The sequence below is a fragment of the Desarmillaria tabescens genome (genome assembly GCF_030435595.1).
Source record: "Desarmillaria tabescens strain CCBAS 213 chromosome Unknown EV420scaffold_10, whole genome shotgun sequence".
NCBI classification, from domain to species: domain Eukaryota; kingdom Fungi; phylum Basidiomycota; class Agaricomycetes; order Agaricales; family Physalacriaceae; genus Desarmillaria; species Desarmillaria tabescens.
Genome location: NW_026848309.1, coordinates 1 through 251,091, shown reverse-complemented (window position 1 = coordinate 251,091; position 251,091 = coordinate 1). Strand labels below are relative to the sequence as shown.

General features: G+C 48.6%; 102 protein-coding genes and 3 non-coding genes across 105 annotated transcripts in view; 52 read left to right on the top strand and 53 right to left on the bottom strand.

Moving 5' to 3' along the window:
• Positions 1–158, bottom strand: part of EV420DRAFT_123776 (uncharacterized protein) — a 2,192-nt gene extending 2,034 nt beyond the window's left edge. The window contains exon 1 of the mRNA XM_060466605.1: positions 1–158. This exon is cut by the window's left edge and continues 46 nt beyond it. The gene's annotated coding sequence lies outside the window, so the exon portion shown is untranslated.
• A 7,070-nt stretch (positions 159–7,228) lies between these two features.
• EV420DRAFT_1330569 (eukaryotic translation initiation factor 3 subunit D) lies at positions 7,229–9,267 on the bottom strand. The gene is made up of 2 exons (XM_060468803.1): positions 8,617–9,267; positions 7,229–8,564 (listed from the first exon to the last, which is right to left on the bottom strand). Exons 1-2 carry the CDS (start codon positions 9,219–9,221, stop codon positions 7,487–7,489), a joined length of 1,683 nt encoding a protein of 560 aa, XP_060333434.1. The 5' UTR covers positions 9,222–9,267; the 3' UTR covers positions 7,229–7,486.
• Positions 9,268–10,026, top strand: EV420DRAFT_1526683 (uncharacterized protein). The gene is made up of 2 exons (XM_060472429.1): positions 9,268–9,304; positions 9,354–10,026. The coding sequence occupies exons 1-2, from the start codon at positions 9,300–9,302 to the stop codon at positions 10,012–10,014; spliced, it is 666 nt and encodes a 221-aa protein (XP_060333433.1). The 5' UTR covers positions 9,268–9,299; the 3' UTR covers positions 10,015–10,026.
• A 41-nt stretch (positions 10,027–10,067) lies between these two features.
• EV420DRAFT_1761914 (uncharacterized protein) lies at positions 10,068–10,992 on the bottom strand (the record flags this gene model as incomplete). The annotated part of the gene is made up of 3 exons (XM_060480681.1): positions 10,656–10,992; positions 10,160–10,600; positions 10,068–10,097 (listed from the first exon to the last, which is right to left on the bottom strand). Exons 1-3 carry the CDS (start codon positions 10,803–10,805, stop codon positions 10,068–10,070), a joined length of 621 nt encoding a protein of 206 aa, XP_060333432.1. The 5' UTR covers positions 10,806–10,992.
• Positions 10,993–12,225, top strand: EV420DRAFT_1526676 (uncharacterized protein; the record flags this gene model as incomplete). Its single annotated transcript, XM_060472428.1, has 1 exon — positions 10,993–12,225. A coding segment is annotated over exon 1 (740 nt), but the record flags the coding sequence as incomplete, so codon positions are not given.
• Positions 12,226–21,950: 9,725 nt separating this feature from the next.
• EV420DRAFT_1266224 (uncharacterized protein) lies at positions 21,951–23,031 on the bottom strand (the record flags this gene model as incomplete). Its single annotated transcript, XM_060467317.1, has 3 exons — positions 21,951–22,465; positions 22,519–22,733; positions 22,820–23,031. The coding sequence occupies 3 exons, from the start codon at positions 23,029–23,031 to the stop codon at positions 21,951–21,953; spliced, it is 942 nt and encodes a 313-aa protein (XP_060333430.1).
• A 2,493-nt stretch (positions 23,032–25,524) lies between these two features.
• On the top strand, positions 25,525–28,979 carry EV420DRAFT_1526604 (nucleolar protein 14; the record flags this gene model as incomplete). Its single annotated transcript, XM_060472427.1, has 7 exons — positions 25,525–25,791; positions 25,848–26,112; positions 26,158–26,237; positions 26,292–26,357; positions 26,412–27,221; positions 27,271–28,059; positions 28,112–28,979. 7 exons carry the CDS (start codon positions 25,528–25,530, stop codon positions 28,520–28,522), a joined length of 2,685 nt encoding a protein of 894 aa, XP_060333429.1. The 3' UTR covers positions 28,523–28,979.
• On the bottom strand, positions 28,980–30,540 carry EV420DRAFT_1526601 (uncharacterized protein; the record flags this gene model as incomplete). Its single annotated transcript, XM_060472426.1, has 4 exons — positions 28,980–29,279; positions 29,341–29,728; positions 29,780–30,249; positions 30,303–30,540. 4 exons carry the CDS (start codon positions 30,535–30,537, stop codon positions 29,089–29,091), a joined length of 1,284 nt encoding a protein of 427 aa, XP_060333428.1. The 3' UTR covers positions 28,980–29,088.
• A 119-nt stretch (positions 30,541–30,659) lies between these two features.
• EV420DRAFT_1619206 (TFIID domain-containing protein) lies at positions 30,660–31,961 on the top strand (the record flags this gene model as incomplete). Its single annotated transcript, XM_060475452.1, has 6 exons — positions 30,660–30,740; positions 30,790–30,876; positions 30,923–31,130; positions 31,181–31,338; positions 31,385–31,472; positions 31,525–31,961. The coding sequence occupies 6 exons, from the start codon at positions 30,660–30,662 to the stop codon at positions 31,959–31,961; spliced, it is 1,059 nt and encodes a 352-aa protein (XP_060333427.1).
• Positions 31,962–32,104: 143 nt separating this feature from the next.
• Positions 32,105–33,700, bottom strand: EV420DRAFT_1477433 (snare binding protein; the record flags this gene model as incomplete). The annotated part of the gene is made up of 7 exons (XM_060469420.1): positions 32,105–32,521; positions 32,802–32,812; positions 32,854–32,921; positions 32,973–33,226; positions 33,279–33,354; positions 33,405–33,544; positions 33,602–33,700. The coding sequence occupies 7 exons, from the start codon at positions 33,698–33,700 to the stop codon at positions 32,105–32,107; spliced, it is 1,065 nt and encodes a 354-aa protein (XP_060333426.1).
• A 1,009-nt stretch (positions 33,701–34,709) lies between these two features.
• On the bottom strand, positions 34,710–36,402 carry EV420DRAFT_1526582 (uncharacterized protein). Its single transcript, XM_060472425.1, has 5 exons — positions 36,197–36,402; positions 36,064–36,145; positions 35,136–36,011; positions 35,014–35,080; positions 34,710–34,958 (listed from the first exon to the last, which is right to left on the bottom strand). The coding sequence occupies exons 1-5, from the start codon at positions 36,278–36,280 to the stop codon at positions 34,904–34,906; spliced, it is 1,164 nt and encodes a 387-aa protein (XP_060333425.1). The 5' UTR covers positions 36,281–36,402; the 3' UTR covers positions 34,710–34,903.
• A 15-nt stretch (positions 36,403–36,417) lies between these two features.
• Positions 36,418–37,977, top strand: EV420DRAFT_122030 (RTA1 like protein-domain-containing protein). The gene is made up of 6 exons (XM_060466449.1): positions 36,418–36,667; positions 36,720–36,890; positions 36,955–37,199; positions 37,253–37,468; positions 37,517–37,583; positions 37,637–37,977. Exons 1-6 carry the CDS (start codon positions 36,583–36,585, stop codon positions 37,774–37,776), a joined length of 924 nt encoding a protein of 307 aa, XP_060333424.1. The 5' UTR covers positions 36,418–36,582; the 3' UTR covers positions 37,777–37,977.
• A 110-nt stretch (positions 37,978–38,087) lies between these two features.
• EV420DRAFT_1761906 (uncharacterized protein) lies at positions 38,088–40,338 on the bottom strand (the record flags this gene model as incomplete). Its single annotated transcript, XM_060480680.1, has 8 exons — positions 39,716–40,338; positions 39,241–39,658; positions 39,165–39,193; positions 38,954–39,111; positions 38,850–38,888; positions 38,649–38,797; positions 38,507–38,590; positions 38,088–38,447 (listed from the first exon to the last, which is right to left on the bottom strand). The coding sequence occupies exons 1-8, from the start codon at positions 40,099–40,101 to the stop codon at positions 38,088–38,090; spliced, it is 1,623 nt and encodes a 540-aa protein (XP_060333423.1). The 5' UTR covers positions 40,102–40,338.
• A 1,859-nt stretch (positions 40,339–42,197) lies between these two features.
• EV420DRAFT_1639978 (uncharacterized protein) lies at positions 42,198–43,806 on the top strand (the record flags this gene model as incomplete). Its single annotated transcript, XM_060477044.1, has 7 exons — positions 42,198–42,308; positions 42,361–42,755; positions 42,808–42,885; positions 42,941–42,970; positions 43,025–43,191; positions 43,250–43,316; positions 43,368–43,806. 7 exons carry the CDS (start codon positions 42,198–42,200, stop codon positions 43,804–43,806), a joined length of 1,287 nt encoding a protein of 428 aa, XP_060333422.1.
• Positions 43,807–44,267: 461 nt separating this feature from the next.
• On the top strand, positions 44,268–45,484 carry EV420DRAFT_1266585 (uncharacterized protein; the record flags this gene model as incomplete). Its single annotated transcript, XM_060467342.1, has 5 exons — positions 44,268–44,428; positions 44,480–44,623; positions 44,673–44,906; positions 44,971–45,102; positions 45,157–45,484. The coding sequence occupies 5 exons, from the start codon at positions 44,268–44,270 to the stop codon at positions 45,482–45,484; spliced, it is 999 nt and encodes a 332-aa protein (XP_060333421.1).
• Positions 45,485–45,612: 128 nt separating this feature from the next.
• On the bottom strand, positions 45,613–46,780 carry EV420DRAFT_1628200 (uncharacterized protein; the record flags this gene model as incomplete). The annotated part of the gene is made up of 6 exons (XM_060476057.1): positions 46,667–46,780; positions 46,588–46,609; positions 46,388–46,535; positions 46,118–46,162; positions 45,804–45,999; positions 45,613–45,746 (listed from the first exon to the last, which is right to left on the bottom strand). The coding sequence occupies exons 1-6, from the start codon at positions 46,740–46,742 to the stop codon at positions 45,613–45,615; spliced, it is 621 nt and encodes a 206-aa protein (XP_060333420.1). The 5' UTR covers positions 46,743–46,780.
• A 166-nt stretch (positions 46,781–46,946) lies between these two features.
• EV420DRAFT_1526561 (uncharacterized protein) lies at positions 46,947–48,696 on the bottom strand (the record flags this gene model as incomplete). The annotated part of the gene is made up of 7 exons (XM_060472424.1): positions 46,947–47,510; positions 47,543–47,828; positions 47,885–47,947; positions 47,988–48,130; positions 48,165–48,318; positions 48,362–48,462; positions 48,673–48,696. 7 exons carry the CDS (start codon positions 48,694–48,696, stop codon positions 46,953–46,955), a joined length of 1,329 nt encoding a protein of 442 aa, XP_060333419.1. The 3' UTR covers positions 46,947–46,952.
• Positions 48,697–49,144: 448 nt separating this feature from the next.
• On the top strand, positions 49,145–50,211 carry EV420DRAFT_121706 (uncharacterized protein). Its single transcript, XM_060466422.1, has 5 exons — positions 49,145–49,320; positions 49,368–49,438; positions 49,495–49,721; positions 49,775–50,089; positions 50,151–50,211. Exons 1-4 carry the CDS (start codon positions 49,311–49,313, stop codon positions 50,028–50,030), a joined length of 564 nt encoding a protein of 187 aa, XP_060333418.1. The 5' UTR covers positions 49,145–49,310; the 3' UTR covers positions 50,031–50,089; positions 50,151–50,211.
• EV420DRAFT_121612 (uncharacterized protein) lies at positions 50,181–52,036 on the bottom strand. The gene is made up of 4 exons (XM_060466407.1): positions 51,213–52,036; positions 50,911–51,153; positions 50,627–50,862; positions 50,181–50,572 (listed from the first exon to the last, which is right to left on the bottom strand). Exons 1-4 carry the CDS (start codon positions 51,717–51,719, stop codon positions 50,332–50,334), a joined length of 1,227 nt encoding a protein of 408 aa, XP_060333417.1. The 5' UTR covers positions 51,720–52,036; the 3' UTR covers positions 50,181–50,331.
• Positions 52,037–52,258: 222 nt separating this feature from the next.
• On the top strand, positions 52,259–53,938 carry EV420DRAFT_1526553 (fumarylacetoacetate hydrolase). The gene is made up of 8 exons (XM_060472423.1): positions 52,259–52,573; positions 52,630–52,711; positions 52,771–52,949; positions 53,016–53,041; positions 53,097–53,298; positions 53,358–53,415; positions 53,465–53,579; positions 53,636–53,938. Exons 1-8 carry the CDS (start codon positions 52,556–52,558, stop codon positions 53,862–53,864), a joined length of 909 nt encoding a protein of 302 aa, XP_060333416.1. The 5' UTR covers positions 52,259–52,555; the 3' UTR covers positions 53,865–53,938.
• A 179-nt stretch (positions 53,939–54,117) lies between these two features.
• Positions 54,118–56,027, bottom strand: EV420DRAFT_121517 (uncharacterized protein). The gene is made up of 10 exons (XM_060466395.1): positions 55,611–56,027; positions 55,522–55,555; positions 55,395–55,460; positions 55,292–55,345; positions 55,136–55,236; positions 55,047–55,077; positions 54,822–54,934; positions 54,698–54,761; positions 54,597–54,638; positions 54,118–54,541 (listed from the first exon to the last, which is right to left on the bottom strand). The coding sequence occupies exons 1-10, from the start codon at positions 55,889–55,891 to the stop codon at positions 54,410–54,412; spliced, it is 918 nt and encodes a 305-aa protein (XP_060333415.1). The 5' UTR covers positions 55,892–56,027; the 3' UTR covers positions 54,118–54,409.
• Positions 56,028–57,689: 1,662 nt separating this feature from the next.
• On the bottom strand, positions 57,690–59,454 carry EV420DRAFT_1526543 (D-isomer specific 2-hydroxyacid dehydrogenase). Its single transcript, XM_060472422.1, has 6 exons — positions 59,333–59,454; positions 58,773–59,280; positions 58,482–58,717; positions 58,289–58,444; positions 58,067–58,234; positions 57,690–58,015 (listed from the first exon to the last, which is right to left on the bottom strand). Exons 2-6 carry the CDS (start codon positions 59,077–59,079, stop codon positions 57,908–57,910), a joined length of 975 nt encoding a protein of 324 aa, XP_060333414.1. The 5' UTR covers positions 59,080–59,280; positions 59,333–59,454; the 3' UTR covers positions 57,690–57,907.
• Positions 59,443–61,468, top strand: EV420DRAFT_121422 (FAD dependent oxidoreductase). Its single transcript, XM_060466385.1, has 4 exons — positions 59,443–59,737; positions 59,784–60,154; positions 60,201–60,599; positions 60,649–61,468. The coding sequence occupies exons 1-4, from the start codon at positions 59,542–59,544 to the stop codon at positions 61,132–61,134; spliced, it is 1,452 nt and encodes a 483-aa protein (XP_060333413.1). The 5' UTR covers positions 59,443–59,541; the 3' UTR covers positions 61,135–61,468.
• A 235-nt stretch (positions 61,469–61,703) lies between these two features.
• Positions 61,704–63,272, bottom strand: EV420DRAFT_121502 (uncharacterized protein). Its single transcript, XM_060466391.1, has 4 exons — positions 62,827–63,272; positions 62,676–62,773; positions 62,315–62,618; positions 61,704–62,259 (listed from the first exon to the last, which is right to left on the bottom strand). Exons 1-4 carry the CDS (start codon positions 63,084–63,086, stop codon positions 61,803–61,805), a joined length of 1,119 nt encoding a protein of 372 aa, XP_060333412.1. The 5' UTR covers positions 63,087–63,272; the 3' UTR covers positions 61,704–61,802.
• A 461-nt stretch (positions 63,273–63,733) lies between these two features.
• On the top strand, positions 63,734–65,660 carry EV420DRAFT_1266644 (pyridoxal phosphate-dependent transferase; the record flags this gene model as incomplete). Its single annotated transcript, XM_060467345.1, has 5 exons — positions 63,734–63,916; positions 63,977–64,566; positions 64,618–64,965; positions 65,015–65,486; positions 65,538–65,660. The coding sequence occupies 5 exons, from the start codon at positions 63,734–63,736 to the stop codon at positions 65,658–65,660; spliced, it is 1,716 nt and encodes a 571-aa protein (XP_060333411.1).
• A 548-nt stretch (positions 65,661–66,208) lies between these two features.
• On the top strand, positions 66,209–67,799 carry EV420DRAFT_1664558 (uncharacterized protein; the record flags this gene model as incomplete). Its single annotated transcript, XM_060478958.1, has 6 exons — positions 66,209–66,420; positions 66,473–66,578; positions 66,633–66,642; positions 66,695–66,744; positions 66,801–67,162; positions 67,215–67,799. 6 exons carry the CDS (start codon positions 66,209–66,211, stop codon positions 67,630–67,632), a joined length of 1,158 nt encoding a protein of 385 aa, XP_060333410.1. The 3' UTR covers positions 67,633–67,799.
• A 78-nt stretch (positions 67,800–67,877) lies between these two features.
• EV420DRAFT_121248 (asparaginyl-tRNA synthetase) lies at positions 67,878–70,199 on the top strand. The gene is made up of 6 exons (XM_060466384.1): positions 67,878–68,295; positions 68,351–68,497; positions 68,548–68,727; positions 68,778–69,737; positions 69,794–69,852; positions 69,902–70,199. The coding sequence occupies exons 1-6, from the start codon at positions 67,948–67,950 to the stop codon at positions 69,924–69,926; spliced, it is 1,719 nt and encodes a 572-aa protein (XP_060333409.1). The 5' UTR covers positions 67,878–67,947; the 3' UTR covers positions 69,927–70,199.
• Positions 70,200–70,516: 317 nt separating this feature from the next.
• On the bottom strand, positions 70,517–72,479 carry EV420DRAFT_1639964 (S-adenosyl-L-methionine-dependent methyltransferase; the record flags this gene model as incomplete). Its single annotated transcript, XM_060477043.1, has 12 exons — positions 70,517–70,543; positions 70,601–70,772; positions 70,829–70,859; positions 70,912–71,042; positions 71,093–71,214; positions 71,266–71,451; positions 71,513–71,722; positions 71,770–71,805; positions 71,861–71,986; positions 72,037–72,095; positions 72,148–72,336; positions 72,395–72,479. The coding sequence occupies 12 exons, from the start codon at positions 72,477–72,479 to the stop codon at positions 70,517–70,519; spliced, it is 1,374 nt and encodes a 457-aa protein (XP_060333408.1).
• Positions 72,480–74,088: 1,609 nt separating this feature from the next.
• On the bottom strand, positions 74,089–76,644 carry EV420DRAFT_1266632 (uncharacterized protein; the record flags this gene model as incomplete). The annotated part of the gene is made up of 5 exons (XM_060467344.1): positions 74,089–74,711; positions 74,789–75,132; positions 75,184–75,403; positions 75,449–75,825; positions 75,875–76,644. 5 exons carry the CDS (start codon positions 76,642–76,644, stop codon positions 74,089–74,091), a joined length of 2,334 nt encoding a protein of 777 aa, XP_060333407.1.
• Positions 76,645–78,168: 1,524 nt separating this feature from the next.
• On the top strand, positions 78,169–79,036 carry EV420DRAFT_1266019 (uncharacterized protein; the record flags this gene model as incomplete). The annotated part of the gene is made up of 2 exons (XM_060467304.1): positions 78,169–78,466; positions 78,513–79,036. Coding segments are annotated over 2 exons (822 nt in total), but the record flags the coding sequence as incomplete, so codon positions are not given.
• A 416-nt stretch (positions 79,037–79,452) lies between these two features.
• Positions 79,453–80,005, top strand: EV420DRAFT_1639961 (uncharacterized protein; the record flags this gene model as incomplete). Its single annotated transcript, XM_060477042.1, has 4 exons — positions 79,453–79,490; positions 79,538–79,603; positions 79,662–79,796; positions 79,852–80,005. The coding sequence occupies 4 exons, from the start codon at positions 79,453–79,455 to the stop codon at positions 80,003–80,005; spliced, it is 393 nt and encodes a 130-aa protein (XP_060333405.1).
• A 62-nt stretch (positions 80,006–80,067) lies between these two features.
• EV420DRAFT_1477413 (uncharacterized protein) lies at positions 80,068–81,630 on the bottom strand (the record flags this gene model as incomplete). Its single annotated transcript, XM_060469419.1, has 4 exons — positions 80,068–80,227; positions 80,278–80,550; positions 80,600–81,548; positions 81,603–81,630. 4 exons carry the CDS (start codon positions 81,628–81,630, stop codon positions 80,068–80,070), a joined length of 1,410 nt encoding a protein of 469 aa, XP_060333404.1.
• Positions 81,631–82,379: 749 nt separating this feature from the next.
• EV420DRAFT_1639959 (uncharacterized protein) lies at positions 82,380–83,923 on the top strand (the record flags this gene model as incomplete). The annotated part of the gene is made up of 5 exons (XM_060477041.1): positions 82,380–83,016; positions 83,071–83,279; positions 83,336–83,525; positions 83,572–83,640; positions 83,691–83,923. The coding sequence occupies 5 exons, from the start codon at positions 82,380–82,382 to the stop codon at positions 83,921–83,923; spliced, it is 1,338 nt and encodes a 445-aa protein (XP_060333403.1).
• A 1,763-nt stretch (positions 83,924–85,686) lies between these two features.
• EV420DRAFT_t96 lies at positions 85,687–85,771 on the bottom strand. Its single transcript has one exon. It is a non-coding gene; the product is annotated as a tRNA-Cys (tRNA).
• A 98-nt stretch (positions 85,772–85,869) lies between these two features.
• Positions 85,870–86,253, top strand: EV420DRAFT_1639958 (uncharacterized protein; the record flags this gene model as incomplete). The annotated part of the gene is made up of 2 exons (XM_060477040.1): positions 85,870–85,938; positions 85,990–86,253. 2 exons carry the CDS (start codon positions 85,870–85,872, stop codon positions 86,251–86,253), a joined length of 333 nt encoding a protein of 110 aa, XP_060333402.1.
• A 75-nt stretch (positions 86,254–86,328) lies between these two features.
• EV420DRAFT_121209 (cell division control protein 14, SIN component-domain-containing protein) lies at positions 86,329–88,141 on the bottom strand. Its single transcript, XM_060466380.1, has 6 exons — positions 88,029–88,141; positions 87,836–87,974; positions 87,708–87,785; positions 87,533–87,657; positions 87,247–87,482; positions 86,329–87,194 (listed from the first exon to the last, which is right to left on the bottom strand). The coding sequence occupies exons 1-6, from the start codon at positions 88,080–88,082 to the stop codon at positions 86,405–86,407; spliced, it is 1,422 nt and encodes a 473-aa protein (XP_060333401.1). The 5' UTR covers positions 88,083–88,141; the 3' UTR covers positions 86,329–86,404.
• A 135-nt stretch (positions 88,142–88,276) lies between these two features.
• Positions 88,277–89,324, top strand: EV420DRAFT_1526506 (mitochondrial genome maintenance MGM101-domain-containing protein). Its single transcript, XM_060472421.1, has 5 exons — positions 88,277–88,601; positions 88,654–88,801; positions 88,852–88,980; positions 89,027–89,104; positions 89,164–89,324. Exons 1-5 carry the CDS (start codon positions 88,289–88,291, stop codon positions 89,219–89,221), a joined length of 726 nt encoding a protein of 241 aa, XP_060333400.1. The 5' UTR covers positions 88,277–88,288; the 3' UTR covers positions 89,222–89,324.
• Positions 89,325–89,485: 161 nt separating this feature from the next.
• Positions 89,486–89,954, top strand: EV420DRAFT_1266403 (CHY zinc finger-domain-containing protein; the record flags this gene model as incomplete). The annotated part of the gene is made up of 3 exons (XM_060467327.1): positions 89,486–89,698; positions 89,756–89,823; positions 89,873–89,954. Coding segments are annotated over 3 exons (363 nt in total), but the record flags the coding sequence as incomplete, so codon positions are not given.
• A 1,191-nt stretch (positions 89,955–91,145) lies between these two features.
• EV420DRAFT_1639954 (uncharacterized protein) lies at positions 91,146–93,308 on the bottom strand (the record flags this gene model as incomplete). Its single annotated transcript, XM_060477039.1, has 3 exons — positions 91,146–91,884; positions 91,942–92,184; positions 92,242–93,308. The coding sequence occupies 3 exons, from the start codon at positions 93,306–93,308 to the stop codon at positions 91,146–91,148; spliced, it is 2,049 nt and encodes a 682-aa protein (XP_060333398.1).
• A 3,816-nt stretch (positions 93,309–97,124) lies between these two features.
• EV420DRAFT_1304896 (Oxoglutarate and iron-dependent oxygenase degradation C-term-domain-containing protein) lies at positions 97,125–100,148 on the bottom strand. Its single transcript, XM_060468467.1, has 5 exons — positions 99,983–100,148; positions 99,499–99,905; positions 98,864–99,442; positions 97,997–98,815; positions 97,125–97,945 (listed from the first exon to the last, which is right to left on the bottom strand). The coding sequence occupies exons 2-5, from the start codon at positions 99,790–99,792 to the stop codon at positions 97,481–97,483; spliced, it is 2,157 nt and encodes a 718-aa protein (XP_060333397.1). The 5' UTR covers positions 99,793–99,905; positions 99,983–100,148; the 3' UTR covers positions 97,125–97,480.
• A 1,146-nt stretch (positions 100,149–101,294) lies between these two features.
• Positions 101,295–102,291, bottom strand: EV420DRAFT_1639952 (uncharacterized protein; the record flags this gene model as incomplete). The annotated part of the gene is made up of 3 exons (XM_060477038.1): positions 101,295–101,657; positions 101,723–101,980; positions 102,049–102,291. 3 exons carry the CDS (start codon positions 102,289–102,291, stop codon positions 101,295–101,297), a joined length of 864 nt encoding a protein of 287 aa, XP_060333396.1.
• A 709-nt stretch (positions 102,292–103,000) lies between these two features.
• EV420DRAFT_120983 (uncharacterized protein) lies at positions 103,001–105,452 on the top strand. The gene is made up of 6 exons (XM_060466371.1): positions 103,001–103,020; positions 103,072–103,728; positions 103,786–104,185; positions 104,248–104,276; positions 104,342–104,607; positions 104,659–105,452. The coding sequence occupies exons 2-6, from the start codon at positions 103,127–103,129 to the stop codon at positions 105,348–105,350; spliced, it is 1,989 nt and encodes a 662-aa protein (XP_060333395.1). The 5' UTR covers positions 103,001–103,020; positions 103,072–103,126; the 3' UTR covers positions 105,351–105,452.
• A 3,483-nt stretch (positions 105,453–108,935) lies between these two features.
• On the bottom strand, positions 108,936–109,660 carry EV420DRAFT_1266339 (uncharacterized protein; the record flags this gene model as incomplete). The annotated part of the gene is made up of 3 exons (XM_060467323.1): positions 108,936–109,225; positions 109,277–109,435; positions 109,492–109,660. Coding segments are annotated over 3 exons (618 nt in total), but the record flags the coding sequence as incomplete, so codon positions are not given.
• A 1,071-nt stretch (positions 109,661–110,731) lies between these two features.
• EV420DRAFT_1619186 (kinase-like protein) lies at positions 110,732–111,942 on the bottom strand (the record flags this gene model as incomplete). The annotated part of the gene is made up of 4 exons (XM_060475451.1): positions 110,732–110,884; positions 110,949–111,544; positions 111,568–111,795; positions 111,816–111,942. 4 exons carry the CDS (start codon positions 111,940–111,942, stop codon positions 110,732–110,734), a joined length of 1,104 nt encoding a protein of 367 aa, XP_060333393.1.
• Positions 111,943–112,021: 79 nt separating this feature from the next.
• Positions 112,022–113,350, bottom strand: EV420DRAFT_1526466 (uncharacterized protein). Its single transcript, XM_060472420.1, has 6 exons — positions 113,165–113,350; positions 112,980–113,104; positions 112,660–112,932; positions 112,537–112,607; positions 112,344–112,478; positions 112,022–112,286 (listed from the first exon to the last, which is right to left on the bottom strand). The coding sequence occupies exons 1-5, from the start codon at positions 113,281–113,283 to the stop codon at positions 112,347–112,349; spliced, it is 720 nt and encodes a 239-aa protein (XP_060333392.1). The 5' UTR covers positions 113,284–113,350; the 3' UTR covers positions 112,022–112,286; positions 112,344–112,346.
• EV420DRAFT_1304886 (vesicular-fusion protein SEC18) lies at positions 113,351–116,526 on the bottom strand. The gene is made up of 10 exons (XM_060468466.1): positions 116,136–116,526; positions 115,966–116,088; positions 115,435–115,914; positions 115,054–115,384; positions 114,870–115,004; positions 114,517–114,819; positions 114,302–114,466; positions 113,966–114,248; positions 113,831–113,910; positions 113,351–113,771 (listed from the first exon to the last, which is right to left on the bottom strand). Exons 1-10 carry the CDS (start codon positions 116,369–116,371, stop codon positions 113,427–113,429), a joined length of 2,481 nt encoding a protein of 826 aa, XP_060333391.1. The 5' UTR covers positions 116,372–116,526; the 3' UTR covers positions 113,351–113,426.
• Positions 116,527–116,561: 35 nt separating this feature from the next.
• Positions 116,562–118,292, top strand: EV420DRAFT_1526460 (vacuolar membrane protein-domain-containing protein). The gene is made up of 5 exons (XM_060472419.1): positions 116,562–116,737; positions 116,787–116,875; positions 116,931–117,073; positions 117,125–117,392; positions 117,445–118,292. The coding sequence occupies exons 1-5, from the start codon at positions 116,618–116,620 to the stop codon at positions 118,178–118,180; spliced, it is 1,356 nt and encodes a 451-aa protein (XP_060333390.1). The 5' UTR covers positions 116,562–116,617; the 3' UTR covers positions 118,181–118,292.
• A 1,202-nt stretch (positions 118,293–119,494) lies between these two features.
• EV420DRAFT_1639946 (L-arabinitol 4-dehydrogenase) lies at positions 119,495–121,110 on the top strand (the record flags this gene model as incomplete). Its single annotated transcript, XM_060477037.1, has 9 exons — positions 119,495–119,706; positions 119,771–119,828; positions 119,885–119,954; positions 120,016–120,135; positions 120,194–120,350; positions 120,404–120,659; positions 120,719–120,775; positions 120,827–120,892; positions 120,952–121,110. The coding sequence occupies 9 exons, from the start codon at positions 119,495–119,497 to the stop codon at positions 121,108–121,110; spliced, it is 1,155 nt and encodes a 384-aa protein (XP_060333389.1).
• Positions 121,111–121,793: 683 nt separating this feature from the next.
• EV420DRAFT_1619180 (uncharacterized protein) lies at positions 121,794–125,399 on the bottom strand (the record flags this gene model as incomplete). Its single annotated transcript, XM_060475450.1, has 7 exons — positions 121,794–122,444; positions 122,485–122,639; positions 122,683–122,687; positions 122,742–123,931; positions 123,983–125,126; positions 125,177–125,226; positions 125,277–125,399. 7 exons carry the CDS (start codon positions 125,397–125,399, stop codon positions 121,794–121,796), a joined length of 3,318 nt encoding a protein of 1,105 aa, XP_060333388.1.
• Positions 125,400–125,651: 252 nt separating this feature from the next.
• On the top strand, positions 125,652–126,649 carry EV420DRAFT_1526445 (uncharacterized protein). The gene is given in 2 exon segments (XM_060472418.1): positions 125,652–126,248; positions 126,259–126,649. The coding sequence occupies 2 exon segments, from the start codon at positions 126,072–126,074 to the stop codon at positions 126,343–126,345; spliced, it is 264 nt and encodes an 87-aa protein (XP_060333387.1). The 5' UTR covers positions 125,652–126,071; the 3' UTR covers positions 126,346–126,649.
• Positions 126,650–126,774: 125 nt separating this feature from the next.
• On the top strand, positions 126,775–129,399 carry EV420DRAFT_1619179 (uncharacterized protein; the record flags this gene model as incomplete). The annotated part of the gene is made up of 6 exons (XM_060475449.1): positions 126,775–126,881; positions 126,941–126,973; positions 127,023–127,580; positions 127,634–127,820; positions 127,880–128,356; positions 128,407–129,399. 6 exons carry the CDS (start codon positions 126,775–126,777, stop codon positions 129,397–129,399), a joined length of 2,355 nt encoding a protein of 784 aa, XP_060333386.1.
• EV420DRAFT_1526437 (uncharacterized protein) lies at positions 129,364–133,530 on the bottom strand. The gene is made up of 7 exons (XM_060472417.1): positions 133,179–133,530; positions 132,614–133,123; positions 132,479–132,565; positions 132,230–132,271; positions 131,104–132,179; positions 129,577–131,048; positions 129,364–129,525 (listed from the first exon to the last, which is right to left on the bottom strand). The coding sequence occupies exons 1-6, from the start codon at positions 133,423–133,425 to the stop codon at positions 129,732–129,734; spliced, it is 3,279 nt and encodes a 1,092-aa protein (XP_060333385.1). The 5' UTR covers positions 133,426–133,530; the 3' UTR covers positions 129,364–129,525; positions 129,577–129,731.
• Positions 133,531–134,971: 1,441 nt separating this feature from the next.
• Positions 134,972–136,226, top strand: EV420DRAFT_1619177 (ribosomal protein S5 domain 2-type protein; the record flags this gene model as incomplete). Its single annotated transcript, XM_060475448.1, has 6 exons — positions 134,972–135,056; positions 135,115–135,217; positions 135,266–135,740; positions 135,797–135,902; positions 135,947–136,008; positions 136,059–136,226. 6 exons carry the CDS (start codon positions 134,972–134,974, stop codon positions 136,224–136,226), a joined length of 999 nt encoding a protein of 332 aa, XP_060333384.1.
• A 555-nt stretch (positions 136,227–136,781) lies between these two features.
• On the bottom strand, positions 136,782–137,457 carry EV420DRAFT_1619176 (uncharacterized protein; the record flags this gene model as incomplete). The annotated part of the gene is made up of 4 exons (XM_060475447.1): positions 136,782–136,883; positions 136,971–136,995; positions 137,053–137,177; positions 137,296–137,457. 4 exons carry the CDS (start codon positions 137,455–137,457, stop codon positions 136,782–136,784), a joined length of 414 nt encoding a protein of 137 aa, XP_060333383.1.
• An 81-nt stretch (positions 137,458–137,538) lies between these two features.
• EV420DRAFT_1477397 (uncharacterized protein) lies at positions 137,539–138,016 on the top strand (the record flags this gene model as incomplete). The annotated part of the gene is made up of 2 exons (XM_060469418.1): positions 137,539–137,924; positions 137,983–138,016. 2 exons carry the CDS (start codon positions 137,539–137,541, stop codon positions 138,014–138,016), a joined length of 420 nt encoding a protein of 139 aa, XP_060333382.1.
• Positions 138,017–138,730: 714 nt separating this feature from the next.
• On the bottom strand, positions 138,731–141,355 carry EV420DRAFT_1304867 (Alpha/Beta hydrolase protein). Its single transcript, XM_060468465.1, has 12 exons — positions 141,099–141,355; positions 140,832–141,037; positions 140,660–140,783; positions 140,473–140,609; positions 140,378–140,426; positions 140,189–140,328; positions 140,007–140,137; positions 139,845–139,959; positions 139,549–139,791; positions 139,411–139,491; positions 139,135–139,357; positions 138,731–139,082 (listed from the first exon to the last, which is right to left on the bottom strand). Exons 1-12 carry the CDS (start codon positions 141,184–141,186, stop codon positions 138,790–138,792), a joined length of 1,830 nt encoding a protein of 609 aa, XP_060333381.1. The 5' UTR covers positions 141,187–141,355; the 3' UTR covers positions 138,731–138,789.
• Positions 141,356–141,379: 24 nt separating this feature from the next.
• EV420DRAFT_1526403 (uncharacterized protein) lies at positions 141,380–142,625 on the top strand. Its single transcript, XM_060472416.1, has 4 exons — positions 141,380–141,851; positions 141,904–142,068; positions 142,119–142,280; positions 142,334–142,625. The coding sequence occupies exons 1-4, from the start codon at positions 141,445–141,447 to the stop codon at positions 142,587–142,589; spliced, it is 990 nt and encodes a 329-aa protein (XP_060333380.1). The 5' UTR covers positions 141,380–141,444; the 3' UTR covers positions 142,590–142,625.
• A 139-nt stretch (positions 142,626–142,764) lies between these two features.
• EV420DRAFT_1639937 (uncharacterized protein) lies at positions 142,765–143,427 on the bottom strand (the record flags this gene model as incomplete). The annotated part of the gene is made up of 4 exons (XM_060477036.1): positions 142,765–142,893; positions 142,949–143,155; positions 143,217–143,306; positions 143,359–143,427. 4 exons carry the CDS (start codon positions 143,425–143,427, stop codon positions 142,765–142,767), a joined length of 495 nt encoding a protein of 164 aa, XP_060333379.1.
• EV420DRAFT_120245 (uncharacterized protein) lies at positions 143,357–144,647 on the top strand. The gene is made up of 3 exons (XM_060466341.1): positions 143,357–144,027; positions 144,083–144,276; positions 144,326–144,647. The coding sequence occupies exons 1-3, from the start codon at positions 143,625–143,627 to the stop codon at positions 144,572–144,574; spliced, it is 846 nt and encodes a 281-aa protein (XP_060333378.1). The 5' UTR covers positions 143,357–143,624; the 3' UTR covers positions 144,575–144,647.
• Positions 144,648–145,380: 733 nt separating this feature from the next.
• On the top strand, positions 145,381–146,773 carry EV420DRAFT_1330483 (uncharacterized protein; the record flags this gene model as incomplete). Its single annotated transcript, XM_060468802.1, has 4 exons — positions 145,381–145,444; positions 145,496–145,512; positions 145,565–145,978; positions 146,027–146,773. Coding segments are annotated over exons 1-4 (1,182 nt in total), but the record flags the coding sequence as incomplete, so codon positions are not given.
• Positions 146,774–147,277: 504 nt separating this feature from the next.
• On the bottom strand, positions 147,278–148,501 carry EV420DRAFT_120214 (uncharacterized protein). The gene is made up of 2 exons (XM_060466337.1): positions 147,527–148,501; positions 147,278–147,473 (listed from the first exon to the last, which is right to left on the bottom strand). The coding sequence occupies exons 1-2, from the start codon at positions 148,229–148,231 to the stop codon at positions 147,369–147,371; spliced, it is 810 nt and encodes a 269-aa protein (XP_060333376.1). The 5' UTR covers positions 148,232–148,501; the 3' UTR covers positions 147,278–147,368.
• Positions 148,502–149,495: 994 nt separating this feature from the next.
• On the bottom strand, positions 149,496–150,174 carry EV420DRAFT_1266005 (uncharacterized protein; the record flags this gene model as incomplete). The annotated part of the gene is made up of 2 exons (XM_060467303.1): positions 149,496–149,957; positions 150,001–150,174. Coding segments are annotated over 2 exons (636 nt in total), but the record flags the coding sequence as incomplete, so codon positions are not given.
• A 1,528-nt stretch (positions 150,175–151,702) lies between these two features.
• Positions 151,703–152,628, top strand: EV420DRAFT_120113 (Spc19-domain-containing protein). The gene is made up of 5 exons (XM_060466331.1): positions 151,703–151,869; positions 151,916–151,993; positions 152,041–152,187; positions 152,243–152,392; positions 152,441–152,628. Exons 1-5 carry the CDS (start codon positions 151,726–151,728, stop codon positions 152,459–152,461), a joined length of 540 nt encoding a protein of 179 aa, XP_060333374.1. The 5' UTR covers positions 151,703–151,725; the 3' UTR covers positions 152,462–152,628.
• Positions 152,549–157,603, bottom strand: EV420DRAFT_1639932 (uncharacterized protein; the record flags this gene model as incomplete). The annotated part of the gene is made up of 18 exons (XM_060477035.1): positions 152,549–152,785; positions 152,839–153,178; positions 153,234–153,424; positions 153,480–153,832; positions 153,883–153,985; positions 154,032–154,135; positions 154,189–154,534; positions 154,591–154,858; positions 154,912–154,932; positions 154,983–155,278; positions 155,336–155,749; positions 155,805–155,981; positions 156,031–156,614; positions 156,667–156,715; positions 156,770–156,882; positions 157,065–157,091; positions 157,139–157,370; positions 157,424–157,603. The coding sequence occupies 18 exons, from the start codon at positions 157,601–157,603 to the stop codon at positions 152,549–152,551; spliced, it is 4,035 nt and encodes a 1,344-aa protein (XP_060333373.1).
• Positions 157,604–158,438: 835 nt separating this feature from the next.
• Positions 158,439–159,682, top strand: EV420DRAFT_1304852 (uncharacterized protein; the record flags this gene model as incomplete). The annotated part of the gene is made up of 4 exons (XM_060468464.1): positions 158,439–158,689; positions 158,756–158,891; positions 158,935–159,013; positions 159,464–159,682. The coding sequence occupies exons 1-4, from the start codon at positions 158,506–158,508 to the stop codon at positions 159,680–159,682; spliced, it is 618 nt and encodes a 205-aa protein (XP_060333372.1). The 5' UTR covers positions 158,439–158,505.
• A 744-nt stretch (positions 159,683–160,426) lies between these two features.
• EV420DRAFT_1639930 (uncharacterized protein) lies at positions 160,427–161,532 on the bottom strand (the record flags this gene model as incomplete). Its single annotated transcript, XM_060477034.1, has 5 exons — positions 160,427–160,698; positions 160,750–160,915; positions 160,968–161,087; positions 161,144–161,427; positions 161,478–161,532. The coding sequence occupies 5 exons, from the start codon at positions 161,530–161,532 to the stop codon at positions 160,427–160,429; spliced, it is 897 nt and encodes a 298-aa protein (XP_060333371.1).
• A 185-nt stretch (positions 161,533–161,717) lies between these two features.
• EV420DRAFT_1265922 (uncharacterized protein) lies at positions 161,718–162,864 on the top strand (the record flags this gene model as incomplete). The annotated part of the gene is made up of 3 exons (XM_060467297.1): positions 161,718–162,070; positions 162,122–162,471; positions 162,524–162,864. The coding sequence occupies 3 exons, from the start codon at positions 161,718–161,720 to the stop codon at positions 162,862–162,864; spliced, it is 1,044 nt and encodes a 347-aa protein (XP_060333370.1).
• A 119-nt stretch (positions 162,865–162,983) lies between these two features.
• Positions 162,984–165,425, bottom strand: EV420DRAFT_1266119 (alpha beta-hydrolase; the record flags this gene model as incomplete). Its single annotated transcript, XM_060467309.1, has 8 exons — positions 162,984–163,179; positions 163,285–163,709; positions 163,754–163,813; positions 163,871–164,615; positions 164,674–164,902; positions 164,953–165,153; positions 165,214–165,289; positions 165,342–165,425. The coding sequence occupies 8 exons, from the start codon at positions 165,423–165,425 to the stop codon at positions 162,984–162,986; spliced, it is 2,016 nt and encodes a 671-aa protein (XP_060333369.1).
• Positions 165,426–166,468: 1,043 nt separating this feature from the next.
• On the bottom strand, positions 166,469–167,783 carry EV420DRAFT_119901 (uncharacterized protein). Its single transcript, XM_060466325.1, has 5 exons — positions 167,487–167,783; positions 166,939–167,433; positions 166,850–166,891; positions 166,729–166,806; positions 166,469–166,676 (listed from the first exon to the last, which is right to left on the bottom strand). The coding sequence occupies exons 1-3, from the start codon at positions 167,635–167,637 to the stop codon at positions 166,881–166,883; spliced, it is 657 nt and encodes a 218-aa protein (XP_060333368.1). The 5' UTR covers positions 167,638–167,783; the 3' UTR covers positions 166,469–166,676; positions 166,729–166,806; positions 166,850–166,880.
• Positions 167,784–168,204: 421 nt separating this feature from the next.
• EV420DRAFT_1526301 (uncharacterized protein) lies at positions 168,205–169,890 on the top strand. The gene is made up of 7 exons (XM_060472415.1): positions 168,205–168,342; positions 168,368–168,546; positions 168,602–168,697; positions 168,751–168,829; positions 168,884–169,215; positions 169,267–169,552; positions 169,610–169,890. Exons 1-6 carry the CDS (start codon positions 168,282–168,284, stop codon positions 169,522–169,524), a joined length of 1,005 nt encoding a protein of 334 aa, XP_060333367.1. The 5' UTR covers positions 168,205–168,281; the 3' UTR covers positions 169,525–169,552; positions 169,610–169,890.
• Positions 169,891–170,745: 855 nt separating this feature from the next.
• EV420DRAFT_1526299 (uncharacterized protein) lies at positions 170,746–171,832 on the bottom strand. Its single transcript, XM_060472414.1, has 4 exons — positions 171,361–171,832; positions 171,254–171,279; positions 171,145–171,213; positions 170,746–171,106 (listed from the first exon to the last, which is right to left on the bottom strand). The coding sequence occupies exons 1-4, from the start codon at positions 171,488–171,490 to the stop codon at positions 170,819–170,821; spliced, it is 513 nt and encodes a 170-aa protein (XP_060333366.1). The 5' UTR covers positions 171,491–171,832; the 3' UTR covers positions 170,746–170,818.
• Positions 171,833–171,881: 49 nt separating this feature from the next.
• Positions 171,882–172,456, top strand: EV420DRAFT_119190 (uncharacterized protein). Its single transcript, XM_060466295.1, has 3 exons — positions 171,882–172,171; positions 172,226–172,237; positions 172,285–172,456. Exons 1-3 carry the CDS (start codon positions 172,033–172,035, stop codon positions 172,350–172,352), a joined length of 219 nt encoding a protein of 72 aa, XP_060333365.1. The 5' UTR covers positions 171,882–172,032; the 3' UTR covers positions 172,353–172,456.
• Positions 172,457–173,531: 1,075 nt separating this feature from the next.
• On the top strand, positions 173,532–173,836 carry EV420DRAFT_1639924 (uncharacterized protein; the record flags this gene model as incomplete). The annotated part of the gene is made up of 3 exons (XM_060477033.1): positions 173,532–173,604; positions 173,655–173,708; positions 173,760–173,836. 3 exons carry the CDS (start codon positions 173,532–173,534, stop codon positions 173,834–173,836), a joined length of 204 nt encoding a protein of 67 aa, XP_060333364.1.
• A 1,237-nt stretch (positions 173,837–175,073) lies between these two features.
• EV420DRAFT_1639923 (uncharacterized protein) lies at positions 175,074–175,532 on the top strand (the record flags this gene model as incomplete). Its single annotated transcript, XM_060477032.1, has 1 exon — positions 175,074–175,532. One exon carries the CDS (start codon positions 175,074–175,076, stop codon positions 175,530–175,532), a length of 459 nt encoding a protein of 152 aa, XP_060333363.1.
• Positions 175,533–176,066: 534 nt separating this feature from the next.
• Positions 176,067–178,192, bottom strand: EV420DRAFT_1619168 (organic solute transporter Ostalpha-domain-containing protein; the record flags this gene model as incomplete). The annotated part of the gene is given in 8 exon segments (XM_060475446.1): positions 176,067–176,872; positions 176,895–176,907; positions 177,029–177,088; positions 177,108–177,509; positions 177,538–177,738; positions 177,773–177,810; positions 177,863–178,043; positions 178,097–178,192. 8 exon segments carry the CDS (start codon positions 178,190–178,192, stop codon positions 176,067–176,069), a joined length of 1,797 nt encoding a protein of 598 aa, XP_060333362.1.
• A 348-nt stretch (positions 178,193–178,540) lies between these two features.
• On the bottom strand, positions 178,541–179,509 carry EV420DRAFT_1526277 (uncharacterized protein). The gene is given in 4 exon segments (XM_060472413.1): positions 178,541–178,611; positions 178,623–178,987; positions 179,066–179,177; positions 179,445–179,509. The coding sequence occupies 2 exon segments, from the start codon at positions 179,175–179,177 to the stop codon at positions 178,878–178,880; spliced, it is 222 nt and encodes a 73-aa protein (XP_060333361.1). The 5' UTR covers positions 179,445–179,509; the 3' UTR covers positions 178,541–178,611; positions 178,623–178,877.
• Positions 179,510–179,568: 59 nt separating this feature from the next.
• On the top strand, positions 179,569–180,239 carry EV420DRAFT_1266392 (uncharacterized protein; the record flags this gene model as incomplete). The annotated part of the gene is made up of 5 exons (XM_060467326.1): positions 179,569–179,704; positions 179,768–179,860; positions 179,909–179,982; positions 180,035–180,094; positions 180,150–180,239. The coding sequence occupies 5 exons, from the start codon at positions 179,569–179,571 to the stop codon at positions 180,237–180,239; spliced, it is 453 nt and encodes a 150-aa protein (XP_060333360.1).
• Positions 180,240–181,763: 1,524 nt separating this feature from the next.
• EV420DRAFT_1526271 (Sodium/hydrogen exchanger family-domain-containing protein) lies at positions 181,764–185,113 on the bottom strand. Its single transcript, XM_060472412.1, is given in 14 exon segments — positions 181,764–182,261; positions 182,353–182,418; positions 182,438–182,506; positions 182,602–182,666; positions 182,760–183,164; positions 183,190–183,362; positions 183,413–183,479; positions 183,520–183,601; positions 183,652–183,752; positions 183,809–184,039; positions 184,083–184,418; positions 184,471–184,617; positions 184,665–184,740; positions 184,796–185,113. 14 exon segments carry the CDS (start codon positions 184,862–184,864, stop codon positions 181,893–181,895), a joined length of 2,256 nt encoding a protein of 751 aa, XP_060333359.1. The 5' UTR covers positions 184,865–185,113; the 3' UTR covers positions 181,764–181,892.
• Positions 185,109–186,004, bottom strand: EV420DRAFT_1304834 (G10 protein). The gene is made up of 5 exons (XM_060468463.1): positions 185,863–186,004; positions 185,610–185,809; positions 185,492–185,558; positions 185,349–185,436; positions 185,109–185,298 (listed from the first exon to the last, which is right to left on the bottom strand). Exons 1-5 carry the CDS (start codon positions 185,923–185,925, stop codon positions 185,270–185,272), a joined length of 447 nt encoding a protein of 148 aa, XP_060333358.1. The 5' UTR covers positions 185,926–186,004; the 3' UTR covers positions 185,109–185,269.
• Positions 186,005–186,552: 548 nt separating this feature from the next.
• On the top strand, positions 186,553–188,525 carry EV420DRAFT_1639916 (uncharacterized protein; the record flags this gene model as incomplete). The annotated part of the gene is made up of 3 exons (XM_060477031.1): positions 186,553–186,735; positions 186,787–186,900; positions 186,954–188,525. The coding sequence occupies 3 exons, from the start codon at positions 186,553–186,555 to the stop codon at positions 188,523–188,525; spliced, it is 1,869 nt and encodes a 622-aa protein (XP_060333357.1).
• A 1,764-nt stretch (positions 188,526–190,289) lies between these two features.
• On the top strand, positions 190,290–192,079 carry EV420DRAFT_118897 (uncharacterized protein). The gene is made up of 3 exons (XM_060466275.1): positions 190,290–190,339; positions 190,387–190,490; positions 190,545–192,079. The coding sequence occupies exons 2-3, from the start codon at positions 190,477–190,479 to the stop codon at positions 191,656–191,658; spliced, it is 1,128 nt and encodes a 375-aa protein (XP_060333356.1). The 5' UTR covers positions 190,290–190,339; positions 190,387–190,476; the 3' UTR covers positions 191,659–192,079.
• Positions 191,928–192,348, top strand: EV420DRAFT_1639914 (small secreted protein; the record flags this gene model as incomplete). Its single annotated transcript, XM_060477030.1, has 4 exons — positions 191,928–191,961; positions 192,015–192,088; positions 192,150–192,233; positions 192,295–192,348. 4 exons carry the CDS (start codon positions 191,928–191,930, stop codon positions 192,346–192,348), a joined length of 246 nt encoding a protein of 81 aa, XP_060333355.1.
• Positions 192,349–192,609: 261 nt separating this feature from the next.
• EV420DRAFT_1761852 (uncharacterized protein) lies at positions 192,610–194,462 on the bottom strand (the record flags this gene model as incomplete). Its single annotated transcript, XM_060480679.1, has 8 exons — positions 194,173–194,462; positions 193,944–194,118; positions 193,742–193,891; positions 193,571–193,678; positions 193,138–193,278; positions 193,016–193,087; positions 192,889–192,960; positions 192,610–192,834 (listed from the first exon to the last, which is right to left on the bottom strand). Exons 1-8 carry the CDS (start codon positions 194,436–194,438, stop codon positions 192,610–192,612), a joined length of 1,209 nt encoding a protein of 402 aa, XP_060333354.1. The 5' UTR covers positions 194,439–194,462.
• Positions 194,463–197,490: 3,028 nt separating this feature from the next.
• On the top strand, positions 197,491–198,917 carry EV420DRAFT_1619163 (PLC-like phosphodiesterase; the record flags this gene model as incomplete). Its single annotated transcript, XM_060475445.1, has 10 exons — positions 197,491–197,515; positions 197,574–197,593; positions 197,649–197,727; positions 197,782–197,829; positions 197,886–197,912; positions 197,962–198,077; positions 198,139–198,437; positions 198,485–198,560; positions 198,617–198,692; positions 198,745–198,917. 10 exons carry the CDS (start codon positions 197,491–197,493, stop codon positions 198,915–198,917), a joined length of 939 nt encoding a protein of 312 aa, XP_060333353.1.
• A 246-nt stretch (positions 198,918–199,163) lies between these two features.
• Positions 199,164–201,329, bottom strand: EV420DRAFT_1526236 (uncharacterized protein). The gene is made up of 6 exons (XM_060472411.1): positions 201,308–201,329; positions 201,083–201,265; positions 200,379–200,435; positions 199,622–200,319; positions 199,405–199,557; positions 199,164–199,315 (listed from the first exon to the last, which is right to left on the bottom strand). The coding sequence occupies exons 2-5, from the start codon at positions 201,252–201,254 to the stop codon at positions 199,429–199,431; spliced, it is 1,056 nt and encodes a 351-aa protein (XP_060333352.1). The 5' UTR covers positions 201,255–201,265; positions 201,308–201,329; the 3' UTR covers positions 199,164–199,315; positions 199,405–199,428.
• A 125-nt stretch (positions 201,330–201,454) lies between these two features.
• EV420DRAFT_1526219 (uncharacterized protein) lies at positions 201,455–203,647 on the top strand. The gene is made up of 2 exons (XM_060472410.1): positions 201,455–203,491; positions 203,545–203,647. The coding sequence occupies exon 1, from the start codon at positions 201,607–201,609 to the stop codon at positions 203,470–203,472; it is 1,866 nt and encodes a 621-aa protein (XP_060333351.1). The 5' UTR covers positions 201,455–201,606; the 3' UTR covers positions 203,473–203,491; positions 203,545–203,647.
• Positions 203,648–204,046: 399 nt separating this feature from the next.
• On the bottom strand, positions 204,047–204,906 carry EV420DRAFT_118667 (uncharacterized protein). Its single transcript, XM_060466264.1, has 2 exons — positions 204,678–204,906; positions 204,047–204,623 (listed from the first exon to the last, which is right to left on the bottom strand). Exons 1-2 carry the CDS (start codon positions 204,764–204,766, stop codon positions 204,131–204,133), a joined length of 582 nt encoding a protein of 193 aa, XP_060333350.1. The 5' UTR covers positions 204,767–204,906; the 3' UTR covers positions 204,047–204,130.
• Positions 204,907–207,825: 2,919 nt separating this feature from the next.
• On the top strand, positions 207,826–208,610 carry EV420DRAFT_1526204 (putative oxalocrotonate tautomerase). The gene is made up of 4 exons (XM_060472409.1): positions 207,826–208,070; positions 208,121–208,223; positions 208,284–208,476; positions 208,501–208,610. Exons 1-3 carry the CDS (start codon positions 207,856–207,858, stop codon positions 208,377–208,379), a joined length of 414 nt encoding a protein of 137 aa, XP_060333349.1. The 5' UTR covers positions 207,826–207,855; the 3' UTR covers positions 208,380–208,476; positions 208,501–208,610.
• A 137-nt stretch (positions 208,611–208,747) lies between these two features.
• EV420DRAFT_1526201 (putative oxalocrotonate tautomerase) lies at positions 208,748–209,507 on the top strand. The gene is given in 5 exon segments (XM_060472408.1): positions 208,748–208,987; positions 208,998–209,000; positions 209,041–209,145; positions 209,206–209,406; positions 209,462–209,507. The coding sequence occupies 4 exon segments, from the start codon at positions 208,778–208,780 to the stop codon at positions 209,299–209,301; spliced, it is 414 nt and encodes a 137-aa protein (XP_060333348.1). The 5' UTR covers positions 208,748–208,777; the 3' UTR covers positions 209,302–209,406; positions 209,462–209,507.
• Positions 209,508–210,168: 661 nt separating this feature from the next.
• On the bottom strand, positions 210,169–210,824 carry EV420DRAFT_1639906 (NADH dehydrogenase 1 alpha subcomplex assembly factor 3; the record flags this gene model as incomplete). Its single annotated transcript, XM_060477029.1, has 3 exons — positions 210,169–210,282; positions 210,336–210,436; positions 210,485–210,824. 3 exons carry the CDS (start codon positions 210,822–210,824, stop codon positions 210,169–210,171), a joined length of 555 nt encoding a protein of 184 aa, XP_060333347.1.
• Positions 210,825–210,865: 41 nt separating this feature from the next.
• Positions 210,866–212,260, bottom strand: EV420DRAFT_1526185 (PUA-like domain-containing protein; the record flags this gene model as incomplete). Its single annotated transcript, XM_060472407.1, has 9 exons — positions 210,866–211,300; positions 211,352–211,529; positions 211,582–211,603; positions 211,659–211,674; positions 211,738–211,762; positions 211,815–211,834; positions 211,890–211,923; positions 211,980–212,081; positions 212,183–212,260. The coding sequence occupies 9 exons, from the start codon at positions 212,255–212,257 to the stop codon at positions 210,963–210,965; spliced, it is 810 nt and encodes a 269-aa protein (XP_060333346.1). The 3' UTR covers positions 210,866–210,962.
• A 91-nt stretch (positions 212,261–212,351) lies between these two features.
• EV420DRAFT_t106 lies at positions 212,352–212,436 on the top strand. Its single transcript has one exon. It is a non-coding gene; the product is annotated as a tRNA-Cys (tRNA).
• A 683-nt stretch (positions 212,437–213,119) lies between these two features.
• EV420DRAFT_1526179 (carbohydrate esterase family 4 protein) lies at positions 213,120–214,573 on the bottom strand. Its single transcript, XM_060472406.1, has 12 exons — positions 214,445–214,573; positions 214,370–214,392; positions 214,262–214,317; positions 214,194–214,205; positions 214,064–214,136; positions 213,962–214,008; positions 213,876–213,902; positions 213,697–213,820; positions 213,535–213,641; positions 213,469–213,478; positions 213,298–213,418; positions 213,120–213,238 (listed from the first exon to the last, which is right to left on the bottom strand). The coding sequence occupies exons 1-12, from the start codon at positions 214,565–214,567 to the stop codon at positions 213,221–213,223; spliced, it is 741 nt and encodes a 246-aa protein (XP_060333345.1). The 5' UTR covers positions 214,568–214,573; the 3' UTR covers positions 213,120–213,220.
• A 908-nt stretch (positions 214,574–215,481) lies between these two features.
• EV420DRAFT_1477370 (uncharacterized protein) lies at positions 215,482–218,104 on the top strand (the record flags this gene model as incomplete). Its single annotated transcript, XM_060469417.1, has 6 exons — positions 215,482–215,495; positions 215,558–215,851; positions 215,898–216,295; positions 216,388–216,625; positions 216,759–217,627; positions 217,680–218,104. 6 exons carry the CDS (start codon positions 215,482–215,484, stop codon positions 218,102–218,104), a joined length of 2,238 nt encoding a protein of 745 aa, XP_060333344.1.
• Positions 218,105–218,587: 483 nt separating this feature from the next.
• EV420DRAFT_1477369 (uncharacterized protein) lies at positions 218,588–219,341 on the top strand (the record flags this gene model as incomplete). The annotated part of the gene is made up of 2 exons (XM_060469416.1): positions 218,588–218,624; positions 218,680–219,341. 2 exons carry the CDS (start codon positions 218,588–218,590, stop codon positions 219,339–219,341), a joined length of 699 nt encoding a protein of 232 aa, XP_060333343.1.
• A 436-nt stretch (positions 219,342–219,777) lies between these two features.
• EV420DRAFT_1639901 (uncharacterized protein) lies at positions 219,778–221,311 on the bottom strand (the record flags this gene model as incomplete). The annotated part of the gene is made up of 4 exons (XM_060477028.1): positions 219,778–220,295; positions 220,336–220,370; positions 220,746–220,878; positions 220,927–221,311. The coding sequence occupies 4 exons, from the start codon at positions 221,309–221,311 to the stop codon at positions 219,778–219,780; spliced, it is 1,071 nt and encodes a 356-aa protein (XP_060333342.1).
• A 253-nt stretch (positions 221,312–221,564) lies between these two features.
• On the bottom strand, positions 221,565–222,649 carry EV420DRAFT_1266412 (ribosomal RNA-processing protein 7-domain-containing protein; the record flags this gene model as incomplete). The annotated part of the gene is made up of 2 exons (XM_060467328.1): positions 221,565–221,650; positions 221,713–222,649. 2 exons carry the CDS (start codon positions 222,647–222,649, stop codon positions 221,565–221,567), a joined length of 1,023 nt encoding a protein of 340 aa, XP_060333341.1.
• Positions 222,650–222,706: 57 nt separating this feature from the next.
• On the bottom strand, positions 222,707–226,020 carry EV420DRAFT_1664338 (uncharacterized protein; the record flags this gene model as incomplete). Its single annotated transcript, XM_060478957.1, has 9 exons — positions 222,707–223,573; positions 223,644–223,940; positions 223,996–224,131; positions 224,183–224,311; positions 224,387–224,423; positions 224,488–224,695; positions 224,745–224,855; positions 224,905–224,975; positions 225,026–226,020. The coding sequence occupies 9 exons, from the start codon at positions 226,018–226,020 to the stop codon at positions 223,194–223,196; spliced, it is 2,364 nt and encodes a 787-aa protein (XP_060333340.1). The 3' UTR covers positions 222,707–223,193.
• Positions 226,021–228,433: 2,413 nt separating this feature from the next.
• On the top strand, positions 228,434–238,433 carry EV420DRAFT_1526161 (uncharacterized protein). Its single transcript, XM_060472405.1, is given in 40 exon segments — positions 228,434–228,575; positions 228,601–228,721; positions 228,777–228,852; positions 228,893–228,925; positions 228,970–229,298; positions 229,324–229,420; positions 229,453–229,711; positions 229,762–230,222; positions 230,273–230,485; positions 230,544–230,621; positions 230,671–231,023; positions 231,072–231,192; positions 231,246–231,498; positions 231,548–231,723; positions 231,775–232,064; positions 232,117–232,192; positions 232,242–232,496; positions 232,551–232,751; positions 232,802–232,840; positions 232,892–233,131; positions 233,186–233,203; positions 233,250–233,394; positions 233,441–233,702; positions 233,751–233,789; positions 233,841–233,903; positions 233,956–234,163; positions 234,212–234,565; positions 234,618–234,704; positions 234,751–234,954; positions 235,031–235,109; positions 235,158–235,195; positions 235,215–235,271; positions 235,322–235,492; positions 235,556–235,652; positions 235,687–235,758; positions 235,859–236,109; positions 236,167–236,367; positions 236,420–236,882; positions 236,946–237,903; positions 237,953–238,433. 40 exon segments carry the CDS (start codon positions 228,545–228,547, stop codon positions 238,269–238,271), a joined length of 7,788 nt encoding a protein of 2,595 aa, XP_060333339.1. The 5' UTR covers positions 228,434–228,544; the 3' UTR covers positions 238,272–238,433.
• EV420DRAFT_1526159 (uncharacterized protein) lies at positions 238,434–241,933 on the top strand. The gene is made up of 13 exons (XM_060472404.1): positions 238,434–238,784; positions 238,850–238,943; positions 238,964–239,021; positions 239,072–239,318; positions 239,366–239,490; positions 239,547–239,709; positions 239,792–239,871; positions 240,019–240,132; positions 240,155–240,517; positions 240,588–240,989; positions 241,055–241,094; positions 241,135–241,230; positions 241,262–241,933. The coding sequence occupies exons 1-13, from the start codon at positions 238,550–238,552 to the stop codon at positions 241,738–241,740; spliced, it is 2,496 nt and encodes an 831-aa protein (XP_060333338.1). The 5' UTR covers positions 238,434–238,549; the 3' UTR covers positions 241,741–241,933.
• A 107-nt stretch (positions 241,934–242,040) lies between these two features.
• Positions 242,041–243,977, top strand: EV420DRAFT_118086 (uncharacterized protein). Its single transcript, XM_060466226.1, has 8 exons — positions 242,041–242,044; positions 242,102–242,506; positions 242,560–242,596; positions 242,651–242,684; positions 242,740–242,781; positions 242,842–243,234; positions 243,292–243,398; positions 243,459–243,977. The coding sequence occupies exons 2-8, from the start codon at positions 242,398–242,400 to the stop codon at positions 243,640–243,642; spliced, it is 906 nt and encodes a 301-aa protein (XP_060333337.1). The 5' UTR covers positions 242,041–242,044; positions 242,102–242,397; the 3' UTR covers positions 243,643–243,977.
• EV420DRAFT_1526147 (stomatin family protein) lies at positions 243,929–245,789 on the bottom strand. Its single transcript, XM_060472403.1, has 8 exons — positions 245,625–245,789; positions 245,477–245,568; positions 245,394–245,426; positions 245,233–245,344; positions 245,039–245,180; positions 244,956–244,982; positions 244,491–244,900; positions 243,929–244,435 (listed from the first exon to the last, which is right to left on the bottom strand). The coding sequence occupies exons 1-8, from the start codon at positions 245,719–245,721 to the stop codon at positions 244,251–244,253; spliced, it is 1,098 nt and encodes a 365-aa protein (XP_060333336.1). The 5' UTR covers positions 245,722–245,789; the 3' UTR covers positions 243,929–244,250.
• Positions 245,790–246,381: 592 nt separating this feature from the next.
• EV420DRAFT_1619153 (uncharacterized protein) lies at positions 246,382–248,816 on the top strand (the record flags this gene model as incomplete). The annotated part of the gene is made up of 16 exons (XM_060475444.1): positions 246,382–246,530; positions 246,584–246,628; positions 246,742–246,795; positions 246,850–246,876; positions 246,973–247,094; positions 247,151–247,197; positions 247,241–247,294; positions 247,425–247,498; positions 247,655–247,733; positions 247,786–247,859; positions 247,891–248,044; positions 248,090–248,219; positions 248,339–248,474; positions 248,530–248,598; positions 248,621–248,711; positions 248,763–248,816. 16 exons carry the CDS (start codon positions 246,382–246,384, stop codon positions 248,814–248,816), a joined length of 1,359 nt encoding a protein of 452 aa, XP_060333335.1.
• A 205-nt stretch (positions 248,817–249,021) lies between these two features.
• Positions 249,022–249,675, bottom strand: EV420DRAFT_1477362 (uncharacterized protein; the record flags this gene model as incomplete). The annotated part of the gene is made up of 3 exons (XM_060469415.1): positions 249,022–249,116; positions 249,171–249,444; positions 249,496–249,675. The coding sequence occupies 3 exons, from the start codon at positions 249,673–249,675 to the stop codon at positions 249,022–249,024; spliced, it is 549 nt and encodes a 182-aa protein (XP_060333334.1).
• Positions 249,676–249,780: 105 nt separating this feature from the next.
• On the top strand, positions 249,781–249,864 carry EV420DRAFT_t107. The gene has a single exon. It is a non-coding gene; the product is annotated as a tRNA-Arg (tRNA).
• The last annotated feature ends 1,227 nt before the right edge of the window (positions 249,865–251,091 follow it).

Sequence of the window (251,091 nt, the reverse complement as noted above, 5' to 3'; positions counted from 1 at the left end):
TAGTAGTCGGTAGACGGTGTCGAGAGTGCGACGTCTAGCCAAATTTGAAACACAACCTTCTTTCTGTCTTTTCTTTGGGCGGGTACATGTGGCGCAAACAAACATAGGCAAACTTCTTAGCTGACGTGCGTCATTCGGCCCTCCCACTTCAAAGTCCATTCTTCTTGGCTTATAAACGTCCCCAAACCCTGGAGTCCATATGATAGCTCTCTCTGCGTTATTCTATGGTAGCAACGTACCCACCCACCTTTCTTCAGCACCCTGTATTTTCTCAGGCTATCCGTTTCATCTCTCGGCGCAATTCACGTGTACAGGAGATAGAAGCCCGTCTTTTCTCCTTGGCCCGGAAGACGGCCAGACAGTTCACCTTGCGAGTTCCAGTTCTATTCTCGTTCAACTGTCAATTTCATGGGCGTTCTTCGTCAACCTGCAGTCAGGGCCAGAACACCGCAAAGACAAGTTCTGAGTAATGCTGAAAAACTTATAGATGGTCTACTAGCCGTTGAGCCCCATGATCTCCGAAGTGAGGTTCTGCGGCTCGGAAGGTATATCTGTGGAGGAACTTTGAACCTTGCTGAACCTTCTCAATGTGGAACATCCCGAACGACCCGCGCCCATGGGAACACAGTTGTGTGCCTTATCGTTTGCAGTCAATATGAATCCAACACCACGGTAATAATACATGAACGGCTGCGATCCCGTTCTATCTAGGACTAACTCAAGTTGACCTGGCTTCTTTGATTGTTGATTTCCGTATTACAGTTACCGATAACCTGTACTCCCAGCATACTATGTCTTCTCCGTCAGTTCGCGTTTCACTTCTCCCTGGTCTTCGCAATACGGTCTTCCAATAAAACACCAATGGGAATTCTTTGAGTACCTCGACCTGTACTGTCCCCGCCTCTAATTGACCCCGGCCTCTGACAGCCCAGACCAAAACGAGGTATTCGACAGTGTAAATGGAATAACATATGACTGACAGTTGCTCAAGGCGATTCTCCTCCATTCAAAGAACGCTCCCCCATTTGTATGCTGATACTATTAGCTCGCTGCACATAGAAGACCCATTCCTCGCAACGCGTCGGCATACGCTGGCATGTCTTTGTCAATCATCTATCAAATGTCTCGATATCTATCCCCGTCCCGGACCCCCGTTACCCCCTCCTACGTTGCTTCTTCTCATCCCTCATCCCTTGCCCCGTTTCATCGATTGCATTTTGACTTCGAGTTTCTCATACCCGTCCGACAGGCCCAAACAATCGGGCTCTGATAAATCTGGACTCATCAATGCCATTCATTTAAACAGGCATCCTTGGTGGCACGATCATGATCGTAACGGGCTTTCGAGCGACGCCCCTACTACGATCGAAAATCAACGCCGCTTTCCAGTGTCAGTCTGTGTAATACTGTAATACTCTCGCAGCTCAATGCGCACGTCAGAATATGGTTTCGTAGCACGAGGACGTCGAGCTCCAATTGCAATTTCCAAGAGTCTCAACTCCCCTGATAGCTTACGGCCCATACAAATATACCAAGTCGATCCATAATACCAAACTACTAGCAAGCGATACCGATTTCTCATGATCTACCGACCAATACCTGACCTAGGCCCCCAATGAAACCCTTCAATACTTAATACGGGCGCCTGGCTTACCCTTCTCGGCGTGCCATCAACCATCAACAATGCACTGCACCTGTACTATGAAATACCCCCTTTCTCCCGTCCCCCCTTCTATTGCCAGACGAGTCACGACCTATGCTTATCGTGCGCGCCGCAGGAATAGCCCCTACTTACCAACATCCCCACAGTGGTTATGGCAACGTCTTACCGTGTACTAGTCACGTCAGGTGCATTGATTGCATTGACTCATTTGAATTCGGTCCATTGCGAAGTAGTTCGAACCTGCATGGTGTCCATATTGACCATGTCGTTTCTTACGAAGGAACGACGGCGCCGCTGCCCTATTACAATGTAAATACCACAAGGCACCCTCGCCGAGCCCGAAGATCCAACGTCGCGCATCCACACTGCACGAGCTGCGATCTAGAAATGGAATAGGTACCAACCGGTCAAGGTAAATCCACAACCGGGGGGTTGGTATCACATTTGTCTCCGTTTTCTCGCACCCGCCAAGTCCTGAAACAAAACGTCGCAAGTGATACACTCGCTCTTCCTTCCATCTAGAATTTCCATCGTCTTCCAAACACCTTGTTGCCATGGTTAACAATAGCCCGTCCTGTTTTGATCCATAATGGAGCCTGCCTCAAATCCATTTTCCGGATAATACAGGTACACAAACATATCAGTACGTGCCTTGAATTATTGGGTGTACGTACAACGGAAGGGGGAATTTCGAAATTGCGCTCTGCTTCTTCTGTGACTGAGTCTGCGCCTCTAATCCTGCAAACTTACGCGTGATCTTGATAGAATCAGTACACGCAGCAGTGATCCTAGCCTCGAGGCGCTTCAAGATCGACAATTCTCCTTATACACGGCCCTCACAGCACGGGATTGTCGTCCGAAGTGCTAAACGCGGGGTCATAGCTCCCACTCTCGGTTATACGGTTATAATATTGTAACGTTAGTCCATGGACCATTGGCCATTGACTGGACACAATCATCCCTTCAATCAACCGACACCCACAATTGAGTGCGGGCCTCCAATCTCAAACAATACTGCAATTTAGCTTATCTTTCCCCCATTGATCAGTGTCTTTCTACCTACTAATGATATCGAAAACACCGCTTCATCTGTGTCTCCACTAATTTCTAACGACGAACAAATAATTTCACTGCGGTCTCGCCCCAATCCCCGTCCGACCTCCATCAAAAAAACAAAGGAACACCTTTCCTGAGGGAGAAATATTAACTCACTCCTTTCAAATCTCCTCCCAACTCCGCAAGTAAACATTGACTTGTTGATAAATCTGTTTCACTCAGAGCAACCTGCACAGCTTCGATCATCATCATAACTCTCGAGTCGGCAACTAAGATCACATCGGCAGGCGAACTACGTCCAACTATCCATCTCGTTGGCTGGGTTATCATGATCCTAGACCTCTTCGCTTCTTTTATACCAGCAGTGGCGCCGCTTCCTGAGATACATACAACCCCTCGTGAATCCGGAATTTTTTTCTTACTTCCATATTATCTCAAGTCCTACCCTCTACGAATAATCCATAATTAAAAACACGCACCATCGGGATTTTCCTCTAGACCTGTTTCACCAACACGAGGCGCTTCATGATTCACACATCAATTCCGTCTTGCGATTCCGGGACGTTCGCACCTAGTCGTCTATTCAATTGCATGGGCCCAGTAGTCTACCTGAAATCAGTTTCAATTTAACCTCAATCTCACGCCTATGCTCTCGAACATCAACTTCTAACGAAGACCTCCCGGCGCAGACCCTCAAACACCTACATCTGATTTACAATAGCAGTAATCATCTTCGCGGACCCGGAACGAAACCCGGTAAGGGAGAGGACCAGACATACGGTCGATTTAGCTACGAGTCCTTGATCTCGCACCGGAGCTTCGGTGGGAAAGACTCCATGACTCTCCCCATGTTACTATCACTTCCTTCATCAACTCGACTCGAGGTTCTCTAGATGCGCGCCGGAGCCCCGGATCACATCGATTCGAAGGCCTCATTAACGCACCGCTTTGTGGCACAAGAAGGCTTCTTCCACACCGGTGGCTATGACCGCACCTCGTTCTTCCACACTCCACAGGCAATGAACATTTAAATCTGTTTCACCCACATGTACACGTACATAGGTGGTGCCTATCCCATAGTCTATGCTGCAATCAGTTTCACTTTTCACACTCCCCGCGAGGCTAAAATCTCCACGGTAATTTTTACTCGGATCGGTGTGCCGAGAGGGGAGGGAAAGAAAACTGTCGAGGGTGAGTGTGACCTCCGTGATGTACATCCAGATCTGCCGCCAAATCAGTTTCACTGACACACGTTGTAGCTCAGGGTAGAGACTAGGGATCCAACTCGACGCGTCGCCACCAATTAATTCAATGAGAGTGAATTTATATCATCCAATGTCCTGTGCTTATCTCTCAACGAGCGGTGGTCTCGGTGATGCACAAAAGCACAGCTCCAGGACTTATCATCTCTTTTCTATTCCTACTATTCCTATGGGGGGCGGTGTAGCCAAGCGTAAAGTCCATAATAAACTCCAAGTTGATTTTCGATCATGGGCGGGTCGGGATTCTCAGGGAGGCTGACAGGATAAAGTCCGTCGCTGCTAGTACGTTATCACCATAGATGCTAGATGCGTTTACAGGAGGGATAGTGATTCATCGGTTCCTATCTCCTTCAACTGATCCGTTTGAAGGAGAGATGGGGGGGGGGGGCTTCTTCGTGCGTGGCTATGACCACTTCGAGTCCGTTCGGGCAACTCAAACCTTTCTCCGAGCCGGTAGTAACCAAAAAAAACCCTCCTGGCGAAATCAAAAAATAGTCTTGAAGCCTCAATCCACAGCTACCAAACCTCTTCCGGGACACTACTCATCCGATTTTCTTCTGAACTGTACTGTACTGTTCAAAGCCGCGGGTCCGGTGCAGTGTCCCAGTCGAGTTGGTAGCGCTGGGATTCTCAGGGGTGGCTGTCCAAGTCGGTATCACTTCGCAGATTCCTATCCCACTTCGGTTCCTAGCTGATGAGGAGATGAAGGACCCGGAAGCATGAGAACTCCAAAGCTTCTTCATAGTACGTACGTGGCTATGCGTCTCGGCAACTCAGTTCTAGGAAGTCATCACTGCTTTTGCGTCTAATGGGCTTCACTGTTCATATGCATACAGGTTTTTACAACAGCTTAAACTCAAACGAGATCTGTATCTCCGTGACCGGCGTCTAATCACCATGAACGATGAACCAGTTTCGAATCTGCAAGCACAAGCCTTCCTTCCTCTGGGGCAGTGTCCTTCAAGAGGCGCGTCGAAATGAGTGAGAGGGAAGGACCTTCACTTGCCCGCCGGTGGCTAAAATGCAACACGAATCAAGATATCCATCTTGCACCACACCGACTCCGATTCTTCACACAGAGACCATAAAATATTCTTGTACCCAATTTTTTTAGTTAGTTATTATAATCACCGCATCTCGACATACGAATAAAAAATCCCTATTACACGACATCCCGCCCCGAATTCGGGTCGTTTCACCGCTCATTACTCATACCAACTCAGATAGTACCACCTTTCTCGGTGGTAACTGCAACGACAACAACTATTACTAAGTAAATCTCACCGCTCATCCAGATCTTTTACTTACACGGGATCTGTATCAACACGAGCGTATCGGAATGGTGATAGTCAAAGCCGCGGATCCTATCATTTATCACCTCTTGGGGCACTGTTCACTGTTCGAGTGCAAGTTGGTGGAAGTTTCTCCCAATGGGCATGGTCGGGATTCTCAAATCCGTATCACTTGGGGCACTGTCGAGTTCTCCCAAGCAAGATGAACTTGAGATTCGCAGGGAGGGCTATCTGTGTCGCTTCACAGTGGCTTCGGTTCCTAGCTGATCCGTTTGAACTTGAAGGAAGGGAACGAGAAAGACCCGGAAACGAAGCATGCGAAGGCTTCTTCATACGTGGCTATGCGCCTCGGCAACTCAGTTCGCCAAGAAGCCTTCCTCGCAGACACTGCTTTTGCATCTAACTAATGGGCTTGTATCAGACAACATCCAGATTTCATTTTACTTGCGCCAGAAGATATCTGTATCACCCAGCGCCGTGTACGATGGAGCTGGTGGGGTCAAATCTGCAAACACAGACGCGGGGCTCAGTAGACGTACAGACAACTTATCACCACCACCACCTCTGGGGCAGTGTGCCTAGATGGGCGCGTCGGATTATCAGGGTAAGCAACCAATGAACTGGAAGACATTCAAAAGCACACTTGGCTACCACTGGTGACTAAAAATTACCTTTACGAATCAAAAGCAGTTAGGCTTTCGTCGTCCTAATTCAGAACACGCACCGACTCCGAAGCACCGCGACGACCATACGAGGCACCTTACACTTTTGTTTTTAGTTGCTCGTACGGGAATTCATATCACCGGCCCCATAGAAACATACACTCGAACGAAAACACACGACATCCCGATGTCGTTTCACCACTCATGAGAAAAAAACGACCAACTCGTACCTGCACTTGAAGGTTCGAAATCATCGGCTGTGCCACCTCCCCACAGATAAAGTTAGTTATCAGCACCCTCAAACACGTTGCAGGCTGTGTCGTGGGACTGGGGAGGGTGGGATCGTGTGAAGGATCCTGGTATTTCGGAAGCAATTTCGTTTTAGTTGAGTTCCGTTTGTTTTGCCTGCCGGGCTCTGGGGGCAAATACCTATTGACTTGACCACGTTACGGGCGGGGGATACTCGGAGGATCCGTTGTATTTCCGTGTATCCCAAAAAAAAACACACACACAAAGCGACATTGTATTTCCCAGTCAAATTCGGAGTTGCTCGTACTATTTAATTTACGACTCGGAGCAGGCGTACATAAGCGTCGCGCCCCGACCTCAGTCCACCGCATCCCATAGGCGCATCACGACATTTCCCGAGTCCATGTCGGTGGCTCGTGACTCGTGACAAAACTCCACGTCGGGACAGCGGGGACACGGGCCCGCGCGTGCTAAACATGGCGGGACCAATAAGTAAGGGGGAAAAAAGTCGGGCCACAGTTTCTTTTTTGTCGATGCCAACGGCACCGAACGAAGCCGAGGCGCCTAGAGCGACAGTAGGGTCGAGCTGATCACGCTACTGTGAGTAAGTAGATCTCTCGCGAAGCACCTAGAGTGAGGGTCACAAAAGTAGAGAACACCAGTCTGTAAGCCGCTCCACATAACCGTGACCGACCCTCAGTCGTATGTAAGCGCAGTGGAATTTAGGTCCCACCGGTTACGGTCCCGCCCATATCGCAAACAAAAGAAAGAAAGACATTCGAATCAGAAAGATTCCAATTGCGAGATCTGGCCATGGCATGGGGGAAAGGACCCGCGCTAGGTACGCGCGCGAAGAAAGAAAAAGGTGTGCCGCGATGACGCGTGCAAAAAGAAAGGAAATCTGGAAGACAAGAGAACCCACTTGAATTCCTAGTTTGGAAAGGACCCGCGCCGCGCTCTAGGTGCGCGCCAAAGAAAGGAAGATGACGCATGCGCACGCGTAGGAAATCTGGAAGACAAGAACCCACTTGAATTCCTAGTTTCTTTAATATCCGATGGAGAGTTCGGTGAGGGATTCACTAAGCCGGGTGTTATCCACGCGGTTCGAATATTCGAAAATGCGCAATAAACATGCAGACTACGGGTTCATATGTATGCATATGTAAACCGGAATTTACAAGATCGCGAGATCTGGGGAAGGGAACTGCGTGCGTGCGACTAGGTACACGCCAACAAGGGAAAAATGCTCGTGTCGTTTTATTTTGTTCATGGCAACACGAAGAGACAAATGCCACCAGTCACTCACACCTCCTCCGCAGCCCCGCCTCCCTCCGCCTCGCCGCCCTCCTCCTCCTCGTCCACAAACGTCCCCATCGGCACAGCATACAACCTCACAACCGGCTTATTCGGATCCCTCACCAACACAAACTTGCCCTCCCCCAAGCCCAAACACACATCCGCCACACACCTCACCACCCCCCACCCATTACTCACCCCCACATTCAACTGGCCCGCAAACTCCCCCGGCCTCATACTCGCCGTGCTCAACACCACATGCCGCGTATTGTCCCGCGCACTCACCCGGCTCACGTACCCCACTTTGAGCGTGTCGGACCCCGCGAGGAGGGCTTGGACAGCCCATCGCGCGAGCTTGGCAGAGTTGTTTTTCATCTCGGTGGCTACGACCGCTCCGCGTTGGCTGTCCAGCTTCGTGCGCCAATCGGGGGCTCCGCACGCTTTGGGCTCGTACTCGTTCAACGCGCGGATCGTCGCGTACCCCGTCCCGCCCGTCCCAGGAAGAACAGCATCCACCTCGGTCCGCACAACAATCTTCACATCCTCATCCTCGCTAATCCCCAAATCAAACTCCCTATACCTATACCCACACGACGCCAGAGGCTCCCTCTCCTCGGGCGGATGGAACGGATTCGGATGACCCAAATCCACGTGCCTTCTCTCATCCACACTCTGGAATCCAAAATTCTGGTTAATAAACGTCGCCTCCAGACTCAAATTCAACGGGGTGTTGATACTCGGGCCTTCTGCCGAGGGGGGGTCCGTAGCGTTCTCGTTGACGGTGACAGTGTCAAAGGGGCCCCCGTCGCGTTTATCGAGGAATAGCGCGTTTTTGGTGCGGAGGATGACGATGTCCCAGGGGTAGACGGAGCGCGTGGCGCACATGAGCACGGAGAGGATCGTGTCGGTTGTGTAGATCCGTACGGTGCCGGGGGGTTGTTTGGCGTGCAGGGATTGGATGACGGGGTCGTCTGATGTGGTTGGGTTGTATTTGAGCCTGTCGAGGATCTGCAAGGGCCTCTCGCTCTTGGTGGTTATCCTATCGTAGGATTTGTCGTATTCGTATAATCGGCCGTACGAGTCGCTGCAAACAAAGGAAATTTAGAATAAGATATAATAGAAAGTAGGAAACGCACATATCCTCAGGCTCATCAACGTCCAACCTAAGCTTCGCAAGCCTATGAAACTCAATCTCCTCTTTCAAATCCCAACTCGGGCTAATCACAACACTACTCTCTCTCGCCCGATTACTCTTCTCCCAATCCCTCCAATTCCTCCTCCCGCCCCCTCTCCCACCTTGCGCCCCGCCTCTCCCGCCTTGCTGAGTCCCTCCCGCTCCACCACCCCTACCCGACCCACCCCTACCCCCACGTCCACCACCCCCCCTAGCGCCCCCACGTCCCCTCCCAACAACCGCACTCTTCCCCGCCGTATTATCCACCAACGAAAAACTCGCCTCGTCCTCCGCATGGAAATACGCAAACGCACTAGCCGTCCCGCTCCCATACGCCTGCGTCCCCCCTCCCCCTCCACCAGCGCGCTTCGTCTGCGTCTGCGCCTGCGCCTGCGACTGAACCGGCAAGGCGTTCCAGTCCGCGAATCGTCCCAGTTTATCAGACTTGGAGTAGGGCGCGTAGGGGACGTCCGTTAGCGAGGAGGGGAGCGAGGAGAGCGGGGGTGGGCCCCAGGGCGAGTCGGGCGTGTCGTGGATGGGGGGCAGGGTGAATTTTGGTGTGCTCATTTTTTTCTCGTGTCTGTTGTGGGTGTTGGGACGAAAAAAATAGCGTGGGAAGGTTTTGCTTGATTGATTTTGACTCTCATGAAGTACGCCAAATCCTTGCTGTTCAAATGATTCATACTAACATTTCTACAGCGTCGTCCGCGAAATCAACGCTATAAACGAAGCAGAACTCCGCCTAGGCGTAACAGGCTCATGGCACGACACATACAAAGACTCTGCCTACATCTACGTCGGGGGTCTCAACTACGAGCTCACCGAAGGGGACATCATCACTATCTTCTCCCAATACGGTGAGATTGCCAACATCCACTTGCCGCGGGACAAGAGCACAGGGAAACAACGGGGGTTCGGGTTCCTCATGTACGAGGACCAGCGGTCGACGGTGTTGGCTGTGGATAACTTGAACGGGGCCAAGGTGCTGGGGAAGACGCTTAGGGTGGATCATGTGAGGGATTATAAGCAGCCGAGGGAGAAGGGGGAGGATGGGGAGTGGAGGGAGGTCGAGGGGGAACTGTTTAATGCTAGGCCGGAGGAGATTGGTGATAATGCGGAAGAGGAGGAGGAGGAAGAGGATTTGGGCAAGGATATCGATCCGGAGGACCCGATGAGAGAATTTATCATCGCTCAAAGGCGGGAAGAGGCGAAAAAGGGCAAGGGAAAGGGGAAGAAGAAGAGAAAACATGAAGGGGAGACCAAGGAAGAGAGACGACGGCGCAAAGAGGAGAAACGCAGGAAAAAGAGTAGTGCAGCAAAAGATGTAGAGGCCTTATTGCATAGCTTGGGTTCGAGGTAAACCAAATATATTAACTACTAAGCAATGTATCAACAGCAGCTGTAACATTCGGACTACGCTGAAGAGCACCAATAACCGCCTCCCTAGGCAAATCCGGAAACATATTCGTCACCTGTGTGATCTCCTCCTCTGGCGGGGCACGTACACCTGGTGTGGCGGGTGTGAGCTGGGTGACCCACTCGCGCATCGAACTGGTCGTAGGAGGAGCCGGACTCGGGCTCGGGGCAGGGAACGCGCGCCTTGACCGTGGCACACTGGGTGTCTCAGCACCGACAAACGGGAGCGGGGGACGGAAGCGTTTTATAGGAACGGGCAGGAGCGGGGAGCGGTAGAGCACCGCACCGAGTACCCCCAGCACCGCCAGCACCGGGGACGTCAACAGGGCGAGTAGGACAAGGAGCACCCACGTCGGTGCATGGGGCGTGAGGGTCACAAACCCCACCGAGTACGTGTACGACGGGGGCACCAGCAACGCATGAGTATACACACACGCCGCCGTCAGCGCCACAGGACCCAACGGCGCGATGAGCACAAGCAGCGCCGCCAAATGACGCGACGACAACCTCCTCTCCAGCGTCGGAGCGGTCTGCACCGAGGATCAACAACGCCAAGAGCAACGACGGCGAGTCGGGGAGGAACACGGCATGAGTCAGGGCCCGATACGGCTGGGCCAGCGTCGGTGGGAGGGCAAGGGACGGGCCGATATCGAATAGGGACACCAGGAGGGTATTCGCACTGAGGAGGACGAGTAGTATTTTGGTAACGGGAGCAAATTGGAGGGACATGGACATGGCTGTCCGAGTCGGTGTCCATTACGTACCCCGTATTTGGCTTTGTTTGCGTCTTGCGATGTGAACGTTGTTCGGCAAGCGCCTTGTGTTGCACGCTGGCGGTGTTCTGGGGCCCAAGACCCAGCGGAACGGTAGACGGTAGAGATCCCCCCTCCCGATATGGATGTGGCCCAATGCGGTAGGGGGGGACCCTTAAGCTGACAGTTGAAGGGATAGAAAAGCGGGTCTTGGGAGTTGATTCCAATGCCAGTTCAAACATCCACTTGTCATGGATTCGCAACAGCTTGTGTTCCCCTCATACGCGTCTAACACTCCTCGTACGCCCTCTCCAAGGGAGGACCCCTTCTTCTCCGCGTACCCTTCCCACACTTCATACGAGACCGGCGCAGGCGGCGGGGGGTCTCTCCTCCAAGAGCTCTATGACGACCACCACCCCGCTGTAGTCCGCCGCGCCACATTTCCCTATGTGCGCGCCGACTACCCGGGTGAACCCATCAAGCTCGAACACACCCTCCCCCCGATGCATCTCCCCCCGCATCACTCACACCACCCGCACCACCAACAACACCACCACCAATTCTACCAACCCTTCCCCTCCCCGCCCCCTCCCTCCTACACACTCTCCCCCCACACCGGCCTCCCCGTCCAACACACAGACGACGCCGCCTCCAAAGAAACCCAGTACCTCCGTCGGCGCTGCTTCAACTGCCACACCACCGAGCCTCCCTCCTGGCGCCGCTCCACCCTCAACCCCGGAAAGATCGTCTGCAACAAATGCGGCCTCTACGAACGCACACACCTCCGGCCTAGGCCTCTCCGCTTTGACGAGCTCAGAGCAGGCAACAAGGCGAGGAAAGCTGCTGCTGCGGGGGTGGTGCTCCTCAGAAGAAACCGCTCTCTCCAAAGAAGGAGCAGAGTCGGAGCCCACAGCTCTTGCCTAGGCGGGAATCGCAGGAATGGGATGATTCGCGTAGGTCCCCCGCCTTCCAATTCGTATTCTCATTCTAATCATACGCTACAGTCTCCATCTACTCGTCCTCTTCAACCTCATCAACCTACCCCTCCCCCTCACCAACGACCTACCCCCATCCCCTCCCCTCACATTCACCCTCCCCTCCCCCCATCCGCCTCCCCAACGTCGACTTTGCCCACTACGCCGACTACACCACCCTTCCTCCAGAAGTAGTCACCGCTTAAACCTTTCCTTTCCTTCTCTTCGCTATACATATCTATTTCGCTATCTATCTTATCTATTTATTCCCCCCCTTCCTTCCGTTTGTTGGTGTTGTTGTGTTGTTTTCTTTCTGTACGAATATCTATTAGACCCTCCGTCGTCGTTTCAAAACTACCCACTCCCCAACCCCCGTGTACTACTAGATGAAATGTGCATGACTTTTAAGCAGGTTTATCTTTGCCATGGAATCTAAGTCTATTGTTATTGTGTCTGAACTACAAATTCGCCCTTATTCGCCTCCCTGCGGAAAAGGGAGAGGGCCTCGTCGAGTCCAATTCATTTCCCAGCGCCGCCCCATGCATTAGTCCAAAATCAGAGGTAGGGGAGAGAACCCTACGAATGACGTCGTATCTAAATCTCGAGGAGCCACAATCAGGATTAGGGAATGTTTGTCTTCCCCCAGGGTCTACAAGGTTGTCTTTCTTTCCTCGAGGGCGGCGGTCGCACGTCAAAAGACAAAAGAGACGCCCCACTTACCCGACCCCACACGAACACACGACCTGAAACCCAAACGTTAAACGCCCAACACTCAATGTTAACATCCATATTCAACCCCCGCGCCTATCCTTCTCCCGCCGCCCACTGACCTCGGTGTCCAAAAACCTCACGTCTCCGAGGTTGCGACAAACGGGCTCTCTCCCTCTTTTTTAATAAACGGGACCCAGCCATTACGACACCACCACCCTCTCACTACTTGTGATCGATCGACTCTCTCCGATTCGTGAGTTGTTTTGCCTCCGAGTATGTATTGATCGATCAACGAAAGTACGAATGTTTAAGAGAGATAAACAGCTTGGCCTCCTCCCACCTTCTCTTCTTTGGTAACGTATGAAACCAAAGTGTCTTCTCCTCGGATACTAATCAACCGCGAACCTCCCAGTCCTAATAATACCAAGGCACACCCGCACCCGTTCTCCCATTCACTCACTCAGTCTTACGTTCTCAGTACCATATGTAGATTTCTTCTCTTCGTCTTCTTCATTATGCCGTTTCGTTCTCATACACAGCAGAAGATATAACCGCGAACGTTCGTACGCTCACGGATTGAATGAATAGCCGTTCTCGTTGTCATTCGGTACCTCCGTAGGGAAATACTTAAACATCGTATCCATGAATATGAATGCCGTTGTCAATTATCACACATACCACCACCCCGTTTCGTTGTATAATACCTCATCCTCAACACACCTTTCACCTCCGTAGAGAAATAAATAACTACAACAATCAGTATCTGCTATCGCATCCATCTCGTCAACACACCGACCGGCCAACTTACAAGGAGGGGAGAATACAAATCCCCTCTCAACCAGCCAGGCACCACCACACCCCTACCTCCTATACAAATTCAAGCTGATATCTAGGTACCTCCTCAACACTCATCGTAACCAACCACTCTCTCGCGATGTGCAGTGCACGAGGTTACCGTAGCCCATTATGATCGGGATCACAACAACATAATGTTCACTTGTCGAGTTCTCCCCAGCTCTAACCTGACGACTAAATGAAAATGAAATCCTCTCCTCTCCATCGCCGACGCTAGCACGTTTCAAGCCCGAGACTCAAACGCCTAACCTGAGGGGCGCCTACGAACCCGGCGGTACCCTCATTGTCGGTTTGTCGGCTTGTCGTCTAGACTAGGCGGGGCTCTATTATCGTTTTGTCGCCGGTACCGTATAATTGAACACCTCCGTCTCCAGGTACTTCTGACATCGGAACTCATTGCCCAGGTCGGCTGTATATGACACCGGAAGGACGCCCCAGTCTCACTCCCATAGCCAGCCGAGTCGGATATACAAGCACGAGAAGGAGCAATGGGCTACGGCGCAAGCGCAACATCCCGATTATACATACCTCCTCATAGTTCATCCCACCGACTCGGATTCGAGTGCCCGTCGTCCATACGCAGCGCCTCAATAAACGATCACATCACGATCACAAGTCAACTAACCATCCATCCATCAATCGGGCGGGTCGGTGGTGTCGGTAACCAAGCCTTAGAGCCAAGTCGAACGTGACCAAGGTCATGTGCACACCCTCCCGCGTCTACGTCAGCTGCACACGTCCCCGCGCCCGAACACTGTACCCTTCCAGATCTCGCACCTCGGCGAGGCACACAAGATCCCGGCAGTCATACACACACCACACATATATTTATGTCGGGTGCGAAGGACCACACTGACATGCCGTGTTCTGCGGGGAGGGGGGAGGGCACTTTGTGTGGGCGAAACAGAGGGAGCGGAGAAAACTCCGTTGTCCGTGCTTTAATTAAGACATAACAAGTCCAGCACCCGTGTCCCGTCTACTTATATTCTTCCGAAAACTTGGTTACCGACCTTCCCACTTGGTGGGTGGACGGAGATTCAGAAGAAAAAAATACTTCCGTGGGATCACACTGCACAGGAGATAGGGGGCACCCACAGGAGTCCACATAAGCGCTGTGAACGAAACACAGAGCGCCTGAGTCTTTCTTCTAATAAGCGCACCCCCGCTCAGTCACCGCAGAGACGTAATAAAGCCCACTGGCTGGGTGGGGTAGGGTGGGTAAGTATTGGAAATCGTGCCCTTGGAAGGAAGGAAGGAGTATTATCGCGCGCCCCGCGTGAAAGCAGGAGAATGGGCGAACGTAAATTGGCAAAATGTCTAAGGCGGCCTATGGATCGATGGAGATATATATGTCCTTACGAACGTTTGGGAATGGAAGCATCTCTCTGTCCAAGGATGAAACACGCATGCATGCACGCACGCATGGAGGGAGGAAGAAGGGGGAAGCCTTGGCCAAATCTGTACCTCCCCCTTCATGTTCTCACCCCCGACGTACCGGCGACGGCTGGGTGATGTCGGCTAGGGCTAGACATAGGCAGGTCGGTGAGGAACCAACATGGGGAAATAGACCGAGAATTGAGGGTACGATAGCCCGATACACGTAAGGATCCCTCCCAGATCCCAAGAGATCTCCAAGAAGAAAAGAAAAAGAGAACGGGTGCATAATGGAGGCGAGAAGTACGACGAGGTCTGATTCGGTCGTCGAAACTTCTCTCCTCTTCCAAGACGAACACGAAACGGGTTGCCATGTGTGGCGTAAGAGATCTGAGGAATCACCGCGAATCGAGGCTGAATCTCGTCGGTCGAGTTCCATTCTCTGCCCCTCCCCTACCGTGACTTCGATAGATACATAATGATCATCAGATGGACGAACGAACCATCGACTTGTGCTCTCGGCTCTCGAGTCCGACTCGAGCGAGTATGACATGAGAGATCGCTTCCGGCGGCAACCCACAATGAATTCGAAGGGAATGAACCTGAGTGACCAAGTGAGTCTTAGCGACAGAGAGGGAAGGCATGATTTACGAGTTTGATCATGATCTCAAATGGTGGCCCGTGCACGGCCCTGCAAATCCAAAACGCGGTAGCTCGCCCCCCAAGCCAACCCACCCAGCCTTGGGAAGGAACCATCTGTGCATGATGAAATTGAACGGGTGCGAAGAAGCATCGTCGGGTGCACTTGGGCTGCGCGGGTCTTGATAAGATAGAGGAGTATAACGCCACACGGAAATTTTCCGGGTTTTGAGTTGATGATAAGAACAAACAGCCGAGATTGGACGCGAGGCGAGAGTGAGTGTGAGAGGTTCGCGTTGAAATGTGACTGTGGCTGTGTGTAGATCACGAGCGGCTGCTCACCGTCGGTGTCATGACATGCATGGGCAGACAGCCCATAACGAGAATATGAATAAAACAAATGAAAATCACTTGCAAACGTGATCAGTTAGTTGTCAACGTTCGTCCTCTCGTGCCACTGTCACAGAGGAGCCCGAAGGACTTACCCATAGCCAAAATACTTCTGCCAGCAGTTACAAATTCCCTCACGAGTACCACAACGATCCCGCCTCCCCCCCCCTCTTTATGGCGACTTGCAAGTTGAAAATCTCGTCATTGTATCTTCAACCCCCTGCCACCAGACCAGAAGCATCTCGTCTCCGAGTGATTATTCGAGGTTCGAACACGCCCACGCCCCGCCAATCACTGATAAGTGCCGTTATCGCCGCCCTCCTACAATGAAATTCTGATCACACCGGCTGCAGGCGCGGGTGTTGATTGAACACGATCGAGGAGCGATCTGATAGATGATCGTATGTTGATTCACTCATATCCGTTTCTCTGAATGGATGGTTCTCCCTGCGAAAGAAGGTTAGATATCACGGTGGCGGTGGTGAGTAATTTGGCAACTAGCCTCTCTGCGCAGAGTAAGTAGGACCGTCAATTGCCGATTTTCGAATGCCTGTAATCGAAACTGCCTGCCATGATTGATCACGTCTATTGCTTTGATCATGCGTAAGTCTCTTCACGGTAAGGCACCTGCTCTCCGAAAATTAATCACAACGTTAAACTGTCAGGGAGAGACGGCACTTCGTATCGGCACTTCGAAGACCTTGCAAGTTGACAGTGAGATTTAGTCTGGGGAAGATAGAATGAATACATTTCAGGGACCTCGGGGGGGAGCCCGAGTCCTAGCGTATGCTGCGTGTCGTTCCTCCTCGGACAGAGGGATTGACTCACAAGAATGCTTGACCCTGGATCAAACACGCAATCTGAGAAGTGCCAGTCGGACTGGGGATACAGGAAGGGGTGATTGGGGTCCAAGCACGTCGCGCGAGTCCCTGGAAAAACAATTCGGATTTACAGTCCGTTCGTTGAATTTGTTTGAGCTATCGTCATAATTGGACGCGTGCGTATTGAATTCGCACCGCCCTGATGCGCCATGTGCAGGTGAATTGAGCTCATAAGGTTGGTGGGAAATTTTTCGATATGTCGTGATAAATTTCTCCGGGAGGTATTGTCAGGTGGTGAGAGTTTTGCGTACGAAGGGAGCGGGTAAGCCGGAGAGGGGTACTTGCGGGTTGTCTAGAGGACGTGTGGTAGACGGATTTTCGATCGACGTCGATCGCATGCAGTCTACCCTGGCGCATGGACTAGTTTTGGTATGAAGGGGGCGGGATAGGGGCGTGAATTCCGGAGTAAGAGTGCGAGTCCGCTGTCGCCAACAGGGATGTGTAAAATCAATAAACTCAAAGGCCTGGACGCAGGGTAAACGAAATCGTCAATTGAAGAAGACACCGGTACGTACGCACAGCCTTGAACCTCTAGAGAACTGACGTTGCCGATCTCTGGATCTCTACGCATAGTAGAATGATAAGATATTCGACCGGCTGGGTGGAAATCTGATGCGCCAGGGGCACAATGTGATGCGCATTGCTTCGTGTGGTCCCCCAGGGAGTTAGACGGCACCGAATCCTCGGATGCTGAAGTTATCGTGAGCTCGCAATCTGGTGACAACCCGCAAAACGAGAGTTCCTGGTGAAAAAAAAAAACAGAAAAGCTCCTGAGAAAGCTATATCGCGAATTGGAATCATGTGCTCCTTGCCAGATGTACATGGCGTCGAAATGTCACAATTTGTAACCACACAACATCCGAGTGTACACACGGCAAGAAAACAAAAGTGATGAAACAAGGTAAAGAAGAGGACAGCGAACCGGGAGCGGGAAGTGTCGGTGTTTGGACTTGATTACCTACGCCATCATCTTCCTCCTCTTCGACATCCATCATGATCGCTTCCTGAAAATCCCAATCGCAAGCGTGGATCATCTGTCCGATGGTGGCAGACGACGTGCTTATTATAGGCAAACTAGAGTGTTCACAGCCTGATCCTGCCTTAACCACGTTTTCGAAGCCGGCGGTTGCGGCATGTACAACGCTTTGAACAATGATCAAGTATGACGACTGACTCCTGTCCTACTTCCTTTCATCTCGATTACCGCTGTAAGCCCCAAATCGTGCACCTGTCTTTCCCATGATCAAAAAACTTATAAATGTTGGATATTGGAGTCGGTTCAAATTAAAGATAGGAAATTCACAAGGTCAAACGTGTACCCCGACAACTTTTCTTGCGCAGTGGAGCTTAGAAGGTTTCCGGAAGTGTTGTCCTCACTCCCTCAAGCCAATTCACGGTACCCGGACCCCGAGTATTGTGCCGCGGGAAAGACCCCTTATAGACGATAAGTGGTGCTGCGAGTGTATCATACATCCCTTTTAGATAGACATTACACACGTACTTATTACATTGAATTCCCATGGTCGGCGACGGGCACGACTGGACGTTGCCTACTTACTTTACCTAGATCCGCTCTACAAATATGCGTTTATGTTCAGCTGCCAAGACGGGGGCCTCATAAACGCAAAAGGTCTAGTCGCGATCCATTCCAAGTTACGCCTTGTAAGTACTTCCTATAGATACCCTCCCTCAAACTCGACGTAGGGGTACGTCTCTCCGCAGGGTCGCTAGGGACCTAAGGTCACCAGGCCCGATCCATGAATTATAACTCCCAATTTGTCCCGGAAAAACAAAGACACCCAAATGCTCATTTATGTCGGCGTTTCTCGCGTGTGTCCACTCCTGATGACCTTTCTTCTCTTTTCTTTTCGACGTGAAATTCATTAACCTTAGTGCTTCCCTGAAGAATCCTACAGCTGGGCCGGCGTCATGATGTCATACAGGTATCAATAAGTTCCGGGGGTCTAGTCGCCTGCTGTGGAACATTCCCACAGCTCTACCTTTTGGGATCCTTAGACGTTCCAATCCCCGTAGCGCTGTGAGATGCATGCGCAAGGCGATACGGCCCTGGACCATATTGATAGCATCCTTGAACGCATGTTGACGCCGTTCGCGGGATCCCGATCCTTTTGCTTATCGACACTTCTTTAGCATTTGTATTTGCCTTGTTTAACCCCGTTGACTCCCAGAAATATGGGGGAGGGGAACAACCCGAAAGTGAGTCTTCTTAGCGCTTCTGAATGTCCAGGGGATCTCGGTCTAGTATGCCCTTTGTAACGGTAACTTAAGCGACCACGGTCGCCATCCTCCTGGATCTTGAAGTGGGGGAACGATTTCGAAAGGGAAAATGAAGGTACCCGTAATTATTTGGTTACAAATGGCCTGCCGGAGACTGCCAGCGCGATCGTCGTTAATTTATGCGAGTCCTGTTACTTCTCAGCACATGTTTTTGACATGGGGCGCTTGAGTGGAAACATGAGAAACATTTTGGAGAATGTACGTACAAAATACATAACTGAGAGGAGGCCTTGGAGCAGCCGCTGGATGCAATTATAATCCACGTACCGTATGATAACGTCGCCACTCATGCAACTAATTCAAGTCGGAATTGACACTATTTCCAAATTGCCTGTGGCAGGGGGGGGACGGGCTGCGGCGAGCTTGAATCACGATCGAGAAGGAAGTCCAAAGATAATCGGCGGGTATTGGAAAGGCGAACTTCCATTTCTAGATATTCCATACAGCACGTTCTACCTGTGTCCCCAATAAGGCATTCAACTGATTTAACGAAAGCGCTTGAAGAGAAGACCGCATTTGTTCGACTGCTATAGAAGCTATTGTTTTCTGAGAAGAATGGAAGGGTCGCGTCGCGACAATAATTGAGACATATACAAGAGTCTTGTACTCTCAGTCCCTGTTATTAGCGTCCCCATATATCGGCTATATCGGAAGCAATTTCTTGGTATGTATTTGCATAGGTAGGGTTGCGTACCAACATTACTAACTGCTGTCGTACTTACATACATGCAAGATCTCGCAGTAATCTTGTATGGCGGCAGCTATATACGTCTCCAATACCAGTTGGAAGCGCCGATAGCGTGAGCAATGACTTAATATACGAGTCGTTTCAAAGCTACGAACAGGGCTGAAATCCCCATCACAGGACGAAAATTGGAGCTACAACGGAAAATAGCTTTTATACAAGTTCTAAGGTCAAGCCCATAAGCCAGGGTTCACGAACACCCAGAGACATCCCAACAACCGGGATTGCGTTCAGGCTGTTAATAGACTCCCCAGACAATCTTACCGTATCGTAAATCCTACATGCATCCTAGCGAAAAGAGGTAGGTGCAGAATTTGTAGAGCGGGAACAGGAATAAGAAGCTCCGGGCCACATTCAGTCAAGCGTTGACGGTCCCTGACTTTTGCCACGTCCGTTTCACCCGAGGAGAAACAAATAGTACAGCGATGAGAAGTACGTACATTGAATAGGTGAGGACAGTGCAATCACTCACGAGAATAATTTCGTAATTTCAATCATTGGGATGTCGCGCTGGTAGTAGCTGAATCTAAAATCTCAGACCTTAAAGTTATAATTGGACGTTCAAATGACGCTCGTCACTTACGTTGGGCCGGTCGGGACAGCACTTGTCCAACGGAAGAGCTTCAGTGCCTATACCACGGCTATTAAGTACAGTCTTCATACTAACGTGGTTCTCCCGGGCTTTGCCTGTATAGTAGGGTCTGTCCGACGTTCACGGCAGAACGCTGAGAATACGCTCCTTGTTGAGGGTTTGGACACTGGTACGAGAATAGTACCGTCGCACAGCCTCTTCAAATCATGTATCCGCGAGGGTCGTAGGGGGCCCGTGAAAAAGGTGGAAAATTCTGTAGGCCATACTCGTGGTTCCATGGCTCGGGTCGAAACATACACATGCATTTAAAGAGGTTCGGACGAAGATACCGCCCGGGGCGAGAACCAAAGCCCTTACCTTCTTCTGAAGTAGTTGAACGAGGGCGTCAGGCATTATTGACCGTGTCATCTTGTGGCATAGAAGCCTGAATTCTAGGCGCAGGGAAGTCAGGCTCGTGGGGAAATGCGGGCCGTCACAGGGTTTGTATGAATCTCACCTGAGCCCTCAGCATCTCATTGGGTTAGAATCGTTCGGTAGTGAAAATTTGACGTCGAAATCCGAGGACTGTGCTGGCATAAGACTTGGTGCCCTGAAAGTTCAATTCATTGCAAAGTTAGCAGTTTACAAGCGGGGCGGCGTCCTTCAGGCACCCACCAACTTCGGCTGCATAGCAAAACAGCGAATGACGCGCACGAACTACTACTTTCACGTTGCGTGGCATGTGAACGAGTAGATAAACACAGGATACCTGGCGTCTTCTTGGTGTGGCGTCGGTCCGCAAATGCATTATGATTTCCGAAAAGCGAAGTGGATGTTACGACTGAGCCCTATTATCCTAGTTTCAGGTTGCTGTTAACAGGATCCTTGAGCATGAGGGTGAAAAGCGAAATTGCGAACCACATGGGAATGAATGGGCGTTTCTGGGCTTCGTTGTATAGTAGGGACAAGGCACCACGTTGAGAAGCATCAGGTGAGAGTGACGGTCTCTTACTTAGCTTGGGCGGCTTGAAAATTTCATGAGTGAAGGCGGACCTTGTACCCAGGTTAAGGGATCATAATAGGAATTCCTTGTGGAGTGGTCGCTAGTAGTATGGGATCTACATGGAGACTCCTTTGAGCAAGGAGAGACTTGTATGGTCATATAGACAGAGATAGACTCCTCGTGGCTAGTTGGCGTCTAACCGTCTCCGTCCTAGTACAATCGAAGGTCTTGTGTGAAACGGTGTGGCTACCACTTTTGGCCACCTGAGTCTTGAGACCATGAGCGTTTATCATACTTGGGATAGGGCCTTTGTAAATCCATCGGATAGCGAAATGCATAGTGTTACAAGAATATCATTACTCTCTAGAAGACTTTAGGACACAGCTACTTACAAATTCTTGCACAGCCGTCCATGCCAACGATTCTTCAAAATTTAGTCATGTAGGCGGCGTTCAGAAGTGTAAATGGTACTTTTGATAACGCGTCAGGCGACCCTCTGATAAAGATACCGCCGGCCTTATCTCGATGTTTCCCGGACCCCGCACATCTCGAGTTCCCCCACAACGCCCTATGACCTCGGTGTGGCGCCACAATTCACCGAAACTCGTCACAGCCCAAAACACACTCCCAATCGAGACAAAAGCATATGGTTCTTGAATGAGGAGATGGCGTATCGGAGTGAGTGGGTCAATGACCATACGTCTGCTTGGCAGACTTGACATAGGCCATTGGACCGTTCACTAGATCGCGGTTTTCGGCAGCAGCACCGTCATGATTCGTGGGATGTTCTGAGTCGTGGAGATGAGGATGGTCCGATATCCTTGTCAAGAACCTGGAATTGTACGAGAGACCCTTCGCAGCCAGTCGGCTAAGAATCCAGTGCGCAAAAGATACTCCTGGTAACAGACCCATCAAATCCTTCACATCCCAGTAATCTCGATGGTTGGTGATGTGACCTTGTTCGTTGAACGAGAGCCGCGTTATGACATGAAGTTTAAAGTGGAAAGGTGAGGGAAGAGACAATGATGTTCCGGGAATAGGCAATGATGGAGAAGCAGGGTGGTAATTGTATGACGAACGTACGAGCGAATCGGTGGACAGGGCAGAGCGATGAAATGGGGCACGTTTGTATGAATCGATGTGGATGCTTGGAAGAACAAGGATGTTGAGGGTATGCTCTATCACAGCCTTTCTATGTCCATCTATACAATTGGTCAATGATCGGTTCATGACTGAAAATGATTTCATTGCTCACCGAAGCTCTCGTGTTCGCTGATATCTCCGACCTCGTTCCACACGCGCAGGGCTTTCAACAAGGGGTTACTGGTGTCTTCTGGCGGTTTCAGGCGAAGAAGCGTATAGAATACTGCAAGTGGCTGGGGAATGTCAACAGCATGTAGTCGCCTGCCTAATTTAAAGATGTCAAAAATAACGGAACGTGATGTTGCCGTGAGTACAGGGTTTTCGTATCTAGAATATTGGGAGGCATGTCAGCGCATACGACAAGTCACAACACGTTCCTTACACTGTCAATCTGTTAGCAATGTCCATCGAACGATAGAGAACACGACTCACTGGCGCTTGACTCGTAAAATCGATCGATAACATCCGAAGACAAGGTGAGTTCTCCATATATCGTATAGCAAATTTCGAGGGCGGTAGCATGGACGGAGGCCATGGACTCCATGTTGGATAAATTGGTTAGAGAGTTTTCGCGCGTAACATCGTTGGATGGCAGAAGAAATTTGGCGGTTGAGTTATATACCATCGCATCGGCTATCGTGAGGAATAGAGGTCTATAAAGGGGGAGTGTGTCACAGCGGCCGTTATGCTTTGGCCACGAGACTCACGTGTTTCGTGTCCCGCCTCTGAACCCTAACCCCAGTAAATGACATCATTGATTGATCATCCCAGTGACTTCCGATCCGGCCTTCATGGCAGCCGCACTTCCTTATTTCGCATGTCCAGTCCCAGCCTGACGCAGTAACTGCGATGCAAATTTTCTGCTCTCTACGCGCCAATTCTCCCGACACATGCTCTTGACAACTTCTATGGCTTCGTTTCTGGCCGACGGACTGGCAGTCAACCGGCAGTGGTTATGATCAATATATGCAATATATCACTATTGTATTGGCTACTTGTTCAGTCCGACTCGGTTCCCTACACTACGGTTCTGTCGAGCACGTCCTTTCTATTACTTCTACTACCCAGGCGATTTTCAAACGCGGGTCCTTTGTACTGTCCATCGATCCATTCAGTCGCCGGAGTGATTTCCGTGAGGTGAAGGACTTATCCTTTCTTGCAATATTGGACTATACCAGCACGAGAGTATAAACTCCGAGACGGGCAGATACCAGCACATAGCGGTGTGTTTCATGTCAAATTGTGTGAGGATTTACCAGTCCTCCGTTCATCTGCGGTCCGACCTGCTGTTTAACTTTGTCTTATTCATTGGCTTGCCACATCTTCTGTTGAAGAGTTTCATCACTGGTCAGATCCCCATTAACCAATAAGATGCCGCAATTCTGACCGGAGTAAGCATTTTGATGATTTGTTCAAATGCTGACAATTACTCCTTACAACCATTGACAAAGGCGTACCAGAGCTTTGCCACGTCCTGTCGGAGGGTTGGGCATGTCCATCTACAGCTGAAACTTGGGTGGCAACGCGTTTGCTGATACTTCTTCGTACTCTCCGCCAAGGTGTCAATGTGTCAACACTGCCACCTCCGGATTTATTCTTTAAATGACTATAGTTATTGGCTTATTTGAATGATGGTGCGGCTTCTTTTTCTTCTTTTCCCTTCTGTCGTACTATACTGATCCTAGTAGACGTCCATTCAATACTACTGCATTGCCGTGTCATCATATTTCCTCGGAGTTCAACGTTCAACGCCGATTCGTGACATTAGCATAATGCATGTGGTGAGTGTCTCAGATAGTGCGTGGCGCTACTGCATTATCTGTCACGTACTTACGCTTTGACGTACATAGACCCTTGATTTTTCATGAGGATATGCTAACAATGTTTGCACCCGGAATGCGCTGTCTGCACAGTCATTGATTTCATAGCCTTCTTCCCATATATTGCCTGCCGTTCCGTTTCCCAGTCCCGACCACACCGTTCTCAGTTGACCCGCCCTTGGACATTGGAGATGTTGATCGTCCCCAAGATCGAAAGCTGATGGATCATAACATGTTATTTGTCCTTTTTTCCCGACTCGGGCACGGCAAACTGAGATAGGCAATGCATATGATCTGCTGGCCAATCCTCCATATGGAACCGTCATTCAGAAAATACATTCTATGATCGCGACGTGCATGCTGAAGGAAATACTACCGTGATACTATCTAAGAAACGCTATCATGGAGGCAGTGACAGAGATACCACCTCTACGAGTAAATTCGTTCAAATACCGCGATATGGGAAGCCATCGACATAGCATCGCACATACAAGGTTGGTCCCGCAGATTTTAGGTGCTCAACGCTGTTTTGATGCGACGCCGTCTTGTTCCTATCTCCGTATGCTGTTACGATCGTCTCTGGTGGGACCCCTAAGCCCTGAGGATCTACTTACTGGTACGACACTACCCTCTTTCTAGCATGTGAAGTGTTGACCCGCGTTAAGGTCCAATGCCCTTTATCACCCTCGAGCAGTTACTCACGTCGGCGGAAGTCACGGTCTCAAACTATATGGTACTAGACAGTTCAGCTGGGTCAATATATAAACACGGCTATAGGAGGCTTTTAGTTTATCCTTCTTACAAGCAACGTAACATCCATGCTCACATTTGCTAGCTATTTTTGTTCGCGTCTCCCAGATAGCACAGGCTCCCAGACTACTGTTATTTGTGATACATTTTGAAACTAAACCGGCAGGCTCCCTCCCCCCTGAGAATGCCGGCCAAGCCTGCCATTCTTTAGAAGACATTCTCACGAATGACACTACCTGAACTGTTGGTTCTCGCACTATCTGGTATTTGGTGGCAGCTGTGAAACGTTACGATGTGAGTAGTCGTCAATGGGCATCATCAACATCTTGAAGGCACTACGAGATATCTGTTTGACAGTGGGAACATCACGGTTCCTTCGAAATCCATTTCTTTCATCTTGGAAGATAGCATAGATAGACTGTCCACGAGTGAACGCCAAGTCAGGCCACTGAGATCGATGTTTTTTTTTGGATCTCCGGATTTTCGGCCCGATATTGAGCAGGTATTGATGGTGTGACCGTCACAGAATTTTTTCCAAGTTCTCGTCTAGCATGGCAAAAGGGTCTCAGCTTTCCCAACTGAAATCCGCTCTTTCCCAAGCAGGTGTTACCGGGAGGCCTCAAGGTACTAAACGCAAGCGGTCTACAAACCAAGCAAATGACAAGGCGAAGCGCGAAAGTAAACTTGCTGAAATTCAGCAGAAGCTAAATCCTTTCGACACCAAAGTCACCAAGTTAAAGCACGATGTCGGTGGCCGTAAGCTCAAAGGTGTCATTGGGAAGCCTGCACAAAGCAAAATGGCAGGGCTAGAACAGGTATGTCATACTTGAACCGTGTCTAACCGTCATTCTCAAAAGATATTATACAACAGCGTAAGAAAACTTTGCTTAAAGAATTTCAAGAGAAGGACCGAGCGGGAGGCATCGTGGATCGTCGTTTCGGAGAGAACGATCCATCTATGAGTTTAGAGGATAGAATGCTGGAACGGTTCACGAAAGAACGGCAACGAGCGTCGCGGGGGGCTGCGTTCAATTTGGAAGACGAGGATGAGCTTACGCATTATGGACAAAGTCTATCAAAACTCGACGACTTTGATGACGTGGAGATGGGTTTAGATGACGAAGAGGAGGAGCAAGGTTGATTCACTGTCTTCGCTTTCTATTAAGACTAACAACATACAGGTCAAATTGACCGCGAGGTTGTCCAAAAAGCTCACTTCGGAGGATTTGATGGCGATGAGGAGGAGGAAGAGGACGGTGAGGTATGTGGAATAGTTCGCGCTACCATGACGTGAAAGCCTGACTTCTTGAATTAGCCTGCAAGGAAGAAGTCGAAAGCCGAAGTTATGGCAGAGGTCATGGCCAAAAGTAAGGAGCATAAGGTTTGTGTTTCAAGGCATGTGTCCTAATTTCGGTATCTAATTTGGTCAATACAGCTTCTAAGGCAAATGGAACGAGAGAAAGAAGACAATGTCAGACACGAACTGGACGAAGCTTTTGATTCGCTGCGAGACTTGTTATTTGTTCCAGTCGCTTCGACCTCCAACTCTGTGACCGAAACGTCGAAAGACGCTCCTGCAAAGGAAGCCTCTTCTGCCACTGATCCGCTAGACGGTCTCGAAACACAAGATCTTGATTATGACCAACGAGTTCGCGAACTTGCGTTTGACAAACGAGCGAAGCCCAAGGACCGAACAAAGACAGAAGAAGAATTAGCGCTGGAGGAGAAGGAGACCCTAGAAAAGGCCGAGCGCAGGAGGCAAAAACGAATGCTGGGACTGGATGATAGTGACAGCGAAGGTGAAGGCGTGCCAAAGAATGGGAAGAGGAGAAGAGAAGCAGACGATCTCGATGACGATCTTATTGACGAAGATGAAGAATGGGCGGGCATCGGTGCTGGGTTAGGTGATCGTCAAGCTGACGATGATGTTTCGGGGTCCGAAGATGAAAGCGGCGTGGAAGATGACGAAGATAGCCGGGAAGATGAGGGGAGTGGCGACGATGAGGGACGGCCGTTAGGCGACGTATCTGACCATGAAGATCTGACGACAAAACCTAACACGACAAAGGTGGCTCTGGGGTCCAAATCCAAGGAGTTACCTTATACCTTCGACTGCCCTTCCACGCATGCCGAATTCTTGGATATTGTAGATGGTATCGATGACAAAGACGTCCCAACTGTCGTCCATCGAATCCGGGCACTGCACCACACCAGTTTGGCGCCCGAGAACAAATTCAAGCTCCAAGTATGCCTTTTTACTTACTATAGTCTGGCTTATGCTCACGTTCTTTCAGGCCCTTGCAGGTGTACTTATCGATCACGTCCTTTATCTTTGCTCTCCTCCGACCCCCCGCCTTACTCATCTCTCGGCTCTCTTACCACACCTCTTTGCATTGACTAAAGCATATCCCGTACAATCGGCGGAGTTCTTCGTCAAAAAGCTTACTCTCATGCACAAAAATCTCAATCGAGGTTTGTCTCGTGGTGCGGTGGACCCCGAGGCTAAAACATGGCCTGGTCTTCCAGAGTTATCCCTACTGCGCATTATCGGCGTTGTTTGGTCGACCAGTGACTTGAACCACGCGGTCGTCTCACCTACGCGAGTGCTCATGGGGGCGTATCTAGGGTTGGGGCGAGTTCGGTCACTCGCCGACATTGCGAGTGGACTTTTCCTCTGCTCCTTGTTTTTGCAGTTTGAAAAGTTATCCAAGCGTTTGGTGCCGGAAGCAGTCAATTTCGTTATCAATGCAGTCTTGCATCTAGCTCCGAATAGCTATAAGGATGCGTCTGCTCTCCCGGGGTCTTTTCCCTCACCAGACTTCAGATCTGAGCTATCTAGCTCCTTCACGGTCCAACGTGGCACTGGATCCCCTTCAAGCCAGAAGCTGGACTTACTGGAAGTCCTGATAGCAGGTTCTGCGAATGAAGGGACAAAATTTGGTCTTCTCAGCGTAGCACTGGATCTCGTGGTGCGGTTCGCGGAACTGTATAAGGGCTTAGAGGGGTTCGTGGAACTATACGAACCTATTTCTACCATCCTGAAACACATATTAAAACAAACCGGGCTCAGCGAAGCTCTCGAGGTAAGGGTGCTAATCTTGTATAAGTTCCGGATTACTCATGCTCTCGTTATAGACTCGCGTAAAAGCCGTATCGGATAGTACCAAGAGGCTATTGAAGTTTGCACGCCAAGCCAGACAGCCTCTCCAGCTGCAGGCTCACAAGCCTATTCCTATTCCTACTTATATTCCCAAGTTCGAGACGTCGTCATCCTCTTATCTTCGTCATCAAGATCCTGACCATGAACGGAACGAGGCTTCGAAGTTACGGAATCAGTATAAGAAGGAGAGGAAGGGCGCGATTCGGGAACTTCGAAAGGACGCCAAATTCCTTGCTGGCGTGCAGCAACAGAAGCAGAAAGATAAAGATAGGGCATATAACGAAAACATGCGGCGTGTTTTCGGGTCTATTGAGGGCGAGAGAGCGGAGGAAAAGTCTATGGAGAGAGAGAAAGCCAAGGAGAAGAGGAGGGCAGGTCGGAAGTAACCTGGTACCAGAGTTCTTACCGCCAATTCCTTCTTCATCTTATTGTCCTGCTACTTTAGATAGAAATGAGAATTGGCTGGCATAGCGCTCTGAATAATGTCGCATATGGCGTCGAATTTAGATTGCTGGTCGAGGGCCTGTCTGTCTGGGGAGGCCGGGTTCCTCGTGACCGTTCTCATCCTCAGCAGAGTTAACTCCAAGTCTCTGCCCAGTTCGATTTAATGGAATGTCTGCTGAGATCGGGGGTCAACCGGTCATCTATCTGCGTCTTGTCTCCAGCCTATTCACTTTCTACGCTAGTGCTAAGAGGCTGCAGCTTTGGGTTTGGGGGTTAGGCTGCCTGTAATCACTAAATGGGAATATGTGTTCGGTCCCGTAGCAGTATGTGATCTTTACGGCCCATGGGTCATACACGTGAAGTACACCCTGTTTTGCTTCCTCCTCGGACTTTGGGATCAGAATGACAGTTCCTCTCTCGCCTATTCAAGTGCACGTGCAATATTATTACGCTAAGTGACAAACCCTATATAATTATGCTTCCAAAGCCCCCGATGCTTGGCTCGTGCTTATTGAGTATTCAAGAAACCTTGGAGAGTCTGGATCTCCTCCAAGGGACCACCATCATCGCCTTCTGAACCAATAATCAGAAGTATCTGGCGTGCCTGTTTGAGATATTTGCGCGGCAGCTCCAGATTGGATGATCCTATATTGACAGCCTGATTCCATCCAGTTTTCGCCATTTCCAACAGATGCAGTCCTGACATGGTTTAATCAGAACCACCAAGAAAATAGGTACAGGGCGCAAATCTGAAGCATACCGATCTGAGGATAGTTTTCTGGATAGATGAGTTGATAGATCTGTAGTATAGTCTCGCCGACGTCGAGGGCCAAGTCATATGGGCCATCATGGGAAGCATTGCTAAATGTTTCCGAGATTTTGGAGAGGAAAGATTCGTGGAAGACACAGAGCAGCTCGTCCGGGAGTAGTCTGGTCCCGCTGAAAATTTCATGACTTGAAGCAGGCACAAACTCTCGCAATTTTCTAACGACCCTTGTAATATCGTCCGGATTACTGGGTAGCTCGGGAATGCGACCGAGTCTTTCGACAAAAACGCATGACGAACAGCGGCATTTAAATCCGTAGGTCAACTCGAAAATTTGCTGCCGTGATTGTAGAAGTGCAGGATCCACATATGTTAGACATATCTTTGTGAAAACGGTAAGCCGCGGTTTACGTAGGAAAGTATATAGACATACTTCTTCTCCTGGGTCAATTTTTCTGAGGGCAACGACATCCATTTTTGGTGGATGTGATGGGGATATGATATATTTCGCCGCAGCGTTGGGCATGCAAGAATGGTTGAATAATCGACTACCGGGAGGGAAAATCCCGTGGCCAAAGGTATTGAAGTGGGAATGCATTGCAAAATTATTGTTCCCGAATCGTGAGAAGAGAAATCGCAGGGTTTCAGGTGGTGAGGATCCGCTTGGGCATATGGGCGGGTTCGTGACCTCTACGGGACCCGGTAGTAAAGACATGAATACAGCCAAGGCGGAATTGCCTTCTTCTCGGACTTCGTGAGAAGGTAGAAGAGCAGCAAGATGAGACAATAAAAGCGCATCCATCTTCTCGTGAGCAGCAAGGGCTTGAAAAGAGGGTGAAGCCATATATCCATTGAAATGCTTGCACATCCGTTTGTGGAACGTCTTCCAATGCATTGACTGGCCTGAAAGTAATCAATCGGCTGGTGCTGATACGTTTATTCCTAATGAACCATACATGAAGCATCACAATAGTAGAACGACGCGCATCCTGAGCACCTTCGTAGAGACGTAGGTATTGTATGGCAGGCGTCACATCTTCTGCCTTTTTCAACGGGTAGGAGGACTGTCGCCAATGATTCAACAGAGACAATTAGAGCACCTGGTTTGAGTAGAGAAACAGCTACCGCTTTGCTTCTGGCGGTTGGGTGGTTCTCTAGTCGTACATTTGCGCCAGTTTCGATGGTGCTCATGACTGGAAGCAAGAACCAAGACCGGGCCGGAAAACAACCTGCATGTTACGTCATAGCACTTACATAAGCTGAAGGTCAGGCGCCCACACGCGTCAACAGTTGCTGCTCTTGTATGTACGGACATGACCACGATCAAGAGGGTGAACACCGGCGAGATGCTGGGTGCAAGGGAGTACAAATACACCCAGGAGATCTCACAGATGGTATGTGTTCTTGATTTCTCATACAGCAGTTTGCTCAATCCAATGATAGATGTTTGTATTCGGCGAGGTGCAGGAACCTAACTTGGACACTGTGAATCTCGTCGAGGATATCGTTCGAGGACAGCTAATTGAGCTGGTAAGTTTTTTTATTCTTTTCATACTTACAATCTGACCTTCCCCAGATTGTACAAGCCCGAGCACTGGCTGTACGACGGGGAGCGCGTTACCTGACAGCTGAGGACCTCATCTTTCTAATTCGTCACGACCGAGGCAAGGTCAATCGACTACGAACATACCTTTCCTGGAAAGACGTGCGTAAACATGCTAAGGATTCTGGCGGCGATGGGGGAGGTGGTGTCGAAGTCGAGACCTTGGAAGACGGTGCTGATGGTACGTCGTCCTTTCTTAGTGCTGCTAACGTACCCTTACTATGGACAAAGACAAACTTGCTGCAAAGGCTCAGAAGATCACTATTAAACTGCCCTGGGAAATTACGACAATATATTCGGAGGTCCTTAAGCAAAGCGGGCATCAATCGGACGACGAAGAAGACGAGGATGATATTGAAGCTCATGAAGCATCTATACAGCGTCTAAAGGCAAGTAGTATCCCGTTAGATATCTGCCCTGCTGACCATACCCCAGGAAGCCGATGATGCCACTCGTCAAATGACCAGAGAGGAATATCAACATTATTCTGACTGCCGACAGGCTTCATTTACATACCGCAAAGGCAGGCGCTTGATATCCCCTGCTTTGTCGTCATCTATTAATATCCCTCTCAGCCAAACGATTCCGCGAGTTCCTCAACCTTCCACCACACCTCGATCTGAAAGCGAACGACGACACGGTTGACATCGTCGGTTTCCTTGCTTTTGAAATGGTCCGCTCCCTCACCCTGGCTGGTCTCTCTGTCAAAAAGTCACTGGAAGAGGCCTCTCTACTCGACGAATACACGTCGCCCGTCATGGGCAAGCGGAAGGCAAATTCACTAGGCGGCTCTGCAGAGAAGCGCAGAAGGGAGGAGGAAGAGGAACGCGACGAATATACGCTTCCCGTCAACTCACTATTCTTACCCCCACCGGAGGCACGGATAGCTATACAGCCAGAACACATCCAGGACGCATTTTCGCGAATGCAAGGCGACTGGTCACATCATCGAGCCGCTGGAATGCACAATTGGAGGGGTGGTCTTGTTCGAACCAGAGTTACTCTCATCTAAGCTCGTTTTTCTCCTTCTAAGTTCCAATTCCTGTATTCAATTATTCACTGTACACCATCACGCACTTATTATATATGCATGCTCGTTAATCGAGCCCTAGATTTACATTGCTTTGCTTTTATGTACTACTACTACCCAACCATCTAGAACAGCAGCGAGGCGGCGACGTCAATGTTCCCACCAGCAGCATCCAAAGTGCTTATTGCGACCTCTCTTGTCACACCAAGATCCATAATTGTCTTTATGTACTCCTCTGAATGACGAGGCGTCGATGCAGAAGCACGCGGTGGTGTTGGCCGGGGGGCTCCTCCCAGAGTGTTTCCACCCCCGGGGAACCGAGCAGCAGGCTGACTGGGACCGGAAGAGCCAGAACCTGATGCAGAGGATGATGAAGGCGTACTCTCTAAAACATCCTCATCCCTAGCTTTGTCCGGAAGCTCATGCTCAGACAAGAAAGTCACTTCCCGTCCTTGTATCCGGAGTACATTCTTCTCCAGGTCGATACACGCTTGGTGAGCTTTTAGCATGTCCAAGCCAAAGAGTAGGTCGACGCCTTGTCCCTAGAGACATATATAAGCAACATAAGCGGCGTGGAGCCGGGACGACGTGCCTCCATGACTTGGAAGGAACAAGGAAGGAACAGATCAGCTAGCTTGAGCTGGGTACTGTGTATCCGTCCCAAGATTTTGGCGGTACCCACACCTTGGGCTATACCCGAATAACGACTGTCGAGAAGACGCATGATACTGTCAAGATGAAACTAGATTAGTCTCTTTCTAGTGTCATGTTCCAACAAACGTGAAATACGAACTTGCAGGCTTCCGCACATTGCGGACTCACTAGTACGCAAGCTGTCAATGTTACGGACTCGGATATTCACTGAAAGACTCACTGATGGTGAATTGTGCGCCGCTGTCAACAAATGCCTTTACTTTATGGCCGTTTACCTCCACCGGGATGCTGTTACGCGGTTAAGCTTAAGGTGCCCAAGGACAAGCGTACACCACCTACTAGAGCATCGTGACTCTCCCAAAGCTCTCCGGAGAATACTCTAGAGCGTGAGCCATATTCTCCATGATTGCTTGTTGCCTGATAGCTTCTTCGATCTTTCGTTGAGCCTCAACATCGAAAGGATCCGCGTTCAAGGTGGCGATCTCCCGCTGTTGTGCTAGCTCGGCCTCGTATTGTCGTTCTTTCGTCAACCGTAAGAGCTCGGAGAAGCGAGCAGGGTCATGCTCTACTGCGTGGGCTAGCTCAGGTTGGGTCTGTCCTTTGCCTTTTAGTGTCCATGACACGACATCGGGGTGGCGGACGTACCTCTCTGAGCTCACGCATAAGAGACGGATCCCCAAGCAATTGTAATCGCATCATCTCATCGTCTTGAGGTACAGCTCTATGGTTCCATCAGTCAGATAACAAGAGGGACAGAGTAGATAGACGCACGCTCCCGCAGGATTAGCAACTGTGCGCCGCAACAATAGCATAGCTTTATCCGCCACGCCTAGTTGTTGTATCGTGGCCTTGGGGTCATTGAGATGCCGCCCCTCGTGTGATATGTGCTGCTCTGATACTGGAATACCCGACTAGGTTCAATGACAGTTATTAGTAGAAGTGACAAAGAGATGAGGCGGTCGACGCACCTCGGCCTCAAGTAGTGCCATAACGTTTTCCAGCTCCATCTGTGGGTCGATTTCAATGACGAAGGAGTGACCAAGGTCGTTGACGAACGTGAGCTCCATAATGGTAGTGGTGGTAAGAAGTTGGAGTCAATATTTGACACAGCAAACTCGGATTAGGTATAAAAGAAGTTGTTCAGCCAAACTCAGCACGCGCTGTGCCTTGATCAATCGCGTAAACGCGGTTTGCCAAGCCAGAAGGGCGTCGAAAGTGCTGGAACATGGCGAAACACCGAAATAATTATAATATTTACTTCTAAGTGTAGAGAGATTCAGCGCGTCACCCTGAACGCCCACATTTACAGTAGAGACGTTCCGAAAAACGTTGTCCATACTGCCAAACAAGGCAAGTAAAATTTAAAAAATTAAAAAATGCAAGAAAATCGTGAAAACAGCATGGTGCCTTCATTCGTGAGCGTAATGTATCATAAATAGATTCGTCGAGGATGTACGAGGTGTATAGAGTTAATGTAACAGGTATGAGGCCAATAAATCAGTGGTAGGACGTTATGAGCGGGGTCTGTGCTAGCAGTAATGGGAGGCAGCGGCAGAGCATAATTAGGGTGGTGTGGGAGGCTGTGGAGATGTTTTCTCCGTTGTAAACAGCAATAAGTCATTCCGAAATGAGAGCGGATAACTTCCCTCTTCAGATGTATGCTTAGCATACCAGCCACTGCGCCCTCTCCAAAGTTTCCCAGTCTACAACGCCCGAACCCCCATTAGCCCATTCCTAACCGTGAAAACCGACAAAATAAAGCCAGGATATCCAGTTGCAGGTGTCTTGGTCGCAGTGAAATGGCGCGAGCGGGTCATGGTATTATGTAGCAGGAGGCCGGGAGTTGTCCAAGTCCAAACTGTGGCTAAATCACGGCGACGGCCTGCTTGACTGGATGCAGAACCGTTCTTCAAAGCTTTCTTGTCTTTTCTTGTCTCTTGAATGACAATGATGGCAAGAACGAAGGTGTGACCGGCTGTTCGGTGCGAGACAGCCTGAACATGTAAATCTGGCCGCGCTCAACAGTCCTTCATCAGCCAGATGCTCTTATTTCAAGTATTATCTTTACGACACACTGCAGCACCCATGGATCATTAAATTCGTATATTTCTACTGAATGACACGCACAAATGAAGTCTGCTTGCTATTTCTACGATTTTCTTGTATTTATCTAATTTTTTGATTTTACCTGCCTTATTTGGCAGTGTGGACAACGTTTTTCGGAACGTCTGTAGTGATACAGTACCATTTAATTCTAAAATACACGAAATTTAGTGAGGGACACCATTGCTTCTACTTCCAAAACGACTCTTAGTAAAATAAGAACTAGGGGGAAATTTTTGAGTAAGACAGTAGCGTGTACGGGATTCAGGGAACTTACAGCCGAGATCCGGTGCCGCGCATATTCGAAAGCATGGCGTTCTCCAATGAAGAGATAGACAAACTATCTGATAGCGACTACAATTCAGTACACAGACAATTGTTAGAGGTAAGAGTACTGACCACTGATATCACTGAAACTGGAAGCTTCAGAGCCACCATTACTTCCATCGCTGGCAGTACGACGAACGAGATGCCCGTAACGTTGCCCAATTGCACTGCGGGGAGACAGAGCAGGTGGACTGGATGATTTACTCGGCGACATATGTCGACTGATTGGTGAATGCGGCTGGGATTCAGAAGGTGGAGAGGGCATATCTGGTATTGATCCCTGTGGCGAACTCGCACTCGACAGGCTCTGGCTAGCACTCCGACTCGAATAGGTATCACGTCGCAAGTTCCCAATGGACATAGGCGACACCATTCCCATACAACCACGGTCGATGACCTGTCCGTTCTTCCTTCCGAGGCTAACAAGTCCCAAGGAGTCACTCGTCATCATCTTCTGGAGGTCCTTTAGCTTTCTATCCAGAGCTTCTTGTTCCTCTGCCTGCCGGTCAGCTTCCTCTTCTTTCAGCACATCCTCGTCCTCCGAATCTGTGCTTTCCGATGACGACGCTGAGGGGGCACGAACAGGGACTTGAGGTTTCGCAGTGCTCTGTAGCGTAAGTGTAGAAGACGAAGACGCCTTTTTCGGCCGAGGAGAATTGTGGCCTAGTGAGCTGAGGCGGGCACGGATTCCCAATGGTGTCGAATTACGTCCGCCAGAGCCAGAAAGTCGAGAGCTGCTGGCCAACCTGCTAGCCGCTCGTGCAGCCATGGACGGTGGCTCGGTGAAGGGGAATTCCTCTCCTGCTTTGCCTGGCACACGGGTAGTAGCAGAAGGACTTACGACGCCAGGTATGTTATGCAGCCCTCTGAGTTCCTCTTGGAATCTGGCGTGAACACGGTATAAAAGGTACGGTAACGGAACCTCAAGGTGAGCCGCCAATCCTTTCCCTAGGGCGCATTCAGGACCGTCACGGCAGTAATGAAAGCAACAGAGGCTCACAGTCTGTTCCTCCATTGTCAGTCGTCCGTGACCGCTCAATTACCTTCCACAAAATGTCCGCCTTTTCTGGGGTCCATTCTATCTAAACCTGGATCAAACCCAACGAAGACAGTTATCCCTGTGGTCCACGTACTCGTGGTGGGTCGCTAGGCGGATTCTCGGGCCTATTGTATGGCAAACGAACGACAACACGAACGGGCGGTGCATCTGTAGGCATGCACGATATCTTGGCAATGAACAGGCCCCCAACGGAGAATAGCACTGGTTGACGCAGACGTGCGGTGAGAGAAATGAGGGCCTGAAGTGGCTGTACCCTCTACCATACTTGGTTAGACTCCTGCCTGATCAGGACATGATGGAATTTTCCTCCGACGGAGATAGTCTTAAACATCCACTGTCTACATCGTCCTTAAATCATCTCCGACGGACCACCTCAGATTTCTACAATTTCTATTCGACATTTACGGTATAAAAGGATGAAAGACATGGACCCTCTTGTTCACAGCACCCCCCATTTTGATGTTCTCGACCAAACGTCTCTCTGCAAGCATGAACTTAGCCGCAGCGGCGATATTATACATGGCCAGAGACACGGCCGAAAATGGTACATACACACGTTCTCATATCCTATATATTATGCTCAAACCCCTTCTCAGCCGCAGTAAACTCCCAACCGACGCGAACAGAGGTTGTCTATGGAGAAATCCCTAGTAAATCTGCAGCGCTTGCTGTTGGCATAATCTATGTCTTGTTTTCGCTCGTTCTATTTTTTCGCGTCTGTCAATACCGCAACTGGTGGGGTCATTGTCTTCCTATCGGCGCAGTAGGTTAGTTCCCTTCATATGCTTCCGATCCTATAAGTCCCCGCCAACAATATCTTCCATGACCCAGTCAGCGGCATAGGCTTCTTCGTCAAGGTCGTCCTGGTCTCCTCCGTGGAAAATGAGAACTCCAAAGCCCTTCTCGCCACACAAAACGTCCTCATCGCGTGCGCGCCTGCCGCGTTCCTGGCTTTCAACTATATCGTCTACGGCCGCCTCGTCGTCCAATGCCTTGGAGCTCGGTTCTGTATGTTGACGCCCACACGTGTCTCCATGATTTTCATATGCAGCGACATTATCACCTTCATCGTTCAGGTACGATTGACACTTCACTTTGTAAACAATTCTAAGCCAACCATTTTACTTAGGCTGGAGGAGCTGCCATGATTATCAACCCAGACAAGGCAACACTCGGGAAAAATATATTTCTTGCCGGCCTGATCCTTCAGTCCATCTCATACTACATATTCACCTTGATGATGTTATGGACCCACTGGAAAGTCAAGAGGGCTCGCGTTACTTGTGGAGAAGAATACTGGTGGAAGGCTTTGTGGCTGCTCTATGTGTCTTCATTTTTGATCATCGTAAGCTCGATTCTATGCTGCCCTCTCGCCTATTCTAACTTGACCTAGATCCGTACTATATATCGTCTCGTCGAAGGAGCTTCTGATCGCGGAAGTTACGTTCGTACACATGAGGGTACGTGAATTTTGGTTAAACACGTCAAAACGGCACTTACGATTATTGTCTAGTCTTTTTCTATTGCCTCGACTCATTGCCTCTCCTTCTCTCCATCGGCGTGTACATGCCATTCTGGCCTGGAAAGTACATCACCAAGGATTCCATTGTACCAGGACACCAATACAAATTGACGAAGGCTTCGAGTGTATGACTGTCCAACTAGAGTTACCCTAATCTTCATTATTTACAATAATCTAAATCCGTTTCTAGCATTTTTCAAAGTTCATGATCGTGAGCACCTATGTACCGACTGTCTGAGACTCTGGTTTCCGTGCATGGGTAGGTTCGGTCCCAGAATTGATCGTACGAGTTCAACTCGCTTCGTAGAGACCTTTTTGCGGCCGTCCTTCAAGGAACCCCTTCCAGAGTCTAGATTGTTTGAGGGTGAATTCCCCGCGGTTAATAAACAAATTTGCTAAGGCTACACAATTAGGAATACAAAAACACTGCTGCGGGTCGACACTAGTTATATGTCTCGCGCATGTTACTCTGAGGGTAAGCCGTCGAGTCCGCACCCGACTGTCCGCCGAATAAAGTAGACCAAAACTGAATATCCTGAAACATTGCAGGATCCGGATCCGGATTCTCATGCCTCATCCTCCCCCGTTCCCTGCGCCCGAAGTAGGGAAGTTCGTGCCAGACTGAAATGCTGACAACGGGGCCCATATAGTTAAGCTCGCTTTTTTGCCTCTTTATCCACGAGGCATGAAACGCATCCATCAACGCTGAACACCGGTGAGCAACATGGTCCGGCGAAAAGGCCACTTGCGAGAGGAGTCGGACACTCTGCTCGAGCAACGCAGTCACCCGAGCCAAGAAGCTCTATCCCAACCCTATCCACCATCAGAAATTTAACCCCCACAATAAGAGCACCAGCAAACGCCATCGTCATGAACGTGATGTCCGGTGTTGTAGGGAAGCAATGTCTTCTCAGCTTGCAGCACCGACACAAGAACAGCCTCTCCCTATGGAAAGGCATTCTTTCCCCCATGTTGTAACAATGCTAAGACCATGAGGTCTAACCTCTAAAAACCAGAACATGTTGGTCTCACCGTCAGCATTGCGGACGGCAGTACGCGCTAGGTGGATAGCATGGTACAGGACCAACAGTCGAACACCTTGGAGGAGGAGGAGAAGCATATGATAGTAGAATTGCTCGTGACTTAGGACCACTAGAATACGGTAAGTTCTAGTTTATCATAAATCCAGAAATAAAGAATTTACCCGAGAGCGGTAGAATCAATCTAGAGAGCCTATCCATCGCTGCCAGCGTGTTTGATATTCCGTTGTACCAAGATTTCCATATCTTCACGAGTAGCAAATTCTACCGCCATTCCTTGTTCGGCAGCATTGTAGATTTCCTGCGAGTAGTCGTATTCGTAAGTCGCGCCCTTCTGATGGATTCGAGGGTGATATTATGCGGAATATTGACATGTCAGAGGGTGAACGACGAGACAGAGGTGCACGTCGTGAGCCAATACATAGCCTAGCAACATAGTTTGAACTTAGAAACCAAAACGGGTGCTGAGCTAGACTCACATAGATTCAGTAGTCGAGAGGGTGATCCACTATGAAAGGATGAGTAGAAGCTTTTTCTCTTCGAAGGACCACTTACTAGTCTCGCCTTGTTTGTGGCTTCATCCAGCGCCGCTTGGTCGTATGGTACTTTATCTCGGATGCTGATTGCCGTTGCAGATGCTTCATTCAATCCAAGATTCAAAGCCATGCTGACAGCCATACTAATCAACATCCGACCATCCCGGCCACCGCCTTTCGACGGGCCACATATAGGCGTCCACAACGACAGAATAATGAGACCCTTTATAGTCTCTTGAGACTCAAACAATTCGGGATTGAAAATCATACGGGCGATGGTATCTTCGGTCAATCTTTGAAGTCGTGGCGCTACCAGGGCTCGTGTAGAAGCATCAAGGTAACGCGATGCCACTGTGCAACGGACAAGATCGAGGAATGGTGTTGGACCTTCTCGAGCTAACGTGAAGTTTAGCCAAGGTGTGTAATTAACAGAAAATCTGTCAAGAGTTAATCGTCTCGTATTAAGACAGACAAAAAAATAAGATAAGACGTACAAAGTGATGAGATGATCAATTTCTACTGGAGAGAGAATATTGGATATTGATTGGTCATTCATCACGGGTGCATGGAACTGGTCTTGCGGAGGCTGCTTTGCTAACTCCTGTATTGCAACCAAAGGCGCCGACCAGTCAAGACGGTAAGGTACAAAAAACCACATATTGTCAGGGCGCGGAAACTCGTTGTTTGCGTCGCTTCCTGGACCACGAGGCGATTCGGACATAGTGCTAGGACTGCCAGAGCTAGTTCCGCTATTAATAAGTCTACTGCCCACTCCTAAATCGTATGCCGACTGTAAAGTCGGGCCCTCTGCACTGGATCCCGGCGAAGATTTCGCAGGTCGAAGATTCTGGAGCGAAAACAGATTTATCCATGCCCTCATAAGAGCACTCGATTTTTAAAACATTGCATCGATGACATCGCACGACGCTTCGTTCCAAATCAAGAACTTCGCAGCGCGTTTTATGCCTGCGACACGAGGAGCACGCCTGGACTTTGGAGCGTTTTGAGCGCGAACGTGATGAACTCGCGACGCTTTCTTCGGCGGGTGAGGCCTTCGTGTCGCGAGAGCGCTTCATGGTGCTGGCGGGCGCAAGTGAAAGAAGAGAGACAGGTGTAGAATTTCCTCGTTCTATATATAACCTTGCGGTGCAATCACTGCCTCGTCGGCAGATCTGAACTGCCGTCTTAGTCATCAGAAAGTTTATCTCCCAATCAGTTTCCCATGCAGTGGTACTTAATTGCTTCCTATTCTCGTGGCTTTGTACCAGGTCCTGAAAGGACACTCATATTATTCGCCATCTAGAAAGATAAGGTCCCTTATTACGACCAAAAACTGACTCCCCCAGAAAAATAACGCGGTTAGCGTGAATTTTCGATCATAGACCATTTAACACGCTGATCAGAACGCTTGACAGATACTGTGAGCGCTTAGACGCGAATCATCGCAGTGACGCGTATTCTTGTACCTGTGAACCTTGATATATTCTGCCTGTGGTATAGGATCCTTTGCACTGCTCGGAGCATTGGATGTCCGATGTCGACCCGAAACAAAAGTCGACTCCAAGATACTGACTCACTGATTCTTCTGGTGCAAGCCTGTGCACCTCAAAACATTTCATTGCAATCTATACATTGAAAATATAACCCACTATCTTATGTAAAAGCTTCCGGGTTCAACTTTTACATGCCAGTTGATGATGTGTCAAGATTCACTAGATTTTTATAAACTATTATTTATAACGTGTATGCGACGATGGTGCTAGCCGCGTGTGAAGAAAGAAAACTTGTTAACAGTTACACAAGCGGGAAAAACCGAATGCTGTTACGTTCGACAACGTCGTACATGTTCAAGGTACAGCGCCCATTTCAGGCTAGATCTGATGCATCAATGATATAGTAGAGTAGATGAGCTGCTTGTTCGCACCAGTCTTAGGTCGTACTATCCCTGCGTCGCTATACCTTGACTTTGTTGGCTCTCTTCTCAAGGGAACAAGGGACCAAGCTTCGGCCATTTACCTCGGAGTCTGGGTTCAGTTGGCGAAGCACCTGAGTGTTTCTCCGTCTCGCTACGCAATGATATTGAATTATAAACTCACATTATCCCTACCTTAAGGACCGGTCCCTCTATAAGAAGACGGGAAAATTAGCTTCCATGGTGTGCGTCGTTGAGGCCTTCTGAGCCTCAAGTTAGTATTCCACAATAACACCCCTGGTTCATCCACAACTGCGGACGCATCACCACGAACAGCATCTGATCAGTCGTTCTGCACAAGACGAATAAACTTATGGTAGCCGAAAGTGATAGACTAGAGGCTGAGGGGTGCTGGAAGACTGCGCTACGAGGCTTACAATGACAGAATGACAGAATAAGTGTTGGGAGGGGAGTAAATAGGCTGTAGATTGTTTCTTGACATTATCATCTACATGCAGTTCAAGCAGGACACCATTAGCAAGAAGAAGACGCGCCAATGTGGGCATACCACGTATACAGGATGAAAGAAATGATTGGATGTGCTTTCCTTGCCATTCCGCACTCACAAATATCAGTGCAGAATCAGTACGGTGAGAGTGCAAGTTATCATGCATCATGAATCAGCATCAGTGATCAAAGAGCTATGCGAGTACTATAATTATTGGTGCATGACAACTGAAAGCAGGTCGGCGTGCCTCCGAGCTTCAAACCCTGCCATTGAAGCACGCAAAGTAATTTCATGTTACGGCTCATAATGTTACGAATCGAATCTATTCAATGGGACAATCCCCGAAGTTTGGAGAGTCAGTTGATCATCGATCATCTCTAGGCTGCGCTTGTGCTAATATTGTTTGGCGTTTGTTCCGAATTGGATTACAATAATACCCACTTCGTTGTTTCCGTTTCAAGTCTGTCAAGGTACAGATACGCTACGCAATGCAATGTCGTAGAAGCCCGCACGTATACGATACCTAAATACAAGTCAGTTGCAGGAGTCGGTCAAGATGATCGTAGTCGTGGACAAGGTGTCGGTGTTAGTGCTTACGTTATCACAATTTTTGGGTTCTTTGACCATCACGTTCGCTGAGCTGTTGCCTTTAACACCAGGCTTCGATGTGCGTTGGCTCTTTTTGAAGGCCAGGTTGACGTTCCTTTCATATGATTCAGCGAAGAACGCGCATTTATCTATTTCATGAACACCGTCGTCGATTCCGATTCTATTCAAGTCCAGGTTTACACGACGAAAGGAGATGGGACTTCCAACTCGTACCAGCAGCGGAACATGTATCGAATGTCTTCTTAGGACCTGCAACACAGGTTGCCTGCTACTCGCGTCTTGATAACTCTCTCGTGAAATACGACAAAACGCTTCTACGGCGGTTCCGGTGGCCGGCGCCTGGGAGAAACTTGACTATTGGCGCCAAGCACTATGCGGCCCAAGACCCTTATAGACTTCACGAGCCCGTTAGAGTTGATCATATGCTGGAGGCTTGCCTGGAGCATGGGAATCATTATAGTTGGTTGAAATCCGACGTTATAGCGACATGCGAGGCATTATCCAAGTATGTGTACGGTTTTTCTCTTACTGGCTGTGCAATTCAAACTTGTCTTGAGGGTCATACGCGGCGTGGGCCAATTCAACGTGTCCTACATCAGTGGAAAACTATATTTAGAATCCCATGCCTGGAAGCGGTATGTTACAAGTTTCAAACCTATTCATTGGCTGACAGGCTATTCATAACGTCAGGAAGCGAAGTACTATAGAGAGCTACGTCGGGTTTGTCAGGCTGTTGAGTAAGACTACTGTGATCTCAATTGACACTGTTTGCAGTGGTTACGGTTTTCGAAGAGCTGCAACCCAGCTGTGCGATCCAAATATGCTTGAAGCATTTTCTACCCCAAAAGATCCGGTCGGTGTCAATGTCTTCAATACAGTGATAACCCGTACATTGGGCGGTTTACAGCTCCTCACGGCTGGAGAGATACATTGTGTCCAGGGTACGATCACCATCCCATCCGGATATTTGTACATCTAAGCCGTTAACTTGCTGTTTAGACGACCGCAGTGGGCACCCCAACCGTTATATTGAGCTTAGGTGCAAGAAAGATGGCCGCGAACCTCAGTAAGTCTGCATGTATGGTGATGCCCAGCACATCTCTGATTATCATCCCAGGAAATTGGCAGAGGATCTGAAAAAGTGGCGGGTTCGGTGCCATTTGCTTGGTATCCCGGTCATATTTTTCGGATTTAGAAAGCAGGAGATTCTCTCAGAAGGCCGGTTTTTGGGCGTGGCTCAAATGAACGAGCTTATCGGACGATCGACGACAGAAGGGCAACTACCTTGGGACGTCGAGGACGTTTTTGATTGTGGGTTCAGGGTCTTGTGTAGGCTGAGGGAATACTGTCAGGTTGCGGACGATTGGAGGGTTGCTATCAATGATTCCAAGATGGATCGAATCTGGAGAGTGCATATGTGCAGGTCAAAGATGGGATTCTACATCCGCGAGCTTACCAGAGAGGAGAGGGTCACACTGAGAGGCGATAAAGCACGTATCGGCATCGTTCCTCAGAGACTGTATGACACTCTTAGGGCACGGTCCGCAATCTATTAAAGTGCGTTCCGATACAATCTATCAAGGGGAACTTCATCAACGATCAATTGTTTGATCAGGCGACTCGTATCCCATACGGAATGGTCTACCCACACGAACCATAACTGGTCTGATGCGTGATCCGGGGTACCCAGTGCTATGGGGCTAGCGCTTAGTTTAACATACAAACCGCATGCTCACGGCTGTTTTGCGGATCCCACTGTCCCCTCTTCCCAAACTGTCACGAAAATGTCCTACGTCGACTTCGAGCGCACCGTTTTCGACCCAGCTCCAGACTATGTTGCGATAACCCGTAGGTCAGTCAACATCCATCATAAAGCCATCTGCGCCATCGAGCTCACTTGGAATCAACCCCCATCACAGTAACACCGGTACAACAAGCTCGAGCACATTCAGTCGCTCTCAGTCCGTCGACAATCTCCGCAAGAACAGTCGAAGTTTAAGGTGTGCCTTGCTAGTTCATGTTGCAGAAAGCTTTTGTGTCGCTGACCAAAAGCTTATTATCATCAAGCCTTAATGATAGACCCCCCTCTGCACGCCGCGCCACACGACATGCTCACGAACGATACGAATACGCCTACAACGTCTACGCCGGTTCAGCGCAAATGCAATTCATCATATCGTCAGCAATCTTTTTGCCTGGTCCACCGATATCATCCTAACACACACCTAGAGTTGAGCCCGTCCATGGAACCCCAACACCAGGAAAATTTACCTTGTCCCTTTCCCTCAAAGTCAACAAAATGTCACGCTCCCTTGCTGAACCTGTAACTCTCAAACTCAGCGTGGATCCCCGACAATTAAATTTCGCCGTCTTGTGCGTGTATCTCTCACGGGGACCGACATGTACTCATACCTCTCCACAGCCTTGTTCCTGGAAAAACAAGCTTACCCGTGGGCACGCTCTTCTCATACCGCGTCTGGCTGCGAGTCGGCGATTTCTGCCATCGCCTATTCGGAGAAGATGACCTCTGGATAGGGAAAGATCCGGATTTCTCGAGCATTGCCGATGCGTCGTTCGCACGGTTAAGACGGGTGCTTGCTAGTCATGAAGTATATGAAGCGCTCGTTGGGAGGGCCAAAGTACAATTTATCATTCGGTGAGTCTTGTACTGCGGTGACGAAGCGACGAGCGCTGAAAACATTCTGATTGTTCTTCCCCAGATGGCATCGCGTTAGTGAAGGCGTGTATGATTATTCCATGGAGTATGAGTGCTGTGGGGTAGGAGCCGTGCTTTTTGAAGATCTACGACTAAAACTTGAGTGTGATCCGAGAGAGGTGACATTTTGCATTTAGTGAGTGTTGCTTCTTGGTCCATGATTGTTTTGCTCATTATGACTGCCCTGAAGCACCGTTCCATTGAAATCCCTACCCGTTGGGGCATCACATCGATTACGGGTCTGGCTCAAAACTTTCTCTGGCGGACAACCATCACAGATTACCACACAAAACATTATGCCCTTCACCGACTCGCATGTCTACCAGCGAGTGTGGAAATCGGACACCCTGAAAATCGGTGCACGACTCGACTTCGATGCACTGGGTAGCAAAATGACGATGGGCTACATGCAGGGCGGCCCAAAGACTGTGGCCACCACGATAAGCTCAAGCGTCAAGAAACGATTTGGATACACGGGCGTCATTGGAGAAGAAGTCAATGAGCCAGTGGAAATATGAATACGAATATCACGATTTCATGACGTCGAGACGAATACAGTAATGCATGGACAATATTCCTTCTAACTTATCCCATTCTTGACTTCACTATCGTACAGTTTCCCTTTCTTTGTAGTATGGTACATCCCTCAAACCTTTACTTTTGCCGCCAGAAATTCGGTCCACTCCTTCTCTCCCCAACTGCTGGAGATTTCGCCTGCAACGAGACCATCCCAAAGGACAGTGGGAGAGACGTGAATACTATTTTGCCTCGAGAATTTGACTGTTATATCAGGACCGAATAAGATAAAGTATGAGGAAACGGGGTAACTAGACGTACTAGTGTACTTCAAATCATCGGTTACAGCAACGCCTCCGTTCGGGCTTGACTTGAGCGAGAGCAAGTCTTTGAATTCGTCCGTGACGCTCTTTGATTGGGTGACTTCAGCCGCAAGCTTGGCGAGGTTTTCGCGAATTTGAAGCGGAGTGAGGGTGGAAGTCGGAATGTCAAAGTATTCGCCTTGATGTTTGAAGAGCTATAATTGAATGAGTTGTGAATCAAAAACCTTTGGAGGACGAATCCGGCGAGTGGAGCACGATATGCTTTACCCATGACCCCGGTCATACAGGAGCGGCGAAGGAGAGAAGACTCACCGCGAGAGAAAATGTCCAGAATGATTCCGGAGATGCGCGCGCGATCTAAGCAGGCGATGAGTAAAGGTGACTGCGGACAATAGTGTAGATGCCGGGAGGAAGTATTAAAGGAGTGTTCTCAAGGAAGAACCTTCTGATTCAGAAGCACCGATGTCAGCGGCTCTAGACTGCTTGCCCGTCAACAGATTTGAGTCTGCCTAGGAGAGACTAAGCGCGTCTTGTTCTTGGCTCTTCCCGGTGTAATGATTATATATGGCAACGATGGCTTACCGCTAACCCAGCCTCGTGGGTAAATGTAGAGCAGCCATGCCACGGTTGGACTTGGAGACGAAAGATGGCTTTCACTTTGCCATCGTATTTCCCGCCAGGTCCGAACAAAGGCCTGAGGACGGTGTCTATGGTCAAGGCCATTTTAGCGCTGCGAGTCGAATGTCAGAAATGCAGCGTTGGGTGAGCAACAAGGGGAGTACCTGAAGGGACAAACATAGTCCACTGGGCGGTAGTCAGGACATGAGACATCTTGAGGCTGTGATAAGCAATGCTACTCACAGAAGATATCCAAGGTGTGAGGTGCATCAGGGCGACCAGCGATGATGAGAGGTCGAAGGGACGGTTGCAGAGCCATGGCGGAAAGTAAGCAAAGAGGTCTGACTTGACGCCACTCGAATTTATCATGATCATGATAAGGCGTCATCGGGCCGATTCGGGAAAATCCCGACGCGTCTGTAATCATGTCCGCCAGGAGCCGACGCGGAGACAGCTTAGAGCGGCATCCATTTTATGATAATAAAAGAAGATTTAAGATATATTTCTAACAAAAATCGAAGGTATTATATCAGAACGTATCCCGTTCTAGCTCCATCCTTCTGCACTCCTCAATCAATTTTCGCAACTCACCTACTCCGGACGTGTCTTCCTGTTCCATTGGCGGCACTTCGTACTCCCAAGATAAATCCTCATCCTCATCCTCATCCTCATCCTCATCTTCGTCCTCTTGAGCATCCTCCTCTTCTTCGACAGGTAACACTCCTAGCACACCCCCAGTACAATCCTCCAATTTAACACCGGCCTTGTAACATGTATCCCACCATCTCTCCCAACGTTTGTACCCATCCTCAAGCTCGTCTATATACCCGTACTCATTGGGTGGCGCATTCTCAGGGCCTCCATTTTTCTCCAGTGCCGTCAGGACATTCGGGCTCAGTACTCGCACCGTGGCAAGTTTGGGGAACTTGGCCTTGTCCAGCACAGCGATAAAGTTGGAGTCATTTGCGCGCCGAATCATTGAATCAAGGAGAGATAGTTGGGAAGGCCCGTCTTTTTTCACGGCGGTAAACGCCAATGACAAGCCGTGCAGGCCAACATCACGGACATTATCGTGCATCATCTGACCCTCGATACGCCAGTCAGGCAGTTAAAACACACCGTTTCGAGGCTCGGGCAGCGTTGGAGAACTAGATCCATCGCGATGGGATGCGAACAAGTCACATCAAGGAGAATAAGTTTGCTGCCATGCACATCCAAGACAGGTAAAATGTCGGATTGGAATGTGTTGAGCGATAGGAATCGAAGAGATGGCAGGGTCCAATTCAGGGTCTGTTCGAGAAACTGCGCGGTATTTCCGTACAAGGAGAGCTGGGTGAGATGAGGTAGGGTGAGAGTAATGGATTCGGCTGCCCCGAGTGGCGGAATTATCATCATCATCAAGGCCCTTGAGCGATCTGAAAGAAAAATGTGCCGAAGTGAGGAAGAGGAAGGGATGATAACATCCAGATCAGCTTGGAGAGGCTTGAAACTGGGACGTTGAGGTTAAGGGTATGAATCGTGCGCCTCACATAGGGTGCTGATGGTATCTGCGACGAGTGTAAACGCGCTGCTACTAGCTGGAAATGACATGACCATGATTTCGAGGTTAGGACAGTGCCTGATGACGGTCGATAGCGCGGTTGCCGATTCTGGAGTGAGAACGACAGTCCGAATAAGAGGTGAGGTGGAGGCGCTTAGTCCACCATCCTGGAGAAGGATCAGATTTGTTAGAGTCGAGGACGGCACAAAGACCGGAGATTTTGGACGGTCCGTTGAAGAAGAGGCAATGGAATAAAAGTTCGTAGCCGACGCGATGGAATGTTTTGCAGGTCAAGATAATGCTCTTCTTCGTCGAGTAGCTGCGTCGTTGGAGCGCATTGATAGCCTCTCCAGGGCTACGCAAGGACCATAAGCCAAAGGCATTACTGAACCACACACTGGATGCCATCGATGTCGGGCAGCGCATGGTGAAAGAGGACATCCTCGTCAGCAGCCAAAGTGAATATGGCAGACAATATCTCAGAGGGAAGGGACTCCATCTATACGAATTTAAGTCAAATGTCAACGCTGAGTATTGCATCATACCTTGGCCGGAGAAGAGCGGGAGGTGGGTGACGGTAAGCAATCAACGGTGCAAACCCAACACGAGGCGCGTGTGTGGCGTGGGAACTTGGAAGTTTGCAGCCGGCGGCAATGACTTTTTGTTCCTCCGGCCATTTTTTCTGTATCCTGCAGCTATGCTGAGGCACCTCTCCTCCATCGTCCGCCGTCATGGCCTGACGAGCAGACGTTACGCCTCCACCCAGACCTTGCGTGTTGCTCGCATAGGAAAGCTTCCAGAAGGATACAATGTCAATGAAGTCCTTCGCGCAAGCGCCGGCATGGTGTCACCCATTGAACAGATAGTCCCCTGTAAAGATCATATCCTTATACGATTTTTCGACGAAGATCTTGCCAAACGCTTTTGCCTCACAAAGACCAGCGCCTACATGGAAAATTGCGAGTATGACAAGCCAGTACCACCTGTCTCGGCGAAAACAGCAGCCCACTGCGGTCTGGGAGCTCAACGCAAAGTCAGGCTTGTTGCCACGACGCCTTTGACCATGGAGACTGTCCATGCTGCTCTTTCGCGTTACGAAGACCCCACAGTCACAGACATCCGAATTCACGAAGGCATTGCATACATCGACTTTGCAGATGTAAATAGTGCCATCAAGGTTTGGCATTTTTCTACTTATAATTATGCACTCTCATGCATCGTGATTAATTCAGGTCGTCACTTCTCCTAATATAACGGGTCTTCTAGGTGCTGAGTTTGACTACTTCGAGAAAATCAGGCAACTTAGATTACCGCAATTCGTTTCAAGAGCGGCTGAAATGAAACTAAATGCAAAGAGGTCTGTTGTTATCAGTGGTATTCAAGACGTTGCTAAGGTGGAGGAAGCGGTATGGTCAGCTGTCGGGTCCAAGACAAGCGACAGGGTGCTAGATTCACAATTTGTTGCGGAGCGGAATGTGAGTCAACATCTGTGTCCTCGACTCTCAACAGTTCTATATGACCTCGTTTCAAGGCTATGGTTTTCTTGTTCTCCACGGCATTATTTGCTAAAGAATTCAGAAAGAACTTCAGACCTGACTTTCTGAGCGTCAACACGACTATGGTCAAGTCGCATATGTACAAGTCGGCGGTTATAGCCATTGGTATGGGTGCGAGTCGGACTTTGCAAATTGGTGGAGTCGGGAGCCAGGATCTAGCACAGTTCAGCAAGTTTGGTCCGGTGCTGCAGGCCGTTCAGAAGTGAGTCGGTGTCAGTTTCTCCCATCCACGCTAACTAACATTTTTTTCTCTAGAGGTGATATTACCGAAATCACATACAAGAGTTTCTGGGACTCTATGAATGCCCTACTCCAGCTTGAGTCCGGCGACCATGCCGTGACTGGATTTGACGGTGCTTCAATATCCTTCTCAAAGACAGAGCCTGTCACCATTGCTCCGCCCCAGTTACCTCCATCATCTGAACCATCTCAATCACTAGGCGGCAAAACCTTTGTTGGGATGGCACAATTGCTGGTTGCGGAGGCCTTAACAGGGAAAAGGAAGGGTTGAAAAGTTCACCGAATCCTGAATCTCAGAATACCGTCCGTTCGTCACGGAAAAGCAGATGGGTGAGACATATTTCTCCAGGGTCGAAATAATACCACTATCTAAAATGTCAATGTACTGAAGCGTTGAAGCTCCCTCACAGTACTTCACGCTAAACTCAAAGAACAAACCTAACAAGGGGAGTCGTAATATCGAGAATATGCCCCATTTCGATTCTCAAGATGTCAATCAGATATTCAAGTCCACAAGCAACAGCACCCTGGTGACCGTGCTTCATAGGCAAATGCTTTTTAAGTATACGACTTCACAACTTCGACAGCGCGGCAAACTCCTCTGCCTTCGCCAGGAAATTCTTCCCTTGCGCTGAAAGAGTGGGTTCCGTCTGTGGCGATAAGGTAGGATACGCGACGGTCACAGGTTCGGTATTCGCTATGTATATCGAGGCGCCGTCGAATCCAGTAAGACTATGAGCTCCGGACTCAAGCTGGAGAAGAGCGTTCATAGCATCATGGAAAGACTTAAACGTGACTTCGGTGATGTCGTTGCTAAAGTAGTAATTTAAGAAAATCGTTTTGCGGCAAGTGGGAAGGGCCACTCACTTTGTGACAACCTGCATTACCGGTCCAAATTGCTCGAATTGTACTGAATCCTCGATCTTCCTATTTGCGCGAACGCACAATGTTCGACTTCCACCGAGTCCTATGACCGAGATTGCTGATCTGTCTAGATCCAGTTTTTGTAACTCAACTTGGACGCCAAGAGCTTCGACAGAAGGAGTGAAGTTGTTCTTGAACTCAAGTGCAGCTTTGGCAGTAGCAAATTTCAGAACGATAGACTAGAACCAGTCAGTTGAGTGACCATAGAACGAAGACGTTGAGCTAACGTTTTGGGATGCAACAACTTCAGAGTCCAGCACCAATGGTTCCGTTTTCGATCCGATGGTAGACCATATGGCTTGTTCAACTTGAGGTATGGCCTTAATTCCGCTGATGACGACGCCACGTCTCCCTCCATAGCGAAGCTCCGTGCCTGCGTGCACAAAGGGGGGATAATTGTAGGATCGGGAATCATTGGCATAGCTGATGATTGTGTCATGTAGGAGTCCCACCTTCGGCGTACCCATAGCCTATCGCGACGAACATAGTCAGACGTATTGGATAGTACCACAGGAAAAAGGGAAAAAACCTTAATAGCAGAGCGTATGTCTGCAAACTCCAGATAGGCGTTAGCCGTACCCCGCTGCTCCTTCTTCACGATTGCCGTATGTGCCATCACATCCCAGCAATCAGCAAATGTCTCCCTCAGTGAATCCACTGTCACAGAAATGGGCAGGTTCAATATGCGTATCTTTCGGAAGGCACCCAAGCCAATATGAGCGGCGACTTTTGCCGACAGAGGTGGTATCGGGCCCTCGTAGGTCAAAGTTTCATCACGTCTGGATTTTGCATCAACAACACGAGCCGCGCTAGCAGTGTCCGGAAACCATAAAAGAAGATGGTCCTTGCTCGGTATTGCTTTCTCGACGGGTATCGCTCTCGCGTTGTAGAGCGTCGTTTGAATGTCGTACCCGTCGGTAAGATTACCTATTCGTACTAGGCGAGAAGGAGAGGGAGAGTTGTGTACTACCGCCGAGGTCGATAGCGAGCGATTCAGGACATGGCGCCGGAGAGTAAAGGAGCAGGGCCTAAACATGCCGGACAGTGAGAAAATGACTGGTAGTGGTGATCCCGCGCCACAAACGCGTTCCCAAAGTAGCTGATCGATTTCAAATTTCCTGCACTGAACTTGTCCTCCATCTGGTCCTTTAGCATTTTACGTGGCAAACCTTGAGAAAGTTAAACAGGGCACTCAGTTCTCAAATTCAATATTCGAGACCCAACACCCATCTTCCTCAAAGTTTTACAAGTCTAATTCTTGTGCACCATCCAAATATTTAAACTGTCAGCAACGTTTGAGTAACATCCGAGTCATGACTCACTTCGTAACCTCACGGGCTTTCACTATATGTATTTTTCCCTGAGTTCTGGAGGATAGCTTGACCCCGGTGGCAGTTGTCTGCGTGGCTCGATTGGCCTGTAATTATGACTGTACATATACATCACTTCGTTGGTACGTTAAACCTCCCTGTCTTGCGTATCTATGATGCTCGCAGGGAAATTAACGAGCACCCCCCGTCTCTCACAATGGAGCAGCGGTCAGCTCCTTGTAGTGGATAATCATGCAATAATTACGGTTCGCTTTTGTTTGTGCGGTGAAAGTTCACTTTACATAAAGCATCAGTACCGTCTCAGTTCTAGTTTAGCTCATGATTGTGTGTAGCATTCTACTGTATATAATGCAGTTCCCTTCCTTCCGCATAATATTCCGACGGAATTCTCGTGTTCCTCAGGTGCCCCACCCAACCGGCCCGGACCAATGATAGAAACATAAAGCCGTGATTGCGGCAAAATCGCGCCTTTCCAGTCTTTCCCAACTGCGGGCTTCTGACAAACACCTTCCCTCCAGCTCTTACACGATTGAAATTAGAAATGGCACCCATCAAGACAGTAAGCTCACTGGTAACGTTTAGAGGCTCTTCTTTGATGGCAGCTCTTCTTTCTAGCAATGGACACGTCTGATTCGGTTCGTAGCTGTCGAGACTTCACGTGTGCACATTGGTGAACCTGTGGATGCCTCTTTGGATGGTATGTCGTCGTCCTTTCTTAGCACACATTTGGTGGCTAATGTGATATATTCATTCCAGTGGGCCTGGCTGCCCACGAAGGCAAGACTATCAAGGCCTATGAAATCATCGGTTCTGCGTTGGACCCTGCCACTCAGGTTTCGAAGAACGTACTTACCGTGAAGCACCTCTTGACACCTCTGGCTGCAGAAGAAGTTAAGGTAGTTCGGTGCTTGGGGCTCAACTATTCGGACCACGCTGTTAGTTTCCTGGTTTTGACGCTAGCGCTGTTTCAAACTCACATGGGGCTAACTTTTGCCTAACAGCTCGAGGCGAAGATGGCTAAACCAGTGTGAGACCAACTACCCGAGGTAGTTTCGCTGTATTGACCTTGTGATTTGCTCCAGCTACCCGGTTTTGTTCTACAAACCCGTCAACTCTCTCATCGGGCCTCTGGCGCCCATCATTATTCCACCAGCAGTTCAGCCCTCAAAGGAGCACCAGTCAGACTACGAAGTCGAGTTTACTATCGTGATCGGAAAGCCAGCGAAGGACGTGTCAGAGAAAGACGCTCTGGACTATGTTCTTGCATACACGGGGGCGAATGATGTTAGCATAATCTTTCTTACAGCTCTTCCTCCCTGTTACAAACCAGCATTATTCCATAGGTATCTTTCCGAAAACACCAAATGATCGTGTCACAATGGGGCTTCTCCAAAAGCTTTGGTACGTTCTTCATCGTTGTCTCAACTGGTTCCTTACTCACGTCTTTCAGATAACACGAATCCATTGGGACCTTGTCTGGTCTCTGCATCGGCAATCCCTGACCCTCAGGCAGTGCCTCTCAAGTCTGTTCTAAATGGAACGCTCGTACAAAACGGAACAACGGCGTAACTATTTGTCTTTTACTTCCCTTACCCTTGGTAACACAAGCCGTCCTTTTTAGCGATCAGATCTTCAATGTCAGGCAGACAATTGCTCACTTATCTCAAGGCACTACGCTGGAGCCTGGCTCGATTATCTTGACAGGTACACCTGCTGGTGTTGGCTTTGTCCGCAAACCACCCTTGTACCTCAAGGATGGCGACAACATTTCGGTGTGGGTAGGAAATGGTATTGGTACACTAGTTAACGATGTGCAGGAGGAGAAGGCGCCAGTCAAAGCAAAGCTGTAATAATCCACACACCCAATAACATGTATCGCGAGAGCTTAACGAATGAAAAATCCCTGAAATTTTGATAGGCTTCGTATCTCTCGCGGGTATATCAAGGCTCGGAAAGCTCGAGATCGCTGATATTCTGAGTTCCTGGTACGTGAACTAGCTCCCCGGTAGTCTCGACGCGCCGGGCAGGTTCCCTCGGATAGTAATGCCGGACCCTGGGGTGCAGCCACGCGATCCAGTTCTTCATTGTCTTTCTCAGCCAATTTGATAGATCAACTTCATCCCTGTGCCCTTCTTAGCAGTAGCTTTCACGATCTTCAAATGTGGTTCAAGCCAGTTGACGAGATTTAGAAAAAAAAAAAACCAAACATGGAAGTTGAATGTCACGGTAACAACATGTCAAGCACGATTCTCAAGGATTTGCTTGTAGATCATATGTATAGGTGGGGGCAGTGGCTGCTGTCCGTGGCAATCAATTTCGTACGTCTCGCCGACGCCGAGCCAGATAGAAGACCCCCCAAAATAACAAAAAGATTGCATTCCTTCACATCAGCTCCCTAATGAGACCGGTCTGCAAGGATTTCTTGTGAGTGAATGCGAAAAAGAGGGATTGCGGGCTCCCGTGCAGGCAGTTGAGCGGTAGTCCGGTTTGACGAAGCGCTCAAGCAAAACCAGACTCTGATGAAGTCCTTTTTCAACGATTATAGAGAGGTTTCTTGGATGGATAAATGATAATGCTCTCACCATATGAGTCCCAAAAAGAAAGAAAGTAACTATCGGTACTCCCTACATAAAAGCATCATGCATGAGAGATCATCTGTGGTGCGTTTAAATAGCACACTCACAGCCAACGCTAGATTCCATACGGGGTTGGCCTCCGAGAGCTGTGAATACGACGTTATGGCCATGCTATGTAATCGGATCATAATCGAAGCTGGAGTTTAGTATTGTGAGGAGGTGAAGACTCACACTACGCCGAACACTGTAAGCGCTGTCACAAACGAGTTTCTCCGAATGAGATCTGACGTGGACAATAGCGACGCTGTGCTCGTGCTCTGAGATGCTCCCACTTTCCTCTTGTGCTGCAAAATAATCACATTGTTCCAGACTAACCACGACAAGTTTCAGCACAAAACAGAAGGTAAGAATGACCTCAATCACACTACCTGAGAATATTATTATGAGAGACCCCACCAGCATTGCCAGCGCGGCGCTTACGACAGACCTGTAACACCAGGAAAGATCACCGAATGAACTGAACGATACATAAACCATAGACATACGGTTGGGCCAAACTAATTCCCTCCGAGTCGGTAGGACTTCTGATATGGCAGAACATATGAGCAGGCTCGCGTTCCAGTAGATTCGGGTGCGATAGGCCAACCTGGTTAAGATGAGCCTTGGCAGAGGAAGGAACATGACATCAAGTGAAAGCTTACAGTAATCACCCAAGCGAGCATTATACAGTAAACCAAGAGAGGGAACAAGACGAGCTGCAATGTCGTTGACGAAGATGATCATGAAGCAGGAATAGGTACTGACCCCCCACACCCCTTTTACACCCAGTCCGCCAGTTTGGTTCACGAGAGCTTTCAAGTTGATGAACAGCTGAAATGAAGAGTAGAATATAAGCTGAAATGAGCCGTTAAGAGTCATTTCCACAACGAACCTCTAATTCCAGTGCAAGGGCGGCACTAGGGCCACTACAACATACATAACTCAGATGAAATTTACCAGCTACATAGAACTGGTACTCACAATGGATTGGTAGAATAGATGACAGCTGCTTGGAATGCACAGAGACCGACGGGTGGACCATCGCCGATTTGGTGTCCGAAGAGAAGAAGATACGAGGCACACCACCCCACAATGCTCCCGATGAAGACAAACCAGGTTTTCGAGCGTTTTACAGCGGAAGAAAATTGTGCTGTTAACAGGACAAGCAGTAGAAGCGAGAAGAGCAGTCCTTGCAAAATGTCGAAGAGCATGACATAGAAGATGCTTGCCGGGAAACTGGTTTTGGGACCCACGTCATCCATTATAGTTGCGATAGGCCTGAAAGATGTCGTAGGATACAGATGCGGGAATCAGGAAAACATGTATGCATCGAGCTTTTAAGGTCGCGAAAAGTTTCATCAGATGCCAATCGAAGCCACCCACTAACACGATGATATAACCCCCTCACAGAGAACCTGAACGTTATTATCAGGTCGGGCCTCGTTTCAGATAGCATCTCCATTCAACGGGTAGCATCTCACAAAATATCTTGATGGTCTCGAAGTCCCTGAGCGATGATCATTGTCGGTGACAGATTATGGGGATGCGCGCGGATCTCCAGGGCCCTTTGGGTTCACCAAATAGTCGAAAGCAAGAGACAGGTGCCCAAAACGAACCCGTGCATTCCCCCATACTGTGTCCTGAATTAGCAACATCCAGTCCAAGTCACAGTGTAAGCCAGATTCCACTTGAAGGACGAACCCGAAGGCACGAGCGCTTATTCGGCACTTTATGAACATCGTCTCACTCGTTCGGCTGATGCCCAACTTCGTTTAGCTGTGTGACACAATGCAGTTAACTAGAAAGGCATGATCCACTTAAGACGGGCGGTATGGACCCGTGCAGATGGGTACGATGGGAGGGCTTCACTACGATCAATCGTCCTCCAAACTTCTCCCACTTTCCATTCTCTTCAGTCCAGATCGCAATACGTTAGTTCGCAGGATGTGTTGGAAGTGTCTTGACGAGATAATACACGTTGCATGAATGTCGACATAAACAAGGGAGAAGGAAAAATGCACAAACAGTATTCGTCGGGCAATGCCAGTGTGAACTACCATGACGAAACCAGATCTGGTGAGTCATGGCAGTGTTTGATTGATGCACTGGGGAATGCGACACGTAGCATTAAAATGTTATTTTCTTACTGCACTTCGTGGACGGGAGGACGGCAGCAGATTGTCGCTGAGCCTGGGTCAGCGCAGCCCCTGATTACGATAGTTAGCAAGACCTACTCCACCTCGTCTGTTTCCGTTCCGTCTTGTCGAAGGACTCTGGTAAACCGAAGACCTTTTGGTTTTGACGCGCCACGTTGTATAGCGTCCACCGACGCGTACTCAACGACAAGATCTCGGTCGTTCATGTGGGATTCTTAATGTTATTTAGCGCGGCGATAGTACCCGAGAAGTCAACGAATGCAAATCTGAGGGTGCGGATAAGTATGAAAGTTGATGTGACCCGCTGCAGAGAGGACATTACCTTGTCTGAGTCTTCGAATGTGCCCCATACGTATATTTCGTATCCACGGCTTGCGCCTCGATATCCGTTTTATCCTTACCCTTCAGCTTCAGGTTCCGATGGCCCTCGGAAAATTGACGAATGGAATCTTTGGTAGTATCGAATCCCGAATTTCCCAGGAATAGTCTAGGTGCCAGAGGTTGTTTCTGCGCAGTGTACACACAAATTTTTCTGTGCTGGTTTTGGATGTGTTTTGCCATCCGTTAACAGTTTGCTGTCTTCTGCAACCTCGCCTGCAACTGTAGCCGTATATATAGCGTCTGTCTACAAGATACTAGGGTCGGGCTGGGTCAAGCCTGACCCGGATATCACTCTTAAATGTCAGACAAACGATTTCTCACCTATCCTAAGGCACTACGCTCGATTATCTCGACACGTGCACCTGCTGGTGTTGGATATGTCCGAAACCCACCCTTGTTCCAAGTCTTATGAATATAGTAGACTGGTGACCGTCTGTCTGACCACACTAGTCGTTGCAACTTCAAGCAAGAAAGCGAGATGAGACTCAGAGAGAGGTAAAATTGGATCTGAAATTTGAGTTTGGTGTAAAACAGTCAGGTGAATATCACGTGTGGGCATCGGAGACTACCCTTGTCGCAAAGATTGTCGTTTTCACTTGATACACGTATAATTAGAATATATGTGGCCTTGGGAGATTCTTCATGGTACATGAAGTACTTAATTTTAAATAAGGCTCAGAAAAGCTGGAGAAAAACAGTTGCCTTCCCGGCCATATTACATTCAAGTTTGTTTCTACTCATCTACGCCTCTGTTCCCTTAGGCTTGTTCACCGGATACCTGGGTCGGCCAGTCTCAAGGAACGTCCGTACGTTATCCAAGACTTGGCATTCACCAACATATATCGTTCCCTATAGGTAAATATAAGAACAAACGCATCGCTGAAAATAGCAATGCCTCACCGTAGTGAATGCACCCCAATGTGGTTGGACGGTCACTTGATTAGACTGAAGGAACCATGGATTGGGATTGGGTTCGCCGACGAAAACATCAAGGCCTGCACGCTTGATTTTACCACTCTCAAGAGCTTGGATAAGCGCGGCCTCATCGACAATTGCACCACGAGCAGTCTATATGGGACGTCAATATCCCAAACAATAGGAGAGATAACAAAATCGGCTAACGTTAACAAAGAACGCGCCATGTTTCAATTTTGCGATACGCTCGGCGTTGAACCATTCTCTCGTTTCGGGCGTGAGGGGACAGTGCAAGCTGAGAACATCGGAGGAGGCGAGGAGCTCGTCTTCGGTAACATATGAGACATCCAAGCTCTTTTCCTCCTCGTCGCTCAATTTCGTCCGGACTGTGATAAATCACCTTCATTCCTGTGCCCTGGACCTTCTTGGCAGTAGCTTTCGCGATCTTGCCCATGCCAAATATCCCAAAGGTCTTCCCAAAAGGATCTTCGTTTAGTTCCAAATCATCACGCCATCTGCCGGCTCGACAGTTGGCTTCAACTTGGGAGGTGTTCCTCAAGACAGCGAGGGTAAGGAACAGAGCCATGTCAGCGGTTGCATTGGTTACTGCGGTGGGAGTATTAGCAGCATAGGCACCTAGATGCGAGTTCAGATGCATGCCTGAATGTACCATATGGCAAATCATACACACCGTTCTCTGCCAAGAATTTAGTAGGGATGTCATCGTACCCCGCACCACCAGATGCGAACAATCCGCACCCAGGAAAAAGAGGCCGGAGCATCTCTTCAGTGAAAGGGCCATATCTCGCCGTCCCAAATAAAACATAGGCCGCATCGAAAGGACCGTGTTCTTCACATAGTCTCTTGACCTCGCGAATCACTTGGGGATGACCGTCGGGTACGAACCAATGGATGTCGGCTACTGCTTTGAGAGCAGTGAATTCCTCAGTGGCGAAGCGAGGAGCACCGATGCCCAGGACCTTTTTGCGTTGCGACATGACAGTAGGACCAACACCTGAGGATAGAAGGCCGAGATAGCTTTATCGGAGAAAAGATAAAAGTATGTTCCTGAACTGTTCCGAAGACCCGGCGGTGAAGAGAAATGAAAGAATGATGCTAGAAATTGATACAATTCGCCAACTGGATAGGATGGGGAGAGATAGGCAATTAGACCCTTCACTTTAAGATAAGGAACAAGCCTGCGCGATGCAGTCGTTAGAAGTGGGCCGTTCTCTTGTAACACATGCATACTCTGTTACGGCGTCGGTAGATGGAAGTATAGGCAAAGAAGAGGGAGAGAGGTAAGTAAAACAAGACGAGAAATGAACAAAGAAGACGTAAATCGTCGCCACTGCTCGGCATCATCCGAAGGTCCGTGCCGCTTTGCCTACAACCAGTTCCTCGAGAGATAACTTGTCTTTCAAAAATGGGTGTTGAAATGATACCTGCCTCAAATTCCCATGGCTGCGCTGCAAGACAAGAAAGTCATCATCATTGGGGGCGCCGTTGCCGGACTCAGCACTAGTCTTCACCTCGCTCGCTCTGGAGTCGATGTTACCGTGCTTGACTACCAGCCTTACGAAGCGAACGGGTGCGCGCCATCCAAAGGGTGCGATGCTCCGTCGGCAGATGTGAACAAAGTCTTTCGTTGCTGGTGTAAGTGCTTTGCAAACTTTCTCTATCCATATAACTTTTCCTCTAGATGGCAACCAAACGGAATACCAGCATCTCGCGTTCGCGGCAAGGGAAGAATGGTTCCAGTGGAACAAGGATCTCGCAGCGACACCTGCTGAAGACCTCCCACCCTCGCTGACCCCAAACACGCAATTGCTGTATCTGTCTGGCGTCCTTCGTCTTCCTTCAACGGAGTCTTCACCTAGTATCAGCAAGTTCGATCAGGATAGCCTGGCAACACTTACACCTGAGCAAAGGAGTCACGCATATATTTTATCAGAGGGCGGTGATCTCGGAGGAGAAGGCAGGAGAGTGCGCGCAGTCAACTGGAATGGGGATGGCTTGCTAGATTTGAACGGCGGTTTCACTAGAGCTGATAAAGCTTGTGCGTATGCAAAAGTATGCCAATTTGAATTCCCTGTGCACATATGTTGACGTTTTGCAGTACCTTGCTGGTAAAGCAGGCGTCAAGTTTATTTTTGGTCCAGAGAAAGGCAAGGTCGTCGAGATCATCACGGAGGACAAGGACGGCGAGAAGAAAGCTACAGGCGTCAAGACGAAGGATGGCGTCGTTCACACCGGCGATCTTATCATTGTTGCAGCAGGAGGCTGGACGCCGTCACTCCTCCCAGCAACCGTCGATCGTCTCGAGACCACCGCTGGGTCCGTTATGCTCTATCAGTTCCCTCCCAAAGAACAGGACCCCGAACTTTGGTCCAAGTACTCCCCCGAGAACTTCCTCGTCTGGGCATGGGGACTTAGCGACGCTAGCCCTATTGGCAACGTTTATGGCTTTCCGATTACCGAAGATGGACTATTTAAAGTGGGATATCGCGGTTTGAAGGTATGTATTCAATATAGTCCATTAAGGGATGATGTTGATCAGCATATAGTATACCAACTTCGCCGATCATCCATCTGAGCCTGGGCTGCGCATCTCCGTGCCCAAGACGAAGTATACTGAAGTCAAAGAGACACGGATACCACTCGTCGCAGTAGAGCTGATCAAGGATACGCTACGCAAGCTGTTTCCTGATATCGCCGAAAAGGCGACGGTTGCGAGCACGCGTCTGTGCTGGTACTGCGATAGCCTCGACAACAACTTCCTGATCGATTACGTGCCAGGGTATGGGAAAAGCTTGTTTGTCGTGAGTGGTGGGAGCGGTCATATGTTTAAATTCCTGCCGAATCTTGGGGGGAAAGTCATTGATGCGCTTTTGGAGAAGGGGACGGAGTATACGAAGCTATGGACATGGCCTCAGTCGGATAAGGAGAGGATTCCGTGGATTGAGAAGACGAATGGCTTGGAAGAGGGAGAGCTGGGACCACGGGTGTTACGGAAAGTGGTACTCGCGGAGGAGCAAGACTTGGCCAGTTGATATCATTGAAATTGGTGCTCAAAATTGTGACAGTACAAGGAATATTTATGTCTGTGCCAAATCTCTTAATGCTTCAGTCGATAAACTTCGCCTGAAGTAGGTTTGTACTCTGCGTTCTAGTAGCAGTCCGCTTCTTATTTTGGTTCCGAAGTGCCGACCTGAATAAGATCAGTCTCAATTATTTTTCAGGACTGGGAAGACCACGAGTCTTCAAACAGCAACAGCATATGTTTCCTACCACCTACAAGTTTAGAGTTTCATGATGATACAAGTAGACCTGTCAATCTCTTCTGTTTCCATGTCCCTAGCTCACTTCTTTTGAAGAATGTGATATCTCCCTGTGATACTGCCTGACTTAGTGTCTCCTAGACAGCCAGCGGTACATACCTATTGAGGAGGGTTGGACGGTTTGATTGGTTATAGCTATTCGCTGTAAATTTAGAGTGTGGGAGCGTCAATCTCAGCCAACAAGAAACGCGCACTTCGATGCAATCGACTTAATGGAGAAAGTTCGCAGAACGAGCCGAGCTATTATGATGGGCTGCAAATTGACCACATATACAACCTTGTTCTTGTTTCATGTGAAGTCGACGCTTGGTGCACATATTTTTTGAAATATAGGTGCCAAAGAGTGCTCTGATTGAGATCAACGGGTATAACACGTAGCTTTAGAATGTTATCTTTTTGCTGGAATTTGAGGACGGGAGGATGGCAGCAGATTGTCGCTGGGCTTGGGCTAGCGCAGCTCCAGGTCTAGGCCGATTGCGATAATTAGCAGCTCTGGCTCCCACTCCACTTTTTCTCTCATTGCTTTCAGCTTTATTGCGTTTCGGCACCGGGTGAGACCCCTCGTCTCTTTCCTTCATAATATCATCTTCCTCCATCCCAGCGTCCCTAACGCTCTTGCGCTCTCGGTTCGGCTCCTGCTTCTTCTTCGTCTTGTCGAAGGGTCGCTTCCGCTTGTTCGGTAGAACATCAGGACCTTTCGGTTTTGACGCGCCACGTCGTACAGCGTCCGCCGACGCGTACTCAACAACAAGGTCTCGGCCGTTCATGTGATGGTTCTTAATGTTGATAAGCGCAGCGGTAGCGTTTTCGATACTCGAGAAGTCAACAAATGCAAATCTGAGGTATTAATGAGTGCGGAGGTTTATATGACCCACCAAGGAATGGACATTACCCTTTACATGCACCGCTGTCCTCGAATGTACCCATACGTATTTTTCGTATCCACGGATCTTTTGCCTCTTGCGCCTCGATATCCGCTTTATCCTTTTCTTTCAGATTTCGATGGCCCTCGAATAATTGGCGAATGGAATCGTTGGTAGTATCGAATCCCAAATTACCCAGGAATAGTGTAGGTGCTGGAGGTTGTTTCTGCGCACGCAAAATTTTCTGTGCTGATTTTGAATGCGTTTTACCGCCCACTAACAATTTGCTATCTTCTACAGCTGGAACTGATGGTCTTCCTGCGAAATCGTCACCTGGAAAAAGATAGTTTAGTGGTTGACCCTCAAGGAATGAAATGAATAGATGCACACCATCCTTGATCAATAGCTTTCTTCCTATTAAATGCTTTTCGGAGAGACCAATGGCAGCAGTTTTCGCTTCGGATGTCGCAAAATCGACGTAAGCAAAGCTATAAAATAGTATCGTCAAAACGATGAATAAAAAGACGACATATCCACACACCCCCGATTCTCTCCCTTCACCCCAGGTTTCGCCGACGGCTTTGTGGGCATATGTATGCGCGTGATCTCTCCAACACCTTCAAAGAACGTCCTCAGAGCATCCGAGGTCGTCTTGTACGACAAGTTCCCTACCCATATCGAGTTCTGTCGCTTCCCAGAGGCGTCGAGCTTGGGTTTTTTAGTCATAGAGGGCTGCTCCTTTTCTGACTTTTTATTCCTTCTTCTGTCGACGTTTTTCAGCATGAGAAAGAACGGGACCATCGGGAGGTGGCCCGCCTTCGTCCGAATCGCTGGAAACGCTGTCAGCCCGTTTCCGTTTGAATGTAGGAGAGGATGGTGCTGGACTGGAGTTTCTCGAGCTAGAGCTAGTGCTGCTAGCAGAGGAAGTTGAAGACATGATGGTGGATGAAGGAAGGGATGCTATTTTTTGCTACATTATTACATACTGCATTACAATTATGACGAAAAAATTTAACATAATCGATCATTGGCACCTCCACTTTCCTTCCTGCCATCTCCCTAGTATTGCAGGTCTGACGCTGGTATTCCAAGCCTTGAAGCTTGAAGGACTGCTGGAACGTCCATTATCCTCCACATTTCGATTCGATTCCTCAGAGAAACGACCAAGAATAAATCAACCCACCCAAGCCAGCATCCAGATGTGTGCTAGACAAGTCGTCAGTTCTGTGATAATTGTCTGAAGGCCTCAGCTCTTCAGGATGCCAAGCTTGGTACGACAGGGTACGACCACTTTCCGAATTGTTGAATTCCGATATCACCTCCATCTCATCTCATCTCCATCATTACCCGCACAGACGGATAAAACACCGGTTCTCCGAGTCAGATCTGAGCGCCTATCCCGTCTTCCGCATTTGCCCCACTCTTTGTTCAGCTCGTACACCATCTCGATGATTGGAGGAATTCAGCCAGCGGCATTAGGAGACGCAATTCCACCCAATGTTCCACACACAATTGTCTGTTCCTTGCCCGCCTGGCAAGATGCTGTTGGTTTCGCAGAAGGGGAGGAAAGGGTCTCGAACTCACTAAAGGCAGGATATCCCCGACAAAAGATCCATGACTACGTGAAAGCGGTGCGTCTCAGTGCAGAATGAGTTTGAGTTTTGTCTCTGAATCACATTTTGCACGCTTAGCTATGGAAGATCTGTTCTCGAATCCACGGTGTCGAAGGAGAAGAATGTGCCCTCTCATTTTCACGTAAATCTGTTGAAGAATGCGTGTTGTATGTGAAAAAGCACGCAGAGAAACCCGGAGAACCTCGTGTATGCCGCTTCGAAATTCCCTACAAGAGCGACATGGATGTCTATGGCTTCCCGGACGTCTTTGCCGTATTCTTTCCTTCATCCGCTCTCACGGAGGCATCTCAGTTCATGATGTACACCGGGTCAGGGATATCGGCACGATTCGCAGAGCTATGCCTTGGGTGCATACCTGAGGAACTCGTTGATACCAGTACCTTCGTTGTACCCCTCAAGACCATAAATTGGCGCGACCAAGGGTATTATCAAGTCTATAGACCTGTTGAAACTGGCTCGGAGGCCAAAAGCGCTCTTCGTAGACTATTTGCTGGAGATTTTGGAGACGAGTCGACCAACATACGGGGCGTGCCAGGCGTGTCTTCAGATGACGTCTACCTGTATGCCAGTGGCATGAATGCTATCTGGCATCTCCATCTCATGATTCTGGATGCACGTCCTAAGGGACTGAAGAGTGCTGCATTCAAGTACGGCTTTCCTTTCTTTTGCAATCTTTCGTGTCTGATAAGATCGAGCAGTGTTTTGTATTCCCATTCTCACAATCTCATCGAAAGATGGGGGGCCGGACATTACGTTATCGGGAGTGGTTCTACCGCTGAACTTGAGACTCTGCTTGCCTCAGAGCAGGCAAAGAATCCTGAGCAGCCACCGCTCGCCGCACTGTACATAGATTTCCCCACCAACCCTATGCTCCGGTCTCCTGACGTCGCTCGTCTTCGGGAGCTCGCTGATCAATATCATGTTCCCTTGATCATCGATGAAACTGTCGGCAATCTCATCAACGTTCAACTGCTCCCTTATGCGGACGTAGTTGTATGTAGCCTTACGAAGATTATCAGCGGGCTTGCGAATGTCATGGGTGGCGCGTGAGTGTATTTAATAGCAGTTTTTTCTCATGCTCATTGTCGTAACAAGCCTTCTCCTCAACCCGACGTCTCCATACTACTCAGAATTCAAGGCGCGCATGGAAGAGACATACCAGGATACCTATTTTAGCGAGGACGCCATCTGCTTAGAAGCGAACACACGAGATATTAAGCAGCGCATCGCGATCGTGGACAAGAACGCTGAAGCTGTGGCTGATTACCTTTATACGCGGTCACAAACAGCCCAAGGTTCCTTTATCAAGCAGGTGCTGTATCCCAAGTACCAGACACCCGAGATTTATGAGCGGTATCTCAACAAAGAATCCACAAGCCCGGGCTACGGGGGTCTGTTGTCGATTTCCTTCACTTCCCTAGCAGTTGCGAAAGTGTTTTACGATACTCTGCCATGCTACAAGGGCATCACTTTTGGTACAATCTTCACACTTGCTATCCCCTTCACGGAAATGTCGTTTCACTCGAAGCTCCAATGGGCGGAAGAGAATGGAGTGGATCATGCCTTGGTGAGTAACCTTCCTCGGCGCTATCAACTTTGTTCAACGATGGTGTTGTAGATAAGGATAAGCATTGGAATGGAAGATTGGGAGAGTCTGAAAGACGGTTTCGATGTGGCTTTGGCAGCTGCCGAGGATGCAGCGCTGGCAACCAAGCTTAATGAAGATCCGGTTGTGCAGTAAGCATGCCATCACCCAAGGTACTCTCAATCCCACACATCAGCTCGAAGAGTCGTTCCGACTCGGGATTTGATATAATTTGATCGATAGTATCTGTCACTTGAATATCTGATATTAGTTGGATGCTCAATCTTTAGACAGCATGTATCATCGTCAAAGACCTGCTTCTCCATAACTCTTGCGCATGGGAGGAGGAAGATAAATAATTCTTGACAGCGTTTTCGCAGTTGGCAGTTAAACGGCCGAGTCTTGTTCAGCACACATTCGCGAGTGACGTCATGCTCTCCGGGATGAGAGTATCCGCGACGAATGTTCCGGTCAGATTGCTTTCAACATGCGAACATCGGCGAAGTCTGAGTGTTCTGAGGGTGTAGGATGTAACTCACGCTGACCATGTCCGCGGTCGGAGTTTTCATCAGACCCTTTGGTGATAGTACGCGTGAGTGATTAAAGTAATCTAGTTAGTTCGAAAACGACTTAATCTGGCACCATTCTAGCCTATAAAAGGACTGCGGCACATTCATTAGCATCCAACATCCTTCTCAGCTACGATGTCAACGCTTACTAGCCTTCAAGCTCTTTTTCAGCCCCTGCAACTTGGTCCACTTACCTTGAAGAATAGGGTACTCATGTCTGCCATGACGCGTAACCGCTCCGTCCCTACCAATGTTCCAAACGAGATCAATGTCGAATACTACAAGCAACGCGCTGCAGGCGGTGCTGGACTTATTGTCGCCGAAGGCATGCTTATTTGCCAGCAAGGGTACGTCCATTTCTAAGCTGTGGAGATGTTTCTATTGATTCGATCGTATTAGATCGGGGTGGCAGAACGCCCCCGGCATATGGTCGAGAGAACAAGTCTTGGAATGGAAGAAGATAACCGATGCTGTACACGCTGAAGGGAGCCTGATATATGCGCAGGTACATTCGATTTATTCATATTAGTATTCATCCCTTTGACTCAACTTCGTTTAGCTTTGGCATCGTTAGTTGTGTATATGTGTACTTGGCACAGCTATACTGACTTGCTTATCTAGTGGGTCGTGTTAGCCATCCAGACGCCCCGGAGCAAATTGCCTCTGAACAGGTACGTCGATTGCAGACACATACTAAGCATCTGATGATGCTGATTGGTTGCTATAGCCCGTTTATGCCCCTTCTGCTATATCTGCCCGAGGTGGAAAGTTCAGGTTCCTTCCCGGACAGCCCGGCTATGTTACACCCACCGCTATCGATGACCCAAGAAAGCTTCTACCGATGTGGAAGCAGGCAGCCATCAATGCGAAAGAAGCTGGCTTCGATGGTGTAGAAATACACGGAGCCAGTGGATATCTCATCCATCAGTTCCTCGATAACACCTCCAATCATCGTATAGACGAATGGGGTAGCAGCATTGAAAACCGCTCCCGATTCGGTCTTGAAGTTGTCAAGATCATGATTGATGTCTGGGGCGCCGATCGTGTGGCCATTAAACTCACTCCTGCTGGTGGATACAATGATCAAGGGTATGCGACTGGCATGAAATCTTAGCACGGCGTTCTTACTCATAAATCACAGAATGCCGTTGAAAGAGACCATCGACACATTCACTTACTTCATCAATGAACTTGACAAGCTGAAAATCGCTTATGTCGCTCTGGTACGGTGGATGGAGTTCCTTGATCCTGTCATTGACGGCAGCCACCGCGCTACTAAACATGACATCGTCGCGACATATGCGCCTCTTTTGAAGAACGTGACAGTGTTTGCGAATGCTGGCTTCACGGCTGAGGAGGCAGCTTGTTATATTTCGCAGAACCAAATCGCAGGCGTGTTCTTCGGTGTTCCATGGATTGCACACCCAGATTTTGCTAAGCGGCTACAGTACGGAAAGCCCTTGGATGGAAAATTGGATATGTCTACATTGTATGGGCATGGGAAGGATATGGAAACAGAGAAGAAGGGTTACATAGACTATCCACCGGCAGAGTATTAGGGTATCTTCCTGGTAATTATTATACTTCTTAACAGGACTCGATAGGCCTACTTACTGTACTTTATATTTGTTATCTGTACAACCGCAAGAATGTATGATATTCTCGGACTAATTAATAGAGATCTTGAGAGATAATGCGACCGGCTATCTCGGGTTTACAGCTGCTCACGTTGCGACTTCGGACCGACCTCGGTAATTGTTTGTGATTTATTTATCTACGCTTCCGTAATAAGTAAAAGCGTTCGCCCGAGTCATTACTTCGCACCTTGACTTGATACCTTTGCCTACGCGTAGTATCGCGTTATACAGACCCCCATGGCTCTCATACATATCGACGAATCTACGGGTTCTGATGCAACAGGGAAAGGCACTTCAGATCAGCCTTATCAGTCGCTGGCTTTTGCTCTTTTCACACGTGGCTCGTCGGACGGCTTTCTGACTCGAAAAGACCCATCAGGGACATATGAAGAGCCTACCCAGTCCTCAATGAAAAAGGCCAAAAAGAATGCTGATGGCTTAGAGAAGAAACGCAAAAAGCAGGAAGAACTCGCGGAGCAAAAAGCGAAGGCGCAGGGTGATGAGCAGGAGAGGAGGGAGAAGTTGCTCGAGGAGAGCAAGAAAATCATTCTGACGGAAGATCCATCGTTACCTTCGGTTAAGAAGGTATAGTGCTTACGGTCTACTCTTCGTCTATGTCTCATTCGACTCGTGTGATCAGGCAAAGATATCCCAGCTATCTGATCTACGTTCTCAACGCGTCCGTGTATTTGGATGGGTTCACCGACTGCGATCCCAAAAAGGTATCATATTCGTGGTCCTCAGAGATGGAACTGGGTATCTACAGACAGTTCTTTCGGGTGTGGTCGTACGTATATTCTAGCTGTCGTGCGTGAAAAACCATTGATTAAACTACAGAGTCAAACATACGACGCCTTGACTCTGACGCTGGAGTCATCAATAGAACTTGTCGGTACCTTGCAAGTCGTTCCAGAAGGGAAGACAGCACCGGGTGGACATGAACTCATTGTTGACTACTGGAAAATCGTGGGAGCTGCCCCTGGAGCTGACGATGCGTTTACCAACCGCTTAAACGAGGTATATCATCATTTTTCATTTGTTTCTATCGCCTCTGATTTTACTATCAGAAATCCGACCCATCTATCCAAGCTGATCTCCGTCATTTGGTCATTAGAGGAGAGACCGCCTCATCTGTTCTTCGGCTCCGCGCACACTTACTTAGCGCCTTCCGCGACTCTCTAGTCAAACACCACCTGCTCGAAGTAACCCCGCCATGTCTTGTGCAAACCCAAGTCGAGGGTGGTGCTACCCTCTTCAGTTTAAACTACTATGGCCAGCCTGCTTACCTCACGCAAAGTTCCCAACTGTACCTCGAGACATGCTTACCCAGTCTCGGGGACGTGTTCTGCGTCCAAGAAAGTTTCAGAGCTGAGAACAGCCATACTAGAAGGCATCTAAGCGAGTACACCCATCTTGAGGCTGAGCTCGCCTTTATCAGCTTTGAAGATCTCATGGATCACATCGAGACAATCATCTGCGAAACGGTTGATCAGCTCTTGGCCAACCCCGTCTCAGCAGGCCTCATTCAGCAACTCAACCCCGGATTCAAAGCTCCGGAACGACCGTTCAAGCGCATGTCGTACTTTGATGCTATCGCATGGCTTGTCGAACATGGAATCAAACACGCCGCCGAAGATGCAGAGGGGAATGTCATCCTTGATGAGTCGGGCCAAGCAAAGATGGTGGACCATGTTGTTGGAGATGATATTGCGGAGGCTGCAGAGAGGCAGATGACGGATATCATTGGGACGCCAGTGTTCTTGCACTCTTTCCCAGCTGAGCTCAAGGCGTTCTATATGAAGAAGCTGCCAGCCGAGGAAGGCGCGAAAACTGTTTACACCGAAAGCTGTGATTTGCTGATGCCAAACGTCGGTGAGATCGTGGGTGGCTCGATGAGGATTTCTGATATGGAGGAGTTGCTGGCTGCATATAAGCGCGAGGGGATTGATTCAACACCGTATTACTGGTTCACCGATCAGCGTAAGTATGGGACTTGCGAGCATGGCGGGTACGGATTGGGAGTTGAGGTATGTTTGATCTACCGTCATTTATCCAATACCCTATATTAATGTTATGTGTTTAGCGCTTCCTTGCGTGGCTTGCGAACCGGTTTACCGTCAGAGAGTGTTCCTTGTACCCAAGGTTTGTGCTTCCCTGTCGATTGTGGTATAACGCTCACGGCGCATCGTAGGTGGCCTGGACGTGCTACTCCCTAGATGTTGTGTGTGTGACATTGTAGAAGTTACTCTACTAGACCTAATAATGAAGGTTTGACTATTGACTAGACTGCTTATTGATGTTCGACCGCAAAACGGGACTAGCCGTATACTTGGATTACTTTTTCACAGCAAAGATGTCACCGACTCACTGTTTTCGTCTCAAAATCAAGTACGACTCCATATGTGTTGCCTAATCTTGGTTTTCGTATCGCACGCTACTGTAGTAGCTCCCCTCTGTTACCTTGGTGAGATGTGGACTTATATAAGAAGCATTCACCCATCTTCGTTCTATGTTGACTTCATCTATCCTGTGATCTGATATTGCCTACTAAAGTGTTGAAATACTTAAGTGGTTCGAACCTTTTGTTCAGATTCGGATGCACAAGGAGGACTATAACCAACATATCCCGGTAGCAAGTATGGGTATTATAAAATAAAATAAAAACTACGATAGAACATTTAGTATCGAGGAAGGTGTCTTGCAGTAAGGGCAAAACCCATCACGACACCCTCCTCCAAAGTCCGAAATACAATGTTCATGAACTATCGAGTGCTGAAATACGGAGGGAGTGTGTGGCCGAGGGAAATTAGGTGCATTCGATAGCAGGGTATCCCTAAAAGAAATTTAGGCGCAGATGAAAAATATGACGGTGTCAACTGACCGGGCGTACAAAAGTCCAATAATGAAGTGTCAGCCAGACACGCGAGTAGACTACTTCCATGTAAAGAAACATGTAAAGCCATCTTCGTTTGTAGGCATTCAAAGCATGCGCATTCAAAAATTCTGGGTACCGCTCTTGTAGAGACGATATAAGTTCTGGTGTCCAATTCTCTTCGAGACGCCTATTGATTTTAAGGTAAGAAGCTCAGCAAAGAGCACAGGAGAAATTGGATCTGACCTCGCCCATTCACGCAGACATCGGCAATAATCTGCGATAGGTATTGAGTTGGAAATCAGTTGCACGGGCTACCCAAGACGTACGTGGACCGTAGTCCTCAACACTTTCCAGAGATAGGTGTCCTCGAGCAGCCGTCTGGAATTGCTGTGCAAGCCAAGTAGCGCTGAGAGGTACGGCATATGGCCAATGATATTTCCGGATGAAATCATCACCCCTGATGAAAGTCGATGAGCAAAGGATGCATGCTAGAAAGAAATTCGGTACTGGTATGGGCTAAACATGGCATCTGGGTAGCATGTTGCAGAAAGAACGACAGCGGCGTTGCCATCTCTCAATGCCCAATCAATGGTTCTGATAAAGGTTGACATGTATGGGACTCCGACGGCCTGTAGGGACAGTGTGAACATTTGGTCTACGAATTGTGATAGAAGGTTTACCTCGACCATCTCCAGGGCAATACAGGCGTCAAAAGCCTTTTCGAAGCTTGAAGGCATTCCTCTGTAATCCATCAAATGAATTTGAATTTGGGACTCAAATCCTGCTTCCTTGACTCGCTCCTCCGCCAATACCTTTTGTTCTACCGACAACGTCAAGGAATCGACGGTACATCCCATCCTAGCTGCCTTCAGAGGGAGAAAAAGTCAATATTTACTGTCCAGTGACAGATTAGGAATTCATTCCCACCGCGATAGCGAGGCTGCCCCACCCACTCCCTATCTCCAGCACACGGTGCCCGGGAAGTAATCTAGCTTTCTTCAGTACGTATTCAATCTTACGTTCCTGAGCACGTTCAAGATCGCCACGAAATCTTCGTCCAGTTAGATCACCTCGGACGCCGCCTTCTTCATCGCTCCAGATAGGACAAGAATATTGCATCTCTTGACTGAGGAAGGCCTGGTTTTGGTTTCATAAAAATCCTACAAAGAAACAGATGGAATTACTTTGTACAAGTCATTCGCCGCATCGTAGCCTGCAACCTGGATAAAGGAATTAAGCCAATACAGATCTGATGCAGTTCAAGTAAAAACGTACGTTGAGAATGGATTGATTCAAGCCATGGCTCAAGAAGCGATGTATGACGATGCGGTCTAGGATAGACCTGACCTTATAGGTCAAGGACCATACCCCGCTCATATGGGGGAAATTATCAATATAGATCTGGGACAGAGAGGTCAGCCGTTTTATCGATGAGAGATGCGTAGATTTACATTCAACACTTCCTTCATATAAGGTGAGCTCACTTCAGCATTCATGTACGCCTCAGAAACTGCCATGGCACGTAGTGAGTGCGCGAAGTAAAGGAAATAACGGAAGCTAACATCCAACATCATACGACAGATAAACCCGAACCCAAAAAGTTTCATCCTTGATGATAAGCTTGCCCTCGCGATAGCCTGCTGAAGCTGGATTGTATGTGCCAAATTTCCAGATAGTCCCATCACAGTCGGTGATTTCTAGCAGCCCCTCTTTTATACCTTTGTTGAGGGAAGCGACGATAGTGGAACGTGCTATCAAAGATAGCGGTCAGAAACGTGCTCCGTAGGCAATAAGCCGACGGGTACATACCAAACGCAACGAAAGTAGACCAGAATCGTCCTCTCTGAACGGCAGAAAAAGACGGCAGGGGCAGTGCGGCATAGGATGGAGACATCTCAGTAAAAACTGTGAATGCAAGGAAACGGTATACAACATGTAGGCCATTACTGCTGCAATATATATTGTGCTAGCCACTCCCATTTCAGGGAGGCTCGGGCACATAACGCAACAGAAAAGTTGTCGCAGATGCTTGTCAGGGACTACTAGGCAAAAGAGGCCCTTAGAGACCAACAACAGCGCTTGCAATTAAACGTCCCGTTCAGTGATACAGCTTCAGCGCCGTGCACGTGGTGGCAGTCGTTGAACAAGTTTCAATCAAAAGCAGATAGATCAGTGCAAGATCAGTGGCTTCCGCTTTGATGATGTAATGGTTCGGCGCAACGTCGGCGGCGGTTGCCCGCCAAGCGGACAGGAGCCGACTGACTTAGCAGGTTTGGGGCTTCTCCTAGTGGGTTGATTCTATTAACTCTCCTCCCAAGGCGCTTAGTCGGCTATCTGACGTCGACGTCCCAACAACACAAGAATCTGGTTTGCCATTGGCCTTCCAGATCTCTTGATCATCAACAAACAACTTTGTTTTCAAGCCCGACTTCGTCATACTCGGGTTTCTGCTGTTATCATGCCCAGTTATATCATGATAGCACTGAATGCGAAGGATATCATAGATTCCTTGAAGTTAGGCTGATGTCCGAGTCCAACCTCTTTTTGAAATCGAATTGTACTGGTACGTTAGTATATCTTTCTCATGTCCATCTTTCCGCCGTGATTGTGATCTTCTTAGGGATAGCTTCCATGTGCGACTTAGATATCTCTGGAAACAGTCGGAAGAGTACCATTTCTCTCCGGGTGAGGCAAAAAACTGTGACGGCAGTTGGGACTCAGGTGGGAGCCTTGTGAGTATGGAAAGTCTAATTGCCTCCGGACGACATGACGAGAGCTAGACGAGAGCGTCTTTTTGCAAACGCGAAATAAATCCAGCACTCAACCTCCACGGTTGGCAGTGTGTTCAATTGGTTACGCCTGATCTCTGAGAGTATCCAATCTTCACCTACTCGTCCCACATGTAAGGTCATATAACATGTGATGGCGTGTCGAGCCACCATATGTAATATGGCTTAAAGGTAGTCAAGAGGCAGTACTCCGATAATACTCGAATAAAGGCCGATATTGGCATTGATACGTCATCAGGGGATCACCATAAATGGATGAGGAGAGGGTGCAAGCACAAGAACATCATCCCGCCCTGCCGACTTCATGCCGGCCATCAGATCACCGTGATCCCACTTGCCCGCTCACTGTGTTGGGTGATAAGCAGTACAACTTGGTGAAATAAATCGGAAAAAATCAGGAAAAAATCATATAAATCGTGGAACGCCAGAAGGAGTATATCCCAATGTCACGGGAACACAGTAGATCGAGTCTGGGCTGTACAAAGCAAGCACATTCCGTATTCAGGAACAATAAGACCAAAAAGCGAATTGGGGTCTTCGATGACATCACAAGCCTAGCCCCAGCTACCGTCCCGCATCTCCGATCAATCAAAAACAATTATCTAACCCTCAGCTCAATCAAAACATGTGGATATCCGCTCCGAAAGCCCGACACGCTGGTGCAGACTGTAGACAGGACTTGGAATTGGATAACCTACGTAAAATACCCTATTCCTATTCACCAATAGCAGTATATATCTGTATAGCTTCCTCATCAACTTCGCTCCCATCATCATTCTCAGACTCACCCTCATCCACAGATTCTTTGTTTCTATGGATACTCTTGTCACTCTTGTCATTAAAACCTATGCCATTGCCAAATCCTGAGCGAGGTTCTGAAAGTTCTCCGGGTACTATACTTCCAGTGAATCCGGGCTCTCCAGATAAAGCTGAAAACCGTTTCATATGCAAATCATCAAAGCGACTCCACTGTTGTCGGTACCGAGCAATTTGGAAAGCAAGCATTGGATCCGTCGATGATAATTCTTGCTCCCGCTGACATAAGTAGATATCCTCGTGGCGGATGAAGGTTACGACACGCTTGATCTCAACGTTAAGGCGGTCAATCTCCTCATACGCTCGCTGTAACTTGAAATACCCATCCATTGCGGCCCGTCCATTGGGATTTGCCCATGGTTTCTTGATTATATCCTCCCGGGCATTTCTGAGTAAGTCGAAGTTGGCTAAAAATGCATATTCCACAACCTGATCCCACTGCAGTGGTGGTCGTGGTGGGCTCATCGCCTTAGCAGCGGCATTGTATTTGGTCAATGCCACCTGAATAGTTTTCGAGCGTACTTTGAGTGCATTCCCGATATGTCGTCATTGTTTGTAGCCTGTCAGATTATTTTATTGAGTACATATGCAATGATACATATCAGGTATGACTTACCAGTTTTAGACATATTCATCTTCGTAAGTTCAAATATCCGGGAAACAACAAGGGCCTCCAAATTATTCAGGCACCGTCGATAATCTCTTGTTCGTACCAGAGTCTGTGCCGACTCCCATGCTGCCATACCGGGAGCCCAGCGTTCATGCTCGCCACCAATGTTAAGGAGTAATTCCATGTGCTGGACATTTTGTAGCTGCTTGCGTGTCTTCTCTATTAAATGCCTTCGAGCTGTTTCCTTTCTACTAGTTTTGTCTCTTGACTGGGTGAATGTTTCCGGTGTGATGATGTCACTATGTTCGACCCTGGTTTTAGCCAGTTTTGCCCTGTTACGGTTACATCAGAAAAAATGTCCGAGTAGAGATACAGAAACATACTCAAGCATGTAGAACTCGACAAGCTGAGAGTAGTACTCCATAGCGCAAGTCTCAAACTCTGGCTCCTTAGTAAGACCGTTCAAGTATTCTTTCTCCTCCTGTAGCCATTTATCGAACTCGGACTGTGATTCGATTCCAAGGACATCCATAGTCTGGACAAGAGCTGGAATCTCCTTGATTATTTTCAGAGCTTGCTTATAATTGCTGCATAGGAATTTACCTGTAAATTATAAGTAAAGTTTCGAGGGAGAGTTATATGACATACTGAGATTCTCGTAAGCATCATTCCTATCAACGTGGTGCATATACATGATGATAGCAAGCCGCCGATGATATGCCGACATATGCCGTGTTGAAGACGCTAAAGAGTTGCTTTTAGAAAACCAACGCTCGCAGGTTTCCAGGTCCTCCAGTCCCATACCGAGAATGTATGTTCCAAGATTGCACAGCTGACAACGGCGGTTATGAGCATGACCATGAAACAGTCCAACCAAAGAGCGATAATGATGAAGCCTTGCTTTTGGCCCTATAGGCGATCTGTTGATAGTAGTCCCGAATTTGCATCCAACATCGTAGCCTACACCGAGTTTGTCCCCAAGAACATCAATAAGCTTATCAATGATAGCCAGTGGATATTTTGCTCTGACCTGCCAGTTAGAACTGAGCATTGTTCAAGGTGTGAATGATGCACAGCTCTCCACTTTTAATCATATCTGCTACCAGCAGAACAAAACCGTGTCGACAAACAGAGAGGAAGATCCCTGTCTCATCGTATATGCCCCACATCCTTGAAGTCAAATCGTTTACCATATTTGCCCATCTTTCCGTGCATGGGCTGGGCTCCATCGGATTTTCGGGGTCAGTATCGGTTGTGAGTATTTCACCAATTGCCTCCTTCGAGAACTCTTCCACATGTGCTCGGGAGACATAATAATTTCCCCACCCTGACACCTCTCGCAAGTCAATCCTTGCTCGACGAGCCGGTTCAGTATGATTCATCGCGAAGCTATCGCCCATCTCTTCGCTGGCAGACTCTGTTGAGTTCTCGCTCAGTCGTCGCAGCAAGTTATTCCCGTCAATTGCGAGGAGCATTTTGAACTCCAGTGCAGGTTCGTCCTTCACCGTGAATGTACATGCAGGATAGCAGTTCCGAAGCCGCCAGTCAGGTTCATCTCGGGAGAGAGCATTCATAACACGCTGATCTACCTGGCAGAGAATTTCGATATAGACATCATAACATATCCGAAACTGCTCCTGAAGATGGGAATGGCACGGAGATTGATGCAAGTCACATAGAGCTCGAACGAAGGCTTGGACAGAAAACTGAGGGCATTGGAGATGGCACAGATGAAAAGTTTCCATAGTTTTGATGGTGATGACAACCCTGGGGGTGTAAGGGGCACAAGGCAGCAGACCGTGTCGAACCATGGCAGCAACAACGGTGTTGTCTATTTTAAGCATAGGTATATCTTTAAATGAGTTGCCTGAAACATTTGAGCATGGCCACGCAATGCATAGATAGTGAGAACTTACTATCAAAGTCAACGACACGAACTCTTAATGAGCCATCAATATCCGAACTTTCATAGCTAGCCACGCCTCCACCCCCAGAGCTATGGTAGCTGTATGCTAGATATGCATCTACAGCTCCATCCATACATCCGTCAAATGCCTCATTGCGCCATTGGGTTCTATCACGTTGACCTCGTCCATCGGCATGTTTCCTATGGCACTCATGGAGCAGACCTATGCATTTAAAAGCAATTGGACTCACTTTGGATGCATAGCATCACGAAGTTGTTCAAACTCTCTGCCAGCATGGCTTATTTCCAAGGATTCGTTGCCACACACGACATCTTCGAGAGTGATCCAATTAGGATCATCATCATCCTCGAAGGTATCAGCGCTGTGGCAAAAGCTTTCCAGATTTTGAAGCTGGTGAGATGTTAACGCTGTCCATGGGTTCAACTTGAAAAAATAGCTAAGTGAGTTGGACTACATACTCTTTTGATATGAAACACGCTCTTGCATGTTTCGATTTTTGAACTTGTGCACACTAGCTTGGGAGAGGTTATGCTGAGTTGAATTGCCAGCATTATCATAGAGGTTGACTGAAATTCCTTTACGACGCATCCTGTCGCCATGCAATAAGTCAAAAATCGCGCCACGCGGTTCGTTACCAAAGCCACGCGAAGCTATGTGACTACAGTCACATGATGTTCATTTTTGCCGCCGCGGAACTCGGTAAAGTAATATCCGGTAACTCACAACGGCCGGTAACCTGCTGCACCACCTTTGCCCGCAAGCTCTCCAGGATTCAAAAAGCCAGATGCCTGTGACTATGCGGTACACCAAGCTATGGAGGCCTCTAGCAAGACTGCTAGGACTGAAGGTTCGCTGTCTCCGCCCTTGGAGAACAGCACCAGATTCCTGGTGAACTTACCCCATCTCTGCAGCTGGCTACTTCTCGCCATACACCCACGATGGTGCCATCCATGTATGCCTGGATATCGACAGTCTGCAGGACATAGCAATGATACCGCCCCCGTCGAACGAGCAAGACATCATTGATATCGAGCCATCGGTTTTTGCTCAACCGCTATACAGCCAGACGAAGCCCAGCTCCCCTCCTTCAAACGCTACTTCTCCTTCTCCCCCAGCAACCCCAGCACTTCCCCCTGCCTCCAAGCCATCATCATCTCATCGCCTGCGACGTACGTTTGCTCGATATCAATACCAGCAGACCTTCGGTACCAAGGTCAAGGAAGTGACCCGTAAACTCTTCGAAAGCGCGCCCTCGCTGTCTACCACTTACAACGCGAAGGGGTATGGGTTTACTGGACAGCGAAACGAGTACGATAGGATGTCATACACGTTGGATTTTCTGTTGAAGCATGGGTTTACATTAGTGGAATGGAATGGCGTGTACGTCTCTCCTCGTCATTCCCCTTTACTTCTATCTGAATTATTTACAGCGATCCTTACCCTATTCTGGATATTCAACATCGCATCATCGTCTACCTCGCCGGGCAGCCACGTGAACGGTCTGAGGAGGTAAAAGACGGCGTGTGGAGAGCATTTGAAGGTGCCCTCGCACAATGTTCTGTGTCTGACGCCGATAGTCATCACCACCGAGGCAACTACACTCAGCTCAGCATAGGAATTTCCTATGGTGGTGGCCAGAAACGTCCGGGAAACCTTAGGAACCGCCCAGCCAACGTTCATGCCCTTGATCAACTTCGCACCAATCCTTGGGTCCAACGGCTGGTTGGATTTATCGATCGTAAGGTTATGTCTTTTATTGTTCCAGCTCGCTGACACTTATCTAGGTGCTTACGAAACTGCGTTTCCTAACTTGCGGAAGGAATATGAGAAAATTCTCAACAACCTAATACAGAACGACAGCCGTCTCCGCCGAAACTGGGTGAATTCCTCCTTTGCAGCAGCTACGTTCAATCTCGGGCCCTCCACTTCCACCTTCCGACATCGAGACTACCTCAACTACGTTCTCGGGATGTGTCCAGTATATGCCGGTGGAAATTTCGATTCCAAGCAGGGCGGTCATTTGATCCTGTGGGACCTCAAGCTTGTGATTCAATTTCCGGCAGGAAGCACGATCATTTTTCCGTCTGCCCTCCTCGAACATTCAAACGTCCCCATCCAACCAGGCGAGTTGCGATTTTCCTTCACGCAATTTACTGCTGCCGGCCTGTTCCGTTGGGTTTATAATGGCTTCAAGTCAGATCGAGAGATAATAGAAAATGGTCAATGTGTCGAGAAGGTTGGCCTCCAGATGCGCAAGGAGAGAGTTTGGGCAAGGGGGCTGAAATTATTTACTACACGCAAACGGTAGATGTTCAATATATTGACTATTATGAATTCTGTAACTCTAAGACTAGTCTGAGTGAAATATCATGGCACTGTAGACCGAACTTGAATGAGAAGCTGTTCTAATACTGTAGCGAATTTGTGAACATCGGTTTCAAATGTCATGACCAGAATATTTGATTCAAATTAGGCTTCACAACACATCGTGTAAACTATTTAAATGAATAAACACGAAACGATGTATCAGAATATCCTTCAGCCATGAAATCTTAACTAGTTACATGTGCAGATAAGCCATACTAACAGACACCTTTCAAAGGAGAGCGAACTCACCACGTTATAATTCGGAACGACTGTCCGAACTGTCTACAAGTCCCGGAACCAGCCCTCAATGAGGGAATGTGGTCAGGAACAATTAATCTTTACACTTCGTTGTGAAGAATGTTGCCTCAGAAGCCACGTGGCTATGAGTCCTTGAGGTGCGTAGTGTCCTTATTATTTACGCTATTCACTCATTATTGCACAGAGCTTCATTGATAGAACGACAAAAATTAGAGAGGAAGCGAGAGGAAGCGAGAGAGCGGATGCGAAGGTAAGTGAGTCTCAGAATTTGTATTCTCTATACTGAACAATGAACATATGGTGTACAGAAGACGTCAGGAAATCAAGACACTTGATGCAGCAACACAGTCGGCATTGAAGGACGCGGCCCATGCATCTCAGGCAAAGTACCGTCAGAAGCATCGATACATACTAGGGGTTAAAGAGGCCGACAGAAGGCTAACGTACGTCCTTTTCTTCTAGCCTTCATGTGATTGATTAACCCACTCTTCAACGCAGTGCATATATGCAGGGTTGGGAGAATAACCTTGACAACATGCCCGAATACAAGCACCGCATTGGACATCTTAAACAACCCGATGATTATTCTTTAGAAGATATTCAGCACCGAGAACAGGAACATAACACTATATTGAGTACCCAGAATCAATAGACATTTTTTTGGATATTTTATGCGAACATGCGGCAACACAAAGATTACGAGATGGAAAAAAACTACGCAGTGTTGGGGATGGAGGGACGGGGCTTGGATGTAACATATTCAACTTGTTTACGCCCGACTGCGTCATGAAGGGCATCAAGTGCGCGCCTCTCGGAGAATGCAATTTTTACAAGGCTATAGTTGATTTTTCCAGCGGCGTTCAATGTGGTTTCACTGTCAAAGGATAAATACAAAAGTATATCATAAAATTTTAAATAACTTACTACGTGGTATAGATCTTGGGGGCGAGACTGGCAATTACCACCCAGTACAGCTTCTGCTTGTCAGGAACTTTACCTTTATCAAACAGCCCGATTTTCCCTGATTGCTCGTCATCAAATGACTGCATGGGATCCGGAAATTTATTGGGTGCTGCATTTCGCCCGATGAGGTGATCTTTCCATGCAGTGTCCCACACAAGCAAAGCATTCAACTGGTCAGGAAAACCCTTGATTACAGCAAATGAAAATCCTCGTGTGCTCTTCAAAACGTCCTCCCTGTTTTATTGAATAAGAGAACGAGATATAATTTGAGAGTATCACTTACTCTTTATCAAACACGCCCATGAGTGCACCTCGCGTAACAACCCAAAAGGACGACGTCTTGTCCTTGAGTGGAGCACTGATTTTTTTGAATGGAAGATCAAGCATCGACCTGGGGTCATTGTCGTTCCATGGTGTGATGTCCTTTTGATGGCCTTCGAAGTCGGTATCCCAAGTTTCACGGTGGCGGGGGCCAGGAGCCCGGGGACGCTTGTTCATGACCATGATCGGTCTCTGGATAGGCATCGCATGTTTGAGCGTAGTACGTTTCGCCCCTTTCACCATCGTCGGAAGAACCCAATCTCCATATGATCCATCTGGACCCCGCTTCGTCTCAATGTTCTTCTTTGCTAACTGTTCATAGTCGATCTTGGGTGAATTGGAAGGGAGAGGGGCCTGGCTAGCGTGTATGGTGGGAGAATTGGCTTGACTCTCAGATGGGTTGCCAATGGGAAGTGACGTGCTGCAGAGCTGTTTGTAGCGCTCGTCTGATACTGGTAGGCCATAAGAGCTGCGGATACCACGTCTAGGAGGTCCCGGCTTGGTAGGAGTCTCCGGAGTGGCCGGGCGTGTTTGGAGCCCTCCCTTTGGGCTGTCCATGAGCGTATCAAACGCAGGAGGACCAGAGAGGGCGTTCCGTATCCACGAGCTCCCAGAAATAGAGGTCGGGAGAGCCTCAGTGGTTGGTGCAGTGGGGGCTGAAGCTAGTTCGATGACTTCAGAGTCAGACAGTGTATCAGAGACCGGAGAGTTTGCGGGAGTACAAAGATCTATGAAGGTGAGCATGGCCTTTTCCTGCGGAGTCAGGTTGACTGGAGGGATGGCAATTCGCAGGGGAGTGGTTGGCTTGGAGGCAGGGATGAACTTGATGGGCGATGGAATACGGGTATAAGAGGATACGCTCGAGTCAGTAAGACTTGACTCGGTCGACGGAGATGCAGATACAGAGCGGGCTACAATTTTATGTTCAGTTACAACCACTAAAATGTACGGTCAATGCGACATACAACTGCGGGGTGCAAAAGGGTGTGCCATCGTAGTAGAGAAGTACGTTGGAGATGGGAGCTATTTCAGATGAATCACTCATCTTGAGGTATTCGAGTGACAGGGCGGCAGTATTATGAGAGAGATGTAGAGAAGGGCTTGAGTATCATGAGAGAGTGAGAGAGAGAGCAGAAACAGTAATTCACGATTGATCGGATCAATATTATTTTTAGCTACAGTTTACAAGGACTTAGACCACTGAATCTGCCATATTCAATTGGCTGTTTCAATGTCGTTTAACACCATGTCTGAAATAAACTCTATGAAAATTTCAACAATACTCAGGCTTGTACTAGTCATAATTCTGTAGCTCTGTCTATCAGGAACCCGAGTGCAACTGCCAACCACTCACACGTTATGTTACTCGCCTTAACTTTCAAGAAAAAAGTCACCAAGAGCTGTGACCCTACTCTGGAATTTTCTAAAGGATGTCATGTACCGCTGCTGTCGCTACTAGTGCATATGATGTCCTCTTGGCTTTTCCCATGTTTCGTGCAACTAGTATTGAGGTTGACGCCACAGAGCATGAACAGCACTTGGAATACATGTGGTGAGTTTATTTTTTTACCATGTTCACTGACCCTACGAGTGATAATTTAGGGCCTAGATGTTGTCTCTCACCAGAAGTTCTTCCAGGCATGACTGTTGATGCGTTGTTTACCTGACCCGCCCGTTTGTTCGCTAGAGCTCAGTTAATAAAATCATGCGTCGCAAAAATCGGAGTCGCAGTCCTCGAGATCATGCTTACAGATCGCACAAATATCCCCGACAATGGCTACGCTGCTCTATTCACCGAAGAAATGCTCCAGAACTTAGATGCCACTCTTCTCTTCATTGAAAATGACACAGGATCCCCGACCAATGCTTGCAATACAAGTAACATGCAAGAAGCCTCCTTCATGCAATTTTCGACAATTCCTGGTTCATTTTCTCCTACCACATCTGTCAATACAAACAGCATTGAGCCACCTTCGCTCCCTCCCCATATATCGGTGGATTCTCTTCGACCACTCCTTGAACCAATGGAGCGCACGGAGCTCAACGACTCTGACCTTGCGAAAACTACATGGGCAAGCCGTAATCCTCGCCTACCCACTCTTCCTATTCGAGAGTGGCCAACGACTCAGGGAAGTGCCGTTACTGGAAGCCGTGCTCTCTTGCGGAAGGAAAATGAAGGTCGACGCGAGGAATACAATAAACAGCTGCGCGACGCTAAGGATCGAGTGCAACATGACATTGCCCGTCTTGCCTCCACCTTTCACCGAGACGAAAACCAGATCCAGTTTGACCTGGTTGGTGGTACCCTGTATCGTAAACCACGTCGCCTATGCTTCGAGGATGTAAAGATTAGTATGGAGGCCAAAAAACACAATGCAGGTGTGTTTCTTTTCGATGTCTACCCAGAATAAGTTGATGACATGATACTTACAGATCTTCCACCTGGAAAGCGTCTTGGGATCAAGAAACTCAGGGCTGTTGCCACTGCTAATACCACCTACGATAATCTCACACCAGAGGAAAAGAGTGAGATGGTAAAGGCGTTTGAGGCTGAGAAGGCTGTCAAAAGCAAATCAGTACGCAGCACAAGCTTGTCAGCGGGTAATGACTTTAGAGCAACATCTGGCCACATTGGACAAGAGGTCTGTCATGTTTAATTCAGCTTCTAACAAACAGACACTTACCTTGGATCTGTTAGCTCCAAAATCTGGCCGTACGAACCGGCGCCATGTCATTTTCTATCATGACACGCTCACACCTTGACGACGCCTTCCAGACCCAGGTTCATTCAAGTTTGGGAGCAGAAGAATTTATCTGGGATACATTTAATATGGAGCTCGTCGACATGGCACGGCATTTTGAGATGTGGGCATGTTCAAAGGCCACAAGTACGTTTACTTATGAGTACAATGTCTCTAGCTGATAAAATTTCAGATCACGACGAGAGAGAGACAACCGCTGGTATCCGGTGCGAGATCACTGCAAAGATCCAAACAAAACTCCGTAAGTTTATCCTTTCCGCTGATAATGATGGATTACTCACTATACAATAGGCTCTGCAAGTCATATTAGGACTGCAGCGATGCATTATGAAAAGTACGATACTCACATCATTCAGGCGTATGGTGTTGAGCTCCGTGGCTGGCCCAAAGGCATCCCCTTTATGACGCCATCAAATATCAAAGGCATTGTAGACCTGCGTAAGCTTCATGATGCGTTGGATAGCGGAAAATGTCACTGGCATGAGCTCACCCCTGAAGAATTACGGAGACGGGAGGAGGAATGACAAAAGAAGGTTGCTGATGGTGTGGTGCCTATTCGTCAGCGGAAACCACGTTCTGATAAGGGTAAGAAGAGGGTGCGAAATGTGATGGCGTCTGAGGGGGAGGCACCACGCTGGAAGCGTCGCAATGTTGGTCAATCAGGGGATGTCAGATCTTCGTCTCAAGCCTCCTCTTCGCGTCTCCCACCTATGCCTGACACTAATTAACTATGACTGCTGCTATTGACTTTAATAAAGACTTTACTCACCTGATTATACTGCACAAACTATAATATCCGTAACTTAATGCAGGATGACTGAATGGTAGCAGAGAGAAGCTGGTCTACAGCGAGGGTAGAAGAGTTGGTCTAAGCCAGCGCGTCGGGCTTTCAGAGCGGATATCCACATGTTTTGATCAAGCTGAGGGTTAGATAATTGTTTTTGATTGATCGGAGATGCGGGACGGTAGCTGGGGCTAGGCTCGTGATGTCATTGAAGACCCCAATTCGCTTTTTGGTCTTATTGTTCCTGAATACGGAATGTGCTTGCTTTGTACAGCCCAGACTCGATCTACTGTGTTCCCGTGACATTGGGATATACTCCTTCTGGCGTTCCACGATTTATATGATTTTTTCCTGATTTTTTCCGATTTATTTCACCAAGTTGTACTGCTTATCACCCGACACAGTGAGCAGGCAAGCGGGATCACGGTGATCTGATGGCCGGCATGAAGTCGGCAGGGCGGGATGATGTTCTTGTGCTTGCACCCTCTCCTCATCCATTTATAGTGATCCCCTGATGACGTATCAATGCCAATATCGGCCTTTATTCGAGTATTATCGGAGTACTGCCTCTTGACTACCTTTAAGCCATATTACATATGGTGGCTCGACACGCCATCACATGTTATATGACCTTACATGTGGGACGAGTAGGTGCCAATCTTGGCTCATTCACACTGGGACCCGACCCGAGTTCGAGTTTGCTTGTTTTCTCCACCTTGCCAGAGGAAGAGTCTTCTCACACTTTGGCGCACCATCACATTCTGCCGTTGATATACACTCACTACAGCATCCGGTTACCCAGCTGCAGCTGTAAAAGTATCCAGACCCAGGACAACTTCTGATCCCATGTGATCGCTTGATGGTGGTGCAGAGGCATAAAGATTGCGACGAATCCTCTTCACCTCGCCATGACGCGACAACGCATTCCGTTTACTTTCCCCCCTTGCTTAGTCCACGGGTATTGAATTATTTTATTGTTGTAGCATCAAACACAAGAGTCAGTCAGTTAGGTGGAGTCTTTTCGTCTGTCAACTCGGTTGCTTATTACTAGTACACTTAAGCGCCAATTGATATCGATGTGCATCATAGGTATTTATAATGGCAATTACAGGACATACTGCCAAGAATCTCATTGTTGAACAATGAAATGGTATTGACGCCGGCTACTTCGATATCTGACAGGTAAGAAACAGTGATAAAAACTTTGATCCAAACCACCCCCTGCGGATAAACGAGTCTTCCGCTTCGGTCAAGATGATGCAAGATTGAAAGTTAAGGTTTTCAGCAAGACTTCGGTAAATAAAGTGTTCAAATTGGAAAGCCTCCTTTTGAAGCTTCTCAGGCCACCCAGCAGCTATGGATCTGTACAATATGTCACGATTACGGCATTACTATTATCATCCTCTAGAGTCGAGAACTCTAGGAGTCAGGAGCGTAGGACCACCGCCGTGGCCCGTGACCGACCAGTCAGCATTGAGCAAAAATGAATGTAAACTAAAAAGAAGACCCCAGCGTGACTCGAACACGCGACCCCGAGATAAAGCTAGAAAGCTGCAATCTCATGCTATAACCACTTAGCTATGGAGTCCCGACATACTTTCGAAATGTCAGCCTCACATTCTCTCTTGAATCTCGTAATTTAGTATTTGTCCGATGAGTCCCTTTATCCCTCTACTACCTTCAACTATGGAAGGCTGGTCAAAAAGATATGTTGACCCACGCAAAGTCGCCAAATCTTATAGGCCCAAAGCTGGGGTACGTTCAATCTCCTAATTCGTATCGCCAATGCTCAACGTGAAGACACAGGCCATGTCTCCTGGGCTCAAACGCGCGCGCGAACCCTTTCGGATACCAAACGCTCTGACGGGCTTTGTCTTGGGTGCATTCGCTGTGGGGGTATACTCGTATTCAATATACGCTGTGAAACAAGACGAGTTCGAAGACCTCGACGAAGAAGTCAAGGCGCGCGCGACATCACTGGCGAGGGTGAATGCTGGGCATCTGACGGAGGACGAGGAGAAAGGGCTCATGGATGCTGCGATTGCAAAAGTTGCTACCGGGAAAAAGTAGAACAAATGTGGGGGACTGGGTGCACGGTGGAATCATACAGTGTGTTTATAATCACGTTAATGCTCTCACTTCTCTCTGCAGTGTTTTCCTGTCCATGAATTATTCCGGGTGAAGGGGTATCTCAAATACGGTAAGTATATCTAAACGACATCTAACCCAGTCCCCAGACACCCGCCTTCCGAACACCTTCAACCAACGCATTTACATTCCCCAGCATTGTACCAAGAATTGCCTTCTTTTCCTCAGTCGTCCGAACCTTTTCTGTGACCCCCGTCGCATTTGGACTCGTGTTAAGGACAAAGGCAGATCCCAATCGGGATCTTGTACTTGTTTGAGACACACTTTTCCCGGGATGAGGTCGCAAGAGGCTTGTGTTTGCAACTGAGCTCGCTGTGGACCTTTGCGGACTCTCCGGTACGAAGTCAAGGTCCCGCTGCAACATTTGCAGAGGCTTCGGCTTGAACACCGGTGAAGGGGCATTGACCGGTGTTTTTGGTTTTGGCAAAGGATCTGCCGTCGTCTTTGTTGGAGATGACTGTATAGAAGACGCAGCAGTCAAGGCTGAGGCAACAGACGACGTTGATGAAAAGGATTTAGCAGAGCTAGCCGACGTTGACCGCGACGTTTGACCTGAACAGAAGGTGCTGGAGCTCGCAGAGAGGGTTGTGCTTCCAGAGCTCGTTGTGAACCCAGATTGAGAGGTAGATGCTACGCTCCCAGAACCAGATGAGAAGGAGTAAGTGGAGGAGCCGTAACGTGATATCGGACGCGCTGGCGTCACATTGATGTATGGTTTCTTCGGTCGCAAGGACGTCGTAGCAACAGATGTCGCCGGAGCAGTGGCGATGAGCGGCACGGAGGGTGGATGCTTCAAAACATCAGTTTCTGCAGAAGGACTCTCGTCGAGCAGGTAGAAATACAAAAATTCCAAGCATTTCATTCTAATGTTCAAATGTCAAGATAATTGCAGATAACCGCGCGGGCATGACATACCTAACTTCACGAGGAGTTCCAGCGCGTTTGAGAATTTTGACGATAGCCTGTACTCCACTGCACTCTTCAAACGAGCGCAGAGTGGCAGAAGAATCAACTAGGATACAGAGGAGGGCATCCATGACAATGGATGACAGTGGCGCCTGTGATTCTCGGGTTTTGAAAAGTGAGCCGGACGGGTTTGGGTCAGATGGACAAGGTGCATGGCGTGAAGTCAAGAGTAGATCAATGAGTATCTTCCAATGCCTATCAGATTTAATTATCAAACTTTTCCGCGATGACGCACCTCTATGGGATATTTCCGACCAAGATACGTTTTGCTGGCAGGGTGCAGCATGACAATACCTTGAATAAGAGACAAGGAAAGTGAGAGTTGGTCCAACAGTTGTGATATTTGGGTGCTGTCACTGTCTGCTCTTGTCATCAATAACGAACCGGGCAAAATGATAAAAATACCGAACCGTCAGGTGTTCCCCTATTTAAGAGGGTTTCAAGTTTAGCTGAAACTTCTGCTATCCAAGGCATTAACCTGAGCGGTACTATACGCAGATTAACTACTAAGAAGGAAACAGACCAACATGATACCCACTATTACATTCAAACATGTGCTGTAGAGCCACGAAAAAGTCAAGGATTTCTGATTTCTTTTGAGCACAGATCGACAGTTGACACTCTAGGCGTTGCAAGGCAGCCGTTTTACTCGCATAAGCCGTACGAGGGGACAAAATCTATCAAGCTCGCAAGTCAGCAAGCTGTCATTGATGTGGAAAGGAAGCACTTGCATCATCCAGAGAGTCTTGTATAAGGGTTCGTATGTTCGACAGCTGATCATCCATGGTGCATGTATTCGTAAAATGGGTGGCGGAGGTTGAGTGCAAATTTGATAAGTTGAAATTTGTCTCGCGTCTGTAGGCGTCTGTTTGTTGACTTTCGGGCCGCAGAGTTTCGCGACGGAGTCACGTGTGGAGCTAGGGTTAGGGTTCAAAAATCACCTATGCCTTGGTTTCAAAATTGTAAACTCTTTTTGAATAGTAGTACCACAATGGCCAGCCTCGTCCGGAGCGTTTTGGCTAATCAGTCGCGCTCGCTTCGGGGACTGGGTGTCAGGTCGGCACCTGTCTTGTCGAGGACTACCCTGCGAACCCCCAGGTTTGCTGGTTTCGCGACTGCGAGTGAAGATGCGGAAGCGGAGATTCCACAGCCAAATGACGCCCCGGTGCCTTTTGGCGGCGAGAGGGAAGGTCACACTGATTGGTCCAAGAGTTACTATGGTCTTTCGCAACAGGCTTTCCCTAAAGAGGCTGCCGACATCCTTCTTGCGCCTGTGGATCCTCTCGACGTTGAATGCAAGCCAGGTGCACTAACTTTTGTTTTTCGTTGCACGCCTGTTCATTCCTATTGGGACAGATGGCCTTCTTTACCTTCCTGAAATCAAATACCGTCGCATTCTGAACAGGGCGTTCGGTCCTGGTGCATGGGGTTTGGCACCTCGTGGTGAAACCAATGTCAGTGCAAAAATTGTCAGCAGGGAATACGCTCTTGTATGCCAAGGACGGTGTGTATGTCCATTTTCTAGGGGATCTCTTTCTCAATATCTTTATTTAGGCTTGTCGCCATTGCTAGAGGCGAGCAGGAGTATTTTGATGTCAATGGAGTCCCCACGGCTACTGAAGCGTGCAAGAGCAATGCCCTGATGCGCTGCTGCAAGGATCTGGGAATTGCTAGTGAACTTTGGTGCGCTTTTTCAAGATCAAATCTACTCGGGTTTAATGCTACTCAGGGATCCTCGATTCATTCGCGAATTCAAAGCTAAATATTGTGTTGAAGTGTTTGCCGAGCACATCCCTACTAAGAAAAAGTTCGTACATTGTATTTACCTCTTGCAAACCCATTTCTCAGTCATCCCAATGTCTACAGGAAGAAGTTGTGGCGGCGCAAGGATGCCCCGAAGCTGGCTTACCCTTACCAAGAGTAAACGCATAGCCAATCCATTGTACCTTCTTACAAGCATGTATCGTAATGCTACATGTCTCTGGCACTCCACTCTCATAAATCTATGCATAATTACATACATGCCTCATGAAAATAATAAGAGCAAACCTGAGTAGATCATCCAGAATATTGCCTTTTCACGGCTTTCCCAGTGACTACCACGTTCACACGTTGCTTATCTTTTAACGATGTGGTCAGTGCCCTTCGCGCGACGTACACCTCTTGTCTCACACCTGTCATCGTCAGCAAACACATTCTAAACGCTCAAGTCTCCATTCGAGCGCCCTGCTGCAAGAAATGGTTCGACTGTGCTGAGTGCCACGCTGAATCCGAGACGCATCCACTGGTACGGACAACCGAGATGGCCTTCATATGCAAAAAGTGCAAGAAGGCTTTCCGTAAGGACATGGCGAATTACGAGGAGAGCGACGAGTATTGTCCGCATTGTGATAACCATTATGTGCGTTTGTATCCCGTATATCAGACTGATTAATTGGATTGGATACATTATGTGCAGGTCATTGAAGCAAAGACGCCGCAAGCTATCGTCGGTGTAGAAGGTGATGATGCTAGGGTGGATGCTAGGTGCGCCCGCATTGATCTTCGCTGGTGCTAGCACTGACTTTGAAATCAGAATGTTAAAAGACGATCGGGTGAAGGAGACCAAGAAACGGACCATCTTTTCCCGGGACGACTTCGAGGATCGGCTGGGATGAGCGTGGATAACGACTTTACTGTGTTTTGAGAGTTAATTCATTCTAGGTTGTATCATCCCAGCCGCCACCGTTACTTTTCAGTGTTTTGGCAATATACCTGTGGCCGGGGCGCAATGAGCGCACCGTTTCGCACCTCTGTTGCGCTGGAAGGATGTAATCAAATGCATGTCGCCATTACGCGTCAATTTTGCTCTCGTCGTAAGAGGCATTCAAATCGTTCCTCAGAGTATCTTTCGTTGGTTGACTGGCCATTTGATCTCTGAAATTGACATACCCTCCTTTGTGTTCCCTAGTTTCATCACTAAAAGAGCCTGAAGCGCTCAAACTGACACATGTCGTGAATACATTTCTCACGACGAAGGGGTACGGACAGATCAGACGACCAACAGGACTTCTTCTTGCCTGTCGGCCCTCTGGATTCAAATCCCATTTCCTCTCGCTCCTCCAAGTCTACTCTCACAATCGACAATGCTTGCAGATCGCCCTTTTAGACTTTCTGTTACTTACTCCTTGTCGCGTTATAGAAATGACCCGTTTTCGTTTTCGTAAATCGGCTTCTTGAATGGCTTCGTGATTGTGTACGGTGTACACCAGTTTTGTTCCCCACTGTCGTCCGAGAACTCGGAACCCATCATGGGCTTTGTACACCGTACACGATTACGAGGCTATACAAGAAGCTTGTTACTATGTCGGTAAACCATGCGTACTAGATGATAACGTGGACTCCGGGCGTATTCATATTCTGCGAACGCAGCTTCGCACAGAATACTGCAGACTTTGTTGGATACACAGGCCAGGCATAGTGCTGAGGACAGGAGGCAAGACAGTCGGAAAGCAGCAGGGTATTAGTTCTGTAAGAGATGGTCTGCGTGTGCCAGTAAAACCCGAAGAGCAGAGGGCAAGGCGTACCAGCCAGGAAATTGAAAACGAAAGCACTGCTGCACACCCAATTTCTCCCGTTGAAAAGCAAAACAAGCAATACGCGTAAAAATGTTCAAGTTCCTGAGCGATACAATAATAAATGAAAGAGATACGACACGGTAGAGCGACGAGGATGACCCAGTAGGAAGCCGTTGGGGATCATGAAGCTGTTTGGCGCTCCACAAGGGACCAAGAACTCACATTGTAACCCCTTCTACTCCCTTCGTGCGCAATAAAGTAAATAGCAACACCCTATTAAACGAGACTACATTAGTGGTTAATCTCGAGCGAAGGTAATGGCGGCGGCAGTGACAGGGAAGAACCAAAAGTCTGTGAAATAGCACTTCTACGCGAGCGGTAAGATGGTGGTGGGGATCTACTGTCCATGAGCCCCATCTGCTCCATATACCTCAGACGGTTTGTCTGAGACGAAACTTCTTGTCGTAACCGTTCGATCTCTTCTTCATATGCATTACGGGAAGACTGGGTCAGTCTGCTCGGGAGGCGATCCGCCGGCTGACCAGGTGTCATTGGCGCTAGAGATTCGGTGGATTCGGTCTGCGCAGAGGGATATGATGACGACTCTGCACACTGTTCTTCATTGGAGTTATTGATAATATCCACAGAGGAAGTCGGTGAATACGCAGTCGTTAAGTCATTCACTGAGTTAATGGTCTCTCTATGCGATGAATGCCGATAGCTGACTGTAGAAGGGGAGCTGGAGACTCTCGAAGTATCGTAACCGAGTCGACCTGAAGGAGGAAGAACAAGGGAGTCGCTGTCAGAGGCGCTGGCGAGAATCTGGGTTGTCAAGGGCCGCTGGAAATCGTGGCCATCACTATCTTCGCCTATTTCGGCGTCAGACTCAAGGCATGGAGTCCTGTTCGGGGAAACGATGACAAACTTCCTTCTGCGTTTTCGCAGGACGAGGTAGATAATGATGGCTACTAAGAAAGCGAGAAGGCCGATGGATCCTGCAATTATACCGCCAATCTGGGCTGTCGAAGGTCTTGAAGAGACAAAAGTGAGATACGTGGGCAACGTACAGTGCTGTGGAAAGACATACCGGAAAGCGTCACCCGCTTTGGATGAAGGAACCACAATCGTAGTTGTAATGACAGACGTTGGGGCCTGGGCCGCGACTGTATAGGTAGTTGTAAAGACCTCCGTTTCGGTTGTATATGGCATGGATGTCGTCAGGGTAGGTGAGACAGTTATGGTCGTTAACGTGTAAAGAGTCCTTATAGATATGAAAGTTGTCGTATAAATAGTATAACCACCGTCCTGCATAGTATTGCCTAGTCTTACGCTGTTCGACAGTATTTAGCCATTTGTTTGACAGCAAAAGTCAAGGAGAAGGACACACAGAGGGTCATATGTTGATAATTCCGATTGCAACCCAGCGGAACTACTATGTTGGTAAGCTGACATTGTAGTTGTATCAACGGGAATAGGAGTTGGACTGGTGAATCCGTCATTGCTCTCGGATTGCCTCATCTCAGGGTGCGAGGCGTTCATAGGTGAGGAAGTAATTGTATTAGAGGGCTGCGGCAGTCCTCGTACAAGGGACGGCTGAGAAGACACGGCGCTTGTGGCAGCTGCTGTCCCTGATATTGGAGACTGCGCTAGCATACTGAAGGAATCACATTTGTGGTTCGCCTGACTGGACGAATTGGGAGTTGAGCCTGTATCTGGCGATGTAGTGATGGAAGTTATATCTCCACCGCTAGTATAACTATGGGAAAAATTGGATGCGGCTGAAGAGCTCGTTGAAGGAGTGAATGCTATTCTGGATGGACTTGAGGTCTGGATTATGCTCGAAGAGTAAGATGCAGTAAGTGGCGTGGCTCCACTGCTAGGGCTCATGAAGTCGTGGGTAATAGTGGGTGTACGCTCTGAAGCAAACATGGTGGCCGCCGATGTGGGAGTACTCGTGTCTGAAGGCGCATCATCGGAGGTAGTTGAACCGGATGCCAACACTTTGGTTTGCGATGAATCAATACTCGAGGAATCAGAAAACGAAGTATGCAATAGAGTTTCAGTGAATGAAGTAGTGGTATTTGAAGCAATCGTGGTCTGTGAGGACTGGATTACAGCGACCGAAGTCCTTGCGTCCAAGAATGCTGAGGCGGTGATGGCTACAGAACCTGCAGCCGAAGGTCTCCTTGAGGAGGAGGAAAGTGGTGATGTAGTCACTCTCTTACTAGAGGAGACAACAGAGTTAAGGGGAGCTGCTGAGCTGGTAGAGTGTAGTATGGGAGCGGTGTTAAAGGAAGGGAATGTCGCCTGTGATGAGCTTGAACCCGTAGGCTCTGACACTGAGGATGAAATGACAGTAGAAGTAGCAGCATTGGTAGCAGAAGTGGTAGAAAAGAGCGAAACGAAGCTGTCTGTTAATGCCCGATGTGTCGTAGAAGTTGACACAAACAACATCTCTGATGTGCTCGAACGGTAGGGGAAGAAGTCGAAGTGCCTGTGTTCTGTTGCGTCCAGTCGGTGAGCCTTCTGCGGGTGATATATCTAAGACGGTGATGGTAACCGTCGCATCTGTGTTGAAAGCTATTGGCTCTCTATAATCCTGTGAACCAGTTAGATAACGTGGTTCAACATTGCGCTTTGGCCTATAGAGGTCGAGTGAATATTATATCAACCGTGACAGAATCTATATAAGCTTACCAAGTGGGAGAACAAACCTCAGACAACGAAACCTCTAATCAAAGGATGGGGGCGAAACGAGTCAGACCCATCGTTCTTATAGTCAGCACTCGCAAGTTGATCCCGTCGTAACGACTCTTGTATTCAACCTGTTGGTCGTCTAAGAACTGACGGCGTCTTGCCCCCTTTCATCTTTTTGAATGGTCACTAAGAAAAGGTTGTATCGAAGCTCTTGACTGTAACCAACGGAGCACTCACCCAAAGATACATGCAGAATGATTGACTGCAAACAGATGAATCATCCGAGATGATCTTGCCACTATTTCTCGCGGTCCTGCCTCAGTTCTTGCCAGCTGTCGAAGTAAATAACAGCAGAAAATTCCCATTCAGACCTTGTTGAGGTGACGTTCGCATGCAGAGTCGGACCGCGGCAATTCCCGATTGGATTTACTCAATGACAGCTTTTTCCTTTTCATTTGGTCAAATCTTGTCATACTTTCACACTTTCCAGCACCACTGCCTTCTTTTAGGATCAAGACACTGTCGATCTCTTCGGTTGAGAATCTGACCTCAACACTATCTTACGACACGACGTTTCGTGTTTACCCAGTTGACAACATACTGGCATGGTGAATCTTCTTGCACGATGGCTGTGGATATTACGCGAGAGCACTTTGCGATTCGCCACCATCAGGATCATGAGGAGTCCCGATGTTCAGTAGGATGGCATAGGTCTGCAGCTAGATTTTCTTTCTTCGCGCGTTCAAGATAGCTTTCATTTCCCAAGTTTGAAATGGATCCTTTGGAGAGGTTTACAAAGGGTGCAGTTCTTAGTGGACTCCTACTGACTTTGGCCCAGTCCAAATTAATTGCCAGCTACGGCTCAAAAGACGGTAGCAATTAGGATACCTGATCCCCGATGTGCAAAGGACGAGATTGAAGATGTACAGCAGGAGGTGTTCTCTCAACTCGACTCACTGTGTTACACCTGCTCAGCCTGCTGGTCCATCTTGTCAACGTTTCCTGGATACCATAGATCCAATCTGATTACAATCCTCGAATTGTCATGGAATATATATTCCTCTCACTCTATCTACTTCATGGAATACATCGTCGATTCTGGATAAGAAACCTGTTGGCAGCTTTCAAGAAAATCGAAGAGCGGAGGGAGCAGTTCTCTTGAAATCTATCAGCGGTGCTCACGGGGCATTTGTTTGTATTATCAATCCTACATGCTAGGTATATTGTTCCGGAGGATCATGGATACGCGGTTCTGTTTATCAGCTTCCTCAAGCGACAATCGTTCTTACTTTTTCCAGGTAAATTCGGTCGTATATCAAGAACCATCGTCGTACGCGAACTTCTCTGCGAGTATCTCCACAGCGAGGTTGAACTCCAACGTGGCATTCAAGGCGCTATGATAATTTCTATAATCTTCCCTTCTATCGACGGCCCGAGTTAACGCCGAAGAGACTGACTACTCTCGAGACGAACGCCGATGATTATGCTGACCATGAACATAGATGCTATCTGAGTCCCCGGAGCTCCTGCTAAACATGACAGATCCTACCACCTGCACTGTGTAGTTGTCAACATCCTTCTCTGTGCGGGTGACCACCAGCACAGTCAAAATTCACCGATTTTGGGGACACCGATGGCAACTATCAGGAACGCTCCACGAAGAAAAATAGTTTTGTAGGCACGTCATATTGGATCTCCTCAGAAGTTATCAGGCAGTCGATATGACCACAAGGCAGACATTTGGAGCATTGAAATCGCCGCAATTATATTAGCTAAGGGAGAACCACCCTACGCAGAGCTACATCCGATGAAGGGTCGGTATTCATAGACAACAGCTCTTTCTCACCTTAATCGAAGATCCTCTTTTTAATTCCTAAAAACCCACGGCCGATACTGGAAGTTTCTCCAAGCCTTTTCAGGACTTGGTATCATTTTGCCTCCGACCTTCTACTCGTGGCATTTTGAAGCACAACTTGTTCGTTTGAATAGCGAAGAAAACTGGCTACCCATTCAGAACGATGCATATGCTTTCTATCTGTCGAAGATTGTCAATGCCACGCCTTTGTGAAACCCGTCACGTCCGCAACGACCTTCTGTCTCCATGTAATCGTCTAACCGAAGCGTAAGTTGTGGCATAAACACTCATCGGGTATTTGAGGACACTGGAACTTACCTCTACACCCACTAAGTTTATTTCTCGCTCAGTCTCTTCACCCCACCTGTGTACTTTTCGTGGTTCCGGACCGCCATGCACCGTCCGTTCATGACACATGCTTGGAACTGATGACATCGCAACCGATGTCACCGAGTACCAATGGCCAGGAGGGGACGTAAAGGCGAACGTCTTGCATTGGCAGGAGGAAAGTGCGAAATTCGGGGGACGTTGTGCAGTCTGAAGGTGGTGAGATTAGTGACGAATCATAACGTGGGTAAAGGATCAACATTTCAACCGCCAGAATCAAACCTTCGTCATTACAAAAATTGGGAATTGGTATTATCTTTGCTACTCCTTTCAAGTTTCATGAGCTCGGTGGGTACTAGGTATAGTAGGTTGCTGATTGCAAAAATAACGCGGAATAATTTGGCAGCTCCCGAGTCCTGGACCCCGAGCCTTTCTCGCAGTACTAAGTCATTTTGGAAATGACGAGAACTGATATGTGTTTATCCACTACAGTCGTTATTAAAAAGAACGTCTCCTCTTTCCTAAAGGGTCTGGGTTCTCTAGCAACAAAATACTAAACGGCTAGCGAGAACCTACGGATCTAGAAAGGTCGTACGTATCGACTGGCTATAGCCTGCCCCGTATAGGTACTTCCCAGTGCTCTCTACTAAACCTAAGGAGAATAGCAGCTGTCTCCTTACTCTCTCTCGACAGGTCTGGATTCGCCTGATACTTACAAGCTAAGGGATGACCCGGCGTGCGCATCATTCCACCCAGGTCTGCCCCGTATGGGCATCCTTCCCACCCACTAATCCTGATCGCCGAGACCAGAAATAGTAAACCCAGAAGCCTCGTTCACGACTAGGGACACGAACTACGGCCTCATCTCCTTCTTGATCCGCCTCAAACATATGTACTGCTGTCTACCAATTTTGTACTTTGTATCCGGCGAAATGAATCCCCATGCCTCGCCGTAGAACTTCTTGAATTTGTAACACCGCACAGGGTATATGAACGTTCGAGCTTCTCCTAGCAACTCACGCTCTAGGCTTCAAGGATGACCGATCCCTCCCCTTGGCCGCCTGAATCTAAGTAAAGCTTATTCAACGTGGCACTTTCGACCAGGAAGTATGCAGAAAGCGGAAGGCATAATTGTTCAGACGTAGCACTTGTGCCGGTATTGATAGAGATCTTTGCCAAGCGACCCGCCCAACACGGAACGCCAAGATCTGGGGATAAGAGGTTCGGGGGAGTTATGGAGATCCCCGTTTATCTGAATCTGGCCCAGACTCTTTTCTTCTCAGTTATCAACAACAACCAATGATTTTGCAGTGTTCGTTCACATGATTCAAGACTTTGATCTTTGTCCCGCCCTCGGCGAATCCCGCAATGTCCATATGTAGTAGTGTACGGTCCTCATTCGAGGGCGGATCACTAGACGTTCTTAGTGTCTGAGCGCTGCGCGAAAGTAGTCAGTGACATTGGTCTTTTCTCGGTCTAATGAATGGTAATCATTCTATATCATAGATGATCATTATCATAAGTTCTAATCAGACGACGGGCGGAGACCCTCAAGATTACGAACTATGTGAGATGGGAAAACAACAACAAAGAGCGTATCTGCAGAGAGGAGTGATATAAAATAATGCAAGCATAGAACACTAGATGGATGATGGAAACCGTAAAAGATAGACTGAGCAGCTGGAATACACATATAATAGTATATAACCGAGCACCAACGAAGGAAGCAAGGGTAAAAAAAAGTCGGTCATTGAGCTTCCTCCATCTCCGCCTCCTCCTGAACCACCCCAACCTCATACTCACCACATACATCCCATCGCGAGCCATCCGCAGCTGCCGACACATACTTGACAAACCGCATTACACGCTCGTCCCTCAAAACCAGTAACAGACGGTTAAATCCGGGCTGCACTGTCAGTAGTGTGCTATCTTCCTCGTCATCGTCCTCTTCGTCCTCCGGGGGCCCAGCCTCGTCAGCATCCATAGGGATCGGGTCGGGGCTACTATGTTTCCCATTCGGACTACCATCGGACGGACTGTGTCCTCCGTTGCCACTCGCGGTTGCTGCTGCGGAGCCACCGTTGGTAGACCCGTTGCCGTTGCCGCTAGAGTCTACCGTCCAGGCAGTCCCATTAAGAACAGCCGACTTTTTGTACGTACCGGCACGATACACGGCCGGGTCGTCCTCTTCATTATGTGGAGCCATGTAGCACTGAAAGAATGTTCATTAGCGAGGAAATTAATGGAATGAAAATTTTATTACCTCCCAAGCACCCCACTGGCCAGCGGCCCATCCACGAAGCTCCTTGCCCCTCCCTTTGCCCACCCTTCCTCTCATGTCATCGTCTTCACTCTCCAAAGCCTCGGGCGTCAGTCCAAGGACTACATCCAATCTAGCTTCATTTTCCTCGCTCGTCGCGAGCGTATAATCTAACCCGGGTCTAAACCGCCTCGCTTCGACATTATGTCTTAACGGTAGAAGTTTAGTCACGCTTGCCATCCATGCTCGCAAAGCTTGAGATGGGAACAGCTCATCCTGGAGCGCCCGTAGAATCTCCGATGGAGAGGGATGGGCGGAGAGTGGGGTGACGGACGTGACAGGAGCGGAGGGGGAGGGCGGGAGAAGGGTGCAGTACCGCCACTTGTGCGGAGGTCCTTTGACGGTCCAGGCGCTATTGGATTCGGCAACGAGCGGTGCTTTGCCATTTGTAGCCCCGTGGGGCATATGTGTCGTCGGGTTCGACGACGCGGGGAGGTTGATACCAGAAGAGTGTGGTGGGACGCGGCCCATTCGTTCGGGACCAAGGCCGTCCGTCGCATCAAGATCTCGTAGACGTGGTTCGAGGGCCTCGGCAAGATCATTCTTGAGGAAAGAGTGCAACTCCAGAGACGACTCTTCGACAAAACGTGAGGCGAGAGCTTTCATGGTGCGAGACTGAAGGTAGACGGGGTTGAGATATTCACTAAGGAAAGATATGTGCTCCTCGGATAATGGCTGGTCTGTTAGCTGAGGTAATCCGTCAGGTAGCGGTGAGGAGGTCGGTGTGTCTGTGTATGGTCTAAAGACGGTAGAAGTAGAAGCCTGTGAGGAGCATCAGCAGTGTACAGAACCATCGAGGAGATCACCAACCAGCTGCTCTCGTGAGCTCTTGCCCTCAGCGGTTAGCCGTTCGGGATCATAGCCTTCCTCACCCTCCTGGGCGGCATGGAACCAGCCGCTAATGCTCAAGCGCTCCCTGCCATCTTCTCCTTCTCCGCCGACGACCACTTCCTCGACAGAGTGGAAGCTGCGACCGGGCTGGACCTCGAAAAAGATGAACTGATTCCAACTTGGTGGGATCATTTTTGCCGGTACAGGAAGCGGTTCCAGGTTACCATCACCAGCTTCCTTGACGGGATAGAGCTCGAGGGCGCCTCCCCAGTCCTTTTGCCAGAGTTGGTAATTGGGAAGGGGCATGTAAAGAATGTAGGAAACGCGTCGGCTACCGATGACATCGTCGTGATTGAGGAGATGGCAACCTTTGGTGTACGAATTGACCGACATGTCCTGTTTCTTGCCAGATAGAGGTCCGCAACCAGTGACGGTTCGGAGGAAAGAACGAAATTCGTAGGAGTAGAGCGCATCTCGGAGTCTGAGGAGATTGGGTAGGAGGGAAATTTGAGAGGAGGTGAGGTAATTGAGCGAAGCAAGGTCCCCTGTCTGATTTACCTGCAGGGTAACGGGAATTGTTAACAAGACCGGCGCATATAGTCAATGAAACGGACCTTGTAGATGTCGGTCTCCTTCTCTGTGAAGCTCAGCTCGCTAAGACACTCGTCCTTGACATTCTTGAGCAGGTCATCTTGGAAAAGCTTCTCGACCATGGCATAGTGAAACGGCGTGCTCTCGAGGTAGGAGGTGTTTAGTCTCGATATGTTGGCATGGTCGAAGAGATCCGTCGCAAAGGCAGCAACTGGATCGCCTGCTGCAGTACCATTATTGGGATGTTGAGTCTTCAGCCGCTTCAACAAGGATACGGTGTCTGATTGGTCTGCAGACGGCGATCGAGGGCGCGCCATGGCAGTTTTTGGAGGTCGAGGCCGTACTCGTCCAGTTGAATTAGCTTGTGGTTGTTGGCAATAACGGTGGCGGATTGCCCGCTAAGCTGGGTTGGTCGCGGCGGGTCGGATGCCTGTAAAGAAAGGCGGCGAGGTCGTCATCAGTACGGGGATGAGAATGTGGGGAAGGGTAAGTAGGCCATCGACTGACCCAGTAATCCGTAAGGCGGCAGGACAACGAGAACGAGGAATGGGAATAAAAGGCAGATATATGTTGATATGTGCAAGATATATGCCTCTGTAAGGTTTCGGAAGAAAAATGGTAGAAAAATGCAAGTTGGAAAATTGGCCGGCAACCAGGTGATGGCCGGTTTAGGAAGGTGGGAGTCTCGACTGGATCTCGGCCTGTTTGGACCTGGCTGTACCTGCCTCTGACGATTCGTATTTCAAGTGATTACAAGTCTATACCCGTCTATACCTCGCATCCTGTAGGAACCAGAGGGGGTAATACCACATGTCTGCCGTGTAACTCCCGGACTTTATAGCGAAAGGTATCACAGGTACCGCAAGATTCAGATCCATGCACAGACACAATTCTATACTGATGAACCACTAAGAGCTAGTTTTACCGTAGATGTCTGGACTCACTACAAAATGAACCCACTTGACGCCCACTACAAATACTTCCTTGATCCTCCTCTACACGCAAGCCCCGTTGCCGTCAGAGTCGAGATTCCCGGTCCTGGAAATTTTCTTCTGCTTCCAAGTACCCTGCTTCCAGATTGGTTCCTTCGCTCCCACCAGCTCGTCCAATCATCAATTACCTGCACTGCTGCAATTGGCTGATATTCTGAGTCGGTCTTACTTCCCGACTCTATACCAATCCCGACTCGCCGAGCTTCATTTAGTTCATGTCTGGACCCTTTGACTACCCTTGTCCCAATATTCGATATTCAGCGGCGCGTGTTGGCGCATCTGGACTTGCTGCACCGTCATCGCGTATCGCTTGTCGGCCGACCCTCACTCGGCATTCTCCCTAGTGACCTTCCATATTTTTTCCTTGAATAAAAGTCCTCGTCATTAATCGGCGTCATGTCCGTTCAATCATCATGTCTGTCATTTTATGCACTAACCCCTTGTCATTTAAATTATCCCTTTTTATTCCTCGCAGCTTTCCTTGTGGCGTCATTGACCATCTCGTATCTCATTGTTGTGGCGCTCTCGACTCTACTGCCGCCGTCGCAAGTTACGACATTAACGCTCCCTACTTCCGAGCCAATAACCACTCGACTTGAACGTCGTGTTGCTTCGGCCATGTATCCGATCGCGTTTCAACCAAAAATATAATATAAAGACCGTATTTCGAACCGTAAAATATCTTGTACAACATGGAAATAGACGAGACTGTACAACTAAATAGCAATGTAAGAAGAAGGACAACACGGTACTAGGCATGCAAATGAACGAGATGTGTGTAATATTTATTGACAACCTAACAAATAGAGAGCCTGCATAAGCTAAGCTTAAGCCTTCACGTCGTCATAATACGGCGGTAGTAACCCTTCATTAGGTCTAATGGGAAGAGTTATCCTGCCCGTAGTCGTATTTGATTGTGACCTTGTGTGTCGGTGCGAATCTGACCTCCGCACCCACGCTTCAGTTGCTGATTGGCGGAGCTCTGGTGTGAGGTTCTTTAATGATACTGGGGCGTATACGGTGATGCTCTCCGGATCCGACGATGGATTTGAGCGCGGGAGAAGCAGCACTCGCTGGAGCGAGTCTGTACGGGAGTGAGGCCGTGACGTAGGCAGAAGACCGCTACTGCGCTGACTCGCGTGTCTCGAGACGTGTGAATAATAGTTCGACACCGCCAACAGGAAGTGCAACTGGGGTACCAGGTAGCGGTGTTAGAACGGACGAAATGATGGAAGGGAAACATCGATCTGCTTACTCGGGCAACAATCACAATAACCATGCATGCCACAAAAGCCATGACGGCCCGCTCGAACCACCGTTCGCAATTCTCCAGGCTAAGCCCCATTTCGCCGAGATCACGCATAAGCTCGGGCTGGCGAGACAGCTCCTCGCACACACCGGTACGGGTCGTGCTACGAAAAGCCCCATAGGCTCCGAAGACTGTAACGATCGTGCAGAAGGAAAAGTCGGCGATAGAGTAATCGCGGTAGAACCTGACAAAGGAAGGCTTGCTCTGTAGTGTCGTGCAGGGGCGACGATGAGTGATTCGGCATCAATTTTAGGAGAACGATGACAGCGCACCTTGACCACGCCGACGAAGCCTATCGCGCACACTGTGGCAGCTGAAACGAAGTATGACAGAAGTAGCCCCCATACGACCTTGACACCGTCCACCCTCCAAGTATCATTCGACGTCTCCCACTCGAATTCAGGCTCCCATTTGATTGACCGTGAGGCTGCCAATACTTGTATGGCTAGCGCAGAATTGGTGATAATACCGAAGAGGGTAATCACGAAAGAGGCAGACCTAGAGTAGCGAGACATGACAAGAAAAACAAACTGGTCAGCCTCGTGGGAGCGGTACAGAGGGGGAAAACTGGACCAGCAGATGGAGGTAAAAAGAAGAGCCTACCTCGCTGGATATCTGGCCATTGATGGACAGAAAAAGCTTTGTCAGGAGAGACGGGTTGAGTAAGTCAAGAGAGACAACAAGGAGCCGGATGATTCACGGACCAGAGTGACCGTAACCATTACCTTTTCGGGCCCTGATGACTCTGCCGCAACACGTTGTTGCTCTTCTTCCCGCCTACCCAGCACCTTTGAATCCGCCTTTTTACCCTCTGCAGTCCTCTGGTTTTTTACACTCTTCAGTTAGGTTCAAGGGTGTTTATTGCGAGAATTCCAAAGGGCCAGGGTCCGCGATGACGAGGCTTCTATCACGAAAACGTACGATCACGGAACGTTCAGTCTCACTTGGCGAGACTTGGCGGCGGCCTGCGAGTGGGCGGTATGGACCAATGACTTGCTCAATAGAATAGACTTGTGCCTGCCAACACACCTAACTCACATCTACTACCTTATAATACCCTGCTTCTCCAGCTGATTTGCCTAGAGTTCCACTTTGAGCCTGCCGAGCCGGACGGGAGAGGATTCAGATTTCGGCACAAAGGTACAAATTGATCTCCGCCCGGAATAGTCCGACGGCTAAGATTACATCATTGCGTGCCGAATCGTCAGCCCCTATTTCTCCATCATTTTGTTTTCGACTTGAACGCGAGTAACGTTGATTTTACTGTTGTGTTGTTCTGACCGAGATGTTTACAGGACATAGACTTTGATAGAATAATCTTCTAGCCTAGGCTCTTCAGCCGCGCTCCCAATGAAACGTTCCGGTGAAGAAGCTGGTGCGGATGCAAACAACGCGTCGCCAAAACCAAAACGGCGTAAAGCCAGCCAAGCATGTGCTTCCTGCAGGCGACACAAAACGCGCTGCGAACTCCCCGAAGATATTGGTAGCAACTCCGACTGTCGTATTCAATTACGCTGTCATCGTTGCAAAGTCCTTAACATCGAGTGTTCGTTCCAGACATCGAACATCATCCATGTCAAATCAAAGATTAACAGCGCGTCGATGTCTACGATACTCCTTCCAGCAACTTTGGATCCTTCCGAGGTATCTACATCAACACCTACATCAACACAGGAAGCACCTCGGGAGGCTCCGCCTTCCGCGCCCGTAGCCAGCGCGAGAGAGCTCACGGTAGAAGACCTTCTCCCTAGCTCACAAAGCCCTATGGGACCTATACCAGTCCCAGGAAGTTTTGACTGGACTGCGGCACCTATGCTAGCCATCAGAGAGCTGGCGAACCAAAGAGAATCGAAAACAACCCAAGCTCGCTCCAGTTCATCAAGCAATCAATCTAGCGATGAATCTTTATCCAGTATCTTAACTAGCGCACAAATTACGTGGTTATTAGAAATGTACGCTGTTCCACCCCATTAGGAATGACTTATGCTCATATCCAAATTTCTTGTCAGTTTCGAAAAACGGTACATGCGTTGGGTGTCCCAGTCTCAAATTATATCAGAACAAACCGGGATTCTTGACTTGGTCCGCTGTACAGTTGCTTCGAGGCATCTGGATCCTATAACCCAGGCCTCCGTGGCCCCTAGATTATATCGATTAACCGAGAATATTTTCCTCCAAAAGCTTTTTAACCCTATTCCGTCATTGGAATCGATCGGGGCACTCATCATTCTATCTTTATGGTCCCCAGTGCATTGTCCGAACCAAGATAGCCGATTGCTAATAGCTTCGGCCGTTAGTATGAGCATGAACTTCCGGCTGAAAGAAGCCTCCGCGCATGCGGTCAGACTCCAAGAACAGGGTCTCCCAGATTCTCAGGTTTATGAAGAAGCCATTCAGAGGTCTCGCCTGGTAGGAATAGACGTTTCGCCAACTGTTCTGATGCAATACTGATGAATCTATTCTGTTTATAGTGGATTCTCCTTTCGAACACGGAATCGATGTAAGTCATATGCGTCCGGAGTTGTTGTTCATATGTGGGGTTATTTATCGATCGTTATTTTACAGGATGTGCCTTGGCACCGGACGTGAGTCACTGTCCTCGCGGTCAGCTCTCGATTATAGAGTGCTGAGTGCTGGATCCGTTGGGTCGGTTGAACAAGAAAGGGACCTGAGGATCAATATCCAGGGAAAACTGATGGATCTCGCGGAAAAGGGTTACACAATTACCTTGAAGGGTCCTCTAGGCGCCGAAATTGAATGCTTTTATGTGGAAGTCCAGGATGTTCTGACGCGAATGGATTGCCTGTACACGCCCATGTCGCCTCTTCCCAGTAAGTTTGAATAGAAACCGGCAAAATTATTATTGACCCCGCCAATCCCAGTCGTGTCCCAGCATGACTCGTTTGCATTCCACATGCTTTTGCTGCAGTACTACGGATCTCGCTTACTTGTCACACATCACGCACTCAGGGAAATGCGTACGGTTATCTCAGGCTCTAACGCCACCGCCGGCCAGTCCTGGTTACGTGCCCAGTACCACGGCACTTCCATCGCGATGTGCCTAGGACGAGATAGTATCAAATCAGCGCAATCCGTTCTCACCGTAGTGCATTCGGTCGATACCAACCTTCTGGTTGCCGCCCCTGACAGCATTTTCACCATCATCTCGTTCGCAGCGACATGGCTCATCGTGGCCAATGTTTCGATGTATCAGCTGAACTGTGCCCCGCTGGGCGTGGCATGCGATAGGTTAATTTCTATGACAGCGGAATTGCTATCGCGACTGGCGCTGGGACCTGAGCATATTCTCGCGAAGTATGCGCATATCACTGCGACATTGGTGGGTTTGTGGGAACGAAGGAGGCAGTCATCGGACCCTAGCCCTCGGGATCAAACAGATTGCTCTAGTATCACACCGCCCGAACCCCCCGCCGGATTCGAAAATAGTGCCTTGCCGTCTCCCGCGGAATGGAGCAGTGCCCATCTATCAAACAATCCCAACATCTTTATGGATCCTGACTTTTGGTCGTCCTTCATGGACAACCTAGACACGACCCAGTCTCCATGGTCGTAGGTACATGATCCCCTTGTTATCGTGGACGCAGGAGGCTTTGTAAGGTAAGACGCGAATTCATTGGGGTACGCGGGGTGTTTGTGATAGAAGTATATTTATGGCGACCAGTCATATGCGTGCCCAGGGCCCACCAATGAGATTGGATGGCCACTCAAGTCTCGAACAATAATTTTGCGCTCATGCCATTGGAGAAGAGTCTACCCAATGCTCTCGACGCTCTCGACCGTCGACGACGATTACCAAAGTCGTATCATCCAATCGGCTACTTGTCCAGCTGACATCAAATCTGGAATCTGGTCCATCGTGACGAAAGTTTACCCTCTCCAACAGAGATTTTGGAGCGTCTATGCCGTTGTCGATTGCTCCTACATAGAAAGAAGGAATGAAGTGCTCACGGCAGATAACCAGATGGGGCGAGTATCTCATCAAAGCCGCGGTGAAACGCAAATGGGCATTGAACACGCACAAAGCGTCAATACATCGGAGGAAAGTGTAACTGCGCCATTCGAGCGGTGCGCATTCCGATTTGCCAGCGCTGTAGGTTCGAGTCTAGCCCGTCTTCCAAGAGGGAACAACCCATGTTCTCCTTCCATTTGGTGGCGTAGATTTCGAGAATTCGGGAATGAATGCTGAACTTGGGAGGTCGAGGTTGGTGATACAATTGGACTGTATTGCTCAAGTGTGGGAGCGTTAGTTTCGACTCTCTTCGACCCTAGTATTCAGTGCTATGAAGTAGGTCCGAAGTCCACCTGACTCAAGAGCAGTTCAAGTCGCTTACAACTCACATACCATAACGCCGTTATGTTCCTATACACATCTCCTCACCAGCTATGAAACAAAACGCGGATACGTTTCATGACTGTAGTTCCGATTTTTTAAGTTGAATGTCGCAGTGACGCAGTCCGTCCGTCAGGTACATCGTTCCCAGTCGGAGTTTCAAAGAAGCTTGTACTCGCTCTTCGAGGTGCTAGTAACCGTGTCCCCCCCGGACCCCGTATTCCTCTGTCCGAAAAAGATACCTTACTGAGGTTTGCTCATGATGAAATCCCAATGTATCGATATTTTTCCGCGATGTTTTTCCCACTGGAACGAGTTTTCTGTGATGACTCAATTTTGGTCTTCTCCAACACGTTGTTAATATACCAGTGTCTGACCATCATCATTCTAGGCTCTCTTGACGTTTTCGTTGTGTCCTCTGTGAAGCAATTTCTCAAACTGGTCGTTTAGTGTCAAACCCATCAACTTGCGACGTTACTACCTTCTGGACCGTTCCTTTTTGGGTTCTTTGTTACTATGTTCATCTTCGACACGCAAAATCTTACCTTGCTGTCTGAGAGTCGCATTATTTTACAGAGGTATCATATTAACAGAAAGCTGCCATCTTGCTAGGATAACTCGTCGATCTTTGCCTCGAGACATCAGTCCACTCATTTCGTTTCTCTTCATGTCACCGTCGGCCCGTTGTCGTGGTTGAGAAACCTGCCAGCTCTGTGTGCTTCGAGCTCTTTTTTAGGAGCATCTTTTCGCAGAAGTACGTGCTTCGGGGTACTCGAATAGCGCTTAATCTTCGCCGCCATCTTGAACATCCCTCATTCGCTGAATGCGAGCTATCACAGCTTGTGGCCGCCTGGACTGATGGCCGACTAAACTGCTGTCAGTTGCTTTCGGACGCTATACGCATGTATCGGCTATGGGTTTATGTCAGTAACGGGCGCGCCCCAGGAAACCTCCGCACCAATCATCGCGGTTATCTATCCGTGATACATTCATCCCGTAAGTCTGGCAAAAATCCTTGTCTATCTGGCTCAAACAATGGACCGATCCAATGATCAGATCTTTTTGTGGAGCTATACTCTTTCAGCGAATATATTTGTTTCACCTACACGCCGAAGCGCCTATACCTTTTCTTAAACCAATTCGGACATATGAAGCACGCGTACCCTTGCAACTATCTTTAAGTGTACGCGTTACACCCTTTGTCTAGAATCACAGAACCATCCAGATTGCAGGGTAGAGGGAAATCTAACGGTCCGGCGGCATGAACAACGACGGAAGGCTCAGGTCACCAAGCTGTAGCGAAACGTTCTGGCTCTGTCCAGGCTTTCGGGAATCGTAAGTGGCCTCTACAAATCGCTCCCGGATCTCCTGACGTCCATTATAGCTAGTCCGCGTGATTTCAGAGTGGTCTTACGCACTACTTGTGATTACAGCATAGACTGAGACAATGCCCAGATTTCCCAGTTATCAACGAGGAGCAGGGCTGTGTTTCACTGGGACAAGGGAGCCCGCTCCTGCACCCTGACTTGGCATTGAACAGACGAAGCCTCAACTGCGAATGAATCCATATCAGAGCTTGTAGAAAGGACGCCCGTTCTGTGTTCGTCGTAGAGTCGCGGCGACGCAGCGCATGGCTCAGGTACTAGGGCTAATAGGGCGCCGTCAAGGCGTGAAGAGGTTTCCATGTAGGCTGAGACCGTTGAAACAAAGCAAATTACAGCGCACTACAGCAATAACACCGCAAGTTGGCAATCACTCAAAGTCCCCGTCTTTTCATAACGCCAATACCTTAGGACCTGACCCTACGCATGCGTGTTTAAGCGCTCAGCCCCCAGTTTTCATTCTAAAAATTGCCAATTGATTCCCTTCTTGCCCTGTAGTTTCAATCGTCGAGCCTCCTCCCTATTACCGTCTACGTGCTCCCAGAATTCTGTCGCTTTCCTTCTCCTCATATACTCCGCGTAATTCAGTCACTCCAGCGGAGTTTGTCGTCGCATGTAGGCATGCAACACCTACAACCTTGTCAATCTTTCTGCTGGAACTGCCCAGGACCCCCCTTTCAGGCTTGAAATCGATTGCTAGAACGTTTGCCGCACCGATAAAGATCGAGATGGAATTTACGATGCTGCTGGCGGAACGACTTCCTCACACAGTCCTGACATCGGTTCTCGCCTCGGTTTCTTGTACGCATCCAATACCTTTCTTGTCAGGGTCCTAATAATTCTTATCGCTAGATGTTCACTGTAGGGAACACCGACATTCAGCCAGGAGCGGCAGCGAAATTTCATGGTCACAGATCTGCAAGGTGTAGAATGGGCTTTCGCGTCAGTTGCACGTAACTCGCGTCAGCAACCAGAGACGAAAATGCAATAATAAGCGAGACATCTCAGGCTGGGCATGTCTGTTGATTGTCAGCGTACTTACAACGGTTGGTCGGTACACCCTCGATATTGCAAATGCTTTCATGGATCGGTTGATACGCCAGCCTTCTCTGTGCTCGCTTAGTATTCTTATCCAGCGTCTTTGTTCCTTTTAGCTCGTAATTTGTCTATATCCATTTCTTCCGAGCTTTTTGAAGATTTACTAGCGCTGAGAGGTATGCTGTAGGGGCTGTCGGATTGGCCACTTGTAGCAACATCGGTTTGGGGCATCGAGTTGAGAGCAAGAACAAAATGAGATGATGTGCATTAAGTGCAGTGAATACAAATCGAAGACTGTTGGACCACATAAGCATCGACTAATATCCATTTTCTTTATTTAAACAATCCACAGGCCCAAAGATAAGGAATGGAAACGACTGTAAAAATATTACTGATCCTCTGTCTTGAGCGAAGCGAGCAAACGATCCGCCAGGATCGCATGGACAGCTGGTGTCAGGTGCAGATCATCCTCCCAGATAGCGCCTCCCTCGTCAGCTGGGTCGTCTTCGGTAAAGTCGTACTCGAGTGGATCGTCAAGCACATCCGTGAGTACCTTATGCGAGGAGAAGACGAGCACCGTCGCCTGCGGACTGCTCGTTGCGAATTCTGATGCACGCGTACGCAGAAGGTCGTTCCATGTCTCAACGCGATTCTGCACCTCGTCTGACGAGTCGACGGCTACATGACAGATCAGTAACCCAGGATGACTGTTGAGAATTAGGCTTGTACCGCTGGGCGAACGGTCAATTGGAGGGACATCCACCAGCACGAAATTCCGAGCGCCCGCCTTGACATATAGATCGTGAACAGCATCAAAGAGTACTTCGACTATGGGTTCGAGCTCTTCGGATGAGATCCTGCCGCAGTCGTTGATATCCAGAAACAACACTGAAAGCATTAATTTGTCAGCCTGAGAATATTGGAGTGGTTGGGAGGTGCAGAACCGTATATAGTTTCGTTCGGGTCGAGGATGGGAATAGGGTTGGCCGGCGATTTCTTGGGAAAACGCGCGAAGAATCTCGATAATTGGCCCAAGAGGTCGTCTTCCATGGTCGCTGAAGGAAAGGCAAAGTTGTGTAGACGAATGGAGGAATCTTTCAGCAGGTAGTCGACCTAAACCTTGTTGGACGAGCAGATTGCATGGAACACTGATTCACGGACCCAGACTGCAGATTTCTCTTCCAAGTTTGGCGAGGCTGACTGGAGACGGCGTACGCGTGGAGGTCACCAAACTCTCGTTATTCCTGTCTCGCTTCTTTGGTCGTTGTTCCGTGTCAGTATCATCGGCATGAGAGTTCTCTATCGAGGCGGAGCCACTGCCGGAACGCTTCCTCTTGCTCGAAGAACTCATCGTCGGCGCAGGGTCCATCACTTGAACACTGTTTGGAAAGTGAAAGACACGGGTGGTCGCAAGAGCACGAGGAACCCGGCAGGCAGTTATACGGCAATGACTGCTAGGCTCGTGACTAAAAGACGAACCGAGCCTGCCCAATGGGGCAGGGAAGAACTTGAAGTGCTTTAAGTTCAACGTTCATATTAAATGTTGGTGCGCAATTAATATCGATAATTTCTCTCACCGGTAACACAACAAGTATGCTTACTAGAAGTTAGGAGGTGTTTTACTTATCTCATACTGTGCACATGGTCATTCACATTCAGTACTTGGCGCCTAGGCTTTAACAGCCACGATTCTGCGAATGATATATCATCCTCTACGGACTGCGCGTTGATATTGTCACGATAAGCCGGGATCTGCTATACCGATGACTTAAAATATTGACAAAGCAAGCCTGAGCAGAAGAATCCAGATCGTCCACGCGATTCCCTGTGTCGTCCTGTATACACCGGTACTCATCGTCGACGGTGAACAAACGAGCGGCGAGGAGCAGGATCCCGAGGCGCCCTTGACATCGAGAATGTCAATCCCACCAGCTCAACAACTGTTCCGATCCAGGCTCCGAAGCCCACGTCGTCGACATCGAGGACTACTGAGGTGCAGAACATACTGACAGCATGATGTTCCGAGTCCGTTGTAGAACTGCCAGGATTGAGTGATAGAGGCGCTCGTCGCTCCTCTCGAAAAAGAGTCACTGGAGACGAGTATAATGGCTTATCTGGGTTTGCTGTATCTATATTATTGACAATTTTCATTGGCAATGACGTTGCTTTCTGTCTACAGTATATTCAGCAGGGGACAACAAGATAAGCAAATACTCGCCAGGTGCCAGTTCGCTCAAGAAGTCGATCTACTGCCACGTCACGCTCGCAACCAAGGATAGTCTCAGGTAGATGATCCCACCAATCGCTTGGGTCAGTGATGGCTCGTGTATTTACCGCCTTCAAAAAGCTCCCAATATTCGGGATAAAAACCTCCCGCCTCCCAATCGATAATACCGGAGACGGTAGTTATTCCATCAGGCCCATCTCCGACTACGATATTGCGAGGATGAAAGTCTCCATGGGTGAGGTCAATGTGATGGTCGTCCCTCATCAGCGAGCGCAGCCAGTTCCTGTATCCTTGTGATGCCCGAGGGGAGGGCGAGGTAAGGAGGAAGTCGTCGAAGTCAGTCTCGTCGTATATGGACCTCAAACCAGTCCGAGTGCTCATCCGAACATCCTTGCATAAGCGCCGTCCACAAGGCGAGCCAAGGGGTGCTCCGTGTAGTACTGCAACGCTTCGCAAAAGTTGCAGAATGTGGTCCAAGGTCGTCCGGATACTCTTCTTTACTTCTTCAGAGAGTGTCGGCCAGCGTTGCTCGAGGGTAGTACCGCGAATGCGGGTCATAAACATATACGAAGTTGACCCAATAGTGATCAGTCCCAAAACTCGGGGAGCTGGAACACCGGGAACTTGTTCTGCCAGGAACTTCAGGAATCCACTCTCGTCGTGGTCAAGGTCTTTTCCGACTTTTACAACGACGTCGTTGCTGATTTGGACCACAGTGCGACTGCTACCTTCCCCTATGGGCGTCCCGGCGGAGATGCGGTGTATGATGGCTTCAGAGAGACAAGAAGACGACTGCTCGTCCAATGGTACATCAAGTATATCGTAAACTCCAGGAGATAACACGTAAACAGTGCACGGTGGAAGCAGGGGCGGCGGCGTAAGAAAGTGTGCAGGAATATTATATCATTACGAGTTCTGACTGCTCCCCCTCCTTGGCATCTAGACAGAGTAGACTTTATTCCAATAGCAAAAAAGAGTACTGCCGGAGACTTGTCTTTCAGCCGTTTCTTAAGACGTTCCTCTACGTTGTTGCGCATAGACGGATATGTAGTGTAGTGCATGCCTTGTGCAGGACCTTCTTGAGGTCTACAGTAGGGTCATCTTTGAGCGCGTTCGATAATAGACGCAGGACAGAGTTATTGAGGTTGCGGTAGCCACGGTCTGTCATGCGTTCATAGCAGTAGTGGTGGAACCCAGATTTCGTGTTCGAAGTTCTGCAAATGCCTTATTATGGGAAATTCTCATACAAAAGAAGCCGGGGATCTCGGTTAGGGCCGGTCGTATGTACCTGCTAGTGAATTATCTTAACTTTTGATGGTACCGTTTTGAATGGACATTTGTACAACCAAAAAATTCAAAAGGGTGTGTTTTACAGGTCTAGCTAACTCAAAAACAAAATTTTAGAAAGATCACGGTAATCAAGTCGGAGAAGGTATCTAGGTAAAAGTCAAAAAAGAGCATATAGGTACTCCGACCGACTGAAGCAATTTGGGTTACAAAACAGGATACGAGCTGTATGAATTTACAAATTAGATGTCCGGGAAGTCAGATTAGTGGTCCGATGCTAACTGATTAGTGGTCTATTCCGTTAGGCTTGAGTGACAGCGGGGGCACAGGAGGAACTGAGTTGTCTTCCGACACAGACGCGTCGTCGTCGCCCTCAGCATTGTCGTCGTCGTCCTCAGCCATAAGCTTTGCAGCGCGCTGTACGATATGTAAAAATACTTTGAGAAGGACCTCGGTCATCAAAGTGAAACCTTACCTTCATAGCTTCTGCTTCATTCGAGTAATGCCGTCCTCTAGCACGTACAAAAGCTGCATGCTTTGCAGCGGCTGGCAAAATATTCTTCAGCTCAAGGACTTAGATCACTAAAAGAAAACTCACTCTCTTCGTCCATCTCTTCGTCTAGCTCAACCTCGCTTCCCGGATCTCTTCCGCGTCCATCTTCACGAATTCCTGACCGCGCTTCATCGGACAGATTGAAGCTCGTACTACGGCTGGAAGCCGTACTCACCGATCGTCCAGATGAAGGCCTGCCAGTGCTAGAGAACGATGTTCGACGCGAGGACGGCCCAGAAGTGTCCGCACCAGTTGGCGACACCGAACGAGCGGGCGATACTGAAATGTATCGGCCATTCAAGTCAAGATCAGGGATGTCTTTGTACAGCATTAGAATCGACGAGGAATGGATACTACACACGCACCTCCTTCAATCTCGTCGGTCTCTGCATTGTATCGAACATATGGAGTCTTGGGTTCCGTTATCTTCATGAGACTATCTTTCTGTATCTCTGTCAGAGCAATGTTGGCTTCATCCCATTGTAGGCTGCTACAGAATGAGGAACCACGTTATATATCGACTCGGCATCTCCTAACTGTGTATACTCACTGCTCCTTCGCTCCCGGTTGCGGCGGTGCATTCTTCAGGATACCTTTAGGCTTGGGGTTCGACGCAGATCGCGGCAGTGGTGCGAGGTGAGGAGGATCTTCAATAATTTCAGCGGACATTGGGACAATGGCAAAGGTACGATGATGATGGTGGTGTCCAACAAGAGGAGCCTTCGAGAACTTTGGCGCACCACGGTTCCCAAATAGGAAATCTATCTGTAGTCTAAAATTACATTCCCACCTACTTGCTATCGTATATTCTCCTACATACCCAAACCCATGAGCCCTCCAGTTAAACGTGATACTACATTATCAGGCTCCTGTCTTGCCATCTCTATCACGCTCAGCAGCTTCTTAATCCCGATATGGTGCCGTGACGATGCCTCGTCCTTGGCCGTCAATGCAAATCCGGCGTCCCCGAGCATATGAATGGCTTCCCTCATTTCCCCTTCCGAGTTAAACAGCTCGACTTCTTGTAGCACACGCTCCAGTGACTCGAGGTTCGAAATTGGTGGCACTCGCAGCTCAGAATCAAATGTATCTGTAAGGCCAAGCTCTGTCAGGACCGGTCGTAATGACGTGGTTGCAATCACAAGGAGGCGACGACCCTAAGGGGTTGGAATAGCATAAGCTTTCGCTTAGAACCTTCATTATTGATGAACCGTACCTTGGGGGGTCTGCGAGCCAAAAGAACGAGTAACGCTTGTAAAACTGTGTTGGAGAATCGGGGGCCTATCGGTGTCCAGTCTGATCCAGGTCGTTAGGTATGAATTACGGCAACCAAAACGGGACATAAACGCACCGAGTAGACGTTCGAGATTATCAACAACAATGACGCTCAATGGACTTTTGTAACTGTCTGCGAAGACCTTCTGTATCGCTGTCACCTTCTGATTCTCACCGAACCCTACCATGTTGTCTGGCGACACCAGTTTGATAAAAGGGAATTGAGAGGCTTGTGCAATCGATGCGCCCAAGGCCGTCTTCCCGGACCCCGGTGGACCGTGAAGCAGAACGCTAACTAGAGGCGTTCTTGTAGACGTTTGTACTTGGTTCACAAATAGTTGTCCTGTACTGAGTATTTCCTGCGAAGGTCTGTCAATCATTGAGAAAACACGACGTTCCGAAAAGTGCATACATTGATGATGGAGTCAAAGTGGATGATACCGTTCTGGATAACTTGCTGTAACTCTTCTTCGGACACACCGAATGCGGGATGCACTTCTTCTAGGGCGTTGAAAAAATCGCTTCTGTTGACGCGAAGATTTTCTACATCGTCGGATATACCTGCCATAGTGCCGACCTGGAATATCATTAACGAATATCAAGAAAATTTCTATCAATCAGACATACCTTGACATGCCTATTGAATGCGAAACTGGTTGCACTCTTGATGAGACCATTAATTTCAGCACCAGAAAAGTTCTTCGTCATGGATGCGAGCTCCGCGAGGTCGACATCATGATCCATAACACCATTTGTGCGCATCTTGCTCGTATGGATGGAGAGGATCTGGAGCCGCCCATGTTCATCGGGTAGAGAAATCTCCATATGGACTTCGAGACGACCAGGACGGAGAAGAGCTTCATCGATCATGTCGAGACGGTTGGTCATACCAATGATTAGAATGTTGTTCAGCTTGTCAACACCATCCATCTACGACAACGTGAATACCACAAATATATGGGCGAAAGCGGGGGACTGACCTTCGAAAGAAGCTGGTTGACGACGCTGTCTCCAACACCTGTACCATTATTTGTTGACCCACGTTGCTTGAAGATGGCATCCAACTCGTCGAAGATGATAATATGTAAACCACTGTCGTCGCCTTTTTCTTTATACTATGCAACCAACTTAGTTCGGAGCAACAAAACAAAGATCAAACACTACCTCTTTTTCGGCATCAGCGAAGAGTTTTCGTATATTCTCTTCTGAGGCACCGACGTATTTGTTCAAAATCTCTGGTCCATTGACGATCTTTGGCTCCCGAGCATTCAGCATTTTACCGATTTGGCGAGCGATGAGGGTCTTTCCCGTTCCTGGTGGACCGTGAAGCAGGATACCTTTAACATGCTCGATACCCAATTTCTCAACCAATGCTGGAGGAAAGACTCGAGATGCGAACGCTCGACGGAAAATATCGCTGAATTCCGTATCCAAGCCTCCAATCCCCATGTCTTCGAACTTGAAATTGGGAGCAAGGATCGCGTTCGGCCGCGCCCTACAGTGGTCGGTAAAGAATACGTGTTAAAGTATGAAAAGGATTCTCACTTCTTTGCACTGGATCTGATTTTAATGGCGCTATCAGCGGCCTTCATGATAGTCACGTCGGTCTTGTCCATGATTATTCCCATGAATTGGTGATTCACAGAACGTTGACCGGGTGCCCCACCACGACGTTGTTCGTCGGCGATGTCAAGAACAGACACGCCTTTGATTGTCCCTTTGATGTTCTGGCCGTGGTACTCGAACACTATTATCTCGTCCGTGGACATGATAATGCCATTAAACGCTTTCACGATGTGATTAGCCATGTCATCAGCAGAAAACTGCTCTGCAATTTCATGCCGAGGTTTGAGAAATCCGACTTCGATGTCAATCGACTGGAGGAAGGAAGGTGCCGATGGGTGGGGAGGAGATGGCAAGGGCTCGATGCTAACATGATCGCCTTGAACGGAAAGACCTATCCACTGTCGTTGGACTTGAGATGCACCGATACATCCTGGCTGGAGCTTTCCAGTGTTATCATGTCTGACATCATGCATATAGTCAATTTCTATGGATTGAACGTATAATACTCACTTTACAGTCAATGCGAACCCGCCTTTTACCAGAACATGTTGACCGTTGGTGAAGTCAGATGGATGGACGGCGAGACAATTGGACAATGCAAAGGCATCACTCGGAGATGAAACAACTGCATAGCTACAAGAATTATGAGGCGTAAGTCATGCTATTCAATCACTGCGCACCTTCCACTGGAACGCGGCGGTGCAGGCTTCCTGTCGTACGCCCCGCGTTTTTCGAACAAAGCACTCGAAGGATCATTGTAACCGTACGGAGGAACGTTGCTCTGCATTGGTTGAGGGGGAGGAGGCTGCCTCGTGGCACCCCTTGAAGGAGACGAGCGGTAATCCGGTACACGATTATAAGCACCGGGAGGAGGCGGTGGAGGCGTATTATTCGAAGACCGGCCAAAGAAGCTCATTATGGTATCACAATTGGTCTTGAATATATATTCGCGCGTCTGTAAGCGTCCGGTCGTCAAGATATCGTGGTAGTTAGAGATCAAGAGGGCGGTGGATACGTGTAACTGGTGAGGCTGAGAGGGGCTGTGATCGAGATGGAAGTTTGTCTCTGCTTGGCAAACGGCTGAGATAAGCTCGATCATGGAGGCGGCCGTGACGGGCAATATTGCCGCCTCCAGCAGGCTTGACTTTACTTCTTTTTTGCAATGTCTGCCAACGAAACAGTGCCCACACCGGTCTCAACTGGAGAAGCAGTAAAAAACATCCTTGACGACTACCCAGATGTTGATGGCCGCTCTTGTCAACTCTTGGGCCCGACCGCGCTTGTTGGTGATTTCACCCATAGGAACAGCTCCATCTTACAGTGGTTCGTAGATTGTGCAAGGCTTGATGGGGATTCTGGTGATTCTGTCGCTGGTGTACAAACGTCACAGAGAGAAACCGAAACGTCCTTGGCGAATCTGGTGCGTGCAGTTGACTGGATCTATCAAATTTTGAATTAACGTCAACTGAGAACAGGTTATTCGATGTTTCCAAGCAAATTGTGGGACAAATGTTCGTCCACGGAGTAAACGTCTTCGTATCCGATGCTGTTTCTCACAATTCAGACGAGAACGCGTGTGTCCTCTATTTCTTCAACATCCTAATTGATACGACCCTTGGTATTTGCTATAATCCATTTTTTCTCTGTATCTCACTCACTCGTCGTATAGGTGTCGGTCTACTCTACATCATTCTTCGCGTTCTGACTCACTTGTTCGTTGAGAACTTTCATCTAAAAGGGTTCGAGTCTGGCATATACGGCACTCCGCCCTCTATAAAATTCTGGGGGAAGCAAGCAACACTATACGTCGTAGCTCTTACGACTATGAAGCTCCTAGTTATCGCACTTCTGGCATTTTTCCCTGGCCTGTTCATCATTGGTGCCTGGTTACTCAGTTGGACTTGGACAGGAGATGGCGACGCCTTGCAAGTTATCTTGTACGTTTCATTACTCTTATTTCGGCCTCACCTTACATTCTCGTTCGTTCAGCACAATGGGTCTCTTCCCCATCATCATGAACATCCTCCAGTTTTGGCTCATCGACTCCATCGTTAAAGCCTCAAACGAACAATTCGTATCCCTAGACACCGATGTCCACGACGCGCTTGATCATGCAGACCGCGAACCTTTGTTCGGAGTCCCATCTGACGATGAGGACGATGATGACGCCGGTACACAGCGCCATGATATCGAAAACCCACGCTCCCCAACCCATCAACATCAACGCTCCCAATCCAACGATAAATCGACAGGTGGCAGCACGACTCCGTTAGCTTCAGAGCCCAAGCTATCCGGCTCGAGTACACCCCAAGCCATCCCTAGCGAAACGCACGATGTACACGCATACCCTCCTAGCTTGTCAAGTAGCGTAGCGTCAGCTTCTACGATGGCGTCAATACCTGCCTCGAGCATTCGGGAAGCAACGAAGCTCAACAAGAAACGTCGTTCGCCTCCTACACCCCTCCATATACGCCAACCACGACAGCCCGCTGTAAACACTGCTTCTCCTGCACCGAAGAACCCCTCACACGAGAGGAAACCATCTAGACCTGTGGTTGTTGTAGAACCAGCAGGACAGGAGTGGACTGAATCATGGGGAGATGAGGACGACTGGGCAGATAGAGTGGGCGAGGAGGACTGGACTGGATGTCGAATAGAGCAGAAGAAGGATAGTATTAACGGAGTTTGGGATCATTCTCCGATAGGTGCTCATGCAGAATCATAAGGCTTTCTGCACCCTGTCCAGCACTCGCGTGTATGTCCATCCACTAACTTGCATATTATTACATGTATATAATGAACGTTAGCTCAGTAGTACTAGTTGCATGATATACCCCAAAATCATTGTATGATTGGAAAACTCGATCGCCGTTGTGAAGTGGAAGGTGGATTCAATCCGCCAACAGTTCTCCGTCTGAGCTCGGGACCAAGTTCCTGATTTAATTTCGATTTGCACTATGCAGTCAACGATTAATTTCTATGCTCCCTCAATAACCACCGTTGCCAGTCGCGGTCCAGAGCTCTCATTCAAACAGGTGATACTTATTAGAGACAGTCAAAATTCAGGAATGCGTGCTGATTATGACAACGATTATGGAGGGCGATTATGGATAGCAGAATCGTGGGAAAACCCATAATCCACCATAATCGTATAACCTCCTCCCGAGGAGGTTATACGATTACGGTGACGATTATGATGGGTACATAACCGTTGATTAACATCCCGGTAGTCCCATTCTCCTTACATAATTTGGGATTGCGGGTGGGTGGTCAGAGACGCGGCGATTATGGTGACGATTATGGGGCAGAATCGACCCTATAATCGACAGTATAATCGTCCTCATAATCGCCCATAAAACCCAATTTTGACTGTCCCTATTACTTACCTACTTCAGGCTGGAAAACCCAAAGAAATTTCTGACCACGGGCTATCCGAAAAAAGTCTCAAACATTGTGGATAACGAGAGTTCCTGTGTCACCTACAATACTAATGACGATAGTTTCTGTCTTTTGCACCGTCGTCAGAGTCATTGTCTGCGTAGTACGTACGGTGCCGTAAGATAAGTGGTAGTAGTTAATACCGGAACTTCCCGCTTTTGCCGTCCACCGCCGTTCGCCGCTTGCTTTCATAACTCACATAAGTATGTGATCTTCCATGGGCCAAATTCCTAAAATGCCTCCGCGGGATGGGGATATATGATCCGGAGGCGTATCTGATCAACGATGTTATACAACCACGCGCCAATGGCATTGCATCCTTCTTTACTCGTGACCTCTCTGCCAATAATGAGTTGGATACTCTTTTCGGTGCCTCCGTCCGTCTAATGTACGCCTTTAGAGGCCCATTTGAACATGAAAAACGCGTCGAACTCGCCGATTCCAATGATTAGCAGCACCGAGGTATTCCGATGCCCCAGTTACAAAGGGGGGAACGCTGACGTTGAACGTTGGTGCTTCACCGGAGAAAGCGGTCCTGATCCCGAAGTCATGATACTTAAGACAACCCCATCGTCCAGTCATCTTTCTTCCTACATTCACCATGGCCACTGCGAACGCCAAGCTGTACGATCCCCGTCAAGTACTTGATCACCCAGAATTCAAGATTCTTGGGCCCAATGACAAGCCAACAAAGGGCGCCAATATCGCTGTTTTCTACAATCACCGTCATGAGTTGCATATGGTAGAGAAACCCCGTCCCAAGCCCGGTCCAGGTCAGGTTCTCTTACATGTTCGAGCGTCTGGGATCTGTGGGTAAGTTGTCTTTCATATCTTCTGTGAGGTAACGGCGTCTTTGACATTTCGGTCCCGATAACAGAAGCGATATTCATTATTGGCGCCACGGAAGGATCGGTAATATGGTATTGCATGACGAGGTTCGCTCAGATCTCGCTGATGATAGTCTGTAAATCATGCCATCTGTATTGTCCAGTGTGGATCCGGACACGAATCTGCCGGCGAGGTGATTGAACTTGGGGAGGGCGTAACCGAGCTCAAAGTCGGTGAGTTTATACAAGACCATGTTTCGAAGGTGTATAATTGAAAGATATATATATATAACAGGTGACCGAGTAACCATCGAGGCTGAAATTCCCTGCTTCCAACCTTCCTGCGAGCCATGCCGAACAGGGAAGTACAACGGATGCCCTAATGTCGTCTTTCTTTCCGCTCCTCCATATCATGGTGAGTTATCGTGTCGTTCAGCCCGTCGTTTATTCCATTTGACAATGATAAAATATAGGCACATTGACAAAATGGCATGTACATCCTGCCGCCTGGTTGCATCGTATTTCCGACAACATGACCTTTGAAGAAGGCGCCCTCTGTGAACCTTTGACTGTTGCACTAGCAGGTGTAGAGGGTTCAGGCCTTCGCTTGGGGGATCCAACGCTTATTTGGTATCATAATTGTTCAGCTTTAAATATCACATTTGCTGACGCTTCGTTGGTAGTGGTGCTGGACCCATCGGATTGGCCACTCTTCTCTCCGCTCGTGCTGCTGGTGCCGAACCTATCGTCATTACTGACCTCTTCCAAAACCGTCTGGACTTTGCGAAGAAATTGGTCCTCACTGTTCGCACCGTTCTCATTGAACGTGACTTGAGTCAAGAGGACCAAGCTGCGAAGATCAAAGCTGCTGCTGGTATGGCATTCAGAGTAGGCTTGGAATGTACTGGTGTAGAGTCTAGCATTGCTACTGCCGCCTATGTATGTCCACACCATTCACCTCTCGATATATTACTGATCGTGTACATACTATCCTGCAGACCATCAAGTTTGGTGGCACGCTCATGGTCATCGGAGTGGGAAAGAGTCCACAAGTAGTACGTCGACAGGGATGTCATGCATTACTATCGCCTGATCATTTTCTGCAGTACCCTTTCATGCAGTTAAGCTTGAACGAAATCAATCTCAAGTTTATCAATCGTTACGTTGATCAAGTAAGCATATCTTTGGGTTTCTACTCGAACGATATCGTTGATGCTGCCTTGATGATCAGTATCCTAAGGCTATCCGTCTTATTTCTGGAGGGCTAATTGATATGAAGCCCCTAGTCACTCATCGATTTACCCTTGAAAACGCGATAGATGCCTTCAACGTAGCAGCCGATCTTACTCAAGGTGCGATTAAAGTACAGATCCAGGATATGGAGGATTAGGTGGCCTTTTGGTCGTTTATTTTCCACAAAGCTCTTGTAATACATAGTTAGGGTTTATAACAGGCTTTTCCGTATTTCAAAAGCATCCAGTTCCGTATATTGTGTTCGTTCCAATGGGACCATGATTCTGTCTAAGTCCTGACTTTGCATCCTTCAACGTTACCAACGTCGCATACGGCGTGATCCCCTCACGGTGAATCTGGAGCCGTAATAAAGCGGCTGCAGGCTAAGCTGTCGGCAGTTCAGTAGCGGGTCGTGCTGAGTTAGGCGGCGGCTGGCTGCCAAGGTAAAATACAGATGCCGACGGCCGAAGCTAATAATCAGTGAAAACTTGACACTGCAATTGAGAACTAACTTAAAGAAGCATATTTAAGCATATGGGGGTACGTAAAAAAGGTGTCAGAAAATCATCAAGAACGTTAAAGACAATGAGGACGTTTTGTCTAGCAAGCGAAGAAAGCATAACATCGACCAACAAGATAGCAAAAGCAGGAGAGATAACAACATATAACTGTACGTAGATGATAGCAAGGCATTAACCACGTCATAACGAAACCACGGGTTTGCAAAAAAGCAACAAAAGTAAGCAAAACTTAACGAAGATATTAACATGTCATAAAAAGTCAAGGCAAAGCAAAGCGAAAACAAGATGAATTTAAACGTCACCTTCAAAAACGGGACAATTATTCCCTGATAAATCGGTATTCGTATGCTTGATGATCGACATTCGACGGTGGGCGGACGACAACTGCAGGCAATTCCTCCTCTTGCCTCAACGCGGCTCTCACTTTACTGGTACCGGATCGTTCGAGCTTCAAGTGCATTAAAGATTTCCCAGCTTTGACCTGCAGACGTTTGCCCACATTTAGAGGGGGTGCCGCGGCACTAGCCCCAGCGCTGGCATTAATATCGCGATTCTGCAGCAAAGACAACGGCCTAAGACCATTCTCACTAATGGGTGAGGGTGGTGAAGGGGTCTTCTTCTTCATCAGCGGTTTTACGGCTCGGCGCAGCGAACTCATCGATCGCTGGAGAGCCGGGCGTTGCTGTGGCGGCGTATTTTCATCCGACTTGACGTACACAATGCTGCTGCGGCGTTTTCCTCTGGTTGTACGTGAAGGCCCGGATACTTGGGAAGGCAACGGTGGAACTTCGTCCTCTTCTTCTTGGCCTCTTCTCGTTCGAGTATTATGTGGCGTACTCTCAGCAAGGGGACCAATGTTGTCCTCCAGCTCCTTCCCGAATTCGAACAAAGTGGTAGTAGCAGAAGGCGGCAGCATGTCCATCGTGGCGACGGATGAGCGGGCGGTATCAACACCATGAGGAAACTTCGGCTCGTAAGCCCAGTGAACGTGTGGATAGAGCGCGCCCCACCCCTAGGATTCGCAGATACATGCTGGGGTACAGCATGGAGACCAGCCGTTGGGCGCTAGGGAGATAGTTAGGAATTGATTCGCCCCCGAAAACGGTGTTTCGTCTTCCGAATTCGATGTTGCTGGGAACCGCAATATAAGTCCCCACGGCGTCACCTATCTCAGACTGCAAGTGTGTGAACGCCGTCTTTTCCTAGACCGAGACTATAACGATGGCTAAGAAACATAGTACATAGAAAAGAAGAACAAGGACGGAACCTTGGCAAGCTGAGATGATTCCTTTTATGAGACTCCTTCCTTGTCCTATTAGTCACCGTTTTGGATTTGGCGGGAGTAGAATGCATTTCAGGGGACGAGAATTCGTCCTGTCCAAACTCGGCGAGGGGCAGCTTCTTTCCCTTCATCCTCGTCGTCTTTCCTCTTGACGCGACATTGCGTTCCTTGATCTTCATTCCTTCTCCGACCTTCAAGCCGGGCACGAGAATAGGCAATAACCCAGCTGACAGTTCGTCAATTTCATTGAAGTCGTCAACAGCGCCAAATGAGAAACCAGAAGAGTAGGATTTCTTATGCTTGGCTAATCGGGCGGCACGAACACTAGGTGGAGTAGGCGGCAATGGAAACGAAGGCGGAGGACTAATATTAGAGGCCTCACGCCGACCATTCTGGTTTACGCTCATCGAAGAAACGGAACGAGTGCGAAGGTGGCTACTTGAGACTCGGCGAGAAGATGGCATGGCTCCAGAAGCGACCGCTTTGTCGACAGCGAGGAGATCATTACCAGTGATCGCCACCTTTTCAGGGGCACCTGAAGGGAGCACCATGGTTCTAGCAAGCGCAGAATAGTGTCTTTGAGCGATCATGATCCTCGATGCATAAGCCATGCTTTCATCACCACCTGAAAAGTGAGAACTGGCTTTAGAATCCTTCCTCAGTCTGCCAAATTGTTCGCTTGTTTCCGAATGAGGCGTATTGCCGACAGAGGGTGCCAAAGAGGAATCGTCCATCTGAAGCGGGACCGGAGGCGTCAAACCATCTTCGTCATGATCTTCGGGCGGAAGCACAGAAAGTTTCGGCCGAGGAGATATCATGGCCAAAGCACGGCCAACCTTGCCTTTGCCATCGACTGCATCACCGTTAGTTACCCAGACATCTCCACTCCTTCGTCCTTCAACCACCGTGACACTAGGACACGTACTACTCTTGAACTCATGAGAGTGCTTGTAAGTAGCGGTGCTGCTTGCGGGAGACGGTGCACGGAGAACGTCGCTACGGGCTTTACCTCTGACATCGAACAAGCCAGAAGGAATGGGGATTGGTGATCGCAAGAGGATATTCAGTGCCAGGATTGGGGATGATAAAGTGAAAGACAGAACGAGTAAAATTGATGATATGGCGGATGGGGGACCATTTCGCACGACATTAATCAAGTATGGATATGCAAGACCCTAAGAACATCATATGAGCTCAGTTCATGCAATGAAGAGACATGACCATACCATAGGAACCCAGATAATAATTAACCATCCGATAGCCCGATAGACGGAGATCTCGAGAGGCGTTCCGGGCGTCGTTGCCAGACTACTAAGATTTTTCTCGGTATCCTTGTGATTGGGAGTATATCCGTATCCGCCTAAGACTTGTGCACTCGACATCGCAGGTGTAGGAGGGCGAGATACTGCGGTACCAGAAGGCAGTAGCTGGGCATGCAAATTGACAGTGCTACCATTGTGCACAGAGGCATCATCGCGAACTGTAGGTGGGAACGACCAAGCGGACATCACAGTGTGGGATCCGTTGGATGAAGTCAACCAAGAAGTCTGGGAATCTAGACGATTACGAGGATGGTTCGGGAGAGGGGTGGGCGCTTCTCTTCTGAATGGATCCGGGTCACCGAGGCTGGCTGACGTAGGAGAAGTGGGACTGTATGGCAAAGGAAGTGGCGGGACAGGAGGAACGGAATCAACATTTGTAGCAGAAGACCTAAACCAGAAGGATGACTTAGCAGGGACCGAAGCATTATGGCTTCCCTGGGGCCGCCCACTGCTAGTGTGATGAGTGGAAAATGACCATGCAGATATGGATCCCCGGCGGGAGCCCGCTGAAGAAGTGATCCATGACGCGCCATCCCGAATAGCATCAATCTCCTCGGTGGCGAATGAAGGCCTAGGCTTTTCCTCCATCTGCCGAACGGGAGGCCATGAATCCTCGTAATCGTCCATTGCAGCGAGATTACGCTTAATGACCAGCAAGGTTCCGGTGAGACAACCAAACGCTGCCGTGCTGAGAATAGCGACAACGGATGCATAGGCAATAAGGCCTGTAAAGAAAGTGGTGACGCCGGTACCTGCTACGATACCAGCGACGGCGGTAGACGTTATTACAAATAAAGCAGTTGGAGCCCAGAGCATCCAATGCTTAGATCCAAACGAAACGGAACGACCCATACGGATGTGAAGTAGTGTGATAGCGGAGACAACGAGGAGACAAGTTGGCCTGACAGTCATGGCTAACCACACTCGCACTGCGGCGAACGGGTCTCCGGAGATCTCGAGACCGGATGGTCCTCCCAGAGATTCCATAATAACTTGCCATACGATCATTACCAAAGCGAGAAGGTCGAGTGATGCGAGCCAGATGTGACTATGTCTGACCGTTAGAATCAGGTCTCTTTTGCATCAGATTTTACGTACCTCTTGTCAGCTGAAGAAAGAGAACGAAAGTCAGGAAGACCGAATTCAGACTACGAGAAAAAATATTAGACAGGCCAAGGTTCGTTTTGGAAAGACTCACTGGTGAAACACGTCTACTCAACGGATGGGGCGGCAAGATAGGAATAACAATGCGAAGAACAATAAAAGCAGAACATATAAACGAGAAAATAGCCAAAGCCAGGGTTGGAATGAGAGGAATCATTTTACAGACAAGATCGTGGATTCGAGTGAGCGTTGAGTGCGTCGTGCGTGGAAGGCGTAAGGCCTGCGTTGGCGTGGCTCCAAATGGAGTGTTCGTGCAGAATGTTGATGAGAAAGCGTTGTAGGACTCGTTTGAGCTGGATGTTGAGAAAAGGCCTTTGTTTGGCACATGTTGATGGCCAAATAGATGTGACAGTCACGTGATCGAGAATTTACCTTCCGGAAATGACCCGAGGCGACGGCCCGTGCTCCCGTTCGATAGATCTCCCTTCACCATGAAATTGTTGCCTCGGTTGCCACGCAGGCAAGCATAGGCGTATATTACGGGATCATCAGGGCGCTGCAACGACTCACTGAAAGTAATGGTGCGCACCTTCGTCTCAGTTGTTGCCGATATCTATTTTTTCGACAAAGGTGCCCTTCTCTTTGCTAATGACTACGGACTGGATTCAATAACGTTTCAGTTCCCGTTTTGATGTTTCGTCCCATCAAGACCTTATTAGGATTTAATGTATGTGGTCTTGCATTTTCTATTATGAGATTGTTAAGAGTGTCTCTTTGCTAAGGTGTCTATTATAACTTGTAACCATCTAAACCGTGATAGTGGCCCAGCGGCATCTTCCCTACCAAAACATGCGAAGAGCTTGAAAGCATGCAATTGAAACGGTAACAGATGTCCCTTTATCTATCTAAAGCTTGCGTCTCTCGCAAACTGCTAACAAGCTATTTGCAGAGGCTGTTCTACAACCTTCACATTCTCCGCACAGCAATCTTGTTTATCACGATGATCCGACATCGCCAAATCTTGATATCTCTTCTGCCATGGGAAAAATTTCATGGTCACAGATTCTCTTCAGCAAGCATCGTGTTTCTTCCTCGCAAGTATTTTGTGGAGTTTAGCAACGGGCCTCCTGGTATTATCCTCAAGACGGTACCATGGTCCATAATAAGCTGAAGTTTGCATTCTGGAGTGGCTGGGCTCTCGCATAACACAACCGAATATCACTGTGCAGTGCTCATCCGCTGACAATCAATGCCACGGTCAAGCCTTTTGTTCATGTCTCGTCCATTTCACTGCACGAGCACCGGTTCTTGTCGTAAGATAGCCTTTTGTAAATAAGAACATTCCCGGACCTACAATAGCAATTATATTCCCCGTTAGGACTTGTTGGAAGATGTGAGGTACAGTCAAGCCAAGGTAGAGCACTTGGAGATACTGGTTATGACAACCGAAGAATGACAGTAGTCGTGGCGGATCTTTATCGGGGAGTATCAAAGCACTGCATCATAGCACGTGGTCCCTAAGATGCACTCGGACCAGCACTATAGTTACATCTCTCTCAGTTACTTCCACCATTAGTGTATCTTCGTCTACGATGGACACACCCCGGTACTATGTGGAACAGGATGCCAAATTTAAAGGTGGAGGCGACGAGCTCCCAACCTACGACGACCTCGCAGCACAGAATGGTCCTAATTCCAGGCATGCTTCCGCTGTGGCTCCATAACGCCTCTAGTGACTGACTGTATATTCTACACCAGGTTCGGTCGGTGGAGAGGATGGGTCGAGAAACGGTATGTCGCAAATGCCTATTCATTCAGGTCCTAAAGGCTGTCACCTCAGAGCTGCTGAGCGCTACATGGATGTCACCCCGGAGGAACGCGCAAGAAGACGTGAACGCGGGTGGGGAAATGATGAACTGGTGTGCCTGTCTATATGCCTTTCTGGCCCCCTAAGTAGTATTGTCCTAATTACTGTTTATCTGTTCCAGGACGAGACATCCCAGTCAAGCAGTCTAAGTGTTCCCCCCATCATTCAAGAGCCAACAACTCCAACGGCAAATAATTATCTTCATATCCGGACTGAAGACCTAAATTTATGCACGCCGCCTCCAGAAACGCCGCGATTAAATTCTCCATTGCCACCCTTACCCGCTATCAGCACAAGAATACGTCCTACGCATCTAAAGATGAATAATTTTGGGTCGCGATTTCTTCCTCACGCAACGGCTCCCATCCGTTGTCTACTTCCCCTCCTTTCCGGAAGGCTCTTGCTCATCGGTCACGATGAAGGTCTTTCCGTTCTGGATATGTACCCACAGGAATGGTCGGAAACAGACGTGGGGATCACGATCAAAGGCCCAGAAGAGGCTGTATCACGGCAGATATGGCTCGGTGAAGGGTTTGGTGCTTTTAACCTTCCAAAATCAATGCAAATCTGATATATTGTTGCAGCGTCTACCAATTATCTCTGCTTGAGGTAGAGCAAACAGGAGAAGGAACACCTCAAGGCGTCGTCCTTGCTCTTGTTGGACCAGATCCTAATTCACCGATCTCGAAAGACGTAGAATCTCTCCGAACACTTCGCATGTACAACCTGTCTAGTTTAACCAGCCTTGCGAAATGGGCGGTAGCCCAGAAGGTAGAAGATCAGTGCTTTGACTGTAATAATATATTAATTAACGATTCTTTTCTTTACAGGGAAAACGGCCACTAGACTTGTCGAGACCGTCAAATTGGGTTGCGCAGCAGTCACCCGTAAAAAAGCATCGTCCACGAAGTAGTATAGCACGCGGGCTAAAATCCTGGATTGAGGCACCCAATAATCACCCTGTGGAGCCGCCTACGTCTTCATACCACAACCTGCTGTCTCCTGCTTCGCTGATCGGCGCCTCGAACGTTGGAAGTCGACCAGGAAGTCGCTCACCATCACCCAACCGACCAGGTTCAGATGAGTCAACGTGGGACGTCATCAATGACCTGCCACTCCGATGGGCAACTGATTTTGTTCCTCTGGCATCTACTGGCTCTCGTCTAGCAAACTCAAGTGTCATCTCTTACGCTCTATGGAATCAGAGCGACCGCAATACTAGTGGCCGAATGCTGGCAGTAGCCACGAAGTCAAATATACTGCTGTATGAAACGCCCAAAGGGGAGCGTGCTTTTCATTTTGTCAAGGTTAGTGTATCGCTTACCTGTACGATGTTGAGTAGTGAACTCTCTTTTAGGATTTCTACACCCCTTTGACACCAAGAAGCATTACCTTTTTCCAGCAAGTCGTGCATGATGTAGCGCGAAGTCCATCCGACACAGGATCCTCTTCGCGATTTCATCATGGACACAGGAGGTCTGATAGCAGTAGTACTGCGCGAGGCGATCGCGCACTTACGCCTCCCAACGCACTCCTAAGCTATGGTACCCATCTCAGTATCTTTGTCGTTTTCGACAAGAAAGCTGGCTGGATCCGCCTGGCTGATTCTGCTGTTGGGGAGGTGGAGCTCTACGACGACAGCGCAGGATCCAGTCATTCACGCGAACTCAACAGCTCGCTCAATTCACGGAGGTCTCGTTATTCCGTAGACTTCAGCTCAGCATTGGGTAAATGGATACCTCCCGTACAATGCGAGATACCCCTCCCTTCTTCGTCAAAGTACCCTCTGACCAAGAAAGTCCATTTGTTGACTCGAGGTAAACAGACTCACATTCTGCCTTGCCCGGTACCTACGGGTACCTCAAACTCGTATCCACCGTTACGAGTGATTATCTGGAAGTCACCGCCAACAAGTGTGACGCCAAGGATTTGTTCGAACAATGATGGTGATTCTCCATCAAGATTTCTTCAGCTGATCGCTCTCGGTGAGCACGGGGTGGAGGTGCAGGAGATGTCCGTAAGCTTCCTAAGCAAAGGCAAGGGAAAGGCTCGGGCTGATGACATCGTTTATGGCGAGGATGATGCTGGAGGTGACACAGGCTTCCTCTGTGTCGGCGGGCATTGGGATCAACCACTTTATCCGCCATATCAACCACTCAACCGATCCTCCAGTAGTGCGAGTGATATCTCGTTGGAGTCCGTTAATAGCATGGAATCAGGCGAACTCCTGGCGAAGATGAAGATGGATCAAGGGTTGTATGGTTGGTGCCGCAAGGGCCTGGAGGATTGGAGAGTCTTCTGGTTGGGCGGTTCGACCGTAGATGACGACGAATCTGACGAAGACGATTGATTGGAAGTGGGTATTATCTCGCATCGAAAATTTAAACAACATTGCTGTGTATCTAATAATCATCTCATGCATATCCATCACTGGACAACACTAGGTATTCATTATAGGTTGAAATGTAAAGGTAGCCTATGGACCGTTGTAATTGATGTCGACAATTATATAAATAGATATACAAACTGTTAGATTCCCAAGAACAGTATCCAAACCGATCTTCCATAGGTAAAAAGGAATCCACAGTCATGAACGTGATATATGACAAGCGTCCAATGCACGGTTTAAGTCCATGATAGCAAATTGATAAAACAGACAAAACAACCCAATCAGGAGGTGGATCACATATTACCAGCCCCTGACGACCCAGGACGAGAAGGGTACGATCTTCGTGTTGGTGCAGATGGTTCTCCGGCCGCTGACGGAGAGAGATTTGCTGGTTCAGATCCCGTGGACAACTTTTGTGACCTCGCAGGTGACTGCTGTGGTTTCCGTATGACCACGAATGATCTCTGAGGCGCTGAGGTTGACGGGGCCGGAAGATCCGGTGGCGTTTCTTCATCCTGGGGTTTTGCTGTAGAACTCGTACCTTCACTGCTATGCGGCCGATGCCGCCGCAAGTGATACCACGGTTTCTTCTTTGGTACATCAGTATCTGACCCGTCATCATCAGTAGTCGGGTTAGGGTTTGAGTGCCTGAGATTGAATGCTGTGGGCGGTGGTGTGGGGTCTCTGACTGGCCGTATTGTAGATCCTGTGGGGTATGAAGGGCCTGCTTGGCTGGCTCCCTCAGCATGCTCAATGATTGCCGTTTGTGATTTTGTTCGAACATGGAAGGGAGGCATGGCTCCAGGCGGTAGAGAACCTGTGCGTGCGTGATACTCTTGTTGTTGCCGTATAGCCGTGTTCGCAGACAAAGAAGGTGTGTCCTCTTCATCTTCCAGGCGTTTCAATGATCCGGAACTCGCATTAGGCTGCGATACCTGTTGAGCGATAGATGGGAATGTCTGTGTTGAACCCGCATTAATTGTAGTAGAGCCCGCAGCGATCGCATAAGGAGAATCGATATGAGCACGCCCACCGCCCACACGTGAGAACCCAGATGAGGTGGGAGGAGGAGGTTTTGTAGGAGTATCGGTAACGGGAATGTATCCGGAAGCTTTTGTCTGGAACGGCTGCCATGCCCCCATGATGTAGCCATTTTCGTCGTCACTCTCTTCTCGATAGGGTCTAAGCGCGTGTTCTGGTTTCAATACCGAGGGTGGAGGGCCTGAACTGACAGAACCCTTTCCGCCAACCGGAGTCCCCAGAGAGCCAGGGGGCAGATATGACGATATATCCGAATCGCGCTTGTGGACATGCTTGGAGTCCACATTATCATATCTCGGTTGTACCTTTCCACCTTGCGGCTTCTTGTCGTTGGAGCGGCGATATCTTCGTCGCTTCCTTGATCCACAGCACCCTGCTAAGCCGCATGCTCCAAGAAGACCACTATCCACAACGTGACTGCTTCGCTCGAAGCCCACCCGACCAACAATTCGAACCAGTGCTTCCACGAGCTTGACGACAAGCATGAGGAGTAGCGCCAGATACACAAGGGCCAGTATGACTAAGACGCCATAGGCTACCCAACCACCGGGACCGGCACCAATCGAAAGCTAGAAGACAATTAATTATAGACAGTCAATGAAGTGATCGGTGCGCTAAACTCACAGCAGGGGTCAAAATAAGCATCAAGACAGCCACTACAATCCTTCCGACGCAGAAGAGGAAGCTGATCAGCCCCATGCTGGCGCCATTTCCCCAGGGTAACCAAATACTCGTCACCAATGCCGATACAACTTCCACGACGAGGATAACAATGGCCTGTGCAGTACCGCTGTGTTGACCCGCGCCGATAGTTAGGCCAAACGCAACATTAGTCGCAAAAAATAGACCGGCAAACATCTGGGAACCATGTCGGTAGTGGTTGTACAATGGACCAAGAGATAATAAAGTCCTGGTCTCATCATAAAGTTTGCTCGTCGTTGTCATCCGCACCCGGATCACTAATATTGTAGGTATCAAAACGGAAAGGACAGCAAATGACAATCCTGCTAGAACGATGGAAGCCATAGAGGCCCTTGATCGAGGCAACGTCATCTGATAGACAGAGAATATCGTAACAGGAAGATGGAAAAGGATGAGTATCCGGACGAGATTGCCATGGAGAACGCTGCCGTGAAAAGAACTCAAACTCGTTCGAATTCTCCACCAAGGTTTACGAGAAGATAATCCGGTAGCCCCGGTAGATCCAAGGGTGTATCGAGATGGTGGTCTGATTATCCCTAATGTATCCTTGCCATTCAGTGACCGGTTCTCTTCTGCGGTGGCATTGGCAACAGCACTACTGTCCAGCATGTCTTTGCTGCCAAATGCTGGACTCCGGGTACCACCAAGATGTTTCATCCCGGAGTGAGACGATCCTAAGGCTCCGCCCAAGAACCCGGCAAGATAGTCGATAAACCACAGGAGAGCTGAAAGCGCGACAGCAGCCGCGGCAATGCCGAGGAAGAGAATGAGACAGATCCCAAAAAGGTCTTGGGGACGTACGCCCACTGAGTAGGCAAATGCCTCCATGCCAGTACTAGCATTTGCCGGCAGCATGAACAGGACATTAGGGATAGAGGAATCGATATACAGGTTATTGGAAGAATCCGACATCTGAGCCTGGAAGGAGGAAGGCGGATCATATGGTGCCGTCGACAAAGGGTCCCAATGGTGATCAGAACCGGAAGTGAGTGTTATGTCTAACGTTTCGTTAAGGGACGTATGCCGCGGATGATAAAAATAGACTGACTGTATGATAGGGTAGCCCAAGCCGTCTGAGTCAAGAGAGGATCTAAAAAGACGTTAAGGAGGAACGATCAGCATAACGCAAACGATACACAGAAAACCCCGAGATATTGGCATAACGACATATATGGATTCTTCTCTCGCGGTAGTTTTTGCCTTAGCAATGCTGAAAGCTATCACGAGATAAGGTGCTTTCACCATGCCGGCGCCAGGAGGAGGATTAACCGATATCACAGAAGAAACAAAGACTTACACACGAAAGCCGGCCATTGCACGGCGACCATGGCCAAGACGGAGCACCATTGCGTATGGAAGATGATATCTCGCATGGAGGGAGTACCTGGAATGCATGAGCCAAAATGAATGGCAGAGGATAACTGGAACGCACTGAATCTCAACAGGGCAGGCGATGTCGCGAAGCGCTCTCCACTCATCGCACTAGCCAATATAAAACCGGCGCTTTGCACTCGCTCCCATAAACCCTTTCCTGGCCTGCTGATACCACGGTTCCAAGCAGAAACAATTCGTGCTATCCCAACGACGACCCAATAGGCAATAGCCAAAGCAACAGTCCCCCAGAATATGGTCACGGCCGCGCCATAGGGCTCGTCGTCGTCGGGATCCAAGGGGGTAGTTTCGACTTCGATGCACAACATTTCATTACTGAAAGTGTCTACGGCCCTCAAACGAGTAGTGAGAGTAGTGAGAGCGCGATCTGATCCCCATGGTATCTGAGCTGACAAGGCGAATGCTCCGGCGGGAATAGGACAATAATAGTCGTCGTTGGTGTCGTTCGAAGCAGAGAGTTCCGAATCGGGAGGATGGATATTCGTGCATAAGTATGAGCTACTTGACCAAGCGCTCAATGTTAGAATGGAAGTCGATGTAAAGAGGGTGGCTGCAACGACCCAGCGTAAAAGCACGTTTTTGAGAATGAAAGAAAATGTGCATACCAAGGTTCAAACTCGAGTCAGAGCGACCTATTATCTCCACGGGTGTCTCGCCAATGACGACGAGATCAAGGTAGTTGTTCAGGCTGGCGTTATGAAGAACCTGCGCGTAAACGTTAGAGACAGTAAGTTTTTCGGAAACGTTGGCATTAGGGTCGAAACAGTCATTAAAAGTGAGATCTGCTGGTGTGCAGAGAACATTAGGGAGGATGAGGAAAAGGGCAAAGAGGACGGAAAGAGCTGAGCTCATCGTGTCCAACGATGGCCGTGGTGTGACGGGATAAAGTCTCCGATTTCCGGATACGGACAGGCTGCAACGGCACGGAGAAACAACAGAGACAAATAGTGATGTAACATTTTGATCGCGGCGCCGGCGGGTCTGGGCAAGCGGTGCCGACTGCCAGTGCTTAACGGCGGGGGTAAGAGGGGGCAGGACGGCTATAAGGAATAAAAAATGCCTGACTATATGTATCCGATCGCAGATTGCACATATCATCAAGTAGCCTCATGTACAACTTACATACCTCGGCTAAAAATTCGAACTTTTTAATAACCAGCAAGTCGATCCACGGTCTTATAATAAAATGATAGAAATCGTCTAGAAAAAGTTTGATGGCTAACTCGGTGAAGAATCATAGGCACGCCGCCACCAGCAACATCTCATGATCAATAATTGTCTATCGGATCCGATGCTTTAGAAACTGATTTTGATGCAAGTAATGAAAGTTCTTGGAACGCACAGGATCAGGCAGAATGTGCTGCGACAGGTCGTGAGGTGAAAACTCAACGACCGGCAGGCGCACCATGCCGTTGTGATCTGTCTCACGAAAATGATAGTGTGCCCTCATGTTTTGAACGGAAAGCTTGCTGTCTATGTGGCGACACCGACGGACGCACGTCCGAGAAAATGCATCAATTTCGGACTAGAACGCTTGAGTATATCCCTAGATATCGGCGATGGAGGCGTATAGGGTGTATCACTTTTTCCCCGCACGATACTATTACGTGGAGCAAAGTTCAGTTTGGGGCCTTTCCGCGCAATGGAAAGTAGGGACTTGAACAAAATACGTACTGTCCATCGTTAAACAAGATTTGATTTTGGGACTGACGGCGCTTCCTACAGCTTCTGTCAGGATATTGAGGACCGGTAAGATGTCATTCCGACGGCTGGTAGGTGACACCGGTGAAAGTTGAAACGCTGAATGTTGAACCCCGGAAACAAAGCCATGTCCCGGGAGGTTGGTTGGTTGCAGAAAACAACCATTCGCGATATATCGTCTTCCACACGGAAGACCAGACAGATCAACGATGCACATGGCAACTGAGAAAGTTATCGAAAGAAATACTGCTCGATTTTCCCGAAAGTTGACGGTGTTCTGTTCGTTGAGGACCCCGGCTCTGATGAATCGAGCACAGGTCAGAATAGAACAGAGAAATTCCAAAGTAAGTTCAACAGCATGCACATCGGTCCGGGTAAGTGTTGATCTCTTGGAACAACTGAGATGCCTCCAAATCAGACCTTGAAACGAAGATAGAAGACAAAATTAATGACATAACGAGGAGTACCGCCCCCGCCCCCTTGGTCGTCGCGAGAAACAGCGTACGTGCAGTCGGCGTGGACGATCAAAATCAAAGACAACCGATTTGGAAGGTGGTCACGGTATTACTTTTTGTTACATACCGGATTTCGGGCCGCGTACCGGGTGGAAAAACAAATGTCGACATTCACGGCTTTCCCGACTATAACCCGTTCGAGTGCAGTAGCGATATCCCCCTCTTAAATTCTCCCGCCCGCGATGGATACCTCAGATGCCGAAGAGCTAGAAAACTTAATTTTGACACTTCAAATTGATCGTGAACCAGTCGCCTCAGAAATAGAAGGTAAGAACCTCACAAACTTCGTCTGATTCTTTTTCTCGCTGATCAAGGCTACGAACAGTCCTGAAATCGATCTACGGAGACGACTCTATACGGATATGGCATCCTCCAGAAGAGAGGTCAACCGATGACACTGGTACGGTGCGGTATGAAGTCGTTCTAAGGTGAGGGCTTTCCAACATATATCTGATTTGCCAGATGACAAAGTACAGTTTTCCTTCCCCCCACGATGAGGTATCCATCAAGGTCTTGGTATCCATCCCACCATCCTACCCATCAACGTCCACCCCCCAGCTCCAACTACTGTCGCGGTACATCGGGGCTTTCGGGATCGACTCTGCTCTTTTTGGATCAGTGTTGAAGACGTTCATCTCTATAAATGGCGTAGAATGGATAGAGGACAACGTCTGTGTCTTCGATGGCCTTCAGAACGTCCTGGACAGATGCGTACAGTGGTATGAAGATCACCTGAATACGGACAAGGCGGGAGAACTGCTCCGGGAGGATGAGAGGGAATCGACACATCCTGATATACCAGCAACGTCGGTACCTATAACACCCGCTGATCCTACGCCATCTGTTCCGGTCTCATTGCCTAAAGGCGTCGAAATATTCGTTGCCGAACCCATAACGGATCGCAGGAGTTCGTTCATCGGTAGAGCGTGCTCAATATCGGATCCCTCGATGGTACGTCGAAGCCACAAATAATACTACGCCCATTAGATCTCAATACGTATTGCTAGGTCCCTCTGATACTTTCTCACCTGTCCTCCGATCGGCGAATAGCTAGAGCAGCACACCCAATTATCAATGCTTGGCGATGTGAAGTAGGAGGGCTCCTCCACCAAGGTACCTTGATATTTGTCGCGTCGATGCAAACTAAAAGGATTCAGATAACGATGATGATGGTGAAACCGCTGCCGGTGGACGCTTAGCACATTTACTTCAGATATTGGTTAGATCTCAACTCATTCACTGTGTAACCTCCCACTTACCGATGAATAGGATATCAACAATGTCCTTGTCGTAGTGACACGATATTTCGGAGGCATCCATCTTGGACCGGACCGGTTCAAGCACATCAATCAAGCTGCTCGGAACGCCCTGGAATTAGGTGGTTTCCTGGATGAACCGGCTTCGAAGAAGTCGTCTGCGCGTGGACGTAAACATTGAGGCTCGCCTGACAAGATTGGATTTATACACAATGTATGGTACTACAGCATAGGCAATTGGCGTACAAATGATATCATGCAAGTACGCATTGGCAGACTACGCGCCATTGTCAGGGTCGTTCAAGTGCATCTCGACCGCCTTGTTAACAAAGTACTCCATTGGGTTGTCCTTCAGTAGATGCTCCGGGAGCACACAATGAGCACGATCTTTCTCGGGATTCGGAACGAATTCATCCCACTGCGCCTCCGGGACTGCCAAGGTATCTCGAAGACGGGCTTCCTGCAAATGCATATCTATCAGCAACAGAAGGCCTGAGATAACAAGGCTGCTGAACCCAGAAAACGTCGCCCCAGCTTAGCCCGTTTCATAATGATCTTTGCCTCTTCCAGGGTGAATGGCAACGCGAGAGGTAGCCAAGAGCTGTTCCGAGTCTTTGCTTCCCCATCGGCGCCTACCTCCGCCTCTTCCATCATCACTGGAACGACGCCAATCTCACCACGTCCCTTGACAAAATCATTCTGCACTTTTATATATTCGATAAGGTGGTCTCGCTTGTCAGTCGGCATAGGGTCCAACATCGTCTCCTTGGGAAACATGAGGCCCTCTTTCCAGGATATACCTGTCGTCCGGATCACGATTTTTGTAATCAGGATGGAGCTTCATTCGGATGTGAAAAGCTTGCGGTCAACGTTTTCGGGATGGATTAATGATGTCGAGGGCTTGCATGGCTGCTTGACGTAAAACGTCGAGTTTGGGGGGTCGTTCGAACCTTCTCGTATCCGATAAGTCAGCTAGGATAAGATGGAAAAGTCTATAAGACGCGTACCATTTCGCGAATTTAGCCGCGCTTGCTGCACGAGCTGGATCTTGGGCGAGAATTGCGTTCCTCTCTTTCGATTTTGAGCAAGGGAGTTTGTGGAGCGGCCAGTTCAGTCGCTGACACTCTGTGCTCTGTGTATTTGAAGATGAACGCGTCTTCTACGCGACATAGACGCGTGTACTCACACAGTATATGACCTAAAAACGATGTAGCCGAAATTGCCTGTGAATAGCACCATAAATTACTGACCTCTTTACACCGACTGCATGTCTGGAATGGTTTGTCCGAGCCAAGGTCCTGTGGTGTTTTCTGGCACCAATGACACTGATTTTGGTTACGGGAATTGCTTTTGATGATAAATTCTTTGTTCTTGGATTTAGACTTGGATTTTGAACTCGATTGGGATGACATGACTGTTTGTGATCAAGCTCAAGGCCCAGACTCGGACCCCCGCCTTGTCCTGAGCCACATCGATTCGGATTAGCTTCGACGATGGCGACGCCTTCTATCCTCCAGCGACCGACCGTTTTCATCATGAAATCCGACGATGCGCCTACCGTCCTGACTGATCTCAAAGTCGACACAGTAGTAGTCGTTGGCGAAATCAACGCCGACCGCACGCTCTACCACTTCACTCTGTCGTTCTTCAACTCGAGCACCAACGCGTCTGTTCGCTTCGACATGCATCCTTCCGCTACAGATCTTAATGATATGTTTCGCGGCATCATCGTGGTCGAGTATCTGTCTTTTCCATTCTCCACTCTGGCTGGTGGCGAAGACTGGAAGCTTGTTACGCCCTATATCTTGAAGCTCTCTGCTACTCGCATGATTGGAGAGATCAGTGCTGCCATTTTTGAGAAGGGAAGGGACGGGTATAGGTGCGTATAGCATCGATAATCTGGGTCGTCGATTCTAATTGATCACATCCATGCCCAGGTTCGATGATCTTGGACAAGGCTGTCGCCATTAGTGCGCACATATCATACACGATTTAGAAGCGCTCGGATGGGCAAAGGATGTCGAACAGACCTTCGAGGACTGGGAAGCGGAATCATCGAAGCTGGTTCCAGATTTCCCATGCCCCGCATTAAAGGCGCGTTCTATTGAGCTGCCATGCCGGGGCTTATACCGTGAGACTGTAGAATTATTGCGATATTATGAACATCGTCGCGCAAGACGGGGACGATGCTCGAACAAAATACTATCACCAGTTGCTTTCATTTGCTCTTCGCCTGTTGTGTTGTTGAATTTGCACACACCCCTGCTCCTGTGAAGACGCTTCTACGTTTCTTCTGTCGCCTCCGTGGCTCTGGTATAGTATAGATAGCCAGGACGCGAATATCCTTGATCACACTTGAACCAGTCGTCGACGGAAACCTTTACTACGCACTGCGGTGATGAGAACATAAGACTAGTGCGGTCTCTTGCGTATACCTTGAGCATATCATGATTGACCAATCAGCGTTAAGCTTCAAGATATGCTCCAGAAAAACTCCGGGTAGCCCCAGGGCGTTTATGTAGCCATCGCCGCAGTGACAGTATCATCCAACAAGAAATGTGCGACACAAGCTAGCCTTACAAAATAGCACCTCATCATCAAGAGCCATGCTAGTCAGATGTCGCTCAAAGACACACGATCCAGTCCTCTGGAACCTCTATTGATGACAACTAAGCGAGTTAAGTAAATCCGCAAGTGAAAACACCAAATTATAATTAATCCATTATACAGAAAATCCCGACTCATTACAGGTTCCCTTTATGATATTCATCATCCTCCTCATCACTATCCCCCAGCTCAAATATCGGCGGCTCCGGAGGCTCAACAGCACGTTCCTTCCCTTTCCTCTGTCTATACGCCCCCTCATCGCCATTCTCGTCGGCCATGGAAGCATTAAGGGGTATACTCTCTTCCTCACTCCGGTTATTCATCGGTAAACGCAACTTGGGCTTATTCCGCATTCTGCACCACAAGAAACCGACGACGGCGACAAATATGAGCACGAGGACAAGGGCTGCGGAACCGGCGTTGTAGTACGCTGTTGGACGTAAGGACTGGAAGAAGAGAGTATGAGAAAAAGGGTAACGGACCTTCCCACATAGCCTTGTCCTGCTCTGGCGTTTTTGTTGATACGGGTGCTGTAGTCTCCTCAACCTTGTCCGTGAACAGCGGCTTAGCGTTGTCCCCGATGCTACTTGGAATACGCGCAGAGCCTTCGAGGATTTGGGAGAAATCGACACCCATGAATCGTAGGATCATATCATGCGCTACATGTGGTGCATCGAATGGTGCCATATGTGAGGTATCGAATATCTATATAAATTTTGTTCAATGCCTATAAAAATTGATAGTAAAGTTGTGCATACCTTCGCGTAGGTCAGATTCCTTGAGCTGACCCATGTGCCCGCAGGGCTCCCATCCACTGTCCAGGATTGTGTCTGTACTGTCTAAAGCGGAAACTCGCGTCAGCAATACAACCTTCTCATCATGATGTTTAAGCGCACTCCAAGGCCAGTTGCTCCACTCCAGGTCATACTTGCAATCATCGACTCGAGGCCAACGTGGTTGCAAATCATGTCTTGGTCCCCCGCAAATATGAGAACGGGTATTCTCTCTATCACACTCGGGAGCACAGTGATCGATGAATTCAAGTTCTTTTCTTTCAGTTCTGTGTGAACACGACCCCGGCATTCGGTCCACGAAGTAGAATGGTCCTCCGCATGGAGAGCGCGTACAACATCGGAGCGCTACAAGCTCCGTCAGTTTCATACCCAGCGAATATAAATCAGCGAAGGCGTACGTCTAGATAATTTGTGACCGGCTTGATATCTGGAGGCCAGTTCATTCCGCAAGCAGGGTAGGTGTCGTCTAGTCGTACATCGTAGATGTTCATGCACATCTCTTTACCAGCCGCACTACTGGTGTTGAATAAATGGCCATAACCAAGAGAAAGCTGACTTACACGCGTCTCCGCACCTGCGACACTTCGAGTAACAAGCCTTCACATTCTTCTACAACGATCGGCTCCGTGCCCACTATATCTTTCATGGCCTGAACACAGTCATCCGTATGCTGTTTGGCTTCCTTCCAGGCCTACATAAGCGTGAATATGACATCATCGTAGATTCCACTTGAGGTGCTTACATCTGAATTTTCTTCCAGTATGCCAACTTTGACCATAAAGTCAATGTAAGAAGGATACTGCGAGCGTACATCTATCCAGCCGTTGCCTATCGCAGCACCTTTTAGCGGTATGCCGAGATTGGAATTTAATATAGCATCGGCTAGCCACGGGCTGAGTAAGAACGCGACAAAGAAGGCTGCGTCGCTTACCAAAAAACGGTATATATTGTCCTGCGTAGCTCTCCCCAGCTAGATATGTCTGTAAACACGTGAGATTTGAAGCATGCGAAGTCCGGGGAGCGTACATCTGACCGCAGGTACTCCGGGAATACTTTATAGAAGTTGCGCATGAATTCTAGTAATTGCTCTGAGGCCTGGTCGAATGTGTGGACATATGAATCAGTGCTCGTGTAAGAGAAACCCGTCCCAGCGGGCTGGTCGACTGAAAGCGAATATTTCAGGTTACGCAGGCAATGAAAAGAGTAGATTTACCATAAACCATGGTGGTGTATTCCTCCCACCCGCCTTCCACTGTCTTGAATCCACCCTTGCCGTCCATCCTCCAAGGCCCGTTCTCCATCATGAGCCCATCGAAAGACGAGCAGCCGGGCCCACCCTATATGCTATCAGTGAATAGATGTGCGACAGGTACTTCATGACGCACATTAAACCAAAAAATAACCCTATCCCGGTCAGCCGTCCTTCGGTTTTTGACAAGTACAAAGTACAGGTGTGCCGTCACGTCTGTCACCGGCGCCTTAATAGCATCTGGGTCAGACGAAAGATGACCTGCATATATCTTCAGCGGATGATCTGGGTCTTGATGTATGTCGGGCAAGGACGGCACGTAGAAGGATGCTGCGGATGGAACTGTGCGTCGACGTGGTCAGTAATGACCTTGGGTAAACCAGAACGCAAGAATTGTACTGACTGTCAGTCGGAGCAGCGCGAGAAAAAGACGAATACAGTAACACATGTCCCAGCACCAGAAGCGCGCGTGAGTGGAAAGTTGGGAGCATTGTTCCCAGACCTTTTGGCGAATAAACACGACTAGGCGACCGCTACGCTCCTGCCAGCGATTCAGTCGTCTTGGAGGTCCTTGTTGCCAGAAAGAAACACGGACGAAAGAGTCCGTAGACCTAGTACAGCCTCGGCGGCTGGTAAAGATACGTGGAGAATGAGTGAAACCCAATCAGGCAACACCCTCCAAATCTTCTGATCGCGGTGACAGGTGATAACGACCACATGGCTACGCTGCATTATCGCCCGCCTCCACCATGAAGTATCTGACCGTCTACTGGCTCGCGTTGCTCTGCAGCCTGTCTCTCGCCAGGGCGCAGTATTTCTCAGAAGGATGGACACCAGGCCAGGCTGTACCTTCTGAGGTTCCCATTCCCAATCCCGCTTCCACGCCCGTTCCTGCTGATTCACAAGAGGAATCAGCACCACTACGGCCCAGTGACCTGCTGAAACTCTTCGAAGCAAAGACGTGGCTTGCGTCCGAGCCAGCGGTGGCGCTCTTTTCGCGATTTGGGATTAACATAACGGAGAGGTTGGCAGCTGCTGAAGTTCTCCCTTGGGACAGCCGGATTCCGCTCATCACAGATGATAACTACGAGGAAATGATTGTTAAGGAAGAGCTTACGGAAGAGGAGGAGGCCGAGCGTGTTTGGGCATTGCTGATGTCCGTCGCCATTCTATTCTTTCCTGTATGTGCTTACCGTCTGTCCGCGTAGTTCTGCCAGCGCATCGCGACAAGACGGGATATCAAAGTTCGTCGACGACGCCTTTGATGAAGCATACAACCAGACACTCCTTGCTGAAGATCTCCCGAATGTACGTTGGGGACGGATTGATTATTTCAACGTCACATACATCACGACAAAATGGGGCGTGTGGCAGTGAGTTGTTTCGCCAATGTCGTTCTCTCTCATAGCCTGAATATATGTAGGGCACCTTTCATTGTCATTCTAACAGATCGTGGTCAGACTCTGCGCTTCTATCGAGCCCAGAACCTTCGCCTGCGAGATGGAGCTCTACATGACTTCCTCAAAGCGGAAGCTTGGAAAGTTACTCCGCCATGGAAGACTGCCTACGCACCTGGTGGCGAAAGGTAACTCATCTCTACTTTATTTTTCTCCCAGCTCAGCTCAGTTCTTGCTCTAGGGAGTACATCGTGGACTTCGTCGCCACTTGGATGACCAAAATTTACAACGTGACCGTCCGACTTCCTCGATTTATTCTCTTGCTATTGTCTGGGACAGCAGGATCGTTGGTCATTGGTCTTATGCACCGAAAACCCCCAAAGCAGGCGGTACAGAAGACAGAACCTGCCTCGCAACCTGCTTCCGCCCCCACTGCAGGTACTAGTACGGCAACACCATCGAAGCCGGCTACTAAACAACGCAAATCGAAGAAGTAATGGTATATTGATGGGAGATGCTTATTGATCTTGATGTTGTTACTTTAGATGTATCGCATACAACACTGTAACCGCTTGTTTATTGATCTAGATATTGTCATATTCACATGTTCTCTGAAGAGATGTCTACTTTGTGATTCTATACTGAATCATTGGTCGCGTATGACGCGTTTAACTAGCTGCTACCCTCGTAGAAATCCTTGCCGCCGAGAAAGTATACCACGTCTGCTTTGAGGCTCGAGATTCGCCAAGGATTACCTCCATCCGACGGGGTAATTCGCGAGACCTCCGAGTGGTAGCGACCCTGGACACGAGTTCAGCACTGGCTCTCATGCCCAATATGCCAGCGAGCTGTTCACCCCATTCTGCACAAGTCCTTTCTCGCCATCTTTCGGGACGAGCGTCACAGAAAAATTGGCCGTAACTTGTGCTTCCATCGGGGATGGGATAGAACCAGATTGGGGGAGATCTATAAGCAGCGATCTGTACCTCGGTGAGCTATGGCTAGGAAGAATGTAGGGTAGGGGTAAAAAGCATACGTCGTCATATGCTGACTCTTCTCCAGCCTTCCAATGAACCCTTTCCATGACTCGATCTGCTCCTTACTGCTGATGTCAACGGCCTCACACCGAACAGGCTGGTACAATCCACGCGTATGTTGTCAGTGAACGCTTCCTTCTCGAGGTCCTCCCAGCGTAGGAGATCAACGTAGAGGAACTGGATTGACGGTCAGTTCGGGTGTTCAAAGACATAGGATGAAACAACCAACCGTCTTGGTGATAGTGTCATGGATGTTGGCCTTGTCCAAGAGATAGTCAATCGCTGAGTAGGACGTCATCGAAGTCATCACTGGTGTCGATGGTACCGGATTTCTGTTCCTGCTTATAAGGTAACCCGGCCTGGTCAGCCGATAGAACGAACTGAATGTCTGGACTATTACTAAGATGCTCCGCATATGTCTGCCGAAAGGACGCGTAGCCCATGTAATGTTCTTTAAAAGAACCAGAACGCTGACAACGGCGAAGTGCAATCACAATGACTACTCTCATCACAGGCGGTAAAGGGAAAACAGCGCTCCGCCTTGCGCGCCTGATGAAAGACGCGAACAAACCATTCCTCGTTGCCAGTCGTTCCGGTGGAGATCCCGCAGACGAGTCTCCCAGCTGTCGATTCGACTGGTTAGACCCTACGGCATACGCGAACCCATGGTCGAAAGCGGAGGACATAACTTCGATCTATTTTGTACCTCCCCAGGTCATGGACATGTTACCGCCGATGAAAGCGTTCATAGACTATTGCCGGGAGAAAGGAGTCAAACGCTTCGTGCTCCTGAGCGCGAGCGTCGTAGAACCAGGAGGACCAGCAGCTGGCAAAGTCCATGAGTATCTTGCTACGATAGGCGTCGATTACTGTGTCCTCCGACCTACGTGGTTCATGGGTGAATCTGATATACCATCCATCAAGAGACCTTAGCGAGCTAACTTTGTTACCAGAAAACTTCTCCGAGGAACGACATCGAGGGCCCTTCAAGTCCGAGGACAAGATTTACTCTGCAACTGGTGACGGGAAGATTCCCTTCGTCTCTGCAGAGGACATTGCGGCTGTTGCTTTCCGTGCTCTGGTCGATCCACAACCCCACAACACAGACCACTTCATACGCGGTCCTGAGCTGCTTTCGTATGACGAGGTGATTCATATTTTTGTTCATTTGTCTATCCTAGCTCACAGAAAGTCAGGTTGCCGAAATAATAACAGAAGTATTGGGTCGAAAAATCACCCACGTCAAGTTGACGCAACTAGAGATGGCGAATTGGTTTACGGAGAGAGGCGTACCAAAAGAGTATGCAGGTATGTTGGCCTTGATGGATGCCCGGATAGCCAAAGGCGCGGAGGAGACGTTGGACGACGCGGTGCTCAAGGTGACTGGTCGACCACCCGTCCGGTTTTCAACCTTTGCGAAATCCGTTAGACACGTTTGGGAATGAGCCACACAGGTATATAGTTGTATATCAAAATGGTCAGGCGATTGTGACTGACCGGTCTGACGACAAAAAGAACTGAGCAAGGCAAGTGGAGAGTGCCGCGATTGACCGACTACGTTACATAAGCAACCCAGCTAGGTAAACATTCATTATCTCGCCGGTGCTACTAAGTTCGTAAGATATACTAGTAAGACGAAGACGTAAGTAAGATAAAGTGTCATATAAGTAAGAGCATAATGAGAGCGTGTGAGATACCAGCGCTCCAGCACTGCAGCTTGAAGGAACAGGAATACCTCGACCTGCGGTGAACGACGACTCATCAGAGCTAGCGCCGAAAGCACGACACATTGTATATAACCCCATATGCATCCAGCGAGTTGAATGTTAAATCCATTTTCTGCTGATGTTTCCATTCACAGTATTCATCAGGACTATCAGAATGTTCGCAATTTCCACCTCGCCGAGACATCGAATGTGATCATAGTGAGAGTACCGGCACTTCAGAAGGAAGAAGGTTATGTATATATAGAGTGAATGATATTTCGCAATGCAAGGGGATTTTTCATGGAAAACCTGAGCACTCATGCGGTGCTCATACTTGAGGCATTACCGGAACCTAACTTCTGTTCATATTGCCTTGTATGTCCAAGGGGCACCCAGACGAAGTCACTTACGTTCTTAGTCTATTCTAAAGATGTTCCGAGTCCATTCCTCGTCGGTGGTCTCGGCCCAGTCAATTCAGATCCTATGTCATCGTAGTCCTGGGAAGTTGAAAGTTGTGGGATCACCAGTACTGCAGGCTCGGTACGCTTAGACTCCATACCACCTCGACTTCCTATACATCTGAGTGAGGCTTGACCAACCGGAAAATGGGTATGTACAATTGTTCGACTGTCAAAGATCTAAATCCTCATTCCAGTGAAGACGCACCAGCCGAAATGGTGAGCATGCCACAAAAAATCACGAGGTTTTCCGCAAAATAACGTATTGCAGAGACATTATCCGACTGTCACCATCTCCGCCTTCGATGAGACCGGCCTAGAGAAATCGTCGGTTAGAGTTCCAAAGCAACGGACCTTCAGAGGTCAAAAGCCAATCATACCATCTTCTCTCGCTGACACTCCATGTCACGACCTTGGTCTTGATGGACTTTTAGAACATCTCAACAAGATCCTCGTCACCACATGCACACTGGATGACCATTCCCTATCCTCCCTTCTCGAAGAATGTATCTTGAATGACTATGACTTTGGTACCGCGTATGGCCTTCTCCGTCCGACATGGTACACTAAAAACTGGATCGCCATTCAAGACAAACTAAGCATCTGCGAAGCGCAAGACAATGTGACGCGGAAGGGGGTGTTGATTAATGACCGAATCATCACTTGCGAAGTGCCCCCTCAACGTGTCTGGGACTTGTACAGCAATCGAGTGGTGCCACGCTCAGTTACCAAGAAGCGCTTTTCGGCGATATCACATTCATGGGTAGAGGAGGAAGATCGCGTAGATTTATGGACACCCATTAACAGGAAGGAGTGGCCCGTGCCTATCCCGCGAGATGCTAACCTAAAGCTCATCCGGATTGAGATGCTCAATCTCGGTGCAGAGTATGTATGGTTGGATGTTCTTTGTTTGAGGGAGAGAGATGGACCGAGGGAAGATCTGCGCGCGGAAGAGTGGAGGGTGGACGTGCCCACTATAGGACATGTATACCAGGAGGCCGAGAGGGTGGTGTGCTACTTCAGCGGGCTGGGACGGCCTTTGGGTTTCAAGAAAGGGGACTTGGACAGTAATCGCTGTTGGTTCAACCGTGCGTGGACACTGCAGGAGGGCAAGGAGGATTCAATCTTTGGTGGAGACATGGGCAATGGGGGAAACATGGAAGAGGAAGTGCGAAAAAGGTTTCATGAGCAAGTGTCGGTGTTGAAGGACACACGGTGGGCTTTACAGCACGTCTTCCGTATGCTCTCCCAAATGCAGATGCGAGTATCGACAAACCCTGTGGATAAGATTGCCGCACTGGCATATCTTCTGTTGTCGAGAGAAATACCGGCATACCGTGAGGCGCAGTGTGAAGAGGATGCTTGGACGGCACTGGTGAACGTGATATCGAAGAGGTATCGGGGGCAGCTGTTCTTCCTATATCCCGAGCCTGGGAATGGAAAGAGATGTTGGCGACCGTCGTGGGACCAGGTCATGGCTGGGAAGCTTCTGTCAATGGCTGCGGTTCAGTTGCAACAGGATGTTGGTCGGTACGAGTCCGACGAGATGGACGTGGGCGAATACTCTGGATTGTGCATTGAATCAGGCATTGTGCAAGGATTGGCCGAGGGAGGTGAAGAAGGGTGGCTCCGACAGGGAAAGTTGATCGTCAAAAACAAGACATTTGAGATCGTTGCTGCTCACTATTATCCAATACCAGAAGACTCATATACCCTGCTAGGTAGCCGTCCATTATCATCCTCTCGCCAGGTCCAGGAGCAATATTGGGTGGTGGGGAAAAGACTGCTAGATGGTAAGTTCGAGAAAGTGTCGGTGTTCCATATGAACGACTTGGAGGAAGTGGAGAGGCTGAAGGACATCTGCACTGAAACATCTCGTAACCTTCTTATTTAAATAATGTGGATAGACAATGGTTTTACGCGAGTTTTCATGATTCTGCTTGCATGAAAATATGTAACATTGCCATGATCGGAGTGACACATCAAGCATAACATGGCATGAAAAGGCTTCAGCGCCTTGGCCGTTCGAGCACCTTAGCACGATGGCATAAATAGTCTCTTTCCATACGAAAGATTCATACTTGCACTTGAACTTCGTCTTTTTCCGGACATCGAGGATACCGCAGATACCGATATATACGACCGAAGAAGGGCCGGACCATTGATTCGTGCGAGTGCATCTAGATCACCAGTCATATGAGATTCTCAACAAAAAATTAGCAAGACGACCCACAGAATACGTATTCACTGAACCAGAAAATATTTCATCAAGCTTGCCCAGGGCCAAACGAATATTATTCTTCGCTTCGTCGATTGCCTCGGGCTTGAGGGATTCAAAACCATGCGGCGTCCACTTCTGCTGCTTGACGAAAAACTCGCCTTCGTCATCCTGCAGTAAATCGCGCAATTTCCGACGGCATTGATCCCAAGAAGGATCTGACGGTCGAAGACTTGCTAGTGCCCTTATATCTGTACAAATATCTTCTGATAGTCGGGGCGGTGGTGGAAATACGTTATTGAGTGATTCACCGCACGCGTTCCACCCGTTGGTGATTGGAATGCAACACGCCAAGAAGAGATTCTCAGGCTCGTGAAGGTAGTCCAAATGTCGCTGGAGATCGATCGATGTATCCAATGCCGCAAGTCCGGCAACGTATCCGTTAATAACAGTGACCAGCGAAGGACGAAGGGAGTGGCTTCCGAAAACTTCCAGACATCGCATATCGAGGAAAATGTCGTACACAGTTTCCACACCATGCCTGAGGCCAAATCCTAAAATTTCGCACATAGCGTCGAAGGGCGTACGCATAGGGTGATCAGCATCGTACGGTGCGTCGTACTGATTGATCATGGTTTCGACCAGTGGTTGTAAAGCGGGCCAAAAATTGTGCCTCGCGGATCGACCTGGTGTCCGGACACCGACCATCCCTGAATACATGACCAACAAAGACTTTTGGGCGTCCGTCTATTCAGACCCGAGCTTGAAGACGGGGCTATGAATGACATGTTCCACGAGATTTGCAAGAGCGGCGATCTGTTCATCAGGAAGATTCTTGGACGTGTAGTTCCAGAGGACGAGCTGGGCCCTTGATATGGCATGTTGAATGTCAACATCGAAAGAAGATAGGGAGACACGATGAAGTAGATATCGAATGAAAGCTAGCGCAAGCTTAAAGGTCGAAGGAAACGATGTTTTATCGGTCAATATATCAAACGCCGAAAGCATGTTCAGCAAGTTGGCTGTCAATTCGTCGTTGAAGTAGGCTGAGGCTGAGGCTTCGAAGTAAAGACATGGTGATGCATCTTTGAACGTGAACGTGTTCATTATGCAAGGAACGACGCGACTGCACAGATCCATACGAAAGGAATCCAGTGAGTCGACGTCGATCGGAGCGAAAGCGCCATCATCTTTGGCAATTCGCATGAGCTTAAGCCAAACGGCTGGAGGTAGCTTCACTTGACTAGAACACGTCACATGCTCAAAAAAAGCGACGGGAGTAGGTGTATTGGATGGTTTGTATTGACTCCTCGGACCTCTGGAGAGCATCATTTGATTGAACGGCGGCAGTGAGTCCCAAGTCGCCGTCGGCAATATCAACGTAAGGTCGGCTACGTCCCACGTAAAGCAAGTATGGGATGAACAACTCGAAACGAAGTAAGCGTTCGATCTTAGGTTCCATTCCTGGTTTTGGCTTGAAGGAGGGTAGTTGGATTTGCATGGAAACCCACAGTAGGTCCCGCTGAGCCGCACGAATGTCTGTCGCTTCCCCAAATACTTTCTTCACTGCATCCTTCGCCGACAGCGGCAGGCCGCCGATAGACTGTACCACAATCCTGTGTACCGTAGGATTCGACGAAGAAGAGAACAACCAATGTAACGCTTTGGCTGACAAGATTCCTGACCGTTCTTGCACCACTTCCCTTTCCAGATCATCCAACGAACTTATGCCCTTCGCTTCAGGCTCGTAGAAAACAGATTCATCGTCATCATCATCCTTCTCTTCCACGAAGAGCGGACGGATATGCTTAGGGAATAGGTCCTGGGTAATATAGCGATAGGGAAAGTATACGAGATCCGACAGCGGTGTGCGGTAGGGGCATTGTGGGTATAGAATTAGTAGGAAGATGGTTATCAAATACGTCGCGTATGCAGCGACAGTGCCTATGCCGATGACCCAGGAAAGGCCAGGTCGGAGCGGTACAAGGAATATGACCAATCCGACAAAAAAGATCCCAAGTGCGAGGTGCATGAGGACGGGAAGAAGACCAATGATGACGAGAACATGCCACCTCTGGAATCCTCCGTATCGATATTGCCGAACATGACTTCGCTCCCGAGGCGTCCCTGAAGGAAGCGCGAGGAATTGATGGAGCCACTGTTTCACGAGCACGGCGACTAGGGCAGTTGCTAGACTAAGGGAGAGGCTCGTGAACCATAGCCCGTTCACCCAGACGTCCGTAGTTGCAGGAGTGAACGCGGTATACGGATTGAGAGAAGACACTGGAACGTTGTCAAGAGATGAACCGTTCGCAACGGCGCGCTGAATGAGGACCATTTCAAAGAGCAGGGCTGCCGACACCTGAGTATAATCCGCCTGTAAGCTCTGTGATGTTTGTGATACGAAGGTTGTCACCACCGCTGAGAAAAGACCAGCCTGAAACGTCTTCAGCGACGAAGAAAAAAATAAGGGCAGCTACTCACGAAACAAGAAGCACACCGACACTATCCCTCGATTCCCCGACCATCCTGGCGTCGTAATTCGTACTCTCGTCCACGTATGTTCTCCATACTCTCGCATTCGGGGCTGTCTCTTCGTAGATATTATCTTCGGGGTACTTGTCCTCGTAGTTGAACGGGTCATTGCCTAAGATAGCCTTCATTAGGCATAACTATAATAGCAGGGAACCGAACCAAGAGCCACTATACCTGTCTTTAAACCAGCATCTGGTCTGGACTTCTTCGCACCTCTATCACCCTCAACGCCGGCTCCTTCCTGTATTCCCGGACTCGAAGATGGTTCGACCCCAATACTATCTGAATTGACGTATTCCTTGCCAGTCTCCATTTTCTCTGGCCTCTTTTCGTTGTTTTGACGCAATTGCGAGCCATTATTCTGAGGCGACCCTTCTGGGCGGTCTTGTACATCGGAGATGCTTTCAGAAGAGCGTCTGCTGAATACTTCATCGACTCGGTGCTGGTCAGACATGGCCGGTCGACGGCTGCCCGCTGACACGATATTACAGATGGAGATGAAAAAACCCTGGTGGTCGACCCTGATCCGAGTGCCTCTGTACTGTTTAGCGCCGCGGCTGAGACTGAATGCAAGCGCCGTAAGCTGTGGTTCCTCCTTTGTGCAGGGAGCGGCCGGCTGGATAACATGGTGGATAAAGATAGAGGAATGCCTGCCGACCAGAAGGCTATGTCTCTCGCGACGCGGTCACGTTCGTTCACCCATCCTCTTTCTTTTTCCAGTGTTCAGTGTCTTCCCCCACCAAAGTTCCACTTGGACTTCAATCAGTCTAGAAGATGTTCAAGCAGCGGATGCTCACGCCGTGGAACGTTCCATATTCCTGATGCGCCTTCGTTTACTCTTGGCGACGTAACAGCACTGGCAACCCGAAGAACCAAATGCCAAGATATCCCCACTGCTTCAGCGCATGCTGTAATAACCTAGTTTCAAGTGGCGTTCTTATGTGCATTCATCTGGTATATGGGTAGGAGAAAAAGATTATGTAAAAACAAATTACGTGAAATCCAGCGAGTCCGTCAGTCAACCAAGAAATCCGACACGCTGACGTCCGGACGAAAAACCCTAGTCTTCGCGAAATCCTTTTATCAGTTTCGTTCAGATAAAACATGTCCTCCCCACCTATTTTGGGGGGTCCTCTGGCAGCGTGCTTTTGCCTGCCCAACAGAAGCACAAATATTTCCATTATTCGTCAAAATGGGAGTAGCATAAAGCAGTATATTGATCAAGATGAAAATACAAAAAAAGTAGAATAGCTGTCTTCGTCATGGTTTTACCAGACCGTCAAAGCCACATAGTAGCACGCCCCAAGGCGGGGTACGGCAGGATACAGGAATATGACGACGCACGCACCACCCTACATCAAACCCCACATCCAAGTCAACACCGAGGTGGTCTCGAACACAGAGCGAGCTAGATGGCGTTGCTCCTTCTCGTGAGTGCCACCCCGAAGGGCACACCTTCGCTCCCTCAACTATGAAAGTAAGAACGCCATACAGACGAGTTAACGCCTGCCGCCAGAGAGCTGACGCTTCGATGGTTGAGTCGGACACTTGAAAAAGAAAAAATAAAGCGGATCGGGTTTTATATATCAGATTGAAGCGGAGATCAAATAATAACAGGCCGCTCGGGCCGAAGTGGCGGCACGTAGTTGCCCTTTGACTACATTCACTCGACGGTTACAATGTCGCGTCTATCGCGCGCAAATCTCAAGGCCAGGGAGTCTGTTTTCGCCAGCGGACCAGAGATATACAAAGGCGAAATACAAGCAGTATGTCCGCCTAATCTAGCCGAATGCGTCGCGGCCATGGAGGACTGCTGTGAAGAGGTCAGACCCAACCTTTTCTCTGACGAACCACTCTGACATTGTGTAGGCATACGAAGCACAGATACTCCTCAGAAATGGGACTCATGACTACCCGCGAATGGCAAATGTTCTTCGGAATGAGAGAGTAAGTCAGCACCTTCAGTAAAGAATGAACGCTGACAACAAATTTAGGTCTTTCTCCTTATCGATGAAAGCACAGTCAAGAAGTATAAATCCGACTTGATAGACGAAGTTGAACCTGCGATACACGAACTCATAGAGCGAGCGGAACAAGGCCTCAAATCTCTCCAGCGAAAGCAGGCTCAGCTTCAAACGAAGGTTCATCTTTGTTCGTTGATTTTTCTTTGTTCACAGTATCTAACATTTCATGCAGGTACAAGTCGCAAAAACAGCAACTTCTCGACCCGCTTCAGGCACAATGGCGCAGCATAAGCTTGAGCAACGACGGTTACATATGCTCACGAAGCAACGTGAACAGTTGGAGGAGGAATGTGCGGCCCTGGAGGCGGAAGTGAAAGCATTGGTATGCGATACTCGTGATTTTTTAATGATCCCACCTGATGAAAGACAGGAATCTAAATCACGACAGTGACTCTCCAACCACCAACATCAAAACACGCGTCCTTCACCCGTAGCGTCGCCAAACCATCTGCCATTATTTCTGCAAGACATTCATATCCTACATCGCTTGCAATTCTCCTATCAACACCGCGTCGGCAATTTCTCCCGCTTCAAGTCTCTGAGGTCCATCAGACTTCCGCTGAGGCAGAACGACCAGGCCGTTTGCGCCACTCATACTGGCCACTCTACTTGACCTTTGGCCGCCCGTGCTGAACGCCTTTAATCCCGTTTCTCCGGCGCGTATCACGACTCTATGGAACTCCGTGCGAGGGTCCAGGGTCATAGACGATTGCAGCTGTGAAAGATGATCATCGATCAATTGTCCAGGACAGCAAGCAGAACCCATACCTGGACTTTCGCACGGGGTAACTGGCACAAGTTCTCTGGCCAGCCACCCAATTTGCGCAGTGCTGGCACAACGAAGATGTGGAAAGTGACGAGCGCAGAGGATGGATTACCTGGGAGTGCAAACACTGGCTTTACCGCCCCGCCAGTCCAGGGAATGGTAGCAAAAGTGGTGGGCTTTCCGGGTTTGATAGTGACGCGGCCAAAGTGTATGGTTCCGCTGAAATGTCTTTCGATGACCGGCTTGAGCAGGTCGGTTGGGCCCATCGACGTTCCGCCGGTGGTGATGAGGATATCAGCGCTATCGAGACCTTTTTTGATGGCGTCGACGTGAGCAGGAATCCTACAGAGAGTATATGGTCAGTTTGGCGACGAATGGGAAATGCAAAAGGCTGTACTCGTCGGAAACTATACCAAGGTCAACGACTTCGTATCCCAGGCCTTGAAGAGCGGCGTGAAGGGAGGGCCTGTTGGTATCCCATATCCCGCCCCAAGACGAGCCCTCGCTGAGAGGAACCGGCGCTTGCAGATCAACTAGTTCGTTTCCCGTACTCAGGATCCCCACAATCGGCTTTCGGTGCACTCTGACCTGGACCAGAGATATCGAACCTGACAAAATGCAGGACCAGGAGCATATCACGTACCTCCTTGCATCCAACAAAGGCCAAGGTACCAATCTCGCCTCCTGGACTCAGGATACGCTCGCCTTTTTGCAGGACTAAATCTCCCGTCTTGACATCAGATCCAGCGGCTCGGACGTTTTCTCCCTTGTCAACTTTGGCGAGGAGCTCGATTTCTACCTCTTCTCCATCTTCATCTGTTTTTGTAACTCGGGTGTCTTCGACCATGATCACAGTGTCTTCGACCATGATCACAGCGTCTGCCCCTGCAGGCAGTGGAGCGCCTGTATTGACACGGCATATCTTTCCAGGCGAAAGAGACTTGGATTGTTGTGGTGTTGTCACGGTGTACGTCCCGTTAGCGTCGATGGCATCGCCTGTCCAATGGATTTCTTAGCATGAAAGGTTCACACGACCGGAAACTCACAGATGACGGCGTAACCATCTACATTTGTTGTCGGAGTCGCTGGAACGTCGTGGGGGGCGTAGACATCCTGAGCTAATACATAGCCCGCTAGAGATGGTGTTACCTGTATACCATCAGTGCACATCAAGGATTGGCTTGTTGATACGTACCGGGAGAACTGTCTCCTCGAGGGGCTTAATCGTAGTCATGATCATATCCATAGCATCTTCGAAAGATATCAAAGGAAAGGGGGATATACGATGCCTCGTAGATACTGGTAAAGCTGTCAGAGATAGATACTCTTAGGAAATAGAAATAGAACCAGACCTGATGCAGATGGATCGTGAGTGATATTCGTTCGAGGTTGAGGGATGGTATGCCCATGATGGTCATGATGATGGGAGTGGTGAGATGATCCCATCTGCGAATGGACTTGCTGGCCTGTACCTCCCTTGATCAGCTCAAAAGCATGCTTCAGCACACCACCCTGCAAAAGAGCTTGGACATTCTCCGTGACAGCCTTGGTACTTCCCGGGAGAGTCACTACCAGCGTATCCTTGATCGTCCCAGCGACAGGCCGAGAAAGAGCTGCAAGCGGAGTATGCTTCAACGACGCCGACAGAAGAAGATGGACAAGACCCGATGCTTCGCGTTCGAGAAGGGGTGCGATGGCCTAGTAAAGCGGATGATTAGCGGGCCAGAAAGCATCACTGAAATGGCTGATCCTACTTCTGGTGTTCGGTCTCGCACACCGAACCCTGTCCCCCCAGTGGTAATAATGAAGTCGACAAGTCCCGTATCAGACCATAACTTGACGAAATGTTGTATCTGTTGTACGTCGTCTGGTACTATTTGACGGTTTGAGCAGGATAATCCAGCTTCTTGAAGGAGAGTAACTAAAGCCGGCCCTGATTTATCCGCAGTTGCATCTTTGAAAGCAGTGTCGCTAACTAGTAGGTTTAGTTCTATTCCTGCTATCTTCATGGATATACACCACCTGTTAAAACACCTACACGAATTGACATAGTGGATTTGAGCAGGTTAGATTACCGATAATTGATCGGAAACACTCTATGACGCAATAAGCAAGATGAATACATCTCTTCTCGGATTGTATTTACAAAAAAAGACGCTCGGCTCTGTACAATCCAATAGCTGCAGAAGCTTGTTGATGCGCTAGCTTATTCCGCTGTCTCCAGTCAAGACGCGGCTCTTTACCCTCCTCGGTAGCTTTCAGCAACCGCCTCTGCGCCTTGACAAATGCCTCCAGAGGGCCCCGTAGCTGCTCCGTCTCGTCAATGGACCGTATCTCAGGGTCTATCCGTGCCGAGATCTTGCGAAGAACACGGTGCGCGGGGGTATGCTGTATAAGTGTCAGCAGCGAGGAATCTAATATGACTTGGGTGAACGAAACGATCTATGGGAAGTTATGGTAAACCCGGCGGGAAGACAATGGGGGAAGAAAAATACGAACGTCATTCATGGGAGGTAAATCTGCGCCTTTCTCGTGCACCACCGCGTCCGCGACCAGTATACCCTTGTCATTCTTTTCGACTACTTTTTTCGACGGCATCAGGCGAACGTCCCTGCCTGACCACTGTGCTAGCCATCCCTCCAATACATCCAGTAAACACACAAGATCCTCAGCCTCAGGCAAACACCTCCGGATGGCTAGTCTCAGTGCAGCTGGGGAGCAAGAGTATTGCACGCATAAGCTGAGAAATTGCGGTAACGAAGGAATGTCGGCATTTAGAGGTGTGACACCGTCCACTTGCATAGCATCGTTGGATTTTTCTTGTCGATGCCGGGTTATTATGTAACGAAGAGTGTCGACAATCTCGACCTCCAATAGATCAGGGACCTTTTTCAAGGCCATACGTATCGATGTCTATGATGGGAAATGTTCAGTCAGACCCTCTCCACGAAGAAAGAGATTGACATACCCAGTCGTTCCGCAGTCTTAACAAACTCAAGAGTCCATTTTCGACCATACTGGCATTGACAACACCCCGTTCCAATAAATGCCTCACAACCTCCGACGAATAAGGAAAATTGGCAGGCTTTCCAGGTTGCAGCACGGTTATCAAAAGCTCCTTCACGAAGACATAGCGGAAAGGCACCTAGAACACAGTTAGCTATGTACGTTCTAAGATGACAATGGAACCCTACCTGAGATTCAGAATCCGTCTTGCCCTTCGACTTTTTCTCCCACTTGGTAAACAACATGCTCGCGCTCTGGGGCCTACCTTGCTCCATAGCTGAGCGCATCTCCGACAGAAGAGTCTCCTGCGGTCTATCGAGTTGGCTCGTCGATGGGCGTTTGGCAAGCCACGGAGCCGCTGACGCTGCTCGTCCCATTGCATTGGCTATTGTCGATGTTGGAGGAACCGTATAGGGAACTACCAACACGCTCGATCTTGACGTGGATTTCACCTTTTCCGACGAACCAGGTGATACTATCAACAGTGCCTCAGAAGATGCAGAAATGAGAGAAAGCGCCGTTTTGTCCTCTGAACCGGAAGGTATAGAGAGGCTGTGGGAGGCTAGGACAACAGAAAACCTGAGATCCCAAAGTAGGAGGACTATTTTTCGGTCTGGATTTGGGGTGATACCAGCGAAGAGAACGTGAGATGAGGTGAGGGCGAGAATGGAAGGGGACGCTAGGGGAGTAAGGTTGACGATTTCGGAGGTGGGGGATACTTCGACAGTAGAAGATATTTCGATCTGGAAAGAGTGCCATGATCCATTATGGGCTGAACAAATGGAAATCAGTCAAGGAAGCATCAGAGCTTTGAATTGACGTACAGAGGATCGTCAAGTAGCCAGAGGTACTGCACGAAATGTCTGATATATCCTAGAAATGTAATTAGTCCGAACTGCCAGTATCATTTCCCGCTAATGGTCGAACCTTTATCGGGATAGCGCTACTCCCAACGTCAGTGAGAGTGCGATCCTCCCCGACAGAAAAGGCTCGAGCACGAGTATTGCCATCGCAGGACTCTATAAGAAGTAGGACAGAGACTGCATTAGCGTCAGTCATGACAAACGAACAGGATTCCCGAGAGAAGCAAAAGCTTTTCAAAAAGTTGACTTGTTCGGGCGAATTATACGTGTGCAGGACTTTGCAATCGGCATCCAACAATGACACGCTTCCCTTGTTCGAATACGCGACGACGAGAGGGGGCTGATGGTGACAGACATACATCCCAGAAAGATCATGAGGTATCTATCTTGGAGTCAAATTAATGCCATAGAGAGAAAGAACCCGCTCGCCAACTTGCCAGAGAAGATTTCTTTTTGCTTTCAGCTAGGTTTGTTGAAGGGTCGTCTTTCCATGTCCATATTGTCTTGTTCTCCTCTTCCTTGGACAAATCCGAAGATGAGGCAATCGCCGCGTGGGTCGTATACACGGGTCCAGCACCGTCCAGACTGCAGTACGATATTGAGGGACAAGAAAATGAGGTCGCGGGTCCTAATGTGTGTGAGACGATAGGGTGCATTGTCGACACCTAATATGGCCGTGATTAGAGAGAAACGTGGATTATGAATAAACGAGACGCACATCCAGGATATGTACACCATCTCCTTGAGCAGCCACCGTCACATAGCCATCTGAGCCGGCAGACGTTGTGGTATGCGACGCATACACAGACGACTTGCCGCCCTTTTGAGATTTCTTTTGCAGCCGCCTGGAAGTCGCATAGGTAGAAAGGGAGAATGGCTCCTGGATAGAGGACTCCATGGCGGTGAAATTTTGGGAAAGAGAGTTCTGATTGGTCCTTGGACCGGTCCGAGGTTCCACGTGGCCCTCATCAAAAAATGGACTTGCACTGGTGCTCCTCGAACGAACGGAAGCAAATATGATCGCTCCTTCAGCAAGGATATGTTGATCAGTGTTAATAGTACAGTTGCAGACATCATTATCGTTCATCCCAGGTTTGTTTATCTTCGCCAGCTCTAATCGTTCCCACCTTTGATCTCTAGCTATTCGCTCAGCCCTACTCAAGCTATCGTTGACGCTCCTTGCAAATAATGTAATAGCGTCGGCAAGCGGCAGAGCCCGCTACCTTGATCTCCCTTATCGCGAAAGATTTGCCAAAGATGATACTTGTACAAGTGGTCTCGTGTTGGACCAGAGAATAGGTACATGCATAGAAACAAAAAGCTCGCGTTATTATACACCTTTAAATCGGCCGTGGGCTCTCATAAATGTTCAAGCCTGCAAAACGTTTATTAGTCTCCCCTAGGCAGACTCTGGATCTCTTGACAGACGAGCAGTCGACTTTAGCCTGGTGGAGTCACAACGTGTCCTCTCAGCTCATCGCTTCACCACTCTGCCTTAACCATGATACATACTATTGCATCTCGGGTACGGAGTTGAATTTTGAGTTACTGTCGCAGATTAGCACCCTTGCCGTTCTTTTTCCTGTTCAGGCAAGGTCTGTGGTGACAGCAGCTGCCATCTCCTAGTCTACTACAAAGTACGTTGAATACAATCCATAAATTTGGACTTCCACCAGAATTGTGATAGTATCTTCCGCAGCCAGTAGCACTGCTTTTGCACTGCCGTATTCCCCCCCCTAGACTCCACTGACAGCTATATATACACCGCGACCACCATGATATCCATCTGGCCCTGTTGCCATGAATCTCTACCAGACGAGCTCTGAGATACTCAACAATACCTACACTAACGAGTCGGGGCAAGCCATTTATAAAGTCTCGACTCCACACAAGTTCTCCGGGCGCGTCACAACTATCTCTCGCATCGTACCCTCAGATTACGAGCCCCCTCGCGTAGAAGACACAGACAGCTACGAACTTGGGAGTCTTCGGAAACGCAATCCTGTGCGGTCGGACAGTGATGGGAGCTCCATGGCCAGGGAACCCGAAGTGGACTTCAGAGATCGGTTTGCGCCACTGGGTTACATTGATTGGAAGATGTTTGCTTCATCTGTGATGCGATATAAGGGGGAGGAGGTCAAGGCAACTACATATTTGAAGAAGCAGGGCTGGGGATGGTATGGAAGGTGTGCTGCATTGGGTTATCTTCCAAGTATCGTGTCAGTGAAGCTACATCGACAGGCACCGCGTATTCAAGGGTCCCGATGGCAAAGAGTATAAATGGATATTGGGCTTTAGTATTCCCGAAGTGAGTACAGTTATCAACCGGTCTTCTGTACATCAAATCTTAATATCCATTTTTTAATTCCTTGTTGGCTCTTCCTCATAATTCTGTCTGGCATAAAGGTTTTATATATGGCTGTACATAGATGCTACATAAATATTTTCACGATTTTAGAACAATATTCTGAGGCGCAGTGAGTGATTTACGGGTGTACAAATGAATGGTCTTACATAATATATTCTGAGTCCTGGCTTCGGAGGCCCACCACAATTTACAGAATGCACATACAGCCCTGGAAAGTATCTCAATTTGAAGCATGGATTTTATACTAAATTTTAAGCACCAAAATCACCTGAGAATATCAGAGGAATGATGTTCTACACAGTGTACAAAGGAGTGGTGGTGTACAGAAGACCGGTTGATTACCGTAGAGGCTATCTTACCATGTTATTCCATACTGATACGTAAACATAGCTGATCCTAAACGACGGGTCGGAAACCCTAATCGCTAGATTTTACACAAGAAAACTTGGCGTCTTTAGTCCTGCCAACGCAAGACCGGCCTATCTGGAGATTCTTCCTGATGGAGAGCATATGGTTGATGTCATCTTCTTCACCTTCATATATATCGAGAAAATCCGTAAAGAGAAAGAGAGAGCCGCACGGCGTAGACGGGCTGCTGCAGGATCATAAGGACTAGCATGCGACTGTCACTACAATACAAGAATCTAATCTACTTTTCTTGAACCATATCCTTGACGCTCTTGATCCATCTCTCGAGTTCGCTCCCCCATAGTGCCATTTGTTGAATCTTGCTGCACGAGCAGCGCGAATTGGATCGTTTCCGAAGATGGACGCCTTTTCTTTCGACCTGGCGCAGGGGAGCTTGTGTACGGACCAATTCTCTCGCTGGCATTTTCGACTCTGAGATTTCACTGGCCTCAGAATGGACTTACAGTACATGTCCTGTAACCTCAAAAATGAGGAGATGCATCGACTATTGTCATTGAGGAGACCATACCTCTTTACACCTGCTACAGACCTGAAAAGGCCTGTCAACTCCAAGCTGTTGCGGTGTTTTCTGGCATGTGTGACAGTGATTGTGGATTAGAGAGCTACTCTTGATGAGGAAGTTAAAGTCTGTAGCTTTGGGAGCGACGTTTGGGGTCGTCGACATGGTGGATTCGAATTAGGAGCTGTAGCTGAACGATATTCTTCCCGCGGATCGCGTGGTTCTTTCATTACTGGGACGGTACAGAGACGGTACGCATCCGGCTTTCAGGTCCCCGGTGAACAATGCCGATTTCATGAGGTGTTAAACTTTCCACTGCGGGTACACCTATACTAATAATCAATAAGCAGCTATCTATCAGTAACATTGTTCTCAGCAAAGCAAACGTATCGGGTATATTCCAAGAAAACCGTAGGGTATAAGTCTCAATCGTCCTCCGAATCATAATCATCCGAATCGTCCATTTCTAGCATCTTTAGATGTAACGCCATCGAATAGTTCTCCTTGGCGCCTTCGACCAGCTGTTGCGCCATAGCCAAGTTCGCCGTCCTCGCACGGAGAACAGGAAGGCAAGCATTGAACAAGGGTATGATCTGCGTTCTGGCTGCAGTGGACTCCTTGTTTTCTTCGTCGTTACCTGGGGGATCCAAGTCAGTGATGCGTGTCTTCAACTCAATGGCTTCGTCCTGAAGACGGTCTGGTGGATTAATGAGAAAATGCTACGGTTCAAAGGGAATAGATGACAAACCAAGCTTTTCCATCATCGAGTTGAAGATGGTCAAAGGAGAAGGGCCTTCGGTGTAATCGAGGTCAAACTCTTGAGAAGCGATTTTGAGAGCCTCTGATTCGCATTCGGTGCACGAATCACCGTGAGACAGGAAATTTTGCATTATTATCGGCGCTTCCTTCGCGAACTGAGAAGTTGTCAGAAACGTGCCGGATGTGAAAAAAAAAAAGCCAAGGCACTTTATCAGAGGCAAGCTCGTCATAGAATTGAATCAATCTTTCAGCTTCAAAGCGAATACGTTCGTCAGATATGTTGGCTTCTTCGGCTTCTAGTTCCTTTGCTTTCTTCTCCAGGTCTCTCTGCATCGCATGGTTCAGGACATCGCTGGTTAGCAACGATAGCATATATAACCCACCTTTGCAGTCGCTTCAGCGTCCTTGAAACAGGCCTCGAGAGTAGAGGTCATGTACATCCAAGGGTACACCTGGGCTGCGATCTGGAGAGGGTCCGAGGACCTCTCAGGTTCTGGGCCTGCTGGAAGACTTGAAGTAGAATTGTCGTCCGCGAGCTTAGAAGTCGAGGATCCTTCCCCTGCGTCAGCGTCCTGGCCTTCCTTGGATGTGATATCCTCTTTCCTAGGCGCCGTATTCCCAGGCGCATCCGATTCATGGTGGCTATCATCAGGTGAAGCAGACCCTCCTGCCAAAGTTTCAGCCAGCTGATATAAGGATCCATTGTGTAGCCGTTACCGCCGCCATCAGCTAAAGCCGGAGCCCTGGGTGTCGTAGCAGACGCGGTGTCCATGCTTGTACGGGGAACCCACCGTTTTTTGGGGCAAGCCGAGTTCAAACTCCGCGGGTCTCGGGCCGAGCTGTTAAAGACGCCCGTTCGTCTATCACCCACCCATCGAGCGTGTCCGTGCGCTGTATCCCGTTGGCGCAGCGTGCGATACTGCTCTCCGACTCTGACTCCCATCCTCGTTTTTATCGATGGCGTTCCTCGCGGCATTCATCAAACCACTGGCATACATATCTGTTCCTGTCATTATACTCCGGTCGGTCGCTGCTTCGTCTCCCACGGGAAAATACTATGTGCGCCTTGGGATGTACATCGGTACCCTGACGTTCATCGCGACTTGGGGTGCTGCCATCGCAGCGGGGATGTCGCTGGTGAACATGCGATACGATGTGAATATCGTGATTGCGCGCTGTTTCTATGCTTTGGCGAGCAGGGTCATGAACATCGAAGTCGAGATAGAAGGGCAGGAGCATCTGGTTGCAGAACGTCCATCCGTGTTGATGATAAATCACCAGTCGTTTTTAGATATTCTCATCGTGGGCAGGTGAGCGTCTTTCTGCCTTTTACGCAATCCCGGGTCTGATTATGGATGCAGGCTTATCCCCCGACGCACGTCCATTATGGCCAAGAGTTCTATTCGGTGGACTCCTCTTGGTCCTTTCATGATCATGTCCGGCGCTATTTTCGTTGACAGAGGAAACAACGCGCGTGCTGTGAGCTCGCTAAAGGCTGCTGGCGAAACCATGAAATCCGGCGGTGTTTCTCTATATATGTATCCGGAAGGGACACGGCATCTTTCCGAAGAGAATAACTTGCTCCCGCTCAAGAAAGGCGGTTTCCACCTCGCGATACAGTCCGGGATCCCCATCGTCCCCATCGTCGCGGAGAATTATTGGTGGTTGTATCGGAAAGGTTTCTTCGGAACGGGAAAGATCAAAGTCCGAGGTATATATTCTGCCTTCCATATTGACATTCCATGCTTACTTTATTGGTGTAGCCCTTCCACCGATACAGACTAAAGGCCTAACCACAGAGGACGCTACTGCATTGTCAATTCGCGTCAGGGAACAGATGTTGGAGACTTTAAACGAGATATCAGTAAACACCCCTTCTCAAGGGAAGACGGTGAAGGAGTCGAGCTCATTGGCGACTGAGGCTGCAGAAGAAGCGAAAGTTGGCGCCACAGAAGGACACTCGGAGAAGACACCGGTACCGGAGGCGACTCAAACTTCGACGCCGAGCGAGAGTGGAAGTGATAAAGTGAAGAGCTCGATCAGTGAGAACGGAACGGAAACGGAGGAGGATGAGGGCATGGTCCTAGTTGGGCGACCAGCGTAATGCACAGTAATTATTCTTTCTTGCAAATTTACTATGGGGATAAACATTTACAATCGAAACCATCAGCCAGTGCCTTGGTGGGTATGTGGTACAGTTTTCATTGCCATGTCTTCTGACCCTCAAGGCGCCCCCTTCAGTCCGAATCTTTCCTGATAGAAGGATAATTCCTCCTCGATGGATCTTCTGATGCTGTCAGCCTTCCTCCAGCCATGTCCCTCCCCTTCGAATTCAATATATTTTACCGATCCACCGTTAGCTTCTATGGTTTTTGCCATGTCTTGCGTCTGCTCGGGCGGAACGATACGGTCAATGACACTAAAGTGTGATTGTTTGGGTTGCAGCCCGCATATCAGGAAATACCTCACTCACCCTTGCATAATCTAGACGTGATTTAAGTGAGACGAGTACCTAACACGTAACACATATCCACATACCAGTACTGGAGCCTTGATCTGACTCGCTTGATAGAATGGCGAACGCTTCTTCCACAGAGCCGAATCCTCCTCTAACAACGCTCCAACAAGCCCCGGAATATACTGCGACTGGAATTTATGACAGTTCACATGCAACGCAATAAGGTCCGACGCAGGGAACCACGCAGTCCCAGCTTTAAAGTTATCCGTTGTCGTGGACAACGTCTGCAGGGTCGTGAAGCCTCCCCCGCTGCGCCCACGGATCGCCGACCGGTTGACATCGATCAGCCTGCGCTTACCTAGCTCTCGCAGGGCTTCGACAGAGTCCCTAACGTCAACGACACCCCATTGTCCCTGCAAGCGGTCCATGTAATCTCGGCCGTACCCAGTCGATCCGTTATAGTTGAGATCGATCCTGTCATGGTAGTTGGTCTCAATCAATGGAAATGCTTGACCCTTGTTAGGATGATGATGACTTGCCATGCCCATCCGCGAGATGAATAGTATTGCTTGGTCCAATCGAGCGCCTGATCTAGCTGTTCAACCCTAGATTAGCACTAATAGACTAAAAACAGAATGGGACGATTGTTTACCATTGAGTTCGGCCCTCCATGAAGGTTAAAGATAGCAGGAGGTAGCTCCCCAGGTAAACCCCCAGAATAGTCAGGATTCTTGGGAAGGTATAGGATAGCATGAGTCGTCCTCCCTTCCGGAAGAACCTGTAACTCCACCGGTTCTGGTAGCGAGATGAGTCCTTTCGGAAAAGGCAAGTCAGTTCTCCCTCGCAGCACTCTGTATATGGGCTTTTGATCCTGCTCTGACCAACTAAACTCAATAACACCCGAGTTATCGTCAGCCTTCTTCCCTACAAAGACGACCTTGCCGTCACCCAAGCTGCGGACGTGTTGTATAAGAACAAATGGCGTCTCAACCGGGAGGAACTCCCGCGTATCGAGGCTGGCAAGGTAAAGCTGGGACCTCCCATTCCGGAATGACGAGAAGAGAACGCGGCGCTGGTCGTATAAAGCGAAACTAGAAAGTCCGAGGAACCATGAAGGCTCTCCGAATTCTTCTGGTATGACAACAGGTGACAGCGGCTCTGGCTGAGGAGTGGCACTAGAAATGCCGCGTAGTATCCATGGATTTAGATAGCCATCTTTGTCCGTTGTGAAGACGAGTTCATTCGCAAGTGTCCATGTTGGCTCTCCATTGATCTTTCCGTTCCCACCTGACACCAGGACCGCGGCTCCAACAGACGGAAACGCGTCCGCATCATCAGGGATAGAGAAAGGCGCCAACATCAGGTTGCTCGCTTGAATCGGCATATAAGGGAAATTCCTGTTCAATCGGTAATGTACCTAATGCTTCGACATCAGTCAAGAAACTTGGAGCATACCATTCTTTCCAGACGATGAAACGACCGTCCGGGCTGAAACGCGGGTTGCTGTAGAAATCGGAACCACTAGCTATTATCTTACTCTCTTGCGTCAGAGTGTTGATCGCCACAAGGGAAGTCTTGATGCCTGAAGCACTGTCGACGGTATGGTCCTCGAGAATAGACACAAGCCACTTTTTGTCTTTGGGGTGCAAAGTGAAATCACCGTAGCGGTGACTGGGGTTCTCTGCTTGACAGGATGTGAGAGGCTGAACAGGCAAATGTAAACCCGGCAGTTACCTGGTGTCACTGCAGTTGGTATAGACCGTTTAGCCGTGTCAACCACGTACACCCTGCCGTCCGTGATGTTCGAAAAATAGACTCGTCTATCGTGCGCCAGAGCAGGAGCACCGCCGTACTCGTGAATACGAGAACGAGCATTCCAGCTCGGTCCGTATATGTCTCGGTTGTCAGATGCTGAGACTATGGCATTCCTTCCACCTAAGCGTTCAAACCATCAGCACCCTGGTTCGCCAAGTCAAAACTGTCCATCCAAGCTACCTTCTGAGGGTCTCGACTCGAGAACATATAGTTCCCGGGTAATATCATCCACAAGTAAATCTTCAACACTGAGACCCTGACAGTCTATATATCGAGCAGGACCTCGATATAATGGACAGAGTACTCACCGCTTCAGATATTAGTTTTGCGTCAATGGGCGACTTCCAGGTCCCGTAAGGCGCACAAAGTGGTGACGAAGCGTTGGGGCTCATTCTGCTGAAGTTCTGAGCTGGGCCCTGCAGTTGTGGTTGACTGGTTCAAACCAAGCCCGGGTATGTGTACGTATGGCATTGATGCAGGTGAAGCATCCGACTCATCGCGTCATCAATCAACGGTAAGAATGGATCATTCTGGATGGAGGCAGAGAAGCGGGGGATTCGCAATTACTTCAATAGTAATGCTTCACATGGTGAAAATCAGATTCAAAGGAAGTGATGCATGATCGCAGTGTAAAACCCTCCGAACTCGGGTCCCGGTCCGTGATCCGGCGGGGTACAAGGTTTTCTCACATCTTAGGCTTCAAACGCCGTTTACATTAATACCGTTATCTACAGTAATACTGCTATACATAGTACCGCACAAAGAAAGTCAATTGTAGGCCGGAGACCAAATGTGATAACCAGCATCGCCATCTCCAGTTATCGTATTCCCCTGCTTAAGCGCTTAAGCCTCAAGAATAAGTTGGTAGAACTTACAAATCAAGAAAATGTACGAACCTGCTAGGCGATATTAATGAGCCTTTGGTAGCCCGATAAATGGATCTGGGCGAGACAGTGTCTCTATCGCAATCGGTAAACTCCCAAACTCATTGACCGACCGCACAATATCCCGGGTGGCCAAAAATGCAACCATGGCAGCTACGACATTGACCACAAGGATGAAGATGATGATCCATTGGAGCAGAAAGGGCTGATATGCCTTTTGCTTGGAAGGCGGCTGGGATGCATCGTTGACAGCAAGTGGCTCGTAGTAGTCCAAGGAGCGTGTCATAGCAGTCGACAGGATAATGATGAACTAGATAGGGCATCAACAGTATTAGTAGCCTGGTGTTGCACAGCCGATGTGACACTCAGAAAGTTATACACCTTGAGGGTAAAGCGGTGCCGAGAAGAGAAGCACACGATGCACCGCCTTCAAATCTGATTGGAACTAGTCATAAAGTCTTGAGCGCTGTACGGAAAAAGTTCGGGTTATGAAGGAACGAGAGTCATACTGTACCGAGCGCTTACCCTTATCAACCGGAAAGCATACCGCGGTCTAACAACTTGCAACTAGGCTGTATCCGTCCAACTGAGACCAAGATGCAATAAAAATACGCAGCTCGTTGGTTTTGTTTTGCAATTAGCGATCCGATTGCAGGCAAAGGGTATAGCGTTAGTACGGTTTCAGAGAGGCAACCCTGATCATAATTAGTGGGGCTTCCTGCACTCGGAATAGTACACCAATTAGGATATTATTATGTCCTGGAGCCGTATTCAGTCTGACGATACTATCAAGTTGTGATTTGAAACTTACAACTAGCAGCACAAGGCAAGTACAAAGAGCTCGGAGTCATTCCAAGATTATACATATTAATCATTATGATTGAAGGGCCTAGGTCTAAGTCAAAGATTATATTGTTACATTGCGCCATTACCTGGCACCGCTGCGTGTTATACGATCATCGTTCACCAGCCATCTGTTCATCATGAGATTGGGCGACATGGTCTTCTGAAAATAGCGTACCTGGAGAGGACAGCTTCGAGTTTGGTTCAAGAGGCACCCCCTTCCAATGCTTCTGGTTACTGGCCATAAATGAACGTACTTGAGTCCAATCACGACACCGATGGAGACTTCCGTAGAGTGTCCCTGGTTCGCCAGACTCTCCGGTTGGAATCAGCGTGGTATCTGCGTTACAGAGGATGCTTTGTCGTATGAGATCAAAACAATGGTTGGCATGATTGAAAGACGCGGTGATGTCGTTTGGATCAGAGAAAATGTTATCACGAGCGGCGATATACGCAAAGCGAATACCGTTGAGACAATGGAGTTGATGTCCCATGGAGATGGCAAAAGGTCGGCCCGTTGGGCCCATTCGAACAAATCCATGACCTGGAGGTACGACAGAGGCCCATTTCTTGTCATCGCCAAGAGGATAGATATCACTGCCATTCAATATGCTCATAGCAGCGGGCTGTATGGCGCTCAGTATTCGAGGCGGGAAGTCATCTCCAAGATAAGCTAGAATACGTGAATATGAGTGTCACGTTATAACTTGGACTTGGACTGCTTACAATACTCTTTATGATTTCGTGAGGCAAGCATCTGGGAGCGCAAATGCAAGCTATGGTACGCGTTGAGAACCGTCGTACCCAAAGCGAATATGCCCGCGATGAAGAGCAAGTGTATTAGGTGCCCGTCATCAGACGATACCCGAGGAAACATCTTCAAAGGCTGGATGAAATCGATGAGTGGAGGATGGCCGTACGTATACCGGCTGTCGAGGTTGTAGTTTGGAGCTTCGAGATTCCTACAGCTGCAAGAGTCAAGATAACTTTGGTACCTACACAGCAATTCTTGCGCTACATGATTCGTGCGGGCCGGTCATATTCAAGTTTACGTTTTTTTTGTTCCAAGGGGGTAAGAAGCAACGGTCAAACTGATGGCCGCAAGATTGCCGTGATGAGCGCTGAATAAAGCCTTCTGGCCCCACTAAATACGCGTGGAGTAATGCGCCATGTGTAAGAGCAGAGTTCAATTTGACTGTCGAAAGGCGCCCAATATACGGATCCTGATGCAAGCCAGATAAAATCACGAGTGTGTTAGCGAAGGTAAAAAGCAGAACCATTACTTACAGCCCTCTTCAGAATGGTGTTCGGAAATTAACGAGTCAATGGTGTTGGTGTTGGTGTGGGTACAATGGTTCAAGTTGCTGTAGTTCGTGTGGCACTGGCACGTGAGCGACCCATTTCGTTAATGGTTGGTGTTGTTTGACAGGTACTTCTTTTCAGTCGTGAAGACATGATGCAGCAGCAGTTAATCAGCGATCCACCTGGCCCTTTCATCCAGTTACTTCCAGGTCGTTGGGCATGGCATTCACGTCTGACCACGCAACTTTCATAGGATTTGGAGTGGATGCCATTCTCTATGGTGAGCTCGTCGTTTCCATCGTCAGATTTTACTCATTTTTTCCCAGGAATCAACATTGTATTGGTTTTCACAGCTCTCGCGGTCCTTATCTTCAGGTCTCGCACAGTGAAAAATAAAGATATCTTGATTTTTATGACCTGTTTTTTGTTTTCGTTGTGCACTGTCCGTTTCGCGCTCGACTTCAATAATGTCTATGATGGACTGGTAAAGACTTCATCTGGCGCTTGTAAGATGAAGCTTACTTTTCTGTGTTGTATAGCTTATCCACCCTCGGCCGATCTCAGAAGAGACCAAGCTTTTGGAAGGAGCGGATGCGTTGTTCTATATTACCGACTTCATAGCGGAAATCGTCTTGGTAGGCCCCAAAATGACTAATTTTGCTCATGGTAACTAAATACGGTGTAATAGATATACCGCTGCTGGCTGGTATGGGGAAAGGACTATAGCGTAACTGTTTTCCCGTCCTTAATGGCGTTCGGAGCTTTAGGTTGGATTTCATATCGTATTACGCCATTTTACCGATGCTTACACCAAAACGCAGGCTGTGGCATGGCGAGCATAGGTCTGTTGAACAAAATCGACGCGACGTCAAACCAGGCACCTGCAGAAATTGTCCCCCTTGGGACTTCTGGCTTCGCGTTGTCCCTTGGCTGCAACTTCTTCCTTACGGTTCTAATCGTCGGCAGAATTTGGTATATGTCCAGGCAAATGCAAAGGGCAATGCCGGATAAAGACGACTCCCTACCGAAGGCAATGAGCATTGTAATCGAATCCGGAACGTTGGTGCTAGTCGTTCAGCTCATTCTAGTCGTCTTGTTTGCCATTAGACATCCGGCACAAGCTATCATGGTTCCGGCTGCTACGCAAATCTATGTCCGTTCTTTATTGCTCTCCATAGCGCGTCCTTGACTTATCCACTACCAGGGCATCGCACCAACTATGATTATTGTGCGGTCGGGGTTGGGAACTGCCTTCGAGCCAACTGCTCCAAAGCAATCGAGTATGCGTTTCATGAGCTTTGTTCGGAAGAATCAGCATACGACTGGCGCCACTGATTCGACCGACGTCACGGATTCAACTAAACCATCTGAGTGGGAACTTGCCGTGCACAGCGGAATGGGACAGTCGGCATCATTCCTTCGAAACGATGTCGATGGAAAGCCAGATTTCGATGAAGTTTGAATTCTGCTTTTGAGTGAGTTTAGTGCTGGTGAGCATTAACGCATACCCCGAGGTGGAACACTTCACTCATTTTTCAATCGATTAGGATCTGTATTTCTTCAATCAATTTGTGTTTGTAAAATCTGTGAATGCTGCGGTTGTCATCTTTCTACATCTTCCTGATCTTTTTGCTCTCGCCGTTTCCACCATCTCTTATTGCCTCTGTCTGCGTTTACCTTCTGCCTTGTACCTTGCAACAATGATACCCTTCATGTCCATATGCTACTCGTAATAATTCTCATGTTCTTCCTATCATCGAATTCCCTTCGCTGGAGCTGCTTCAACAGATGATATGTCGCGACGTTGTCCATCAAACCTCGACCCAATACCTAGATGTCTACCACCTCAACAAAATACTATATCGTGAAGCTAGCTTTCTTCCGCGGGTTAGTTGGATGCTACGAACTCCGCACCGTGTGCAAAGGTCTAGATTATCTACAGAAGACATCGTGGTCGAAATCAACGATCGCTCTAGAATTCAAACGGGATCATAACAAGTCGCCCATAAATTCAAGTGAATATCTATCTGGTTCTCCTGTCCTATAAAGGAAATCGGCGGTTATCTCAGATCTTACTAGTGGAGGCGGAATTATCCATCAAATGCGGTCCGCTCTCGCTAATGCTTAACCGGACAGCGAGGCATAGCGGAAGCCAAGATCACGAGCCAGATTTGTTCTGATGAGCCGCGTTCGCAGCGGAGTCTCAGCTTTATTGTAGCTGTACTTTCTTACACTCGAAGCCAAAGCTCATCGAGGATGACAATTGGGCGTACATCTGACTTAGTAGAAACGCACCATGTCAAGCGTAAGCTCTTGAATCCATGAGTGAATTGGATGGGGGAGTTGGAACCTGTATGATATCCACTGCCAGTTGCCGACAGGATATCAAGGGAACTAGCTAGGCTAAAAAATTTTTAGACGTACCATACCGAACATGTCATCAGCGGACTGACAATGGGAATTTCACTTTCAATAAGGTTGCTAATGATCTACTTGATTGGACAACTTGTCCAGATATGTCGCTGAAAACGGCATTAATCCGCTACAAAGTACATGGGATATTGCCAAGTTACTGGCACGATGTGTTTCACGAGAATATAGCTGCTGGATACAGGGGCTCTGTCATTACTGCAGTGGTGCATACGAATTTTTGAGTTGCTTCTGACGCAACGCCGGGCCATACAGTTCGTGAAAGGGAGGGACCATAATTAATTCGAAGTCAGGAGATCTACTGTAACATATTAATGATATCTACTCTAATGGTCCTGGGCCCACGACTCTTGGTTTTTTTCAACGAACTCCCTTACTTGGGCCCAATCCTTGCAAATATGATCAACATGATTCCCCGTCGCTGCCATGTCAGTTGAACCATCCGATAAAACAACCACCTCTCCGGGCTCCAGCGTAATGTCCGCAGTACATAGTACAGTCTGCCTCAAAACATCCAAACAATACTCTGTCTCTTCGAAGTCAACGGATTCAATGGCGCGTGCCGGTGACTGGCCATTGAAAACGTCTCGAAGAGTCACGAAGGCAACGCGAACCTGTATCCAAGCATCTCAAGTTGCAGGTACAATGAGACGTCGTATTTGTTGCCGTCTAGTAGGACCTGACCGCCATGCGGAGGAAAGAGAGAGGCCCATTCAGTCATCTGATGTGATACTGTAGTTCCCGAAGTCGAATCTTCGCACGGCGTCGTTGAATTCTTTCCGGCAAGCTCTCTACTTTCTCCCTGTGTGTATAAATCTTCGGCAAAGTCAGATCTCAGAATATCATAGGGGACTTCACGATATCTTACCCGGTAAAGATGCGTATTCTGGGATTGCATGGCGCGCATACAGCATGCTGAGTACGTTCAGCACCGTACCGATTGAAAGCAAACTGATGCCTAGCGTCAGGAAAGCAGGGCGCGTCATGGGAGGAAGCATGCTGGTTGGTACTACGGTAGGCGGGAGTAACAGGTTAGTCGCGGTGTGACTGGAAGAATGCCGTACGCGCACAAGGAAGCATAAGGAATGACTCGTTTGAGTATTATGATTCATGTGGATGCTGTGACGCTGTTAAAATGATGGATTGTTCATCTGCATCAGAAGTCGCGTCAGTACCCTGACTCCTGAGATGTATTCTCCTGATGAAGGTTCAAAACCACCGCTTTTCCGAGTGTTTCCGAAGCTCCGGACTATGCCACATGCCACATAGTACTGAGCGCAAGAAGCAAAAATATGGGCGTTGCACTGGATCAACTGATGTGGAACGAAACATGATATCGCTTCGTACTTAGATAGGCTGTCTGGATCTAAATATAACATCAAAGATGGTGTCAGTGGAAATTACATGACCTTGAGCTATGTAGCACAGCCGCTTTGCGATATTTCGAGTCATCGCCTAAAGCTGTACTGTTCTGGAGCCGCGTGCTGCCTCAAGGAGGTGCCGTTCCTACGATGAGCCTTATGAATCATAGATTTCAGCAATGTCCAACATATATAAACCACCGAACTGGAGTTTACAACAGCATTCCTCCTGTCTCTTTCTCAGAATGAAGTTGTTCTTCGCTTTCTTATTGATGCTCGCCGCATCTGTGACCACACAAGCACTATACCTTAATCCTAGTGAGTCACCTTTACTGTGTTCGCGTCGTCCTATTTTGCTGACCATTCTTGCAGATGTCCAAGCCCGTAAGGTTTTTCCTACTTCTAGATGCGCTAAACTGACATGAATACAGCTTCGCGGCGTGCATTCTTGGCTGCCGAAGCAGAACCCTCGAAAGAAGACGCCAAGAGATCGGACTAATACACCAGTAAGCGAGACAAATAAAATGTGCACATCGACGTACTGAAATTTTTCCAAAGCCGTTGCAATGGTGTAGAGACGCGTACTTTGTACTGCAAAAGGAGCATTTAGATATCGGATAATACGCATATACCAATATAATATTCAGCTGCTAATTCAGACAAGAATTCAAGGAAAACTGAATAGGAATGATTCAAGAGCGAATATATGAATCAAGGGAAGAGATGCCCTCCAAAGGACTTCTACAAGTGCCTGATCTCAAGAGCAGGAAAGTTACATTTCACATGGAAGCCCAAGAATGCGTCCAACGTATGCCGTTTTGCTCGTCGATCCGTGCCTTTAGGCCTTCGACTCGACAATTGTTCCTCTTCTGTGGTCAATACGACTCATGATGGGAGGGATAAGAAACTTCTCGACGGCGGTCAGCCACAAGTACCACAGACCGAGCAGAAAGAGGCAACAAGACCGAAATGACGACTGAGATAACCCCACGGGACTGCCTGGACTGTGTACTGCGGTTGATCATACGCGGCGCATGCTTCTCTAACAGTCTGAGTATACAAACGCTCCTAGATGTCCACAAAAATGCTAAGCGTAGAGAACAAGTCATGACAAATATGAAGAATGCCTGCCGTGTGCACAGATAACCCGACGGGCGACTATGCTTCTGTCACGGAGACACGCATAACTGGAAACCAAAGATCAAAATCTACCGGGCGGAATAGCGATACTTCTCGAGTTCATACCTCAGGTATGCATCAATCAAAAAAGATAACGCGTCGGTGTATATTGACGCGTCACGAAGCCACCGATCCGCGGACCGTGTGCAGTGGTTACAATGTTCCCAAGATAAAGACCGGAGTTAGCTCTTGATGGAGTTATAAACACGCCGCCCTGCATCCCTGCAATTTCCAACGAGACTCTCGGGAAATGGCGGTTATCTTTTCCTTAATAAATCGGGTAAAGTTTGCGAAGGTCGAAACCATGCGGTGCGGACACCGACACCGAACTATGTTTGCCGCGATCCATCTGTGCGAAGGATGATGGTCCGCTCTATTGATGCATAGGTCAGTTACCATCTAATGATTAATGCGCGATTGAGCCAGGTTGACAATTCGAAAAACAGAAGCGCCGGTACCAGCAATATAAAAGCACCTATCGCTCAGATGGATCTTTAGGATGAAGTCCATTTTTGCCCTATTGTTTGTGCTTTGCGCTTTCGCAACGACCCAAGCGTTGGTTGTCGGTCGTGGTTCGTCTTCCCAATGCTTGCCTAGTTGTTTTATGTTAAACGTTCCATAGATGCGACCACTCCCGCTATAGTCGCCCGCGAAATAGGCGACGTCTCATATATTCGTACGTCCATCTTTAAGCGATGCTTCTAAAGCGTGCTCAAATGGACCACAGGTGCTAATGCCGATATCGGGAAACGTAAATTCTTGGCCAGCGAGCCAGAACCTATCCAGGATGACGATGGGAATTAGTGGATATCGCAGAACGCTGTTAATCCATACTGACATACTATATGGTACGTCAATCCGAAAATTTTGGGTACACCAGCCTAACGTTTCCCAAAGCACCTACCATTCACTGAACAGCACCTTTCCTCACTACTCCGATATACAACATAGTAGATAGCTACCTGAATAATAGTTGAGCTGTGAAATCTTGGCTGAGAAGACACATACACTCTGAAAGTACCGATAACAGTTCAACTCGGGAAAGTGCTAAGCTCGAAACATTGGTGAGATACTATCAGGCCATCATCTCCAGGTTAAGAAATACTGGTAGCAAGAACCATCTCTTGGTAGCTGTGTGGCTTCTCGGGACTCGTATCTCTCAAGCTGTCATGTTTGAAGGGAGAACAACCAATGAATAAGCCGAATCACTGAGAAGCTGATCAACAGGGCTGATCCTCCAGTTAAGTGCATTGACGACCGTGTCAGGACGATCAGTCGCAGGTACCAGAAGTTGCGCCCAGTAACAGGTAAAGCTAAGACAGCTGGCTTGAAGCTTCTTGATATGTCATCTTTTTGGTGGACCTTTGTGCAGTGATCGGCTGATATGACCTGTATCATGCATCGAATCTGGATGGAATCGTCGGCGATTAGCTTCGTAAGAGAAATTTTCGATACTTGACATGTCCCCCTTGTATATTAACAGTTTCGAACTGCCATGAAATGATACGAGCTGTGGCTTTCAATACGCTCCGCCGACGCCTTCTCTATGACTTGCATCTGTCTGCCGGATGAGTCAGCCATCTATCTACGCAGAAAAAAGGAAACAATTACATGTCTCGTTTACAGGCCGTGCAATCCCATATGAGAAATCATTCCTTGATGCTGACGTTGGGAAGAATGAGAGTCGTGTTAAAGAGTCAGTTCGGAACTTCGGACCGACAACCATCCGAATCTAGTTTCTAGCTTTTTGCAGAACAAAGGGCTTGATTTCCGTTTCTTCGACGATCTTAACCTTTGTTCTTAAAATGACCACATGCCCGTGTCCTCGTAACCTCTGAGGGTATATAAAGCTAGTTAATTGAATTTTGGACCCTGAGGGGGACAAAGAAAACCGTCTCTCTCTCTCGCACATCGTCCGCTGTGCTTGTTACAGCTGTGACTCGGAGCTGTAGCATACTGTCAAGGTCTTCCGCAGATGTATGTCTTTCTGATCCCGTTTACGTGTCTCGCTGACCTTGCTGACCTCTAACGAGACTCGAGAATGACGGACGCTGCGGCAGCTTCCGTCAATGTTAAAGTCGAAGAAACTACTCGCAAGAAACCCCACTGCAGGTTATGCGGCACGCCTATGCAGGGCCACCGCCGCGAACCCATTCATGGTACAATTGTATGCCCCTCCGGAGGTCAGGCATACGCGGTAGCCCCGCCGTTTCCAACTGTCGAGGAGGGAGACGTCAAGCCCGTTGTTAGACGTACTCCGAACGCGCGAAGGAGAAAGAGTCGTGCCAAGTCCACTCCCGGTCCAGAACTCCATTATCAGACTTTCACCAAGGAAGACGCAGTTTGGAGCTCGAGAATGCCGGGAACCATCGCGCCCGATAACGAGCTCATGCATGCCCCTCCTCGAATGGCTACTTGGTGCCAGCTTGGTTTTGTCGGATTCATGGGAGGCGCGACTTTTTTCTTGATGTTTTATATGCTACTTGCTTTTGCCGATTGATAGGTGCTAGGAAGGAGAAAACATGAAGAAAAGCTTGAATCGTTTACCTGTACCACCATCCTCATTTTCCTTTTCATCTTCGCTCCGCTCAGTTATGCGTTTTTTAATGCTGTCTTGTTATATAAGTATTGATTCGATGATCCTTCGTTCGGTATGCCTTTGTATAGTTACTACAGCGTTTGGCGGCTGCTCGCAGTGGCCTAACTCTTTCAAGTCTGATAAGTTCCATCCCGGGCTCGTGCGATAACAAGAGGTATCCTCTTATTTTGCCTCTGGGGATGATATCTGTCTGTGAAATGACTAGTATGCTCAGCTTCCTGAATATACCTTTGCTTTCAAGACTCACTCAACTGATATGCTCGGTGGTGAGGTGGACCTAGAGCGAACGATGAACTCATCCTCATAAAAATGTTGCTTAACTGACCATAACCCTACTCCATCCTCCTAGATAAATACCTTTATAGTATGCCGTGTACGCCAATCCTGTTTTACACCCTGATAATACAGTGAAATATAAAGAAAATGAACCAAAACTCAAGCCCACGGATTATCATCGTCCAAATGGTCTATCAACAACCGCGTATGAGGCGGGGGAGTCTCAGCCCTAGCGATCACACCTTCCGCTTCATGCACAGGCGAGAACGTCTCTTCCGCCTCCTCCTCATGCACCGAAGCTTCCTGCTCTCCTTCGCCCCCAACCTCGACAAGCACTTCTTCTCCGGCTTGTATACGATTATCTGGTTCCTGCGATCCACTACCTTCCACCTCTACCTCTCCCTCAGTCCGTCGCCCCTCATCATCATGCTTGACAAACCCCCGCCTGTAAACCTTACGGAGAGGCGAGCGAATCGCAGGTTCACCCTTTCGACGTTCCCTCATCGCATCCTTGTCCTCCACGATCAGATCCACAGCATCTGATGGCAGCACAGGCGGTTCATGACTCTGCGGTGGACTCTTCGCGAGTAACGACGATAACCGCGAGCGCCTCCCCGGACCAGTGCTGCTCTCTGCAGACGAGGGTCCAGGCGAAGAAGATGGCGAGGGGTCATGCTTCTTTGACCATCTCATTTTGACGTCCATCGCCTCTGGAACGACGTCTCGCTCAAAGTCGATCACTTTAGCGTCACTATAATCCTCTGTCCTCTTCTGCTTAGTCGTTCCAACTGCTCCATAACCGCGCCACGCAGGGCCGTCCCGTCGTTTCATAGCAACCCGTCCCTTCGCCCCTCGGATAGGCGAAAACCACGCTCCCCGCTCGTCTCTCAACACCCTTTCCTCCAAATCCCATATCACCGCACGCGCATCCTCCGAACTTGCATCGATCACAGGATAGTTGTAATCTCCCAAACAGATATTTCCGACTATGGTCGAACAGCTTCCTCGTCGCCTTCGTCAAGGTCACCAAATGCCTAAGTCATAGTCATCCTCTGCATGCTGGCTGCTGGTCCCACACGTCATAATCATGCTCTGCCTTCTAGATCCGGCGCGTCGTGGACCACATCATCAGCATCTCCTTGTAACAGTGGTGCGTGTACGCTCTCTCCTTGATCCGCTCCCTGCCACATGCTTGATTACGCGGTTGACACCTCGCTCGAAGCGTCCCGGGGGTAGGGTCTCGGGAGCAGTCTTGGGAAGCCAGTACTTCCGCTTTCCGCCTTTGCTATATCTCAACCCTGCCCGTATGCGCTTGTCTCGCCCAGCACCCTGGTGCATGAAACCTTCTGAGGGTTCGAACTCGCGATAGTCCATTCCTTCACCACGGAGGGTTGCTTTGGAGTCCTCGACGACGTCGAGGAAACTGAACGCGTCACGAAAGGCGTATGATACTTTCATGCGAGCGACAAATGACTTGTCCTTGTCGATGAAGTCGGTGTAGGCAAACGCAAACAAGTGAGCAAAAGCGAAGAGTGGCATTTCCATACATATGAGGGTATCTGTGAGGCCCAGTGAAATACTCTCGCTGTCGGTGTAAGGGCCCTAGCTTGGTAATGGCACCAGCCGCAACCAAGATCGAGATGAGTATAGACTGCCAGAAAGAGAAGAATAGAATCCCCTTTACGCAGAGGAACTTGGGGACGGGGCGGAAAGGCTTGAGATCGTCGTTGACCACTATCCAAAACATGGCCAGACAATACAAGCTCAGACAAATGCTGATGTTGTAGATGATACTGACGTAGAGGTATCCAGAGTTGGCGCGGAGGATCACCTTCATTGAAAGCACCACATGCCTTGAGAATCACAGTAGCAAGTGCAAGGACCGGCTTGACCTGTACGTACTCTGTATGCAGCGTTTAATTTGAGCAACAGGCCAAGACGACTAAGACACGTACGCAGAATTCCTCGCTTGAGGAACAGAAACGTGTAGGGATCACTGACGTCCAGCTCCTGCTTGAAGAGATTGATAGGAAAGGGCGGCGCTTTTGGCGGTCGTCCGTGAAGTAGGATGAGGAGGGAACGCTCTCCGCCCAAATATGAGAGTAGTAATTGGAAAAAGCAATAGATGACAAAGGCCTACGTACAAGTGAATGTGAGATTTCACGGTAGAATGTATGTACACTACGCACCTCGTATATATCCCTCACAGCATCAATGAATACGGCTGCTTCGAGCGAAAAGAGCGATATGAATGAAGAAACGCCATAGATTGGCACCATGATCATGATTCGTACTACCATCCTAACGTACTATGTCAGCTAGCACCTTGACACTGAGATCTGCCAGCAACGCACCTCTGTAAAACAGGCCTTCTATAGTTCTTCAGCTGCAGATATATAGACATTGCTGAAACCAAAACAGCAATGACGGTAGAAACCCCGGCAACGGCAAGCACCGGGGTAGGTAGCCTCGAGCCTGCACCTCCAGGCATTATCGTCGCTGGTCGTAAGGTGTCGTGACGGTGACTTGTGGAAAGGGTCGCAAGCCGCAGCGCCTGCGATGATGCAAGTCGCAACGAACTTTGAATATGTAAGCGATCGAAAGTTGGCGGGGCCTCCACGTGCGCGCGAATAGTCTCCTTGAAAGTCTGACATTAGTCTGAGCCTGAGTCTGGCGCTGGTAGGAGAATCTGCCAACCCATCCTTACTTATCTTTCACACAACGGACGACCGAATTTTATCTATCAAATGCGAAGTAGATTGGTGGTAGTCAAATCTAAGTGTATGATAATTACAATGTACACATGCTTTGTACTTGGTAAAGTTTTTAGTTGTACAAATTCGAGTGATGATCAACGATGTTATGCAGAATGGATACACAAACAGCAGGGCAGACCACGAAGTCGAGCACAGTGAAAAGAAAGGTTCTGAAAGGCCACACCTAATCCCACAAGATCTCTCGGTGCAGTCGCTAGTCTGCTGCTTTCCGCTTCCCCTTATTTGCAGATACAGATGGCGGTGGTGGCATATCTTCTTCCTCAAAAGTCGGCGGCTGGATGAACGCCACAGGTTGCAGGTCGCCTACCAGACAAAAGTGGGAAAAAATGATTGTATTGCAGAGTAAAGAGCTATACACAACAGCACCAAGTGAACGCTTACCAGTCGCTTCATCCCGGAACTGGAAATACAGAATCTCCCAATTCAGAATACCACAGTCCTTGATCGCCTTCGAGTGGTCCAGAATCTCATATCGAGGAATCGGTCCCCGCATCCCTCCCTCTCAAGAGTTTGCAAAGCTCAAAGTCATCAACTCCCTCGACTTTGGGCACATCGTACTAGATTCACGTCGGATAGCAGGGCAGAGAGGGCTTCTTCTTTGATTTCCTGTACCTGTCGATGTCGGCGTTCGCGTCAAGAAGATGGTCATTTTATGCGATCGCAGCAGGAGCTGGTAGACTTTTGGTGGCTGCTTTGGGGGCTACGAAAAATAAATCTTCGTGAGAACGCGTGAATCGAGGATAGCAATCCAGTAGCGCACCATGATTACGCGGCAGTGAAGGGAGAGACGCGAAGGTGCCTTCTTTCAATTTGGGAACAGCGATTGGCTGACGGTAATTTCAGACTCCGCGCCTGTTATATCCGACAGTTCACCATCAACGACGATGAGCTCAACGGAGCAAAGCCAACTCATAGATGCACAGACAACTACCACTCCAAAGGTAGAAGAAATCGGCGCTACCAGCGGACCTCTGAAAAGCGCGGCATTTTTCATCGGGGCTCATTGCAAGGAGTACAATGGTATGTGCTCAACTCGGTCTGGTCTGTCTACGTGTCTGAGCGCTAGGGTCTGCTCTTCTGTAGAGGATTTCATGCTATGCAAGGCGGAGAACAGGGATCCAGCTCATTGCTTGAAGGAGGGAAGGAGAGTGACGAGATGTGCTGCTGACCTTGTGCGTGTCTTCGCTGGTGCCTCAATGGATTGACTGACTAATACAGTCTTAGGCTCACGAAAATGCGAGAGAACTGTGCGAAAGCAATTCGAGACTCACTGGAACTGCCTGGAGCGAAATAACCAGGTTCGGTCCTCTACATTCTATGCCCTTAGACCTATATTAACGGTACACTCAGGAATTCTACATGTGTCGCAAACCCGAACGAGCACTGAACGCCTGCATGTTTGAGAAGCTGGTCCGTCCATTCTTCACCTGTGAATCATTCCAGTGCTTTAACCCGTATCCTGCAGGGCTTGCTCAAGACCATTCCCGGAACGCCAGAGGGCAAGAAGCCGATACACGAAGTAGAAAATCCCGTTTACACGGGCGTCCAAAAGTGATGGCATCTACACCTGCATAGATGGTGTATAACATTATATTCAAACTTCAATGGACCCAGCTGCCCACTTCCGTGCCTCAATAACTCAGAACGTTCCTCCTCGAAGAGTAAGCCGGGCTTCAAACATCGCAAGAAATCCTTACTTGCAGCTAGCTGGCTACTGTGATCATCACAGTAGAGGGTCCGTGCTTCAACATTTATCTCGGAATAACACGATAGCCTGCTGAGAAGGCTGCCAACAGTCCAAGCCTCTAAATCTCATGCCGCCCCGACATAATCCACTCTAGTGCGGTGCCGAAAATGATGAACATACTCCGTGGAAAGAGTCTCTGGAGTTGTACTGGCATTCTAGATGGATATGCGTGGCGATCGTGACGCGTCGAACAAACGTGACAGGAGAACTCTCCTTACTCTAATATTCTTGGGGGAGTCCTTTGTATCTTCTTTGGTGTCCTTGGGCCACAATGGCCCCGTCCTTATATCTCTTCATTGTTGGCAGGGGTTCGTTCAAAGACCCTGTCATGGTGCGGATACCCATCTACTCTCCGGTACGAATATCTCCATCATTGGCGAGGGTTCGCATAATGACTCTGTCGTGGGATCATGTTTCTTCTGTTCTCGCGGGTGCCATTTTCTGACCTCTCTCACGCGAATGGCCTCCGAGTGTATCTGGAAATGCCATACATACTTCACGGAGACCTTGACCTGATGGGCGGTGCATCCTAGTTTCATTGCACCAAGCATCAACACTACGCTGGTGCTCCATAGCTTCTGTGCTATAGTGTGTCCCTGGCAAGGCTACTGCTACCATGGAGAGCTTGTCACAAAGTCCTCCATGTCGCAGCACCCTTCCCTTTTTTGCCCCTATATTCATAGGCGCATACTCTGAATCTCATCTCGCCCTAGTTGAGCGGGGTGAATGGAAATTCGGTCGATTACTATCATTCGTTGACACTATTCTCTCTCGCGTTATCTTTGGACACTGTTTCTTCATTCATTGTTTGTATGCTTCGTCTACAGGGCCTCATATAATGACCCCGTCTTTGCTGTCGTCTTTGATGCTATCTCCTCCCCTTTGCTCGTTGAAGGCTGCTGAGCCTTTTCACTTTACACATCGGAAAGAAGGCATCGCACACCTCCACATTTCACACCCTAGTATACTGTCCTTATTGTTACTCCCCACATTGTTCATGATGCTAATGTGAGGTCCTTAAACTGCAATTAGCTCACTGCGGTGTCTTTCCTTCCGCTAACTATTCATATACATTGGCGGGCAGATGTGAACCAACAATAAAATGTAATGACGTGGGATGCTGCCTCACACGGTACATACTATGCATATTTTCTGTGATATATTCACTTGTTCCTGCAATTCCTTCAAATCCGTGAGACGTTCTTGGCTGGCGACTCAGCGGCATGGGGGATTGTGGTCTGCGAACGTTCCGTGTCGGCACAGAGCCCCGGCGTTCCTTTTTGGGACCTATAATCTATCTTTCTCGAAGAGAAAGCCGTTCCTCAAACATTGCAAGAAATCCTAGCATCGTCGTTATTCAATGAATGATATACAGTACTGTACAGAAGTCGTTATTCATAAAAAATAGTACATCAAGTCATGGTATGTATGCATATGACCGTCCCAACACCCAAGAAGAACTCATGATGCAGCAATAGCAGCCTGGAGAACCAGCAGACTGGCCTTGGCGCCGTCAGCTACAAGCGCAGCGCCGACATCACCCAAAGTTTTCGCAGCGGACGACCCAATGGAAGCACCCTTCTCCGCCACGATACGCGCCAGCTCCCTCTTATGCGACTCTACAGCCATCCGCCTCGACCTACCCATCATCACAATAACGTTTGCGCTCCCGTGCTGCGCATTGACGAGGTCCAAAACAGCATGCAACGGTCCGCTGGCTTCTTGTGTAGCGAACGTTATCCTCGACAGCGCAGATGCAATAGCCGGCGCATGACCATACAACGAGGTATACTTGTTCCAGATCAAGTTATCCGCCGTGTCGCTCGCAGCCTTATTTTGGTATCCATACATCGTATCCGCGGCGGCGACAGACAGGTGCACAGCTCCCATCCTTCCCATATCATCCGAGGGCTTTTTTCACGTCGTCTCCCGTTGTGCTCGTGGGCGTCAAGAGATTATCTGTCTTGTGTATCCAAACCACGGTACCCTTCACCCCGGCTATTCACACACAGCTGTACCAAGAACTGCAGCGCCAGCCTATCGTCCGGTCCTCCAAAGAAGGGTAGGATGAGCTGCTGGTTGGGTCCCATGATTCAGGCCACGATCAACGAACAGTGCAACGTCGGTGGGGCAACTAAGGAAGATCCTTGCGTATAAGCTCCGAGTATACGACAGAGCTCGTATGGTCTTGGGTAAATGACTTTTGGAAGACACCGTCGAAAGGATTACGTGCGCCTCCGGTTTTCCCATCAGTTGTCTAAAGATGCAAGTGGCACCGGGACCGCGAGACCACGGAAGAATGACCATTTGAGAGTCTGATCCAGTAACATGGTTGGCAGATGGCAGTCGGGAATTCATCGTAAGGTGTGACAGAGAGGGCTGCGGAAACAACCAGTCTGTTAAGGCGACCAAAGGTGCGGAAAATGGATACAACGGAATCGCTTTGTAACAAGGACTCCGATTCTGTGGATTGCATCATGGCCGAGGTACGATTCGTGAGCTCGATGAGGCGAAGAGCGTCGATGGATATCCGAGGTAGTAGACTGGAACTTCGCTCTTCCAAAGACGACCCTTTCTCGTCAGATGATGAGACAAAAGTATCCGTTGAAGTGGAAGATGGCTGTAAGAGCTGAGACAGCGTCATCACAGCCGGGAGCTGTTCAATCTTGTCTAGCACAACCGCAAACCTGGTCCTCACTTCATCGTCAGAAGAAGACTTGCGAGGTAAACCAGCTTCGATTCCCCGTCCGGGCTTGACCAGCATCTTTGGCTCCAGAATCGTGAACACGAACTCTCGCAGGGTAAAACAACAGAACAAGAGGTGTCGTGATGAACGTCAAGATGATTGCGTGAACAACGAACATGGAGAAGGTGCGAGTATCCAAAACGCCAGCTTGGAGGCCAACGTTGAGCACGATGAGCTCGACCAGACTGTGCGTGAAATGAGTTGATATCTATCAAATGATATGATTAGAACTCACCCTTTGCAACTCATTAGAGATCCGATAGCTCCCGCTTCACGCCAGTTGAAACCATTTGCAAATGCTGCTGCACCACAAGCGAGGAACTTGGCTGCAAAGGCGACTACGGCAAATGAGGATGGTGTAGCCCCAAGTGATGCCATTGTCGAGCAATCCAAGATTGGTCCTCAACCCGGATAAGGCGAAGTACTATGGGCAAGGATAAGCCAGAGTGATACAAAGTACGGATCAACACGTACGAGAGGTAAGAACAGAATGATAACCAAATCTTCAATCTTTTCCACCAATGAAATCGCAAAGCCATTTTCGTGAGGAATGATAAGACCCGCCAAGAACCCACCTGCGGGCATAGAATGAAATTAGCAAACGTTCGGTGGTAATTGCGATAAAGCTGACCGAAGATAGCATGAACTCCAATGATATCTGTGAAGAACGCAGATATGAAGACGATAAGCAGAGTCACAGTCATCGTCAACGCCGTCGGCGAGCCTTGGTCCAAGCTTCCTGTCCTCCTGCACAACCAGACGTACGCCCACTTAACCGGAAACATTAAGAATATCACGTAGCCGACGCTGGTAAGTAGTACCCATAGCGCGGTGAGGCCGGAGGAGGCATTGACGAGCGCAACTGTTAAAGCCAAGAGGATCCATCCAACGACGTCATTTCCAACTCCCTGCGGATAGGGTCACCACTCCGACAGGCGTATCCAGGAGTTTCAACTCCGTCAGGATACGACACAAGACCGGGAACGCAGTAATACCAACAGCAACTGCAGTGAAGAGGACAAAGTAGCCAAAGTTAACGCTCGGACGTATGAACTCGCGGTACACGCCTACGCCAAGCGCAGCACCGAGCCCTAATGGTAATAACAATCCAGCGACGGAGACGGAAAATGAGGCTTTTATGTTTCTCTTTATTAGTCGCGTGTCAATTTCTAGCCCGACCAAGAACAGGAACAGGACTAGGCCAATGTTGGCGGTGAGGTTGAGCGAGGGCATCCCGGCGTCTATTACAGGAGAACTGAATAGGTGCGGGATTACATTCAAAATCACACGGACCTGGGAAAATAGTATTCTTGAATCCTGGAATTCTGCCCATCACTGTTGGCCCGAGAATAACACCACCGATGACTTCGGCAATTACACGAGGTTGGCGAATACGTGAAAATATGAGCGCGAGGAGCTGAGTCATAGAAATAATTATCACTGGCAAAGAGTTAGGTAAGGATAATCATCGGCGACTAAGAACGTACCTAATTGAATGACCCACAAACGAATGGGATCGCTTGAGTTGTATTCAGATGGATTGTCGCCAGAGAATACCCCTCCCTGTGAAACCTAGACAGTGAGCAAGCCTTCAGTTCTGTAGGCAGCAAGCACGAACCTGTCCAGGAGCTGCTCTGCCCACCAACGACCTGGCCACTTCAAGTGTTCTACGTGAAAATTCACCCATGGCGTCCTAGGAATGACGATGGGGGTAAAAGTGGAACAGAGGCAGGGTGTGATCTTGTCTGAGTATTATAGGAGCCCGGCCCTTTTTGATCAAACAAGACCCTGTTATTATCCAAATTTGATCTAGGCTCCCGGATCCAGTCGTTAGCAGTTCAGGTACGATTCAGAAAACACCTTGAAGCCAGTACTATTACAATAGGACACTGGCGTCGTCTGACCTACATCGAAATGAACGCTATGAGATAGCCTGACATACCAATGTGACATTCTACCGCATCAAGAAAACATCAACATCTTGTGATGGCGGCATTACGAAACACATTCAAGTGATATGATACAACCTCTATTACAAACTTTACATGGGTAACAGGAAAATAAGTAATGAAGCAGTAAAGAAATCAATGAACTATGAATCCGAACTACAACCACGACATCCTGGACGATGAATCAGTCGGGAAGCATAGAAATCCAGCAGGTTAACGCACCACAATGCACACATTCTACAATAGTGCCTGATCGAACTTGCGCCTTTGGGACCCTGCATATGCAAGTTGAACCTTGGTAGTTCATATCCTGCATAATGATCTGAATCAATAATAGCCATTTGATAAATGAAAAAGGCGCTTACCCTTGTCTGAATACACCGGATACAGCATAGCTTTTCGTAGCCAGTTTTCTTCCACTTGGCAATCAGACTAGATCTGGCATCAGCGAATGTTTGAATCGGAGACTGTACAACAACTCACTTGGCGTCAGCATAACCCTCCTTCAGTAACCAATCATAGAGTTCCTTGGAGATAGCTTCTCGTTTGTAATAAAGTTCGTAGATGTATCGAGAACGAGTATGAGAGATACGCATGATAGGCCATAGTGACTCGGCTCTCCGTTTGCCTTCATGAGTTTCGTTTTCGGCGTCCCGCATTTTCTTTGCGTAATCATCGAGAACCTGTTAAAATTTTAGTAAGATAAGTGGGTATGGGTAAAACAACTGCCACATACCACTTCGATTTCTTCGTAACCCTCTGGGGGCTTCTTGGTTCGCGTAGTCCGAATCTTTGGCATGATGGTGTGAAGGACACCAGCGTGCGGCAATTTGAATTGACGGCGACAACGAAGGCAAACAAAACCACGTGAGTTTTCGGCGATCACTCCACCTGACCGAAGATGCCGAACGGGCCGACTCCTGCGCACCTTGCAAGGTTCCGACTTTCGAAAGCCGTCTCTTTGGCACGGAAGAGACCGAACTGAAAAGCTCTGGATCGTCGGCATCACACCGGCACCACTCTGAAACAGCTTTTGACGGTTTTCGCTTCTCTCCAGTTCCAAAAATCACTTCGATTAAGGTTTAAATTTTAATTCATCACTCATTTTTTGAAAGGTGACGAATACGGTGCCGGTTGTCGTAGTTAACTGCCCAAATTGGCTGGGACCCGAGTTGCTGTCCACAGGGCAATGATTACGTGATCACCTCGTGGCCCTGAACGCGTTCAGATCTGCAAACATAGACCTTCTCAATGAACTCTCTGCCTGCCTTCAGGTATCGTTGCCTGTTCTGGCCCTAGCGCACCACGCGTTGTCCTGCACTTTTCTCGGTGTCTTCCTCTAGTCTTCTCCAAGGAAATAAAGCTCTCTCCTCCTCTGGTCCATCATTTCTGTTTCTAGGGAAGATCCCTCGACCGCTTTTCAGCCATGCCACTTTTCGTCGAGCTACTTCGACATATAATACTATTTCAGAACACCTTTGATACTTTCAAAACTCTGAAATTGCCGCCACCTTCACGGTCCTCACGTAATGGTGGACTGCCGAGTGCACGAGCCATGCAGCAACGAAAACGGGATATGAAAGGCTGCCTGGCGGTGTGGATAGTTTGGGTAACGATTCTGTCACCCCTTGATGTGAAATCGTACTGAATCCCAAGATAGTGCTGCTTCATGACATATGAGCGTTTGCTCGAAGGAATCTTCTCACTATTTATCCCTTTCTACGACGAGGTGAAGGCCCTTACTCTTCTGTTCCTGCTGGTAACTCGTGCAAAGGTGTGTGGTCCTTGATTTGATCGACCACTTATTTCTGATCGTGTTTGCCTCAGGGTGCTGAACCTATTTACCTGCACGTCATACGGCCTTTTCTAAAACCGTACACAGCGTCTGTCGACGCTCTGCTGGATCTGGTGCGCATGTTCGGCGACATTATGTTTGCTTTGTCGGCTTTGCCGATTCGGTACATGCGGACTTGGTGGCATCACATACGCCCCACAAGTTTGACACAATATGTCAGCATTCGACAGTGGATTAGTTCCACAGCGTCTTATGAGGCTACTACGACCACCTCATCCACGCGAAGTGCTTCGTCTTCGACGTCCACCTTGCTGAATGTATCGGATACGACAATCTCACAAGAAACCATCACTGCTGGTCCATCCAGGATATTGAGGGAAAGCGTGGGCCAAAAAGTGAACGCTGGTCCTCGGCCCGACTTACCTCTAGACCCATCCGTCAAACCGTCCGTCGCTTCCGTAACATCGCATCAAGTCTGGTATCCCCCACCATCCTCTTATAGAGATTCAGCAGAGGAGAACATCACCCCGGAATCTACCTCAGATGTGAATCGACATGACGGTTTACCAGATATTATCTCTCAACACACCGTTCAAGAACTAATGCAGATGGAAGAATGGCGACAGTATCCCGCGTTCCCATCCGCGTATCCCGCAACTCCCCTCCTTCCCACTAGCACTCTTCCAAACATATCAGCCGTTATGCTCTCCTTTGCAGAGAACGAAGGCGACAGAACACTGCGTCAGCAGGATTTTGAGCAGTCGCTCTTGAGTTCGCGAGCGTCTTTGGAACCGAACCTCGCCGAACTCTTGAGCGACAACACCGATCAAAACCAGGTTCCTGATGATAATAATAATAATGATGAAGACTCGCCCATGTCCGTTGATGAGTCAATGGACGAGGACGATGAAGACGAATTTAACATAACGCTAGGGACTCCCCTCCCTCCTCCTACGAACACGTTGAGATTACGTCCGGGCAGACGCCCTATACGACCATTGGTATTGCAGTCTGATGATGATGTATCATCTGGCGCCACTTCCCCTACCGCGTTGAGTACAACAGACTATGGTTCTTCTCTTCACACTCCTACTTCCTCGGAAGCCTCGTTCGCCGAATCGTTACCTTCACAAGCCCCGCAAGTAGCTAGCCGGAAACGTGCTCTTCCTCGGAGTTTCTCTCCGGGAATCCAAAAGAAAACCCGCACAAGAGCGTCTCCCATATCTCGCCGTACTGTTCAAAAGCGGGATATTGTTATTCAACCTCGGAGACGCGTTGTGGTCGCTAGGCGGCGCCAAACGCTCAAACCTGCTCTGAATTCCGAGCGAGAGCAGTCGGAGGGCAATTCCGAGGCAGCTTCGGAAAGGGAAGGCAACGGGAAAGGAAGTACGACGCAACCAAAATCGAAGAGACGAAAGGTCGACGCACCCTCTGCCAAGAATACTAATCAGCGTAAAGGCAAAGGTGTAGCACCACCGCGTTCTGACACTATACGGTCGTCTTCACGATTACGGCCAGGCGCTACGTCTGGGATCCGAGCTTTCAGACAATCATCTGAACTCGGGTTCTCAAGAAACGCTGAGGGGACGTCGGCCAGCTGCTAAATGATGATGACTATATACTTTTTCTTGTTTCACATCCTGTGTAACTATACATATATATACATACAGCACTACGGACTACCACCGCATAATCATTTGGAACCATAGGACGACATTCACATCATTTATCGACGCTGATAAGGTTTCTTGTATATTGGAGCTGGGATAACATGCATAGCGGTCAATCTATACGGGTTCACGTGAAGTAATGGAAGTGTGGCGTCAACCCATTCAGTTCGGGCATCTAGTGTTAGACGTGGCAATGATGTTGTGGTGAAGGATGACGTGGTCGTATTTTTGTGTATTTGGAGGGGGCTGTGAAAGTATTCAAAAACTCACATCAGGACACACTCGGTTTTCAAACTACTTGATCTTATGTTATCCGTTCAATTGAACGCCGCAATCACGAAGTGGGTCCCGATTGGCGGTGTTTCCTTAACATACTTGCTTATGGCCTAGGCTTCTTCATGGGATATCGATAACCCTGTCGACACTCAATGGGGGTCGAATGGTACATGTGCAGGGCAATCATTTTGGATCCGACGGTAGCTGTGATATTCAATAGCATCAGTGCTTTGAGAAGAATTTCCGCACGATAGAAACACCGAGTCAGTTTCGAGTCCAGTTCCGACTCGTACAATCGCAAGCGACAAGCGTTAAAATTCTTCACATTAGCGCGAAACGTAAGTAGTGAATGGTTGACAGCGCAGAAATGTCTTGGACAAACCTGTACGTGTTGGTATTTTATTCGAAAGGGCAACAGTACAAACAGGCATTGCGCCACGCTTGGACGGGCTCCCGTCCGGATACATATAAGAACTGGTTCCTAGATCACTTGGGAAAGGAAGCACAGACAGTAGATAAACCTTACCATCAGATCTTTCTCAGAATGAGCAAAACACGCAGTCTTGTATGCTCAACTCGCTAAGAAAACGTGCCGTACTTATCTCGGAAAGGCAACAAGCTTCCTCGGATCTATCAAAAACTAACTGCCTTGGAGTTAATTTACAGACAACACGTGTTATTGGAGCGTACATCTCTATCGTCCCTGGTTTCTAGGTAAAAGGAGAACTTTTGCTCTTGAAATTACGGATGAAGCTCGGTAGTTGGATGAGGTAGGGACTAATGCTTTTCTGGAAAAGTTCCTCCCAAAGAGACAAGTGTTTGGTGTTGACTTTTTTCGTACGTAAACAAGCACAAACTACGCGATCATGCGTCTCCGAACCCGCCTCCAAAGGATCTCATGGCGCTACTCGTCGTCATATATCAACAAGGCTATGTCTTGTGGGATTCTGAGTCCACTGCCTAGTCATGCAGTAAGGTCCGACCTCAGTACACGCCCCTAACATGCGCCCTCCGCTCGAAGCATATAATGACCGTAATACTCCTGCTAGACAGGTCAAGCGAAGCTTCACCCGACTTTCCTTCACCCTGTCTTGGATGAAACGCCGAAATGCAGGAAAGGATGGAATTTCTCGCAAGAGTGCTAAACCTAGCGGTAAGGCAGATCATCATGATTTTCTCAAGTGTGGCGCAACATTAATTTTATTGTGTAGAACCCACAGTCAAACCTAAGGCTTCGAAGGCTCCCAAGGCTCAGACAGAGTGCATGGTTCGTTTCATGAATGTTCATGATGTTTTCGGCATCTAAGCTTTCGCGCAGACCGTTTGGCGACACGCGGGCAGGCATTCGGCTTCGAGGGTCCAAGGGCAGCCTAACGTTCAGTACCATACCTTCGACTGGGATTCTCACGCAGGAACAAATTCGGTGTCCCTGGCACCTGCGATTGCTCCGTCGAGCACCTCCCAGGATTCAGGTTAGTTGCGCTCCCACTTGATGAAAATCTTTGTCCAATCAATCTAGGCGCGTTTGATTCAGGGACGGACAGTATTCACTCGGAACCACTTCGCACTGGGACCGGGATATGGGCAGCGAGGTCGCCCTTTCAATCGTATGTCAAGTGCAAGGTCTGTTTGTTAAGTACTTCGGTTCAGAAGCAGCGTCTGATACTTTCGTACAAGGTCCTCTCGTGGTGTATCTCGGAGCTCACGTCCTGAAATATGCTCGACTATGACGTCTGATGGAATGGATGGCTCAGACACCGAATCATCTCCATTGCCATGTGTAACCCCGCCCTTGCAAAGACTCCGCCGGATCACAATGCACAGAAGTGCACCGTCATCTCCTTTCTATGACGGACAGAACCCCGCTTTCGGACTGAACAATTTCTCCAACCACCGGGTTCCACATGCAAGGCCGTCCCTGCAACGACAACGTCGCATCACATTGCATGGAGACTCTACTTCACCCTTCTCCTCTAACGACCTCAGCTGGCCTCAACTGTCTCATTTCCTGCCTAATGATGCCGGTTATTCCAGCATGCCAGCCCCTCCTTCGCTTTTTGCTGAATCATTTCCCCCCTCAATACCTTCGGGTTCGGCTTTCAGTTCAGGTTCGGAATACAGCGCGCCTGATGCTAGCCTTCTGTCACCGCCATCTATGATGCAGATGCCGTTTCCGTCCATCCCTCAAACATCTACCGTTGACGTTTATGACCCCACATCCTCTTCCATGCGCTCTTACTCTTCACATGACCCTTCACTTACTATGGAGATGGGTCAGTACTGTGGATCACTGGCATCCACACCTCCGAATCAGTCCATTTCCAGTCCGGACAATCCTTGGGGCATCCCAGCTGGGTCTTTCAGCGTTATGAGTAGTCCCAACAACCCCTCCCTCATAAATCCTTCAGACATTGCTACCAGACAGCCGACACAGGGTACAAGAAATATCACAGAATATGATCAGTTGTTTCTCCACGACCCTCGTAATACGTATTCTGCAGGAGTTAATCAAGTAAATTACGACATCCCACCTTACGCCGGGTCTCCCTTCAGTAGCAGCTCTTACACTTCAGAAAATTACACGCCGTATCAAATGCTACTGGACTATAACCCAATCCCCCAGACTGCGCCATCTCTCCGCTACTCTCCGGGACCCCAAAATGCTCTACAACTAGAGTTTAGTACAGCAACTACGGACTTGCCGACCGCCGACGTGTCGGAGACTGGCCCCCTCGACCCCGAATTGTTGTTGATGGACTTTTATGTGCCCCAAAATACTAACGAGCAATAATGTTTTCCTTAAGATCTCTCTTGAATCTAAAACAATGACTACTGTAGCCTATAGTATTCTTATTTCTTATATACCAAATTCCTCGTTATCAAGTATTACCATTAGCTCTTTACTAGTTTTACTCTTCAATACTACAGTAGCGAAATTTTGTGCATCATCAAAGGTAGAGATGGCGGAACCTCTTCGCTGTTACCATATCGAGACTTTATCGGGTGGACGCTCCCGGTGGTACAAACACCGCCAAACTTCAACGTCCTCTTCCGCCCATCATGCCCGTTCCGTGGGAAGCATTACTTCCGTTCGGTATGGACACAACTTCCAGATATCTTCCGAGCCCACTCACACATCTCATACAGCACTCGCTACCGTTATGATCAGCGCGGCTGGTACACTGTTTTCAGCATCCCAGCGTTTCCAGAACCTCGGCAAAGTTAGTGGATATTCTGCTTCTTAAACAACGATGTTCAAACTTTTGCCCAATGCGTTTTCAGCCCCCACGATACGGTATTGATAGCTGGGACGAGATGATGATGAAGCGGGACAAAGTCTTGACCGGCCACGTCCGGGGTCAATCGGTGAGTATTCCGTTTGGCTGGAGGCTACACAATTGTCATTAATTGGTATCATGACATACAGGATAATCCTATATCTCCCTCAATAGACGAACTCCGACGAAATCTTCATGCTTGACCGTTGTCACTTACTCTCGTGACTGAGCAGAGAACTTCACCGGTAGATGTCTCTAGCCCATGCCGATGACCTGTTACCTCCAAAGTATCTGGTTCTCTAGACAGTCCAATCAACAGTTACATTGTCTACGGCTATACAGCATCTGACCAGATTTGTCTGTTGAGTCACTGCGAGAAATTCCACCTGCTTCAAACTTTGAGGCACTTATAAACACCGAAGTTTCATCAAGTTGACTCTAAGGCCGGCACGCGTATCTCTAGATCAGTTCCACATCATGTCATGCAACCACCACTGGGCTTCTTCTTTGGGGCCTATACCAGGTGATGCCAGGGTTTCTGGACGGATAGATCCGTATTTCTGTCCTTTCAACGAGGCTCCCATGCTTTCTATCTCCTCTATCAATCCATCGCTAAGAGACGCCGCAGCGTTTGATACGCGAATAGAACTTTCCAGGATAATGCCGTGTTTCGACTGGATTTCTGCTGCCTGGGTCGATGGTGAGAGACCTTACTTTCGGTGGGGTGAAGGTGACATACCTACGTTGCCCCATTCAAACATTACGCTCTTCGTATATGTGAACTCGGGCGTCTGTCCGTACGCCCATTCCCAACTCTGGGACGAGAACATCTATCAAACCTTACAATCTACACTTGGTTAAGAAACCTACCGATAACTCGGTAACGCCCTTGTGAACATCATCTAGATCTACCAAGTCGGTAGTTTCGCTTATGTGTTGCACCTATGATAGTATCAAGAAATGGTCATTTGGTGGGAGAAAGAAATCCTTACCTCCTCGTTAACGTCGTACGCGCGGCGGAACTCACTAATCGCGGCCTCACAGAACTGCTCGTGGCTTATATTAGTATCGTGTTGCCTGAGATTGCACACTGGTGACGGCACAGAGGCCACGCCTTTCGTAAGCATGGAGTCCTAAAAAATCTGAGATTAGTTATTGAACTCTGAGGCCATGGGAGCGCCGTCGCGAGAAAGATGAGTAATAGAAAGACCTCTGAAGTTACATGTCGGACATGCCCTTCTGTACAAGGCACTCCGCCGTTACTCATGACGGCCGTTTACGCCCTATACCTAGCGCTACGAATAAGCACATCCCACTGAGGGGCAAGTGATATACTCAAAAAAGAGTCAAAGATGACACAAGGCGGCCACCGGACAGAGGTGCGAATAGAGCTGGATCTGGGCCTCTTACAGAAATCGTACCCACTTTTTTTGACCGTAGAAGCTCACCCAGCGTCTCAAGTTGAGTCGATATGAGCATAGTTCCATGGTGATAAGCGCGGTTTTTCACGATCTTGTAGGCTGAGCCCGAGATGTGCTTCAAACCGAGAATGAAATAAGCGACCTGCTGATGATCATGAGACAGCTGTATACATATCTTTTTGCCTTCGATACAGATGTCGTTCCTATCATTAACGTGAGCATCTACCCCCAGTGACCGTACAGCCCGTAAGATGATCTGTGCAGTTACGCTTCGGTCAAAGGAGTTTCGGTGTAGATGGATGGAGTAATTGGTGTTTCCCAGGTCCTGATATCGCTTCTTGAGAAAACGATACGTCTGTAACAGCAATAACACGTACATGATAGACTGTACCACCTCCGCTTCTTCTACGCACAAATGGGACCGAAGGCCTATCCCGTAGAGCAGTCAAGTTGATTTCCTTCCAAGGATTTTGATTTCGCCCAATAACAACGCATGGCCTTTCGCGGTATAGAAAAAGGAGAGGGTCTTGTGGAGCCTTGTGTCTAAAAAGCCTTCAGCCCAATCTTCGTCATATTTTGTTGCCAAAACCGAAGTGCAGGACAGACCAGTCTTCGACGGAAAGATTGAAGTATGGATCTGTCGACTGAGAGACGTATATCGAGTGCCGTGGTATAGAAAACGTGGAAGACAAACGCCTAGAGAGGACAACCGAGCGTTTCGTGACACGTCGGACGATGCTTGAGGACAACATCACGATACCAAGCGCGAATGTGGGGCCGTGTTGACAGTCGGCTTGCGGACCGTGACAGCGATGCCACGGGCCGGAATTGTCCGAGCTGGCTTCAATCACACAGCAGTCTACCAGTTCCATATATACGCGAGATTTATCTCAGACTATTGTTGTTCATAGATGACGCCCGGGGAAACTATTACTATCTCAAACTCTGCCATGATCTATCATCTTTCATTGTCCCGCTCAAGTTGACTCTAGCTTCACATGGGAACATTGCATTAAGCACCAATTCCGAGTCTTTAATTGTCGCTGAAAATGGTGCCGCTGTTACTTCTACATGATCAGATCGCGACAGGTTATACTTCTGATTCTCGCCTTTGGGGTCCTACACAAGGTATGGGGAAGTTGGTTACCCAGCTGCGGATGCGGAGGTGGGGTCACACCGATGCTCCTGCCAGTGACCTTGGAGCGCACTTAAGATCTCTCGTAAATTTCCAAAAAAGAAGGGTGAAGGAACCACAATAAGGTATGCCTTGTCTATAGATAGTACTAGTACTGCAGTATACCTGAGAAACTTGAAGAGACCCGGGTTCTGGATCTTTTAGTACCTTTCAACCGTCAGAGCGTACGACAAAGATGCATCGTCAGCGGCTAGAGTTTTGGTCGTCGCAAAGTCGGCATTGACAGGGTCCAAGTCGCCTCATCAGTATCGAGTCTTCATGGCAACCTGAAAGAACGCCAGGATATGTAACATAGTCTGAATTGACCCCGTCTATAGATCTCGTATGGGTTACGTTCAATAGGATCTACCTATTCCAGCACCGTACGTATGATGAGCGTTGCGGCAAGGGGTGTTCATAAGGCTCATAACCGAGTGATTCACACTGAATCTAGCCCGCGGAAGCAAGACCCAAGAGGAGCCATCGGGAATAGGGTCACATCGTAGCTTATAACGAGAATTAAGAGGCACCCTTCCCCACGTGAGGGTGCGCCTCGGAAACGAGTTCCAGCGTGCGAGAGATCATACATGAACATAGATCGAATCCTAGCAGCCTAGCTTTTTGATCAGAGGACAGGCATGATTCTGGGCGAAGCTAAGAGAACGTTGCTCCTATACAAAATTCCGTGCGAGTGGTTTGAAAGTCAACAACTGCAAGGAAACTTTCTAAAAGAGGTTCAGCGAAAACCGCTCACACCACGCACTGTACGGAAGCACTTGCATCACCTGTTCAAGAATTCCAGTTGTAATATCAGGAAAAATGGACTGAGGTGCCCACGGATGTTGACTGAACACCGAGGTACTCTAGGCGCAGAAAACGCGTCGCCGTATCGAAAGAGACGAGCAACAAAAGGAAGAAGGAACCACCCGACGCAGCATTCACCATCTTATTGATGGCTCCTTAAATGAATGCTTAATTGTTTCTCCCCACTTGATATGGTTGATCGCATCATATTCTGGGTTTTGAACAGAGTCTTGGCTGCGTGAGTTTGAGACGAAAGAGTAAGGGAACTTCGGTGGAATCACGTACGGAAGCCCGAGGTCGACATCTCAAAACAATGGTTTGAGACTCACAATATCCGTTCAGTTTCTGATTGACGTGGTGTGAGTTGAAAAGTAGAAATGTGTCTGTCGCTATGGCGGTCCAAAGCCGTTTCCGCATTCAACCAGTTGGGATACGTCTGCTCAGAGCCGACGCTCGTTATATGTGGTTTACGGTCGAAGCTGTCATGTCAAGGAGGAACGAGACCAGCATTGATAAAATTAAACCGCTAGCAGTCGTCGGACCATGGTAGGCCATGTCGAATGTTAACCTTTGGATAGTTGCGGAATGCGACACGTAACCGTGTTGTGGTTACGCGCTAATATTGCTTTTTTTCCCACTGAATATCTGTTGATACAAATATCAGCAACAAGAATAATGATTTGTCACACGCGAAGCGGTCCATTCCAGCGCACACATATGGTTGGGCATGTACGGTAATGAAACAATGTAATTCCTTTCAAACGTACACGTGAATGTTGCCGTATGAAGACAGTCAAACGGATCAAGGATGGAGAACAAAGCTCTCTGGCATTCACCCTGTCAGAGCGGTTCCTGCACGGCTGGCTTAATCGTAGACATCTTATTTGGATCTGCAGCCAAGACGCCGTGAGTAGGACAGGGTAAGAACTCTGCATACGGTTCCAGAAGGGTGATGCGCTTCCAACCCTTGAAGACTAAAAGGGTAATCTGTTTTTCCATCTCCTATTGTCGCGAACCAGTGTCATGAAAAATGTCCTATCCGTGTCAGCATGTGATGGCCGTCAAGGGGGGAAACGTTTCGCTGATATGATGGCGGTCTTTCGAGGTGAGAAATTTGACCGTCATGGGGAACCGTCTGGTGAGGGTATCACGTATAGCCTGCATGGAATCGAGGCGAAGACGCTGGTCATTCGGAACTCTGCAGCATCAGTAACCTGAGGCCTGAGATTCGGAATCGAGGTCACTGGATGACACTTTTCGGAACTACATGTATTCAATCGAGACCTCAAAACCCGACTAGGCTGCCACATTACCTGCATAAAGCATCCACGAGACCATATTTCCGCGGATTGTCTCAATAGTTTTCGTCAAACAGGAAAATCTGAGCCCTAAGGCCTAAGGTGGCGTACAGTCAAGAAAGCAACTCGCGTCCGAGGGCAGAACGTCCAAGGATCAGTACTACTCCTAGTCAGATGTCGCATTATGCTGAAAGACCGCGAATAACCAGTTTAGGACACACCGAGTAATATTCAGAGCGGGGGCAAAGAAAAACGTGTGTTTTGGCCAGACTTTACGGTCGATATTACTATCTGTGTGATATTTCCTTGGTTTCTCCAATGTCCAGTGCCAGATAAATATACCAAGATGCGATGATCCACCGAGCCAGCCAGTGGGTATCCTGAGGACGCATGTGCGCATTGGGATTCGTCGTGAGACCGCCTATGGGAGGGGGCGTTGAACATCAACGTTACGTCGACGCACACGTTTCTGTCGCAGCAAATGGCATGGACCGATTAGGAAGGTTACAAATCACGCACGCGAGATAGAAGTCTCACCTAACCTTCACCAGTGATGCGCCTGACTATAAAACGTCCAGGACCTTGGGGGGGGCACCATTTTTTCACCCCGCTTCTTTGACTCACTACCCCCGTCTCCGTCGTCCGGCCATGAACCAGTCAAGAGCCCTTCCAGGTAGGCATTCTGCATAGAATGTACTGGACGCCAAGTAACTTTGTGAGCGTATCCGTAGAGTGCTGGGGACACCGAGGCGTGAGTAGAACGTGCGATAAGTGAAGGGCGACCCAATACTGAAGCGACGTTCAAGGCCTCAGCAGCATTTCCTGAGAACACACTCGCAAGCTTTGAAGCTGCCATTAGGGATGGGGCTGAAGGCATCGAGAGCGGTATTTCATGCCGTTGGGTTTCCGCGCTTTACGCCCCGTAACCATCGTCAGCAGACGTCCACGTATCGTTGGATAACGTTGTTATAATGTTCCACGATCCGGGTAAGGCATACAATAATCCCCTTTAGAGTCAGTCATAGCTGACGTACGTCCAACAGACCTCCAACGAACGACTGACTCGATAGGTAAGCTGCCGCTGTCCGTGCCGCCGGATGTGAGCTCATTGCGCCGCAGGTAAGATCAAGGAGCGTAGATGGTATGGCCAAGATGGAATGGAACACGTCCGGACAAGAAAGGCACCTGTCCAAGCTATTCCCACCTTCGCAGAGACCGTGGCATTACTCATGAAGGTCGGTGAATTCAGTTGTCGTATCTCTGGAGGCTAATCGAGTACCTCTCCCCCACCCATAGTCTGAAAACCTGCATGTCAAGTTCAACGTCGATGTGAAGCCCCAGAACGACCCCGAGCGATTGTTCAAGCTGATGAACGAGATCATCTCGTCTCAGCCTGACTGGGAGGTCAACCTCGCTCCAAGAATTCTCCTGGGACTTTGGCATCCACGATTCTTGGCACATGCCAAAGCTCTCCTGCCATACTGCAGGCGATCGCATATCGGAGAAAGCTTGTACCTGTCGCGCAAGTACTTCTGGGACGACTGCGAAGTCTTTTCGGTCAGGTTTAGCGTGCTCACGTCGGCCGATGGTCAGAAGTAGGTCCTTTTCGCCTTCTTGTCGACGGTGGCTGATACGTCGACAGGTTCAGAGATGAGTGCAAGACGGCAAACAAGAAGATCATGGTATGGACCGTTAACAACCCGGAGCACATGATGGAGGTAGGTTATATATAATTCCCTTCCAGCCACTCTATCTTAGCGCTAACTATACACAGGCAGTCAGATGGGGTGTAGCTTCGATCCTCACCGATGTGACGAAGACGTGGCTTGATCTTCGTACTGGTTTGCAATGTAAATTGGGCTAGGCTCGAGAGATAACAATCGCTCACCTATATTTCTTCAGCGGACTATGACAAGATCGGAGCTCAGTATGGGCGTGGTTTCTTGTGGACCACCCCGTATTACTACACGCCCTTCTTGAAATTCCTGGGATTCGCATCGCAGAAGAGGCTGGAGGTAGTAGCGGGACCGTTTGATCAGTTTGCGATGCCCGCTGCTATCAAGGGGGCGGCGTGAGGAGAATATACCAGATAAGCTTATACCGTAAACGTAGACGTTAGACATAAACGAGGGTGAGGCATATTCCCTTGTGGTGGTAGGGTGGTAGTGGTCATCAGCTCTTCATTTTTTGGACTATTTCATATTACATCTACAAATGACTCGTATGCTTTCCCTATTTCACCGCTTTTTTCCGTCCGCAGATAAATCAGTATGGTTCATATTGAGTTTTTGAACAGTAATCGCAAGCAAAAACGCCACAATACAGTACAGCAAGTGCCCATGCGCTATCAATAGGCTGTAAGTGGCTGTAATGTTAAATGGACAGCTTCCTCTACATTTGAGAGGACCCCAAGGACAGCCTGCGGTTGCGCACTTACTTTTAACACAGAACTGCTAAAAATAATTGGGCCCGTCTGTGACTCAAAAAGATGTAGAGAGCAAGAGACACAAAGTGAGTTCTTTTAGTGGTTGCAATGATGGCAAGAGAAGCGGGAACACAGACCTAATACATAAGAGAGCATCGTAATTATAGCAGAGCATTAATAATCCTACTCGCTGCCAGGCTAAGCGCGGTGATCACCAAATATATGATACTCTGTTCGCCCGTCAGAAACAAGGTGCTCCCTAGGACTATGGTTCCATATAAATAGATCTCCTTTGAGAACAGAAGGTTCTGGTCAGGAAAAAAAATGAAATGAGAACACAAGAGCATGGCTTACCACTGCAAGGGCCTCCAGAGCAGCTTCATACCACGGCCATAGTCCGTCCCAGCGCACGGTGAATGTGACTTTAACTGAGGGCAAATGCGGGGCGGTTGATGCTGAACTATTGGCGTCTGGCCGAGCACGGTGTTGGACGCTGGTCCTCCCTTTGTTCATATCCAACATCTCCTCTGTTCCCACTGGCAGCAAATTCAGCGACAAAAGGTTATCCGCAGTAGTTTCGTCGCGACGCTGCTCAGGCCAAAATTTGTAAGGCAGAAGCAAAGCTTCCCTCCAAGAAATCTTTTCCTCTTGGAACGTCATCGAAACATCTTTTGCGACGACAATCCAGCCTAGCATGACGATCACTAGCCAGCCCACACACGCCATTGGCCAGCAAAAGAGTAACCACGAATACTCGCATCGGAACGTCACCATCGTTATTGAGTCCACAAGCCAGGTCCGCCATAGCGTAATACCTGCGAGTGTCAGGATCGCTAGGTCTGCAAAAATACGACCTAGGACACCTCGTAGAGAGGTATATTGTCGAACGCGTATATTCCATGTGATTGCATGTGATGAAGAGACGCGCTGGATTGGCTTGGGAGAGAGCTGTCGGAACAGACCTGAGGGAAGGCCAATCCCAAAAACGCACATGGCAACTGCGCGGAGTGGCGAGGAGATGAATGTTTCGACGAGTTCAATTGGACCAGCGCCTAAGTATGCATTTTCGTCACACGGTTTATTCGAATGAAAGGGTAATCTTTCGACTTACCGACCAAAGCGAGGACTGTCGGTAAGACGGCTGAAATGCTCGCTCCGGACGAGAGGCCTGCAGATTAAGAATTCGTAATCGTGCCCATGATGCAATCTATGAAGTATGCGCATCTTCCTGCTGCGTAACTGAGGGAGGAATTGCTCGCGAAACATTAGTTAACTGCGTATTCAAGCGATGGGTCTTGGGAGCCGACTGAGCGTTGGAATCCGTGGACGCGTATCGTAGAGATGAACGCGACAAGGAGGATGGCTGTATGCAATCGAGTCATGGTGGATTCGGGGGGAAATTGGCTGGAAAGTAGGGGGTAGTGGAAGAGATGAATGTATTGACAATGATAGCGTTTCAAGCTCAAGCGCTCAAGTTCAAGGTCCAAGAAACGCCTGAAGTCCCGATCAGTACTTCGTTCAGTTCGGTTTTGTCGCTCGGTTTGATATCCGTCAATTGAATGTCATAGCCATAAGCGGGAGGAAATATGATCGATGAGGCCTTGTATATATAATATGGTCGTAGTATACCAGCATCCGACAAGACGAGAAAGATGCTTGCTTCTTTGAGTGAAAATCCTTACGGTCCACTGAGATGAGCGACACGTTTCTGTATGGCAGATCGATTCAATCAACATATTTGATTATCTTAAATGAAAGATACATTAACATCAGCTGCTCTGTATGAAATCCATAACAGAGGTCAAATCGACGTACTCGAAGTAGCTGACATGGGAAAAGAGTAAACCACGTCCTTCCTATAACGGCGTTCTCTCAGAGGGTGCCCTCGCGGGAGTTTCTCGTAGGTTTGCTTACAGCTAGACACAGTGTCGATAACAGATACGGTCTTGTGATCATCAGATTCACAGCCTGGATGAACCTTATGCATGAATGATAAGCCTATTTTTTCAGTAAAATCATCGAGAATAAATATCAACATACCTAGCAAGTATAAAGGACAACGTTTATAGGTGGAGGAGAGCTTAGGAAATATTGGGGGACAGTCTTCGGGGTCTTCCTTCATATTTCGAAGACATTATTTGAATAATTTATAATAAATAAGTATTTAAATAGATAATTATCAAATAAGGGACATCAACCAGACCATATGGATCACTTTTCCTCTTACTCCACCGGCCAATAATTGGCCTTCGCCAGTGCGGCTGCGTTCTGACTCGATACCGTGTTCAGGCGCAGAATCGCATTTCTTCTTTTACATATTTGACGGCATTCATTTTTTAATGATGAACAGCCCCCCTCACCTTCGTCGGACGCACCGAAAGCGTATCTCGGCTCTCCGTTTGTCGTCCGACACGACGTCAACGCTTCTCGAGTACATTCCTGCCAGCAATTGGCAAAGACCTGAACCAGAGACCCCTTCTGATTTGCCACCAGGTTACCCAGACAGCGCGGAAGAGGCTGACGAAGATACTGATTCAGATTCAGGACAGGAAGTTTACTTGCCTCCACGACCAACCGTTTCAGCGGCGACACCGTCACCATCGCCACGTCGGAAGCGGCGAAATCCTGCCCTCAGGAGGAGGCGATCTGGTCCAACGTCCACCGATCCTTACTTGGATTCTCTGCTAGAACGCAGTGTTCACGCTTTAGAAATGTCAAACGCGCTATTACAGAGCTCGATATCTACCCAGACAAGCATGTCGACCTTACTATCGTCAGACTCGCCTGCAGACTCCACACTAGAGGTCAGTGCGAGAAGGCTATCGTCGAGAATACGAAGTAATCGAGATATTCACGATGCTTGGGCCGGCGATCTTGAGGAGATCAGCCACGGTGTGGATTGCTTGTTCGACGATAGTAGGAGGCGACATAGCGGGCACTCGTTGGGGCCTGAAGGCAGCATCAGCATGAGCTTGCCGACGTCCAGCTTGCCGCCTGAGATGCATCGACATTTGCATCGAAGGCGTTCGTCAACCGAGTTTCGTGCTGCTGCGAACGAACCTCACTTGCGACTGGAACCACAAGCACGGTCACAGCTGGTGTCTCCACCCCCTAGGGCTCTGACGCAATACGTCGTTAGCAACGGCGACGACAGCACGATTATCTTACCCTCGACCCTTGGCCTTCGGTCCGCTCCTTCCGCGTATCCTTCTCCCACATTCCCTGCCCCGGCGCCACCGCCTTCATCAGTTCGCGCTTACAACATGCTGTCATCTTTAATGACCCGGCCCTCGTCATCAGGGTCGTCCACTCCCTCGTCTACATTCACGTCACCTTCTTTCCTTTCTCGACGCGGTTCGAGCGTCAGTACCGAACGCGGAGGCCATTCTTGTTCCCCTACGTCCCGTCTTAGAATAAATCAGTCCAAATCACCGCACCAATCCAAATCTCCGGATTGCGAACGAAGAACGCTTCCAGAATCACTGTCTAACGACATACGTTCTCGTTCTCGAACCCCGAAGCTTACCATGTCGCCTCGCCGACCTATGACGCCCACTATTGAGGAATCTTCTCCCTCATCTAGTTCATCAGACGGCTGTCCTGCCAAGCAGACGGTCAGGTGTCTTCGTAAGATTTTGGATGAACAACCTCCACCGCCAAAACCTGAACCCAAAAAGGCTCCCAAATTCATGCCTATTTCCCCCGCCCCCCTTGCCGAGGCTGGAACTTCCACTGCTACTGCCTCCATATCTCGTCTTTTCACCAAAGCCATCCACTCCTCATCTGCTCGTCCACCTTCACCACCTCGACATTCCGCTCTGAAGCAATCGTCTTCTTCCAACACCACCCCTCGTCCTTCTCCCACACCTACGCCCTCTACTCTGAGCATACCGGATTTACTTGGGCTTTCCATCGGGGGCACCGCGAGTTCCAGTTCTGGGCGCTCGACGCCCAAACGTATCAGCTTTGCTGAACTGCCAGAGTCATACGCTGGAACGCGGCCGGGTAGCAAGTTTGCAGACAAGCAAAAGAGGCGGAAGAGTAAGCGGAAAGATAAGAGGGCGGAAGAACCACAAAGTTGGTGGCTGGGATGGTTGATGGGCAGTGGGGCTCCCTCGGAGGATCGGATGGAGGATCGTATGAATAGGGGGTGGGGTGGAGGACGTGGTGCCTATGGGTCTGGTATTGATGATTGGGCTGTTTAATGACTTTCATGACCGTGGTACGTTGCTTTTTGTTCTGCTGTCTACTGTTCACTGATTATCCCGCGTAGATGCTTTTTTTTTTTGGTCTTATCGCTATATTTTTACCCGTTCTTGGTCGTATCGTTGCATTGCTTCTTATACCATCCCATTTTCACGTCTTTTCGCATGTATCGTGATATCGAATCCGTCGTATTTCACGGCCTGCGTGCATGTTTAGTTATCGTTAATTATCTATTAACGCACAGTTGTAGCACTTTAGACGTTGTGCGTCTGTATGCTCATTCCGAGTTTGTCGCCTCAAAATGTAGCATATGCATGTTGAAAGAAATAGCCTTTTAGACAACATGGCAGTTATCTTCGTGGTGAGGACTTCGTTTCCGCACCCACAGATACAAGGATAATAAACTTTTCTCAGCAAGTATGTAGGCCCAGAACGCAATTTTTGATGAAGCCTAACGCGTTCTTGATAATTCACTAAACCACCATTCATATGCACTAACAGTATCTCTGCAAAAGATGTACTTCATCATTTGATATAGCTGGCGCACAGGGTAAGCGTATTATGATTATTTGTCAAACGTTCTGGGTAATAAGGAGCCTACAGGTACTATTATTTAATGAAGCTACGAAGAATGGCGGTTATGGTACAGAGACCCAGTCAAAACAAAGATTTTAATCCTGACACATATACCCTCCGAGTCAAAGCAACGGTGAAGACTAGTGCTAGAGACGAAATAACAACCATCCCGCTGATCAACCCAGCAAATATCAGTTGACCCCAACCGACTGGTCGACAATTGCAAGAAACTTGCGTATGCTGGCTGGCGGGCGCTGCGATAGATTCACTCGGCTCCGAGTTTTCCACCCTTTGGGCTGAAGAGCGGGGCTGAGGTCGCCCAGGTTGAAATTGTTCTAAAGCAGAAGTAAACGGGCCACGAGCCCGCCTCGCTGGAGCCCGAGTGATAATGCGTTGGAAGTTTCCCACATTGACAGCTGTACACGTAGTAGAGGTGTTAGAAGACGTGTATTCCACATCCTCCGAGTCAGACGCAGCGCAGGTCGTGCAATAGCTGAGGCGCCGGCGGCGTAACCCGTTGAGTAGAGATGTTTCTTCGTCACTGATGTCGTTGGATGCTGACGACATTGCCATTCTTGAAGATGGTGAATGAATATTCATGAAAATTCATAGGAGATTGAAAATGTACCTCTTCAGATGTCTCGGAGGATAGCTCAGTGAGCAACGCAGAGCTAGTAGATGAAAAGGAAGTTCCTTTGGGACATCTCGAGCCAGCATGAGTGTTTTTGTGCTGTGTCATCGAAGCTAAATTAGTAGGAATAAGGGAAGCCATGGCCTTTCCATGTCAGAGTGAAACGGACAAAATGGCTCTTCGTCTGAATTGCCGTCGGCGGCAAAACCCTTACTGAGGTCGGCCCGAGTTTCCGACCCAATCATGGCGATTCGTCTTTCTTCCACTCAGCAACAGCAGAATGCTGTACTAGTTTTCCCTCTCAGACAGGTTGTCGAGATTGACTAAGGAAGGTAAATTTCTTTGTTTGCATGTAAAACAGACACAGTCTGGGATTTTCAGCAGATCAGTACGCGCCCAGCGAACAGGATATTCCTGTTTGTGCCCATGTTTTCAGTTTCTGGCAGTTTGTGTAGTCCCCGATGTTCGTGGGACCTTGCATATGCCTTGTTATTATTTCCCATTCAAGAGTCTTGGAAGATAGACATCCCTTGGGTTGAGGAGTAACGCTTCTCTATGCGAAGCCTTCGTTTAACAATCAAGGTCTTTCGGGCCATAGGCTATGGTCAGCGACCACGAACCGTCTTTCTATGCTGTGTTAGTTCAAACGAGCTTCCAATCGGGATAATAGTAAGCATAGTTCATTAACGTCCTAATTATGGATTGAGTTACCAACGTTTATAGCAGACACTCTCAAAGTAAGTCTCGTAGTTCGACGGGTATCATATCGGGACTAGTACGAAATGTCTGTTCAGCCCGGGCGCCCAACAAAGGGTATTAATATATACAGCCATCTGAAGGATGTCAGAGGAATACTTGTAACTTTTCTGGGTATCTGCACTCACTGACTTTGCTCTCACGTAGGCTAGCCGCATTCAGAACGTTAATCTTTGTTGTCCTTGGCAGGCTCTGGCTCGCTCGCCAAGAACATGGGGGCGACAGTAGTATGATTCCCTTTAATACGCACGAGTAAGTATGCTTAATCACACACAAAGACGAGGGACAACGACTTACTTTGAGAAATGTCGAGTATCTCGCGGGCGGATGTCGCAGAATTGGTCGCATCTATGATAAATCAATGGAATTCCGTGGCTGGATAGCTATCGAGGGAACGAACCACGACTAATGGCCACCGCATAGGCTGTTATAGAAGCATACAGCACGAACAGCAAGGTAAGGAAGAGCTTCATTCTAGAGAAGATAGTCTATCTGAAAGGTCTTGTAGACACCAGGGTTTTATATCTATGAAGTGCTGTTATGGCGCCTCGGTGTTTCTGGCGGCCCCGGCGTTTCTAGCGAACCAGGCTCTTCTATGAATACCGCATAGTACCCGTCGTTCGAAGGTACCCCAGGTTTTGATACTGAAACACTTCTGAGTCTGCATAGTAGATGCTGCACTACAGCCGGCGTCGGTACTCGCACAGTCTCCATGGTTTCGACTATTCGTGAACCTGAACGACTTTACTCGATCCAGGGACTAAGAAAGGGTTCGGCATCTTCAACCACCAATGGGAAACAAACGGCGGTAGTCACTATGATACTTCTACACCGCCCAGTGGAGACCCTATTTCGGGACAGATCAATATTCAGTAAACGCGTTCAACGTAGCTTCTTGATCTCTAATCGGCCGTACATCTCAGTTGACCAGTTCTATGCACACCGCTTGCTGTTTTCCTGCTGTTTTCTGTTACCGCGCATTCGAAGAAGTTATGCCACAGCAATCAAATGTATTATTCTTTCATATTCACGACAAACATCCGTCCCGTCCACGTACTCTTTTCTACCTGAGCGCTCGGACTCTTCAATGTCCTGTAGTCGCAATCATGTTTGTATGGGAGTTCACGTCATGTATCAAGCCGCCTCCTGGATGAAGTCCAGACAATGTGCTGACCCGCCGTTTCATCTGAACCCACGTCGATTTCCGATACAGTAGCCAATGCCCGCGTATGGTCGATGTCTTCCAAAGGATTGATTACAACCCTCTTCCCTCGTGTCATTGCGAGTATATGAACCCAAGGATTATTGAGAAGACAATGCTAAGGAACGCAGACTGAGTACTTAATACTGCTACGTACGAAAAAATCTTAGAACAATCCTAGAAAACTACTGCGAAGTACTTGCTCGCATGGAGCCTTCTAGCCAAATTAGAACTAGACCGTCTATTGCGTCCTCTTATTGGAGCATACCACGCTCCAACAAGAGAGAACCGACATGGTCATGTCGGTTCTCTCTTGTATCACTCACAGATGTCTGATTCAATCAATACTAAGTGATAAGCTCCACTAATACTCAGATGTCTTCTGAATCAATCAAAGGTCAATTCTCCCAGTCCTCACTTTCCAATTTTGTAAGTCCCATTCAGAAGCAACCTTTCTATGCATCATTACAATTGGTTGTCGGTGAAACTTGTTACTTGAAGCCGCGGTCTACTACCTCTGGGAGGTCCCTCTGACCCTGGTCTGGTCTACTTAACCTTCGAGTCTTGGAACAAGTAGCGTTCTACCTTCATTGACATGATCATCTGTCTTTGCGTCTTTCTCCCATGTCACATCATATTTCTAACTACAGCTATCCGGAAACCCTCGCACTGAATCTATTCTGGTCCAGCAATCGTGATGTCACATGGACTAACCCGATAGTTTGCTTCTTATTATAGCGGAACCTTGTCTGTGTCTGGAGCGGTACACCCAAAGCACACCCATGGCCGGGAGACCTAAGTTCTCGGCGATTCTGTAGGTGCGTGATTCGTCCGGGTACCTTAACCTTACACCTTCCTGGTGCACCAGATGCAGGACATGACGGTGATTATTACCCCCGGCGGCTCATCTGTATGAGTCTTCCGAACTATATAAGGCTAGTTTCTGCATGAAACTCTTTGTAAAGCACTGTGATTCGTATCGTTCATCTTGGTGAATGAATGTATGTGAATGCCTCTAGATAGACTCGGGACAAATAAAGAGGCTTCTCAGCCCCTCGTCCCCGTGCTCTTCTGGCCGAGGCTGTTACAAAGGTTTAGTAACCGAGGTCGATCAAGGGCGTTAGGTTACCGGACCGCTGATATTTTGGAACCCGGCAATTCGCCGTTTGAACTTGCATAAAATGAGCTAAAGGTGCTCTACAAACCGTATTCACGAACATGCCTCTTCACCGCTTCTACATTCCTGTCGGATTCTATTCCAAAGAGGATAAAGCCGCTGTTGTCAGAGCCGTCCAGCAGTGCTATCCCCACATACCCAAATTCTACGTCGTCATAATCTTCATCGAGGTGGATAAGGAGAACTTCTATGTCGGAGGGGAAGCCACCGACAACTTTGTCCGCATAGTTGTGCATCACATGGCCGCCCATTTCAGGTATGTTCCCAGGTCGCTATAATTGGTGCTCAATTGAGCGGTTCACTTAGTGATGAACGCAAGAAAGAGTTCAACGAGGAATACAACAAGGCATTGGCACCATTCATCAAGGCAAGAGGTGCTGACTGGGAGATACAGATTGCTGAGATGGATGTGAGTATCTGTATTTTGTCTTGTGAATTGTGGAAGTTGATAAGACTTACTTTACTCCAGCGACGCATGTGGGGGATAAATGGTATAACCCCCCCACCGCGAAACTCGGAAGCGGAAGCGGTCTGGTACAAAGAGAACAGGCCCTCGGAATACTAGATTCTGTTAAATGAATGATTAACCATGCATAACACACAAACATACTTAACGGTCCAGACTATATTTGATGAAATCTGATTCTTCATATTCGAGTTTCGTTCCTTGCTAGGATGAATATTAGTATGTCCGGGACTCTGGAAAGCGACTTTGAACGGTTAGCGATGGTCCTATTGCATACGATCAACAGTTTTGGTATTCCATGCCCCTCTGGATAGACTCGGGACAAATAAAAAGGCTTCTCAAAGGCCCCTTGACCCCGGCGTGCTCTTCTGGCCGAAGCTATTACAAAGGTTTAGTAACCGAGGTCGGTCAAGATGTTAGGATACCGAACCGCTGATTTCACCGTTTGAACTTGCATAAAACGAGTCAAAGGTGCTCTACAAACCGTATTCACGAACATGCCTCTTCACCGCTTCTACATTCCTGCCGGGTTCTATTCCAAAGAGGATAAAGCCGCTGTCGTCAGAGCCGTCCAGCAGTGCTATCCCCACATACCCAAATTCTACGTCGTCGTAATCTTCATCGAGGTGGATAAGGAGAACTTCTATGTCGGAGGGGAAGCCACCGACAACTTTGTCCGCATAGTTGTGCATCACATGGCCACCCATTATAGGTATGTTCTCAGGACGCTATAATCGGTACTCCATTGAGAGGTTCACTTAGTGATGAACGCAAGAAAGAGTTCAACGACAGATACAACAAGGCCTTAGCTCCGTTCATCAAAGCACGGGGTGCTGACTGGGAAATACAGGTTGCTGAGATGGACGTGAGTATCTGATTTTCGTCTTATGAATTGTGGAGGTTGACGAGAGTTGCTTTATTCCAGCGACGCATGTGGGGGATAAATGGTATCAATCCCCCACCGCAAAACTCGGAAGCGGAAGCCGTTTGGTACAAAGAGAACAAGCCTTCGGAGTACTAGGTTCTGTTGCGAGAGGAAAATGAATAGCTAATCATGCGTAACGTACAAACATACTTCGCGTCTAGACTGTATTTGATGTAATCCGATTCTTCATATTCGAGTTTCGTTCTTGCTAGGATGAATATTAGCATGCCCGGGATAGAGGGTGAATTTAGCCAGCTAGCGATGGTCCTATTGCATACGATCAACAGTTTTGGTATTCCATGTCGTCCGGTCCCTCAGCGGCGCGCGGATACGTCTTCCTGCCTATTCTTCAAGGAACATGATAATAAAAAGATAGCCTACCGGTTCGTTCATGCAACAATTGATTGAGCCAGTCCTTAAGCCTTGATCCTATGTCTGAATCAAAAATCCTAATTGAAAGCACCAACAACGAAATTTTCACATGAAAGAGGTTCCACCGCTTTGAATGGCATGGTTTCCCCGAACCCTAGGTCCGAATGAGTTACTAGAAGACGAACGATGATGATTGAGACTGTTGGCAAGCCGTGACATCGAAATACCCTTAAAGCTATATGATGTGCGTGTGGCTTCTTTGCCATATAACAGGACCATACCGAAGACTCATTCAAGATTTTAAAGTTGTGTACCAACAGGGAATGTATCGCACGTCCGTGTTCTGGCCAATATTCTTTTCCCGAGTGATGCAAGTCAAACCTCGTAGCGCAGAGCCTCAATTTTATCATTTGATCAAGCCGTATTTCACCAGGGATACCGACGTAGGCCTCCAGCGGCACACAGTGAACAACGTTCTCGAAATGTCAAACAGCTTCTTTGAAGCGGTGACAGGCTGGAGAGCTGTCGCTGATTTTAGTTAGCTACTACGCCCTCAGTACGACACTTAAGATAGACGCACGTCTCATGTACTTATTTTGATGGTACAAACGACTTTTGCCACACGTGGGGTGAAAGAGGAAGCAAGGCAGCGGCTACGCGTCGGCCTTCCTCCGCCAATACATTATACGTCGAACATGCGTTTTTCTGAAGAGAGGAAAGATGAGATAATGGTGTATCAAAAGATATGACAAACGCACGGTGTCCATCGTATCCACTTGAACGCCCAGTTGGCTCATATATGTCCGAATAAATGGTGGTGGTTGTACTAATCGTGGACCCGTACCAAGAAGTAATATTTCTACTAGTTATTAGTACTATAATCCAGAAAATAAGGCGAAAAACGGACCAGGTTTGGGCGAAACAAGATCAAAAATCTCTAGGTGCTCCTTCCCCCACCCTTCCCACAACGTCTGAGGTACATCCCATAGAAACACCTGTCCTTCCAGAAAAATGCATGCAGAAGGTAGGACTAGTCCGTCGACCAGCTGAATGCCTTGATTGGTTATCCTCTTGACCTGGACAGGTGGTGGATTGTCGTCGGCGAGGATGTTGGTCAGTCCCCTGCCTCTGTCATGATCACTCAGGCTGCTCCAGCGTGGGCTAGAGTGAAAAAGACGAGATGTTGGGTAACAGGACGTTCGTTGCCGAGCGAGAGTGAGAATATTAGCGCGTCGTAGACAGTTCATCGTAATTGGGAGAGAAAGAGCAAATGACGTCACAGCCACATCCTCAAATAAAAGCATGCGATTGGAAAACAGTAGAATACACACACAAGGCGTTCAAAAGTACAATTGGAATATATACAGACATATAATAGAAAAAAATTAGACGGTCGCATCAGGAGCTGAGGGACGCCTTGTCGACCTACGAGTATACCGACTGTCATCTGGAGGTGTGGTCGCTTTCCGTTTCTTCCCTCGCTTCGAGGTTGATTTCGACAGTTCATTATCGGATTCCTCCTCCCCAGACTGATCATCCTTGCTCTTTGCAGTGACTTTCTTCGATTTCTTACCAGAAGCAGTGGCTGTTGTCCGTCTCTTCTGCTCCGGCTTGGTATCCAGATCTTCCCAGCCTCCTTGCTCTGACAAAAGTTTGATCGCATCCCAGGCTTTCTTATCCACGCGCTGAACGCTTAGACGTCCACGAGTGACGAGGTCCATAGCTAAGAAGTGTTTAACGCAGAAGAACGTCCGCTGGAAGCAGACAGACTTACATCGAATAGCTTCTACGTCAGGCTGACTGATATAACTGATCTTTTCGGGCATAGATTCGACATTTTCAGAAGTGCGGGAGCCTATGTAGCGCAAGAAGGACAGCGGAACGAAGTGCTGTGCTCGGGCGGTAAACTTGAGGTCAATCATGAACCACTTGGGTTTCTCCTTGTCTGATTTCTAGAAATTTTCTACAATGAATGATATGATGAAACACAGGAATGGGACATACAGGGTCGAAGTACGGGTGCGAACTTGACGTACAGCATTATCAGTGTGTAGGCGACAACGCAGACATAAGCAACGTACGGATCCCAAGCAGTGTCTGCGCTTCAGGATTGATATTGAGCCTTCAGTGATTCAGGCAGTCATGGTAATATCCACCCACAATCAGGATACGCTTCCTTGGCTACCTATGAGAACAACATAAACGAAGATAAGCATTACGAGACAGGGCAGACAGACCTCAGCGAAAGCAGCGATTCCTTTATACCATAACGCGTCACAATTCAATCCATGTTGGGAAAAGAGGAAACGAACCAGGAACTTTGCAATTCGAATGGTAGAAAAGAGCCTGGGACGTGTCAGTGCGTTGACCGAAAACAACAGCGGTACTGGACTTCCTCCTACCTTGTCTCCAACTTTCATCTCCTTCATGAGATTTCTCGCCTCGTAATTGCGAACACCTTCCCATGACGATGTACCAACTGCCTCAAAATCGTCGACGCTGAACTACGGAACCTCTATCAAGACTCAATGACAGTCATGAAGAGTGACTGCACCTGGCGCAATATCGTGAATATCGGTCAACCAAACTCGGGAATGGGACTTGCCTTTACATCTTTTCCCTTGACGATCCGAGAGTCAGGTTCTGCCTTGAGCAGCCAAAATTTCTCAGGTTCGGACATGAGTAAAGTGGTATAAGAATAAGAAGGTTTAAAACCGGCATAGCGCTCAAGAGAATATCCGATATAAAGGTAAAGAGCTTTCAAATGTTGCCGTGACTCCATAGCTAAGTGGTTATAGCATGAGATTGCAGCTGTGTAGCACTATCTCGGGGTCGCGTGTTCGAGTCACGCTGGGGTCTGTTGTGGGATTACGTCTGAATTATGTTTTTCGTCCCGACCTGAAGAGTTCAAGTGACAAGAATCAAGACTCAAGTTTTAACTAAGAAATTTCAAGTAATATGTTTCGACTCTCGACTCTCAAGAGTAAGGAGTTTCTAAGGACCCATTTGACTGTTGCGCAATGCGCACGCAATCTCCAGGTGGTAGATACGGTTTTGTACCCACTCTTGACACGAACGCCCGTCGGCGAGCGGATACGAATGCGGTCAAGACTCCTGGATCCTAGTCACATTTTTAATCCTTGAGACTTGACTTTCACGTACTAGACCGTTTCAATAGTCCTGGCAGTGTTATACCCCAAGCTCTGTCAAGATACTCCCCACGCAGTCCCAAGTCCACTTTCTTTCTCCAAAATGAGCTTGAACTGTGAGGAAACAGCGCCACGGACAGCTTTGCAGGGCTCGATGATGGGAGTGCCAGACATGTCCTACACACCTTGCTATCTTTCCTTAATCCTGTGGTAGTCAGCAGGCATAGAGTTGTTGAACACTGGGATAACTAAGAGAGCAAGAATTACGAGTAATTTTATCAATGCACGATGAAAATTGAAAAGAACTTGTTGACGAGTGTACTGAAAGGCTTAATCGACTCGCGTACTTTACAGGTCCATTTTCCTTTCAAACGAGCACTGAGATATTAAATCGTGATGGTATTAGCAAAGTGACGGGTTCTAAATAACAATACAGCGTCCAAGTCCAAGTCCATGTAGCAAGGTAGTCAGCCTAAAACAAACAATTTCTGTGTTCAGCAGGTCCATGAATCCTTCAAGTAGCAAGTACTCGTTAGCAGTCAACCAAAAAAGATCCGGGAGAAACACGCACATCTTTCGTACCAGGTGCTGCAACGCTCAAATACGCTGGCAGGCCAAGACATTCAGCGACGGTCACGAGTTTATAGCCTGCACCTAGCAAATCGTCAAGAGCATGCGGGAGAACGGTCGTGCTGTAGATGTATCGATACAAGATTATATCGTTATTATAACGACTACTCACCTAGTAGTTTCTAGATACACCAAAGTCAGATCATTCCTCATTAAGAAACCGAATCGGACTACTCACCAACGGTCTCATGATTCAGAGTCAAGATCGTGCTAGGATGCTTAGCCACAAGGGTATCATAATCCACCTCGCTATCCGCAGGAGCTTCTCCGACAGAATCTCCAGAGCTACGTAAAAGCTGGAGTAAGATCACGAAAACTCGTAGGTGAAAGGCAGACATACTCGAAAACCCAGGTAATCACACTCTGATTGTGAGCAGCGGCGACTTGCAACACACCGTCGTTGTAACTGCCATACGGAGGTCTCATAAATGCGACCTTGACTCCGAGGATTTTTGCCAAAGCCGCTGCATTAGCATTAGCACCGAATTGCCTTCCGTTGTCAATTGGCGAGGAACATACTATCAGTGAGAGTAAATTCACTCTCCACTGTCAACAAGACCAAGTTAGAAAACTGCTTGACAGAACTGCGCTATCGAGCTACATACCTTGGTCGGTGGTTAGTGTAGCCAAATCTTTATGCACCCATGTATGCCTGCGTTAAAATGAAGTTAGCCAACCCCGCATTCGGAGATTATATCATCACTCACGAAGCGATCTGATGACCCTTCGAGTACGCGTTCTGTAGCGCTGCTACCTCGGTGTCTCCATATATACAGCCATCTGCGAGGTACGTGCATGAGCGCTGGGAGTATCATCTGCCGCTTGCCCAAGACTTACAATTGTTACCATCTGAACAGGTCAGATGTGGGTTAGATCCGGTAAGGTAAAGCTGATATGGTACGTACTAACGAAGAACGTGCCCTTGACACCTTTAGCATCGAGCATATCGACGATGTTTTGCCTAAAGGCCACCATGAGTAAACAAAGCGACGTACATTGGATTTGAAACGTACGAATAGATGTAAGGTCCATCATCCTAGTACTAGTCAGTTAAATGCATTTAGCGGGACGCGAAGAGTTATACATACGAATGTCAGAGCAGCGGTATTCGGAACAGTACAAGAGGTGATCACACCACCGGTCTGTCGTTTCGTGGGGTGCGAAAAAGCTGCAGTAGCCAATGCAATGGTGAGGAAAGCGGAAGACAACATCTTGATGATATGGATTTGAGTATGAAGGTTGTTTGAGGGGAAAGTTTGATACAAAAACAACGGAAGCCAATCGGGCCTTTTGTATATAATTGCACAGCGCACACTGGACACTAATCAGCTGCTGCTCAGACATACGGCTGTCTTCAAGGTTACGGCTAAATTGTTGAGACGGCCTTCAATAGGGGCGGGAAGCGTGGTGATAGGGAAGTGTCTGATTCAACCCACCACGATTCTGACAATAATCCTGTGGAACTCTGCCCATCCTTGCTTCTTTGGCGATTCTGTCTCAATATCGCGTCCAGAATTGTCGCAGGAATCACCACCAGTCTAACCGCCCCATAAGCATTAGAAAGACATGTCTTTGAATAAAAGACCGCAGGAGTCGATGTAGAATCACAGGAACTTGATAGTCGGTAGCCAGACTCGTAAGTTGTGTATCACGGGAGGTTGCCTTCGAACCGCAGCAAGTCATTACAATTTCCCAGTCAGATGCCACTTTTAGCAGCTCTCTTGAGTCTCTAAGGCTGATATTTTGTTGTCTCGTCACCGTTTCACCTCACCGACCAACGATATCATCTCCGGTTGGATATGAAGTGGGAGCAAAGGCTTAGGGAGGAAGCAGAATCAAGCTCTGCATCCACGTGACCTTCGCGATCGCGCACGGCGGCCAAAACTTGACAGTGTTGACACCAGTCTTTTTCGCATTTTTTTTCGTGTCTGTCAGTCTGTGCATCCTTAACCATAATCCCAGGTATTTATTACGTTTTAAGGGTTACACTGATGTCTTTATATAAATTTGATAGGGCTTGTCTATAGGTGTTCTAGATGAATGTAGGCTGAGGATACTCGCAAAATTCCCTGTACTGTCTATACAACCTGTGACCTCTATACGGCTATACGGATGCAGATTTCTGATGGACGGTGAGAGGTATGCGACCTCCGCTTTCGTTCTGTGTTCAACAAAACACCAAAACGCTTACATCGACCTAGAGCACGTCAACCAGCAAACATCAAGCTCGTTGAAATTGATCTAGAATGCACCCAAGAAGTCGAATTCGTGTCCCTGCTTAAAGCCCTGCTCGCGAAGATGTTGCTCGGTGTCTCTGCTGACGGGGAGGATACGGCGGCCTTGGACACAGCCAAATCCGAGGCCAATCAGCTATTTGACGAGATGCTCAAAGATGCCATAGATTTCTGCAATTCTAATCTTCTGACGTCCGCGTCAGCCAAGTCCTCGCTGCGGTCGAAGTTGTCACAAAAAATGAAATCCCACCTCAAGGACTTGTGCGTCATAGTTCCTCTTTTCAATGTGTGTACTGATGCCTCTTAGCTGCCAGGGAAAGTCCGAGACGGATCGCTGCCTCCCGATCTCCATGGCCATAAATACCATTATGCTTGAGTATGGTGGGCGCCTTTTTGGCCGGCTACTATGCTTAAGCGGCGATGACCAAGTCATTGTTATTCCAAATGATCCTCTGGTCATCGAATCCATGCAAATCATGCAGGACTCACCAACCACGAAGCACAAGCCCGATAACATCATCGTCCAAATATCCCACCTCGTAGAGCTCTACGATACGTGCAAAGATTTCGATTATCAATTTTGGGTAGACTCGGTTGAGACCGAGTCTAAGGAATGGAAGCAAGCACGGAAAGGCGCTGACGAAAAGACAAGTTGGCGGGACATTCATTGTTCCCTCGAGTTGAGGGCGCTCAGAATCATCGGGAGTGCGCCGCTTGATTAGAAACAGGTATTGGGCGGTAGTACGTTCCTCGTTCGATCTCCAATTCTGATACCTGTTCCAACTCTCTACTTCCAGCTTCTTCCACTCCTGCATCTGATGTTCTCCAGTCTAGTGGCCACAAAAGCGAAAGTGAACGTCAATTGGCCAGTCAAGCTTCGGGTTCTTCCATTGGGGCTGCTTCCTCCCACAGCTGTGAGAAGAAGCGTAGTTACGCGGAGGCGGTGGGGTCAGAGTATGCAGCTGAAATGACATCCTCGCAGAAGAAGCGCAAGATATTGTACCCCGATCTACCCTACATTACCACAGAGACTCAGTGCGCGTATTACGCCATCGAGCGTCTTCGAGCGGCTTGGAACCCATAGCATTGTTCTTCTACTTGAAGGTTGTGATTCTTATCCTTGCGCTTTCATCAAGGCTGACATGACATCCGTAGATAACATGCTCAGTCTTCGCTGGTATGATTCCGAGGGCTGCATCATGACACAACCTATCGACATCATCGGACAACTTCCACTGTTTGTGGTGCTGGTCATTATTCTCCAGCGGTTTGACGCTGCAATGTGGGGATTCTCTGATATCCAGATATCTCAAACGACAGAGAACGGACCAGTCTCATTTTACCTCAAGTCCGACAAAGCAAAGGGAACACGTTTCCAACTTGTGGGACGCCGAACGTTCGGTGCAGATGTACGGATGTCAGACGATGTAAATATCACTCCAACTCCAGTTGTTTCATTGACCTCTGTTCCATCTGTGGTTAACTCTCATGTTCTTGACGGCTCCGAGCAGTTCATCACTCCTCAAGGGCCCCACAATGCATCATCTAATGGTCCCATTACCACCCTAGCACCCCCCAGACCTAGTTCCATCCCCAACGCCTCGAATACTCCTCAAAACACATCGTCGGGAAGTTCTCCAGTACGGCAACAAAGCTCCCAGAATATTCCCTCCGACCTTCCAGGTTCGATTGGTAGGAATCCGCAGCCTTTATTCTTCAAAGCAGCGTGGCCGGAGAATTCTCAAAATCGGGAGCCCCAGATCATCGAAGAGGCTATTTCTAGGGCGAATCAATATCTTGGCGAATTCAAGGCGTATGTCCTTGGGCACATTCCGACGGTCATTAGCTGGCAAGAGGTGAAGTTTACATCGACTGGCATCATTCGTCTACTCCTCGATCTCAGTGCTAAGCGCTCACGCACCCTGCTCTGGATGGTTTGTCACAAACTAGACCGTATCGAGGACATTCTCAAACTAGACCCTAACAAGGACCTTAAAGCACAGGCATCCTGGAAGGCATTCTGGGAGCTCATCCGTTGTACGTTCTATTCCTTTCTTGTTATTCTCTCCTGACAACATGCTGATTACAGGCCATTATCTGCTCTGGCGCATCGGCATAGCGCATGGCGATATCAGTATCAACAATTTGATGTACAATGCCGTTACCAAGAAGGCAATCCTGAACGACTTTGATCTGGCTGCCGTCATGAAACCTGGAGGCATATCACCACAGAAAAAAGGCGTTGAGCGGACGGGGACGAGACCGTTCATGGCACTGGAACTGCTGGACAAGGCCGACGGTGAGGTTCGGCGGAGGTATCCGCATAACCTTGAATCCTTTGCCTGGTGCCTCCTCTGGCGTGCAATGAATGACTCATTCCCCAAGAAGGCAATTCATGGGTCAACCACAGACGACCTTGAATCCAAAGCTTGGTTGGGTGGTCGTGTTCTGGAGCGCACTGCTAAACCGGGCTTTGGACCAATATGGAAGATGACCCACAATTGGACTGGGTAGAATTTCAAGTTCCTCGACAGGCATCATCACCATCGACGGACGCGAACATGGGGGATGTGACGGCGTAGTATGCATCGTAATTATTATTATCAGGGCACTATGGAACGGCATTCGCTTGTATTATACAGAATACATAAGTAACATCACAATCTTCCCTTTTGATATCGTAGTCGACACTCATCGTAGTTCGCAGTAAGATGCGGCATGGACTAGACCTGTGCGGCGTGAATGACGCAGGCCTGCTAGGCGATGTCTATGGTATTTGAACTGTCATATCAGCTTAGTATTACAAACAAACAGAGGTAACTCGCGTCTTGAATGATAAAACCCGCCGACACCACGAAATCCACGCTCAAAACCTCTCAAACTCACGCTCCACGTCCTTTCGAAATACCGTCAACGCGGTGAGATTTCTCCCTGCTGATTGCTCACGCACTCTGCTCTGGATGGTCTGTCACAAACTATACCCTATCAAGAAGTGTAATGGACAGGATTTCTGGAAAGCATTTCTGGGAGCTGAGTCCGTTGTATGTTTTGTTTTTCCCTTTCTTATCTCCTGAATATGCTGATTACAGGCCACTATCTGCTCTGGTGCATCGGCATAGCGCATGGCGACATCAGTATCAACAATTTGATGTACGATGTGGTTACTAGGAAGGGAATAGTGAACGACTTTGACCTGGCTGCACTCATGGAGCCTGGAGACATATCACCACAGAAAAAAGGCTGGGAGCGGACGGGGACGAAACCGTTCATGGCGCTGGAATTGCTGGATAACGCTGATGGTTCCGTCAAGCGGAGGTATCGACACGACCTCGAATCCTTTGCCTGGTGCCTCCTCTGGTGTGGAATGAATGAGTCATTCCCCGACAAGACAATTAATGGGTCAACCAGAGACGTCTTTGATTCCAAAAGGTCGTTGGCTTTTGATCTTTTGAAGAAGACCAGCGCTAAACCGAGCTTTAAAGAAATATGGCAGTGCATTGTGGACTGGGTTCAGACTTGGGTCATGCGATTCAATCTGTCTATGCCAGGGAATGCCCTGCGACTCATGTTTCCTATTTCAGTGCCTAAGGATGACAGGGAGTTTGTCAGGGAGTTCGCAAAAATCCTTCATAGATATGAGCTGCCAATCCCATTGGATGACCCACAGTTGAAGTGGATAGACTTCCAAGTTCCACTGCAGGCACCGTCATCATCGAAGGACCGGGATGTGATTGTGTCGTATACATCATAGTTATTATTATTAGGGACATTATGGAACAGCGTTGGCTTGTATTATACCTTTCGTTTTTATAACGCAGTCGCACAATCTTTCTTTGGCTCGGCATTTTATTTGTGGAAGGGGCACAACTACGACTAGCAAAAAGGAGTTGAAGGACATAAATGTTGTATTACATTACAGGTTGAACAGATATTCTTGCTCACGTTTTGAAATCTGAGGCGGCGCTGCTCGACTACTTGTGCTCTTATTGCAGGATTGGAAAGCTTGTTCCTGGGCATCAGGACAGGCTCCAGGAAAGAGGCCAGGAAAGACGTGAAAAGGGTAAGGGGAAGATTCTGGTGCAGCAGACATGCGAGCTACCAGGCTTTCCGACTGTATGCTGTTGAGGAATGGTACGGTGTGTTGGACACAGATATCGTCAAATGGTGATCAACGATAGGAAAGAAACCTAGACAACGTAACTCCTTGTACCTCCGTAAAGCAGACCGTCAGTTGCATCATCTTCCAATGTTGCGTACAAACTGGTTTCATAATCGAGCATGATTCCGTCCCACGATGCACAATACGTCTTGTTCTGTGTTAGATGTACCCGCTGAAGCTCCCTCCGCACTGCTTCTCGCTCAGCATCAGCGCCACCAGAGTGCCGTCCGTCCGTCCGCTTCGTCAGATGGACGACAGGATTAATCGTTGCGATAGGCTCACGATCAGGCAGTGACGGACTACTCTTTCTCCGGGGACCCCTTACACTTTGCTTGTGGATATATCGAGACCACAGATGGCTCTGCCAAATGCTCTCAAACATCTCCGTCCTGAGTATGTTCTGCTTCGTCGTCCGTGGGGTCGAAGGTATAGCAGCGATGAGTAAATTGTATGGAAATCCTAGCGGTGCATATTCCGCAACGGTGGGAAGGTCCTTTGCGGGTGTTGGTATAGGCGGTGACGAAGGCGGAGATAGATGGATCGCTCCTGTTCCCTTTGACTCCCAGAAGTGTAGCTCCTCGATTACTTCCAAAATTGGCTCTCAAGCGCTCTTCGGTGACCCTGTTCGAAACGATCAGTGGATTGCTGTCCTCCCCATCTCCTCATCCTCCGGCCGTCCTTTGCGCCGGTATCCATTGTTTCTCGACGGAGAAGTTCGATCTGTGCCCACAGGGCTTGTCTTGACCTCTCCTTTCTCCCGCACGCTTCCTACAGTGATCTGTGCAGATACGGGTAACGCCACTGCACTATGGCCCGGCTGTAGCCCGGTATCTTTTCCTATGTCTGCTCCCAGTGCCAAGTTTGATACTAGATTCCACGCGGCGGTATTGACTGTGGGGGTAAACGTGCAGGATCAGGATTCATAAGTTGGCTATGGAGGCCAGAATTGGTCCGATTAAGATTGGTATAGTAACTGCCCTTGGGACCTTGACGAACATATCGCGCCGCCGCGCCGCTTCTAATACTGCATCTTGCAGCTTAGCAGCGTCCGGGGGAGGCGGTGTTGTTGACGAGGGTGTCGGGGCTTCGTAGTGGTATTGGAAGGTGGATGTCGGATATTTTGGGGAGGCTGTACAATACGAAGAAGCGATATTCGGTCCGGTTTACTCTGAGCGACGTTGAGAATAGATCAAAGTATCCCACATGAGATTACTCGCAGTAACGGCCTCGATTTCAGCGCTATCATCGTCACAAGATGTCCATTCGTCCTCGCCAGAATCGGTTTCTTCGTCAGATTCGTCGACGATGACGACGGGATGCCCTCCTCCAGTCTGCTGCTGCGAGTTTTCCTTCTCCTTGCCCTTCGCACTAGGTGGCTTGGGGAGGACTTTGTTTCTTAACAGACGCTTGAGGCAAAGTTTCGCGTGAAGCTTTGCGTGACAGGACAAATGAATGAATATACAGACTTTTCGCCCCAACCCTAGATGAGAGACTCGCCAGTCTCGACATGAATCACGCCAACCCATGGTTTCAACTGATGATGCAGAGAACAGCCACGCCATAGAAACACGCAACCTCTGTGGCGGCCACTTTGAGCCAACCGTTTCCTGATATGACCTTTTTTATTCTACGACATGGAAAAACATGCATTCTTACTTGCTCCCTTCCTATTCTCATTCATCATGGGACCCAGTGCTGCTATCAAAACCGTTGTCGCTTCACGAAGAACGGTCTACGAAAACTAACATGAGTAAAGTGGTGCGTATCCCTGAAGTCGGATTAGCGCAGACGTATCACTTGTAGTTGCAAAGGAGTCTAATAAGGCTTGAAACGCCGTGACGCTTTCAGTTTCTCCACCTTTGCCTTCGTCTCTTCCCAATTCTGCTTGAGTTTCATCAAGTCTGAAAATAGAAGCGTAAGAAAAAAAACGAGTAGGCAAATGAACATAGAAAAATACACATACCACTCCGCTGCTTCTCAGCTTTCTGGAACGCATAAAACTCGGTTTTCTCCTTACTCTCCTTCTTCTTCCGGTTCCTGCTACTCGTCTCTCCACTTCGTTGGAACTTCTTACTCGCCACAGCAACACCACCACCCACAGTCTGACCGTATGCTCCGCCTCTCGTAACAAGTGTGAACCCATCCTCATCCACGATAGCTTCCCCCTTGCGGTACTTTGATTTCTGTTTTGATTTCGCCAGCTCAAACTCGTACAGCTCCATGGCCGAGTCGGCATACGCGCGCACAGCGTCAAGTGGAGGCCGCAGTGAGTCGAATAATGTCAGATAATGAGCCAATCCTGAGGGTTCATCCGATGTCGGCCACAGACGAGGCTTTGTTGGTGGTACAAGTGCGCGCTCCAACGACGAAGAGTCGAGAAAGACGACATGGCCCGTTTGGCCTGTATGCCGCAGAGTCCGAAAGGGTTTTGCGGGAAGCGGTATGACCCGAGGGGGCTGGGGAGGCTTGGTTTTGTTGAGTCGCCGTCGTTTCTTCGGTTGGGTATCTTCTCCTTCTGCGACCACTCCTTCGGTCTCCATGTCTCCTTCCTCATCGCTCTCGCTATCATCGCTTTCCTCCACCGTATCCTTCCCTTGGGCATCCTCTGAGAAAGACACCCTTTCTACCGTTCCATGAGGTTTAAAGAATAGCGAAAGCTCGCGTTCCGTCGCATCTGGAGGGATATTTGCCAAAAATAGTGTACGGCCTACAGGCCACAGTTGTTTGGCCTTTTTGGATCCCTCATGGGCACGTGCATAGATATAATGTATCACGGATGAAGGAATAAGAGATTGGTAGCGGCACGAATCCACCGACGGTCGACATTGGGTGATGAGGAAAATCTGAATCCGAGAAAATACCGCTTGGTGTGCGGCAACGGCCGAGCTAAATTTAGTCATTCCTCCTGCGCGCCCGTCCGCGTCATACTCAGGACGTATTGGCTTCATAAAGATTGCTTTGATATTTCAAACATCAGTAACGAAGTTGAGTTGTATTTATATGGTATTACTTATCGTGGCAGCTGAAAACAGGCGCGAGTTTTATATAAAGACAGAGATATTTCCAACAGAGACAACAAAACAAAACGTTAGGACTGTACGAGGAGCTAGTGTGGATGATGTGTATGTACTTGTGAAAACGAATTCGAGTCTGATAGCGAAGAGAGACAGAGAGATGATATATATATAAAATGGGCAACACCATTAAAATGCAAAAAGCGGGGCGTATAAACGGGTCTCGCTTTCGTACGCAGAGAGTAGGAAACGAAGATATAAAGAATTTGGATAGCGAAACATGGACGTAGCAATGAAAACGAAAATCATCTCCAACCAAAAGATAAGAAATATGCGTCGCGATGAGGGCGTTATATCCAACGAGGGGCAAAAAAAGGAGCTTATGCGAATCGAATCGTAAGAAACATACCGAGTGAAAAGGAGACGGCCATCAGGGTGAAGGAGATCCGTTCATGGTCAATTGGAACTGAACTGATCCTCCGCTATCCGAACTCTCGGCGGGAGACTTCCAAGGTCGGTCACGATCGAGGTCGAGGCTGGCTAAAGTACCATTCAGATCGTGCATAGCATCCAACTCTTGCGCAACAATCTCTCGCGCTGACGTTTGTCCAGACGATGGACGTGAGATAGGGCGCTCAGGGCGCCCAGGGGCTCGATTGGCAGGAGGAGAGCTGCTCAGGAATGGTCCGTATCGTGTACTGCCTCCAGAACGTGCCGCAGAGGAAGGCTTCACTGTTGTCCCGCTCCCAGTGTCTGTTTCATTGCCCTTTACGTCCTCAGATGACATGGGATAAAACCCAGAGGCAAATGCTTTTGACGCATAGGATTGGATGTCATTATGGGGATATGAGTCCCGTCGCTTCAACTCTTGTGCAAATACGCCGGGTTCGGGCTGAGAACGGGGCGAACTGTGATATTGTCGGAGGCTGAACTTCGTTTGCGAAAACAGCCGGCGCATAGTTGGTGTCAAAAGGATGCGGAATTTCCCGAGGAAGGCCGAGGAAGCGCAACCTGTCCTCTATCGAAAATGAGACATTGTCTTTCGGAGGAGTGAGATATCCCAGCCTTGAAAGGACTTGAACAGCCTGGTCCGACGAAAGAGGGCTCATGAAGGAGGTCATCTGACTTTGTAGCGCCGCGGTCTGCGCTGCTTGGGCAGCAGCCTGTGCCGCTTTATCTGTAAAGCAGACATTAGCGGTCGAGGGATTTGAATAATGCGTTTAGATGGTTACATTGACTGCGGCCCCAACTCAAACGAATTCGACTGCCTCCTACGGGAAACCCTTGCATCTTCTCGATGGCACGTTCGGCATCTGATTTGCGAACAAACTGAACAAAACCACAGTGTTTACCAACGGGAACCTTGACCTGAAACAGAATGGTTGAGGCAAAGACTAAGTATAAAGGGGAATGACTCACGTAATGAATGTCACCAAACGGTGCAAAAAATGTCCTAAGAGTGTCCTCGGAAATGAGCGGCGACAACCCTCCAACAAAGACCGTCGTGTTATACGGGTCCGTTGACGTGAGTTGCTCCCCAGTTGGGACCTATGAGGTTCCCAAGAATAGCTTGAGCCTGTGCATGATGCTTCCACGACTCTTCCGAGAAATATCTCGGCCCACCTGAATCTGCTGACCTCTGAGCTCGATCTTGCGCAAACTGAGACGTGATTGAAGTAGAGGGTGCATTGTTCTTGGGTGGTTCCCGTTCACCACTGGCGTACTGCTGAGCGATTTGGGCTAGAACGTGGTCCGGAAGATTCATCAAGTCCTCAGCAGTATTGGCGCTGAATGTGGAAGATGATATACTACTGCTGGACCCAGTACCCGAGCTAAGGGTAGTCCCAGAACTCGAGCCTTCTATTGAAGTTCCCGAGCCGGCAGAGTTGAGGGAAGAGTTCGAGGTGGTCGCGGCGAATAGGGGCGGAAACGCTCTTCGTATGGGTAAGAGTGGGTAGAGGCACGGCGATGGTGACGCCACCCTGTTCTTGGCCACCGACACCAGATGAGAGCGGAAATTTGACTTGAGGAAGTTCATGAGGAGGCATCATGGGAGGGGGCTTGAACTTGGCAGTAGCTGGTGATATCCTCACTGATAATTGAGTCAGTATATGCGGCACGAGAAGCGAGAGAACACGAACTTGGTCGCGAGAGACAGTATAGACCATGCATCTCAACAAGAGCTCTTTGCTGGTCCTTTTCATCAGTGAATCTATTAACTAGATTAAAGAGGCTTTCGAAAGTGAGCATACGAGCACGAACCTTACAAAGCCATAGCCTCGGGAGACCCCAGTAACCGGATCCAGCATGATTTTGGCACTCTTACAACTGAGGAAAGGGCGTATGAATTTAGGTTCACGATCGCTACGAAGACCGAGAACTGGATTCCGAAAAACAGCCACAAGATCCGAGTTGGACGTCTCCGGTGCGAGATCGCCGACGAAAATGCTATACTCCTTAGGATACTGAGGAGAACCTAGTATGTTGGGAGCGGGAAATGAGGCTGTGACTGGGGTAGTCGAAGGGACGGAAGACGCCCAATTGAGGACGAAAGGTTTCGTCGAATTTGGCATGGTAAGGGCGGAAGACCCGCTGTTGGTGGAATTGACCTGGGAGAGCACAGAAGCGGCGTGGGCGGGAGTAGGAAAGGTAAGGAAACAGTAGCCGGGATTGTTGGCTTGCTGGCCTGTGGCGGGGTCAGGGGCCGGATGGGGTACCTTGATACCTATCGGATCCCAGCTCATGAGTGAACAGACCTGCTTGGCGTATTCTTCGTCCATCCAGGACTCTAGTTCGCCCCACCAAAGAGTAGAGCGAGATGCGTTAGAGGCAACGGGCTGGGCTACGGGAGCGGGAGGAGAATGATGGGTCGCACGGAAGGTATCTCTGTCGACGCGGTCGTTGAGCGAGAACAACGGCGAGGACGACGGGGAGGAAGAGGGATGATGGTGGTTGAAGAGAGAGAAAGGTGAGCTGGTAGAGGCTTGGATCGCGCTTGTCTGAGCATTGTTTGTGTTTGGTCGAGATCCATCCCATGCAGAGGAAGGCTCCCAGTCCACGCCTGCTGATCTCGGCACCGTGCTTGTGTATAACGGATAGTTTGAAAGCGTTCCGGATGTCCTCCGGTCCGCTGATGTAAATGACGGCTTCGGAGTGCTACTGCGATGCAGCGAATGCAGCGCTTCCCTCTCAGCGGAATTACGCATGAACCCCAAGCCGGGAGGGCTGTCGTATTCATTCTGATCAATGCGCGACATGAGCGGTTAGAAAATCGAAGTATGCTGGTCGGAGGAAGAAGGTCGAATAAAATGATGCAAAAAGCGGATATCGATGATATGAGAGCAGACGAAAACTGATGTAACGTTTTTTCCTTCTTTTTCTTTGGAAAGATAACTGAAGAGCGGAAATAACTGAAGCGAAGATGCGACGACCAGAGAGATAAATGGATAATCAGGAGACGAAGAGCGAAACAAGCGATGAACAATGCGGGAACGACGATTATCGACTAGAAAAAATGACCGGAAAAGAAGTGAGTTGGTAGGATCCGTGCCGACGAGTGCAACGACGGAGGGGGCACACGAATAATCCAAGCAGAACGGTGTCGGAACTGGGGGGCGGAAAGGGCACCACGCAAGGGGCTCCTGCTCACTTTATACCTTGCGCAGGCTGCGTTTGAAATTGTGCGGAGTCGGGAAAAACAATTGCGGAGTTGCCGAAACCGGTCGAAGAGCTCCTAATACGCTACCCATCACCCTGATTCTCGATTTCCGGCTGCGAATTTGTGAAAATCCATGTCACCAATCTAACCAAAATAGCCTTGTATCTCCCTATCTCCGTTTTCTCAGCGATATACATCCAAACAGCATTCCCTCAGCCCAAGATAGGGTACAATGGCACTCTGGTACAAGGGGCAGTCTGTTTGGATGTTCCTATGGTATCTCTTATACGACATCAAAAATTCATCAACCGGGTCTTCTCACGTCTTTCTCCAGACTTACATACATCGGCACTTATATTGATCTATGTGGGTCCAATGCTGTGCATCTTCCATTATGATTAAGCGCGTTCCTGGCGCTCGAAGCCCTCTGCTGCGCGTCATTCCACGTCTAACGTTCGGACATCCTCTGAAGGAGCCTACGTTTCGCAAAACATAAAGCCACTACCGACATTCGGCCTCTCTAACTGCAGAAATCTCGGCTACTACTCTGGACTTCTCAGCATCACTTGTCAGGACAACCCGGTCTAAATCTGCCATTGTTCTGCGTCATACTCTCTCCTGGAGGCAAATTTTAAGTCCGATGCCACAGCGGGTATTACTGTCATGCCACGAGGGTATTGAAAATGTTACGCGTGGAATCAACGCGACGCGTCTCATCTTCCTCCTCAGCCTGCCTTCTCTCTGTCCTGTGTTGTTGCTATGACTAATGGAACGGGTATGTTCTTGGTAACATGGAGAGCTAAATTATTACACCCAAGGACGTAAAGGTCGCTTAATCGCCTCGTATTCCATAAGTTGTCACTACTCCTGCTCGGTCGAGTCCCCATTGTCCGCCTACTTAGTATTAAACATCTCGTTTCACAGGTTCACTGAGCAGCTGACAAGGATGAGTCTACCAGTCAGACATTGTCTTTCGAAACACCATTGTTTCCTGATTTGCGTTTCCTGGTGCTGGAAGCATTCAATGAATACGATAGTCGATGTACCGCAGCCTTCGATTCTGTTCAAGACATCTAGAGAAGGAAATCTGAAACGGCAAGAAACATTTTGCATTGTCCTACTGCCGGGACGCGATGTCGTGATTGACCTCTTCTTGACCTAACGCGTTCATACGCGCTCGTAAGTCGATCGTTTGTTCTTCTCACGAGGAAGTCCAAGGAACTTGGGCTCTGGACCTCTCTTTTCATAAGGTTGCCTTCACGTGAAGCCTCAGCCGCAATATAAGATGTGTCAATCTATTTGAAGTAGCATTTCTCGGCCAGGTACTAGCCAGGTTTCTCGGAGTTCATCAGATTTACTGATTTCTACTGATATGCCGAAGTCATACACAGCACAGGGTTTTCCCGTTTGTCTTTAAATGATTTTTCAGGGTAGACACATCGGTCCCGAACGTTAATCATGACACATATAAGGCTTAAGTTCGCATTAGCACTGCATAGGCTTGCCTGTATGGCGGTGAGTGAGATTAATGAAGCTTCAGGCTTGCTTGCTCTTCATAGAGCATGCATTCACCTAGTCGGTGCTAGACTAAGTTTGAAATTTCGTCCAAACTTCGCTGTAAGTGAAACATACTAGTGCGAGGCCAGAAGCGTTAACTCCGGTTCAAAAATTCCTCGATCCGACTTGTCCACGTAGAACTCCCAGCAAGGCAAGCCAGATCGATATCGATATCGGTTCGGAATTCGAAGGTTCTAGCATCTTAATAACAAATGACGCGCCCGAGAGGGGCACCACTGCAATGGAAATACGTTCAATTGACTCATCAAAAAATTGAACAGCCTGATGCTCATTGCTAGCGCTACCAGATAAGCGCTGCATGGGAACCTAGGAGTAAACCCCGAAGATAGAAATGAATCATTGAATAGACCGCGTTAGAGTACCGCCGGCTGCTTACATCAGCGCGAAACTTGCCACTGCACTTCTATTGGTGGTGGTTGTGCAAGGGCCTTGTTTCTCGAGCAAACATACTACAGAACGAAAATCTCATCTAGGCCGTCTCTCTTCTTGCTCTTGCTCTCTTTCTCAGGCGCTTTTCTACGGCATACCACCCTGAGTGGACCGGCATGGGACCGAGTCGACGGCCGTCTGCTGCAGGTATGATTGCCTCATCCGCCTCCAGTTGCCAGCAGTTCGCGCGTGCACAGGAGTCAAGATTCACACTATGGGGGCTCTCAACATCCTCGGAACGAGCAGCAGAAGAAAATTGTGCAGGTGTTAACTCAGAGGCTGAGATTGCTGGTGTGTCCATTGAATGTACATATCAATTCTAATGCTCACAGGTTGTTCGGCTGCTAGCTTCCCGTCCGGTCAGGAAAGTCAGTTGCACCAGCTCGAATCCGATGGAGCCACGCGACAGGCAGTCAATGCCCTTGTCAAGCTATCTCAGGACTCTTGGGAAACGATCTCATTAGGCGATGAGCGAGATGCTAGATGAACTACTGAAGGTAAGTGGCGTGTACCAGATTCAGAGAAGAATGTTTATTTACAGTCAACAAGCCTGACCTCAATAGTCGCAGTTCTGCAATCACAACTTTTCATTATGAAAGCTCTAGCTGCAGGCGTGTCGTCGAGGCCGCACAGTATTCCACGGTCGGGATCTCAAGCTAGTCACCGAGCACCGGGTTCTGCCCCCGATTCTCCTGTTCCGTCATTCGCATCCAGGTGGACGGCAACAGTCACTTCTCCTCCATTAGAGCAACCACCCATGGAAGACAATTGCGCCCGATACTTGCTGATCCTAATGGTCTCATTTCTACGGCAATCTGCGCAAACCGAACCGCCTCTGATGATGGACTGGATTCCTTCAGCAGATATCACGTTCCGTGACTATGAACTCAGCGAGTTCAGCATTTTCGTCAGAGGGAACTGACTCGCCGACTGATTATCCTGACACGTTTTCTCATGACCTCAAGCCGCGAGCATCTTCTACATCTGTCAAGGTCTGGAAAGATGAGCATCACGTCTCTTACAGTCGACCCGAACAGGTGTCACTACGCAACGAACACCTTTGTCTGCTGTTAATTCGTTTCACACTTTGAACGCTTTGATCGAAAAGTATACCGGCCGGATAATTTTCCATATTTCTGCATCGAATTGGAATGTAGTATTTGATCGACTACGGACCAAGATTCGTCAACTTTCTCAGAACGAGGGTGAAGTCGACACCATCGATGTTCAATTATTGTCGCACAGTCTTCTCGATAGAACAAGGCTGGTGCAAGGTTTGAATGGTGCGCCTTTTTCTGTGATAGGTTGTATTCCCCCTCATAATCTCGTGCAGAGCTGTCATCTCTTCTCGTCAACATGACGCACGAAATGCATGCCGCCTTTGCAAATCCCTTGCGGCTTGCCATCTGGAATTGGATAAGGAACTGTCCCGCCGAGTTCAACGAAGTTTCCAAAGGACGACTGAAGATGGATAGTGTTCCGGAAAGAGTATTTGACTATCTTCACCCAAGAGTCAAGTCCGGGTCCGAACGAACAATGTGGCCGGCTCTCATTGCTATCCTTTTCCTTACCCCAGACAGGTTGTCTCATGATGTGGGGCTTCCTGGTCGAGGACAGAAGTCGGATAAGTTTCTAGAAGACATTCGGCGACAAATATCCACTCAGGCTAGATTACGGGACCTGGGTCTAGTTTGCGCGCTAGATATCTGCCGTGCAGCCATGTACATCGACTCACGCGACAATGAAGAAGTACCTCTGCGCTTACTCGCGAACGACATTATTCACGACATCAAGGTAGTAAATTCGGCGCTTCTGAAACTCCTTGCACTTACACCTTTTCATAGAGCGATTTGTTTCACAATACCGCGACTAAACCCTTTTGGGACCCGCAACACGAATCCCTTGATATTTCGCTTTACGCTGACGTTTTAGTGTTTATTTTCCGATTTCTATCCGAAGAAGAATCCCTGCCACTGTTCAAGGCGTGTGTTGAGCCTGACAAATCGGAAGCAGTGAAAATCTGTGTCGTGCGTGCATGCAAAACACTGTACGAGGAGGTTCGCTTACACGCCCTTATGTCTTCGGCGTGAGTCGGTAATAATCTTGTCCTTTCAGAGCTCGATATTTAGTTGGCAACGCTCTCTCAAGAACCTAGAGCCCATTATAGCACGACGGTTCCTCAATATATTGAAGGCAGGATACTGTTATTGCCGTTTGGTATATTGTTCACTTACTCATATAGACCACATGCGTTCACCGGAGCGAGGTGGATCAATTTGGCATCATGAAAAGACCGGCTAGTCGTCCGAAGGCCAAGAGATCCCATGAACTTTCACCTCTTCCCGACAGAGAAGTGCTCATTCTTGCTATACTTTCGCTATGGCGGATGTCGCCCGACTTTGGTTTCAAGTATCTTACCGAAGAAGAGATCGATTCGTGGACGACCGCCGTTGCGAGACTTTGGAATGCGCAAATCGACTATTCTGTCAAGGCATCTCTGGGTATATCATCAAGGAAACTAACGGAGCACGTTTTTATGTATCTTCCGACTGATCCTAACGTTCCCAAAATGACTGCATGGTTAATTTATGCTCTGTAGGTGGGCTCCACGTAATGACGGGCCAGACTTTGACGCTTTTGTAGGCCCAACACCCTCATGGCTATTGTCAAGAATTTACTGGATGCTCGTATAGAGATCGAAGCTCAACGCTTGTGGATAACAATGGCGCTCGATCTTTTGGGGCTCTACGTTGCGAAAGTGGATGTACGTGACTCACGTGCTGTATGATATATTTGTCTCTGAATACCTTTGTTTAGGAGGAACACGTCCGGCAGATACAACTTACTGAGAAGCGGGTTCCAGCTTTTATATTGGCCGAAATAGCCTTCCTCGTCTCTCTCACTTCTAGCGACAACAATGTATCCTTTCAGGCGGCCAAGGGCCTACGCCTAATTTCCTATGCAGAGCGACAAGCAGGTGCACCTACCAACCCTCTGATTAATGACGAAGACAGACCGAAGCGTCATCCTATCTATGAGCAATTGGGTGATCCGAACGTGCTTATACATAGTCAGTGAAAGCGCGGCCACATCATTGAACATCGCTTACGATAGGACAGGTCGTGTCGGCCACCAGAAGAGAATCCGGAAGCTCCTACGTCTGATACCTTACGCTCCTTCTGTTCACATCGCTGTTTGGACGGAGTGTTACTGGCGTTGGGCTGCGTTGAATGAAATGCTGCGCTCTGGCGAAGATGTTACAATCAAATCGAGCGAATTTTTCGGAGCTCCTGCTGTAAGAATGTTCCTACCTTCATGCGATCGTTATTTAGCAGTGACCATTTAGGACCATCGATCTCATTGGAATAACCTCACACTCTTCATAGCTGCTCTCGGAGGGGCGTGCGTTGAAGAAGCTGCTGATACTGATCTACTCTCTAAAGTTATCCCCCACCAAAGTCTTCCAGATCAGTTTCGCAGAGTGCAAGATGCTTCGAGCCTGGCGCATACATTCGTCAACGATCTTACTATGATGTTGCTCGATGACGACGTTGAAGTTCGGAACACCGCCCGAGACGCTCTAGGAGCTGAGCTGAGTCCACGTCTGTACACTAAACTGCTGAAGTTTCTTGAAGAGTGCGTGTCTTGATATCAGCTAGCCATCTATTAATGCCTATTCCCTCCAAAGCATCATCCGCGACATCATGAGTAGCTCTTTTGACGGTCAGATGCGGTTTGAGAATTTCCATTTGCTGAAGGAACAAGTACGTCCATTCCTTCTCTTACTTCTCATATTCCTGACGATGCGTGCAGGGTATCGCCATACTCAAGCTGATGGTCGAAAGCAGCCAAGATCGGATGGACGACGTGATGAACCTCGACATAACTACGACCTTGCAAGAATTAGCAGCCTGCCTCGATCGACATAATGGCTCAGATGCGCATCGGACCAAGATCAAGTTTTGCACTCTCTGTGATAGTGTAAATGATCGTACAGAAGCTCTGACGTTGCGTAAAGACAACAACGCGCGCCGAAGCATTCTCAGCATGGTCTCTTCTTGGATTCAGGTGAGAATTTGTCCTGTTACGATGCAAGCGAATTCTTCAACCCTCGTGTTTCAGACTACAGGAGATATCATGTCGCGGACAGAGTTGAATATGGCGTGTCTACGCACAGTTGTCAAGCTTTTAGACCGTCTCGAGTTCAAACCTGCCGATCCTTCCACCTCAGGAGATGACGGGTCGCATTTTGTGACTCGCGAGTTCATCAAGTACTCGGAGGTACTCCTGTCTGGATTAGAGGTTTGCCAGATTGATGCACCGGTCGGTGTTCATCTCTTTCTCTTCACATATATTCTCACACCGTTACCAAGACATCTGATAGCGTCTCCGACGTTGGTTCCATACAAAAAGTCGGTATCTCTCCCTTTCAATGGTATCATTAGAGCCTTATTTCCGTCAAGCGCATGCGCGTGTCGCACAGAGAAGCAGAGCTTCGGGAGCTGGTTATCACTGGACTATCACATTTAGTCAGGGCTAACACGGAGGCCGGATTCAAGCAATGCCTCCCCCTGGCTTACTGCGAAGATAACCGCAAAAGAGCTATATTTGCTCACGTCTTTGCTCGGGTAATAGGTCAAGGCGCAAAGTTCGAAGCTACGGAACCGGCCGAAACTATAGATCGCTACAAGCGGTTATGTGATGTACGTGCGTTTTAGTATTCTGTACTTGGTTTAATGTCGACGATTCTTCCTCAGTTGGTAAAGGAGCCTAATGTGAGTGCAGAACTCTTAACACAATGTGTATCAATAATGTTCGTAGATGGTATTGGCTCAAGCTATATGCGACACATGTCCCGCGTCAGAAATCGACAACATGGTCAATGTTCTTCTCAACTTGTTCAACACTCGGACGTCCTTGATGGCCCTACTCAAAGTCATGATTACACGTGAAGTTGCACATACCGGTATGTTCACACCTCACTTAATGTACTCAACGCTTATATTTTACAGAGAACGTCGCTGCTCTTTTTCGTAGTAATTCCATTGGGAACCGCTTTTTGGCTGCATTTGCCCGTATTCAAGGACACCAGTATCTGCGGTCACTCATTGAACCCATGGTTGTAGCCATCAACAACCTTCCAGAAGGTACAGGCTATGAGCTTGATCCTGCGAAAGTCGGCGGTCAAGACCTGCATCAGAACCAGCGAAATGTTCAGTTTCTGACAAAGCAGTTTTTGAGACTCATTCTCGATTCGCGTCAGGGACTCCCACCGTAAGTAGCTAGCCGTAGTCATTATCCATGACTGACGCACCATCCCAGGATGTTTCGAGAAGTTTGCGAACACATTGCCACTACTGTGTAAGAGGATGTGTCAATTAGTAACTTTCTACTGACTGTTGTGCGTAACAGAGTAAACCGTTGGGACGATGCTTCTCTGAAGACTACGTCGATTGGTGCTTTCTTGTTTTTACGGTACAGTTTTCCTTATAACGGAGCTAGAATTACATTAACCTTGTCGCTTCAGGTTTATTTCTCCTGCCGTTGTAGCCCCAGAGACCATAGGCATACATCTGCCTAACGATTCCTCTCGTCGAGGTTTAATGATAATTGCGAAGATAATCCAAAACCTTGCTAATAACATTCTCTTTGGAAAGGAGCCTCATATGATGCGTTTGAACGAATTTTTGACAGAGAATGTCATACATGTCACCGAGTTCCTGACTATGATACTCGTATGTCGGTTGTTGTCGTCAGTACGTCATGTACTAACTCGTTTTAAGCAAATTCCAACCGAGCAAGACGACAAAGATGAATGGGCCGGTGCATACATCTATGATGATACCGATGTAATTGTACTCCATCGGTTCTTCGAGAAGCATGCAGACAAAATTGGAAAAGAACTTCTCAGCATTTCAAAACCTTCCATCGATGGAGACTCAACAGGTGTTGCTGGGAAACGTGCTTGGGACGGTCTTTGCACCCTGCTCGTGGACCTGGGATCGCCCATCGAAGTTCCACGACTTTCAACGCAGGACTCCGACCACCATCGGGAATATTGTGAACTGATGACTCGTTATGCTGACAAACCCACGACGAAAGTGAGGGAGCTTTTCACGGCGATACGAAGACCGGGGGTCAGTCATTAATCAGTTCTGGGAAAGACAAGAAGCGCTCATGATTTAGCAGGATTCACAGGCATTGTTTGCTCTAAGGCTTGCTAGACTAGACGTGGAGACAATAGACATGGAACTCCTGATGCTCCACATCTTCCAGGTAAATATTCATATTTGAGCATACTTTTTTTGCTGAAGAACCCTAGACACTGGAAGCCTCTTCAGAAGCAACTGCATTTGATGTAATTGTCGACTGCACCGGATTCAGCACAAAATCAGAGTTACCACTACGGTGGGTGAAATACTGCATTGAATTAATACCCTCCGACATTAGGGCGCGATTCGTTGGGTGCTATATGCTGAACGTCAATCGCTTAGCGCAGAGGTATCTGAAACGAGTCCAGAACTTTGTAGCAGGTTCGCATCTTTTCTCTTCTGTATCAAGGTAGTTGCAAACAGAGTTCACAGGAATACACCTTGCTCGAGAGTTTCACACTGCCTACCTCGGTTGAAGAGCTATTACAACATGTCCCTGGCATCGAAGTCTCCGACCTTGGCTATCCGGGTGAGTGTCGTTAATGTTGAAATTACGCTTGACTCATTATACCTGTAGCGGAGCTGGAAGGGGAAGGGTATGTGTCTTTTAAGAACGTGACTTTGATTAACTCAGAGCGGACGCCAACCTGCCGTTCTGAGTGTCGGCTCCTCTCATATTCGAATCATAGCCGTATGTGCTTTGCCCATCGATATGTCTGCTTTTAGCTCACCTCACTTCAGCTTACACCTGGGCCAGGACTTGCCACACGAGCCACTGATATCATACCCATGGCTGAAGTCAGCGATTCCTACGTTACTTCTACACGGGAGAGTCACGAGTTCATTATTCGACGAAATCGCAATGCGTCAACAATCTACCTCTCGTCTGATTCATATGATGAAATTGTCAAGGTATATTTTTGGATGACTTTTCCAGTGCGCTACCGCTAAACTCCAGGCAGAGCATCAGATCAGGCTAAGGGTCGTCTGACTGAGACCCATTCGCCTCTAGGTGATAGATTTTCAAGGTTCTCCAATGTACCTGCAACTCTGCTGCATGTCGGCATGCTCAGTATCGACCTGAACGACGAGGAAGTTCCGCACAGCTGCGTATGATCTACTTGGTGCTGTATGTACCTATCTCGGTTATGATAAAAGCCCCATCGTAGCGTCGAAAGGTATGCGTCTTGTCAGTTCTCGTGATTATTTACGATGCTCTAATGCTTTTGCAGCTGGTTTTATCCCCGGTGATCCGAGCTATTTTGTCGTTCAATTAAGCGAGCGCATCGCCTGAATTTGCTCCTCGGCTTACCCTCGACTTCATTTCTGAAGTGTCAGCCACAATGACTATGGACACGAGGTCGGGCAACCACGTCGGACAATCGATAGCATGCTTATACTACCTGAGTCCTTGGATAAAAAACCTTACCCACTTCTCAAATCCGACAAGTAATCTCCATGAGCGATCAGGCTCAAGGCTCCGCGATTGTGTCAGAGGATTGGTTGATATAGCCTTGACCCATCCTGACGTCAGTACGCTCAGCAGATTCCGTGGCTCTTTTTAGCTAATTTCTATCTATCTTCAGTTGACCTCTGCTATGCAACGGCATGTATGGGCTGAAATAGGAAAACTGGATTCACAAACCACAGAGTTCGTGCTAGACGAGTTAGTACGTTCTGCTGTTGATGCTGGAGCTGGAACGACCCGCTGCGAAACTCATGCGCATATCATTGCTTCCTTATCATCAATTAGTGTCCGAGGCAAACTGTTTGCAAAGCTGCGGAAGGTGAGTGCTTTGATGTCTGACTCCGTTATTTTCTCAGAGTCAATATCGCTAGGCCATTATCAAAGCTTCTCCGCGGCATACGAAGTCTTTGGTGGATAACCCGCACTGGAATGAAGTTGCAACGCTTAGCCGCATTTGTCTCCATGCTGGCTATCAATCCAGGCAGCCTAGTCATAATCAGCTCTACGTCCCCGAGATTGTCCATGTCACTATGATGATTGCTGGCGTAGGATCGATCATCGTCCGGAAAGCAATGTACGGCATCGCGATGAATCTCTTGCAGTCGATGTACATCGCCCGATCGGAGGATTCGGCAAATCCTTTATCGGAACTTAGCCAGTTGTTAAACGAGTTTTCGGAATCTGGGACACTAGAGCTATTTGGCCTGCATCGTGCGACATCAACAAGTGAATACACAACCTATGACACGACGCAAGACGCGATGCTCATTGACAATTATGAACGCCTTGCGAGGCTACTGGTCCGGATACTTGAAGCGTCGGCAGGGACCCAAGGTTAGTACTTGTTTCGCATGATATCTTTGCGTCCTTTCATCTGAGGCATCTACTTTTTGATAGGATTGCTCAATGTATGGCGTGCCCGTTGGATGAGCTTAGTCACTTCATCGGCATTCCAATACTCGTCGATGATACAAATGCGGGCGTTCACAGTGCTGGGAGTGTTGGCGATATCGCACATTGATGACGACTTCTTCTATCAGAGTTTGGTAGCCTTCTCGGCTGCTCTCGTGGCTATGGAAGAAACGGATACAGTTCCCGCTGTCGGGATTTTACGGGCCTTGGCCAAGTTGGTCCCGGGTCTTCAGAACGATACGCGTTACCTAGCACAACTTTTCTGGATGGGAGTCGCGTTTCTTCAATGTGGTAATAGGGACTTCTTCCCTGAAGCTGCCCGTTTGGTTCAGGTCACGCTGGAAGTTATGGACAGACGAGAAGTGTTTAGAAACGAATCTATTTCGCCGTATCTGCTAAACGCTCGGATACATCTGGAAGAATGCGCGTGTGTGTTAGATCAGCATTTAGGCTTATCCTTCGACGTCAACTTTTCATTCACACTTGCCGCTATCATCTTCAAAGGGCTTCGCGAGAGTAGAACAAAGGAACCAGCTGAAGCGGCGCTACGAACATTGATTCGCGTTACTGTTCGATGGAGCCATCTAGAGCCTTTGACGAACGGTTCTGCAGGGTCATTGCATCCTGACGTCCTTGGATATTTCTTGGCGCTCCTTCCACTGTCCACTTCTCCCACGGAATATCGTCGACTTTTAAAAGATTGTCAGGTGGATGATATGTGGTTGCCAGAGGCCGGCGCTTCTTCTTTCGATGACGAGAAAAGTCTCCCTCGGCCATCGTCCATGTTCATGGGAATCCAGGATGATCCCACACTCGCCCTTTTCGTCACCGCTTTCATTTCCGCCATGCTTCGCAGTGCTCATGGACACGACGCAGAAAACGAGATTTTGTACAGCATACTTTCTGACGTTGCGTCAGTGTTTCCCGAAGTCGTTTCCATGGCGTGAGTGTCGCTTTTTACTTGATGCTAACTGTATTGATCGGTATCACAGATATGAGAAGCTCAATATCAACCATATTTTCGCCAATTCATCTAATGAACACATCATACGATATGTTTCTGACATTATTCGTGTTGCCTTGCAGGACAATAAGCGTTGGAGTGCTCAGGGCGGCGGATCGGTTTCTATCCCCAGTGCCATCGACGACGTGCCCTCCAGTCAGAGTTGTCTAAACGCACTCGAAGAACGTGGTATGCCTGGATTGGCAGACTCATTCAAGTTCCTTGCGGCAGGCGAGGGGCTCTCTTCCGTAGTACCTTATTTGGTGAAGATTGTAGAAAGTATCATCGTTCAACCTGTGGGCGAGTAATTTGTTCCCTTCCTCTCTTTCTTGGTGGTGTATTTATGAAATGGTCTTCTGTGTTACACTGTATTTTACTCGTACTACTCACATATTTTCATGACTCAATGCAAGCATTTTTGGTATGAAGGCTCGATTTAGGTGACCTTGTGATGAAGGCGCGGTCACCCTATTTCCCAACTTGATCTCCCTCACTCTACTTACTCTTTTACGTTTTTCCCTTTTCCACTTGGATTCATTCCGCGAACCTTTTACATATTATCGAAAATCGGTAATGCGCTGTGCCAATGCCTGACTCATCTCTATCCCGACCTCTTACGCCGGAATCACCATTGGCGAGCAGCCTCAACCATGCAACAAGTACCATCGATGACTTGACCGTTGCTCTCGCCAACTTCTCTCGTGTTCCATCCCCGGAGCCTTCTTTGATGTCGTGCTGTTGCGGACGCGACGATTGCGAGAATGCGAATGCTTGGTTCTCGATGAAGTCGAAGTTGGAAAGTCGCCTGATACTCAGTGCAGGTACGGTCTCCATCATGATCACGGGTCGCCTGTTTCTTGCTGATCTGATACTTTGATTTGTCCAGAGGTTGGTCAGGCGTTACTTCAGCGACACGAAGCGTATGTCCGTCGGCAAGGGGCTCGCGACGCCGACGAGCGATGCCTCCAGGGAAGCGAAACGTCGGACCATGATGATAGAGAGAGGAGTGGGAGACGAAACTTAGAGTGCTTGCGAAAGAAAAAGATGCTTTGGAAAAGGTGCGTGCCGTTGAATGCTGCACACTGTTCACCTCGTTGACCCGTTTCAGCGTCTCACTCGAGCTCTTGTGAACACTGAAGTGACTGAGTTGTCGAACAAGACGCTTCTCCAGGAGCTGCAGGAGGCCAAGACCACTATTTCTCGACTTACGGCGAATCATGCTCGCTCTGTGGGGTGGGAGACGCGGTTATCCTCGGTCATAAAGGAGAAGGACGACCTGCAACAAGAACGCGAATTCGAATCACAACGAGCTAGGCTGGCCGAATCTCGTTTTGCCGCTCTCAAGGAGAAGACTTGTAAGTTGTTCAATTTAAGCTCGTTGGTACTGGCTAAAGTTTAATAGTGAAGCTACAAGCTGACGTCCGCCGGTTGCAAGATGGCCTACAGGAGAAGAGATTAAATCGTTTAGAGTCGTCAGAATTCATTCTACAAGAAGCTCGCTCTCAGCTTGAAGTACTGCAACGAGCGGTGCGTTTCCAGTGATCTTCAGACGTGACCGGTCCCTTGATTATCCTGAGATTTAGTTCAGTCACCCAAGCATCTCAGACCAACATGAGTTCACCAAAGTTCTCGAGTCGCTTGTAGATGATAATGAGTCCTTGAAGCGAGACAACGCGGAGCTCCAGCATTTCCTCTCCGAGTCCCGTGAGGAGATTCACGCGTTGCAAGAGGAAGTCGAGGAGTATCGTGCCAATCCCAATTCCTCGTTCTGGTGGTAAGGTGGTTTGTGGCCTCCTCTCCGCCTATCTCACCAGATGTTGTTTTCCAGCCGGAACGCCTCGGGCACCTACCTTTAGACACCATTTCCACTCCGGGAGTATGCCATCATCCATACTCAGAGAACAAATGGTGTGTATCTACGAAGTCTTAAGCTTTTTTTGCTTGACATCTTTCCACAGTCTTCAAGACGAACGTCCAGTCTAGACAGGAAAGCTCGTCGGCCGCATGTCAGTATCTTGTTGCTCTTAAACTTCTGCTGTTAAATGGGAATCACAGCTAAATCAGGATCCTTTGACCCCCGAATCTCATATGCGGCCTTTGTCGCCTGCCACCGACTCTACGACAGCTGGCTCTGAGAGATGGTCGTCGCTCAGCCAGTCCGCAAGCGCGGTACCCGACATCGACCTATCAGATCGAAATCATGAACGATAGCGAGCTTGAACCATCTTCTCCTGAGAGGAGAAAGGTTCACAAGCCTCTTCTACTTCTCAGCCGATCTCGCGGAGTTCAAACAGATCCGTGGCCAATAGCGGGGCTCTTAGCAGCATCGTCATTGGTATCCCAAGGCAGCTCTTCATCTCCACTGGATCCTCGTTCTGAGTCATCCTCGTTCTCCGAATCATCTTCCAATATCGGGCAGTTGATCGAACGTGCCTCAATACTTCTAAACCGGATAACTCAAGCCGATGCCTTAACTTTAACAAACCGGTTGAAACGGCAAAATCTTCGCGGTGCTGATGTTCGCCATCTTTCACGCAGCACTGTCAAAAACATCGTTTCAGAAGCATCGGCATTACGGCTCCAATTTAGGGCGCTGCTAGAAGATGAAAAGATAGTCACGACAGTGCTCGCGCAAAGATCTTAGATCTCTTTTCAAGTTACTCAGAGATATCTTTGTCGAAATGGGAGAAATGCGCGTGACGCTGAATGAAGTCGTTCTTGATCCTTCTATAGCCCCGAAAGTCAGTGAATTGGCTCTAAATCCATCTAAGGCAGAGGCAGAGGCAGAGAAAGAAAGAGGAAAGGACGGCAGTGGCGGTGGAGGATGGATGGCACCTATCTCCAAGCTTTTTGGTTCACCTAGTAATCGTCCTGAGAATGGTATAATCGCCTCACCGTTTGGTCGGTCGAATAGCGGAAAGGTTCCATCCCGGCCCCCACGATTCGTGCCCAAGCTTGGCCCTGTCTTGTCAGCTTCTGCTACCACTATCAACGTGGAGTTTTCGGGAGCAGGACTGGGAGGGGCTGTGACCAGCACTTTTTCGCCGCAACCCCTTGCGTTCAGATAGTAATTCGCATACCACGTCCGCAGGCAGGCCAAGGGGTGATGGATATATTTGCAGGTGCACCTCGTACCACGACACCAGAGCCGTGGGTCGTGTTACCGAGAAGGACCACGCCGGGTGCAATCTACGTTACGACCGGCTGCTTCTCCTTCTCCTCTGCGTACAAGTACATCTAACCGACTTTCACGCAATGTAGATGCAGGTCATCGACGCGGGGACATTTCCCTGGACAGATGATTCCGAGGAACCCGACTTCCTTGGGCCACTCGTTGATCACAGCCTGCGCCGTCGGGGGTTATCTGATTCATCTATCCATTCAACGTTTATTGCTGAGGAGAAACATTCACCAGCAGTACCGGATGACTATCCGCAAGAGTCAGGCTGGCCCGACAGAAACTCTGTGCTTCAATCACTCAGTAAGAAGGTGCAGAATTTCAGGATGGCAACAGCACCTTCTACTTCTTCGACAAGTATTTCCTCGGTGCCATCTGCCACGGGCAACAGCATCAAGCGAGATACGAACTCCAAAGGGAAGACACCTTCCCAGGGCTTTGGGGACCTGATTCCCAGACTTTCTACGTGGGCGTCTGGCGGTCTTGATCCTGTAATTACGACCTCTCAGCCCTATCTGGTTGGCAGTCCGAGGGACGAATCGTCTCTCATGGAACGGCCGCGTAGAGAGGAGCGGACATTTGGTCGTCGACTTTATTAGAGAACGCACCAAAACTATACCCTATAGGTGCATCATGTATTCTATCACGGATCCGCGTGGTTGGAGTCTTGGATATCTGGATAGTTGTTGTATAATATCTCTTTTCTATTGTAATTGATCGGGATTTCTAGAGCCATTGATCATGCGTCACCGACTTGCTTTTAAGCGCATATTTCAATTTGTTATTACAAGGAAATGATGACTGTGCACTGTAGGCCGGAAAATACTAGGAGCGTTTGGTCTGTTCTTTTAGACTTACTGACGGAACTCCGGTGGAAAAAGACAGGCAGACTCTGACGGTTTGGTGAGTTCATGCCTTTGTTTTCTTTCTTCCCTACTAAACAACGCACACCTCATCCAGGTCTGATATATGGCCACACCTTGAATGGAGGCGCGTTGGCAGTGCAGAATCGTATGCACACCATGCATGATCCACAGTCCATCACAAGATGTGATCCCACGAACCCGTCTCTGACCATTTGATACGATGCAAAAAGTGCCGAATGGGCCGCCGCAATATACTTGCTGTGAATCAGCGTCACTCACACGCCATGATACTTCCGCTAGATGTCAATATAAAAGATTCATCGAAGGATCTCTCACCTCCATGAGTTCCATCATCGTATCCTCTGTTCCAGGACTTTCGCACTTGGTCGAATGCATCGTACGAGCAAACGTGGTAGGACCTCAGAAGGGAGCTATTTGGCTAAACTGCATCCATGGGCCGCAAAGCTTAACACTCGACATTTGGCGGGAATCACACTAGGTATGGATCCTGTTCAACTTAATGTTTAAGATACTCAAGGTGAACGCGATCAGCGCAAGTCCTTCGTGGAGGAACATGCAGCCCCATAAGGTTATTCATCTTTCTCTTCAGACGTACTTGTCCAGCTCAATCAACTTCATGCAGCTTCGAGGATTTCGAGCTCTACCTTGCTTTTAGGGTTCGATGATCCAACCGCATGTCTTGGCGATCTCTGATGATTTTTCGCACAATAGGAACATTCCTTGGCAAATCTTCAATTTGTTGCGTGGTATCAAGTGTGTCATTTCAATGTGTTGTCATGCTTCATGTATTGACTTAGCACGTACTATTTCGAGGACTATCGACGACGTTTCTCTGCACTGGATCGCAGATCGTCACTCAGGTATCGAGATGGCTCAGAATCTATCTCGTCACTTACATCTTTGTCGTCGCTGCTATCCAATATCAGTCATTCCAAACACGATCATGTCCACTCGGAGCCTTGCAACCCTATATCATTTTCACCTTCGAAGGATCCTGATAAACCCCTTCTAATGCCAACACCTGTCTATCTTCCACCTGTTCCCCTATCATCTTCTCCAGCTAGTAACGATCGGGCTTTGCGGGATGAATGCATGAATGTCATATCAACGTTTCTGACACCTGATGCACCCAAAGCGCTTCTGCTTGATCCTGGACTCCGTGATGAAGTAGTGAGAAAGCTGGCGACTAACTGCGACCCTGATACAGTGAGTTGGCCCGTTTTCAACGTAAAAATATTTATATGACTTACCGGCGAGACCTAGTTGAAACCCGTATATGAAGCAGTATACTTTTACTTGGATCGGATAGCTCTTCCTCGATTTTTGGCGAACTCAACACCGAATATCAACCTACCGAAGCAGATTCTCTTGTACGATCTTCAGCTACTTCTTTGTAGTTACCCTGAGTTGATGGTTACCCATTCTTTCAGCTACAGTCTAGGCGTCCTCTACATCATTGCTGCTGTTATCATCGCCATCACGCTTATTTTGTTCGTACCGGTACCTCCTCAAAACAACCGTGCATGGCGTCTACTAGCCTTCTTTCCCATTCGCGTTAGGCACATCAGCGATATGTGCCGCATGGCACGGCTTTTGCTCCCAACTATGGTATAGGCAATCCGTGCAGCTCCACTCATGGGAGCTCCAAGCTCCAAGCGCCAAGTCCCTTGCGTACGTGAATTCCTTACGAGAACCAGTGGACATGAGGAGATGCGTGGGATTGGTTTGCAATTCTACTGACGGGACCTACGGACGGGGTAGCCTTCCCGTCTACATCTTTCGATCAGAGGAGCCGCCAATAGAAACACAACTGCGGGGTGATGCTCCCACCACACTTGGGATCACCAGACCACCCGTGTTTGGACCAGAAAAGGTTGTAAAGGACCCACGCATCTTGGCAGTGCATCGCCAGATGATGCAGAATTGTGTTATTGTGGGATTGGGGGCTTTCTTGGTAGGTTCTTTCACCCCATTCAAGACAATCTGGCGTCTGCTGACTTGGGTCAAGATATTTTCTACCATTATATTACCGATACCGGGGCGCAACCAACAATAGTTAATGATATTGAAATATTATTGTACAAGTAAATAAAACAGCCATGAGCTTCAGCACGGCACATGTCATAGGTATCGAGGTAAAACAACACAACTAATATACAGAGATTGCATGGGCATCGATAATAGTGGTAACTGGCAGTAACTAATTCTCAACGACGGTGCCTTCAGATATCTGCAGCACTGTTCAACATGGCCACCCTTCCAGCAGCACCCATTCCTGACTCGCTGGCATTACTATCGCTGGTGGCACCCATGGCAGAAGTCCCTGCCATTTGCCCAACTACGTCGCTTTGTAGCTGCATGGGTACGAAGATGACCTTGCTGTTCCCGGACTTGGCCATTTGTTGCACTGAACCGGTATATAAATATCGTAAGGAAAAAGGGGGGAAGAGATAAATGCTCACAAGCTTCCAATTGTCGGATCTGCATGGCGGCTGGTGAAGCCAAGATATCCGCGGCTTGACGCATCAACCTAGCAGAATCGACTTCAGCCCGCGCAGCAATGACCTTGCTCTCGCCGATCCGCTTTTGCTGAGCAGCACTACTTAAGCTCGCGGATATCTCAGGGCTGAAGATGATATCCTTGATGAGAATACCCTCAATGGCAACGCCCCACTTGTCGGCGATGTCACCAACAATTTCGGCAATTTCGAAGGCGATGGCTTCACGCTCAGTAACAACAGATTGAACAGCGCGTGCGCCAACGACATGTCGAAGCGTTGTTTGTGCCCGTTCAATGAGGGCTTGACGAAGGTCACTAATACCGAAAGCGGCTCGATAGGGATTGCAGATTTGGAAATAAATAACCGAGTCGCTGAGGGAATAGGAAAATGAGCGGATAGCAACGTAGATGATTATCATGTACATACATTTCGACATTGACGTTGTCCCGAGTACTGTTCAGTGACGTGAGTAAACTGAAGTGAACTAGACTCTAGGAAGCAACGCTTACATCACCATCTGCCTGCCTATAGGACTAATCTGGATTTTTACATCCACCACGCGAAGTGATTCGGTACAAACGTTGACTTGGACGAGCCCCGGATCTACCGACTTGTAGAACTTGCCGAAGCGAGAGATGAGTCCCACAGATCCTGAAATAGGCCATTAAATATAATCCTGTGGAATGTCGTAGTAAGAGCGTACCTTGCTGAACATTTCGGAAAGGATTTGGACACGGGCAACAAGGGATAGCGCCGAAAAAGCCGACTCCAGTTCCCAGACATTGTAAGAGGGAACCGTAGATTCCATGCGTAACCTTCATGTACATATAGGAATTTGAAGAAGGTATCAAACGGATCTCATACCTCTCCAGTTCCAAGATCCTGTGCGTACGAAGGCTGCAAAAAGTTGAGTTTATATTAACACGCTAAAATCGCACGATGCTCACCTGCATCTCGCTCCTTTTTAGCGGTTGGACGGTGATTAGGTGGTGCTTTGGATCCGCCAGTTTCCTTGGCCCTACGGGTACGTCTGCTGTTACTTTCCCAGGAAATCAACTAAACATTGGCTACCACTATGATGAGAACCAGGCTAACCGTGGGGAGCATCATGATCCACAACGTTCCTTGGCGAGCTCGAACCATCAGTAGGAGAAGGGGCGCGGTCCTTGCGGTCGATTCCGTTGTAAGACATGGCGGTAAGGGTGAGAAGGTAAAGAGTCTCCAATACCTTATATGCAATTTGAGAAGGGAGGTCAAGGCGCAGTAACACAGCCTCCCTGATGTACTAATCAATTTCAAACTCAGCGGATAGGCTTCATTTGGCAGTTCCCGCACACACCTCTGTACCTGATATTCGACGAGCTGTTAGCTGCGACTGCGCATTCAACAAAGCTTTCAGGAAGGATCATAACTCCAAGGTCGAAAAGCTGGATCCGGGGGACAGTAATGGCCGGTTTCAATGGTCATCTGCTGTTGAACTCCCGACTCTTCTCCATTCTACCGAATTACTATGTACCGCCGTAAAGTCAGGACCGTTAACTACAGCTGCAACTTGAAACCTAGCGGGACATAGCCATAAAAAAATTTTCGGCGAGATGACGACTAGCACTTGGATTGCACTACCTGGATGGCTATCAGGTAGTAAATTTTTTCAAGCTGTGGACTTGCGGAGGTCGACACAGTGCCGCATTATGGAGTCTTTGGCTGCCTTCTTGACCTTTTTGACTGTTCCTTCCCCACATTTTGCATGGGAGGCTGCCGGTTTACGGGTACCTTCTCGCCACTACCGGGCATATGAACACGATATATACGAAGACTGTTGCTTTTTCCATGCGTCCTTATCTCTTCCCAGATGGCGTCAGCAAGCGATGTAAAAATTTCCACAGAGGAAAAGAAGAATCCCCCTATCATGAAGATCTCTGCCCATCAAGTAGATACGGGGGCAGTGCTCGTGATGGGGAAAACCGGGCATTTAAGCCCTTCCGAGGCGACAAGAATCAGGTATATTATGTATACTCCCTCTCCGACGGCATCTCACGGTTAGAGCATAATAGAAGGAAAATAGATCGCCATATCGTTCCTCGTTCCTTTAATGTGCCGTGAGTCTCGTCTTTAAGGCCGGGCTCATAACCATATGACAATATTCTAATCAGTGCTGTATGCGTGAGTGACTATGGCTATTGGGTTGTTGTTGCGTTCACCACTGGCCCAGAATCCAATACATGGATAAAGCTACCTTGGGAAATGCCGCAGTCCTAGGTCTCCTGTAAGCGTGCGATCTGTTTTGAATTGTATTCTATATCGGACCTCTCGCGTTTAGCGAAGACACACATCTAAGCACCGACCAGTGAGTCTAGCGTGATCTCCAACATGCTCTCACCTTACTCTTTCGGTGAAGATATAACTGGTTTGTCGTCCAATTTAATTCATGGCATCTGCTTAGTGAAAGCATCAGGCTCGGCACAATTTTTTATCTTGGGTATCTCGTCTTCGAGTTCCCGCAGAATCTGTGTCTGCAACGCCTGCCCGTTGGGAAATGGCTGAGGTATGCGGCTTTCAGAATTAGTCGTACCAGATAACATCATTCCCCATAGCTTCAACATATTAGCTTTGGGCTATAGTGCTGTGTATGCACGCAGCATGCAAGAATTTCGCGGGTCTCTTCGTCGTCCGATTAATACTGGGCATATGTGAAGGTAGTATCACAGCAGGGATTTATGATTGTCACCTCCATGTTCTACACGCGAGCGGAGCAGACATTGAGAGTCGGGTACTGGTGCACGAGTACAATTGGTTATCTTGCTCCTTTGCTAATTCTTCAGGGTAGTTTTGATGAACTGGTTCCAGGTAGGTATCTCCTCTTTTCACGCGCCTGAGTTGACCATTCGGTGTTAGCACAAAGTCATCTCCGGATTCATTAGCTTCGAGACTTTGCATATGAAAACCAGCTCATTGAAAGCTTGGCAATGGTACACAGCCTTTTTATCTATATTTAATTTTGATAGCCTAGTAATTGCTTCACCATGGGCTCATGATAATTTTGGGCATATTGACCATGGTGACTGCCGTCATTTTCTGGTACTATTCTCTCCTCGTACACCAGAGGAAGCTGACATTCGATCCAGGTTCCTTTTTCCAGATTCTCCCACGAACGCATGGTTCCTTACCCCAGAAGAACGCTCTTCTGCAGTTCAGCGAATAAAGGTCAATTCGATGCGGCTACTCTCTCGTGGTTACAATAACCTTCTCAACACAGGAAAATCAAACAGGCGTCGAGAACAAACATTTTAAAAAAGAACAGTACGAAGAGGCCATTTTTATGCTTGTCCTGTTCATTCTGAGTTGGAACCTATACCACCAGGATGATAGAAGCCCTGACGGACGTCAAAATATGGCTATTCGCTATTTTCTCCGTGTTAGCCGACATCCCGAACTCGCTTGTCAATCAGCGACAGATAACATCTCGTCGTTTGGCTTCTTCGACCTTGAAACCATTCTCCTGGGCTGTGTTCCCGGTGCTGTAGCGATCCTGGCCGTTTGGAGCGGCACGGCCATAGCAGGCGTGGATACCCAACAGCAGAGCATGGGTCGGTGTGATATACCTGATACCCAATCTCGCTGCTGTGTTCTTGATGCTATTTCTAAGTTGGGATAATAAACTTGGTTTATTATTGACATTGTTCTTCGCTGGTGAGATGCTTCCGGTGTCCTCTTTCTTTTGTACCGCTTACCGATAATGCAGACCTCGGGTTCACCGCTTTCGGTATGTATGAATGCTCTGCTCGGTACCGCTACTAACAGAGCTGTAGTTCTTTCCCTTTCTTGGCTGTCGAGCACTACGGCGGGGCACACGAAGAGAATAGCTGCTAATGCTATCATCCTATCCGCTTATTGTATTGGTAATGCGGTAGGTCCTTTAATGTGGGCGGAAAAGTTCAAGCCTCGGTGTGTGGGTTGTAGCATGCCCTTTCTCTCTGCGCTGATGAACTTGCGAAACTAGCAATTGCGTACCATGGATAATCATAGGATTTTGCGTCGTTTTTCGGATTCTGACTCTGCTCGGAATTCGGTATGTCTGAAAATCGACGCAGTGACGCAGAACCTGTTCATACTATCTACGACGATGTGTACATTGAGCAGTTGAAAGAGAACGGTGTTGTTGAGAAGGCTCGCGTCGACAAGGTCTGTCGGTTCTGTGTTGTGTGTTATTCGTATTTTCTAACGGCGGTACAGGAATTTCTGGATTTAACAGACAAGCAGAATCGAGATTTCAGATATGTTCTCTAACAAATAGGCGCTAAGTCCAAAGAATAGGCCAATAAATACAAAGTGTTAATTGGATGCATAACGGTTAACGGAACGACGAGAAAACATATACAAGTAAATCTACAGCACTGCTACTTAGTACAATTGTATTTGCTGGGCTACATTGCAACTTGATTCTTCCTTCGAGCCCGTAGTAACCACGATAAAGAAATGATGCAGATGTCCGTTACACGCCATACGCCGGTGGATTCTCCATCGGGACCGTGGCGTCGTTGCTGGGTAAACCTGCTGAGCTAGACTGAGCAGGAGAGTCGTACCTCGCTATATCGACATGTTAGTAACTCTTGTATGAATGGATAATGAAGGTGCACCGACGCAAGATGTCCTCATCTTGCAGCGCCTGTCGCTTCATATAGATCGCCCTCTCTCTGGCCTTCTCTAGGAGCGCCACAAACTGGAACATGGCTTGACCCTTAAATCGCACCTCCACCTCAGTTCCAGTTGTTAGACCTCCTTCCGGTGCAGGCTTAGCTTCGAAGACAAAGTAGTTTGCTCCGAAGGTAGGTTGCATGAACCTGGTAGAGAGGATGGAGTGTAAAGGGACAGATAGAGACTCGAAGGATGATTGCGGATTAGATATGAACAATAACTGCAAGAATATAGAGTGAAATGAGCGCAATAAAGTGTATAGCGTACTCACCCTTTGATCAGTAACCCAGAGTCGGCCCATAGCCTTCAGTGATCCACCAGACCCTGAAGGAACGGAAGGCGGCACTTTCACAGTAAGATCGACGCCTGAATCGACGCTTGTTATGACCATTTCATGAGGAAGAGGGACGGGGTTTCGTTGGTCATCAATCATTGCACAATTTAAAGCCATGGTGGTCTTGAAGGTGCATGAAAGTACGTATTGAAGAGATTCGTCTCAAAAGGCGTTTAAGGTAAGTATTAGAATCATATATTTACAGAGTAGACAGCTGATAATGGCTTCCTGGCGCAATGGTAGCGCGTTTGGCTTCGATTGCTAAGCGGTACCAAAAGGTTGCAGGTTCGAGTCCTGCGGTGGTCATAGTCTTTTAATTTGCTTTCATTTTTAAATTTTAATTTATATAAATTTCAAAGGCGCACAAAACCTGAAAGGGGTGTAAGTTACACTTTATTACCAACCCTCCTCGAAGGGGGTGTTTTAATACTCGTACGGTATTTTACGAGGTGAATATAATCTATTTATCTATGAATGAGACCCAAGGCAGCGGCATATTTGCAATTTAGATTCCTTTTTGGATGAGAGAGAGAAGGTTTTGGCGAAGAGGTGCTAGCGCCCTGAGATACAATCTTGCTACGTAAGTTACCAGGTCACAGCAGGTTAGAGTGATTTCAATGTCTCAATGCATTGTAGAAGAGACAACTTGGAAAACAAAGCTTTCCGAGGACGCAGACGCAAGAAGCGATAGACATATCCGTTTGTCACTACCTCCGCGGAACTAATTCGACGGCCCAACGAGGGAGATAAAACTCCCAATTATTGCGAGGAACGGCCTTTCACCAGCGTTGCATGTTCACGTTCGTCTTTCAACCGTTTCTGGGAAATTGTTGTAAGATAAATCAGCCTGAGACAGTCGCAGTTAGCTACATAATGCATGCGGCGCCTGTAAGGGCGTAGGGAGAGGCCAAGTCCTTAGGACATGCTGTATTTCCAGGAAAGAGCATATTAGAGAAGTCGGCCACCGAAAGGTCCACGGCGGAAAGGGTTTTGATGAAGTGCAAGGTGTCGCGATTCTGAGATAAACTGCGTATTCCTCAAGATCTTATATGTTATGATACTGCGGAGGTCTTGCCGTCATAGGTAAAGTAAAGGCAGAGGCTCGTAGCGAGCAGATGGATCATGACGGTTAGATCTAAACACCCTGAACATTTTACCATTGTCCGCGGACAGCCGTGAACTCAAGAGTCAAGACGCGCCGCAGGATACACGTGACCGTCACGCGACTCGAAGCAAACAGCCTTCATTTCAAATTCCGGCGACCGCGTCGTCGACGCGCCACTCTGCTTTGACTGTGGTCGTGCTGTTCATGGCCACTCTTCTTATCTCTCAGCATTCATCCAACCCCCTCGAGGCTGCCTCATCTGACCCTCGAAATGTACGTTATCGGCGGGTCCTCACGAAGCTCGAGCTCGGCAAGTCGCAGCGGAAGAAGACCCTTCGCCGTCGTCTGAGGACCAGATTTCTGGCTACGCACCAAAGGATGATATGCATGAATACTGGGGACATATCGCTCAAGTACACCCGTTATAT

Bases quoted from the DNA above. Each gene is read 5' to 3' on its own strand.
- EV420DRAFT_1526437 (XM_060472417.1), bottom strand. From the start codon at position 133,425: ATGAGCTCAGCTCTTTCCGTCCTCTTTGCCCTTTTCCTCATCCTCCCT. The intron at 132,566-132,613 runs GTGCGTTCCAGT...CATGCATTCCAG, and splicing joins GCCTGCCCTGTTGAGATTCA to GTACTCCCTCCATGCGAGAT. The intron at 131,049-131,103 runs GTGAGTTTAGCG...ATTGTCTTCTAG, and splicing joins TGCTTATTTTGACCCCTGCT to CTTTCGATTGGTGCCGGTCC.
- EV420DRAFT_120245 (XM_060466341.1), top strand. From the start codon at position 143,625: ATGACTACTCTCATCACAGGCGGTAAAGGGAAAACAGCGCTCCGCCTT. The intron at 144,028-144,082 runs GTGAATCTGATA...CTTTGTTACCAG, and splicing joins CCGACCTACGTGGTTCATGG to AAAACTTCTCCGAGGAACGA. The intron at 144,277-144,325 runs GTGATTCATATT...ACAGAAAGTCAG, and splicing joins AGCTGCTTTCGTATGACGAG to GTTGCCGAAATAATAACAGA.
- EV420DRAFT_121422 (XM_060466385.1), top strand. From the start codon at position 59,542: ATGGCTGCGCTGCAAGACAAGAAAGTCATCATCATTGGGGGCGCCGTT. The intron at 60,155-60,200 runs GTATGCCAATTT...GACGTTTTGCAG, and splicing joins AAGCTTGTGCGTATGCAAAA to TACCTTGCTGGTAAAGCAGG. The intron at 60,600-60,648 runs GTATGTATTCAA...ATCAGCATATAG, and splicing joins TGGGATATCGCGGTTTGAAG to TATACCAACTTCGCCGATCA.
- EV420DRAFT_1330569 (XM_060468803.1), bottom strand. From the start codon at position 9,221: ATGAGCACACCAAAATTCACCCTGCCCCCCATCCACGACACGCCCGAC. The intron at 8,565-8,616 runs GTGCGTTTCCTA...CTTTGTTTGCAG, and splicing joins GTTGATGAGCCTGAGGATAT to CGACTCGTACGGCCGATTAT.
- EV420DRAFT_1526161 (XM_060472405.1), top strand. From the start codon at position 228,545: ATGGGACCGAGTCGACGGCCGTCTGCTGCAG. The intron at 230,223-230,272 runs GTAGTAAATTCG...ACCTTTTCATAG, and splicing joins ACATTATTCACGACATCAAG to AGCGATTTGTTTCACAATAC. The intron at 233,790-233,840 runs GTAAGAGGATGT...TGTGCGTAACAG, and splicing joins GAACACATTGCCACTACTGT to AGTAAACCGTTGGGACGATG.
- EV420DRAFT_118667 (XM_060466264.1), bottom strand. From the start codon at position 204,766: ATGCTGGCTCGAGATGTCCCAAAGGAACTTCCTTTTCATCTACTAGCT. The intron at 204,624-204,677 runs GTACATTTTCAA...ACCATCTTCAAG, and splicing joins CCTCCGAGACATCTGAAGAG to AATGGCAATGTCGTCAGCAT.
- EV420DRAFT_121706 (XM_060466422.1), top strand. The intron at 49,439-49,494 runs GTGAGTCAACAT...CCTCGTTTCAAG, and splicing joins AATTTGTTGCGGAGCGGAAT to GCTATGGTTTTCTTGTTCTC. The intron at 49,722-49,774 runs GTGAGTCGGTGT...TTTTTTCTCTAG, and splicing joins GTGCTGCAGGCCGTTCAGAA to AGGTGATATTACCGAAATCA.
- EV420DRAFT_1526403 (XM_060472416.1), top strand. From the start codon at position 141,445: ATGAAGTATCTGACCGTCTACTGGCTCGCGTTGCTCTGCAGCCTGTCT. The intron at 141,852-141,903 runs GTCCGTCGCCAT...CTGTCCGCGTAG, and splicing joins CGTGTTTGGGCATTGCTGAT to TTCTGCCAGCGCATCGCGAC. The intron at 142,069-142,118 runs GTGAGTTGTTTC...GAATATATGTAG, and splicing joins ACAAAATGGGGCGTGTGGCA to GGCACCTTTCATTGTCATTC.
- EV420DRAFT_119901 (XM_060466325.1), bottom strand. From the start codon at position 167,637: ATGTTTCCTCGGGTATCGTCTGATGACGGGCACCTAATACACTTGCTC. The intron at 167,434-167,486 runs GTAAGCAGTCCA...CACGTATTCTAG, and splicing joins ACGAAATCATAAAGAGTATT to CTTATCTTGGAGATGACTTC.
- EV420DRAFT_120983 (XM_060466371.1), top strand. From the start codon at position 103,127: ATGAAACGTTCCGGTGAAGAAGCTGGTGCGGATGCAAACAACGCGTCG. The intron at 104,277-104,341 runs GTAAGTCATATG...GTTATTTTACAG, and splicing joins CTTTCGAACACGGAATCGAT to GATGTGCCTTGGCACCGGAC. The intron at 104,608-104,658 runs GTAAGTTTGAAT...CGCCAATCCCAG, and splicing joins GCCCATGTCGCCTCTTCCCA to TCGTGTCCCAGCATGACTCG.
- EV420DRAFT_121209 (XM_060466380.1), bottom strand. From the start codon at position 88,082: ATGGATGATCAGCTGTCGAACATACGAACCCTTATACAAGACTCTCTG. The intron at 87,975-88,028 runs GCAAGTGCTTCC...CGAGCTTGATAG, and splicing joins TACAAGACTCTCTGGATGAT to ATTTTGTCCCCTCGTACGGC. The intron at 87,786-87,835 runs GTGGGTATCATG...ATCTGCGTATAG, and splicing joins GCACATGTTTGAATGTAATA to TACCGCTCAGGTTAATGCCT.
- EV420DRAFT_119190 (XM_060466295.1), top strand. From the start codon at position 172,033: ATGTCCAACATATATAAACCACCGAACTGGAGTTTACAACAGCATTCC.
- EV420DRAFT_1526553 (XM_060472423.1), top strand. The intron at 52,950-53,015 runs GTTAGTTTCCTG...TTTGCCTAACAG, and splicing joins TCAACTATTCGGACCACGCT to CTCGAGGCGAAGATGGCTAA. The intron at 53,042-53,096 runs GTGAGACCAACT...GATTTGCTCCAG, and splicing joins GCGAAGATGGCTAAACCAGT to CTACCCGGTTTTGTTCTACA.
- EV420DRAFT_1526277 (XM_060472413.1), bottom strand. From the start codon at position 179,177: ATGCGGGGACCGATTCCTCGATATGAGATTCTGGACCACTCGAAGGCG. The intron at 178,988-179,065 runs GTAAGCGTTCAC...TTTGTCTGGTAG, and splicing joins GTTCCGGGATGAAGCGACTG to GCGACCTGCAACCTGTGGCG.
- EV420DRAFT_1526299 (XM_060472414.1), bottom strand. From the start codon at position 171,490: ATGCTTCCTCCCATGACGCGCCCTGCTTTCCTGACGCTAGGCATCAGT. The intron at 171,280-171,360 runs GTAAGATATCGT...GAAAGTAGAGAG, and splicing joins AGAATACGCATCTTTACCGG to CTTGCCGGAAAGAATTCAAC. The intron at 171,107-171,144 runs GTCTCATTGTAC...GCTTGGATACAG, and splicing joins TAGACGGCAACAAATACGAC to GTTCGCGTTGCCTTCGTGAC.
- EV420DRAFT_1304896 (XM_060468467.1), bottom strand. From the start codon at position 99,792: ATGGCGCGCCCTCGATCGCCGTCTGCAGACCAATCAGACACCGTATCC. The intron at 99,443-99,498 runs GTCCGTTTCATT...GTTACCCTGCAG, and splicing joins AGGAGACCGACATCTACAAG to GTAAATCAGACAGGGGACCT. The intron at 98,816-98,863 runs GTTGGTGATCTC...TGCTCCTCACAG, and splicing joins AGAGCTCACGAGAGCAGCTG to GCTTCTACTTCTACCGTCTT.
- EV420DRAFT_1526159 (XM_060472404.1), top strand. From the start codon at position 238,550: ATGCCTGACTCATCTCTATCCCGACCTCTTACGCCGGAATCACCATTG. The intron at 239,491-239,546 runs GTGCGTTTCCAG...CCTGAGATTTAG, and splicing joins TTGAAGTACTGCAACGAGCG to TTCAGTCACCCAAGCATCTC. The intron at 241,231-241,261 runs GTCATCGACGCG...TTCCCTGGACAG, and splicing joins TTCACGCAATGTAGATGCAG to ATGATTCCGAGGAACCCGAC.
- EV420DRAFT_1526445 (XM_060472418.1), top strand. From the start codon at position 126,072: ATGTCCCTTTATCTATCTAAAGCTTGCGTCTCTCGCAAACTGCTAACA.
- EV420DRAFT_1304834 (XM_060468463.1), bottom strand. From the start codon at position 185,925: ATGCCAAAGATTCGGACTACGCGAACCAAGAAGCCCCCAGAGGGTTAC. The intron at 185,810-185,862 runs GTATGTGGCAGT...AAATTTTAACAG, and splicing joins GTTACGAAGAAATCGAAGTG to GTTCTCGATGATTACGCAAA. The intron at 185,437-185,491 runs GTAAGCGCCTTT...ATCATTATGCAG, and splicing joins TCCGGTGTATTCAGACAAGG to GATATGAACTACCAAGGTTC.
- EV420DRAFT_1304886 (XM_060468466.1), bottom strand. From the start codon at position 116,371: ATGAGCTTCTTTGGCCGGTCTTCGAATAATACGCCTCCACCGCCTCCT. The intron at 115,005-115,053 runs GTAGTGTTTGAT...TTGGTTGCATAG, and splicing joins TCGCTGATGCCGAAAAAGAG to TATAAAGAAAAAGGCGACGA. The intron at 114,820-114,869 runs GTCAGTCCCCCG...ACGTTGTCGTAG, and splicing joins TCAACCAGCTTCTTTCGAAG to ATGGATGGTGTTGACAAGCT.
- EV420DRAFT_1304867 (XM_060468465.1), bottom strand. From the start codon at position 141,186: ATGCTCCCAACTTTCCACTCACGCGCGCTTCTGGTGCTGGGACATGTG. The intron at 140,138-140,188 runs GTAAGCACCTCA...ACGCTTATGTAG, and splicing joins TACTGGAAGAAAATTCAGAT to GCCTGGAAGGAAGCCAAACA. The intron at 139,492-139,548 runs GTGCGCTTAAAC...TTTCCGCTTTAG, and splicing joins GTGGAGCAACTGGCCTTGGA to ACAGTACAGACACAATCCTG.
- EV420DRAFT_1526204 (XM_060472409.1), top strand. From the start codon at position 207,856: ATGCCTCTTCACCGCTTCTACATTCCTGTCGGATTCTATTCCAAAGAG. The intron at 208,071-208,120 runs GTATGTTCCCAG...CGGTTCACTTAG, and splicing joins CACATGGCCGCCCATTTCAG to TGATGAACGCAAGAAAGAGT. The intron at 208,224-208,283 runs GTGAGTATCTGT...ACTTTACTCCAG, and splicing joins TACAGATTGCTGAGATGGAT to CGACGCATGTGGGGGATAAA.
- EV420DRAFT_121612 (XM_060466407.1), bottom strand. From the start codon at position 51,719: ATGTTTAGGCCCTGCTCCTTTACTCTCCGGCGCCATGTCCTGAATCGC. The intron at 51,154-51,212 runs GTTTTTTCCCTT...TCGTCGCGATAG, and splicing joins ACATACGCTCTGCTATTAAG to GCTATGGGTACGCCGAAGGT. The intron at 50,573-50,626 runs GTGAGTGGCCCT...TTACTACTTTAG, and splicing joins GTAATGCAGGTTGTCACAAA to CAACGACATCACCGAAGTCA.
- EV420DRAFT_1526219 (XM_060472410.1), top strand. From the start codon at position 201,607: ATGATGAACAGCCCCCCTCACCTTCGTCGGACGCACCGAAAGCGTATC.
- EV420DRAFT_1526301 (XM_060472415.1), top strand. From the start codon at position 168,282: ATGGCATTCACGTCTGACCACGCAACTTTCATAGGATTTGGAGTGGAT. The intron at 168,698-168,750 runs GTAGGCCCCAAA...ACGGTGTAATAG, and splicing joins TCATAGCGGAAATCGTCTTG to ATATACCGCTGCTGGCTGGT. The intron at 169,216-169,266 runs GTCCGTTCTTTA...ATCCACTACCAG, and splicing joins CGGCTGCTACGCAAATCTAT to GGCATCGCACCAACTATGAT.
- EV420DRAFT_121517 (XM_060466395.1), bottom strand. From the start codon at position 55,891: ATGGATGACGTGGGTCCCAAAACCAGTTTCCCGGCAAGCATCTTCTAT. The intron at 55,461-55,521 runs GTTCGTTGTGGA...TCTTCATTTCAG, and splicing joins CCCTTGCACTGGAATTAGAG to CTGTTCATCAACTTGAAAGC. The intron at 54,762-54,821 runs GTGAGTCTTCAC...CCGATTACATAG, and splicing joins CTTACAGTGTTCGGCGTAGT to CATGGCCATAACGTCGTATT.
- EV420DRAFT_1526466 (XM_060472420.1), bottom strand. From the start codon at position 113,283: ATGTCCGCTGAAATTATTGAAGATCCTCCTCACCTCGCACCACTGCCG. The intron at 112,933-112,979 runs GTGCGTGTGTAG...TGCTGTACAAAG, and splicing joins GACCGACGAGATTGAAGGAG to ACATCCCTGATCTTGACTTG. The intron at 112,479-112,536 runs GTAAGGTTTCAC...CATATCGTACAG, and splicing joins ATGAAGCAGAAGCTATGAAG to CGCGCTGCAAAGCTTATGGC.
- EV420DRAFT_120214 (XM_060466337.1), bottom strand. From the start codon at position 148,231: ATGTATTCAGGGATGGTCGGTGTCCGGACACCAGGTCGATCCGCGAGG. The intron at 147,474-147,526 runs GTGGGTCGTCTT...CTGGTGATCTAG, and splicing joins GTTCAGTGAATACGTATTCT to ATGCACTCGCACGAATCAAT.
- EV420DRAFT_121248 (XM_060466384.1), top strand. From the start codon at position 67,948: ATGGCTCTCATACATATCGACGAATCTACGGGTTCTGATGCAACAGGG. The intron at 68,728-68,777 runs GTATATCATCAT...TTTTACTATCAG, and splicing joins TTACCAACCGCTTAAACGAG to AAATCCGACCCATCTATCCA. The intron at 69,853-69,901 runs GTTTGTGCTTCC...GGCGCATCGTAG, and splicing joins GAGTGTTCCTTGTACCCAAG to GTGGCCTGGACGTGCTACTC.
- EV420DRAFT_1526271 (XM_060472412.1), bottom strand. From the start codon at position 184,864: ATGGGTGAATTTTCACGTAGAACACTTGAAGTGGCCAGGTCGTTGGTG. The intron at 184,419-184,470 runs GTCCGTGTGATT...CTCCTGTAATAG, and splicing joins CAAGAATACTATTTTCCCAG to ACGCCGGGATGCCCTCGCTC. The intron at 183,165-183,189 runs GTCAAGCCCGGA...GGGGAATCGAAG, and splicing joins TTCTGGAGCCAAAGATGCTG to CTGGTTTACCTCGCAAGTCT.
- EV420DRAFT_122030 (XM_060466449.1), top strand. From the start codon at position 36,583: ATGTTCTCGACCAAACGTCTCTCTGCAAGCATGAACTTAGCCGCAGCG. The intron at 37,200-37,252 runs GTACGATTGACA...CATTTTACTTAG, and splicing joins TTATCACCTTCATCGTTCAG to GCTGGAGGAGCTGCCATGAT. The intron at 37,584-37,636 runs GTACGTGAATTT...ATTATTGTCTAG, and splicing joins TTACGTTCGTACACATGAGG to TCTTTTTCTATTGCCTCGAC.
- EV420DRAFT_1526506 (XM_060472421.1), top strand. From the start codon at position 88,289: ATGGCCAGCCTCGTCCGGAGCGTTTTGGCTAATCAGTCGCGCTCGCTT. The intron at 88,981-89,026 runs GTGCGCTTTTTC...AATGCTACTCAG, and splicing joins GGAATTGCTAGTGAACTTTG to GGATCCTCGATTCATTCGCG. The intron at 89,105-89,163 runs GTTCGTACATTG...CAATGTCTACAG, and splicing joins CACATCCCTACTAAGAAAAA to GAAGAAGTTGTGGCGGCGCA.
- EV420DRAFT_1526460 (XM_060472419.1), top strand. From the start codon at position 116,618: ATGTCTGCCAACGAAACAGTGCCCACACCGGTCTCAACTGGAGAAGCA. The intron at 116,738-116,786 runs GTTGGTGATTTC...AGTGGTTCGTAG, and splicing joins TCTTGGGCCCGACCGCGCTT to ATTGTGCAAGGCTTGATGGG. The intron at 117,393-117,444 runs GTACGTTTCATT...TCGTTCGTTCAG, and splicing joins GACGCCTTGCAAGTTATCTT to CACAATGGGTCTCTTCCCCA.
- EV420DRAFT_121502 (XM_060466391.1), bottom strand. From the start codon at position 63,086: ATGGTCCCGTTCTTTCTCATGCTGAAAAACGTCGACAGAAGAAGGAAT. The intron at 62,619-62,675 runs GTGTGCATCTAT...ATCTTTTTCCAG, and splicing joins AAAGCTATTGATCAAGGATG to GTGACGATTTCGCAGGAAGA. The intron at 62,260-62,314 runs GTAATGTCCATT...TTAATACCTCAG, and splicing joins GACAGCGGTGCATGTAAAGG to ATTTGCATTTGTTGACTTCT.
- EV420DRAFT_1526201 (XM_060472408.1), top strand. From the start codon at position 208,778: ATGCCTCTTCACCGCTTCTACATTCCTGCCGGGTTCTATTCCAAAGAG. The intron at 209,146-209,205 runs GTGAGTATCTGA...GCTTTATTCCAG, and splicing joins TACAGGTTGCTGAGATGGAC to CGACGCATGTGGGGGATAAA.
- EV420DRAFT_120113 (XM_060466331.1), top strand. From the start codon at position 151,726: ATGTCGCGTCTATCGCGCGCAAATCTCAAGGCCAGGGAGTCTGTTTTC. The intron at 151,870-151,915 runs GTCAGACCCAAC...GACATTGTGTAG, and splicing joins TGGAGGACTGCTGTGAAGAG to GCATACGAAGCACAGATACT. The intron at 151,994-152,040 runs GTAAGTCAGCAC...CAACAAATTTAG, and splicing joins ATGTTCTTCGGAATGAGAGA to GTCTTTCTCCTTATCGATGA.
- EV420DRAFT_1526543 (XM_060472422.1), bottom strand. From the start codon at position 59,079: ATGTCGCAACGCAAAAAGGTCCTGGGCATCGGTGCTCCTCGCTTCGCC. The intron at 58,235-58,288 runs GTTAGCCGATTT...CGTCCCATATAG, and splicing joins ATGGCGCGTTCTTTGTTAAC to ACTGCTCGTGGTGCAATTGT. The intron at 58,016-58,066 runs GTGAGGCATTGC...ATTTACCTATAG, and splicing joins ATTGGGGTGCATTCACTACG to GGAACGATATATGTTGGTGA.
- EV420DRAFT_1526582 (XM_060472425.1), bottom strand. From the start codon at position 36,280: ATGCCTACAGATGCACCGCCCGTTCGTGTTGTCGTTCGTTTGCCATAC. The intron at 36,146-36,196 runs GTACGTGGACCA...ATCCAGGTTTAG, and splicing joins CGCCTAGCGACCCACCACGA to ATAGAATGGACCCCAGAAAA. The intron at 35,081-35,135 runs GTCAGTACTCTT...AGTCGCTATCAG, and splicing joins CAGTTTCAGTGATATCAGTG to ATAGTTTGTCTATCTCTTCA.
- EV420DRAFT_1526147 (XM_060472403.1), bottom strand. From the start codon at position 245,721: ATGTCTTACAACGGAATCGACCGCAAGGACCGCGCCCCTTCTCCTACT. The intron at 245,345-245,393 runs GTATGAGATCCG...ATGTACATGAAG, and splicing joins AGGATCTTGGAACTGGAGAG to GTTACGCATGGAATCTACGG. The intron at 244,436-244,490 runs GTGAGCATTTAT...ATACCGGTTCAG, and splicing joins GATCCGACAATTGGAAGCTT to TGCAACAAATGGCCAAGTCC.
- EV420DRAFT_1526236 (XM_060472411.1), bottom strand. From the start codon at position 201,254: ATGCATAAGGTTCATCCAGGCTGTGAATCTGATGATCACAAGACCGTA. The intron at 200,320-200,378 runs GTAAGTCGAAAG...ATGCATACTTAG, and splicing joins GACAGTCCTCGCTTTGGTCG to GCGCTGGTCCAATTGAACTC. The intron at 199,558-199,621 runs GTAAGCCATGCT...CTGTTCTCAAAG, and splicing joins CTCTGGAGGCCCTTGCAGTG to GAGATCTATTTATATGGAAC.
- EV420DRAFT_118086 (XM_060466226.1), top strand. From the start codon at position 242,398: ATGCATCGTACGAGCAAACGTGGTAGGACCTCAGAAGGGAGCTATTTG. The intron at 242,597-242,650 runs GTTATTCATCTT...AACTTCATGCAG, and splicing joins GGAACATGCAGCCCCATAAG to CTTCGAGGATTTCGAGCTCT. The intron at 243,235-243,291 runs GTGAGTTGGCCC...GGCGAGACCTAG, and splicing joins CTAACTGCGACCCTGATACA to TTGAAACCCGTATATGAAGC.
- EV420DRAFT_1526179 (XM_060472406.1), bottom strand. From the start codon at position 214,567: ATGTTGTCTTCCGCTTTCCTCACCATTGCATTGGCTACTGCAGCTTTT. The intron at 214,393-214,444 runs GTATGTATAACT...GACTAGTACTAG, and splicing joins ATACCGCTGCTCTGACATTC to GATGATGGACCTTACATCTA. The intron at 213,642-213,696 runs GTATGTCTGCCT...GCTTTTACGTAG, and splicing joins GTGATTACCTGGGTTTTCGA to CTCTGGAGATTCTGTCGGAG.